Here is a 288,358-nt window from a genome sequence, read left to right as displayed (position 1 = left end):
AAGGCTGTGTGTGTGCCAGGGGTCACTTCTGCCAGGAGCTTCCACTGAACTAGCTTTTTTAAAAGAAAAGTGATCAAGCAACTCCCTCAGAATGGGAGTAGATAAGAACTGTAAGGCTTATCTCACCTTTGACTATTGAAGGCAACTCGCTGACCTCCAAGGGTAGGATTTTGCTAATCTGTAAGCCTAACTTGGCCTGAATCTCACCCAGATTCAGTGTAGGCTGTGCATGCCAGGTGGGGATGAAATGAAATCTCAGTGTTGTCATATCGTGTGCCTATTACTATATTTTATTTTCATTGAAGTTTAGTTGAGTTACAATGTTGTGTTAGTTCCTGGTGTACAGCGAAGTGAGTCAGTTATACATAGACATATTATACATATATATGTATATACATATATATTCTTTTTAAGATTCTTTTCCATTATAGGTTAATATAAGATACTGAGCGGAGTTCCCTGTGCTATAAAGTAGGTCCTTGTTGCTTACCTATTTTATATATAGTAGTGTGTATCTGTTAATCCCCAAATCCTAATTTCTCCCTCCCCTCAGATTATTAGTATTTGGAATCTTTGTCTTGTGTACTTTTTTTTTTTTTTTTTTTTGCGGTACGTGGGCCTCTCACTGCTGTGGCCTCTCCCGTTGCGGAGCACAGGCTCCGGACGCGCAGGCTCAGCGGCCATGGCTCATGGGCCTAGCTGCTCCATGGCATGTGGGATCTTCCCGGACCGGGGCACGAACCCGTGTCCCCGGCATCGGCAGGCGGGCTCTTAGCCTCTGCGCCACCAGGGAAGCCCTGTCTTGTGTACTTTTGAAAGTAGGATGCAATTAACCTGACGTTCCTGCTTCTCTTGGTGGTACATTTAATCAGTGACTGTGCTGAAACTATGGGCCCTTCCAAATCTGGGGTAGGCTAGGATTTATTTTCTCTTTCAGTTTCACTTTCTATTCTTTCCCAGCTGCATGACCTTCCTCCTTGAGGAATTCAGTCGTTTAATGATGAAACTATCTTTTGATTCAGGAGAGAAATGGAGAGCTTCTCAACCTCAGCACTATCGACATTCAGTCCTGGATCAGTGTTTGTTGGGGAGTCTGACCCTTGCGTTATAGGGTGTCCAGCTGCCTCGCTGCCCTCATCCCACTAGATACCAGCAACACCCAACCCCTCTCCCCAAGCTGTGACAATATCTCCAGACATTACCAGAGTCCCCTGGGAGCGCAATCTTCCACATTTGAGAACCACAGTGATTAGCTCATTCAGACTAAGATGTTAGTGACTTAAATACGTATTTCTTTGAGGAATATTTCCATGTTGTAAGTGGAACCAAGGAAGAGCGATGCAGACAGGCAGAAATGTCAGTTTCTCTTTTTTTTCTGTGACCCAACTCATCTCTCATTCATGCTTCCTGATGACAGAAATACAATCCACCTAATGGATAGACTTGGTCATCCTCGGGACTGGATGTACTTGGGTCAGTTCAGGATTCCTCGCTCAGTCCCGGGACGATGACACAGCGCTGCGATGCCCGACAGGAGGGAGCAGTAGTGGTCATTGGGACTTGGTCCTCCTTTTGTGCTGGCCCCTGCGGTGTCATGCGAGCATCCTCTCTGCTTCTCCTGTGGACTCCTCCCTGATGCACCCACTGGGTTCTACCGTCACTCCAAAAGGGCCTTCGCCACTCTGCATCCTCCTTGTCCTGACCACAGACTCCTCTGGGACATAGGAAACTTGAGAACTTGCTCCCTGTCTTCTCGGAGATGGAGACGGACTCTCCTGGCCTGGACGCCCCCTGCTCTGTTCCTGTCCACTGCTGGCGACACACGCTGGTGAGATTTCCCTCTGTCACTGGGGCCTTGTGCCCAGCTGGGCTCTCCCCCTTTCCACCACCCCCAGTGCAGGTAGAGGGGGAGGCAGCCAGTGTCCACCTATCTTGCTTTTCCTCTCCACCAGGTTAGAGGAGGGAGAGGGAAAGAGAAGCCTCTTGAACGTAAAAGTCAAGAATTTAATGCCTTTGTTTGGCTCTGCAAAGGCAACTCCCCCCTTAGACAGTGATGAATCACTGCTAGTTGCCTGGGCTGGAGGAAAGCCCTCGGGGCCTCGTGGAGAAATTGACTGGAAAGAGAACACATGGCTTAATGCCGTCCACCCCCCCACTTGGCACTCCTCCCCTCCTCTGTCTGCGGGTACCGCACCGCGGCTCTGGATGTACAGACCAGGCAGCATTTTCCGGGCACGTCCTCCATAATCCGAGAGACATTTCAATGGGTTACTTACTTTACCCAATTCCATCAGGCTCTTCGATGGGTGAGTATGGGCCGCGGGAGGTACGGAACCTAAGAGAATCCATTTCTCATCACCAGTCATCAAGACTACAGTAAAGTGTCTACATAAAGTGTCCCTGCAGACCTGAGGATTCTCATGGGAAATTTGGGAGGGTGATGACATGAACGCAAATATTACTAAATGTGTGCATTCGACCTATAGAGAGTAATAATCCCCTCTATACTGGGGACACATAAGACCCAGGGAAAAATAGCTGTGTCCTCCCACATCTATAGTTAACAAGAAACAGCGTCAAGCGTCTATCCCGCAGTGGAGACTAGCTCATGTGGTCTTACGGCTACCAAGATGACTATCTCACACCCTCTCTTTCTCTAAGCCTCCATCCCCTCCTACACTAACACTACCCCATGATGCACGTGCTTCCACCCTCACTGAGAAAGCAGAAACAGAGAGAGTGGACACACACCGCATCCTCTGCACCTGCTCCGCATTCCCTGGCTCTCTCCCATCACTGCGGTCAGAACCAGCTCCCCTCTTTTCACTGGATCCCACCCCACTCCCCTTCCTAGAATTCCTTCATTCCTTCATCCTCCCCGCTCTTTCCTCTTTTGTCAAAGCCTGCCTTTCTCCTCTTGTGTCCTCATCAAAAGAGGGAATATACTATCTTTCCGCTTCAATATCAAAGGAAAAGAAATAAATAAAAACTCCCTCTGGACCTTGCTGCCCCTCCTCTACCACCTGATTTCTCTCCATCCCGTTATGGCAGACTCCTCGGCGGAGCTGTCCATCCTCCCCTTTCACCCCGTCACTCCGGTCCACATTCGCCCACGCCATCACAGAAATGGCCCGGATCCAAGGCACTGTGAACTCCAGGTGTGAACTCCGTAGTCAGTACTGCTCACTGCTCGAGGTTTGTCGACCACTTTTCCTTCTTTATACACTTTCTTCACTTGGAACCCAGAACCCCACAGCTTCTCTTGTTCTCCCTTTCCTGCTCAGTCTCCTTTGCTATTTCCTCTTCTCAACTCCCGGGATGTCGCAGCATCTTTGGATGCTTTCTTTCTTCTATCTGCACTTACACCCTGGGAGAGTTCAGCCAGTGCATGACTTTAAGTCCACGTATGTTCTCATGACACCCCAAATCTATATCTCCAGCCTGGATGCCTCTCTTGGATGTCAGACTTGTATGTACATTTACCTGCTTGAAATTTCTGCCTGGATACCTGCAGACATCTAACAGCTGTCATGTCCATGGCCGAGCTCCGGACCTCCCATCCCTCCCCTCCCCTGCCTCGATCCTGCCCCCCACCCCAATGCCCTCCTCACTTCATCAACAGCACTGCTATCCTTCTGGCTGATCAGGTCCCAACCAAGGAGGAATTCTTGACTCTTTCTCTCAAATCTACGTATGGTCCAATCAGCAATTTCTGTCAGTTTTACCTTCAAAATATATCCAGAGTCTAAACACTCCTCAACGTCCCCAGCGCCACCATCCTAGTCACCCTCCGTCCTGTTATTGAAATCACTTCCTCCGTCTCGACACCACACACGAGGTCCATGCAAACCTTTGTTAGACCAGTGGGGCTCACATGTTTGGTCTCAGAACACTTTATATCCTTAGAAATAATTGATGACCTCCAAACGCTTTGCTACATCAGGTACATCCATTGATATTTACCGTATCATGATTTAAAACTGAAAATTTAAAAATAATTCAGTAAAAAAATAAACCCATTGCACATTAACATAAATAACTTTATGAAAAATAATATTCTCTAAAACAAAAACAATGCAGTGAGAAACGTAACAGTATACAGTTTGAAAAGTATGTTTTGCAGATCTCCTTAACGTCTGGCTTAATAAAATTTAGTTGGATTCTCTGATCTGCCTCTGCTTTCAAGCAGTTAAAGGTTATATGTCGTGTAGCCTCTGCAAAACTCCTCTGTATCCTCGCGAGAAGATGAGAATGGAGAGGGAAAATTAAGCCTTACACAACTATGAAAATATTTTGACTTCATGAGGGTCCCTGAAAAGGTCTCAGGGACTCCCAGGAGATAGGAGACTATGCTTTGAAAAGTGCTAAGTTACATGATACCATGCCTCTGCCTGGACCCCTCAGTGGCCTCCAGACACAGGAAGAATAAAAGGCAGGACCCTTCTATCTTATCGGGGACCAGTATGATCTGTCCCGTTCCCTGCCTGGCCTGGCCCTCTCCTTCCTCTGTTCCTGCCATACTAGCTTCCTTCCTAGCCCTAAACCATGGTCCTGCCTCAGGACCTTTGCCCTTTCTGTTTCCTCTGCCCAGAAGCTCTTCCCCCTGGTGTCTTCACGGCTCACTCCTTCACATCCCTCAGGACTTTACTCAGTGTCACCTCTTCCATGGTCTTGTCTGGCTACCTCTCTAAAACTTCCATCCTGTCGCCTCTCTCACTGGTCCATTGATCATCCTTATGCCTGCCTCCACTTTATTTTCCCCTCAGCGTTTATCTCCATCCAACTTACGACTTATTTTACAATTTATTTTTGTTCACTTCTCCTCTACTCCCAACCACATCCTATAATCATTTATGAACTTAAAACAGGAAATATTCTAAATATCTAACAGGGACGGGTAAGTTAAATAAAGGATGTTGCCTCTGTTTTATGCATCCCCACAAGAAAGTGGGCAGGGAGTTCTGTTGTTCTATTCACTGATGTCTTCTCAGCGACCAGGCAGAGACATCATGCCTTGTAGGCACTCAACGGAGTTTGAAGAGTGAATGAGTGAAGGAGCTAGTGAGTGAATGACTAACCCTGTGAGGCAGCGTTATGATGTCTGCGTCCCAGCTGGGGAAGCAGAAACCTAGTGAGGGTGAGACTTTCCATGACTCATGGAGCTGGTGAAGAATGAGCCTTGGGTGCAGGTCTGTGACTGTAAACCCTGGGCCCTCCCAGCCCTGCAGCCCCACCACGCATGCCGGGTGCACCCTCCATTCTACAAGCAGCCTCCAGCCTACCCGGAGAGCAGGTGTTTCCAGGTTCTAAGTGTGCCCTCTGTGCTGGAATAGCCTTCAGGGATGGTGGGATCCAGCGCTCTGGTCCCCCAGGTGAGACCATGGCCCAGAGATGTGCCATGACTTAGCTGGTGTCGCAGGCCCCAGAGCAGGAGCTGGAACCCATGTGAGACCCACCAAGGAAATGCGGGTCACAGGGGACTTGGTTTAACCCACTACAGTCTGGTCAGACATTTGGCTTTTGGAGGATTGATGATGTCACAGTCACATGGACGGTCCGGCATGGTCTTGCTGCAGAGACATGCACTGGGGTGTCTGTTTTCGTGGAGACGAGTCAGGACACATACTGGTGCTGCAGAGCCACCTTCCTCAAGGTCAAGGCCAGGCTGCTGGTCTCAGGTGCCCAGAGGCTCTGCTTGACCTGCTTTCCTAAGGGCAAGGGCTTAGCGTGGACCATGTGTCTTCTCCTCCACGCCAGCACTGTGCTTGCCTCCTTAACCACCTTCATGATCCCATTCACCACCCAGGACAACCGTACAATCTGCTTATTATTATTATTTCAACCCTCGAGCTTAGAAAGGCTAAGTAACTCGATTAAATTCAGAAAGACAATGAGTGAGAAATGACATACCTTATAAAATAGGTGTGCAACACGCTTGCCATTCTAACCTCGTAGGAAAAGCAGGAGACAGGGCTTAACCTCCAGAAACCAGGGCCCTCAGAGCAGTGGGGGTGAGACAGGAAAGGAAGGAAGGAGGTCTTATCTGGTGATCCTTTTTTATACTTCTCTTCCTGTCTTTTAGAAAGAATTTAGAAAGTGTCATATTTGTTTTAAAGTACTCTAGGGAAACAAAAAGTGTGTGTGTGTGTGTGTGTGTGTGTGTGTGTGTGTGTGTGTTGGGGAGGGAAACAGATGAAACAAGATGGATACAATGTTGATAATATTGAACTTAGGTACTGGGTTTGGGGTTTATTATATTATTCACTTTAGTTTGTGTATGGACGAAATTTTCCATAATAAAAAGAAAAAAAAGGAAAAATGATTCAGCTAAAAGAATGCTCATCCAATAATTGTTTATGATCGCAAAATATAGGAAATATTCTAAATATCTAACAATAACGGGTACATTAAATAAATGATGTTACATCTGACCTGTGCATCTAGAATGATATAGATGTAATTTGTTGATGTGGAAAATACCCACCATGTACTAAATAAAAATAAAAAATAATTTTCAAGAAAAGATGTATATTAAAATTGCATTTTAATTGTACATGTATAGGTGTATACAAGTGGGTCACTAGGGCAGCGTGCCGAGTGCGGTGTGCTGGGGGCACAGAGGAAGGGGCTGTAGACCTGGCACCACTCTCCTCCCCCAAGATCGCTGGCAAGATCCAAGGTCAAATCCAGATGTGCAGTTAATGTGCCTCCGTGAACCGTTGCTTCTTTGTAAACCTCAGTGAAATCACACATTAGACTTCAACACCAGAACTCCTTGAGAGAAAAACAAACATAGCCGCTCAGCTGTCTTGCTACAGACCTGCTATCCACTCACTCACTTTGTCATCGTGATCAGTGCTGCGACCAGCAGTCCACCTCTTCCCGCAGTGGATGGATGGCGGCGGCTCTGCACCAATGCATCCATCCCCCAAAATGAGAAACAGAGACCACCGGTGACTCGTGATAAGGCAGAGCAGCCGTGGGAGAGCTCTGTTATCTCCTGGGAGATAAGGGAAATGTCATTCATTTTATTTCACCTCCCCCAGCACAGAGCCTGGCCCAAAATGGAATTGCTGCAAACATTGAATGAGGCAGAGAGTCTCCGGGATGCAAATGAGATTTAAGGACAGAAGTGAAAAATTAGGTTGGGGACATCAAGAGACGCTGATAGAGCTTGGAATGCTATACTGCTGAGTGAAGCCCTCCCTCGGCAGCGAGGACCTGAAATGATGAAAAGTTTTTGAAGGGAAGGGGGAAACCATGAAAATCTCTTGGGAGAAGGATAAGACTGTTAATAGTCTCACCTGCCTCTAATGGGTGTTTACCAGACCCCAGCACTGCCTGATTGCTTCATCCTGATCAGCTCAGTTGATCTTAGCTGCAGCCTTGCTAGGTGGGTACTTTCATTTCCACTGCTTTACAGATGGGGAAACTGAGGCACAGAGGATGAGTAAGGGGACACTAACGTAGGGCAGAGCACTCAACACCGCCTCCCAGGCCCTGCCCGTCACATCAACCTCCTATTTGCGTGGAAGGGTGTCAGGCTGGAGAAAGCAGAAGCAAATATGAGGAGACTATGGGCTTCTAAGACTCTGTGATGGTGGGGAATAGAGAACTCTGGAAAGGAGGGATGAGCATAGAACAAAAGAGACAAATAAGTTTCCTTTCTGCCCAAGATCAGCTTTGCCATCTGCTTAAGCAGCCTTTGTGCAGATTTTCCTGGAGTCTTTGCACATCGCCCGGAAGTCAGGGCTGCATAAACACACAGCAACAGCATAAACATTCAGCATTCAGGCCAAGTAAACCTGCAAATCCTCAATCGCGTTTCCCTAGAAGGTTTCAACCGCGGGACAGCAGGCTGCCTTTCTCCTGGAAGTTGTTTTGAATACAAAATGATCTGATTGTATCTAAATATATTTTATCCAATTTGACCTCAGTGATGTTCTGCAAACATTAGCTGGTGTTAAAAGCCATGGCAAACAGTCTATTTAGAGAGCAAGCAAATCATTCCTTCTCTCGAGATTTTCTTCTTCAGATTTTCTGGAGTGGATCAACATGGATTTTTAGAGCTGCTGATGGATTGACTGGGAAACCACTTTGTATGCCAGTTCAGAAAAGCGGTGACTTTTTTTTTTTTTTTTGAGAAAAATGAAAACCACCTAAATCTATTTGTTTTCCTTTCATGGGCTCTTAGGTCTGAAACCCAGCTTCTTTTTGTTACATGTCTTCACTTCGTGTTCCCAGGATCTGATACGCAGGTGATCACTGCAGACAGCTGAGCCCAGCCTCCCATCCTGGGGGGAAAGTGCTCAGTGTACACAGAAATGACCAAGGCTGGGGCCACCATCGGCACCTCTCAACCCATGGAGAGGCCCCCATGCGCTCTGCTTAGAGAGAGGCTTTGCAGGAACTTTGAAAGAGCAGCTCATGTCTGGCCTCCCTCCTATAAACCATGTCTTCTGAGATCCTGGGTCCTGCAGGTTCTGTTTCCCATAATCATTCCCCATCTTTCCCCCTCATCCCCCAATGTGCTTCTACACCTCTAATTCACCTGTTATTATGTCTTAGCATCTTTTCCTGGTCCAAACTGAGGGCATTTTGGTCCACACTCTTGTAGGCTTCATGTCACCATCCAGCATTCTTTGGTTTGACTGTTGGCTTTTTCTACAAGGATGTCGTGGGCCAGCTGTCTACCAAGAATAATCCTCACTATGTGACTTTGTTATTAAACTAGACGTTGCATTACCCTGCATCTTTAAGTTTACCTAATTTAGGAAATTATGTTATCATCCTTTAACTCAGTAGTTCTACTTTCTTTGGAGAAATCGGAAGGGTTTCTCCACTTTGTGCCATGTGTTAAACTCACTTCTTTCCTCACACCTGACAGGGAAACATCACCTCATCCAGGTCCCTGCCTTCTCCTCCCTTCCAGGCTGCTCTGGTTCTGTGCCATTTGGCAAGTGAGTGTTGAGGACCCTCTTTTTTTTTTTTTTTTTTTTTTTTTTTTTTTTTTTTTTTTTTTGCGGTACGCGGGCCTCTCACTGTTGTGGCCTCTCGCGTTGCGGAGCACAGGCTCTGGACGCGCAGGCCCAGCGGCCATGGCTCACGGGCCCAGCCGCTCCGCGGCAAGTGGGATCTTTCCAGACCGGGGCACGAACCCGTATCCCCTGCATCAGCAGGCGGACTCTCAACCACTGCGCCACCAGGGAAGCCCTAGGACCCTCTTTTTATGATACAAGTTGGATTCTATCATTCCCCGGCTTAAACCCCAGGGTAGCTCCCATACAAGTTTCTATGTGATTCCTTCTCTAAACTCACCTCCCCCACCTGCCCCCTTGCTCACTGGGCTTCTTTTGTCTCCTTGGACATGTGCAGTTCTCTCCTGAGAGTGAGATTCCAGGAGCTTCCAACATTCGCCCGCCAGGGGATTATACTAGACCATTCTATTGGCTCCATTCCCCTTGTCAAGAAGTGGCTCAGAACAGACAAGCCTACACTTACCTGGGCTAATGAGGAAGGAGGGGGATTCAGCAGGGGAGCATCAGGGAAGGATGTCCTCACTCCTAAGGGAGACGAGGGGGAGGTGGGTGTGGATATCCCAGCCATTTATCCAGTCTTGCAGAAAAGCAGGCTTGGGATGAAACAATATGGGTTTCCAGTTTGGTTCGGGAGCACAAGTGCGTTAGCCTCGCAGAGAATGTGGTCATGAAGCAGCAGAATGAACAGGACCATTTCCGGATGGCTTACGTTCCTGGATGGCTTACGACTTGAAGGCCTCATGCTTGCCTCTTCGGCTGCTTGATCTGATTTCATCCTCATAGAATCAAACAAGGTGGGTACCATATTCTAGATGCGGATGCCAGGCTTAGCCAGATGCTACCTAACTCGGCCAAGGCCAGGCCTGCACCGGTCCTGAACCCACCCTCTGAGCCATTTCTCTGTCACTCAAGTGTCCCTTTGGGGCCTAGGGGGCCTCGGTGTCCACGGGGCAGAGCAGAAGCTCTCTCTGGAGGGAAGGAGTGACCGGGCGTCCGCTCTCCATCCCACACCCCGGGCTCAGCATCTCGGGAGGTGAATGCTGCCACCAGCGTCCCAGCCTCCCGGTGGCAGGTCCCCAGGGAGCCAAGCAGCGAGCTCCGTTTGAGAATGACAGCAGGGTAGTTGAGATAAGAAATAATGCAATTCTCTAGGCAGAACTGCAGTCTTCCAGCCCATCTAAATGATTCCTTTAGTAATTTTGCCAAGGATTATGTGTTATGTGTGCTTGGGGAACCAACCCAGCCTGAGACTCTGTCAATATATCTAAAGAAGAGTGCGTGTAATCAGTCAAGCATTCCAAAAAAAAATGTAGGCAATGACTTTAACAGCAAGTGGTTTTGACTGTGAAAGCATTTAACTATAGTTTTTCGGTTTTTTTTTTCTTTTTCCCCAAGAATCACCCAGAGCAATTTCTTAAAAATTAAAATGAAATGTTTCTGGGATACCAAATCATCCAGTATTCTGGTTCGGAGCTTTATCACTCTCCAGTTAATGGGTCTGAAGAGAGATTGCAGAAGTTTCTCCAGACTGCCGTAGAGAGCCTGCAGCCAGAAGGAAACACAGGGAGGTGCTGTCAGGACAAAATCGTGTGCGTTACAAGCCAGCTTCTTCATTATGCCCTGAAACACCAGCACCAGGACGAACAATGGGAGAGCTTGTAGGGAAGGGGGCCTCCAGGCCAAGGGTGGCACAGGGTGAGGGGGTGAGGGGGTCTTGGGGGAGGTGCAGTGAGTGGAGCTGTGTCAAGGCTGGGCATTGCATTCATGCAGCCCCTAAGCTCTGCCCCGGCTGCGCACCCAGATCTGGCTTGGTTAATATAATGTCTGTCTTTGTACAGAGCCATTCATCATTTTGTGGAGAACCAAAAGCAGAGGTCTGTCCTGGAAGTGACTTTTCTTTGGAAAAGAAGATATAATGATTTATTACCGGGTTACTGTATTTTGGACACTGGCTCAAATTTGCAGTCCTCCAGGAAACATTACTGACAGAGCCTTACTGGTTTCTAAAAAATATTCACGAGCACCTTTGCTATAGGAATGATCTTTGAAGAAGGAGAGATGAGAAGGGTGGCCATACGCTAAGGACAGAGCCACAAGCTGCTCTTGGGGGTGAGATGAAGCTGTCCCCAAACCACCACGTTATGAAAGGAGGGGCAGGATGGATTTGACCTTGACTGAACCGTCTCAGGCGTCCCTGAGAAAGTCACCCACTGTGAGTCCTGCGAGGAGAGGTTCTGGCACCCCTGGCTTCCCTGTGACCTCCGTCTCTTCTCCATCCTTCCTGGCCTTGTCACACCTGTCACAGGTGACTTGAAACAAACGCCAGGTCCAAGTTCCTATCCTGCCAAACTGAAATTCTCCTCTGGCCTCTTATCAGTTTCTATTGATTAAAGAGTCCAAGGGCCCTGGTCGGTTACAGGAGAGGTTGTCTTCAAGTAATGGCCCCCCTGCCCTGATAGGAAGTAGGAATAGAGAGTGAAGGGATGAGAGTGGCTGTGTTGGCTGCCAGGGCCAGGAGGAGACTGGGCTGGCGAGTGCACTGTAACCTGCTGGGGAAGGAACCTTCAGAGGGGTGATGATGGTGCCCTAAGGATGCTTAGCATGTGCCTGCCATGTTCCATGGGTCCCTCATTTAATTCTCATAAGAACCCTATGACTTAGGTACCATATCACCATTTAAGACATGAGAAAATTGAGGCTGAGAAAGGTTAAGTTACCCTGTTCATCACTCGGCCAATAGGGGTGGAGCTGGGAGATACAGGCGAGGGCTACTCCGGGAGGGAAGCCTACAGCAGACGGGTCCCTCTCCTGACCCCAGGGGCACGGGTGCAGATGAAGGTCTCACTTAAAACAAAGACGGCACCAGGCATATTTCTGGGTCTTTGCTAGGTTAGATTTCGTATTTGTCTTGCATTTTCCAAGTGCAAGGTTGGTAAGGGAAGAGAGTAAAGAGGGATGGAGGGGGCGTGGCCCTGAATCCACATTTTGTTTCCCAGTGATTAAAGACCAAAAATAATATCCTGTGAGAAGTCTCTTTTGAAAACTCAGAGTGTTGCCCACCCAGGAAGACTGAGCTTTGAAATCCAAAGCAAGTTGAATGAAATGTTTTAGAGCCAAAAGGGAGAAAATTAATCTGCTTATATAATACAAAATATACCAAGGCACCTGCAGTGTAAAAAGGAAGGGGAAAAAAAAAAAAAAAACACAGAAAGAATTGACCCTAAATTTCCTAGGATACCAATAGATGTGAATTTTTTGAAAAAAAAATTATTTGAAGGGGGATTATATTTCTCCATAAAAGAGAAATAGAGAGAGAGGGAGGGGGAAGGGGAAACTGTAATCATAAATGTGTTAAAAGCTGTTTGGGAGATGAGGAGAGTCAGGGGTCCATTTTTCTTGTGCCCTTGTGTGGATCCCCCCAAAGCTTATGTGGCAGGGCCAGGGGGTAGGGGTGTCGTGGTGCTTAAGTGATTTCTTTATAATCTTTCCCAAAGCACCTATCAGTGTTCACGATATCACACTAAAAGCATGTCATCCATTCTATAATGATATTTGTATCAAAGGCACCACAATTTGGGAAACTATGAACATGGACGGGATATGTAATTCGATGATTAAATGATACGGATTTTACAGTGGAGAATGTCTTTTCAGATTTTAATTAGAACCAAAATGAGCTGTGTGGATTCTTGTTAACTAACATGTATTATCTGGTACATTACAATATTAAGAAAACTCTTTTTTCGTGTCATGTCCGAAGGAGTCAGGGGGCCAAAGTGGGCAATCCGAGAGAATGGGGTTTCTCTCCAGTGAGTCCCCCATCCGCGGGCCCTGAGGACAGGCCCGGGCATGATGCACTCACAGCTCCAGAGCCCTCACCAATGGGCAGGTCACTCGAGATGCCCACAGGGTGCTGGGGATCGGGCATCTGACGGGAGCTGGACAGATGACCTTAAATTCCCGCATGGCTCCGTGATGGTCGGAAACTATTGTTCCTGAAGAGGTTATTCTGCGACTTTCCTCCACAGGCAACTCCCTGCTCCACAAGGTGGGGAGAGACAGGACTTGCTGCTCTGCCTGAGAAGAGGATACCTTCTAGGTGCTGAAAATGTGCCATCAGCAGAATTGCTATTTACTTAGGTAGTCTCCAGCCCAGCCACAGGCATTTCTTGGCTTACTATTCATACAGTTTTTAAGCTCTTAGAACAAGTCACCCTGTGCCAAGACAAATCAGCACCTCTGCTAATTGAGCAAGAAGACTTAACCAGTAAGTTTACCCCGCTCGTTAGCACTAACCAGTCTCAGATCCTCTTCAGCTCCTGCCTATAAGGGAGGGAGAGGCTTCCTTGGCTGTGCCGTGAATCAGAAAGGTGGGTTGGCCTCATCCACCTTACCTTTGGACCTTGAGCGAGACACAAGTCTTCTCTTCAGGGAAAAAAAAAGAAGAGAAAAGGGAAATAGTACCTTTTCATTGTTGACTAGCTAGCCCGACGCCACTTGTACATATGTCCTCTTATTTAACTCTCACGAAATCCCGACAGGTGACGGTTGCCATCTCTACTTTACAGATGAAGAAACTGAGCCCAGAGAGGTCAAGCAAAAGGCCCATGATCACATAGCTCTAATTCATAGGTGATGTAGAGAATGGACCTCCCTTCCATGTAGACCTTCAGCAGGGTGATGTGGCTCTGCCATCGTCACCTTTCCCCCTTTCTCCCAAGGAATGTAGTTCCCCAAGCCCCAAAGAGGGGATCACACACTGATCACAGATCTCCAGGAGCCGGAAAGCCGGCAGGCCTATACCATGGATCCTTCCAGCCCCCCTCCTCCTTCTCTGTCTTTGCCCACTGCATCCGCAGGTAAATAAATGATTGAGAAAACAAACATGTCTCCTGAAGTTTGTGTACTTTCCGTCTCTGCAGACTGAGAGCGTGTGCATTGTTCCTCACTGCTGAAGACAGTTTTCACATAAATAAGGGTTCCAGTGTGACTCCTTTCACCAATGTTAAAATTCCATTTAAAAGTAAATTGACTTCCTGAAATATATGTACTGGCAGCAGTGGCTACCACAGCTGGTATTACATTTTACATCGAACAGAGTGCTGTTTGCCTTGACAGATTCCATATTTTTTCATACATAAATCAATAGAGTGATGTTTGAAGAGCTTGAATCCATCTCTCATCCTCCCCCTCCCCCAACCCTGTGTTCTGAAACCCATAAAGAAGGAACTTTCTAACAGGTGTCATCTAGTGGGAGACTGTTATTTACAGCGTTTGACTGTAACACCATCAACTGTAAACTCAAATAGGAAATGCTGGGAGGGAGAGCGAGGAATCTGGGTGGGCCTGAAAAAAAGCATTCTAATGAGTTTTTAAAAAAGAATTCGGGTGTGTGTACACTAGTATGTGCACATGTGTATGGTGTGTGTGTGTGTGTGTGTGTGTGCATGCGTGTATGCTTATGTACGGGGGGTGTGCTTTCGTGTGCCTGTGTTTAAGACTAATTCTATGTAAATTTTATGTAGTTTTCCCATGACCCTCTGACCGGGCCGTGGTGGCCATGGGCGTGGCAAGGAGCCCCCAGCCGAGGCAGGAACCATCCGGCTGAGGGGGCTGAGAGAAGCAGGGAATGAAAAGAGGTGAGCAATGGGGGAGTGGGAGTGGAAGTGAGAGTGTGTGTGATGGGAAATGGGGCCTCAGGGGGAGGTTCAGATAGGATGTCAGTTTGGCCTTGGCTTGCCGAGCATCTCCCTTTGAGATCAGCGTTTGGCTTTGAGAAGGAAGAAAGCCACCTGGTCCCAAGCCCCCACCCATCACTCAACCCTCTGCTGATCAGCCAATCACATTCTGGGCTGGAGATTTGGTTCATTTTCTAGTGGGTGGAGCTTGGAACCGTACAGGACCTCATGCAGAATAACGGGAGTCTCCCTGGCTCCATTTTTTTTAACGTGGCGAGAAGTCAAAGCTTTGGCTAGAACCTTTTTTTTTTTTGGTCTTTGAGACTAATGACCCATCGTTTGTTGTTACCATAGAACGACGCGATTTGTAGCGTTATTTTCTAGAACTGGTTGATGGGTCTAAGACAAAGAGTAAATCAAGAACTTTCTGGGGCCTCTTACTATTTAACATTGCAGGAAAAGTCGGAGATGCTGAGTCATGATAGAGGCCGATGAGGAGGGGACGGAGGGGAGAGAGCGGGCATTTCAAGCTGGGAGCTGACCCCGTTGTCTGTGTTCGGATGGCCCAAAGGACAAAGCCAAGTCCAGAGCTGTTGCAGTAATTCTGATATTGAAGGATGTCTCCATTATTCCCCTCCCCAACTTGCTTTTGAAAAACTATATATTTTTTCTTTTATTTTAATATGAAACATTCTGTTTGCTTACATATATAAAAATTCTCTGAATATTTTACCTCTTTCCCTGGGCTTTGTAGTGCCTAGATTTTCACATCATTTATTCTTTTCAATAAATGATATTCATTGGAAAGGGAATCCTATGTGATTTTGTTTTTATTCCTTTGCCATCCGATGTATTCTACTTTGCAGATCAGAAACGAGGGTAACTCCTGAGACCTTCCAGGGGAGAGATGTCTCCCTGCCTGACTCCACGGTCAAGGAAGAAATGAGCAGGGCCAGCGGATCAGGCCCCATTTTCGGATGGTTCGAACTTGGAGATGAGCACAAACTCTTTCAAGGAAATGAGGACTCTCTGTTCTAGTTCTTACCTGTCAGGGATGTAAATATATGGCTTTTCTTTGTGCAACAGTATAATCTGAAATTTAGGTTTGGACAGAGAGAAATGTGACTACTCGGGCATCAGTCCTGGACAACTGAGTCTTTGCCAAGATCCAGCCCAGCCTATTGGAGTTCTACACTGGGATTTGAAAGGCAGTCAAAGGCAGTCAAAACCAACTTCCTTAGCCCTTAATATACTAATCATCGTCCTTGAACCTCAGAGACTTAGGAGAGAGTTGTGATGATGGGTTGCGTTTTAGTAGTCCTGGCTCCCTGAGCAAGTGCTCTCAGAATACCATCCCCCTTGTAACAACTCTACAGATCGGTCCCAGGATACTGATAGTTGGGGCATAAAGAGAATTCAGTCCACCAAGATGCATGGCTAAGAACTGAATGAGAAGAACCTGGTTTAGATTCACTGTCTGGAAGATCACAGAGAGAAGCAATGCGGTGAAGGCAGAGGAAACTAAATCAGTGTACTGTTCCCTAACGGAGGCTGGAGGGAGAGCTTTAGCACTTGGCTGGCTCCAGGGAGGTCTCCGATGAATTTTTTTTTTCAGCTTTTTTTTTTTTTTTTTTTTACATCTTTATTGGAGTATAATTGCTTTACAATGGTGTGTTAGTTTCTGCTTTACAACAAAGTGAATCAGTTATACATATACATATGTTCCCATATCTCCTCCCTCTTGCGTCTCCCTCTCTCCCACCCTCCCTATCCCACCCCTCTAGGTGGTCACAAAGCACAGAGCTGATCTCCCTGTGCTATGCTGCTGCTTCCCACTAGCTATCGATTTTACATTTGGTAGTGTATATATGTCCATGCCACTCTCTCACTTCGCCCCAGCTTACCTTTCCCCGTCCCTGTATGCTCAAGTCCATTCTCTAGTAGGTCTGTGTCTTTTTTTTTTTTTTTTTTTTTTTTTTTTCGGTATGCGGGCCTCTCACTGTTGTGGCCTCTCCCGTTGCGGAGCACAGGCTCCGGACGCGCAGGCTCAGTGGCCATGGCTCACAGGCCCAGCCGCTCCGCGGCATGTGGGATCCTCCCGGACCGGGGCACGAACCCGTGTCCCCCGCATCGGCAGGCGGACTCTCAACCACTGCACCACCAGGGAAGCCCAGGTCTGCGTCTTTATTCCCGTCCTACCCCTGGGCTCTTCAGGACCTTTTTACATCAGAGCAGTCTGCTCTTCCCCGGTAGCGGAGCTCAGAACACCGCCACCGCTGTCTAGACTGTACCCATTCCTCAAGATCCAGTTCAAATCCAAAGTCTTCCCTATGGCGCCGGACCCCAGTGATCCTTCCAGAATTATTTGGAACGCAATATGATGGCTTCTTCTGTTTAAGGTTTTCTTTTCTATTCTCTGTGATTCCTCTTCTCGACTAAGTCATAAAGACGACGTCTTGAGGGTTATTACCGTGGTTTATATCCTCTGCGCCCCACGGAGCCAAGCAGAGTGCCCTGTGCACGGCCTCTGCTCATATACTATTAATGGGTTTTTGAATGGATGGTCTAAAAGATCCAGGAATGGGAAACCCTGCCTGTATTTTTGGTAAAAAGGAAAACGAATTGCTCAAATCTTCATCTTCAGATCTCTGATGCTCCTACCTCCTTATTCCAAACTGCACTTAAATGAGTTAGAAAATAACCTAGTTTGGGAAAGAAGGTGCATACTGTATTCCATCAATTCGAAATGCACTTTTTTTTTTTCATTTTTAACACTGATGACTCTTATAATTGGCAGTATTTTTTCCCTGTCTTAGTGTTAGGTAATAATAGTGCTTCCTGTAATGGATGATGATGGAATATGGTGTGTTGGTCTCTATCATTCGTCGCCTGCCTATCTAGTAACTCATCTGTAACTCCACGCAGTGGCCTTCACTTGACAAATGAATGTGGAAGGCGTCCGTAACATATCAAAATGCGACAGTCCTCACCATGTTCCTTTCCCTTGCTGCTACTGCCATGTATGTTCATAGGTGAAATAGAAGGAATAGTAAGAAAAGGGCGTCCAAAGGAAGACACCTAGACACAGCTGGACCCAGGCACAGCTGGCTTGCTTATCTACTTCCATTTCCTCCTCTTTTTATTATCTCTCTCTGTTTATGCAGCCTGAAATTTCACAAATCTGTGATTTACTGGGAGGTTGGGGCTAGAAATAATCACCTACTTTAAAGACACAAATACCTGGGTTAGTGACTCATCGACCTCAGTGTGTCTTAGTGTATCTAGCAGCTTCTTACTAGTCAACTGAGATCAGCAACCCCAATGTAGGTGTAGGGAGAGGAGAATGGTTGGCATGAAGAACTGGGGGCACTCAACGGGTTATTCTGCACTAGACTTCCAAACATGAGCTCTGCTCTGGACCACTTTGGTCTCTGTGGAAACCTGCAGCTGGGAATTAGGGAGGAAAGGTGAAGTTGGAGGTTTCCAAGCTGGCATCGTACAAAGAACAGAGAGAAAACACTTCTTGCTCTTGCTTCTTTCTGTAGCACATGTGTGGTGAATGGGGGTGATGTACCTGGCTGTCCAGCATCCAGACTCCCTTCCTCTTTTTTCCTTTATTCAGGTATTGATTGGTCCTTCCCCCGTCAGTCCAGGAGTTTCAAGGAGGTCTTACATCACCCCCACCTCCTGACTGGCTGAAGCCAATGAACACACCCTGTCCCAGAGAAAGTGTTTAGAAATGGAAACATGACCCAATTCGGGGTCCTGAGATGTGTGTTTCTGAGAAAGAATCTTCTCTCTGCTTCTGAGGAAGCTGGGAGACGAAACGCTTTCCTGTGGCTTGGACAGGGTGATGTAAGGCTATGGTGTCCATTCTCTTTTATGGTTGTATAGATTCTTGTAGGTTGACCTATAAACCTAACTGATGTATATCATTTTTATAATAGAAAATATTCATCTTTGGGAAAACAGCTGACTTCAAACAAACTTTTGGAAACCAAGCTGTTCATCAATCCAAGAGTAATAGTGTCAATTTCTGAATAATGAGAGTCATTGATATGTATCAAAGAAGTGAAGATCTTTTCTACAATCTTTCAAAAATCTGCAAGTGACATTGTGTGCTGAAGTGATATATGAGATTAGAAGGGAATATGACATCCTGATATAAAAAAGGCAAGAAACGGAAGTAATTTATGAAGTGCCAGCAGCTAACTTCATGTTAACTCCTACTGGGTGGGCACTAAATTATTTTGGACACCATGGTGAGATGCATCAGTAACTTTTTAGGAAAGTACCAAGTTCAAGGTCCAATGGTCGAAGGTGGGAAGCTCTGGGGAAGGGGAGTCTGCCCATATGGGAGAATAGGTCTATTTCAGCTCAATCTGGTCTGAGGATGGGGCCCCAGGGCATCTGAAGGTTGAGATCCATTTGGACCCAGTATGGTCCTGACGGGTCTGCTTGATGGGTCATATTCCCGCCCACATAATAAATAAACAAAATAATGATTAACAGCCCATGACTTCGGAGGACTTTCCAACTTGTAAGACGCTTTTGCATTCATATTCCAGGTGCACTCAGGGAGGTAGACTTCCTGTTCTAGAAAAGCGGCAAACAGGGAAGGAGGAGCTCAGGGTCTCACAGCAGAGCTGGGACCCCAACACTTTTTTTTGATTCCCAAACAAAAAACTTCAGTTCATTTACTTATCTAGATGTTTCCACTATATCTTGCCTTGAGTTTGACCAAGAAAATTGAGACCACCTGGTGGGAATTCCCTTGTTTTCCATCTTCTGCATTTTGATGTGTCTTCACAATCTTCTGTACTCTCTAAGAGTATCTGAGATTAAGATACACACACACACACACACACACACACACACAGCAAAGACCGTGCGAATTCAGAGGGAGAAGACAACCACCTACAAGCCAAGGAGAGAAACCAACCATGCCGACAACTTGATCTCAGATGTCTGGCCTCCAGGACTGTGAAAATCCACGTCTGTTGTTTAAGCTCCCCAGCCTGGGATACTTGGTTATGGCAGCCCTAGCAAACGAACACAACACCCAAGCTCTAATTAGCTTACTGGCCACTTTCCATGCCCCCAGTTTATCCTCTTCCAATGCCAATGTCCTTTTGCATAACCAAGAATAATTTTCCTACATCACCCCATTGACTACAGCACACCCCTTCTCAAAAAATTCTGACAGCCTCTTCGTCCCTGTACAGAAGGTCTGGAGAGCTTCCTCCTAGCGTTGAAGGCTTGCACTGGTTTGTTACCACCTCCATTTCCAGCTGCATCTTCCTGCCCTCCCTATCTGCATTTCTGCTCCTTGCATACGCCACTCTTTGCCAGACCCCACCATGTTTTTCCGGAGCACACCCCTTCCCTCCCTCCACTTAACATCTCCTTTTATGACACCTTGGTGCACATGCCGAGGCCAAGGCCAAATGGCACCTCCAAAAAGCCTTGCCTTAATTTCTCTTTTCTTCTAAATTCCGGAGGAAAATAGCATATATTCTACTTATAGGACACAGAACCCTCATCATCTAATTTCATAGTTTTGTGTGCACTGGATATAACTGAATTCCTCAGCTAGACTCTGATCTCCTGGAGGACAGGATCAATATTTTATGCCCCTTTTTTTGTATTCTCCATACTTCTTGCCAGAATGCTTTATACACAGCAAGTGATCAATAACTATTAATAATAAAGTAATAAATCAAAGTTCAGATTAAAGTGAGTCCCTATTGTTTCTTCTTTCCTAGGTAATAAAAATAATACGATGAGGGGTATTAGAAATGTGAGATCCAGATCAATGTTCTGCTGTGGATCTTATTTATTTTTACGTGTCTATTGCCTTGGTTTTTATTTCTCTATCTCCTGTGTCTAACCTGTGGATTGTTTTGTTTTTTTTAATCTGGTTACAGAGAACTGTTTGTAGAGAACATGGCTCTATTTCACGTGGGTTCTCACTTAATTACTTTTGTAATGTATTCATTGCCTTATTTGAAGTAAGCAGCTCCTGCACAACTTTCATGATTGAGTGTATTCATTTCATGAAGATTAAAAATGGATAGCAAATCATTTTTATTATCATATATGTGTGGCTAAGGAAAGGATGCTATTGCTTTGGAACTTTTGATTCAGAGAGAATTTCCCTTTGTTTACTGTGTGGCTGAATAATTCCCCTGCTCGCTACCCCAACTACTCTCCAGAATAGCTCTGGCTTTGGCTGTGCTTACTGGCTAGACGAATAGATCACTGCGATTGGAAAAACATCACAAGAGGGACAGTTCCAGGTTTGAAAATAGGGCAATTAGCTCTCAGCATGAAAAGGTGTGTCAGATGTTCCTGAAACTGAATGACAGATGAATGTTGGCTTGAGCCAGACATAATGCCAACGGCTGAAATGGCCACGGGGGATACCTCCCTGTCGGCTTCTGCCAAAGAGGATGACTTCTGACCTGAATTCCACTGCTCAGCCCGGGAGAACTGGCCCGTGTGTGGTTGTGCAGAGATGTATGGCTATGGGATCAAATACTCACTCTCGTTGTTCCCTTTATCCATAAGAGGAGGAATTTTCTGCACAAATGATGTGTTGATTCTTCAGGGGAATCACCATCATAGACACTCAGGGTGGGTACCTTCCTCTGGAGAGCTGCCTGTGCACAGCTCTTGTTTCCAGTGGGGCTACCAATTGTGGTTCCCGAGAGCCTGCCTGGGGACGCACAGCACCAGCCCCGTCCCAGGGGCTGGTCACTGCAGTGAGCGTGTCACCCGCATGAGGCCCATGAGAGAGCTTCAGGAGGAGGAAGATGCTCTTCTCCTCTGAGGTTGCTGCATTGACACGACGTAAGCCTGATGTCAGCAGTGCCCCATGCCAAGTGAATATAAATTGTTTGGATTAGAAGGGAAAGAACAAGCCAACCTACCAAAATAAGCAAAAATGAGCTGGAGAGAGAAAGAGAGCGGGGGAGAGAGAGAGAGAGAGAGAGAGAGAGAGAGAGAGAGAGAGAGAGAGAGAGAGAGAACGATGACCTTGTTTGCATCACTGCATCTAGCCTTCCCTGAGGCCATTTCTTCCGTGGTCTTCGCAGTCCCACAAGTGCACAGTCCCACAATTGATCCATGCATTGCTCTGTGTTAGGATGAAGAGAAGCTCCTGGGGAAGAGGGCGCGGGTGTGGGTGTGGAAAGCGGGGACACTCTCTCACCGGAGGGTTGCCTCTTTCCCCCCCTACACAGGAGTCGTGCTTGGATCTGCCAGGGAACGCTGGCTGGAGGGTCAGAAGGGACCACGTGGTGTTTTGGTCAGCCTCACGGGAGCTGGGCTGCCAGGCAGGATAGCCACGGTGGTTGTGTGTGGCTCTCTGATTCCTAGTTCCTGTCCAAGACTCTTCCAATCTGTCAAGGAGGTGGGACAAGACACTCAGAGAAACGGAGAACCTTCCAGGGCACCTGCATCAGCAGACCAGCATGCGGGGCAGGCTAACTGTGCTGACGGTGCTTGGTGGTTGTGGTTCTTGATCAGCGGCTTGGAAGTCTGGCTAGAGTTTTAGTCAAATAGAATCCCAACTCTTTTTCTAAAATTTGTTTCCATTATGGTTTTTATTACAGGATACTGAATATAGTTCCCTGTGCTATGCAGTAGGACCTTGTTGGTTATCCACGCTATATATAATAGTTTGCATCTGCTAATCCCAAACTCCCAATCCATCCCTCCTGCACCCCTCCTCCCCCTTGGCAACCACAAGTCTGTTCTCTATGTCTGTGAGTCTGTTTCTGTTTCATAGATAAGTTCATTTGTGTCTTATTTTAGATCCTACATATAAATCCTACCTATAAATTTGGTATTTGTCTTTCTCTTTCTGACTCACTTCACTTAGTATGATAATATCTGGGTCCCTCCATGTAGCTGTAAATGGCATTATCTCATTCTTTTTTGTGGCTGAGTAATATTCATATATATATATATATATATATATATATATATATATATATATATGTACACCACATTTTCTTTATCCTTTTATCTGTCACTGGACATTTAGGCTGTTTCCATGTCTTGGGTATTATAAATAGTGCTGCTACGAACATAGGGGTGCATGTATCCTTTCGAATTATAGTTTTGTCCAGATATATGCTCAGAAGTGGGATTTCTGGATCATATGGCAACTCTATAGAATCCCAACTCTTTAAGTGACAGGATAAATTTATTCTCTTCAGCTTTTAGACTTTTAGAATAGCTGGACAAGTTTTATTTCTACTTTTCTTAAAGGTTTCTTTTTTTTTCTTTAAAAGGAAAATTTTATTTTTAGTATACCAGAATCACATGCAAATATTGCCATATATTAAGAACAACAGCAACAAAATATGGGTGAGGTGGCAAGATTAGCAAATATGTCCACTTGGTAGAAATCATAGAATTCTAATGTAATTTGTAATAATAACTTCTACACCAAAACCATGTCTATTTTATTTATTTATTTGTGTGTGTGTGAGTGTGTGTGTGTGTGTGTGTGTGTGTGTGTGTGTGTGTGTGTATGTGTGGTACGCGGGCCTCTCACTGTTGTGGCCTCTCCCGTTGCGGAGCACAGGCTCCGGACGCGCAGGCTCAGTGGCCATGGCTCACGGGCCCAGCCGCTCTGCGGCATGTGGGATCTTCCCAGACCGGGGCACGAACCCATGTCCCCTTCATCGGCAGGTGGACTCTCAACCACTGTGCCACCAGGGAAGCCCAGGTCTTTATTTTTCTGACTCATTGTAATAGATTCTTACTTTGTCTTCAAATTTGCAGATCCAAAATTTAAATACAATTATATTTATAGTATCATTGGATAACAAAATACGCAGAAAAAAATTAATGGAAGATATTTAAGACCTCTACACTGAAAACTACAAAATACGACTGATAGAAATAAAGACCTAAATGAAGATCTATACATACCATGTGCAATGAATGGAAGTATTAAAGGTCTTATTCTCCCTGAACTGATTTATTGATTTAATGCCATCCCATTCAAAATCACAATGGAAATTTTTATAACACTGACATACAGATTCTTAAATTTATATGAAAATGCAATGAACCTAGAAGAGCAAAAAAGATCCTGAAAAAGTTGAGCAATTTTGGAGAACTAACAGCCCCTGATTGCAAGACTTAAACAAAGCTACAGTAATTGAGAAGAGTTTGATGTTGATGTCAGGATAAACAAATAGATCAATGAAACTGAAGTTCAGATAATGATCTACCCATTCAGTGTGGAAAATAAAGTCATGTTAAATGTGTTGAGACAACTGGTAAACAAATGAATCTTCATTCCTACTCATACCACACACAAAAGGTAATGTGAAGTAGCTCATAGACAGGAACATAAAATCTAAAACTTTAAAGCCTCTAGAACAGTGGTTGGTCAACTTTCTTGTTTTTTTTCATATTGATAAATAATTTATTCAACTCATTGTAAATTAGTTTTTTTTTTTATTGGGGTATAGTTATTTTACAATGTTGTGTTAGTTTCTACTGTACAGCAAAGTGAAGTAGAGTTCCCTGTGCTATACAGCAGGTTCTCATTTGTTATCTATTTTATACATATTAGTGTATATACATCAATCCCAATCTCCCAGTTCATCCCACCCCCACCTCCCAGCCCCTGCTTTACCCCCTTGGTGTTCATACATTTGTTCTCTATGTCTGTGTCTCTATTTCTGCCTTGCAAACAGGTTCCTCTGCACCATTTTTCTACATTCCACACATATGCGTTAATATACAATATTTGTTTTTCTCTTTCTGACTTACTTCACTCTGTATGACAGTCTCTAGGTCCATCCACATCTCTACAAATGACCCAATTTCGTTCCTTTTTAATGGCTGGGTAATATTCCATTGTATATATGTACCACATCTTCTTTATCCATTCATCTGTCGATGGGCATTTAGGTTGCTTCCATGTCCTGGCTATTGCAAATAGTGCTGCAATGAACATTGGGGTGCATGTGTCTTTCTGAATTATGGTTTTCTCTGGGTATATGCCCAGTAGTGGGATTGCTGGGTCATATGGTAATTCTATTTTTAGTTTTTAAGGAACCTCCATACTGTTCTCCATAGTGGCTGCACCAATTGACATTCCCACCAACAGTGCAAGAGGGTTCCCTTTTCTCCACACCCTCTCCAGCATTTATTATTTGTAGATTTTTTTGATGATGGCCATTCTGACCTGTGTGAGGTGATACCTCATTGTTGTTTTGATTTGCATTTCTCTAATGATTAACGATGTTGAGCATCTTTTCGTGTGCCTCTTGGCCATCTGTATGTCTTCTTTGGAGAAACGTCTTTTTGTCTTTTTTGGTTTTTCTTTCTGTCTTACCCTTTTGTTTTCCCAAGGATTATCAGGGCCAGGCCAAGAGAGCAGGGCAGACTCTGCACTAATTCTGGTCTGGGCCAAACTGGGGTGCCTGGCTGTCACAGCTGCAGGGAAAAGTGTGTGTCTTTCCAAAGTGGTCAAATGGAGGCATTCTCCTACTTGTTCTCCTTACTTCCCAGTATCTTTGTGACCAACCAATAAGATCATCTGTGTGATAGCACTTCAGAAAAGCAAATACTAGGGCTTCCCTGGTGGCGCAGTGGTTGGGAGTCTGCCTGCCGATGCAGGGGACGCCGGTTCGTGCCCCGGTCCAGGAAGATCCCACATGCCGCGGAGCGGCTGGGCCCGTGAGCCATGGCCGCTGAGCCTGCGCGTCCGGAGCCTGTGCTCCGCAACGGGAGAGGCCACAACAGTGAGAGGCCCGCATACAGAAAAAAAAAAAAAAAAGAAAGAAAAGCAAATACTAAGCATTATCAATCAATGTCTCTCACTCAAATACCAAACACATCACCCAAATGAAAGGACAATAGCCTTGTAGATTTGGTCTGCATGGGTCAGCATGGTCCTTGCTCAGAAATGCCGTGACCAGATGGACTAGGTGGTCTCCATTTAGACTGTAATTCTGACCAACAATGCTGCCAGATCCTTCCACTTTTCAGTATTTACAAGGAAAGAACTTATTCAAGAAATTGTGAATGGGAAATAATAACAAAGCATTTATTGAACCCTCTGCAAGTTATAAAATTTTACATTTATAAACTCATAATATAATGCAGATTTAAGACAAATTAAAACTAGAAAAAAGAATAAATAGTGGGAGATAGAGCAAAGAGAAAGAACCTATTTGTGACAAGGACTGTTCAAAATAATTTAGTTTCAGGGACTAAATTCTTTTCCTGCAGCTCAAGAACCCCTGGGAAGACAGAATTGATGGAGCCATCTCAATCCATCCCACATGAGTACTAACATCCTGAGATAGTGAACAGCTTTGAAAGAGATGAATCTTCATTCCAGGGATGAAGATTAAATTTCACCTTACATAAAAGACTTGAGGGCTTCCCTGGTGGCGCAGTGGTTGAGAATCCGCCTGCCGATGCAGGGGACACGGGTTCGTGCCCCGGCCCGGGAAGATCCCACATGCCGCGGAGCGGCTGGGCCCGTGAGCCATGGCCGCTGAGCCTGTGCGTCCGGAGCCTGTGCCCCGCAATGGGAGAGGCCACAACAGTGAGAGGCCCGCGTACCACAAAAAAAAAAAAAGACTTGAGTCAGATTTACTGTGTGAAAAGTGATTCTCATTTACCTTCGTCCACAGGAAAGAGGGCACTGTCTGCTTGCTTCTAATTTGGATTGTCTGGTTCATACCAGTAAAAAAGGCAGTCATTTCCTCTTAATAGTTACCTCAGCTGTCCCTTGTACATTAAAGGTACTGGAAGGATATTTAATTCTGGATTAGGAACAGGAGGTTTCTGAAGCTATCAAGATTTGTCCAAGCCTAAGTTTGGTCATCAAGAAATATATCGAATATAATCTCTGAGCTTTTTGAAACTTGTCCAGCCGGTAAACACAGTGGCATAAGACTTATTCATCAGAGAAAATGACTTTATAAAGGAATGTGCCTTTTGGACTATGCTCCCCTCACACCTCTGAATAAGTATGAGTTTGCTCAGGAAAGTAGAGACCACTTTAGTAGATCAAGCAGGAAAGGATTGAATAGAGGAAATTAGGTGCTTATAAAACCACTGGAAGCCTGAAGGAGGGGGAATCAGGCACCACCATAACTTTCAGATTTTCTGTTAGAGACCAAAGAGGTGCTGTCGCCCCAAGTCAGGAACCTACAGAGAATTGCTGTGGGTCCCCTAGATGAACCTCTGCAAGTTGATGCAAATGCCAGGGATGAAGCTGCTGATAATTCATCTGCTGGAAGCACAACCACGGCTTCCACAGGAAGAAACATCCTCCTCCCACTTTCCAAATATCAGCTGATCTCATCTCATTGATGGAATGTTAAATGTATGCCAAGCGCTCCTGGCCAGGGAGGAGGGGAAATGCAGTTTCCAAATTTCTGGCCTGTGAACCATGAGAAACAACAGCAGGAGATGTATTGCCAACAGAGAATTCCCAGCCCAACCTCTATCTTCAGTATTTCTAGTTTGGTACCCTTCCTTCACCAACCACCTGCCTTCCTAGCTTTCAGCCTCTGTACAGTTTTGACTGGTGCTTGTCCATTGATCTTTATTGTCCTTGATAAATACATTTTCTGGATGAAAAGCAATGACCGGGTGGTCTTCAAAATAATTCTCCATTCAATTCTATTTTCTCTCCTTTGGACCCAAACCTCCACAATACCTTCCACTTCTACTTTGCTTGATTGTTTTAAAAAAATGCATATGTCAACATTCTAACAAAGAATGGGAATGCCAATATATGTCCAATGGATTAGATCTGATAACAAGACATTACCGTCATAATGAGAGCTGTTGAAAGTGTGGTGGCTCTGTCTAGTTTCAAAGTGCGTTAATTCAATCCAACACATCCATTTACATTCAACAAAAGACCTACGATGACATTGTGACATACTTTTCTTGCTCTTATATCTGATTTTTGTGAAGAGTAAGGTCAGGCTAAGGAAATAGGAGTATGTAATGATGGGAGGGAGGTGAAAAGATGGGAGTGAGGAAATTTCATTTGAATCTTCAAGCAAAAGAGAGGAAATAAGTTATGTTACGTTTAGTGAAATTTTATGTCCCATTGGAGCAATAAGAGGAAACGGGTCCTGCTCGTCGTCTAAGTTGAGCCCATGGGGGTGGGAATGAAGTTCCATGCATGACTCAGCAGTGTCTCTACACCTTGCCCCAGAGGCAGTGGCCCTGACTGCGCAGAACTGTTGTGCCCTGGCCCCGACCTGCCAGCGGGGTGCGCTAGAGGGAGACGGCAAGGAGGGAGGACGAAGCTGGGACTTGATCCTCCCACGGCTACGCATTCCTCTGAGCTGCCCTGCGGGCTGCTTTTCTTCACTCCGATGGCCGCCGTTCCTGTCCACAGCAGCGGCCGACTCCAGTTTGCAGTTTTTCTAACACTCACAGAACCGCTCTCATCACACAGGCTCAGAGACCCCCACCGGCTGAGCGGAGCCTTCTCAGAGCTAAGACCCAGCAGGACTGGCCGGAGCTTCCAGAAAAGATCCCCACCCCCATCCCCACCCCCAGGGCACAGCCACTCCTCGCATCACCACCGCCGGAGGATACCTTGCTCTTCTTTTGTCTATTTGGTTGCCTAGTTAACAATTTATGCAGAGTTTACAGTTCTTTAGATTAAATTCTCTCTCTTAAAATAGCTGATGTGGTTTTTGTCTCCTGATTGGACCCTGACTAATACATGGGCAAACAGCACTTTGGGAATACAGAAGGCCTTGTGTTTGCTGAATGAATGCTTGCAGGAATGAGTGAATGAACCAGTGCCCGGTAGCTGACCAAAAGCATGCTCATGCATCACTGGGAATGAACACAGGTGCCTCCTGGGAGGCCAGCTGGGTGCCCTTGGGAATTGCCCCCAGCACATTCCTTGCTTGGCACACACGCCCTCCCAGCTTTCTGGGGAAGCCCCTTCCCGGCTCCAGGCTCCCTTGCCTCAGGCAGGGGAGCAGACAGGCTCACACACCCAGGGCAAACATGTCCCCGTCAAGACAGTGTCTGCACGAGGCCACTTGGAACTGTCAGGAGGGACACCCAGTCCTGCAGGAAAATACAGCACTTAATGTCTCTGCCAGACCTGCACTGACCACTAACCCCCAACTCCGGCAAATTCAAACCTCATACCCTGCTCTAGGAAAGAAGATAGCCAGGGGAGAAGCCGGGTTGACTATTACCCAATTGAAGTAACACAGTAGGAAGCAAATGAACCCGATTAAAGAAAATGGAGTACATTTCTGGCTTGGCAGAGAAAAAAATGCATAAATTTTTATATGCACCTGAAATTTTCCGCGGTTACTGCCGCACTTAGGAGCTGGACTCCTAAAACGAGAGCGCCATCTTCTGTCCATGGTCAGAACCTACAAGGAGTGCGCATTTCAAAGCACAGGGCCAGATGTGGACACATTCTATGTTAACGTTGCTCAAAGCCATACATGCATGATGCCTGCATCACGCAGTTCCCACAAGAGGCTCGGCCCAGCTCAAAGCAGGTAAACGTACCACACGTCCACAGTGATTCCAAGGGATGCATGTTCTCCAGCATCTGGGTCTTTAAAGAGGTGCATCGCCCGAAGATTGGAAGTATGCCACACTTTATGACAACACTCTTGGCAGATGCAACTGAAAATGAACAGTTATTGTATCGAAATAAACAGTTATGTCTGTGGATTAGACAGAAAAAGAAGATTGCGGAACCTGTTCCACGGAACAGGTCAACTGCAGGATGTTAGAACTAGGAAGGATCTTCGAATATTGTTTTTCAAGAACCATAGCAAGCCTCAAGGGTAGGTGACATGATTGACAACTTATAGATGCCATTGTAGAGTCCTGAAAAGAATGGTGCCTATGGAAGAGCTTTGAAAGTCTATAGTGGTGATTATGATGATGATAATGAAAAATATTTTTTGTTAACCCACTCCCTGGATGAGGGAAAAAAAGACCACCTTTCTTTTTTTTTTTTTTTTTTTTTGCTTCTTAACACATTTTATTTGTTTGTTTGTTTGTTTATTTATTTTCCCTTTTTCTTTTATTTTTTTATATCTTTATTGGAGTACAATTCCTTTACAATGCTGTGTTAGTTTCTGCTGTATAACAAAGTGAACTAGGGACGTCCCTGGTGGCACAGTAGTTAAGAATCCACCTGCCAATGCAGGGAACATGGGCTGGATCCCTGGTCTGGGGAGATTCCACATGACGCGGAGTAACTAAGCCTGTGTGCCACAACTACTGAGCCCATGTGCCACAACTACTGAAGCCCTCATGCCTAGAGCCCATGCTCTGCAACAAGAGAAGCCACCGCAAGGAGAAGCAATGAAGAGTAGCCCCCACTCACTGCAACTAGAGAAAGCCCCCACGTGGCAACAAAGACCCAATGCAGCCAAAAATAAATAAATAAAATAAATTTTTTTAAAAAAGCAAAACAAAACAAAGTGAATCAGCTGTATGTATACATATATGCCCATATCCCCTCCCTCTTGAGCCTCCCTCCCATCCTCCCTATCCCACACCTCTAGGTGGTCACAGAGCATCGAACTGTGTTCTGCGGCTGCTTCACACTAACCATCCATTTTACTTTTGGTAGTGTATATACAAGACTACCGTTCTTAATCAGTTTCTGAAAACCCTAAAAAAGAGACATAGCTCTTTTAGAAAAAATTCGAGGTGAGTATTAAAATGCAAATACCACAGAAAACAAGAAAACACAGATTCACATGTGTTTCTCCAAACAGCAAAGGGTTTTAAGTTAAGTTCCTTCCTGAAATAAGTTTTGGAGAGATGTGAGGGCAGGGGTTATCTAGCATGTGTGAGCTAGAAATTTTTTTTTTTTTTTTAAAGGGTTGACAACGGCGGTCACATCAGGGGAGCAGAAGGAAACACAAAAGACTAGGGTGGTATCAGACCAAGGACACGTGATCAGGACAGGTGATCTCAGACCTGCTAAGTTGGGAGGGGGACAAGCCTCATCCTTTTCCTGCCAGCTCACCCTCTCTGCCTGGCAGCCCGGGAAAGTGAAGAGGGGCCATGAGAACCACAGCCCTGCTTACAAAGCCAAAGATATGTATAACCTCTGATAACTTAACACTATGGTCTCCAATGTAAGAGGGTCTTTTTCTGTCAAGTGTCATCTTTCACCTTTTTACTGCTTTGTTTTTACTTCGTGTGGGGACTTATTTCACAACTGGTGGGGAAATGTGATTTATCCCCTGTCCTACCGCCCATAAGAGTCCACATTCTTGTCCCTGTGTATTCGTGCCATCTCTCTCGGCAGTGGACCAAATAATCCATCGTGATTCACTGGCACACGGGCAGAATCAAGGGGTCGTCACAGCAGGCACCACAAGACCCCAAGGTGCTCTGAACCTTATCAGTGGTTGGGTTACATTCAGTGAGATTCTAGTATCAAGTCTATTTTCCCGTGACCCAATTTCCTAACATCGCATATCAGCCTTGCTAAGTGTGACATTTGGTGATGCCCTGTTAACCAGAACATCAGCTGACCAGAATTTCTCTCCTAAGTGTGTTCACACATCGTTTGCAATAGGAGCCTAGAAAGTCAAATTAATTTCTGATATGACATTTTCATTTCATGCTGAGATGACATTTTCATTTCAGTGATAATTTGAAGGCTTTCTGGGCCAGAGAAATGTTCCTTAAGGTAAATCTCAACAAATTATTAAAGCGTGTCAGTCGTAATAGATATTTTTATGATATTGATAACATTGACTAAGAAAACTATTAGCAGACTGTGCTCAGCCGTCTGGGGGAAGAAGAGTGAATAAGATGGGGTCTTACCTTCTCTGCATTCTTGGTCCAAACCTGCCTCCTTCTGCAACTGTTTCCCCCCCTATTACCATCTACACCGTTAGCCTGGATTAATTTTCCTCTATAGCAATGAACACTCTCTGAAGTCATATATAGCGGTTATAAAGCAAACTAACGTATTGGACACCCGTGAACACACCCCCGGTCATGCATTTCCTTCCTTGTTGGTTTCCTGTCTCCTCCCAGAAGAAGGTAAGGGCCATGAGGGGAGAGACTTTCTTATTCTCTTCTGAAACCTCAGTCAGTGACTAGAAGCACAAAGGAGGTCTTCAATAATTATATGTTGATCCAGGAATGATGGCTGAAAAAAATCTATGTTAATATTTGGGAGTATTTTTTATACTGGCTTATTTTTTTTCCATTTTAGGTTAAACCTGGTTGTTTCTCATTGATGCAAAATGATTGTTGAAAGGTATGAGGTGCCTTAATTGCTCTGCATGATACATTTCTAAAAATGAAACATTTTCTAAGCCCTATATCTCTTCCCAACTCATTCACCTCCTACCAAATGATGTGTCTCGTATGATGAAACACATCCCTGACAAAGAGATAAGGTGCTGGGAGCAGAGGTGGGCTGGGCAGGTCTGCTAACCCAGCCCCTTGGGAAGACGTCACGCCCATCAGCCCCTAAGGTTGACCAGCGGTTTGGTCTGGGGATGTCCTGCACATCTATCTACACATCTGGTCCCACCTTCTTATTTTGTGGATGTTGCTGTTACATTGTTTTCTCTAGATATGAAAGCAACATATGTTCATATAGAAACCAACACATTCTGGCCCATTTCTCTTCGGTCTTTTTTCTAACATCTACCCACATGCGTGCATGTGCACGTATTAAAATTTGAATCGCACTGTATATATAAAGTTCTGCATATTTTCCCTCGTCCTTAAAAACTGTTTTTTGTGGCTCTTTGCTGAGGTTTGTGTTTTCAGTCTTCTGTTAGGGCACGAGCTTCTTCCTGCTCATATCTTTCCCAAAGATTTGGAAGTCATCCTATTTGAAATCGGACAAGAGCTTTCTTTGAAGCTTTAAAAATATGACTTCACATATGTTTCCCAGAGTGATTGACAGGTGGCCAGAGCAAAGACCCATCCGTGTCACATGCAGCCAGTCTGGTCCTCGGTGAGTTTGCAGTCGTGCTGTAGAAGGCTTAGCCAGTGAAGGGGGCCCTCTGGGACACAGGAACAATACAACTGCTTTTGTCTCCCTTAGAGGTAGTACCGTTTGATCATCGAATGAAAATAATCCAGAAATGGATACTGAGTACTTAACATATTAATTAATAGGGTGCTATGAGTCGATTTATCTAAGCAGTTTGGTCTTGAATTAACAACTCTATTTATTGTGAGCCTGGGAATTCCAAATAAAAGCTCTTCTTTCTCTCTCTCTCTTTTTTTTTTATGCTGCTCATCAGTCAGCCAAAAGTTGACAAAGCCTCAGCTGACCCCAGTTTTGTAAACAAGCAAACCAACCACCATGCTGGGGAAGGTCTATTGTCTGTCCCTCTGTTCACAGCAGATACCAAATTACAAGGTGGGAGATAAGAGGAGGTACTTTTACCAGCTTGCAGGCCTGTGAAAATTCTGTCCACAAGGGAGGGAGGGAGGGAGAGAGGGAGAGAGAGAGAGAGAGAGAGAGAGAGAGAGAGAGAGAGAGAGAGAGAGAGAGAGGGAGGGAGGGAGGGAGGGAGGGAGGGAGGGGGAGAGAGAGAGAGGGAGGGAGGGAGGGAGGGAGGGGGGAGAGAGAGAGAGGGAGGGAGGGAGGGAGAGAGAGAGAGAGAGAGAGAGAGAGAGAGAGAGAGAAAGTAATTTTCTACGTGTCCTTAAATCCATGGGGTTTTTTTGTTGTTGTTGTTGTTGTTTTTTTGTGGTATGCGGGCCTCTCACTGTTGTGGCCTTTCCCATTGCGGAGCATAGGCTCCGGACGCGCAGGCTCAGCGGCCATGGCTCACGGGCCCAGCCGCTCCGCGGCATGTGGGATCTTCCCAGACCGGGGCACGAACCCGTGTCCCCTGCATCGGCAGGCGGATTCTCAACCACTGCGCCACCAGGGAAGCCCCCATGGTTTGTTAATTGGAGTAAAGCACACCGGGTTCCCTGAGAGGACCAGGAAAGAAGGACCTCCCTCCCATGACTCGAGGGGGGTCCCATGATTTAGTGAGCAGCTTTCCAGAATGTTCAGCCACTCAGCCATCTCATCAGGGGGTGCTTGGATTAACAAATGCGAGCATTCTAACATTACTGATGGGATTATCACATAGCGTTAAATACTTCATGTATCTGACACCACCCTACTGACTCACAGCTATCATTTATTAAATCAGCCTCCAGGTAAAACGATTTGATGGGACTCAACTTTCAACGCCCTCTTCTGCCACACCTGCCAACTTGTGTCTTCCTCGCTGCTTCGGTTTCCAGTTCCCGGCAGGTGCACGTGCTTGTGCGGAATCCCGGCTAGGTAAGCAGAGCAGATGGGCAGGCTGAAGTGCCGAGGGGAGGTGGGGTGCATCAAAAGCCGGTACGGGCGGACATCTGGTCAGTCTCGTGGACAGAATCAGGACTCAGGCAAAAGGCCTGGAAATAAGGGGCCACCCCCAGGTCCAGATGCCTGAGCAGACACCAAGCGTACAACTCGGATGCTTGGAGCTGTGGGAACGTCCCAGTCAGCGCGTTCCAGGGGAAAGCAGCCCGGGTCCCTCCAGGCCCTTGGAACAGTCAGCGAGGGACTTCTACACCTCTAGGGTAGGCGAGGGTCTGCGGCCCCTGTCCAGCAGGAAGAAGTTTCAGAAGCAGAGACCTTTGGCCCCTTACCCCTTAAGAATAAGGATATAGGCTCTCAGAGGGGACTGAGACCTGCTGGGACCTGGGACCTTTTGCTGCAGTGCTTGCACCTGGACACACCTCTCCTCAAACAACAAAATGCAAGGAAACTAGATGGGACTAAAAATAACTGGAATGCATGCACAGTTGGGGCAAATTCTGGACAAAAGATGCAGAGACCAAAAAACCCAACTGCCACTTTGGAAGAGTTCACAGCAAAAGCAGGGGTAGAAAGAGCAGGGTACTGTGCATGCCCCTTGCGCACAGCACCACCTAAAGGGTGGGCAGACCACCTGAGCCCCCCTCCGGCCCTACCCCTGGGCACACTCCCTACCCTCACCCCCTATAAGGAACAAGAGCGCCCCGCCCTCAGGGAGCAACCAAGCAAGGGAACCTGTTGTTTGTTCTTGCTCCCTCCTGCTGCAGCAGGGGCCCCAATAAAGCCTGGCCTGAAAAAAAAAAAAAAAAGTCAGCCAAAGGTTGGTCCCACTGAGAGCTTCCTGGTAGGACGTCAAGGTACCTTTTACCTCTGTTTTCTAAGATCGATTCCTTCTATACAAAGGTACATTGTCCATTCATTCAATGACAATTTGCAGGACAATTGCTACGTGCTACTATTTACAATAGCCAAGACATGGAAGCAACCTAAGTATCCACCGACAGATGAATAGATAAAGAAGATGTGGTGTATATACACAAAGGAATACTACTCAGCCATCAAAAAGCATGAAGTAATGCCATTTGCAGCAACATGGGTGGACCTAGAGATGATCATACGAAGTGAAATAAGTCAGAAAAAGACAAATATCATATGATATCACTTATATGTGGAATCTAAAAAAATGATACAAATGAACTTATTTACAAAAGAGAAACAGACTCGCAGACTTTGAAAACAAACTTATATTACCAAGGGGGAAATGAGGTGGGGAGGGATAAATTAGGAGTTTGGGATTAACAGATACACACTACTATATATAAAATAGATAATCAATAAGGACCCACTGTATAGCACAGTGAACTCCACTCAATATTCTGTAGTTACCTGAATGGGAAAATAATCTGAAAAAGAATGGATATATGTATATGTATAAAAATCACTTTGCTGTACACCTGAAACCAACACAACATTATAAATCAACTATACTCCAATATAAAATAAAAAAATTTTTAAACTGACAAGTAAACCAAATCCAGCTGCCACCTGCTTTTTTTTTTTAAATAAAGTTTTATTGGAACATAAAACAATTACTATGTGCTAACTATTTTAGGAGCCATGATGATTAAAGTATGACTCCAGAAGACATGGACCTAAGCAGTCAGATGAAATCACTGCTGGTTACCTGTGCCAGGTAGAGAGATCACCTTCAATCCTGCCAGCACCCCAGCAATGATAGGGATTATCATCACCGTGTTACAGAGGAGACGGTAAGTACCTCTTGTGAGTTCACGCAGCCAAGGAGCTGCTGACTTAGCACCTAGACTCTGATCTTCGTGACACCAGACCCTGTGCTTTTTGTCATAGAAAGGGGTCCGACTCACCCTAAATAAAGCTCAATGTGTTATCCTTTGTCTGGCTCTGAGGCAAAAGGTAGCGTACACCCAGCTAGGACTTCTAAACGAGTCAAAAAATGACCCTCCACCTTCTTTGCTCCTGGGATCTAACGAGAGATACTTGTGTTTCCTTGGCCCTGCTGACACCTGTGGCCTTGGGTTCTTTCGTTGGAATCTTCTCCCATGTTCTGCACCCCTTACACCTCCCCGCACTGGGAAATTGGGTCCATGTTCACTCAGGCTCCCTTCCAGGCTTTAGTGGACAGGAAAGCATGGTTACAGACCAAAGTATTTTAGCTCAACTGGAGATCTTTGTCATTGTTCAGAGACTTTAGTATCTTGGATAAAAAGCCCCTATCTACCCAGGGAGTCCAGATGGTCACATTCAAGATGCCTGGGGTGTGAGGTGGGTGCAACTCTTTCCCTGTCTCAGAGACAGGTCCTGGAGGTCTGAGCTAATGTGAAATTTCTGTAATTATAATTAGATTATTATGTCGAAGCATTTTTATTTGTAAAATACAAATGACACTTTCAATCCTGGCCCTCATTCCACCATATCCCCCTTTCTGTTCCTTGGAGCTCAAACACAGCCTACAGCAGTATTTAAATGATGGTAAGGTCATTTCTGCCTCAGTCCTTTACAGCTGGACACGTTACACCCCTCACTGAGTGGCACTGTTTCTTCAGTTACTGCTCCCCCGTGGTTTTCTAAGTGGATTCTTTTGATTAGATGCACCAGGCTAGATTACACTGAGGAATGTAGTGTATCTTACAAGCCAGTTAAAAGATCTGCTGTGACCTCAGGATAGAAAGGGAGAGAAATAAAGCTATCCTGTGACTTACATCTCAAAAAAGAATGATCATTTTCCAGTTAAATGAATCTATTTGAAACAATGCATTTTCAGCTATTTAAAAATGGAATAGCCTATCGAAGCTGAATAAAAGTAGATATAACAAAATACGAATAGCAGCTACTTCTGGATGGTGGGATTAGTGGTGATATCAACCTCCTTATCAATACTTTCCATTTCATTTAGGGTCTGCTCTGAGCATATAATGTTGTTATAATCAGAACAAAGGCAATAAACATTTTGTTCAATCTTAATTTCTGAAATGTTACCCAAAACACTCACATTAAAACTGTATGTTACACACACATAACGTTACTTGAATGCTAGAGATGTAAACTGACATTTTCATAAAGTCTGAATTCCAGGCTTTTGTCTCTAGCACATGGTCAAACCCAATTGATTCCATATAAAACAGGTACAAATTCTGGGTATTGTATTATTTATTTATTTATATTATTTATTTATCTATTTATTTTGGCCTGTGTTGGGTCTTTGTTGCCGCACATGGGCTTTCTCTAGTTGCCGCGAGTGGGGGCTACTCTTCGTTGGTGCGCGGGCTTCTCATTGCAGTGGTTTCTCTTGTTGTGCAGCAGGGGCTCTAGGTGTGTGGGCTCAGTAGTTGTGGCTCGCGGCCTCTAGAGCGCAGGCTCAGTAGTTGTGGCGCACGGGCTTATTTGCTCCCAGGCATATGGGATTTTCCCGGACCAGGGCTCGAACCCGTGTCCCCCGCATCAGCAGGCGGACTCCCAACCACTGTGCCACCAGGGAAGCCCTGGTGTTGTATTTTAAAAAATGTTTTTGATGCTGCAGAGACCTGGAAAGTGGGGATTTAGAAAAAGACAGGAATTACCTAAACAAGTATTTTCCAAACTAAAGTATTTGCCAAACCTAGATGAACCTGAGCTTACATGTCCATAGGTTTTTAGGACATAAGGAGAAGGAGACAAAGCCAAGGGTCTGTCCAAGGTGAGAAGTCTCCCCCCGCTCCACAAAAGAACGCAACTTCAACCAGATTGCCAGCCCCCAACATAAGGGTGAACTGGAAATAAACTCACATTCCTCTCCCCAGGGGATAGCTAGAAAAATGTCCAATTTTAAAGATTTGAGCTGGGTAGAGAAAGAAAATTTCCACCTAGTATTTGTAAGGACAAGCCAGGCCTCAAGCAGGTGAGTCTCATATGGGTAGTCCAAAACTTTAACCCTATGCATTAGCTGAAAGCCATCCCTGGTAGCTAAGGCACCCAAGAACCAACAGAAGCAAATGCAGATCCTCTCTGAAAGAATCTCCTTCCCACCTTTAACCTAGTTTTCAAAGGATGCTTTCAGTTCCTTCAGATAAAGCTTCATGGTTAAAAATCATGAAATTTACAGGGAGGCAAGGCCCATGAGCATGAGGCAAAAACAGAATTCAGCAGAACTGGAATAAAATATTAGATGTTGGATTAACAGACAACAGACATTAAAACAAGTACATTTGATAGGTTCAATGACATGGAAAGAAAAGGGATCAAAAATAGTAATGAGGAAGAGATTGGAAAGAAAGACCTGGGAGATTGGATTAAGAACCATGTAGAATGTCTAGAAGTGAAAAATATAACCATTGAAATTTAAAACTCAGTGAATGCTATTTAACTGACCGAGACTCAGAGGAAGAGAAATTAACGAACTAAAAGATAGACCTGAAGAGATTTTTTAGAATTCAATCCAGACAGAAAAAGTGATGAAAGGAGGTTAAGACCCATGATAGAGAGAGAAAAATATAACAAACACTGTGACATGGTCTTTGTGGCAACTGATGGCATGTCAGGAATGGTTTCAGGCAGAAGTGGGCTATGCCAGGTAATTCACACATCACTGGACGGCGTCCACGAGACCACAAATCTCCTGTCACCCACAGAAGGCACCAAAGGTTCTGGTCACTCAATCAGATGGCATCTTTGGACAAGTGTCCCTCACGGGCACAAACCTACGCCCGTGCTTGGTCGCTGCTGGGACACCAGAGCCAGAGGCTGTGGACGCAGGTGTTTCCTTGTACAGTACAGGGATTAGCCTTGTTGAAATACATGATAAATATAGTGCAGGACAGGCGGCTCTACTTCGTGGCTTTTGAAATTAGAGGAACAGCAAGAGCCTAAGAGGTTAGTGACACTAATCCCCTTCAGCCACTTAACAAGGACGGCCTGGACCACGTCTCATTTGCAGCTCGTGGGGGATAGATGATCCCATGACCGCATCTTGGGAAGTGGGGAGGGGGCTCCCACAGAGTCCTGGGATCAGAGAAGCCAGTGGCTGACCCTGTTCCTCCACAAATAATGTTTCGTCCAGCAGAGGGAGATAGCATCAGAGGACTCTGCATGGAAACCAGAGCCAGAAATGGCACTAGGAAACACTGCAGTGGGTAGGAAATGAAGCTCTACCATATGGAGATTTTAAGGACACATGAGGGACGCCTGGGCCTTGGGCTTGAGAGGACTCTGCTGGTGAGACAGTCAGGGCAGAATCAGTATCTGAGAGGTGGACATGGCCCGGGAGGATCCTGCAAGGGACCAACCCGGGGTGCCTGGAAGAGCTGTTGATCTCTTTGTTGTTTGTCTCTCCCAGTGAGGGGCTAAACACTGAATAGAGTGCCTGGACTGCTAACTCTTGCAAGGATATCCCGGGGCATGGAAGTTCCCGTGGGATGAGACTAAACTTTGCCAGACATTAAATTTTTTTTGCTTCTGACTTAGAATACATTGTGCAAAAAGCATGCTCTGTGTCAGCAGCCAAAGCAACTCATCTGGGACATGCAAGCCTCATCCATCACGTTCGGCATTTTGATCCACTGTTCCATCTGAGGCTTGAAATGACAGAACTGCCACCATATGTGAAATCTGCCTTCGCTCTGTTTACTGTTTCATTTCATCCTTGATTTCCTGTCGCTTTTTGAGGTATTGAACGCATTATTGAAGGACTGAGTTGACGTCTACAATACCCTTTCAACTGTCTTCGATTTTCTCAGCCAAATATTTTAACACAGTCACTGCAACTGAAACCAGGGTGTAAAAATGTTTGCATTCGTTTATTGGAAAAAAATAATCAGTAAAATCTTACTACAATGTCTTGTGGAAGTTACTACAATGTTTGAGTCAGAAATGATAGACTTTTGGGCTTCCCTGGTGGCGCAGTGGTTGAGAATCCGCCTGCCAATGCAGGGGACGTGGGTTCGTGCCCCGGTCTGGGAAGATCCCACATGCCGCGGAGCGGCTGGGCCCGTGAGCCATGGCCGCTGAGCCTGCGCGTCCGGAGCCTGTGCTCCGCAACGGGAGAGGCCACAGCAGTGAGAGGTCCGCTTCCGCAAAAAAAAAAAAAAAGAAAAAAAAAAGAAATGATAGACCTTCTAGGCGGACACATTGGCATTTGAAGCCCTGAACGATGAAGTTGCTCTGGAGCCCGGGATGCAGGGGGCTTAGCGCTGGCCAGTTTTGACTGTGGTTTGGAAGCGTGTCACAGATGGCGTTCCACGTGGGAGACCACAGCTGCCATCCTCAGCCCAGAGTCAGAGAGAGGATGCTTGTGGGGAGAGAGAGGATGGGCCACCGGGGCAAGGACAGAGCGCCTTCTGCCAGCACGCAACCCACATGAGAATTTCTTCCCCGGAAAACACCAGAGAAGTCTGGGAACAAGATGCCCACAGGAGCCAAGGATGCTCTGGAGCCTGGGGTGGGAGGCCCACATCAGAGGCACCTTGACTCCCCAGGGCTGCGAGTTGGGGCACCAACCACTAGGAACTCAAAGATCATCTTTGGGGGAAATGTGACGGTGTGGGAGGGTGGTGCTGTGCGCTCCATGCAGCTGAAGTGCAAAGTCTGTCCTTGGAGGATGTGACCACAGGCCATCACAGCTCAAAATGAACAGCTTTCTTAGAGGAGCTGGTTTTGGCTCAGGAGGGTCCACTCTAACCGTGACAGCAGGGACAGTGCTGGAGAGCAGGGAGGTGATGGGGGGGCCTTCCCAGAAGCAGACGAGACTGCCCCCAAGGCTCCTGCCTGGTGGCCGGAGGCACAAGGACGGGCAGGGGTCTGCATGCCTGGCCCGCGCCCTCGGACCCATTTACCTGCTCAGCACCTGTGCCGGAAGCTTGGACATCCAGCCCCCTCTGGTTTCACTCGCACGGCCCACCCCTCCTTTCTCTTATTGGTTCCAGCTTGGACTCACACTGACTTCTGATCAACCCCACAACAGTCCCTCGGTGACGCCCCCTGTTCATGAGGGTCCTGACTCTTGACGTATCCCTAAGGATCCCCGGGAGGTGGGAGGAGGCATCCACTTGCTGCAGGCTGGCTGCTCCATGACTTGGAAACGGTGTTTGCCCCACTTTCCTTATTTATGGAAAATACCTAATTCACAGAGTTGTTGTAGAAATTAATTAGGAGATATAAATCACTATAGTGTTACCGAGTGGGGATCAGTTCCTAGATGAGGACTCACTAAGACCAATATTAGGGAATTTGATAGTAATGCCAGGAACCACCGTGGACAAGCTTGAATATTAATCTCTTTCTTAAATACACGTTCAAGTGCCCAAACAATTTAATCATCAGTAAACTACATAGCTCTCTTTACTTCAGTCATTTCTCATCAAGCTGAGTTAAGAAATCTTTTGTGTGCTATTAAGGGGAGATATCTAAACAGAAAGGAAGGTGGTCCCCTGTTCCCTCCCTGGGCAGGTCAGGGAAACGTACCCAAGAGAAGACACAGAACACTGGAATCAGACAGACCTGGGGTCGACGCCCTGCTCCTTCCATTGCTAGACTGACAAGTAATTTAAGCTCTCCAAGTCTCAGTTTTCCAACCTGCTAAGTGGGAAGATGGTATCTATGTAATGGAGCTCTTATAAGAATCAAATAAATCTGTCTCAGAGTAAGTACTCAAGGAATGTTATCTATATTTTTTACAATATCACATTAAATCATTATTATTTATTCGACATACTACCAACTAAGAAACATATGTAACTAAACTGCAGCAACTAGGTAATCGTCCACCAGACAAACAGTGAATGAGATGATACTGTGCACGGTGGCCATTCGGTCCCCAAGGTGATCATTTATTCATTTAACTGATGACTGCGTGATTAATTATGCACCGTTAATGTTAGCGTTAACCTAAATAAGTGATGACCACTCTCATCTGTTTAGTCTTTGCTTCTCAAGTACAATATTTTTAAATGAATGTAACCTTGTTTTGTACCAAAAAGCACTTTTTCATGATGGATACACATACATCATTTTATTTCATCTGGTTGATAAAACAAATTTCAACTAAGGCACGATTTTCAAATTAATGATTTTGAATGATTCGATATGAATGTATTCTGTACAATGCATTAAGTACTTAATGTGGCCCAGAAAGAAAGTCACATGTGGGGCAATGCAGCCATGAAATAAGGAAAATATGCTGCATGCTGTCATAGGGGTGGGAGAGAGATACCTACTAGTTGTACATGTGTATATGTGTGACAACACACATTTAATTGTATGTGCACACAGTTACACACACATGCATGTAATTTCAACTGTGGCAGGCGCTAGGAAGGAAAACTGAAAGGTCAGGGAAAGCTTCTCTGAGAAAGTGCTTTTGATCTGAAACCTGGAGGGCAAGCAGGTGTTAGCCATCAAGGTCATTCCAAGGAGAGGGGAGAGCGTGCTTGAAAGTCCTAAGACAAGACAGTGTTCAGAATCTTCAGGAACTAAAGAGGGCCAGGATGGGTGCACATTTGTAAGAGAATGAACAGTGGAGCTGGAGTTTGCGAAGCCTTGTAGATTGTGTTAAGGCTTTTGGATTTTATTGCAGGTACATTTTGATAGGACATTAAGCAGGGGTCTGCCATGGTCTAGTTTGCATTTTTAAAAGTCTGCCATGGTCCAGTTTGCATTTTTAAAAGTCCCTCTTGGGCTTCCCTGGTGGCGCAGTGGTTGAGAATCTGCCTGCCGATGCAGAGGACACGGGTTCATGCCCCGGGCCGGGAAGATCCCACATGCCGCAGAGAGGCTGGGCCCGTGAGCCATGGCCACTGAGCCTGTGCGTCCGGAGCCTGTGTTCTGCAATAGGAGAGGCCACAACAGTAAGAGGCCCGCGTACCGCAAAAAAAAAAAAAGGGGGGGGGGGGCCAAAGGAATGAATATGGAGGCCAGAATGAGGCCCAGTGGTGGCTTGAATAGGACAATAGGAGGAGGTGGAAAGAGGATTTTGGAGGCGGAATCTCAGGATTGGGTGAGATTAGATGAAGGATTAAGAGGGAGAGAAGGCTAGAATGCATCTCAGGTTTCTGGGTGGGTGGAGGTTCCATTTATTGAGATGGAGAACAAGGAGAAGACATGTCAAGAAATCGATGGACTGGACCATTTGCACATGGGTGAGCCCCCTGTTGCTGACGAGTGTTTGAGCATAAATGGTTTTTTGAAAGATACATATGGGGGAGAAATTTAGATGAGATGAATTTTAAGGTTCGTTTGTTCTAATTCTAGAGTTTGCAAGTATTGGTTAGATGGCAGCCTGGTAGTATTAAGAGAAAAAACATAAATGCTTGGCCATCTCTTGATCTATGGAATTGGGTACAAGGTACAGTTTTCTATTACCTTCAATACCAAAATAATTGACACATCTCTGAATTATACAATATTGTTATATTATATGAAAATTTGAGTTTTATAGATTTGAAATAATGTGGTGACATTAATAACAATGCCTCATTTCTTGCACAAAATTCAAAATAATGTCAATCCTCTGAGTTAAAAAACATTAAGAATTTTCCATCAACAGATGAATGGATAAAGAAGATGTGATATGTATACACACACACACACACAAAATGGAATATTAGCCATAAAAAAGAATGAAATAATGCATTTTGCAGCAACGTGGATGGACCTAGAGATTATACTAAGTGAAGTAAGTCAGACAAAGACAGATATTATACTATATCACTTATCTGTGTAATCTAAAAGATAACACAAGTGAACTTATTTACAAAACAGAAACAGACTCACAGACATAGAAAACAAACTTATGGTTACCAAAAGGCAAAGGGGGGTGGGGAGGGATTAACAGATAACACCAGGAACTGTATTCAATATCCAGTAATAACCTATGATGAAAAAGAATCGGAAAAGAATTCACTTTGCTGTACCCCTGAAACTAACACAATATTGTAAATCAACTATAGTTCGATAAAAGAAAAACCAGGAATTTTAATTTCAAAGGTGATTAATCCTGTGAATTTTGAATTGTGTGTCTGTTACTTTCCTATGGCTGTGTCATTTTAGCAGATAAACTGAAATACTGATCATTCTTTCCTCGAATGAATGATGAACTATGACAGTTTTGAATGAGGTGAGGTATAGAGGAAAACATCCTCACTTAGAATGAGATTCTATCATTCTTCCTATGTATCAGAATTATGGAATTTAGCTTAGAAATGAGCTTGCCCAGCCTCCACGGATGTACTTTTATAGAATGTGATACAGCCAGTAGAATTAGTGAATCATCTTTTCTTCTAAATATTACACATATTTTCTCAGACATGTTATTTTAAGTTCCTTCTTCTCTTCCCCTTTGTCTCTCATCTTCCCAAAGTATAGATTTAAAGTAAGTTATTAGCAAGTATGTAGACAGTCTTCAAACTGCGGTGGCACATGGGTAGAAAGCAAGTATCAAATAGGAAATTCTTCCTTACATTTCTGTTCCCCCAAGGAGGAGGAACAGCAAGATGGAAAAAGGACTGTCATCATCAAAACATATGTGGAGAAAATAATTTCCCAGAGAGAAGATAAAATTCTGTGGGCTATCTGGTTTGAGCTGGGAGCATACAATATGTTCAGAAAGACTTGTGTTTGCAAGATGCAAAGGACAATGAGGTTATTGGACCAATATGTGGGTAAAATAAGAGCACATACATGCCAGTAGGACTTTTTCTTTGTTCTTCAAAGCTGTTCAGCATTTTGTTTTATTTTCTTTCAAATACCCTGTGCAAAAAAAAAGGGGGCCAGGGGGACAAAGGCTCACATCCTGCATTGATCCCAGAAAGGGCATCCTTTCTCTCTGTGACTTATGTAAAACCGGATCAGAATGTATGGGGCAGTTTCTCTGTTTTACATGTAAGAATCATCATCTAAAGTACCATAGTTTCTCCTTGTACCTGACTTCATGGTGTTTCCATGCCTGTGGAGAGAATATGAAACGAGGCCAAAATAAAAGATCATATTTAGTTAGAGTTCCAAAAGAAAGCTCTTTGGTTCTGCTTAAATAGGAGGGGCATTAGTAATTCAGATCAAGAAAAGCAGTAGAATACACATGACACCAGAGAGTAACAGAGAAGCCTTCTGGGCTCCTTGTCTGTGGACCCACCCAGATGCCATGGGGTGAAGCAGGTATGTGCAGTATACAGGTAAAAGAAAATGCAGGGCCAGCTCATCAATTATATTTGTCACATTGTGCACTCTAAAGTGTTTTTATTAGAATGATAGATTGGAGTAAAAATTTCATTTCCAAAGTTTGGAGAGGAAATCTAATGCAAGTGTTGATTTTCCTCCCCCTCACCCTTGTTTTAAACAATCTTATTCATGTTCCTTAAGATCTAAACAAATTAAACCACACAGAGAAGGAAAAAGGGTGAAGGAAGACAAATTGAGGTTTTTTCCAACTGTATTTCGGTGAATCTTGAGCAATACCAGCATATTTGTCTACTTGATGACTGACTAAAATCACCTGCCAGGTAGGACAGTGTGGATGGTAATTTAGCAGAAGGAAGGCAAATGGGGCATCAGTGTCCACCCGGAACTTGCCTTTCTGTGCTCTAATTTCTATGTGACTAGAGAAAGCCTCTCTTCCTGTTAACCAATAATTTCAAGGGTTTTCACAAATACAGCTCTGAGATCTAGATATAGTAACATCCTATTTATCCAGCACCTGGTAAAAACAAGCATCACCAAACATGGAATTTTCCAGCTTACTGAGCATAGCACTTTGATTCCCAAAACTTAAGGAGAAAGAATCACCAATTTTGACTGAAGCCCTTCACAAGAGATACATTTTTTCCTGACTTCTTCCTGTGTGTTTTGCTGGTGATTCCTAAATTTATATCTCCAATGGACACTTCTCCCTGAACCCTATTTTCTTTATCTAAGTACCTACTTAGCAGACCCATTTGAAAAATCTATTAATCATCTCAAAATTAGCATGTTGATCTCTCTTAAACCCTTCTTCTCTCAGTAAATGACAATTCTACTCTTCCAGTTGCTAAAGTCAAACCCGTTGAGGTTATTCTGTATCTCTCTCTCTCTCTCTCTCTCTCTCTCTCTCTCTCTCTCTCTTTCTCTCTCTCTCTCTCTCCTCATATCCAATTCATCAGCAATTTCTGTTACTGCTATTATCAAAGTATCTCCACAATAAGATCACCTCCACCACTTCTGCCCTGGTTCAAGCCACCATCACCTGTCACTTGAAATACTGCAACAGATTCCTAACTAGTCTCCATGCTTTATTCTTGCCCCTACAGTCTATTCTCAACAGTAGTCAAAGTAACGCCTCTAAAATGTTCTAAAATGTAAGTTAGTATGTGTTTCTTCTCTACCTAAAACCTCCAATGGCATCCCGCCTCACTCAGAGCGAAATCCAAAGTCCTTCCAAAGGCCCAAAGCTGTCCGTGAGCCATCCTGACACCAAAGTGACCTCAGTGCCCTCCCCTGCATCCACCTCAGTCCATGGACATGCCAAACACACTCTATCTTTCCATATGCTTTCTCTTCTGTTTGGAATATTTTCTCCTACAATACCTACGTGACTATGTCCCTCACTTTCTACAGGTCTCTCTGTTCCAACAGGATGCTGTTGGCAACTTTCCCAACCACCTTATAACAAATACCTTTCCCGCCATATTCCCTCTCACTGCTTTATTTTTCTTCCATACATTTATTATTATATAACATAATATGGGTGGGCGGATGGATGGATTCATTCATTCATTCATTATTCTTATGGCTTAAAGCTCTCACCTATGAATAAATGAGTAGAATGATGTTAACTCTGGGATCTTAGCTATATCCTGAATAACTGAGATGGACCTATAAATAACTTCCGAATAGAGTAGAATTATTCCACCTGGGGGGAAATTGTGATATGCCTAATAGATTCTCAAAAGTTTGTGTGAGGGACAAGAATGTCCAAAATGATGTGGCGGCTCCCACTGGGCTGCTTGGAGTGAGTGGGAGTGGAGGAGAGAATGATACCCCAGGTTGTGTTCTCTGGGACGCATGACATCCATCCCTTGTGGCAAATCCATCACACCCCCAAATTTGGGGTGCTCTGCAGCTGGCTTTCTTAGACAATTCCCAGAATCAAAACAAGACAGCAGACACCAAAGGTGTCTGGATATTGTGCTCAGGATTTCCCTATGAAAAGAAGGAACTATATGGCAGGTGAGTTACCTCCCAGGAGGGCAGACCCCACATGTGGCTGGCATGGAGGAGGAATGTGAGGACCTCTCACTTCCCTTTTCTTGCTTTTTTTTTCCAGCAAGTATTCTTTTTTTTTTTTTTTTTTTAGAGTATAATTGCTTTACAATGTTGTGTTAGTTTCTGCTGTACAATGAAGTGAATTAGCTATATGTATATATATATCCTCTCCCTCTTGGACCTCCCTCGCCCCCCCATCCCATCCATCTAGATCATTACAGAGCACCAAGCTGAGCTCCCTGTGCTATAACAGCAGGTTCCCACTAGCTTTCTATTTTACACATGGTAGTGTATTTGTCAAACCTAATCTCCCAGTTCATCTCACCCTCCCCTTCCCCTGCTGTGTCCACCCATCCATTCTCTATGTCTGCATCTCTATTCTTGCCCTGCAAATAGGTTCATCTGGACCATTTTTCTAGATTCCACATATATGTGTGAATATATGATATTTGTTTTTCTCTTTCTGACTTACTTCACTCTGTATGACAGACTCTAGGTTCATCCACATCTCTACAAATGACCCAATTCCATTCCTTTATATGGCTGAGTAATATTCCACTGTATATATGTACCACATCTTCTTTATCCATTCTCTTGCTTTCTTAATAAAGTCTACTTTTTAGCTCATGCTTTTTGGAGTCCACAAGAGCACCTTCAGGTTCAACAATTTGCTAGAAGGACTCATAAAATTCAGAAAATCTCTCCTATTCATGATTATGGTTTATTACAGTGAAAGGACACAAGTTAAAATCAGCAAAGATAAAAGGAGTGCATCCAGTCAGAGTCCAGGAGAGATCAGGCACAGCTTCCCATTGTCCTCTCCTAATGGAGTAATTTGATGATCATTGATTGCTTAATTCTCCCAGCAATGATATGTGATGTGTATGGAGTATTGCCAACCAGGGAGGCTCACCTGAGCCTTGGTGTCCAAGGTTTTTGTTGGGAGTGTGTCTTGGAGGCATGGAGCTCCCCATGGCTGAACTTAGTACCTCAGTTCCCAGCCTCTCCAGAGGTTACACAGCTGTTGTGTTGCCCAAGACCTCACCATAAATCATACTGTGAGCCCAGACTGTCTGGTGTGACCCATGGCCCCTGATAAACAAAGATGCCCTTATCAGACAGGGTATCCCAAAAGCTTAGAGGTTATTTCCCAGGAGTTGGTCAAAGGCCAGACCTTTCTTTGAAATGTACAGAGTTTCAACACCCAAGAACTGCTGAGTCAGACCTTTACTGCACATATGCCGTGTAGTTTTGTCAAATTCATCCTTGGCCTTTGCACAATAGATGATGGCCATGAAGGACAAAACCTCAGTGGCAGAGAAAAAGGAAACTGTTCATTCTGATCAGAAAGGATTCCCTCTTCAGCCACAGAAGCAAACCTGCTAAAATGACAGTAGTGGATGAATCCATGAGACCCTGGCAAGTTCATGTACAAGCTAAGTGGGTCAACTCAGTTATTCTATAACCAACATATTACATGGTTAGTTGAACAATTAAAATTTTCTATAACAAACATACACATTTCTGAGAGAATAAACAGATTTCTTGATTATTTACCATAGACATTTAATCATAAGAAGAAAATATAAAACAATAAAACATAAAGTAGACATTTATCCTTCTTGCTAGATTCTTAGTTTACACTGCTCCTGTGATTTCCAGAGTGAAACCTTCACTCATAATCCTTGGCTGAGGAGGATAATACCAGAACCATCCTTTGAATTTTCAAAGTACTTATGGCAACAAAATTATTCAGGACTTCTTATCCAACACAATTGTAATTTGCCCTTCTAGAGGAAAGGCAGTCAAAAACCAAATTATAGTCATTAATTTCTAATTTCCACATTGTAAATATCACCCATTTGTGGCTTTGATTAAAACAGTAGAGGCAGAGAGAGGAGCAATTTTATTAAGAATCAAAGAAACCAAAGGAAGAGCTGTTGTGCAGCTTTCTGCGTGTCCACCTGCAGGAGTTGCTTGGGAAAACTTATGGCAAAATTCAAGTTTGCCTCACGTATGTATGTGGACTGGGATGTAGAGAAAGCATGACTCATTACAAGAGTTCAACTCAAGCTTTGGAACACATTATGCTTTCTCTTTTATAAGAGAAAAGATTTCAGGTCTGTGTACCCAAACGATATTATTTCATCAAATCCAATTCGTTCTTTTTTTTAATGGGAAACAGATAGTTAGGAATTCCTTCTCTTCCAGAAACGTAAGAGGAGCTTCAAATCTTTCCATCAACGAAGCCAAAGAGAATTATTCCCTCTGAGCCTCCAATCCAATAAAAAGTTAGACATGGAATCCAGACAATCTAGAGGTCTGCAAACTCCTAGACTCACCCTGAATGAAGGCTTAGCTCTTTTCATATTTTTGAAAGTCAACGAGAATTAAATTATATTTTTTTATGGCACTGCAAGGAGGTAGTGATCTTGACCCATTTCATCCATGTTTTTGGCTTTTCTTGAGTCATCACAACAATTCTTATCTCAGGTAGCTGTTTACTGAGGCATTAGACAAGGGGAAGACAAAGAAAAAAAATACAGCCTGAATTTCAAAGCTAATAAAAGCTTAAAGTGAGTTTACTTTGAAGTGAATTCAGTCGTCTCACTTTATAGAAAACTGAGGCCTGGACAGGTGAAGTCACCTGTACATACTCGTTCACATTCTCATCTGTTCATTGAATGCATTATGATTGAATCTCTTCCCTATGCTGGATGTGAAGATCCAAGTCAGCCAAGGAGGCAAATTCCAGGGGCTTTGCAATCAGAGAATCAGCAGCACCAAAAGAGCCACCGAGGCTGGAATGCGGATTCGCCCCCAGTGGCATGTCTTGGCTCTTCTGGGGAACTCGAGTCGCTGAAGACCAAAGAATATGGGGGACTCTATGGTGTTCCATAGGCTGCTCTAGCTCATTCTGCAGAAGCCAGTAGTCCTGTAAATTTCATAATGTACGCTTCTCTCCAGAGTGTCCAGAAATACTTTGACACTTTCCTGATGGACTCAAGTTCACTTTCATTTTCTGTCCTGTGCTGAAATAAGAAGTAAGTTTAAACTCCCCTCCCATCCAGGCTGCCACATGACATTGAGCAGAGTTCACTGTCCTATACAGTAGGAGTTTGGGGGAGAATGGATGTATGTATATGTATGGCTGAGTCTCTTTGCCGTGTATCTGAAACTATCACAACATTGTTAATCGGCTATATTCCAATATAAAATAAAAAGTTTAAAAAAAGGGAGAAGTAAGTTTAAGCAATGGGAGATAAGCTCTCTCCTTGCAAATAGATTCCTAGGACACTACTAAAAAAATCTGGTAAAGCAATTATACTCTAATAAAGATGTTTAAAAAAATCTGCATAGCAAGCTTGATGCTAATAGCTTTCAGTTATGCTCGCCTAATGATGCCCAAGCTCTTACAAATTCAGTATGAGCCCTCTCTGCTTCCCTTTTATTACTATGCTTTAATTTTTTTTTTTAATTAGTAATGCTTTGGATTCAACATATAACTTGATGGGTACCATCAAAGGAACCCTTGTAAAAAGTTCTTTTCTCAACAAGGTCAAGATTTTTTCCATTATTGTTTATAATAGCTTTCATGTTCCTCTGAATTTTGTTTCATTTTCTTAAAATCTACGAAAAGTTGTATTTTTATGCTCTTGGATTAATTATAATTACATCACGGGTACCAGTATTTAGTTGCACATTTAATCTAGGCTGGGGATTTTGTGTTTCTCTATATCTTACATAGTGCTGAAAATAATTCTTTGGTGGGATAAGAAGATAGAGCACATGTGGATACTTAAGGAGGTATTGATGGAGTCATGGAGTAGTATCTTCCTATCAGCTAAATCTAACAGATTTAATGTTTGCTTTTTTTTTTTTTTTTTTTTGCGGTACGCGGGCCTCTCACTGTTGTGGCCTCTCCCGTTGCGGAGCACAGGCTCCGGACGCGCAGGCTCAGCAGCCATGGCTCACGGGCCCAGCCGCTCCGTGGCATGTGAGATCTTCCCAGACCGGGGCACAAACCTGAGTCCCCTGCATCGGCAGGCGGACTCTCAACCACTGCGCCACCAGGGAAGCCTTGTTTGCTTTTTTAAAAAAGACAATTTCCTGAACTCATCTTCTGTTTTTCACTGTTTGTAACAGAATCTCAGTGACTTTGTCCAGACTCTCCCTCACAGATGTATGTTGCTGATGAGAGGGACCCCAGCCCAGCTTCGAGCCTCACTCACCCTGGTCATCTCAGGATGTTGATACCTGCATCGTCTTCCAGTGACCAAGCCCACAGTGCTTTCATCTTCCTCTGTGTGTAATGCATAGCCATCCACATGCATACTCAGTCTGTGCTTTGAGGCATAGGAAATGGAATTTTAAAATGCAATAATCCATTCCCACAAGAAAAGGGTTTAAAGTATCTCTGCAAAGAATGACAGCTTTCCCTGTCCATCTCTTTGCAGGCATGCCTGCTTGTGAAGTACGTGCACCCTGATTGTCTCTCTGGTTAATATAGAGACGCAGTGCGTTAACTAAAGCCTGAGAATGGAGCCCATTTCTACTATTAACCATTTATTAAGTCAACAAGTAACTAATGACGACACTCTTCTTTCTAATGTGCAGCAGTTTTATGCATTTAGCGGTATTATTCCTTGAACAGATGTGTCTTTTCAAAGCTGTCTTCCTTTCCTGGGAACAGAGGATTTCTTAATTGTATGCTTGTAAGCTGCTTCAAAAGGTGTCTCTGAACACACCACTGAGATCCTTCCTTACAGAGGGCCCGGTGAGATGCAAACCAACCCATCATCAGGATGTGAACAGCCAGCTCCCCACCTCAAGCACCCAATTAGCTCACATTCTTTTGCTAAACGTACTCCTCAGCCAATGCAGTGAGCCTCAAGGCTTTGATGTGGAAGCCTTAGAAATACCTGGGAGTTATTTGAATGTGGCAGTATCAGAACTACAAAAGATAAGCAGGAAGCATTTCACAGTCTGTCAGCAAATTGTAGGATTTGAGAGCAGACACCCAGGGTTGTATCAAATTCCCTCCACGTTAATGTTTTGAATAACCAAGCACGTTAGCCAGGTTTTTGCTCAGCGCTTCCCTTTATTGATAAAAAGGAGCATTCACAAAGAATCAATACCTAAAGCTCATCAGGCAACTGCATTTACTTTTATGATGTTCTCAATGCCGAGCTTTAACAAAGAAAACCTCGCTTCTGTACTCTGAAAGGCACCGATAGGTGCTGGCCACCACATTGATAGCACATTTTTCTCAAGAGGTATAAGAGACCAGCCCACACCACGGCTGTGAGTCCATTCTTCCCGGAGGATTCACAGCGCACGGAGCATGATTCCTAGATGTCCGGCCATTAGGACAGAAAACAGCGTTTGCCCAGGCTACACTGGGTCTTCTTTGTTGCGCACGGGCTTTCTCTAGTTGCGGCGCGCCGGGACTACTCTTCGTTGCGCAGAAGATGGCTGTGCCCCCCACGTATGCTGATCTTGGCAAATCTGCCAGGGATGTCTTTACCAAGGGCTATGGGTTTGGCTTAATAAAACTTGATTTGAAAACAAAATCTGAGAATGGACTGGAGTTTACAAGCTCAGGTTCAGCCAACACCGAGACCACCAAAGGGACGGGCAATCTGGAAACCAAGTACAGATGGACCGAATATGGTCTGACGTTTACGGAGAAATGGAACAGTGACAACACACTAGGCACGGAGATTACTGTGGAAGATCAGCTTGCACGTGGCCTGAAATTGACCTTCGATTCATCCTTCTCACCAAACACTGGGGAAAAAAATGCTGAAATCAAGACAGGGTACAAGCGGGAACATATCAACCTGGGCTGTGACGTGGATTTCGACATTGCCGGGCCTTCCATCCGGGGTGCTCTGGTGCTGGGTTACCAGGGCTGGCTGGCTGGCTACCAGGTGAACTTTGAGACCGCGAAGTCTCGGGTGACCCACAGCAACTTTGCAGTTGGCTACAAGACCGATGAGTTCCAGCTTCACACTAATGTAAATGACGGCACAGAGTTTGGTGGCTCCATTTATCAGAAGGTGAATAAGAAGTTGGAGACTGCTGTTAATCTGGCCTGGACAGCAGGAAACAGTAACACTCGCTTCGAAAGAGCAGCCAAGTACCAGATCGACCCTGACGCCTGCTTCTCGGCTAAAGTGAACAACTCCAGCCTGATGGGGCTAGGATATACTCAGACCCTAAAGCCAGGGATCAAACTGACACTGTCAGCTCTGCTGGATGGCAAGAATGTCAGCGCTGGTGGCCACAAGCTTGGTCTAGGACTGGAGTTTCGGGCATAAATGAATACTGTACAATCGTTTAATTTCAAACTATTTTGCAGCATAGCTAACTTCAGAATTTAGTGTACCTTTTAATGTTGTATGTCTGGGATGCAAGTATCGCTAAATATCATGTTAGACTTCCAGGTTAAAGATGATTCAGCTTTAGGGTGTTACCCTTTCAGAGGTACAGGAGAAACCCAATTTCAAAAAAGGTCCTTTCAGCTGTAGACTTGAGGGGGAGCTTGCTGGCCTCTCTAGAGATGTCAGGTTTCTTTTTTTACCTCGAAATGGCTGCAAGTGGAAGTTGATAATTTGCAGGCACTTTGTAATTTGTAAATTCGTATTGAGTAAATGAATGAAATTGTGACTTCCTGAGAATTGAACTTTGGTTTCCTACCCTGATTGAGGAGAGGCTGTTTGATGGTGTATACAAACTCATCTGAAAGGGATTTTTCCACCCCAATCCATCACCTCTATTACACCAAAAGTAGTCTGCAGGGCGTGGTAGCTGCTTCTTTTGTGTCATTTTGGGGTGGAGAAGGTGGATGTGATGAAGCCAGTAATTCGGGACTGAACTGTGTTTTTTCTCATGTTGTGTTTTTTTGCCCTTGCACCAGAGTATGAAATAGCTTCTAAGAGCTCCAGCTGCAAGCTGGGAAGAGTCTCGGTGACTGTAATCACATGGTGACCACACTCAGAATCTAAATTGAACTTCTGTTGTATTCTCGCCGCTCAGTTTATTTTTTAGCAGTTTAATGGGTACATTTTAGAGTCTTCCATTTTGTGTGGAATTAGTTCCTCCCCTTCAAATGCTGTAATTAACATCACTTAAAATAAAACTTGAATAAAATATTTTTTTAAAAAAAAGGAGTATAATAAGCTCTTGGGTCACCTTCAAAATATGGTTACGTTCTTTCCCTGGAGCAGAGTTACCGTGAGGTATCAAGTGACTGAAAAAGCGAGGAGAGGAAATAAAATGATTGCTCAGCAGGAAAAGCGTGATGGTGGTGTTCCAGCCTGCTTCTCCGCCACAGCAAGGTCATGGATATTCAACGTGAGCCCAAGCGGGTCTTCAGCAGCAGACACCATGAGCGCGATCCTGGCACAAGTGGTGTTTGTGTGACAGCTGCATATATGGGCTCCAGCTCCAGCCTCAGTCCTGCTCTGCAGAGGAAGGTGCGTCCCACAATTTCCCACCGAGTCATGAGGTCAAGTAAGAATTCCTCTGATGTCTTTAAATAGTCTTGTCTCCAGCAAGCAAACGTGGGTGTGGTTACTGAGCGTGCCTGTGTGTGCCTGGCGGGGATAAGCAGGTCTCCGGTTGCTGCTGGAGGGGGTTGTGGAGGGGGATGTGGAGGGGACTGCAGTTGCCTCCCAGTGACACTGGTAAGATCTGGTTGCAGTGGTTCAACGGCAAGAGCTCATGCACTAAGGTGCTCATGGAATGATGGTGTCTGATGGTAAAGGCAGGAATTGGCTGCCTTCTTTGCTGGATGGGAAATTGATGTTGGGGTCTGTTGGAAAAATCACTTGTCCTGTGAATAAGTTACATGGACCACCCCCCACCCCCACCCCGCCTTGAGCAGCTCTTCGAAGACGTGAAACCGCAGTCCCCCATACTAAAGCTGCCTAAGTCTGACCTTGAGAATGTGCCACCCACTGCTCCTGGCTTTGTTGCCCTTCCCCACATGGGGTGAAGGTAGAAGGGGGAATTAGGGTGAGATGACTGCTGGAATGGGGGTTGGACTGATTCACCCCGATCGTGTCCTTTGGTTTCTGAAACCCTGGGCTCAGTCTGCTCTGTGCCATCTAGTGTGTTATCTTTGCTTCAGTCCTTTGCTTTAATTTCTCTTTAGTGTGGATCACAACTTACCACATCGTGGAAACCCATGTGGGTCTGTCTCTTTCACCAGACTTTGAGCTCCTTGGTAGAAGGAGCTGAGCATTACTCCTCTCAAGGTCCTTGCCCAGGGAAGGTGCTAATACATATACATTCAACTGAATTAAACTAAGGATAGTAAGAAGTTAGATACATCCTAGCAGCAACCCCCTTTCCTGTCTTGCTATTATCTGTCGTGTCCTATAGGCAAACGTGCCAAGAAACCCGAATGCTTGGACTGCCACTGATCTGAAGGTACTGTAGGTTCACTGCCACCTTTTCATTCTAATTCTTGAACTGTCACCACATAGTGATGTCTCAGGGGCTCTTGGCTGCTGTGACAACAGTGGGGTTCAGTGACTCTCGTGGCAGGAGCCCTGTAATTCCTCGTCCTGATGCTGCGTTTAACTGACAGCTGTGTACTCTTGGAATTAAAAACAAAACAAACCATATTTTTACAGATCCTTTTGTCTAAAGAGTTTTGCATGTTGCTCAACTCATTTTTAAATGTCCATATGGGAAAGCCAAGTGGCAAATATCACCTTTCTCTGAATATGAAAAAGGTAATGACTTTTTTGGGTGGCCTGTCTTTGCCTTACCTCCTCTTTCCTGCCTTTTGGCCATTTTTCCCCCCTATTATTAGCTCATCTCTGAGAAGGCAAATGTGGTAAGGGAGGAATAATGAAATTATTAAAGGATGATGTAACCACTGGCAAGCGTCTCTAGAAAAGCTCAAGGATGTGACCGTGAGTGCAAGAGGAGGATTGGGAAAGAAGGTGGACACTGAATGTTAGCTTTGGCTTGTATTTATTCTCTGAAAGCCATCACGCTGTACCCCCGTCACTCACCACCAGACGTCAGCATGAGCGGCTAGATTGTTACCCAACAGTCATTCTGGAGGCAAAGTTCCTGTGGTCGTTTCCCCCCGGACTCGTGGGGAAGCTCTGGCTGATTTGGTCATTGCCGGGAGGGCAGGACCCCAGCTTGCTCTTTGGTCCCAAGTGATGCTTGATGGCGGCTGAGGTGGGAGCATGTCTTGCCATTGCTACCCAGCTGCACGTTGCCAATTCAGGGGCTGAAACCAGATGGTGTCGATACCTCCTATATCGTACCTGGCCCACTGCACGTACTTAGCAAATATTTCACTTTTGATTGACTTTGAATCAGACCTGCTGTCCTCCCTTCCAAAGGCCGAATCCCACCGCTCCCCAGAGAATCAGAATTATTTCTCTTTGGGGAAAACCCAAGTCCTCTTTCAATTACTGTTTAGAAGGAGATGAACATAGTATTCTGTGGGTTATTAAGAACATACAGAGCTAAAAGCAAACACCTCCTTAGAAGGGGTGTTCAGTGTGATTTAGCAAATAATAGCACAAGCATCGACCCACAGAAACAGGAAGAGGAGAAGGTTTAGACCAGGAAAGTACCAGGCTGAGTCTGTCTGTGTCTCCGGCACCCACGTCAGGTGTGTTTTTTGTCCTTCAGGTAACTAAAGAGCATCTCCAGACCCCCCTCCAGCAGCTCGGGCAGGGGTTTGGATAAAGGGTTGTGGGAAATGTGAAGCCCTTTGTCCATGGGGTTCCAAGCGATCCTGGCCAGTCTGCGCAGCAGGTAGAGCTCCTCGGGGAGGGTCTGGATGTCATTGTTGTTCAAGTTCAGCAGCTCCAGGCTCGTGAGCAGGCAGAGAGAGTAGGGGAAGGTGTGGATATTGTTACTCTCGGCAATGAAGATCTGCAGGCTGGCCAGGCACTGGATGCTCTCGGCAATGCTCTCCAGGCGGTTGGAGCCCACGTGCAGGAAGTCCAGCTCCCTGAGCGAGAACACGCAGACAGGGATGTGGGCAAAGCGGTTGTGGCTGAGGTTCAGCTTGCGCAGCCGGGAGAGGTCGGCGAGGCTGGCGGGGAGCTGGGACAGGAAGTTGTGCGACAGGCTCAGGACCTCCAGGTTCCGGCAGGCGCTCAGCTCTGCCGGCAGCTCCGTCAGGCAGTTCATGTGCACAAACAGGACCTTGAGGCTCTGGAGGAGGCTGACCTCCCGGGGCAGGGTCTTCAGGCGGTTCCCGCACAAGTTCAAGACCACCAGCCGCGTCAGCTTCCCCACCTCGGGCGGGAGGGCCCGGAGCTGGTTGTGGGACAGGTTGAGCTTCTGCACCTCTGACAGGCTCCACAGGAAGTCGGGAGCGTCCGTCATGCCCTTGGTGACCAGGCTGAAACTGACGTGCCGCAGGCCCCGCTTCAGCAGACAGCGCGGGTCCCTCCCCGAGAGCAGAGCATCGTCCCACGGGGAGAACTTCTGCCTCCCCCGCAGGAACCCTCGCCCCGGGGGGCCCTTGTCCTTGCAGCGGGCACCAGACTGCCTGGCCCCCATTTACCTGCCTTCCTCGTGCTCCTCTGTCGCCGCAGGTGGGGATGGGCTCCCGGGCCGCTGCTGAAGCCCGGCAGGGAGCCGATCGGGTGATGGGAGCCGAGGCCGGTGGTGCCGCAGGTGGAGTAGGACTTGGGGGGAGGTCCCAGATCCCCGGCTCTCAGGGTCCCAGATGTCTAGCCGCGCCGCGGAGAGCCGCCTGTCTTCCAGGCTGGGTTGAAGTGGCTTCTCTCGGAGCAGCCGGGCTGTAATGATACCCTTGTCCCTGAGGCTGCAGAACTGAACCTCTCGGGTCCCTCTGAACACCACGGGGCAGCTGTCACTGTCAATTCTGCCCGCACTTTATTGGCCTGGTGTGTGCAGACGGGTCAAGGGGAGGCCGTGTCTGACTTTCCTGTCTCTGCTTTTCTGGGTGTCACAGCTGAGCAGGGCGATTAACCAGCCCATCTCCGAAAAGAAGCCAAGGGGAAAAATAAAGCCAGGGTGTCTGCAGGTCTCAGGCTTATCCGGACCGTGGAGCGGAGCCAGGCTGAATGTGAGTCGCAGAGTTATGTTCCCAAAGTTAAGGATCGGCAGACGTAACATACATACCGATTCAAACCGCGGTGAATCATGTCGTGAAAAAGTAACAGAAGGAGCCCCGACCCCTGGAATCCTTGAGAACAGTGTTTTACACGGTACTGGTCAGAGGTGATTCCTTGAGGAGAGGGTGAAGGGGTCTTGACCACACTCCCATTTTCTCCCAGAGAAACTCTGGGGTCCTCTGTTCTACAGAGAGCTCCTGGGTTTGGTACGGTGCTCTGTAAACGTTTGGACAGCCCTTGACTGGCCACTTAGTAAGGAAAGCACGGTGCCTATTGTCCTGGAAAGTAGTCTGAAGAGGCCTCCCTGGGTACACACCTCTCTCCATCTCTCTCACTGAACAAGTTAACTTATACCCTAAGTCAGTTGTTGGTGTCATGGGCTGAACTGTGCCCCCGCTCCCGAATTTCCAACGATGAAATCCTAACTTCCAGTAACTCAGAATGTGACCGTGTTTGGAGACAAGGCCACATGAGGACACAGGAAGAAGACGGCCGTCTGCGAGCCAAGGAGAGAGGCCTCAGAAGCAACCTACCTGCCAACACCTTCTCTTAGATTTGCAGCCTCCAGAATTGTGGAAAATAAATTTCTGCTGTGTAAGCTCCCCCGCCGGCCAAGTCTATGGAGCTTTGTGTGACGGCCCTGGCAAACTCACCCAGCTGGGCCACAGGCGGACACATCTGCACAGGTGAAAAAAATCCTAAAAATAAGTTGTGGTTAAGGGGAGAAGAGATATCGAGGTTGATGGCCCAGGTTCTGAGAAAAGGGCGTATGGGCTTTGCGAGGGCTGGCTTGGCCTGCAGGCCTGCGGCTTTTGCTGGCACAGCCGTGGCATAACAGTTGGGCCTCCTGGACAGCAGTGCTGGTCCTGTGACTGTGGTCTCAGAACAGTCATCACCAAGCCAGGACCTTGAGCTGGGCTCTGGCTGGGTGCCGGCCCGGGGAAGCTGCAGGCCCATCCACTGAGGTGGGGCAGCAGGCGGCGTAAGACAATGCCAGGCCATTTCTGCCCCACTTGGCGTTTGGGAGAGCTCTGACCCCTTTCAACTGAGTAAGCCCCAGGCATTCCTGGACAAAGGTGGACACTCTAGACTTTTTCTATGGTATACTTGAGTATACCATAGATATTAATTGGGGACGGGGAGGGGGGGAGTAACATGACTAAATTTGTTCCCTAGGTTTTTGGAGCAGATCACACCTTATATATGTAAATTTCATGTGACAATAGAATTCTGCTGCTTCCATGAGCCTGAGAAATTATGCTAGAATATCTGAAATGCGGGGACCAGCAGGAACTGGGATGGTTTGAGAACGAGTCATGGCTGTCTTCTTTGTGACAATTCTCTCTCTTTCCCCTTAATACATTCTTTCCAATAAATACTTTTTGAGCACTTATCAATAGCCAATATTGATCGAATATTTACTATGTGAAATGCACTGCACTAGGTACTTTACATAGAAGATGAATATTAAAATTATCTCCATTTCAATATGAGGAAAAGGAAGCCAGAGAGAGGTCAAGTTACTAATGCAAGATCAAGTCACTTGCCCAACCAAGTTCAAGTATCTACTCAATGGCAGGACCAGAATTCAAACCCAATTAGTCTGACTCAACAGCCCCGGCTGGAACCATAAGAAAACTCTGGGCTTAAATGTATACAGAGGTGGAATTACTGGCTAGGATATGGTTTTCTGTTTTCAAGTTTCTATGGAGTAGGTCTGGAGAGGATATAGGTAAAGAAATGACTCTGTAACCACATAATAGAAATAACTACATAATTAGGCATTAACCCTACTTTCTCTCCCCCAACACAACTAGGAGAAGCCAAAGTTAAAATACCATTCCCAAAGACTTTGGCATAATGGATTTAATCCCCTCCCCAAAATAGTTCAGTTCTTTAGCGAGATTCTCATATATCGAATGGACGAGTTGTATGGATAGCTGACTGTTTCTTCTAAGTTTTTGAAACATGGATGATGCCTCTTATTAACCATGGTGATCCGGTCCAAGCTCCAGTCAAAGCAGGTTCACGGAGGGGACGGTCATAGTCTCTGGGTCATGTCCTCATCTATGATGTGGGCCGTGGAGCCCCTTCCTACCCTGCGAGTCAAGATTCTCACTACAAGTGAGACCATTGTAGGGAAATGCAAGTCAGACTTAATGCTTTCTGGTGAAAGCAGGCAAAATCCAAGGCAGCTTTTATTTTCCTCGCATTAAGTTTCGTCCCTGGGGAATAAAGAGTAACAGGATATGCGGTGGGGCTTTGGGACTTACAAGCCTCCACATCCAAGTTTTGCCGAAAGAGACTCTTTGAGGCTGAGTGGATTTCAGTTTGGCATAAGCCTCAGAGGGCAGCATTGTTGACAAGTTTTTGAAATTCCAGGGCATGTAAGTAATTTGACTGTCTTTAAAACCTAAAGAAGTTATAGAATTATAGAAACATATTTAATAAGCCTACCATGTTAACTACAGTGTTATATATTCCAAGTGATTCTTGTTCAACATATGAAAACCAACATTTCTTATTTCTTTAACCCTAAATAAAATACAACTGAAACGAGGAGAGTATAAAATAGTAGGTTATGAAAACATCCAGAGCTTCTCCTGAATTTACACTAATGGAACATCATTGAAAATCTCTTTATTGTCACCATGGCTTTTCAGCTTATGTCTACAGATCATGTCTGTTAATTTTGGGTGAAAGAAATGTGCCTGTTTCAACTGTTTGCTAAAATAACCATTTTATTGATTTAAAGTTTTTAAAATAGAAAGTACAGAAAAGTATGGAGACAATCCAGTTAATGTTTTGCATTTGTAAATTTCGAGCTTTTCCCTATACATATCTACTTCAATGTATTTTCTTGTACCAAAAAGAATTTCTTTTCATCTGTTTTAGCCCAGGTTTCCTCAATAGCATACCTGGAGGCAGGAGCTCTGGGGCTAACTTGGCCACATCTTTGCAGCAAGGCCTGCCTGTTGCTAGGTTTCACAGACATCTGCACAGTGGCTGGACCACCATGTCTCAGAACAGGCCACCATGTCTCCCTGCTTAAGCATCTGTAAAAGGCATGTAACGGTGAAACCCAAAGTACATAACAAAATGCCTTAATTCATGGTTATTAATGGTACATTGAAGGTTCATGGTGACCTCAGTAAATGACAGTTGCCCCATGAATGGCAGCTATTAAACACATAGACCACCCACCCAGCCCCCCACAGACACCCCTAGATTCATTGACCGAACATCCCCATGCGTTTGATGCTTATTTTGTCCTTGTTCATGAACTTCACACTCTCGTCAAGGGCAATCAGACCTGTGTCTGTGAAGCATCTCTCACTGATCTTTCACTCACCTTCTGTTTACCGAGTATTTACTTAGTGCCAGGAGCTGTTTTAGACACAGTTATACAGTCTATCTGATATTCAGAAGACTCATGAGGTAGATATTATTAACCTTAGGTTAAATATGAGGAAGCTGAGAGTCAGTGGGGTTAACTGACGCATAACTAGTTAATATCAGAGTTCAACACCTGGTCTTCTGATCTAAATCCTGTTCTCTTTCTACCATGTGACTAGCCAGCATCCCTCTGCACAGCTTTTCTTCTTAGTAAAGTGGCTTATTACTACTCTGATTAGAGCATGTCCCTGCCTTCCAGCTCAGAGCCACCGCAGTGAGAGGCAGCCCAGCCTGGTGGTCAATGTCAAGGGCTGAGCATCTTGGGTTGTCATCCTAGATTTATTACTGAAAGTCCATGTGAACCGGGGCAAGGTACTTAGCTTGTATGTATTTCCATTTCTTCATATGTCAAGTGGAGATAATCACAGTAATTTATAAGGGTGCTGTGAGAATTAAATGGCTTAGTACACATAAAACGCATAGGACCCATCTCCATAGGTAGCCCATGAATGGATACTAGACAGAGCACAGGAAAGACGGCCAAGCTATCCCTGTAGCTTATTTTATTTTATTTTTACTTTTTAAAAAAATTTATTTATTTAATTTTTTAAATTTATTTTTGGCTGTGTTGGATCTTCGTTGCTTTGCGCGGGCTTTCTCTAGCTGTGGCGAGCAGGGGATACTCTTCGTTGAATTGTGCAGGCTTCTCATTGCGGTGGCTCCTATTGTTGCGGAGCACGGGCTCTATGCGCACGGGCTCAGTAGTTGTGGCTTGAGGGCTCAGTAGTTGTGGCTCGCTGGCTCCAGAGCACAGGCTCGGTAGTTGTGGCTCACAGGCTTAGTTGCTCCGCGGTATGTGGGATCTTCCCAGACCAGGGAATGAACCCGTGTCCCCTGCATTGGCAGGCAGATTCTTAACCACTGTGCCACCAGGGAAGCCCTGTAGCTTATTTTATATGTAATAGTTTGTACCTCTTACTCCCCTCTCCCTACACTGCCCCTCCCCTTTCCCTCTCCCCACCGGTAACCACAGTTTGTTCTCTGCACCTGTGAGTCTGTTTCTTTTTCGTTATACTCCCTAGTTTGTTGTAATCTTTAAAATTCCGCATAGAAGTGATATCACCCAGTATTTGTCTTTCTGTCTGACTTATTTCACTTAGCATAATGCCCTCCAAGGCCATCCATGTTGCTGCAAATGGCAAACTTTCGTTCTTTTTTATGGCTGAGTAGTATTATCCCGTTTGCCTTTAATCGCTTCTCTGTTACTATATTTTGACATTTGTCTGTTTAATGCACCCCTCCATTTACCTGCGTCCTGTGTGCATGGGCTCATCACATAATCCAGAATTGTTTTTATTGACCTGTAATTGACATATAACATTATATTACTTTCAGGTGTACCACATGATTCAACATCTGTACATATTGTGATGTGATCACCATACTGAGTCTCGTTAACACCCATCACCACACATAGTTACAGAATTTTGTTTTCTTGTGGCGAGAACTTATAAGCTCTACTCTTTTAGCAGCTTTCATGTACACCCTAGTCACCAGGGTGTACATTTTATCCCCAGGACATTCATTTCATCACTGGAGGTTTGTACCTTTTGACCCCCTCCACCCGTGTCACCCACCCTCACCTCTGGCAACCACCACTCTGTTCTCTGTATCTATGAGCTCAGTTTTTTGTGTTTTGCTTTTTCAGAATCCCCGATCTAACCGCCATGGCAGCAGTTCCTTGAACAAAGCTTTGTCCTGCAAGCCGAGTCTAGTCCATCTCTCAGAGGAGGGCTCGGCGCCGTCTCAAGAACGTCCTGGTCCCACCCTCCTGCAAGGCACAGGGCACTGGGCAGCTGAGGTGCGGCCCCTCCACGTCCCCGTGTGTAGACGGTGATTATGCTTCCTCCTCACTGGCCTGTAGTGAGGATGGATAGGATGACACTAGCAAAGTGAGCAGCAGGGCACCTCGTGCTATACCCTCCCGGAGGCCTCTGTGGTCCATCCGCTCCCTCCGGGCCACGGCACAACCGCAGTCTTACGTCACACCCTTCCCCCCAGACACACCCACACCTGAGTAAGGAATTGTTCCAGATAAAAGAAGCCAAAAGAGAAGCGGCAACTAAATGCAATGAGTGATGTTTGATTGGATCTTGAACCAGAAAGAAATTAATTTTCTCATTTTATTTTAGGGACATTAGTGAGATAATTCTGAAATTTGAATAAGGCCTGTAGGTTAGATCATAGTGTTGCATCAAAGTCGATTTTATGCTTTGAAAATCATTGCATGGTTATATAGGAGAATGTCATTTTTAAAAAAAGAAATACACACTGAAGTATTTAGGAGCAAAGAAGCATAATGTCTACAACTTACTCTCAAACGGTTAGGAAAGTGTGCATATACGTGTATTTTAAAAATATAATATATATATAAAACCGACAATAAAGCCGAAGAAGTAAAATATTATCATTGGGGGATTATGGGCTAAGAATATGTAGGAATTGTTTGTACCATTTTGAAACTTGTCTCTGTCCAAAATTATTTCAAATTCAAGTGTTTAAATTTTTTTTAAGTAATGGAACATGCAACAAAAATGGTAAAGATGAACAATTAAGTAAGTTGCAATTATTCTCTCAGTGTGAAGTAAATTGTAAGAATCATTCAATGGTGGGTTGGCAGGAAGACAAGAAATTGAAGTTTTAAATGGTAGTGGACATTTTTTAATACATCAAATGAACAAAAGAACTGAGGAATTTACCCAAGATGTGTATAAGCGATACGAAAGGGAAAGCAGTGTTAAAGGCAGCAGTTGGAGAAAATGAAAACGTTTCACTTTTGTGCCCGAGCTCAGACAGTTCCGTGCATGAGTCTGGCTCTTATGACCTTCTATGGAATCTCGGGAGAATCCTGAAAGCAGAGGGGGTGCAGAAAAAGAGGAGACTGAAACTATTTCTTCATTAGGAGAGGGCGGTGTGGTGGCGGGGAGATGCTGCTGTCAGGAGTCCGGATGCTGGGATTCAAGTTCAGCCCCCGCTTTGCTATCAGCAGTGTAGCTCTGAGAGCATCAATCAAGGGCACCAAATCTCAGTTCAACTATCTGTAAATCCAGAGGCGGTAAACCAGAGACCCGGGAGTCCTCCCCACTTTAGGAGCTAGGGTTTTGTTAAGCATTTTGTATGTTCATTGTTGATGTTTAGACCTTTCAACTGTTTTGAATTATGAGGTGAGAATCAGCAGGGGAAGAACACAGGCTCCTGTTTGATGACCTACTTGAGAGAGTCTTTGGTGTCTACTGGTTAAAAATAATTTACTTGGCTCCAAAAAGATAGTTGTGAAACTCTTTGGCAGGATGTTACATGGAAGGACTTGACTGTGGTTAGGCCATTTCAAATGAAGCTTGTTGAAGGTGCTGAAGACAAAATCTTTCTTGAATACTCTTGTAGGAAAAGAGGTTGCTGTGTCAACTGGATTCTGAGTGCAGACATGCTCGTACGATGACTTTCAAAGACGATAACCTGGGCTTCCCTGGTGGCGCAGTGGCTGAGAATCCGCCTTCCGATGCAGGGGACACGGGTTCGTGTCCCGATCCGGGAGGATCCCACGTGCTGCTGAGCGGCTGGGCCCGTGAGCCATGGCCGCTGAGCCTGCGGGTCCGGAGCCTGTGCTCCGCAACGGGAGAGGCCGCAACAGTGAGAGGCCCACGTACCGCAAAAAAAAAAAAAAAAAAAAAAGAAGATAACCTTCCCAAACCCCTCCAGCTCTTATTCTCAGTAGTCATCAAACCCTACGTCCTTTTCATATTTACTCCATGCACTTTCTCTATTTTGTTCTTTCCCTCCTGCTCCCTCCCCACCCCCCTGCTTTTCTCCATTTATTTTCGATTCCATTTACTTTCACTGTCTATTCTACTCTTGGGAAAAACTCCTAGGGCTCAATGTCTTATAGACTTTCAGTAAACATAAGAGTTTTATCGTGATATTGGGGCTAATCTAGCTAGTTGATAGAACTGCTGAATCTGTTAAACCTGTAAAATGTCATTCTTGGGATTATGTTAAGCCTTGTAATTAGTTAATAAAAACCATTACACTGTCAAAAGTCTATTCGGCCCTGCAATGACATCTTCAATGTCCCACCTTCCCTCCCCCATCACCGCCTTCTCCTTCTGGCTGCTGCTCTGGGCAGGGTCCTCATCCTGGTGCTGCTACCCTAGCAGATGCCAGTGTCTGATATTCAGCAGTGATGCTGGATTGAATAAGAGACAGAGGACTAGAAACACTAGGTATGTAGTATAGTAAATACACCCCGGCAGATTGGAAAGGGAAGAATTAGAAAAGGTGAAGCAGACTCAATTCCTTTGATGTTGACTACCTAATTTTCCTAATGTACTTCCTGATTTCCTTTCCCCCTCCCCTTCCCCCTTGCTCTCTCGCCCTCCTCCTCATTCTTCTCCTTCTTCTTTTCTGGCCTTTGTTAAATCGCTTTTCAAACCTTTTCTCTAGGCTTTCTCATATTTCCTTTCTCCTCCAGGTCTTCAGGTGAGTTTGCCCCTCCCAGTCCCACCCACCCGCAAGGACCCCCTCTGTTTGGATAACTGTCACTAACCCTGCAGCTCTCCCTGTGCACAAGGATGTTTGCGTTTTCAGTTGCGTTTCCCTGACTTTGTGATCTTTTTAGAGACCCAGCTGCCAAGGAAAGGTGATCTGGATTTGAGAAATCACCCACCATGATCCATTCTGGTTTGGATGAAAAGTTGTAATGTTTTATTAGTTTACCCGACAGCTCTTGGTATTCGGTTTTTATTTTATGTCATTATTTGGTAATGTTATTTTTTTAATATTCCTTACTAGCTTGAAAAAAACAGGAGCTTTGAAACTGTGGTCAGAAGTCAGTATTTTTAAAAATTATGAAATGGAAATGAGAAAGAGCATAAACAGACAGTGGCAGATGGTGAAAGGCTGGAAATGAGAATGATGGAGAAAAGGACAAAGCAATCCTAACCAAGGAAAAGAAGGATCTGTGCATATTCAGGAACTTAATTTAGGTGCATTCACTGGAGTGTTGGCTGTGAATGAAACAATGGAAGCTAGATGTCCTTAGACAAACATCACTAACCATCAGGGAAATGCAAATCAAAACTCACATCTGTTACAGTGGCTGTTATCAATAAGACAAGAAGGGCTTCCCTGGTGGCGCAGTGGTTGAGAATCCCCCTGCCAATGCAGGGGACACGGGTTCGAGCCCTGGTCTAGGAGGATCCCACATGCCGCGGAGCGGCTGGGCCCGTGCGCCACAACTACTGAGCCTGCGCGTCTGGAGCCTGTGCTCCGCAACAACAGAGGCCGCGACAGTGAGAGACCCGTGCGCCGCGATGAAGAGTGGACCCTGCTCTCTGCAACTAGAGAAAGCCCTCGCACAGAAACAAAGACCCAACACAGCAGAAAATAAATAAATACATTTATTATTTTTTTAAAAAAGGCAAGAAATGACATGTAGGCCAGGGTGTGGAGGAAAGAGAACCCATGAGTACTGCTGGTGGGAATGTAAACTGGTGCAGCCACTATGGAAAACAGTTTGAAGGTTCCTCAAAAAAATTAAAAATAGAACTACCCAGCAGTTCTACTTCCGGGTATTTATCCAAAGAAAAATGGAACTAGGATCTTAAACAGTTATCTGCACTCCCATGTTCATTGCAGCATTTTTTACAATAGACAAAATATGGAAATAATCTAAATGTCTGTCAATGAATAAATGGATAAAGAAGATGTAGTATGTATTCATACAATGGAATATTATTCAGCCATTAGAAAGAAAGACATCCTGCTGTTTGTGACAACATGGATATGCTTGAGGACATGCTAAGTGAAATAAGTCAGAGAAAGACAAATACTGTATGATATCACCTATATGAGGGACCTAAAAAAGCCAAACGAAAGATTTAGAACCCTTCCTAGTCAACTCCTATGGAGAATGTGAAGAGAATATCAGCTCTTTTTGTCATGTTTCTATTTGGGAAGAGTTAACATATGAATAGCTTGGAAGTTCAGAAAATAGCTTGAAGGGGGTCCTCTGTTTTCATCCCCTCCTATTAAGTCTACTTTTGTGTCAAGGTCCAACTCCATTCCCACCTTCTCTTTAACACCTTCTCTGGTCCTTCCATCTCCTAGGTACCTGTCCTCATACTTTGAACTCTGATGGAGCAGATTTACTCCACCAGAATCCCCTTTGGGAAAATCACTCGAAAATCTTCTTGGATTAAAAGTGAGATTGAGGGCTTCCCTGGTGGCGCAGTGGTTGAGAATCCGCCTGCCGATGCAGGGGACGTGGGTTCGTGCCCCGGTCCGGGAAGATCCCACATGCCGCGGAGCAACTGGGCCCGTGAGCCATGGCCGCTGAGCCTGCGCGTCCGGAGCCTGTGCTCCGCAACGGGAGGGGCCACAACAGTGAGAGGCCCGCGTACCGCAAAAAAAAAAAAAAAACACGTGAGATTGAAAAGAATAAATCAGTAACAAGAGATGGCCACCAGCTGCCACCTAAAGAGGATGGAGCTGCTACCTGGACAGCTATAGCTCTGCTGAAGAACGGTGACTAATTCGGGGATGCAAGTTTGGAGGGCGGTTGCCGGTACAGAGCACAAGTTCTTTCCATGACAGAAAGGAAAGGCATTTGAGGGGAAAGACGCCAGAGAGGCTGATATAGGGTAACGGGAAGAAGAGAGGCCACGTTGCAGCCAGCTATCTGGCTGAGAAATCACTTTAGAGAACATCAATGTCAATGTCAAGGTAGGACTTCCGAGTTCTTTGCTGAGGAGCACGTGATCTAACTCCCCCTCCCACAGCCCCACCCCACAATGCTCACTAAAGCTGACAGTGCTCACGAGGGCTTTCACCTGAACTCACAGAGCTGAGGTGAGCGTCCGGGCTGGTTCCGGGGATGGAGATGCTGCGTACAGACAGACCTGGCAGGTGAGGGGTGCCAAATGGGGGAACCGCTGCTCTGCACCTCACCTGTCACCTAAAGCCACATAGTCAGGTCTCAGCCTCACGGAGGAGCCAGAGAAGGTACATAAACACAAGGAACACAATCAAAGATTGCATCCTAACTGTAGCCCTGTGGGAACAGATGGGGGAGGGAGGAGTTTGCTTCTTGGTACCTTGGTCCGTGCACTTAGTAGGTTCTCACTTGTCTCTACTCCTCTGAACATCTTCCTAGGCTTCTCTTTCATGTGGGAGGGCACAGCTGAGCGTCATGACTACCCCCACCAGGAAGATATAGCCCTTTCTTTGGCTGAGCTTCTATTAGGGAGAAGTTACTATATGATTCGATGGGCAGCTCAAAAAATAAGCAAAAGTTTAAAAATCAGCTCACGTCAGATTTGGAGCCTGCAGAGACCCAGTGTCGCAGTAAAAGTTGGTAACACTTCTCATGAAACTTTTATTAGGATTGTGGTTTTGCAAATGACAAATCAATTAGTAATGTTTCTTCTGGTAGATGGAGAAGCACAGCTGAGCCTCACGCCCATCACAGGCTGACATTTCCTTGAACCTCCCAGATTCAGCCTTCCAGTGTGTTGCAAACGTATGACACAAATGCAGCAGAACGGAATGCTCCCGCAAGGGCACCAGCCACTCTAACAAGGCCAGCACAGCTGCCCGAATGCCCAACATAAATAAAACATCAGCAACTACAGGACAAACAGAACGCATAAATGAACTGAGATGCAGACAAGAGTCAGGTTTTGTAAGTTCATCCCTGAGTGGATGCAGCTAATGGCTTCCTCGTTTCTTCTCGGATCAGGGCTGAACGGTTGAGTAGGAAGCCTTAGGAAGCCCCTAGCAACCAGGGAAGGACGCTTGCAGAGCTTCCAGGTGGCAAACACAGGCCGTCTTGCTGGGGAAATAGTTTTCGAGGAGGCTTAGGAAATGAATGGAGGGAAAAGCAGAGGAAAAAGGGAAATGGGTAGGGGTATTCTCTGTTTCAAAGAGTAATCCTGAAGTCTCAGAAAACCTGTTTCTTAACTGCATTCAACTCTAAATCCATAAGGGACTATGGCTTATGCAAACGTCTAATACCTGCTTGACACCAAGTATGATGCTTCACAGGTAGGAGGAACCCAGTGAAGGTATTGAACTAGTTTTATCTTTAACTTGATTAGTTCTCTGTGCCTTCTATCCTCCAAACCCTGGATTCTCATTTGACATGACTTTGGTTTCATGAAATCCTAACATCTGATTAGAAGTGGAAAGGCAAGCAGAAAAGACAGAAGCATGGAAATCGAAATTAGTGTAGATAGTAAATTTGAGACTTTCACTTCTAGTCAAGATGGGATGTCTAAAAAAAAGAGGACAAAATCCATGAATAAGTGATTTTTAGACACTGGACAAAAGCAAGGGACAGAGATTCCTGAGCTAGGAGAAACAAACAAGGTGAGTCCCACCATCTCCTGGAGGGGAGGGCAACCAGGAAGGGCTGGGCAGCCTCCGTGAGTTCAGGAGAAGATGTTGGGAGGAAGAGGAGGTCAAAGGGCTGGAGTTTTCAGGGCAGAGAACCAGAGAGGCAAGAGCTCCACAGAGAGAGCTCTAGAAATCTGCAAACGGCCCCCTCCCCTCTGTCTGCAGAGTGTCAATCAGCATAGGCACGTCATGAAACGACCCGAGGCCAGGAAAAGAACCACCGGAAAGGATTACAGAGAACAGCTGCTTCAATCACACAGGACCAGCCATCATTTTTGCTCCAGAGTGGAACCCTTGCCATTTATACACATCAGTTGGGGGAGGGGGGTGGGGGAGGGATGGTTTGGGAGTTTGAGATTAGCAGATGCAAACTATTATATATAGAATGGGTAAACAACAAGGTCTTACTGTACAGCACAGAGAACTATATTCAATATCCTGTGATAAACCATAATGGAAAAGAATATGAAAAAGAATATATATATATAATTATATATATATATAATTGAATCACTTTGCTGTACAGCAGAAATTAACCCGACATTGTAAATCAACTATACTTCAACAACATAAATTTGAAAAATATATACTACATCAGTTAAAGAACTCATGTAGTATTGCCTCAGTAGTGGAAAAACTTCAAAAGCAGATGTGTTTGTACCCAGTCAACAAACCTACAAGCAAGTCACAAAAGGATAGAATCCTTTTCAAGGAAATGAATGGCATTCTAGAACAAAGCTCAAAAATATTTATAGTATAACACAAAATATCCAGACTCTAACAAGGTAAAAATCACAACTTTATTGTTATCCAATCAGAAAATGCTAGGTTGGCAAAGAAATAAGAAAATATGACTCAGCTGCAGACTGGAGGGGACCCCTTTGCAGATCTAACACTTAAGGAAGAAATAATACTAATTCTATACAAACTCCTCAATGAAATTGCAGAGGAGGGAATACTTAACAACTCATTCTATGAGGCCAGCATTACTCAGATACCAAAACCAGACAAAAGTATTACAGGAAAGAAAAACTACAGACCGATAACCCTCAAGAACATAGATGTAAAAATCCTTAACAAAACTGTAGCAAATTTAATCAAGCAATATATTAAAAGGATAATATATCATCCAAGTGGGGTTTATTCTAGAAATGCAAGGTCGATTTAACATTTGAAAATCAATCAATATAGTTCACATATTAACAAGCTAAAAAAGAAAACTACATGATCATCTCAATAAATGCAGAAAAATCATTTGGCAAAGTTCAACATCCATTCCTGATTTAAAAAAAAAAACACAAAAAAAAAACTGTCTACAAACTAATAGAAGGAAACTTCCTTGACCTGATAAAGACCATCTAGAAAACACCTACAGATAACATCACACTCAATGGCTAAAGATTAAAGTCCTTCCCCCTAAGATCAGAAACAAGGAAAAGATGCCCACTTCACCACTTCTAGTCAACATTTACTAAAGGTCCTTGCCAATGCAGTAAGAGAGGAAAAAGGAAGAAAAGTCTTCTAGATCAGAAGGAAGAAGGAAAGCAGAGAGGAGCAAAAATTACCAAGGGGTATGAAGAAATTTTCAAGTTGTATCAAAGGGCAGATTCCTTGCTAAATAGGGATGTCTGAGAATGGAACGGTGTTGGCCTTCCAATCAGAGTCTTTCTAGGAAATGAAGAAAAGTGGGTAAAGCGTCACTAACAATCAGTGCTTTTATTTTCAATTACCTACCCCAAACTGGTCTATTCAATTTGAGAACTAGACAGAATATTCATCCCTTTTATGTGTTTTCAGCTGTATTCCCATCTGCAATGAGGGCTCTCTTCTCTGTCTGCTCCATGTGACTCCAGGGCCTCTCCTCACCAGGTCCTACCTAGAATCAGCCACCCCATTGCAGGCACTCTTCCTCTAAGCCTCATTTCCAGGGCCACCCCTTTTACAAATCTTCTCTGGCCACTTAATGAGCCCCATTTTGCTCTCTGGCCTCTCCTATCACTTTATATTTGATGTGCAAATTCCTAGTGGCTTTTCAGTTCCTACATGTGTATTTCCTTCACTGCAGAGAAAGCACCTTGAAGGCAATATTGCATTTCACTCAACTTTCTAATCTCATGAACCTCTCTCCTGGCTAATTCATAGCACTGAGCAGATACCAAGATGTGTAAGAGAAAAGAATAGGGATACAACGCACAACTGTGTGCCCACAGCTTAGATTAAGAAATGACTAATTACCACGACCTTGGGAATCCCACCCATGTCTCTCACCAACTCCATGGTTGACATATTATTTAACTTAACCACGTTTAAAACCAAGCAATAGCTCCATAGTTTTGCTAAATGATAAGAGAAACTTGGAACACCATAACTTTGATTATTCCTTTTTTTGTAGTGCCTTTTTCTGTCTTGTTTTTATTTCATCCGACAGGGTTGATTGATATCATTTTATACAGCCAGTGTTTGCATAAATGTATCCTTTCTCAGTGTTCCCTCTTACATCTCAGATCTATACTTGGGGTCCTTTTCCTTTTCATGAAACACTTCCTTCAGAATTGCCTTAACAAAAGCTATTGGCTTTTTAATATTTTTACGTATTTTTTTGTTTTATGTATTTCATTTTTTAATTTTTGGCTGTGTTGGGTCTTCGTTGCGGTGCGCAGGCTTCTCATTGCAGTGGCTTCTCTTGTTGTAGAGCATGGACTCTAGGCGTGCAGGCTTCAGTAGTTGTGGCCCGTGGGCTCAGTAGTTGTGGTGCACAGGCTTAGTTGCTCTGTGGCATGTGGGATCCTCTCAGGCCAGGGCTCAAACCCATGTTCCCTGCATTGGCAGGCAGATTCTTTACTACTGTGTACCAGGGAAGCCCTACTGGCTTTTTTATTGATCTGAAAATTATTTAAGTTGACATCTATTTTCTCTAAGTGCACTAAAAATAGAGTTTCACTCTCCTGGACCTCAATTTTTCAAAGTTGCCTGTGAAAAATCAGATCTCAGAATAAATCTCATGCCATTGTTGATAATATGTGTTTTCTCTCTAGCTTTTGAGAAGATCACTTTGTCTCATTGGGATGCAACTAAATGTGGGTTTTTTTTTAATTAGTTCTGAAAAATCCACCATAATTATCTCTTCAAATGTTCCCTTTGACCCATTCCTATGGTAGTAGAGCCACTATATATATATATATATATATATATACATCCGAATCACTTTGCTATTCACCTGACACTAGCATGACATTATAAATCAACTACACATCAATTAAAAAAACCAAGGGAGTCTCCTATTAGAGTCTCCTTCTTGGACCAGCCATGAAAGCCAAAGACCAAGGTACCAGGTTTGGCAAATGAACCCAGGGCTAAAATCTTCTTGCAATGTACTTTCTAGTTCATGTTCCATTTTCACTTAGTTTTTGGCCTTAATTTCTTTTTTTTTAAGACTTGTTTTTCTCTTTTTCTAATATTTATATATATTTTTAATATAAATATTCATTTCCCCTATAGGTTATTACAAGATATTGAGTTCCATGCGTTATACAGCACGTCTTTGTTGTTTATGTGTTTTATATATAGTAGGGTGTGTATGTTAATCCCAAAGTTCTAATTTATCCCTCCCTCCACCTTCCCCTTTGGTAACCATAAGTTTGTTTTCCATGAGTCAATTTCTGTTTTGTAAATAAGTTCATTTCCATCATTTTTTTTAAGATTCTTATTAGTTTGTCAATACATTTAATTATTTTGTAGCCCAGCAGACTTAGTTTATGTAAGTGGAAGAACTGGTCAGGGTCTCTCGCACCCGAGTGTTGGAATCACAAGACTTCTACTGTCTTTTCACTGTTATCTCAACAATGATTATATTGTGTCAACATAGTCTCATTCACAATGATTGAAAAGATGCTACTTTGGGAAAATATGCTTCCTTTTCTTGTCCCCATAGTTAAGTTTTTGAGAGCAAATATTGTAGAGGGAGGGGAGCAAAAACAACAACAGACTCAAAGAACCAAGGTCACCAGGGAGACACAAAGGATTAAAAGCAGGCAAGTGGGAGACAGGATATTAACTCCTGAGCTGGAAACAGCAAGCTCTCCTCATTTCCAGGCATTTCCGTGGTCAGGACAGGTGCATTTGAAGAGGCTTGGGAGGATAGAGAGGCCCAAATAACCCCTGCTGCACATTAGCGGGGATCCAAATTTAGATCCCATTCCAGACATTATACCCATTTAGATAGGGTTTTTATGACCCATCACATTCTGTTAATGAAAACCAATTGCTTTGTAACTCATTTTTCTAGGTCTCTATATCAGAAACTCTATGCCTAACCATGGATTATTCGATTTTTTAAAAATTGGAGTATAGTTGCTTTACAATGTTGTGTTAGTTTCTGCTGTACAACGAAGCGAATCAGCCATATGTATACATATATCCCCTCCCTCTTGGACCTCCTTCCCACCCCACTCCCCCATCCTACCTATCTAGGTCACCACATATATTTCTGCCTGAAAAATCCAAACCACTTTGAACTTTTCACTTCCTGGTTCAAAGCTTGAACTTCTCTTTGTTCTTTTCACTGAATGCCTCAAAATGGTGGGTTAAAATTAAATGTTAACCAACCCTATACAGCTTACATTTAAAAATTTAATTTGTTAAGAGCTTTCCTCTAACCCATCAAGTGAATGCACTTAGATTGTGAATGAATCCCATGAATATGTATTCTATTCAACGATTAGTAGAATCTGAAAGAAGTAATTTCTTCTCTATCAAGCCTTTTCCATTAGATTATAAACTCTTATTGATTTGACTTCTGTATGCAATTTGTGGCTCCATGTAGTTTTGGCCTTTGGGTCTCTTTCCATTTAATTTTCAAAGTCTTCTGGGAATCTCTCCTCTCCCATGGTGCATTAACTGAGAATTATGCAGAATAACTTTCCATTTGGATGAATGAAGCAAGTAGGGAAGACAGTCATGAATATTCCAGTCTCTACTAAGCATTGTTCACACCTGGAGAAAAGAAAAATTGAATATGGGTTTCTTTCTTGGAAAGAAAGAAATTTAAAATTATAAAATTTTATAATTTTCCCTAAATATATTAGTGGCAGTTTCTTAACCATATTTATTAATTTCTCATGAAAATCCAGTCAAAATATTTTGGTCTTACCAGTAGTCTGTCAATATTTGCTATTCTTTTAATAAGCCCTTATAATTATGTTTTGATAAGTTAAGATGAATGATTGTTCTGAGACAATTAAATTCACTTTTATCTGTTTTTTTCAGATTTAAGACTCTTTAAATAAGGGCATGATATTATAAAGTCTTTCAGTCACAAATAGAATAATTGATACATTGTTTAACTTATTCCTAACTAATAATCAGAACTTTTACTGATACGTTTTGATTCTACTTGTGAAGATCTGCAATAGAAAGAGGTTTGATCCCGACTTTGTGTGGATTGAATGGGGTTTTTAAGTTAGCTCATAGAAACGTTTAGTATCCCTGTTATTTCACTAGGGAGAGCTGTTGGTCCTTCATTGCCCAGTAAAGCAGCAGTGGCTCTGCCCTGTCTGTGCAGCTACTTTGATTGTTTCATTATCACGTCAAGCTCTGCACAATTACAAAAAAACTCTCTAATCATTCAGAGAGGCAGTAAAGAAGCTTCAAAAGAGAAGCTGATAAACTCAATCAGATACCTTGAAAACTTCTAAAGAATGTTCAGCTGGCTTCAGGCCCGTCATCAAATACTAACTACTCTAACATAGAAAGTAAAATTATAAAAATTCCATACAAGAAACTCATTTCATTACAGTCGAAAGGAATGGTAGGTCAAAAGGGACATGGTAAATGGTCTCAATACTGCCTATTAAAGAACAAACTACCATGAAAATGTTGTCAATTAGCTTCCTTTTTTTTTTTTACTTTTTTTCTTTCCAATCCAGTTCAGAGAATCTGGATATTCCTAATCCTCACAGCTTGAGGGTGCAAAAGAGTTCATATGATCACTGAGGTCTGGATTTTCAGTGGCTTGCTGGACCCATTTTGTCACTGTGGAATCTTGGCCCCATTGTGAAGTGCTCCCGCCGTTCTAGAATCTGAGAGCCCCAGCAGTCTCTCCAGGAGGGGAAAAGGCTCCCTCTTTTATGGTTCTATCTTCTCCTGGGGTCCAAATGGTTACGGAAGCAGGGAGCAAACTCTCCCCACTGGCACAGAGCCTTTCCTCCCAGGATGTAAACGTGCCACAGGGGCCCGGGCAGGAAAGGCTAAGGGAGCAGCACCGGGCATCCTGGAGCCCAGGTGAGCTCACCCTCCTTCGCTGGAGGCCCTGCCTTTCCTCCTGCTGGTCGGTTCTGTCTACCTCCTTTCCTCACCATCTCGCCAGGCTTAACCACGGGTCTCCTCGACCTCCACGTAAAGCTAAGGAAGAGAAGACTTTGACAATGTGAAGTTAAAGGACTTCTCATCTATCCCCTCAAAGTCATGTCCCACGGTCACCTTTTCCCCATTATGGAAGGGGAGACGGCAGATGAGAAAGAGGACGTGGGTTTCCCTGGTGGCGCAGTGGTTGAGAATCTGCCGGCCAATGCAGCAGACACGGGTTCGAGCCCTGGTCTGGGAGGATCCCACATGCCGCGGAGCAACTGGGCCCGTGCGCCACAACTACTGAGCCTGCGCGTCTGGAGCCTGTGCTCCGCAACAAAAGAGGCCGCGATAGTGAGGGGCCCGCGCACCGCGGTGAAGAGTGACCCCCCACTCGCCACAACTAGAGAAAGCCCTCGCACAGAAACGAAGACCCAACACAGCAAAAATAAATAATTAATTAATTTTTTTAAAAAAAGAAATCTGTTTCCGGGTGGATTTCCAGCATCCTTTAGGGCAGCGGTTATGAGCCCTCATCCCCACTGGGGCAGGCTCCTGCCCGAGGAGCTGGGAGTCCTGACGGGGGTCTGGTGGGGGGCTCTGTGGTGGAGGAGGGCTCCAGGGGGAAAGGGTAGCACTCTTCCCAAATGCAACCTGGGTTTATCTTTCCCCACTGCTTTCTGAACCTGGGAAATATTTTGCTGATGCTTTACTCTCCCCCTGAGGCTTATAGGCATCTTCTCACTCACAGGATGAATCTTGTCCTCTTCAGCAAAAGTAGAGCCTTGAAAGCCAGACTGTTGTCTTGAGAGAGGGCTTTCCAAAAAAGGAGTTAATACACGTCCGGAGCTTCGAACAGTGCCTTCCCAACCCAGCAGGTAGTGAGCCCTTAATAAACACCAGCCCTCCTTTCATGAGGTCCGGGAACGATCTGCTTTATCCACGGGGGAGAGAGCATAGGCGAGACATCCAGAAGGAGGCAAACTAAGGCTCCCCATTTCCTCTCTTAGGGAAACTCAGGAAGCAAAGAAAGGAACTGTTGCTCTCCACCCACTACTACCGCCCGCCCGCCCTCCGGGGCAGAGTTCTAGAAGAGCAATGACAGTGGTTTCAGTGGTATAATCTCCAGGTTGGCATGGCCTTGGTGGCAGCTCCAGACAAGAATTCGGGGTGCTCTTCCCAGGAAGCCCTGTCGTGGGAGTGCTGAGTGGCCTGTGTGGGCCCAGGGGCAGAGCAAGGAGGCGCCCAGGAGGGTCTGGAGGAGAAGGTACCCAGGAGCCAAGCAGGTGAAGAGGGGCCCAGGGCCCCCAGTGGGGGGAGGCCGAAGACCCCAGGGCCCTCGGAGGGGTCAGAGAGGCAACCTATGTGGGCCTCAGACGGCCCCGGCAGCCCAGGGACCCTCCCCAGGGCCACAGCCACCACGAACCAGCCGGGGGCCAGAGGTTCCCCCAATAACACCTCAGAGCCCTGTCCCCTGAACCCACATTAGCCCGACTTTGCCTTAGTTGGGTCCCCAAAATGCCCACGGCCTCCCCGATGCCACCTGACCTTAAAGAAACTTCTGGAAAGGACAAGTTGGAGTGAAAAGATAGGATGCTCTTGACCCACTACAGTTAAATCATCTTAATTTTGTCAGTCGGATATGCCATTAAGACCGTGTGACAGTAGCGTGGGTCCCTCTCAGGCCTCTCAGGAGGAAGGAGATGCAGGTTCATTACGTCTGCAGGTAAGTCCTCCTGTTGCTGAAAGGAACCAGAGCATAAAGGGAAACAGGGAAAAAGATGAGTTTTCCTCCCAGTTAAACCTCTGCTCATTAAACTCCAGGTCTGGTCTCTGTTTAGATGAAGGATTAACTACTTTCTTTGACAGATTAAGTAGAGAGTAAACAGCCACGTATTAATGAATTCAAGCTTGCTTATAAAAACCCTCACCATCAAAAATTAGATTTGGGGCAGGTTAAAAAAGAATCTATCTTCAAACATTCCCTTGGAAATGATGTGTGCAGAATATGAATCTCTATAACCCTTGACCTTTAAATTCTGGTCGTTGTCTATTTTCTTTAGTCTTTCTGACCTTTAGTCACTGAGCAGGTTATTGCTATTTTTGCTTTATGGTGTTAAAAAAAGTTTTTTTTAAATTTTAACTACTCTGGGGTAGCGTATACAGAATATCTCATAAATGGTTTCAGAGTACAATCTGGCAACATAAAGTCAGGGCAGGTTAATTAAGAAATTTAGAAAATTCTCCAATAGACATCTCTGTGCCCTGAGAGGAAGGGTTATAATTAAGATAGATTCGGTGTCATCAGGATCACTTAAGATGTCAACTCTTCAAAAACTAATAAAGTCAGTAGGGAGAAAACGTTCGGTGTGTTTAACTCATTCATTGAATGAACTGACCTTGTTCAGAACAAGGAAAGGGGAACTTTTTCCCTTCTCACCCCACTGTCTTCACACCTGTAGGATCGGATCCCTATTTCCAAGGCCTGAGGATGTCCCTAAGCTTTTCCTGTCGCTTTCAAGGATTAGAATCCGTCTCATTTTCAGACCTTGAGAAGTCAAGACCCTTGTGACTCAAAATGTAAGTCTGTCCTTCAAATCAAAGCTTTCCACAGCTCAGGCCTGGCCAGGTTTGGGAACTTACAGGGCAGGGGCAGGATGGAGTCAGGAAGGAGGAAGGGGCTGCCCATCAACCCCTTTAGGTTCGGGGCCCCTGACATGATAGGACTGTTATCAGGATCAGTGTCTGGGATCTCCACCAGCCTCCCCAAAGCCTTTAAATCCTTAGTCTAGTTGAAGTAAAATGCTGCATTGGACAACTGGTCAAACAATGTTTATCCTAAGGAAGACTTGAGATGCCAGGACACCTCCCTCCTTAGGGGTAGAGGGAAAGAGCTGAACCCCGGCTCCAAGTCTCAGATGGTGGCTTCCAGAGTCAGGCCAGGTGTTTGCAGGTGGTCCTGGCAGATGGCTGACAAAGGGCATGTTTCCCTACGATGAGAGCTCGAGGGCTCTGGCTCTTTTAGGACAGCAATAGGGTTTTGAGGAAGAGAGAGGTAGATGGGAAAGAAGGAAAAGAAGAAAATTCTAGGCGTCTACTTAACCGAAGGGAAGGTAGCCTTCTGCTGTTGTTTGGGAAACCTCAGGAAAAGGACCCCGGGTTGGAGGATAGGGTTTGATAGTTGATTGTGTTCGGCGTGCTACCCATTATCAGGAGGTAGTGTTTTTTGTTTAGTGAGTCAGACTGTTACTAAAGACAAATGAAATGGTAGATTCACTCTGTGATCTCATCCAGGAATTTACACTTGTTACATTTGAATTAGATGTTTGGAAACTGGCTCAGAGAGTGCGGGTTTCTCCTGTTGAGTGGATGCGCAGCGCCATCTAGTGGCTCCCCACACAAACTGCCCGTGGTCCGGCACAGGTAAGAACCCACGTCCTCTTTCCCATCCAACTCTTCTACTCCGTATGCATGTGTTCAACTTAATTTACTCCAGATTAGGGTATAACTTTAAAAAGAGAAGACTTTTGGGAGGAGTGAAGGGAGGAAACAGGGATCTTTGGCTGGAACAACATTTTATCATTTGACAGATATTGAGTGCCCACCGTGTACCGGACCCTCCCTGGGCTGCCGTGGGGTGACAGCAAAACCCTGCCCTCGTGAGAAATGCATAGTCTTGTGTAGGCACCCCCTCATATTTCAGAGAATCTGCTTCACACATTTGCATCCTAGGAAATTATAGAGAGACAATCTTGAGTGTATACAATTTTCTAGAACACTCAAAGGTCTGCGTTTTTTGATATGCAAGGAACGTCCTAATTTTAATTTTTTTAGTTTTGAATATTAGTATTATCTGTGCCATCCCAAAGGTAGGCTCATTTCTGCTACTTCCTACTCTCCTTGACTACAGGTGCCCCCCTGGGAGCTGTCCTCAGCCCATGTCCCTCTAGACCCTCAACTTTAGCTGCCACGTCTATGCTGGTGACTCATACACTACAGCCCTTCCCAGTTTCCCTCCACATTTCCTAACACCCATCAGTCATCTCCCCAAAGATGACCTGCAGGCACCCAAAACTCCAGTGTCATTATTGGGCCATGAGGTAACCTTCAAGAAAGAAGCCTCAGAGAGAGAATGATGGAGCAGAAACATTCTGAAGCCTTTCTGGAATCTCCAAACCAGTCCTGAACTGGCTCCTCCAAAATTCTTTGTGAGAAAATACAATTATTTTGCTTTTTCTGTTACATGCAGTTGAATTTGATGTAAGCAGATGTAAGATCCAACACAGTAAATGATGTACAGAAGAGAAAGCCTGGAAGATAGTTTTGTGCACGGCACAAAGGGCAAAGCAGTGAAGACCTGATCAGGTTAATGGACAAACCATAAGGAGGGGGGTGTTTTTTACATCTATTTCACCAAGTGTCTGTCCCACCGATGTCGTCAAATCCCCCTTTCCTTTGAGGACTGTTGCTTCCTTTAAGAGCGCAGTCCCCACGCCATCCAGGGGAGCAAGTCTGGGCCCTGCCGCCTCTTCTGGAGCTTCTCTGAAGGATTCCCTCACGGCCCCTGGGTCACTTCCTGTTCAGACTCTGCTCCTGAGGAATTCTCCGTCATCCCCTGTGTCACACACACTGTCCCCCCCCATCACCTCCTCCCTCCGTCTCCATCCTCCTCCTCACCCCGGACGCCATCCTCTCTCTTCGCTCCACAAAACTCCTCTAAGACTGGCATGGAACAGTCTTTTTCTGAAGAAAAGGCCGTTTTAGCAGGGTTTTTAACCAAGTTACCAGAACACATCACCGTTGTTCAATTTCTCCACAGTTACGGAGAGACCCTCACCCCATGGCCATTCCCTCGTGGACCCACCTGCCACCATTTTGCTTGGATCCTGCTCTTCCTGCCAAGAGCATCATTGGGACGTACACGCCTCTTGAATGTTTGTCCTCTCCCCCGAAAATATGTAATAGGGAGCTTGTCCTGCCCCCTGCATTTTAACTGTCTGTGTGCCAGAGGTGATCCTTCACAGCCATCTACTTCCTTGTGTCCTGTTGGCACTCCTGCCAAAATCTCCCCTGTCTGCCATCACCAGGCCTTTTGGGATCTCTTTCCAAGGTGCTCCTGGATTTCCTGGCTGTGAGTTACTCTTTCCCTTTTCCCTTGGGTATTGAGAAATAGTCCCCTTTAACGTATGACTCTGGCGATTTTTCTGTCACATTTTCCACATCATCTCAAGCAGGTCCGTAGACGTGTTTCAACCAGTTCCACACATAAGGGGAAAAGAAGTCGCTTTGTTAGATTAGGTTCTTAGGAGAAGCGAAGTCCAGCTCCTTCATAGTTTGCCAAGCATGTTTTTTTCCACAAAAGGACTCAATTATATTCTTGACCATCCCTAATTTAGAAAACAAGAGGATAACAGTAATAACTTCCCAAATAAAATGTTTGACGCTTGCTTTCAAAATGTGAGGGAGTCTCTTTAGGATTTTTCCATCAATTGAAATAAATAGGCAATTCCAGCAGAAGGATATATATATATATTTTATATATATATATAATATATATTATATAATATATATTATATAATATATATTATATATATTATATAATATATATTATATATATTTAAAATCTATTGTTAGGCCTATGTTAGAAGTGAAAATATAATTATGACAATTATGACTAAACTTATTATTTGGGAGGGTTTTGCTCTTTTGTTTCATTTTGCTCCCTCATTTAATTTAAATTTGCACAATATTTAACAGAATGTGCCAGATAACAGAGTAGGGGGCTTGTCAGGAGTCAGCTCACTTATGTCACCTGGTGTTTAGTCTCCTGCAGACATTCCTAGAGAGATGGAGGGTGTTTCACGGACTGGAATACTTACCTTTATTAATGTTAATTCTCCTATAGTTTCTTCAGGAAAAGACTGCTCCATGCCCACCAGTGTTCAAGGAGCTTTGTGGAGTGAGGAAATGAGAAGGGCTCACTTTTCCTGTAAATCTAAAAGTGTTCTAAAAATGAAAATCTTTTCATTTAAAGAGTAACTATTCAGAAAATGAAAAGACAGGCATATGCTGGTAGAAAATGTTTTTGAAGCATATCTGCGAAAGGATTGATATCCAGAATACATAAAGGACTTTGACAATTCAATATTAAGAAGATAAACTGAGGTGTTTTTTTTTTAAAAAAAAAAAGACAAATGGGGGCTTCCCTGGTGGCGCAGTGGTTGAGAGTCCGCCTGCCGATGCAGGGGACGCGGGTTCGTGCCCCGGTCCGGGAAGATCCCATGTGCCGTGGAGCGGCTGGGCCCGTGAGCCATGGCTACTGGGCCTGCACATCGGGAGCCTGTGCTCCGCAACGGGAGAGGCCACAGCAGTGAGAGGCCCGCGTACCGCAAAAAAAAAAAAAAAGACAAATGATTTGAACAGACATGTCACCAAAGAAGATGTACAAATGACAAATAAGCACATGAAAAAATGATTATCATATCATCTGTTGTCACTGGTAAATGCAAATTAAACTACGCTGAATTCACACTGCTGGAATCATTGTTATTAAAAAGAGGAACAGGGCTTCCCTGGTGGCGCAGTGGTTGAGAATCCGCCTGCCGATGCAGGAGACACGGGTTCGTGCCCTGGTCCGGGAAGATCCCACATGCCGCGGAGCGGGTGGGCCCGTGAGCCATGGCCACTGAGCCTGCGCGTCCGGAGCCTGTGCTTCGCAACGGGAGAGGCCACAACAGTGAGAGGCCCGCATATCACAAAAAAAAAAAAAAAAAAAAAAAAAAAAGAGGAACAATACCAAATGTAAGTGAGGATATGGAGCAACTGGAAATCTTGGAAATCAAGAATTGTTGATGGGAACGACGCTTTGGAAAGCGCTTTTGCAGCCTCTTAAAGAGTTCTCATATACCTGCCTATGACTCAGCAATCTCACTCCTAGGTATTTACTGAGAAATGGTGACACATGTCCACGCAAAGATTTGTCCTTGGATGTTCACAACAGCTTTGCGAGTATGAGCCCAAAGTCTGTCAGCCATCCAAACTGACGAGTAAATTATGGTACTAGAGGGGTACAGGGGAGAGCCGCTCGGCCACGCATCAAAGAGGCCACTGAATCACCGAGCGTCATGGAACAGCCTCAGGGCGTTAGGTTAAGTGAAAGAAGGTACACAGACCTCATACTGTACGATTCCACTCACGTGATGACTTAGCGAAGGCCAATCCATAGTGACATAAAGCAGAGCAATTGTTTCTAGAAGGTGGGGGAAGGAGCTGACTGCACAAAGACAATAGGAAACCTTTGGGGGTGAGGAAAATGTATGTCGTGAACTGGCAGTGGTTACAGGGCTGTTTGTGTTTGTCGATCCTTTCAAATTGTGCACTTAAAATTGCTGGATTTTATTATGTGTAGAAGTATATACCTCAATAATGCTGATTAAGAACTGAGTCACGAGGCTTATCTAAGCCAACCCCCGGTGAACAAGATAGAATTCCCTGATCCGTCTGGGTTTATCAAGATTCACGCCCTGGGGTGGGGAAAGAGCTCACCTTCCCTCAATCACAGACCATGTGAAACCTGGATTAACTGGGGGTCTGTTAGCAAGAAGGAAGGTGGGGTTACAACCAGTTGTGTCTTCTACCCAAGGTCAGATCTACAGGCTTCAGAGAACACTAACATCCTTATTCGAATTAATCATACATGATCATCTCATAATTACAGTACAGCCTTTCATGAATAGGTAATTACCTGTTGAACCCTTCCTGAGGACCCAAAGTGTGTAGATGTTACTGAATAGCAGCTATTCTATGAAAAGACACATTTCAAGCAAATCCTGCAGCTCCATGAGCTGGCACTTTAGGGAAGAGAAGATTAAGCTCCCCTTGAACGAGCTGTGATATTGTGACCGGCACATGTGGTGAGTGACCTTCTTTAAACTTCTCTTTTCCTTCCCTTCATTTGGGTTGTTTTGTTTTCAATCCTTGGCTACTTTGCTTGTCCTGCTGGCTTTGAAGGGAGGACATTTTTGGCCAAACTCTCAGAGAGGAAAGAATATGCCGCTTTGCTCTTAAAATCTGTTTATCTTTCCCCAGTACATAGGTTTTGCTTCCATTTCTGATGTCTGTGCTGAAATTTAAGAAGCCTGCCTTGCACCAACGGTTCTCATTAAAATAGGCCTAGGCTGGTCCCTGCTACGATCTAGATTTCAGGAACAAAGCTCTTTATGGGTGAGTTACAGGACTGTGCATAACTTAAGTTCTCTACTCATGATGCGTTCCTGGTAGTTGTCAAAGAATTCACGCATAAATTGACTGAGATCTAGTACAAGCTTAGCTGAAACATCTGATATGTAAGGAAGACAATCTAGTAGAAAAATAATCAATGCATTCTTCTACTTTCTTTAGGTCCTAAATACCTTAGGAATGTAAGTAATCAAAAAACAAACAAACATTATCTCAAAAGTCCCTTTCCTTCCTAAAAGCCCTCCCAGAGTGACAGATGTGAAGCTGTGCCCTGGACACTCAAGTAGGTGAATATAACCATCTCTGAATAGCGCTGTCACCTGGAAACCTGTAACGAAAAATGTCTGTTTTGCCAGTAATTCACAAACAGTAAATTCATCCTGGAATGTATTTACACTAAAATGTTTGTCTTTGCAGATAAATATCCATGTTTTTATTTTATTAGAAAATGAAAACTAAGTAGTTCAGGGCATTTTCATTTTTGTGTTGGTTGTTAGGAAACATAAAGTTAAAACCTTCTGAAGAATTGTAACGATGAGTCCAGCTTAGACACCTATTAACAGCTGATATGTTTGTTTTTCTAACAGTCTGGCACATGGCCAGCTGTGGAGTCTCGGGCCCTGGGGATAACATGATTCTGGCCACTTCTGCTACTTAAGGCCTTTCTTGTCCCCAGTGAAGGTCTCACTCCATCCTTGAATTGCTAATACATGTCCCAGGGCAGACTTGGAGAATGGCTGGACCAAAAGGAAAAGAACCTTCTCATCCTAATACAGAATAGAGTTTCCTGAATAGGAGAGAGCTCGGGAGAACTCCAGCTGCTCCAACAGTAAGCTTCCCTGTTTGCAGCATCTTCCAGATGCACAGCTGCCATTTGGAAAGTGACCCTGACTGTGCTTTGATCCTGCTGCCTCCTCACCTGGCCTCACCACCCGGCTCTGTCTCCCTTGCACCCCATTTCATTCTGCATACTCAGCTGGTGTCCCTGTGCTATCCCTAGACTATACCACACCTGTGTTCTAGTTATGTGTCTCATGTCGTAGCAGAATCCTTAAGAATGTGTCTGCGGCTGTCATTAGCAGCCTTTCTCCAAGTATTTCTGGGTCTTCTCCACTTACAGGCACACAGTAAGATTCCCCTGAGGCTAGTATGGCCCAGTGACTTGCCTTGGCCCAAAACATGTAAATGGAAACTTTAAGAGCTGGCCTGCGATGTACCTCTTTTGCGGACACAGTGATTATGGAAGCAGATATTTTTTGGGTTTTTTTTTTTTAACATCTTTATTGGAGTATAATTGCTTTACAATGGTGTGTCAGTTTCTGCTTTATAACAAAGTGAATCAGTCATACATATACATATGTTCCCATATCTCTTCCCTTTTGCATCTCCCTCCCACCCTCCCTATCCCATCCCTCTAGGTGGACACAAAGCACCAAGCTGATCTCCCTGTGGAAGATTGAATGAAGGCATTGAATGAAGCCTCTGTCAGCTTGGATACCTGAGTTACAAGGGTGAACAGAGCCCACAGCTAACCCACCATGGTTGGTCAGGAAAGATACCTTGGTTATTTTCTCTTCTGAGGTTCGGGAGTTGTTTGTTACTACAGTACAGCTGGCATGTCCAGACAATACGTCCTCTCCTGTGTTTGTCTATTATTTTTGTTTCACAGTATTGTATAAACTTTTCACATCCTGTATTTTACTGGAGACTTCAGGACTTGGTTTGCGTTCTTTTTAAATTTTTTTGCCTTATTATCTATCCTTCGTTATTCTTTTTGACTTCCACAGCCAAGTTCATGACCTTCAGTATCTTCGGCTCATAGCTGTGCCCTCATTACCTTTAAAACTTTTCTTTGTATTAGTGAGCATCCAACAGGCTCATGTCCTGGAATTCATTATTCTAAGACATCTACACCAAGACTGTAATCACTCAGTCCAACCTTTCTTCCAAATTCCAAACTCCTGACCCCTCTGCCTGGATTCATCCTGGTTAAGCTACCAGGCACTTTGAGCCTGTTTCCTCACTGAAAGATAAAGCTAACGACCATGCCGGATCGGATTTCGGTGGGGATTAAATGAGATCATGCATAAAAGCCCTCAGAGCAGTGCCTGGCCCACTGCAAATGCTCATCGGCGATTAGCTCTAATCATCCTTGTTATTACCATGTGCTGTAGGCAGCTGCTCTCTACCACACATTAGATTTTCTCTCCGTTACTGTTATTTTGGATATTTTGTTCTCATTCTAATTTCATCTATTCTAAATTTATTAATTTCTAAGTCACGGAATTATTAGCATCCTCGGACCGTGCTGCTCTCCTGTGATTTAGCTCCAGGCACCCCGACCGTGTCACCCCCCAAATCACTAGTTCCTTGTGACCGTGCCCAGGGAAGACCAGAAAGAAAAGTTCCCCGCCGAACTGGACCACCTGCCAAGCCACAGAATCGCCTGGAGGAAAATAGATCATGATTGTTCTAAGCCATTACGTTTGGGGGTTATTTGTGACCATAGCAGAAAGGAACTGATATACGTTTTAGCTGCGTGACTTTGAGTAAGTTGGTTAACCTCTCGGAGCCTCTTATTGTTTTACCCTTGAAATGGACATAATGTTGATTCTGCACGTGAGGGTTAAGCAGGTGGCATCATGACTGCTCAGTAAAGTGGGTGTCACTCCTCTTTCCTACAGCTTCCTGGAGTGCTTACTGTAGCCAGTAGTTCATCCTCTGTCCTATTCCTTCCTCGAATCTCCTTCCTCTACCTCTCGCCTTCCATGGATGATTCTGCACCTCCTTTCCACAGAAGGCTTCGGCCATCTGCCAGGAGCCCCTCCTTGCCTTGTTCCCACTTGGGTCCTCACTACCTCTCTCCCTGAGCATCCCACTTTGTGAGCTCACTTCCGTCTGTGGCTTCACCATCGTGCAGAGAGAATGGAACGCTCCATCTGTCTCGAATTTCCAGCTGTTTTTCTAACATCTCCCTTGGACTATCTTGTCACATCAGAATTACAACAAACAATTGGACTCGTGATTTCCTCTGCCGCTGGCTTACCTGCCCATGTAACCGGTTTTTTGCACTTTTGGAAAGAAGAATGTAAATCCCCGATTTCCTTGATCATCTGTATCCAATTAGTTACTAAGTCGCGTTTCTTCTTTTGAAGTCTCGTTTTACCCTACTTTCCCCCATTCCCTCTCTTCTCCATTCTCCCCACCTCCCCTGCATCACCTCCCTAGTCATACACCTTCCATTTCTCTTGATTCCACTCTTTCTGTTCACTGCCAGCAGATAGACTTTTCTAAGAAAGACTTCACTCTTGTTTCTCTGCTTATGAATCTATATTCCCTTCCCATCACTTCTGTTTCAAGCGCAAATTCCTCGCCCCAGTTTCTCCCTACACACCGTGGTCTCACTGCAGTAGCCAAACCAACTCCCCACTTGTCCCTAGTCGCTCTGTTCTGAGCCCAGCATCTCAGACACAGATGCAGAGGCAAAGATTAAAATGCTGATACTCTAGCTGGGAGGTGAAATCCATGGCAACGGAGAAGAGGAACATGAAGAAAGATGGGAGAGGGGGAGGCGGTAGAGTGAGGCCAGGGCTGATTCTGCTTTTGCATGGGCCAGAGCAGCTCACGGCAGCTCAGCAGGCCTATCTGCCTGCCGGCTTCTCTGGGCGGAGGAGGAGACTCCGGGCTTTCCGCAGTGCCTGGTAGAGAGAAGCAAGAGGGCGTCTCAGTCTGGCTCATTTGTCTTCTATTTCCCATTGGTCAAAACTACTGGGGAAGAGAGGGGTCCATGCCTCGTCCACCCCCACCGTGGGCACAGGATTTAAGCTCTGCCAGTGACTGGTTCCCCAGGTTTTGGAAGTTGAGCTAGAAAAACAAAGATGAAGCGGGCATCTGAAGGTCAGATGGCTCTTGGGCTGTAGTCCGCGTCAGCTGTTCTGTTTGGATGGGAGACCTTGCCCTTGGGCCTGTTGCCGAGCGTCTGGAACTCTCTCGGTTCCTACCCGTCCTCCAGGTTCCTGTGGATTCTGTGACCACCATTCTCCCCACTCCATAAATATCTCCCCAATTAACTTGCCCTTTTTAAGGTGACCAGAGTCAGCTTGTATTGCTTGTAACTGAGAACTCTGTTTATACTTCGTAGCTTACATTGCCTTCTGCCACCTTGGGATGTTTACAGTACTGGGAGATAGTTTATGTGACGTGTTAGCATAACGCAGGAACTGCACCAACATTATTACATAGTGTTGAATGCAGCAACATTATTATCATTTTCAACAAGAATTTGTCTAGTTTCAGACACTGTGGGAAGTGTAAGACAAAATGAAATAGAAAGGGGCAGGCATTCGTTGCTTAATGTGAAAAATAGGTTAATACAATCCACAGGTTGGTTATGATGGAGATTGCATTACAAGGTACGCTGGTGATGAAAAGGAACAAACAGTCCTTGAGAACTGGGCCAATCACAGAAGGCTGCCTAGGGCTCGGGATGTTTGAGGTGGGTCTTGAAGGATGGCCAGGAATTCAACAGGAGGAAAAAGGAAGAGATGGTCATCCTAGCCTGAGGGAAGTGCGGCTGAGCTCTGAAAGGATGGGGTCAGTCAGTGGCATGTGAACAGTTTAGAGCAGGTCCTGAGATCTCCAGGCAATTCTAAAGGTCGACTTTAACGACTGTGGGCATGTGTTGAAGAGACACGGGTCAGTGTAGTTCTCCAGCCTCATTCCGTGGACACGATGCAGTCCAGCGGACATGATACAGTCCTGGGACAGAGGTTGAAGCAGAATACGGGAGATCACGGGTGTAAAGTACCCTTTCAACATTCAGTACCTGGTAGCTGTTCTTATTATTGCTGTCATTAGAGGCAGTAATTACGACATCTGTTGTTTTCCAGATTTTACAGAGGAGAAACACTGAGGCTCAGAGAAGGTAATTGATCTGTCCAAGAGTCAAATAGCTCATATTTTCCAGAAACACAATTTTAATCTTAGATCTTCTGAATTTCCAATATACAATGTTGCCTTCCAGAATTAACTACTTCCTGAATCCTGTAAAGGACCTTTTGATGGAAGAATGCTGTCTATTCCTACCGCAAATCCTATTTCTTAGTAACGTCTTCTTCCTAAAATTTGAATATTGTCTCTGCCACTAGATGACTACCAGGTTTATAGGTTATTTGACTATAAATTGACTTCCTGATGAAACGTAGGTAGAAGGTGTTATAAAAAAGAGGAAAGATGGGAATCTGGAGGTAAACATGGAGAAAGGAAATGCTCTGAGAACTGAAAAGTGCAGAATATTGTAGAATATCTGCCTCCACAAGGAGTGACTAGAAGGAGAACTTAATAAAAAACAGAAGAAAGCACCAATAACAGTGATGGTTTGTAGACGTCTTCTCCCAAACCAGGGCGGATGAAAGTGACACAAGTATCTTTATAAACACCTATTTCCTGATGCAAACTATTATATATAGAATGGATAAACAGCAAGGTCCTACTGTATAGCACAGGGAACTATATTCAGTCTCCTGTGATAAACCATAATGGAAATAATATGAAAAAGAATGTATATATATGTATAACCGAATCACTTTGCTGTACAGCAGAAATTAACACATTGTAAATACTTCAATAAAATAAATTTTAAAATAAACATCTATTTCCTAATTTTCAGATAATTTGTGTCCAGCTTTAAATTTCTTGTGCGCTGCAAACCTTGATTTCAAAATCTAACTTTCCTGTTGAAGGTTTTTATTGTTACAAATACCCAGCAGGCAGGGACGTCCTGCAGGGTCTGGGGGACAAATGCTGTTTACATGTCCTTATGAACATCTGTCTTCCAGACCACCCCACCCCTCCTCCCAATTTGGCTTCCTCTTCCTTGATGAAAGAAAAAACACACTTACCGTGTTCCCTAATGACCAATTCCCTGTCAAAATTTTTTTAAAATCTTTTTGGGTTTTTCTGTAGCTGGTCGCTATTTTACATTAATTGCTGTCTACTACTTGGCTTTCAGGAAGATGTTCGTTTCTAGTTTGCCTTTCCCCTCAGGGTCTCTTGTGCTTCTTCCATATAAATAAGAAGATGAATAATGGTTTATTTCTTCACGTGTGTCCAACTGCCTTTTATAAGCCTGTGCTGACAAATCTGCCCATCTTCATGACAGTGGCTGTAACAACATTGCTTCCTTATCCTCTGATGATGATATGATGACAATAATCGAAGCAAATAATTATTGGACACTTACTTGGTACTGGGCACTATGCTAAGAACCTTGATTCTCATCTTTTGATGTAGGTCTTCTATGTGTCCCCATTTTACAGATGAGGAAACTAAGGACAAGAAAGCTGAATAACTTCCCAACGATCACCCAGTTAAGTAAATGTGGGAACCGGTATTTGGTCTTAGGCTGTCTGATTCCTGTATTTTTTGCCATGGCTTGTTTTGTGTATGAAATTCTTGTGAAAGTCTAATTAAATGTATTTTTAAAGTATGCTCTGACAACTTAGATTTGCAAATGTAAAATGATACAAGCACTTTAAGAAACCATTAAGGGTCAGAAAGCAGATGCTACCTGACATCCTCTATGCTCAGTAATGGAAGGTATGTAAATATTTTTAAAGTGCATTAAGACTCAGTTTCAAGTGACAAAAACCCAACTCAAAATAGTTAAAGAAAGAGGGGAGTTTATTGGCAGGTGGATGTAAGGAAGGTTGAAAAACCAAGATGGTGGCAAGATTCAGGTACACCACCTAGGTGGGGTGTCAGACAGTGACTGTGATTGGCCAGGCCATGGGGGGTGAGGCAGGGAGTGGTGGCCTGGATGTGGGTGGGTAGAATAAGGTCATGTGGGGCAAATTGGGTCTTCTTGTGGTAACAACAGAACCATGGGAAGGTAGTTCTCAGACAGTGTGTGGGAGTGCGGTTAAACTATCCCATCCATGTCTACAAAGACAGTGGAGAAGCTAGGAGATTTCCTTAAGAAACGTTTTCTAAGAAATGTCGTCAAAAGTACAGGCCTAAATTGAACGGTGAGAAATGTTCTCATTTGATAAGGCAGTTCTAGACCAGGCAAGGCATGTTAGGCTCCTGACATTATAATTCTACTCATGTGGTTCTGTACTTTTGCAAACAAATATTAATAACAGAGTTTTGAAAAGTAAAACTTTCCCTGACATTGAAGCAGATATAAGACAGAGTGTTTGAGGCAAAAGAAAAAGCTATGAATAGCCAATAAAAGAGAGAAAAATCTTGCAGAAGTAATGAAATGAGGACACACTATTTGAATCAAAATTAATTCAAAGTTAAGAAATTCAGGGTGAGGGAGAAAGTAGCTTTATACTCAGGCCTGGAGCACACTGAGGGTAAGTTTCAGTTTTGAGATGGTATTTATCTTAACTTCTTTTGAAGCTGACTCTTGTGGAGTGGCTAGTTCATTAAGTAAGCTTAGCTATCTTAAAATTTTTCTATTTTAATTTTAAAATAATCTGGTGGAAAGTCATGTTAAGTTACTTTTGTTAACTACATAGAGAGCCTGGTTTTGGGGTTATAGGATGTATTAGGGTAAGACTATGTTGGTTTTATAAAGGACTTCAAAATACAATGGCTTAGCTTAAAAACATTTTATTTCTTTCTTCCAAAATGCAGTCCTGGCAGCAAGGCAGCTCTCTTTCATGAAGTTTTATGTTCCTTTGCCATCCTCCCGGACTGGCCCACAGTTGCGGGGTAGAAGCTTCATGGCAAAACAACATGTGAGTTTAAGCCAGTGGAACAGGGGCTGACCCAGCATGCAGGGCAAGCAGGTCTTCAGTTGGAGGTGGACTGAAGTCACACACTTCACCTCTGCTCATTTCCCGTTGGCTTGAACCTAGTCAGAGTCTGTTATGGACTGAATGTTTGTGTCCTCTCCAAATTCATATATTGAAGTCCTAACCCCTAAGTGTGGCTGTATTTGCAGATGGGGCCTCTCAGGAAGTAATTAAGGTTAAATGAAGTTATTAGGGTGGGACCCTGATCCAATAGGACTATGTCCTTGTAGGAAGAGATAGCAGAGAGCTTTCTATCTGCACACACAGGAAAGGCCATATGGAAACACAGCAAGAAGACCGGCCATTTACTAGGCTGGAAGAGGTCTCACCAGGAACAGAATAAGCTGGAATGCTGATCTTGGACTTCAGATCGGTGAGAGAATAAATTCATGTTGCTTAAGCCATCCAGTCCGTGGTATTCTGTTACAGCAGCCTGGGCAGACTAATACTATTTCTGCCTAGCTGCAAGGGAGGCTGGAAATGCAGTCCCACCTGGGTGACCATGTGTTCAGAAGAGAAGCCTGGATCTCAGGAGGCAAGTAGCTATCTGTCCCCTTGGGCTACAAGCAGAGTCCTTCCTGTCACTTCATAGCAGCTTTGCCCACTTGTTTACAGAGTTTATACAACATCAGTTCTTACTCGAAGACCAAAGCTTATAAACCTCATGGTCCCCCAGAAAAGCAGTCCTGTCCCTCCCCAGGCCTCAGGCCCTCTTCTACTGCTGAGCTCTGAGACCTTCTATTCTTTTTTTCCCCCTCTTAATAATTCATGTAATCTCTTCAAATTATTCCTTTTTCTGATCTTTCTTTGTCATAGACACGAATGGAATCTTCAGTATCTGCTTAGATCTCAATTTTTATCTGCTTAGATTTTAGCTACATATTATTATTCCCCCCTAATATCATCTATATCTGATTTCTGGGCCACAGTCTTTACCTAGTGTCTTGGTTCTCCATTGCAGCTATCAGAAATCACCATAAATTTAGTGCCTTAAAACAACAGGAATTTATTGTCTTACAGTTCTGGAAGTCTGAAGTCCAAAATGGACTTTCACTTGGCTGAAGTCAACGTGTCCTCAGAGCTGGTTCTTTCCGGAGCCTCTGGGGGAGAATGCAGTTCCCTGCCTTTCCAGCCCCTAGAAGCTGCCAAATTTCTGGACACACGGTCCCCTTCCCCTGTCTTCAAAGCCATCAATGGCAGGTTCAGTTTTGTCACACTAAATCTCCCTGATTCCCCTCCCCTCCCCTCCCATCCCCCCGTTTCACTTACCAGGACCTCTGGGATTACATTGGGCCCACCCAGAAAACCCAGGAAAATCACTTCACCTCAAGATCCTTATTTACACAGAGAAATGCATGGACCCTAAATCTATATAATTGAATGAATTTTGGTGAATGTTTGTATGCATAAAACCAATACCCTAACCAGGATACAGAACATTTCCATGACCCCAGGTTCCCTTTTGTTTTTTTCCAGTCAATCTTCACTCTCTCCATAGGCAAGTACTCTTTTCTTTTGATTAGTTTTTCCTGTTGCTAAACTTCCCTTAAATGGGCTCTTTTGGGTCCGGCTTCCTTCTCTTACCATAATGTTTTTAAAATTTTTTATTTAGTTTTAAATTTTTGGCTGCATTGGGTCTTCGTTGCTGCATGTGGGCTTTCTCTAGTTCAGGCGAGCAGGGGCTACTCTTCCTTGCCGTGTGTGGGCTTCTCATTGTTGTGGCCTCTCTTGTGGCGGAGCACGGGCTCTAGGTGCATGGGCTCAGTAGTTGTGGCTCACAGGCTTCAGTAGTTGTGGCTCATGGGCTCTAGAGTGCAGGCTCAGCAGTTGTGGTGCACGGGCTTAGTTGCTCTGCGGCATGTGGGATCTTCCCAGACCAGGGCTCGAACCTGAGTCCCCTGCATTGGTAGGCAGATTGTTAACCACTGAGCTACCAGGGAAGCCCAGCAAATTTTCTTTTTAAATGCATTCATGTGGTGTGTGAGCCAGTGGTTCATTCTGCTTCACTATCAAGTAATATTCCATTGCAAAACATCCAACATTTTAAAATCCATTCTCCTGGAGTTGGACACGTGGCTTGGTTCCAGTTTGGGGTGGTTATGAATGAATAAATATCAATAGATAAAGTTATTGTAAAAATTCTTATTTAATCATACTGCAACTTTTCATGCATTTTGTCATGTAGCATAACATCCTCCCAGGTTCCAGCCATTAGGACGTGCACATCTTTGGGGTGCACTATTCAGCCTCCATCCCTAATTTGCTTACTCTGTCTACTGGGCCAGCACCCCTCACCCCTGCCTAAGGCTTAGTCTCCTAATCACCTTACTTACTGCCTTGGGATGTTAAGAAGCTTAGCTTACACTCAGCCTCTTTAGCTTTGCCTTGGATCAGATTCTGACACCATAACCCAATTTTAGTGACTGACCTCTTACCTCTTTCTAGGTAATTAACCTCCCATCTGTATACCCCAGGCTTGGTGCCTGGATCCTGGTATGGTGTCCCTGCCTGGAATCTAAATTCCTTTAGAACTGAAGGGCAGCCTTGCTGATTCCAAGCCTCCAGAGAAACGGTCCTGCCTCATGCTCTGGGCATCACTGGGTGGGTTCCCGCTCCGTGGCTGTCTGTCCTCGAGGGAAAACATCTGTCAGGACGTGCTTCCTCTTCTTGCCTGTGACCATACTTCTCTGAGACTGGCTCCTCCAGCCTGCCCAGCCACCAATGACTAGACCTGGATTAACTTCCCTGCAGGAGCTGACCAGTCTAGCCCAGGGTTTCCCAAATTTTGTTGCACGTTAGGAGCACCTGGAGAGCCTTAAAATATTTTAATGTCCAGACTGCACCCCTTACCAAGTGAACCCGAATCTCTGGGAGTAGAAATGAACATCAGCATCTTTTCAAACTCCTCCACCGATTCCAATTTGCAGGCAAGATCAAGGACAAGCAAGCCAGGGACTTCTGTTCAGGGTGTGCTCTGCCTACCAACAGCATCAGCACCACCCAGAAGCTTGTTAGAGATGCAGAAACTCAGGCCTCCAATCCCAGCCCTACTGCACTGGAGTCTGCATTTTAACAAGATCCCTCAAGTGGTTCTGAAAGCTCTGATCTAGCCTGTCTCTCTCTGTCTGAACTCTTGCCTGAAACATGTTCATAACCGAGCAGGGGTTTTTTTTTTTCTTTTAATTGAAAAATATAGTAGTATTAGAAAAAAATTGAAATAATAATTCATCTTTTTTTTTTCTTTTTTTTTTTGCGGTACGCGGGCCTCTCACTGCCGTGGCCTCTCCCGTTGCGGAGCACAGGCTCCGGACGCGCAGGCTCAGCGGCCATGGCTCGCGGGCCCAGCCGCTCCGCGGCATGTGGGATCTTCCCGGACCGGGGCACGAACCCGTGTCCCCTGCATCGGCAGGCGGACTCCCAACCACTGCGCCACCAGGGAAGCCCAATAATTCATCTTTCTTGAGCATTTAGTGTATGCTAGGCAGAGTGTGGGTGATTTATAGACATTGGGTCATGGAATCCTTACGACGAAGTTTCTCAGCAAAACCTTCCCAAACTGCCCGATCGATCAATGCTTGGTCTCAAATTCTCTATCTCAGTGAACTGTTGTTTCCTTTACAGAACTTATTATGTTTATAATTTTAGTATACTTTTCTTTCTGTCTTAACTGTCAGAATGAATGTTCCACAGAGGTGAGAACCTGTCTAATTTGATGGTGAATCCATCGCACCTGGTACTTAACAGGCACTCAAAAAGTATTTGTTGAATGAAGGAAGTTAGCAGTATTTTTCTTCCTATGTCACAGGTGAGGAAACTTGCCCACAATGTCATTTCTAGTAAGTGAGGGGGAATGAGAGCCATGTCTGAGCCTGGCTCAAGTTTTTTTTAATCATTGCTAGCAGCACCTACCCCACCACTTGCCCTCTTATCAGCTGAACACAACTGTTTTCTTCTGTAACCTGCCTTCTAGTGTATTGTTTACACATGTGCTTATTTTATATAATTACAACCAGGATGCCCACGTTAACTGGAATTTTGCTTTTCTTACTTAACTTAGTGTTTGTTGTAAATTTTAAAAGTCTCATACTTTAAAAATGGGTACATAATAGCTTATCACTTAATTACTATAAATTATTAACCATTTAACCCTTGCTTAGCATTTAGGCATTGTCCTTGTTCTTTATTTACAGGTGACGTTGAAGCCAGCATCTTTGGGTGCCTGGTTGAGCTGAATTTCTACTTTCTCACAAAACATGAACATTCTTATATCATTTTCACCTTGAACAGGCCACCTCTGACCTTCCATGGTGCCCTAGCTAATTTAGATATTTCCAAGCCTGCTAAAGAATGGGAACATTTGCACTGCAGGGTTTCATAAGACACGTAGAATTGTGACATTTTTACTGTTCCATCTTCCCCAAGCTTGTTCATTAAAGTGGCTTCTGAAATTCTCCTTTCGCTGAAATCTTTCTGCTTAATTTTGAGCAGTGACAAAACGGGCCAACTTGGCAACTTTTGATGCTTCCTATTCACTCCTCAGATGTGCTGACCCTTCGTTTCCCTAAATCAGGAGCCTGAGTTCCCAGTCTGCAGTTCAAAGACAAGGTCTGATTGAAGTCCAGAGGGACTTTCTAGGGACCCAGGATATGGGGGGGACAGGTGACCCCTCGTGATTCCCCTGTTGCCTTTCAGCTCATCCTCCACGGCCTCAGTGCAGCTAGGGAGAGAACGCGGGACCAGAAATCAGATCTGGGGACTAGCTCTGGACGGGACATTCGCTGACATTGGGACCTAAACCCCCTGAATTCACTTCCTCATCTCTCATACAAGGGTAATTGCATCTTTTAGAACTGGGAAGATCCCATGAGCTAATCTACATGAATGCTCTTAAAACACTCAAAAAGATATATCTGTATGTGTATAATGTACATACAAAGTTATTTCAGTGCAGAAACGCTTGTAATTCTGTCTTTTAATATTAAATGCTCAATCCTTGATTACTTATTAAATACTGAATGTCATCATTGATTTGTTAATTACTTAATACTTTAATACTTAAATATTTTAATAGTTAAGAACGTCTGCATTTTAAATTCAGTACTGTGATGAGTACCTTCTTACCCAACCATATTGCATCCTTTTTAAAGGGCCAAATTCTACCTTTTTGTTCTGTACTTCTATGATTAAAAGTAATAATAATTGCTAATATTATAATGATATTTTATTCATTAAGTGCGGAAGGATATGTCTTGAGAAAAACTGTAATTGGTGAGGTTGTCAAATTGATTGACACAACTGAAATAAAATTATCTATCAGGCAAAAAAAAAAAAAAAGACAAAAATGAGAGCGTGGGCCGTAATAAGCGACTCACGTTATCTTGCATGTTTATATTGTGAGAAAGTGAGATCTGCAAGGTGTTATGAATACTTTCATAGAAAAAAAATCAGAGGAAGTTAAAAATTCTCTAACGGGGACCAGATGTAGTTTAAAAAAAAGGACAAAGCTGTTGAAATCTCCTGTTAAGACTGAACTCCGCTCCCCTCCATAAGACCTCTTTCTTGAACAGTAAGAGTATGCTAATGATAATTAAATCCAAGCGATCCTTCTTGCCTTTCTTAGGCAAAGTGGGAAACAAATTACAACTCATTTTCAGAAAAATCTTCACAAAATCCTTTCCCAACAGCAGAGCGGGCAGGCTGACAGCTAAAAAGCCCCGGAGAGTCCCTTCCTGGGAGAAGAGGCTCTCGGCCAGGTCCGGGCCACCATCCCCTGGGGGACAGGGGCGCCGGTCAGTAGGCCCGGGGTCCCATCCTCGGGGCGAGGCCGGGGCCCCTGGGGCGCGGGCTGGAGGAGCGGCCGGCCCGGCGGCGGCGGCGGCGGCGCGGGGTCCCGGCCTCGGGCTCGGCTGCAAGGCCGCGCTGGGGCGGGAAGGGTCAACAGGGCAAATACTTTCTCGTATCCATCCGCCCCGGCGAACTTCGGCAGATCTCCCCCCCCAGCCCCTCCATCCCACTTTCTCCGCCCGCCCCCCAGCTCCGAGCCCGCAGCTGCAGCGGGTCGACGCCCACGCCACCCCCGAGCGGTCCCAGCTGACCGAGCGCGGGGGTCTCGGGGGGGAGGGGCCTTGGGGGGAGGGAGTCTCTGTGGGGAGGGGTCTCCGGAGAGAGGGAGGAAAGTTCTCGAGGCGGGGGGGAGGTCTCCGGGGGGAGGAGCGTCCATGGGGAGGGCTCTCGGAGTGGGCGGGAGGTCTTCTTGGGGAGGGGTCTCCGGGCGGGGGGAGGAGGTCTCCAAGGGGAGGGGTCTCTGGCGAAGGCCTGTGGGGCGGGGCCGGGCACGGCGGGGGTCGGCGGGGGTGTGTCCGAGAGGCCGGCGGGTAGCGCAGACTCGCGCTCCGCCGAGTCCCAGCGTGTGGTCGACGCTTTCTACGCGGAGCCACCCGAGCGGCAGACACGAGATGCGTGGCGGCGGCGCGGGGCTGGCCCTCCTGGCCTCGCTGCTCTGGGTCGCCGCGCAGGGCCAGCAGAGAGGTGAGCCCGGGTCGCGTCCCGGTCCGCTGGCGGGCGGGAGGCTACGAGACAAAGCCCCACACCTGGCCGCGCCTGAGGTCGGTGCGCGCATCCGCGTTCACCCTCGACCCGTGATTAGACACGTGGGCCTCCTGCGCGGCCCCTTGGAAAGGTCTCCGGCTGGTGGGGGGAGAGGGCTGGGGGAGCACCCCTGACGGACGCAGCCCCCTCTTCCGCGCCTCGGGCTTCCCCTCCTCGGGCTCTGGGTCCCCGGGTCTCGCTTGGCGACCCGGGAGCCCCTATGGAGAGCCGCGCTGGCCCGGCTCTCGGTCGGGGCTGCGGCGGGTGGGCGGAGAATGAATGGGAAAGGCGCCCACAGAGTCCCCGCCACCGACCGGCGGCGGAAAGCTGGTGGTCCGCGGCCCGGAAAGGGGGCGGTCCCCTGGCCACTCGGGGCGGGCCGGCGCGCGGGGAGTGAGCGGGGAGGAGCGGACGTGGGAACGGCCACGGGCGGCGTGCAGGGCTCTGACGCGCCTCCCGGCCGCGCTGGGTGCAGGCCCCGCAGTGGCCGAACCGGCCGTTTCCTCACAGCATAGACGGTGGTCACTTCGGGGTGAGGGAGCGGGAGCGAAGGGGGACTTGGACGCTGGCTGGCTGCGCGGACACGCTGACTCGCGGGGCAACGTTGGCGAAGAACAGAAACCCGACGCGAACTTTCAAAGCTTCTGTCAATGCCCCAGAGAAAGGGAACCACCCCCCACCCTCTGGTTTCTGTGGACAACCCCGTGCCCGCTCTCCCCAGAGGCTAAGTCTTCCTGGCGCCGGCTGTTGACTAGGCGGTCACAAATATTTGTTGAAAACGTCTTAATTTATGCAATACGTGACCGCGGGCATGCTCCCACAAATACACGTGCCATTAAAAACGGAGGAAAGTACAGGTCAAAAGTAGGTAGGCGGTGTATATATGCCAATACACTACTATGTATAAAACAGATAACTAATGAGAACCGACTGTGTAAGCACAGGGAACTCTACTCAAGGCTCCAGGGAACTCTACTCAAGGCTCTGGTGACTTAAAAGGGAAGGAAATCCAAAAAGGGGATATATGTATACGTATAGCTGATTTACTTTGCTGTGCAGTAGAAACTAACACAACATTGTAAAGCAACTAAACTCAAAAAAAAAAAAAAAAAAAGTAGGCAGGCAGAACGCGCAATACCCCGTGGGAAAGATGGGTGTTTGGCATCGTGCTGAGCTGTGAACTCTGCAGCCCGTCCCATTCATTGGCGCATTCGTGGTGGAAGCGCTGGACCGGAGCGAGCGACACGCTTTGAATGGCTGCGCGTCCGCTCTGCGCGAGGCGGGGGCTGGGATGCAGGGAATTTACATAGTTATCCCGGGAAGAAAGGGGCCGGCCTTGCGGGAGAGCGGGCTTGGACTCTTCGAGCTGAACGCTTTTCTCTCGGGCTGCTGACAGTGAAAAGCCTGGTTTCCCACAGGGTGGAGGGAGAGCAGCTGGACTCAGCTTCCTTGTTCTAAGAAATTGAAAGTCCTGGACTGGGGAGATGCCCTGAGTGTTTTCCGCGCCCCTCTGGGCTCAGCACTTGGCCTGGGAGGCTGTGAATGGTGTTTGGAGAAAGTGGGACCGCGTGGGGCTTTCCTGCTTTAAGATGCTGCGGAAAACCACCCACTGCGTGGGAGCCTTTGAATCTTTCACACTACCTTCCAGATTTTCAGTCCTCACCCCACAACCACCACCCTTCCTAACAGGCACCTTTAAGGGAGTTTTGACTTTTAAAAATATAAGTTGGGACCCCATGTATATAGCATGAATGACTAGTGAAATGGTGTAATCTGGTCATAATATAATAATAAAATCTGACTAGCATCATCAGTGAGTTAGTTATCTGGTGCTTATATTTTTTAAAACAATCATCCTATAGCATTCAGATTATTAGGAATTCTCTCATTTCACAGCCTCTCTGGATTACTTTACATCTCATGGTATGTGACCCAATAGCTCAGTTCCTTTAAGATGTAACCTGTGTAAAGTGAGCTATTCCTAAGTATAAAATACTAGGTGGTATATTTCTAACAATAATGTTGTGTTACGTCCACAGCTGGCAATTACATGGATTATAGTTGCTTCACAGGTCAGCTCAGCAACTCTTGTTTTGAACTGGTTTTGTTTTTGTTTTTTCTTAGTGAAAATAGACAATTCCAAGGATAGAGGAAAAAAATCTATTCTATGACTAGAGGAAATTTACTTCATTCTCATAAATGATGTAGCATGCAAATTTAGCGTGTATGTGCTCTCCAGTGAAGTGTGTGCCTGAATGGCTTTCAAAGGTGCATTTTTCTTTCCTGTAGCTGTATTCCCCAAGTAAGGGCCCAGAAAAAATACTGATTTTAGCAGTTGGAAGCAAGGATTGTATAATAAAAACATCGCTGCCCACTTCCTACGTGTCCCAGACTTTGGCCCATTCCTTTTTTCTCTTCCACTTTTCCAGACATTAGTATAATTAGTATAAAGCCTACATCTGTAGTTAATATAGCACGATTGAGAATTCAAATGCAACTAGGATATGAAATAAACACATGCTGTTCCATAGTGTCTCGTGCCACTCTTAGAATCGCGAGTATTGTAAAATGTTTATATGACCACTTATTTCAAGGTAATCTTCCTTGAGACACCCTACAATTTTAGAATAATTCATTCATAAGTTTCTACAGATATTCATTATCTTCTACAGTAGGTTTTTATGGAGAAAGGACAAGATATGCCTTTAAGCTTCAGGTGTTTTACATTTTGGCTTTACAAGCTGTGGGAAATTGGGCAAGTTACTTAACCTTTCTGTGCTTTGGTTTCACCATCTGTAAATGGGAGTAGTAATGGTGCCTCCCTGGAGAGGCTGTTCATGATGAAATGAAAGAATGCAAGATAAGTTCTTAGAACTTATCTTGTGCCTAACCCAGGATCAGCCCTCAATAAACATTATCTAAGCATCATTATTACTATTTTGCACAGAACTATTGGGAGGCCCTCTTGCCAGCTATATTCTCTGGAATTTGGAGTCTGGGTTTGGAATCAAGTAGTCTTGGGCTCAAATGCCAGACCTGTCACTTAGATGAGCCGTGATGTTGGTTAAGTTTCTCAGCATCTCTGGATCTGTGAAATGCAGAGAACTGATGTGATTCAGTAACACAGGGAGAAAATTGGCCAGCGTTGGGCATGTCAGCATCATAGGCACGCAGTCCATGGTGATGGTCTAACTGTCCCACCTGCGGTGCGTCCTCACCATCCTGGACCCACATTCATTTGGGCGTTAAGACGTGTTGGTTTTACCTCTTGAAAATCTGTACAATCCATCTCCCATTTTTGTCCCCACTGCTGACTAGGCTCAGGAAGTGTTTGTCTTTCCCACGAAATAGTGTGACGATTCTCTCATTGGGCCTCCCTCTCCCTCTCCTCTCCATCTTCAGCACCACCATCACCGTGATTTTTCTAGAAGCACCACCCTATAGGCTTGGACTAATGCTTCTCAAACTCCTGACTTCGTAACACGGACACACAAAATGACATTGGAGAATCGCATGGGGCTAAACGAGGAGGCTGGGACCCAGCTGGCCTGCTGGCCCAGAGCTCAGGGTGTTACCTGGGGACAAACGTGCCCCCGTTCATAGCTGACCAGTGATTCCGGGCACATGGGCTATTCAGTGCTGGACAAGCCTCTCATTTGCGGTCTAAAACCCCCAGAAACCTTCCCGGTACCGTCATTGCTGAAGTATTTATGATGTGCCCTTCCCTGGACTCCTGGTGCTCTGGTCCCTTAGCACTATTGTTGTCCTTATCCTGGTGGCCTAAGCAAGTGGCTCACTGATCTGTCTCACCCACTGGCCTGGGCTTCCTGAGGGCAGGGGCTGCTTTATTCCCAACTGGATGTCCATCACTGTGCAATGTTCCTGGTGGTTAATAACCACCTGTCTTGGTTGAGCGACATTGAGATTAATATCTTTATTCACGAATCAAGTAACTTTAAAAACTATTTTTGAATAGGTAATCCATGCCCATGGTACAAAGTTCAAAAGATACCAAAGGGTATATAGAAAAGGTTAAGTCACCTACTTCTGAGGCAACTACGATTTTTAGTTTCTTGAGTATCTTTCCTTAGATGTTTCTTCATGTAACTCTTAAAAACAAGCTACTTCCTAAAACCTGCTTCTTCCCTAGCACTTCCTAATAGTATAAGAAAGATACTAGTTATTTCCTGATAAAACAGGAAACACTCTTCCTATCTCCAGTGCCCTTCCTTCATACTATTTCGTTAATATCCCTGCTGCCGGATGTTAAATGCATCACTTAATCAATGTCTACATTTACCGACTTAACACTTTCCAACTTGTCCCTTTCAACGTGGCCTTTGACAGATGGTATTAGAGCCTTGTTTCCTAGATCTTTTGGAATTTAAAAACTAGCTCATTGATTGCTTTCATGACCCTGTACTCCTTCTGAAAGTATTGCTTACTGTAGCATTAATAAGCTATTCCTGAAGCTGTAAATAATTTTTAAAAAATATTTAGACGATTTATGATGTAGAGAGGTTAAGTTTAAGAATAACTCTATCATGGGGCTTCCCTGGTGGCACAGTGGTTGAGGGTCTGCCTGCCGATGCAGGGGGAGCGGGTTCGTGCCCCAGTCCGGGAAGATCCCGCGTGCCGTGGAGCGGCTGGGCCCATGGGCTGTGGCAGCTGGGCCTGCACGTCTGGAGCCTGTGCTCTGCAATGGGAGAGGCCACAACAGTGAGAGGCCCGCGTACCGCAAAAAAACCCCACAAAAAACACAAGAATAACTCTATCAGAAGTTAAGGATAGTGTGTTATTTTTCCAAAAAGTATGATTTATTACTGGAACGACAATGGCAGACACAGAAAAACTTAAATTTTAAAAATAATTCCTGATGAATAAAGTTAAGCCTGTACCTTGAATACAAAGTTAAGTGGAGATAACCAGAGAGAGCTCTTGCTCTGAGACCTTAGCTGAACCTGTTACTGATATTCCTCAGAAATGTTTGGATGAACAAGATAAACTATAGTCTCCTAAGAAGGATGTATGTAGCTTATTTACATGCTTGCAAATAATTATTTTACTTGTTTTATTTCTGAAATCCTAGCGTGTATCCATGGACAATTGAGTAAATAAATGCATTTCAAAATTAATGAGGAGAAAAAACTCCTTTATAGAGGTAATTTAGTTAAGTTCGTGAACTTGGATTCTGTTGGGACATGCCTGCCAGGGAGCTATTTCAATGTAAAATGCCGCACTCCAGCTGGGTTCATTGCATCTTCATGTCCTTTGTACTGAGGTGACAGCGCTCAGAGTAACCATTTCACGGCACAGATGCTGCCACCAGCGTCTTTGTTTTCTCAAGGCTGGATCGGGAGAGCTTTCTTTGGGGTGACTTGTTCCCAGTGATTTTGTGTCTTGCTTAGGGGCAGGAGACAGACAATGGAAACACTGAGATTCCACACCAGCGTGGTGGATAACATTCTTGCCTAGGTAAGCGTTTACCTCAGAGGTTAATCCAGAAACGATGCTGTGGAAGCACATCAGATCCTGATTTCAGCATGTGTGTGCATTTTTTCCCTTTTTTGATTCAACCATTTGAAGTCTGAATCTCTTCATTCCTGAACTTATCTTTGAAGTCGGATCTGCTGGCCCAGCAGGCAGTATGACTCCAGTTCTTGTGCCAGAGAACCTCCTGCCTTGCTGATGGGAATGTCAGATTTAGCTCCATGAGTATTTATGGAAAGTGCCATCTTTTCCCATTCCCTGAAGGATTTCCTGCATTTTGTTTCATTGCTCCATAATTTCCTGCCAGAACCTCAGGAAACTCTTTACAACAATATAAAAGATGCTTAAGTTTAGCAGATCATTTTTAGTTAAGAGGGGACATTCAGAAAGGAGAAAAACCGTACCTCACGATGCTGATTATTGTACACCCCACTTTTAAATGTCTTCCAACCTCTTTGTAATGGCAGGATTTTACTCACTAAAAGTGATTACCTTGTTATCTCAGGCCCAGCACAGGAATTCTTTCCTGCTCCAATGACTTCTTTCCCTGTTTCTCCCAGTTTATGGCATTCTTTTGGTCGCCTTGGTTTCATCTTCCTTTTCTTTCTTTTCTTTTTTTGTATTCCCCCTATCTAAATCATCCCTCTGCATTTTTATTTCTTCCTTTAAAAAGGTCCCTGATTTTTTTTTTTTTTTTTTTGCCTTTGTTCCTCTTCATTACACTGCAGATGATCACTGTCTGTCCAGATGGCTATAACCAGCCACTTGGAATAAGTCTCTGATGGCAGCATCCGCTCACCTGATCTAGTCCCACATGGTGGTGAAGCTGGTGCTCCTTAACCACTGTCTTCATAATGCACCCCCTGGCTTCACCCGCTGGCCACAGCCGTCCGTCATCCCCCCAGAGTCACAAAGTCTTGTATTGACTTTGGGCTGTGAGATTTGTTCCCTTGACTCCCTCACCTGAGTGGTATCCCCACTCTCTACCTGAAGCCTCACCCGATCCCCCATGGCCAGTTGGCCCCCGCCCCAGGGCAGACTTGTTTTTATGGACTCTATGGCTGTTTTTGAACTTGCATTGTGTTTTGTGATCAGTCAGGGTTCCCATCCAGCCAGAGTTGCCATCTGGTCCTCTTGTGGAGGGCTTGCCCAGAATGCCATCAATCAAGGTCAAAAAGAGGGGACATTTTTCTTTCAAAGAGCAAAACCTCAGCTCCCCGCATTTCTTTCCACACACAGATAACTTGGGGGCACAGGTTCTAGTGCTGAGACCTGAGCCCTAGGCAGTGAGAGGGCAGTAACGCCAACAAACTGCCCCCCAGCCCCCCGCAGAGGCAACGGGGTTGCCTTAACAATGATGAAACCCTTAACCGGCCCCTGGATTGCAAACCCAGCCCTGAGCCCGGCTCCTGTCGGGGCAGGAGGTCCTCCAGCTTCCTAGATTTCGTACCACTGGAGGGAATTAGGATTCCACAGGTCTGAGTAGGATCTAGAATCTGTTTCAGGAAACCTTATTCCTATCTGGATACCAGAGGCGGAAGGAATTTTCCACCCGGCCTTCAAGCTGAGCCTGTTGGGTTTCTAGTTTAAATAGTTGTTTCCAGAGCTATCTTTGCCACGTGGTGTACTTTCTGTCCCTGTTGCTCTGTCCTGTGGTGGGCTAACACTCTTTCCCCATCCTCAAAATTCTCACTGTCCATCCTTCAGCCCCTTCCTTCTGACTCTCCAGTTCAGGCATTTCTGTCTGGTTTTGTACGTGATCTAGTTTTCCCACCTCTTTACAACTCTGCCCTGGCTTCATGGCTGCACTTTTGTTCATTCTAGAAGTTTGGGGTGGGGAGAGTTTGAGATATTCATGAACGTTGTGAAATGTCTTTGGGAGAGCCCACTGCTCTTGTAAGGGAGTTGGCATTTTAAATCCTCGATACCTTCTTGGGGTAGGGAATAATGTTTTCTTGTGGGATCGTTTTCATTTCTAGTCAGCGTTTCTAGATTTTTCCCCGTGTTTGCTCATTCACTTACTTGCTCAGTTTCACGCACCGAGCATGTAGTGGACCCTTGACCTTCCAGGCCCCAAGTTGGGGTGTGTCCTGAGGTCCTGGTTCTCAGCCGCTTTCCTTATTATGATTCCACTATGGACATTCTTGCTGGAATTGTTTTTGAGGAGGTCCAAGTGCATAGCTAGAAAGACATGTTCTCCATGAGAAATCATGGTTGAGGGGATTCAAGTAGCACAGGTGGAAGTTAGCATCTATATTTTGCTTTTGCTCCCAGTCACATAGGGTTGCAGCAAGCAGGCCCTGTGGGGGGAGGGCAGGGCAGAGGGGAGGGGCAGCGAGTGCCCTGCCTTAGCCTCCTCACCAAACCCCCTGCTGGGTGACATCTACTCCTCCAGACTTCCTTTGTCTCAGGGGGCCTCACAGCTCACCTGCTTGGCCAGCTCTTTGAGTGTGGAGAGCAGGTACAGTTAATTCAGAAATTCTCTGTCTGGGCTGCACGTTAGATTTCAATCACATGAATGCCCGGGGACTACAATTTATATGGTCTGGCGTGGGGCCTGGTCATTTGCATGTTAGAAGGTTTTTTCAGTTTTTGGCTTATGACTTCCCTTTAAGCTCCAACAGCAAAATAAGAGCTTTTTTACCTTCTACATCCCTAACACATACCACACCCCACACCACACACACCACACACAACAGACACACCAGACACACCACACATACACCACACACACAACAGGCACACACCGCACACACCACACACACCGCAGACACACCACAAACACAGACACACCACACACACCACAGACACACACCACACACACACCAGACACACCACACACACCACAGACACACCACAAACACCACAGACACACCACACGCACACCACACACACCCACAACCCACCTACACTGACCTGCAGGCCAACGCCCACCTAAAGGCTTAACGGTACTGGAGGGTGCTGTATTTGACTAACTCCAGACTGATGGAGCCGGAATCTGGACCCGGCCCATGTGCTGGGTTGAGGCAGGTTCTGCAGGAATGGATAGCCGGGCTGCAGATGCTGGGATGAGTCTAATGTGGCCAATAAAAGTTTCCCCAGGGCCCAGAAAGCCGTTGGCCTCCGAAGCGTCCCAGGAGTTAACGGGCCGTGAAGCTGATGGGGTCATCCCGCCCCTGTGGAATTGTTTCAGTGGCTTCGCACTCTACTGAGCAGGACTTACAAGGACCTCTGGCATCTGGCCCGCTCCAACCTCTCCACAGCTGCTTCTCCCACTGCTTTACCCTCTTTGGGCCGTTCTGACGCATCCGTGGTTCTCATAATGTGACATGTGGTTCACCTGTGACACTGCCTTATTCTGGTCCACCCAGTCATCCAGGTGTGCCTCCTGCTGGTTGCCATAGTGAGCTGTGCACACCTCTGACCAGCACTTCATTTTGTAATGGTTTGTTACCTTGCCTGTCTCTCCTGGAGGGCAGAGATTTTTGTTCTTATTTCTAATACCTACGCAGCATCTGGCATTTAGTGTTGATTCTGTAAATATTGGTTGGATGAATGAATGAAAGTCCCAATTCAGACAAGCACCAGGAGCTGTGAGGGAACCCAGTGGATGGATAGTATTGAGAGGTTCAGACAGACAGGCGGTTGGGATTTGGAAAAGTCTCTAATGAGGAGGCAGAGTGATGATTCCTGGGCAGCGATGGGCTGGGAAAAGACAGATGCCAGCTCGAGAAGGCTGGGAGGCCTTAGCAGGTACCCAGACAGGATGCAGGGATGGGGAACAAGAATGCAGGTAACCAAGCTACGGTAGGAGATAGTCAAACATTCTGGGGACCAAAGCTCACATTCTGAACCAAAACACATGACCAGGGACAACCTAGTAGCAGAAACACTAAATCCAGATACTTTCCCTGCTCGCAGATGGGGTCCAATACAGAGAGAGAAGAGCCACAGAATTTGGAAATCAGGAGGGGCTTGACAGCTTGAAGAGATTATTAACCGTTTTTCCCCCCCATATACCAATTCAGTACAAAGGAGAAAAAAGGATTATGTTTTTGTAATTGAAATAATATTGAATGACGAATAAGTCTTAAAGCCCAGATTATATTTAACAAAATCTTATTTTTAGATTTGGAGCCACTGACTTCTAGGCATCTCAAGCCCACAACTCATTAACTCACATATTCAGTAAGTATTTGTTGAGTTTCTAGAGTTCTGCACACTGGTCCTTGAACCCCTAGAGCTGTAGTCAAGCAGGCACAAGAAGTGCCCAAGGAATCCTAGGCTACGTGTGTCCATCTGTTCAAATTTGGAGGGATTTTTGTTTCTGAATGCCTGGACCACCAATATCACTCCACTTATTGCTGTAAAATAGTGTCACTGTAAACAGAGAGAGAAATCTGATTAAACACTGCATTTCTACTGCAGTGTGTTTCCTTTTAGTTTGAAGACTGTGACTATAGAACACTCTATTTTGCCTTGACTTCAGTCTTGTTGGCATTTGTTGACTAGCTCTTGGAGTTACTTTTTTTTTTTTTTTTTTTTTTTTTTTTGGGGTACGCGGGCTTCTCACTGTTGTGGCCTCTCCCGTTGCGGAGCACAGACTCTGGACGCGCAGGCTCAGTGGCCATGGCTCACGGGCCCAGCTGCTCCGTGGCATGTGGGACCTTCCCGGACCGGGGCACGAACCCGTGTCCCCTGCATCGGCAGGCGGACTCTCAACCACTGCGCCACCAGGGAAGCCCTGGAGTTACATTTTTATACAGAGTTTTTGTTTACCTGCCTGCCTTTGGAGGACGTTGTTTTAAGTGGGGAACAGCTGTTCTCCTCCAGGCATTTTGGGCTAAGCCAGCTTGGTCTTCTCAGGAACAGAACAAAGGCATACAGAATTTATGTCACAGATGGATTTCTGTGTGATAAAAATCACTTATTACTGAATGAAAGAATGGCCTATTCTCTTTAGAAATACGAGCATAACATCTAGTGTGCCTTTAATAGCTTCCAACCTTGTTGGTTTAGTTTTAATTATTAAAATTGACTAAGTTAAGATGTGCCTCGTTTTCTGTGGTCAAACATTCCCTGAAAATTTGTGCATAAGACAGTTTTCGGTAAACGAAGTAATTTCAAATTCAATATTCAAATAATTCTGAAATAATATTTGAAGGAATCAGCTAGATTTTCAGTGTATATTTCTGGACCCTCTTTTGTCCTATTGATCCACATGTCTGTCCCTGTGCTAACATCACACTGTCTGGATTCCTTTGGCTTTGTAATAAGTTTTGAACTGGGTGATTTAAGCCATTCCACACTTCACTTTTGCTAAATTGCTTTGATAGTTCTAGGTCCTTTGCATTTCCATTAGTATCAGCTTGTCAATTTCTACAAAAGAGCCAGCTGGGATTTTGATAGGAATTAGATTGAATCTGTAGATCAGTTTGGGGAGAAGTGCTGTCTAATAACATTGAGTCTTCCTGTCTATGAATAAGAAATCTGTCTTCATTCATTTAGATATTATTTAATTTCTCTCAGAAATGTTTCACAGTTTTCAGTGTATTGGTCTTGAATTTCCTTTGTTAAATCTTTTCTTAACTATTTTATTCTTTTTCAATAAAAAAAAGCCTGGGAAGTATGGAGAGCTGATCTGGTCCTTCTTTGATGCCCATGTGCCCAGGATCCCCTGTTAAATGTTTGGCTGGTCTAGCCATCTGTATCTTCCCCTACTAGGATGGCAACCTCAGCTAGCCGAACTACAGGGTTTCCCCATTTGTTTTCTACTGAGTTTACAACTTTGTCAGCATCACGGAGCGTTTGTTTCCACTCTCTGCTCCAAATCAAGTCAGCTGTCCATCTCCAGCACTAAAGCTGCTGGTTTTCAGGGCTCACCCTGCCCTGGGAGCGGGGGTGAGTATGGAGTAGACCCAGGCAGAAAGCTGCTCTCTCTCTCACAGTCTGACCTGAAACCCTAGCAGCCTTTCATAAAGAAAAGCTTCCCAACTTGTTGTTTGTTGGTTACTTTCAGAATCCTGAAATGGTTGTTTTCGAAAATTTTGTTTAGTATTATAACTGTTTTTGTCAATCTCTTCACTTACCATAGCCAGAAGTCCCACTAAAATATTTTAATTTATATAAATATCTTAACTACCATAAAATTCTCTTTATGAGATTCTATTTCTGTTGTTTGTGATTCCATTAACAATCCACTAATTTTACTAATAGCGCATTTTAAATATTTTCCTCGCTAATTAGCAAAGTATTGGTGTTGATGGAGACAGAGAACATTATGGTGAGTGCCTCGACCCTGGACAGTCTTCCTTATTGGAATATGCCCTGACCACCCCAAGAGACGCATCATTGATTTTAATACCAGCTGCAAATGGGTAGTTTAACCTAAGTAACACACACACACACACACACACACAATATCACATGCACCAAGTCACTGTCTTTATATTGAAGTTTCTTAAAGTTAATTTCAGATACTAGTTACCGTTTATGTTTAGAGGATGTTCATCTTGAGTCAATCAGTTTAGATCCTTGGTTTCAAGACACTTAAGTCGGGGAGGCCTCTGGAAATTGCAACCCCCAGGAGGGAACAATTGCTGCACTCACAGAAGTTCTGGACTGGCCAGTGGGGAACCAATCTCAGAGGTTGAAAGAAGGGCTGACATCCTCCTGTAAACAAATTAGCCTCCTAACCATGCCAGCTTGTCCAGTGTAAAGGGCAGAGGATCGGAGAGTCAGCATGGGGAGGTCTGTGCTGAGGTGCTGACCCGAGGGGGAGGGGCAAGTATGGAAAGTGCCACTTAGGACTACAACAGAGAACTCACCGTCCATAGTCCATTGGTTGAAGATGTGCACTTTGCTCAAAGTGGGGGACCTATATGTGAATCCTACTGCAGTGTGCAGGAAAGACAGGCTATTTGGTTTTTACTGGTTTGTTTGAAAAGAAAATGTATTAAAGAAGATGTATATGAAACGAGGACCTACTATATAGCACAGGGAACTATATTTAATATCTTAAAATAACCTATAATGGAAAATAATCTAAAAAAGAATACACACACACATATATAAAACTGAATCACTTTGCTGTATGCCTGAAACATTGTAAATCAACTATACTTCAATTTAAAAAATAAAAAGAGAAGTTGTAAAAAAAAAAAAAAAAAAGAGAGAAGTTGTATATAAATGTGGCCTGTTTGAGAGTCACCTATTCATGCGGTCTAGGCTGGGTTCTGATTCACTACTAATGTGTGGAAATAGACTAAATTTTCCCTATTATCATAATGAAAATATAGGGAAAAATTCAGAAAATGAAAGCAAAGTAATATTAGAAATCTTAATTTAATATGATGGGGGAGGAGGGCTCAAGGGCACTGCTGTGTCCTTAACCTTCCCCAAGTCTCTCCAGCTGTTTTCCTCGCTAGGATGGGGAGACAGCCCCACCTTCTGAGGATGGCCCTGTTTTTGCTCAGAGGCTCTTTTGAAAATGCTTCCTCTCCTCTGTCACCTAGACCTGGACCATGTCCCGGAAGCTCAAAGGCAAGGTCCCAGGGCAGCCAGGCGATGGATGCCATGCTGTCCCATCTGGCCCACCCCACCCCTGTGTGTAAAGCCCCCTCCAGACCTCTGTGAAAAGACATCAGGTCAGAATACCAGCACCATCAGGACAGGACAGGCTGAAAGGGCTGGGTCTCTGTCAGCAATAGGCAACACAGGTACCTAGCCTTCTTTAAAATTTAATATCATTGAAGCATTTCACCATGTCTTCAATGGCAGCATTTTCAACATGGATGAACCAGCCAGTGGCAGCATCACTCGGGTAGAGCAGGACTGAGGAATCAAAACACTGGTTTGGTTTAATAGATTGTCCCAGTTGATGCTCAGGTGACCTTGTTTGTACGTTACGTCTTTAATTTTGGAGGCCTTGACCTTTTTTCCCTCTTTACAATAAGCCGAAACACTTTGTTTTAACCAAAGTCCCGAATTCCCTCTAACAATAGTTGCCAAAGGTCTCCAAAACATAAATGCAGGACGGGGAATCTGGAGTTCTGGTTAAATAGTGACAGAAAACTCTGGAGGAAGTGTGATCTTACTCATCAGTCTGATGAACTTTGTGCCAGGGCTCTGCTGAACTGGCCAACCCCAGGGAGTTAGAGCTGGAAAAAACCCAAGAGGCCCCATATTCCATCAGCTGAAGTCAAAGCAGCAGCCCCAGGGAGATACTTAGCCAGGAAGCAGCTCAGCCGCAGCCCTGCCCTGCAGAATCAGAATCTGCATTTGTAACAAGATCTCCAGCTGATTGGATAAAAGTTTGAGAAGCTCTGCTCCAACCCTCTCTTTGCCCAGTTGAGCACAGAGTGACTTTCGTAAATCTCGTACATAGTTCAATTGTAAGGATCAAGTCTGTGGATGCCAAGGGTCATTTTCTATTAATTCAACCTTAGGTCATGTTCACTTTTCTCATAGCACCGCTTTCGTGTTGTGTGTCCCTGTCACCAGGAACTAGAGCATCTTTTCCGTCTTCACCCAGATTGCGCTGTGCTTGCAGGTGGGTTTGGGGAAACGTGGAAGGTCCTGCATCTATCCTTGTGAAACTTATGCTGGATTTATTTTAGCCACTGTTGAGATTCCACTCATTCCAGGACCCAGTCAGTGTGTTCACTTCCCATGGGTGTGATGCCTTGTTCTGTTGTGATCCATGTGGGGATTAATCATATCGAACAAGGGAGAGCTGGGCATGTGGGGTGGAAAACCGAAATAGTGTTTGGAAATAGTGTTTGGGGAAAGTATACGCCTCCCGCTTTCCCCCTGAGAATGTGCCTGTATGGGGGATGGGCCTCTTCTGCTTTCCTTGGGATATTGGGTCATGGGGAGAGTCTGGATCACTGGCAGAGACTGCCAGCAAGCTGCTGTGACAGAGGGAAGAACTAGGTGTCTGCAGTATGACAGGGCCAAAAGAAGAGGGGTTTAAACCAGAGAGAAAGAAAGGTCCTTGTTTACAAAAGCTACCATGAGGTCCAGTAAACTGCAGGTGAACTGCACGCTGGGGGTGGAGACCTTGACGAGGACATTTTGAGTGATTTAAAGGAGGAGAATCCCAACTGAAGTTGAGTGAAGAGCCAGCGTGAGGCCAGGAACTGAAGACAGTGATCACGATTCTCATATACATCCTTGACTTAGTAATAGCTCTAAGAAAATAGACAGATTATCACATTAAGTGTATGTATCTAGATAAAGAAGCAGCCTAGTCTCAGAAAAAACAATGGTACTAGAACTCAGAAAGTACAGTGTTATCAGCCCCAGTGAGAATGATACCAAGATAATGTGACTCTGGACTTTTGATTGGGGTGTTTACTCTAGTTGTCAAATGTGTTTGTCTGTTGTTGGTCTCTGAGGTGGAAGATACTGCAAATGCTTTCGTGGTTTGTAAGCTGTCCCTCTCAGTATGTTCTGGAATAAATGGAGCTGTAATCCGGTGGATCCAGCCTCCTTGGGGTCATTGTCCTGGTGTTAGAGGCGGTAATGCATTGGGCGTCTCGAATGCCAAGTGATCCAATCAGAGGTCCATGGATGCTGTGAGGACAGTCCCTGACTGATGCTTTCACAAGGCATATCCAGAACCAACTACATAAATTTAAGAGCTGGTGCAAAATGAAAATGTGGGCCCCCTTGTTTACATTATGAGAAATTTCAAGACAGTGTCAACAGGGCTCTAAACCAAGGGCGACTGCGCACCCATGAAGTGGCCTTGGGTACATCCCTAAAGAGCATGCCAAAACTTTAAAGCATAAGCAAGTAAAATTTATATAATGGAGCACAGAAGTGGCAGAAGAAGGGGGAAGAAATAACTAAGACCTTGAAGCGTTCGTAGAAGAGTTGGTGGTTTTTGGAAGCGTTTAGCTGATTAGAAAATGTTGAATTAATTGATATTTTTAGGTATTTAAGCAAATGATATAAACATTGTAGACATGATAAAAGATATTGATACAAGCAGAATATAACTGCATTTTCATTCAACAGAGCTGTCAATATTCCACCTAAAGGCTGCACTTGCTTTTTGATTTCCCTTTAAGCTGAGTTCTGTCCTGTAAGAATTTAGAGGAGGGAGGAGGGGTCATGGCTTCTCAGGGTAATGGGAATAATATGAAATATCAAAATACTTATGGATGTTGTGCTTTTGCGCTTTGCCATGGTGATTTTGATCCTGTAGAGCTTTTTTTTTTTTGGTACACAGGCCTCTCACTGTTGTGGCCTCTCCCGTTGCGGAGCACAGGCTCCGGACGCGCAGGCTCAGCGGCCATGGCTCATGGGCCCAGCCGCTCCGCGGCATGTGGGATCCTCCCTGACCGGGGCACGAACCCGCGTCCCCTGCATCGGCAGGCGGACTCTCAACCACTGCGCCACCAGGGAAGCCCTCCTGTAGAGCTTTTTAACTGTTGCCCTTAAATTTCAGTTTTGTGGCAACAAAAGAGAAAACCTCTTGATGGATAAATTGTAGTTATGGTCTCTGCGACTAAACTTGGGTATTGAGTCAAAACCCACAGTGTCATCAAATATAAGCATTAAGGAACCTTTGTGGCAGGAGGAGGTGGTCTTGATAAGGTGTTATTTTCTACAGACAGTGTTCAGGCCTAGGTCCTCATAGCTTGTTTATCTTACAGTGAAAACCTCTGTCTTTGTCAAGGACACCTCGAGCCCATCACTATGGAAATGGACTCTGGCAAAACCCTTCCAAGGCCTTTTGCCCACCACACCATCTGGGTTTTCTGAGATTAAATTTCTTTTCATCTTCCCGTGTGAGAAAAAAAGTCAAGGGTGTTAAATGCCAAACTCCCAGGAGCTGGGATTTGACTTCTCCCTCAAGTTCCTGTGGGGTCTTTCTCTCTCTCTCTCTCCCATCTTTTTTAAAAAACTGTGCTGGAAAGGGCCTTGGAATCCCTAGAATATTTTAAAGCTTTTTCTTTTACTAACAGCCATCAGTGATTAAATTGGTTTCATCCAAAAACCAAGTATTTGCTTTTTGGGGGCGTGGGGAGGGGCCATTCATTCTCTGTCTCGGCTGAAAGGGGTCTGCTACAGCCCACAGGGGACTCAAGTCACTTTCCTTCACAAGTGCTCCCAAGTGGTAGATTTTTGAGAAATAAAATAACTGGTAAGTTTTGCAGAATTCTCATTGGAAACAGAAGCCCTGATTGACATGAAGCAAGCAAAACTTTCATCTATCAGTGGCCATGGCTCACGGGCCCAGCCGCTCCGCGGCATGTGGGATCTTCCCAGACCGGGGCACGAACCCGTGTCCCCTGCATCGGCAGGCGGATGGATTCTCAACCACTGCACCACCAGGGAAGCCCTGAAATAGAAAGTTTTTACATGGTGTAGTTCTGTTTGGCAAAATGTTGGTTGTAGGTTTCTTGTGGGAAAGAAACAGGAATAAGGAATCCCTTATGGCCAGAAGCCGCAGTCAATGGCTGATCAATCAGAAGTAAAAGTGGGAAAACAGTTTCATTTATAATATTTTTCAAATATACCTACTTCATAATATACAGGTATATTTGTATTGTTTTCTGGGAAAAAAGTTTTAGCTAAGATGAATTGTGCCACAGCTTGTAAAGAGCCTCCTGAACATATCTTAGGGTTTGGGATGCATAACTGTAAGGAATTTCAGTTTAAATGTTCCTCTGTCTCTACCTCTCTCTCCTTTCATGTGTGGTCCTCAACATCCACAGAGAGTGTGCCCTGAAAATATGCTCGTGTGCCAAATATGGGAAATCAGACGATAACCTACATCTCATGAGGGTGATTGTAGTCCCTGGGAGAGAGGGAAAGTTTTCATTAGTTTCCTCAAGGCATCTCATCTTCTGGTCCCGTAACCAAGTCGGCATTAAGGACTCATTTTCCACTTAGGGCCGCTGAGCTGGAGGAGCTGCTTCTCCAGGCCACCTGGCCAGGTGGCTGAGGACTTCACCTGAGCAGGACGTTAACTCCTGCCTTGGTCCAAGCCCCCCTCACCTTCACAATCCACCTGGATCAAAACGTCGGGGGCCTCCTGGCTGCTGTTGTCCAAGGATGAGCTAGGTTCCTGGCAGAGGAGGTGGGAAAGCAAACTTACAGAGTCACCTACGCCATGAACTCCTGGCTCCCAGCACTTTAGCCGAAGTGCTTTCCCTGCCTGGGTTCTTGACCTTTTGGTGCCCGTGGACCCCTTTAACAAAGCTCACAGACCTATTCTCAGCATGTTTTTAATGCAAGGAGAATACAAAGAAAGCCAAATGTGATAAACGATAGTGCTACCCCTGCATGGCTAGTCCCTTCTTATTTTTGAGGCAGCTGCTCAAATGTCAGCCCAGAGATGCCTTCCTTGTCAGCTTACAGAAAAATGAGAGAAGGAGATCGCTGTTTACAAATGTACGTTTAACTCGGATCCAACTACACAGTGTTGCAAAGGCAACAACAGAAAGAATAATAAGATGGAAAAGAGGAGAGGGAGGGGCCCGAGGGTGGGATGGGATGAGTGGGTCTGGGGAGCGTTCCTGTCCAGCCTTCTGTGCAGGGACCTCCTGCCTTGGAGGAGAGTGGGGTGACCCGAGGGTCTGAGTTCCCTCCACGCCTCTTTCGTGATGCACAGCTTTCTGGGCTGCATGGTCCTTCTCTTTAAAGGTAGATCCTTTTCGTACGTGGTGACCCTTAAATGCAAGCCAACTACTTCATCTAAAATTTAATCAGAGATACAGAGACTCTAATAGATGAAATATAACCATGAAAGTCTAATTATATTTGTATTAGTGATATCCACTGATAATATGAAAATAATCATAGCAATTATTTATTGAGCCCTTCATACATTGTATTAGGCCCTTTATGACACAATCTCATTTAATGCTCATAAATATTCCTGGACATAGTGCTTCTCCTTACACAGACAAGGAGACTGAGAGGGGAAGCCCTCAGCAGGCAAGTGGTAGACCCGGAATTCAAGCCAAGGGCTTTCTGACTCAAAATCCCACATGTTCACTTCTTACCCAAAGCTTCTGTTACAGGCACTAGTGATTCTAATAGAGGTGATAGTAAACCCATGATTAGAATGGACAGTCCATTTTAAGCCTGGATGCCTCCAGGTTAGATATTAAATATGCCATTAAAAACGATCTGAACATATTTTCCCAGATTACCTTAGAATTGCAAATCATTTTCTCTTCAGAATATCACAATGACTCTGAGTATGGATTAGACAATTATAACATTTGGTAGAACCCCCAAATTTTTTTTTCCAAAAAAAGAAAAAAACAACTCATTAGAAAAAACTCATGCTTCTCTTACACCCAAAATGGATTAAGGCCACGAACGGTTGGCCCGAATCATTTGAGAAATATTGATAAAGAAATTGCTGCAGTGAGCCTTGCACCTTGGCGCTAGTCAGTATTTTAGATACCCTATTTTTAAGATAGCAAAAATACTTTTTGCTGGGAAAAAGCCCAGAAACTTTTAAAAACGAATTATTCAATATGGAAAGTATCTCAGCTAAAAACTGCGCTAATCATGTGTAGTAGCATTTTTTGCCCTCAGTTTCATGGTAGTTTTCACCTGCTGTTAATGAGGGAGTTTCCAGTAGATGAAAGTGGTCCTAAAATGCATTTAAGAAGGCCAAGTGGACCCAGACTGTGAATAAAGGGGTTTAAAAAAGAAAAGAAACTACCGGTGAGTGAGAAGGAATTTATTTCATGCTCTGTGGAGTTTGGTGTCATGAAGTCTTTAGCTACTGGATAAGTATAGGGGTGGAAAAAATGATTCCATTGTGTGTCCCAAATGGGGGCAAAAGTACAAATCACAGTTAACACTAACTAAAGTAAATAATGTCTCTCAACAAAAATGTATAGTCGTCTAATATATTAAGTGCACGGCCAAGTGATGGGAAACTGTGTCATGTGTGGCTGCTGCAGACCTCGTTCTGCCTTTGATTTTTACGTGTAAAGCCAAACTTTTGTTCTTGGCAGGTTCTTGATCCCAATGACCTTTCCGACTCTTTGATTTCCTATTTCTCCTCCTACCTGAAGCTCACGTTAGTTGCCCTTTATTGAAATATTTCAGTAGTCTTTGAAAAGATTCAGCAACCTGAGGAATTTTTTAAAATTCTTCTTCAAACAGGCTTCCTCCAGTACAAATTTCCAACTTTCTTTCATATTTTAGCAGCTGTGGTCATATGCAACAAGGAATAATAATTATTATAGAACTGTGAAGTGAGAGCAAATGTAATAATAAGTAAGGAATAATTTTTAGTGAATATTGTTTTTCCAAATATGAGCTTATCTGAGAAGAAAGATTTAGTTTTAGTGAAAGGCAACCGTATAGATTTTAGAAATTAGTCAGTTCAAGGTGTTTCTATACAACCATGCTAACTAAGGGACTTATGTTTCTTTTTATTAAAAGTGTTTTTGGAATACCAGCCAGGTAAGGAAGTGTGGAAGTGCTTTAAAACCTGTCTAGTTTAAGACCTACCTGATTCCTACAATCGAGATATTATTCACCAAAGTTATGTTATGTTGATGTTCACAAGGTTTAACCTTCTTTTTCTCAGTGACTCAAAGCACGGGCTCCTGAGTAGAGAGGCAGGTGCCCTCCTGACCCCCGCCCCCTTCACCCTCCACCTCCCCAATAACTCAAGGCCCTTGCAGGTCAGGGTGGGGGGAGCCCCAGGCAGGAAGTGGGCTGTTCTCTTGATGTCCAGCAACTGGAGGGGGAGAAAAAAAGAGAAAGTGGGAACATTTTTTTAGTTAACTGGTAAAGGATTTGTTGATAGAGAAATGCATTGTTAAATTAGTTCCTGTGACCTTTTTTCTTCTCCTTGCTTGGCTAGTCTGTGAGAAGGGAAGGGGTAGAGTTGATTGCACTACAAATCAAAATGCACAGACGTGATCCAGAGCCCGGAAAACACTACTGCAGCTATTTGGATGTAACACCACAGTTATTAAAATTAATATTTACCTTGGTACCAAACAATAAGCATCAGCTACTCCCCCCATGTAAGTACCACTCCCAAGAATTACGTGTTGCTTTAGGAACGAGATCATTGCCTAAAATGTAAGTGTCTAAGCTACTGGTTGAGAAAAATAATAATTTGGGGACCTGCATAATTAAATGTAAAGGTGCATCTGTTTTTTCATAAAGCCTTTTTAACAAAGAAATCCCTTTAAAAGAATATGATAAAAATGACCAACTTGAAGTTAAAAACAACAAAAAAAATACAACATATTAAAACTTTATATGTTGTAAGTCTGTGTTATGTTTCAAAATTAAGAGTAGTGCTCTTAATTTTGGATAGAACTGCTAATAGGTAGCTGTGTTTTATGTGGAAAGTCTTTGGAAGACTACCTAATAAGTTTTTTTTTTCTATTCCTTTTTATTTTGACTGAACCATAAGTTATTTTTTTAATAGGTGCCTGGTGAGTTTTTTTTTTATAGCAACTCATAAAAATAACCATTTTTATTTTATAATTTAAATTATTAAAATATTTGTAATAGAAAAGGTTGGGAACTCCCTGGCGGTCCAGTGGTTAGGACTCCGCGTTCTCACTGCTGAGGGCCTGGGTTCAACTGCTGGTTGGGGAACTAAGATCCCACATCCCACAAGCCATGAGGCATGGCCAAAGGAAAAAAAAAGAAAGAAAAGGTCATTGAAAATATTAAGCAGTACCTAAAAAATAAAAATTAAATACATGAATTCCTTCTAGATTACTAAAATTATATTGTGCTTTTTCAAATTTCACTGGAAAAGAAATATTTTAGAAATAATATTGCCTCTATGCCCTTTATGAAGAAAAGTTTATCTTCTGTGACCATGAGTCAAGTTCTGGTAAATTAGAGGAAGCCCACTTAACTGAAACCCCTCCTCCTCACACTACCTGAGTTCACAACATCCGTTCCTGAAGAACACCTCTTCTGTATCACTTGCCCCTTTCTTTCTAGAACTTTATAGAATCTTCACTGCTATGATCCTCTTTATCAAGATAAAGTCAAATCTCTAAAGAACCTAATGGAGTTATTTTTCTCACAGTCATCCAAAGGTTGTTTTCTGAAGAGTTTGGATCAGCTGCTTAAAGATAAAAATCTCTGGAGACAAAGAGATTATACAAAGACAGAGATTCATACTGACTTGAAGAGAATTTTGAAAACTGGATCTTTGTGTTCTAATGTTTTCTTCACCAAAGCAAAGAGGCAGTAAAGAAAGCAAAGAGAGAGAAATCCTACATAATCATAGGAAAGACCTCATAAGTACTAGCAGAGGCACCTGGAACAAAGTGAACACAGGATGGATGTCCTAAGTGAAAGTTGCTTGAATTTCAGTGGCAAATACGGGTTTTGGGTCATTTGAACCTTGTCTTAAAACCTACTTTCCCAACATTTTATTATGAACATTTTCAATCAGAAAAGTGGAAAGAACTGTATAGTGAACGTCTATGCTCCTACCTAGATTCTGCAACGAACGGTTTACCTACTCTCTTCCTCACCTGTCCGTCCATGTATCCATCTCTACCCTTCAATCCAGCTTAATTTTTTGATGCATTTCCAAGTGAGTTAAAGACCTAAGTATACTTTGCTCCTAAACTGTTCAGCATTTGCATCAATATTTTTATGACTCTAAAAATTTTTTTAATGACTTTTTTATTTTTTGAAGTCACATCAGCCTATAGCGGAACACACAAATCTACCCAAACCTTGTGCATTCTGTGATTTTTCACACCTGCATGTGCCTGTGCAGTGCAGACCTTTATCAGGTAGAGAATGGAGCCCAACCCCACAAAATTCCCTCCAGTCGCTTCACGGTTAGTCCCCGTCCTTTGCAACTGCTGTTCGGTTTTTCCTATAGATGAGTTTTGCTTGTCCTAGAATTTCATGTAAATGAAATGGACATATATGCTGCTTTCCTGTAGGGCTCCCTCCACCCAGCATGTGAACTTACCATCTTTTTCTTTCTATTTATTATTTTGTTTTTTTAAATTAATTTTTTTTTTTTTTTTTTGGCTGCATCGCACAGCTTGTGGGATCTCAGTTCCCCAACCAGGGATTGTACCTGGGCCATGGCAGTAAAAGCACCAAATCCTCACTACTAGGCCACCAGGGAGCTGCACTTTCTTTTTTTTTTTTTTTTTTTCCTTAATTGAAGTATAGTTGATTTACAATGTTTCAGGTGTAAAGTGATTCAGTTATATATATAGATATATTCTTTCTCAGATTCTTTTCCATTATAGGTTTTTATATGATATTGAGTAGAGTTCCCTGTGCAGTAGGTCCTGATTGTTTCTCTGTTTTATATACAGTAGTGTGTATCTGTTAATCCCAAATTCCTAATTCATCCCTCTCCCTTCCTTTCCCCTTTGGTAACTGTGAGTTTACCATCTCTTTCTGATTTGCTTGCAAAGTGAGATGAAGTGATCTGACCTTTTGGTTTCAAGTGGCGGAGCTGATCTGGTGCCTTTTGACTTTCAGGGCTGTTCCCTGCCATTCTCAACCTTGCCAGCAATGCCCACATCAGCACCAACGCGACCTGTGGGGAGAAGGGGCCGGAGACCTACTGCAAGCTGGTAGAGCACGTGCCCAGGAGGGCCATGCGCAACGCCCAGTGCCGGCTCTGCGACGGCAGCAGTGCCAACCCCAAAGGCAAGTGGTGCCCCCTTCGGGAGGACCCATGGAAATGTACACCTTCCGAACCGGCTGCTGGAGACTTGTGTTAGGGAGCCGCACGACCTGCGTTCTCCTCACCGCCGTTCATTTCCACTAATTTTACAGTTTAGAAGTTAAAAAACTTAAACCAGAAGCTGAGAGCATTGCGTGTTTTTGTTTTCTTTCAACAGAACGCCATCCCATATCAAATGCCATCGATGGCACGAATAACTGGTGGCAGAGTCCCAGCATCCAAAACGGGAGAGAGTACCACTGGGTCACAATCACTCTGGACTTGAGACAGGTGGGTAAGGCCAGAGCCACTGCAGGATGCCTGTGGGTTGCTGGGTTGTAATCGCATGAGCTTCCGGAAAGTCCACTTGTTTCGTAATATGTTTACATTCTGGTCTCACTGCTTTTCCACCCGGTGAATTTAAGTGAGACACAGAAGTTGTCCTTGGTACCGTTTCTTGTCACGTTTATCGTGCCCAGGTATTGTTGGGGAGATGAGTGGAGTGTTTCCACGTGGTCTGATGTTCTTAGAAGCTATGTCGGGACGCTGATCATCCATCCGCTCAGGATGCCATGCCAGGCGGTACCCAGGTGTCCACACACACTGCAGGTGGTGTCACAAAACACATGCATTTCCAGCCTTTTGAGCTTGTTATCTTGCTGTTATTGCTATGCAGCTGTTGTAAAAAAGGGTTCTATGTAGAAAACAAAGCTTGGAAACAAAAGAGGATAGTCTTAAACCTCTGGACACTGCCTCACCCCTGTCACACTGTCTGCGAGGGCTGTGAGGACCTGGGGTTGTCCATTACTGCTGTGAGCAAGCCTTCAGCACAAGCTGGGAAAGGCAGGGTTTAAATGGCTCACACCCCACTTGCATCCCCTTGCTTTGCTTTAAGACCACATAGGAGAATGGAGAGAAATATGACACGGGCTCTGGCTGCTCCAAATATTTCTGGGGAAGGGAAGGAGAAGGAAAGAAATCTGAGTGGAAAGGATGAAAAAGAAAGGTGGCAGCTGTTGTCAAATTTCTGATTTCAGTTCTCCAGAAGAGTGATGGCATAGCTTTCTTATTTATGTCCATTCCGTTTCTCTTGGGTTAGAACTCATCACTGTCATGTGCAATATCCTTGAAAGAGACAACTAGTTGAAACGTGCACTGTAGCATGAAAATAGGAATTTTGGAGATCTCATGATGAAGAGTCATAATTCTTTGAATAAGTGATCATTAAATAATATGTAGGATTTTAAGTAGAAAACAAGACAATACTGTGCCTGTTCATGCACAAGGAACTTTTGAGCTCTAATCGTAACAGTAAATGAGGTAGTAAAATGCGAAGTTCAGAAGACATTTTTAAAGTTCAGGTTCATAGTATCAACGTAAGTGAAATAATACTTCTGGGTGTTTCCAGCCACGAATCCTGAATTAATATGTCATGCCTTTGTATTTTCAAATCTGCCTGAAGGAAAAGAGAAAAAAAGCCCCTTTTTGCCCTGGTTTTTGTTTTTGTTTCAGTGGTCAGGATGCTTCTGCAGGAAATGTTGGTTTTCTCATCATCTTTTCAATGTATTTTCCTTCTTTAAGGGAAAAACGACAACATTTTCATCATTACAAATGTGATACTCCATGAGTTTGGCCAAATTAACAGCTAGACATTTTACCAATAGACTTCAAATCCATGTTCAACTGTTGTTTATCTTGCAATTTGTCAATTTCGACTTCTCCTAACAGGAGATCTTTTTGCTATAAGTTGGACTGAATCAGCTTGAGGAATTCGGGGGCCTCACTTTTAGGTCTTTAAGGCATATTCAAACACAAGCATACACAGAATTATAGGCTTCTAAGTACTTTCCAGTGTTTTTACATAAGCTTCTAAATTGAGATTATTTAAAATAACAAAATACTCAGAATTTTCTTTACCTTTTACTGTGCTTTCAGTTTAAAAAAACTGCAATATGATTATCGCTGAGCAAACCTTTCTCAGATATTTATTTATTGAGCATTTTTATTGTGAAAATTTTTGAATATGTAGAAAACAGTATAATTGTGACACACACATACCCATCCCCGAGATTCAGGAATTTTTAAGCAGTTTGCCACATTTGTTTCATCTTGGAGACACTTTCCAAGTGAATTGCAGTCATGGTGACATTGGACCAATACAAGATTTTTTGTATCTTCAGAAAATAGGACATTTGTTCTGAATAGGCACTAGGCCATTAGCTAACAAAACTAACAGTAATTTCCTAGTAACTATTTCTCCACCCATATCCAGTTGTCCCAGTTTAGCCACCAATGTCTTTTATAGCTTTTATTTTTCTTTTTCAAACCAGGATCAGTAAGGAACACTCATTGCATTTGATGCCTGTTATGTGCTTGTTAAATCTCTTCTAATCTGAATTGTCCTCTCTAACTATTTTTAAAATGATATTCAATTTTTGAATAGATGAGGCCAGTTGTCTTATAGAATATCCCACATTCTGGATTTGTCTGGTGGTTTCACTGTGATTTTGTTAACATGTTCCTTTATGCCCTCTATTTCTTATGAGCTAAACTCAGCTCTAAAGTCTTGATTACTTTCCAGTTAAATATTTTTGGCCAGAACCCACCGATGGCGATCCTGGCTGCTCTGTTGCATCCAGAGCTGGTTGTCCCATGAGGAGTGAGGCTATATTTGGGTCCTGCTTAGGTATTGACAGCCGGATGGCTCCCTTCTTCCTCATCTCATGCTTGTTTCCTGGGCCTCATTGACACTCAGCTCTAGAATGTGGTTATACCTTCTGATGACTTTTCTGTCGTCAAAGTCTGTGTTATTTCCCTGTCCGGCCAACAAGTCACCAGCTGCTAGTTAATTTCTAGATTATACACCTCATGAGGGCAGGGACCACAGCTCTCTGCTTCCTCCTTTCTTCTTCCTCTTCCCTTTTCCGTCCCTGTTAATGTTTATGGAGGCTTTTGACTTCACACCCAGACGCTGACAGAGGTGAGGCAGCGAGTGTGTAATCACACTGTGAATCAGTGCTTTATTTTCACACTCCCCTCCTTTTTTTGGTTCACAGCCTGATTAAAAGATGACCATCAACTAATAACCCCATTGACTGCTTTGTTTCACTCCTATAAAAATGTAAACTCTGAAGTACAGGTTTCTAAAGTAAAATTAGGCAGACCTCAGTGTTATCAGGAATCAACAATTTCATGTTGTAAATGTGTTCACGTAGCTTAACAAATATGTCAGCCCCTGAGGTTTTATGACCAAATCAGTCAGCTTCGTTCTGTTTTGGCAAATGCCAAAGACATTGATACCATTCTTTGTTCTCTAGTTGATGACAGCTGTAGAAATTATGGCGTTTTAGCCTCTGTATATAATGTTTGGTTACCCGAAAGATAAACTAAAGACAAGACAAAAAGTGGTGTTATCAGAAAGTCCATAAATGTTGTGTGGTTTGCAATAAGATTTAACTACGGAGTGTTTGCTTTAGTAACACATTACAAGAGGAACAATTAGATTTATTTCTTTACTTCTTTAAAATAATTCCTGCTATTCATTTCTTGCATCGATTCACCATGTTTTAGAATTTACACTGATATCTAGCAATGTCTTACTTAAAAAGAAAACAATCTGTGGGAATTAAGTGAGTGCGGTAGTTTTGTTTTAAGAAAAAAAATAAAACTGACGAGTCACTTTAACAAATGTAACATTAACGTATACATGGGTGGTGTCCAGTCATAAACTATTGCTCATTGTCCAATGACTTAGCATGATATCATGGACACGAGCCCAGGATCTCTTGTGATAACTTAAAATTTTAAAGAAATCATTCTGAGAGAGTGAGCATACACATTTGATAGATCTTGAATTTTGTGATTGTCAACATTCTTTTTAGTTGTTAATTATATTAAACTGTGTATATTCTATTAAATATATTAAAATGTATTCCTGTGGTAGAGTGTCTTAACTTAAGAACTCAAGGATTTCCAGTTTGAGATACTCTAAGTTAAGATACTGGGCAGATAAAAAGATGTTCAACATCTTTCATCATCAGAGAAAAGAAAATCCACGATGAGATATACCACTTTACACCCATTAACATGGCTATTATCAAAAACAGAAAACAAAGGTTGTTGAGGGTGTGGAGAGATTAGAACCCTTGTGCATTGCTGGTTGGGAATGTAAAATGGTGCAGCACTATGGAAAACAGTATGGTGGCTTCTCAAAAAGTTAAACAGAATTTCCAGATGATCCAGCAGTTCCACTTCTAGCTACATCCCCAAAGGAATTGAAAGCAGGAATTCAAAATGATACTTGCACACCCATGTGTTATAGCAGCCTATTCACAGTAGCTGAAAGGTGGAAGGAACCAAGTGTCCATCAACAGTGAATCGATAAATGAAATGTGGTCTGTACATAGAATGGATTATTTTGCCTTAAAAAGGAAGCAAATTGTGATATGTGAACAACGTGGATGAACCTTGAAAATGTGTTAAGTGAAATGAGCCAGACACAAAAGGACAAATACTGTATGATTCCACTTACATGCAGTCCATAGAATAGTCCTACCTATGGAGGCAGAAAGTGCCAGGTGCTGAGCAGAGGGGAATGGAGAGTGAGTGTTAATGGGTGCAGAGTTTCAGTTTGGGAAGATGAGGAGGTTCTGGAAACGGTTGGTGGTGATGGTTGCACAACAATGTGAATGTCCTTAATGCCACTGAATTGTGCACTTAAAATGGCTGGAACGGTCATTTTAATGTTATATATATTTTACCACAATTTAAAAATGTTAAAATACTGTGAAATACATGCTGTTTTCTATCAGCCAGGGTCCAATCAGGAAAACAGAAACCACAGCAGTTATTTAAAGGGACAGGTCTAGTAGGAGGAACTGGTTAATCGGTGTGAGAGAACCGGGTAAGAGAGTGCCTAGCTAACTCAGAGTTAACCACTGAGGAGGAACTAAGGGAGGCGATTGGGGCTACTCACAGCTAGAGGCTTGCAGGAGAGTGCCCCACCTGTAAGCTGGGGTGAGGAGGCTTATGTGGCGAGTTCCGGAAAGCCAAAGACTGGGGCCAACTGCTGCTGGGCGAAGGACACTGACCGGAACAGCAAGTAGACAGAGGGGAAAAATCCTCCCTCCCTTCTCCAGCCTCTCTCCTCCCGCCTCCCTGCCTCCCTCCTCTGGCCTCCCTGCCTCCCACTAGTGCCTTCAAACCCCGAGAACCAGAGTACAGCAGGTGGATTTGCAGTCACTTTGCAACCGGCAGGAATACTGTCATCTCAGTAGGTGATCACTGTGCTAGGGCAGTGACATGAACACAGATCGGCAGCCTTGAAATCCTGGGTCGGAATTTTGTTATACAGTGGTCAGCCAGATTCAGAATGTGCTTTTATAAGTTTTTAGATTAACTTCGGAATGAAAATGCAAAATTCATAATCCTCACGGTGAAATCATGGACTGCCTTCTAATACGTGGACAGACTAGGTGTCCTGGGATCTCAGCTGAGAGGCTGCCGTAGGTGACACTGTGACTTTAAGGACAGTGGTGGGGGAAGTGGAAGCAGTTCTGTTTATTTCTGTATGTATTTATTTATTATTCCCTTTTGGTCGTGTGGCATCGTGGCAGAGATGTGTCAAGGGTGGTTGGGTGCTATGCTTTCGGACAACTTACAGAGTAAAATGCAACACTATATATAAAATGGATAAGCAACAAGGACCTACTGTATAGCACAGGAAACTATTCAATGTCTTATAATAACTTAATGGAAAAGAATCTGAAAAAGAATAAACCTATGAAACTGAACCACGTTGCTCTATACCTGAAACTGATACAACATTGTAAATCAACTGTACTTTAATTAAAAAAAAAAAAAATGAAGGAGGGTTCCTGGTTGAGCACCTGACAAATTCCTTATAAAAAATACGAGTTTCCTTTCCCCCGTTACACTGGTAGTCCACAAATGACTTAGGAGTCCTAAAAATCTTCGGGTATCACATAGGAAACATTAAGCAAGATACAGTCTAATTAGAGTTGGCTAATAGGGTTAGCTAAGAAGTGCAATTATGCAGATTTCCAGAAAATAAACTCATAAGTCAATAATTCTTGTTTTTTCTTAATTAGGGAAGTAATACAGGCTCACTGTAGAAAAACTGGAAGGTACAGATAAATGTAAAGAGACAGAAAAAGCTGTCATCCCTTCACTCTGACACGACCACCACCACCATCAGTGTACTTGCTTTTAGACTTTTGCATGCATGTCTATGTATTTAAATTAATAATGCAGTCATAGGGGTGCCGTTTATTCCATACTCCTGCAGGCCAGGCTTTCTGCGGAACCCTTGCTCTGGACTAGCTCCTGGAACCCTCGTAATCACACTGTGAGTTTGGTTCTGCATTATCTCCTTTTGACAAATGGCAGAACTGAGCCTTAGTTGAAATAATTCAAGGGTAGAACTCATCCCTGTCTGCATTCTCGGACGATATCATCCTTCCGGCTGAGGTTTGTGACAAATATGTTTGTGTCCTGATGTTTTATTTAACTTTATAGCATGATCATTTCCCAATATAACTAAAATCATTATGAATAATTTTAAAGCTGCATTAACATCCTGCTCTGTGGCCTACCCGTGATTTGCATAATAGCTCCCACGCCTGACACGTTGGTTGCTTTTCTGTTAGGGGTAATAACTTGAGGTTTCAGTGAAAAAGGATTGCATGCCAGTGAAGGAGTGCAGTGCATACAAATCATTTTCAAGGCTCGTATGGCAAGTTTCTGTTTAGTTTTGAGTATCCCTTTCAAAAGAAATGTTCATTGCCTGTTGTGTATAGGAATCTATACATATATTCATATATATCGTGTATATGGATAGGAATCTATATAATATATAGAATTTAGTATTATGGAATTTAGAATAATATAGAATTTAGTAATATAGTATATAGAATATATACAGTATATTATCTACGTAGCATATAGAATCTACATATGTATATGAACACTCAACCTACATATTGTATATTCGTATACTATGCATATGTGTGTCTGTATACATATATAGAGGTATCTATATAGGTATAGGCTATAGACTCTACAGCATTTTTTTCTCCTCCATGTTACTGCATCTCCAACAATCCTGGAGAGGAGATGGCCCCCTCTGTGCAGGTGAGGGAGTAGCAGCGCAGAGCGGTCCACTGGCTTGCCCGGTGTCACATGGCTGTACCTGCTGCAGCTGGGGCTGGACACCACGACTTCTGGTTCCTGCCACACCACCCACACAATCTCACCTCATCTGTTCCTGGTCTCCTATCATTGTTTCTCTTTCTGTGACGATTTCCTGGGGAGACTGGCAGGAGTTCTGACAATTTCCTCCTGATTTTGGAGTGTCTGGGTTCTTCCTACACCCCTGTCTTCGTTGTCACTCAGTGGGGTCCTCTCCCCTGGGAATGGGGCAGAGTATCAACGCTTCTCTCATGGTAAATCTGGGTGCTCTCTAGCGTGTGATTTTTGGCCAAGAAGCAGGAAAGTGAATCAATGTTCAGTAATCTCCTTTTTAAAATGTTTAAACCTCGGCAGAATGTTCACTGGGAGTGGTCAGATTTGTGAGTAAAAACGTGTAATGTCCCTTTCGAAGACAAAGTGTGTTTCGTAAGAAAGGAAACGTTTCCAATGGCATTGAAAATAAAGGCTGAATTTTTGAAGCAGTGCTTTATACTCTGTGTAGGTTTAATTAGGAAGTAACACTTTGTTGTGGGCACATAATCACAGAAGGGCCTTTGTTTTATTCAAACCTTTAGACAAGAGCTGCTTGTTTGCTGGGTTTTATAAAACCTCATTAATCTGGACGTCTGCTGTTGTTTGTTTTTTTCCCCCAAAAATTTCTGAAAAATTGGCCAGAGCTGGATTGAGGTTTATTATTGTATTGTCCATATGTAAAGTGTTTGCTAAGCACATTGGCATGATAAATAAAAAAAGAACAGGCAGATTTCACATTCTTGAGGCAGAAAATCTTGAAAGACTTTTAGAACAAGAGTTGCATGTAAATTGGAGCTTCTCATTACAAATGAGTCTTGGGTGTTTGTTAAGAGAGTTCAGGCAGAAATTGTTCCTGGAAACCCTGGTAGAAATGACCATGACAGTGTACTTGTATTTATTCAAAATGATTTTTATTTCAATTTTATATTACTTCATACTGGGCTCAACCAATTTCAAATTTTTCTTGAATTTGTTTGGCAAAATGAATAGACTGGAAGAAATCAAGCCCTTCATTACTATTTGGAAGTAAGCCACACGAAAGTCTTCTCCTTCATTTTTATCTTTTCCGTCCTATTCTCCATGAAGCTGCTTGTCTCAGAGATATGTCTGTCTTTTGTTTTCACATTTTTATTATCTCGTTTTGTTTTCTCCTACACAGTGGCTTTTCCAGTTATCTCCTGCTTTGTAAGAGACCACTGCCAAACTTTATGGCTTAAAGCAACATTCATCTTATATCTTTCTGGGTTTGTTTCTGGGGGTCAAGGTTTCAGGAAGGGATTGACTGTGAGCGGTTGTATCTCAGGCTGCAGTCCTTGGGGTGGAGCTGCTGGGGAGGGGGCGCTGGGGCAGCTGAGGGCTGGCCAAGGCTCTCCCTTCATGTGGTCTCAGGGCTTGTCTGTGTGGACTCTCCTTGCGGGCTAGGGGCTTCCTCACAGCATGGCTAGGGGCTTCCTCACAGCATGGCAGCCCTAAGGCAGCATTGCGAATAGGGCAGTTCAGGGCTCCAGCACAGGTGTTCCAGAGAAAGAGGCAGAAGTTGCATCCCTTTAAGACCTGGCCTCAGTGTCACACAGCATCTTCCTCTGTGCTCTTTGGACCTTCCAGTCTCTGAAGTGGGCAAAGATTCAAGTGGAGAAAACATGAGGCAACCCCAGCCTGCCACAGGAAGAGGGGTAAAGACTTTGAGACGTGTCTGAACCCCCCACTGCCTCTGCTGGTCTCCCATAGCTTACCTTTTAGGGGCTATACCTTTATCTTTAGGTGATGTAAAGAGCTATAGGACCAAGTGGCAATACAGATATTGTACCTTAAATTGTTCAATGTTAATGACTAGTGAGCTGAATACATGAAAATAATTGAGGCCATATGTGGAGCTTCCTTTCCTGGCAAGATTTATTTTTAAGCTTTATCCTTTGTCTGTCATGAATGGTGGTCTGCCAAACAGTCAAGCGTAACCATTTTTCCAGTTAGCACAGCTTAGTTTACCAAACCTTCCCCCTTTTTTCTTTTTCTGTTTTGAATGGCAGAGTGTTGACCATACTGTTACAGTGTTGCTTGCTCTACAGGGCTTCTTAGATCTGCCTAGGGAGGGTTCTGGGAAATAAGTGAAGAGAGTTTTGCAGGACTCTGTCAAAATATACTTTTCATATCTCCAACTGTTTTGGCTTCAAAATAAAGCTTTTTGTATATTTATGGAAAGAAAGCGGGGTCTGTTCTGGAATTATTTCTTCCTGTTATAGTAAAGCTAAAAAAAAGATGTTTTAGTTTCTGAAAAAATTTTTCTTTGAAAAATATGTTTTGGAATCCATTCTAGTGTTTGCTTTTTTTTTTTTTTTCTGCTTTTTACTTAGCAGTGTGTTCAAATTGGAACATCTAACATCTTCGTCTTTAAAAAGAAAGCTGTAACAAAGTAAAAAAACAAAGTAGCTCCTGAATACCTCTGCTATACCTCAAAATAACTCATGTGCTTTTTATGTCTTCAGTGGAACTTTTCTCTATGTAGAACTTCCTTTATTCTGATACAGAAGCAGAGATTTTTTAACATAAGAAAAGAATTGTTAAAAAAAACTCCCTTGTGATCCAAACAACGAGGAATTATCTTCTGATCCATTCCAGCATATCTGAGAGTATTGTCTGTATTTAATAATTCATAACGTCTGCTTATTGATGGCAGGGGTCTCAGGATTCCTTGATGAACAAGACAGTAGCGACATCCAGGGAAAGTATTCAACAAACCGTAGGTTCCATATAAATGTTGTTATCATCACTGCACTTAAATTGTTGCTTAAGGCTGACCGTGATCCGCAGGGGCTTCTGGGCTAGCTGGGGAAAGAGGCAGGTAAGCCGATCACTTCTGCTGGCTGATATATGGGGGTCAGGGGAGCTGAGCAAGCATGGGACACACATAGGAAGGGCAGCTCAGAGCATCAGAGAAATGACCCGAATGTAGGACCAGGTGGAGGAAAGGAGCTGGGAGTGAGGAAAGAAAGGTGCCTGGGAGAGAGCAGCACAGGAAAAGCCTGTTTGTGGAGCTAAAATAGTGCATCCAGTGTGATCATAACAGTTGTCTTTCATTTTTTCCTTCTATTGAGATACAATTTACATGCAGTGATGTGCACACATCTTAAGGGTATAGCTGGATGAACTTTGACAAGTACAGACACATGTATAAGCCTCACTGCTATCAAGATGCAGAGCATTTCCATCACCCAGAATGTTCCCGTGTTCATCCCGTTCCGTTCTCCACCAGCTCCCCTCCCTGACACCCGTTGGCCAGAGGAACCACTGTTCTGAATATTTTTTCACTTAGATTGGCTTTGCCTGGTATATAACGTCATATAAATGCAATCACACAACCTGTCTTTCTTGTGTCTGGCTTCTTTCTCTTGGCATTATGTCTGCGAGATTCCCCCATTGTTGCTTTTAGTGGCTTGTTTCTTTTATTTCTGAGCAATATTTCACTCCTTGAATATACCAAACTTTGTTTATCCATCCTCTTGTTAGGGTGTTTGGGTTATTATAATTTCTTCTATCAGTGCCTATTTTATTTTATTGTTTTATTCATCTATTTAGATATAATTGAAAATAACGTTGTGTTGGTTTGATAGGTTTATATATTGCAGTTATGATTACTACAGCAGTGTTAGCTAACACCTTTATCACATCACATAATTATCTTTTCTTTTTCTGTACTGAAAACAATTCCAACTCTGACGTTTATAATCCAGTATCGTTGACTGTAATCACAGTATTGTGCATTAGCTCTCCAGAACTTTTTAGTCTACCAGTTGCTACAGTTTTGTCTATTGTAAGTAAAGCTGCAGTGAACATTCTATAAAAGTCTTTCTGGACATATGTTTTTATTTCTCAAGAAGTGAAATTGCTTGGCCAGTGGACATGTACACATTTAACTCTGTAAGACATTGACACACCAGCCTAGAAAGTGGCTTCAGTAGAAAACCCTTCTGTCCAGTTTCTAGTTGTTTATTGCTAGAGGGCCAGGCAGTACCAATTTCTTCTTCATGGCTGGCATCTAAATTTCTGTAATAATTTTTTTTTTTTTTTTTGCGGTACGCGGGCCTCTCCCGTTGCGGAGCACAGGCTCCGGACGCGCAACTCAGCGGCCATGGCTCACGGGCCCAGCCGCTCCGCGGCATGTGGGATCTTCCCGGACCAGGGCAAGAACCCGTGTTCCCTGCATCGGCAGGCAGACTCTAAACCACTGCGCCACCAGGGAAGCCCCTGTAATAATTTTTAATGGCAGAATAATGTCATCATCTGGGTATACAGAGATTTGTTTAACCTGCTCATTTAACCTGCTCAAATGTTATTGAACATTTAAGGTGATTGTAATTTTATAAATTACACTGCAACAGACATCTGAATAGTTTTGCGGCTGCAGTGCTGATTATGTTTTAGCATAGATTCCAGGAAATGGGATTCCTGGGTCAGAGAGCTTAAACAGCATCGTGAGGGGCTGCCTCGGGGGCGTAAGGCCCTGGCCGCAATGTGGGCTGGGTGCCCGGCGGGAGGGTCGCCCCGCAGCAAGCAGGGCATCAGGTTATTCTACATGAGTGGAGAAGGTAGTTGTTGCAAGTAGAAGAGACACAATGTTTTTTTAGGATGTCTGAAGATGAAGAAAAAGTGAAATTACGCCGTCTTGAACCAGCTCTTCAGAAATTTACTAAGATAGTAACCCCAACAGACCTGGAGAGGTTAAGAAAGCACCAGCTAAATATTGAGAAGTATCAGAGGCACAGAATCTGGGACAAGTTGCGTGAAGAGCATATCAACGCAGGATGTACAGTTCAGCAACTCCACTCCAGTATCTGAGAAATGGAGAAACTTTGTTTGAAAGTCCAAAGGGATGACCTAGGACTTCTGAAGAGAATGATAGATCCTGTTAAAGAAGAAGCATCAGCAGCCACAGCAGAATTTCTTCAACTCCATCTAGAATCTGTAGAAGAACTTAAGAAACAATTTAATGATGAAGAAACCTTATTACAGCCTTCTTTGACCAGATCCATGACTGTTGGTGGAACATTTCATGCTAATGAAGATGAAGCTAATCCTTAGAGTATGACTCAGATATATGTGTTGCCTGAAATTCCTCGAGATCAAAATGCTGCAGAATCATGGGAAACCTTAGAAGCAAACTTAATTGAACTTAGACAACTGGTCACTGATTTCTCTCTCCTAGTGAATTCTCAGCAGGAGAAGATTGACAGTGTTGAAGACCGTATCAACCGTGCTGCTGTGAGTGTTGAAGAGGGAACCAAAGACTTGGGAAGGCTGCAAAATACAAGGTGGCAGCTCTGCCTGTGGCAGGTGCATTCCTCGGAGAAATGGTGGGGGCCCGACTGGCCTCCTTGCAGGCTTCAAAGTGGCAGGAATTGCAGCTTCACTTGGTGGTGGGGTGGTGGGCTTCACAGGTGGACAATTGTTACAAAGAAAGAAACAGAAAATGATGGAGAAGCTCACTTCCAGCTGTCCAAATCTCCCCAGCCAAACTGACAAAAAATGCAGTTAAAAACCAAACTTCAGTGTTATTGGTGCCAATATGTCTATCCTTTGCTGCTGTTGGATACTCACCAGCTTTTGGAACATGATTATATCAAAATAGTGGCTATCGATGCTCAAGTGGGATTGAACTGTGATAAGTGGATATATTTTGTTGTTTGCTGGGGTGTTAATGGGGATGTTAGATACTGAGAAGCCTGGACTGAGGGTGTACAGTGTTTGTCAGGTAAAGTTTAAGGACTGCCAGGGAGCAGACCTTTTCCCTGGAAATGTGAAAACCTAACCCATAACTCTGATAAGGACTTGTGATGTGTGAACATGTTGGGTTACGGAAGGACAGTTTTCAGAATAGTTTCTTCCATAACTCTGACATGGAGACTCCAAGGCTAAGCATATTGTAAATATGCTTCTTTATCTCCTAAATATAGATTATTTAGGCATTTTAGCAGAGAAAAGAATGGAAGTTCAGGGCTTCCCTGGTGGCGCAGTGGTTGAGAGTCTGCCTGCCGATGCAGGGGACACGGGTTCGTGCCCCGGTCCGGGAGGATCCCACATGCCGTGGAGCGGCTGGGCCCGTGAGCCATGGCCGCTGAGCCTGCGCGTCCGGAGCCTGTGCTCCGCAACGGGAGAGGCCACAACAGTGAGAGGCCCGCGTACCGCAAAAAAAAAAAAGAATGGAAGTTAAGTAGCTTTTTGTATCAAATAGGGAAATCAGGATCTAGCAAGGGGCACAATTGAATTGCATAATGGAGTCCATTTGGTGAACCCTATTGCAATTTGGTCTAACAATAGTTTCAAGTGAAGGAGACAAGTAGTGTAAGAAAATGGCACTTCTCTTTCAGATATCTTAATTTGTGACACTGGCTTCTTCTTTGGACTCTTTTTTTCTGCCTCTCTGTAAATAAAGAACACAGAGTCTCAAGTGGTAGACTTATAAAGCCAGTCACTAAACTTGCTCTGTCAGCCTGTCTCTTTTTTTTAAATTTTGAATTTTATTTTATTTATTTTTTTATATAGCTCCAACCAAAAGACACAGGCTCGCTGAATGGATACATAAACAAGACCCATATATATGCTGTCTACAAGAGACCCACTTCAGACCTAAGGACACATACAGACTGAAAGTGAGGGGATGGAAAAAGATATTCCATGCAAATGGAAATCAAAAGAAAACTGGAGTAGCAATACTCATATCAGATAAAATAGACTTTAAAATAAAGAATGTTACAAGAGACAAGGAAGGACACTACATCACGATCAAGGGATCAATCCAAGAAGAAGATATAACAATTATAAATATATATGCACCCAACATAGGAGCACCTCAATACATAAGGCAACTGCTAACAGCTATAAAAGAGGAAATCGACAGTAACGCAATAATAGTGGGGGACTTTAACAGCCTGTCTCTTAACACCTCAAATATCTAGTCCCCTCTGCCTTCTCTCCCTTGTAATTTTGAAAAGTTCTTTGACTCAATGGGGTGAATTCTACCCATGTGTAATGCAGACTTTTCTCATAATCTGTTTTGGTTTTTTTGTTTGTTTTTTGTTGTTGTTTTTTGGGGTTTTTTTGGGTATTGGCTTCCATTTCTGTTCATCCTCTACTGTAACATCTAGGTGAAAAAGAAGGTGAGAGAAAGAGAGGTGTCGATCTCCAAATACTTTCAACGTTGTTAGAGTTTGAGCTAAAAAATAAGCAAGGGGGGAACACCAGATCATTTCTTGGGGCATCTGACAATTTCAGGGGACTCAGGTACTTGCCGTGCAGGGAGTGTTTGACCCTCAGTCTCTTCAGCTGGCAGTTGGAGGAGCTAAGAGCTAGCTTTCTACCTCACCTCTGTTACTACCATCCTTTTCCCCAGGCTTTGCTGTCTCCTGTGATTTCTTTCACCTTGCAGAGCTGCTGTTTCTTCCCAAGAATGGCATTCATGCTTGCCTTTTCCCACATTCAAGGTTGGTGATGGACAAAGCCTGATGCCAAGACTCAGTCCTGGTGGAGGATTTGTGGTGTTAATCTCAGCACTTGACATTGACAGCAAGTATGGCTCAGCCCAACCCAATGTCCATCTCAAATAGCAGAAGAGTTTTAAATTTAGGAAAAAAGAACTTAAGATTATAGGCAGACTTATCCTGTACTCTCAACTCATTTGAAATAGGAAGGAACCACCTTTTGCCTTATTCTTTATTCTTTCCTGAGGACAGGGGAAAGGGCACCTACACCACAAAAGGTATGAGATCTCTGCTCAGGAGCCAAATGGATTCATCAAGCAGTTGAATGGTTTATCACTTCTCGCTTGCTGAGTTTACTCTTAATAACTTTTATTGATTGCTACCTTTTACTTCTGTGTCTAATCTAAAGAGACCTTTCTCTTTCATACTTTTTGCTTCTCACGGCCCGTGAGCCGTGGCCGCTGAGCCTGTGTGTCTGGAGCCTGTGCTCCGCAACGGGAGAGGCCACGACAGTGAGAGGCCCGCATACTGCAAACAAACAAACAAACAAACAAAAAAACCCCAAGATTCCTAAACTTCAGTCCCATAGGTTCTAATAATAGCCAATCTGGCCTGGTCAGCTCAAATTATAAATTTAAGATACAGTTATATCAAGATTCAGCTGTATCATTGAATTCTGTAATTTCTAGTATTCTACCCTTCAGCCAAACTAAAATTCCTATTCTGCCAACCTAAAATTGGCTAGCTCACCATCTTAACAGCACTAGGGACTCATTCTACTGTCAGGCTGGTTCTACATCAAGACCTGAAGGAGAAAAGAGGCCTGTTATTGACCCTCACATTTTGTTTTGGGAGCTCTCCTTTTTACTGAGCCATTGTGGGACATCACTGTATGTGCTCATATAGGCCTTTGATTTTTACTACTCATCAGGATGGGAATATTACTTTAGCAGTCTTCATGCTTAGGCAAGTTGCAATCCTTTTTAAAAGTTTTATAATTTAAAATTATTTAGAAATTGTATCTAATTTCCCTATAATAGAACCTAATAGCCAACTTTTTGTAGAAATTTATAGATGTGTTTAATCAACTATAAATGATATACCTATAAACTATAAAGTGTTTAGAAGTATAAATTAGTCAATATAACACAGAAACCAATCTTAAAATTGAATTTAATGCCCTACAGTACCAGATTAAATTTATCTTCTCTATGATTCATGTCTTATTTTTTTACTGCAACAAGTTAGAAGGTAAGGAACACTTTGATGAAGTTCTTCAATTTTACAGAGTCTCATTTGGATAAAGGCAGCACTCCTAAAGCCTTTTTAATGTAATAATCTGAGAATTTCTCTGTAGAACAGAGACTTTGAAACTATTCGGTTGTAATCCACAGTAAAAAATGCATTTATATCAAAACTCAGCATATGCATTATGGAACAATACTTACCATTATGTGCAGTGCACTCTGATGTTTTTTATTGTTTCAGTTTTTAAAATATGCTAGTTGTAACCTACTAAATTGATTTCATAATCTACCAAAGGGTTTTGACACTTAGTTTGAAAAAACACCCCACCCTTACAGAGGAACTGGTATTTATGGAATATTTTCTGTTTGCCAGGTACTTCACTAGACATTTTACAGGTAAGGAAACTGGGTCTCAGAGAAGCTAAATAATTTGCAGAGGGTTATTCAACTACAAAAGGGTGAAGCCAGGATGTAAACTAGGTCTGTTGAGCTACAAAAACTTCTGTTACTCTCATACTGTGTCACTTCTGTATATTAAAATTGAGATGGGCTATCCACTCTGCTTCACCCAAACACCCATATATTCTTTGAAATTACACATGCTGTTCATTTGCACTTTTCTTAAAATCCTGTGTTTCCTCATCAAATGTCCAGCAGCCTCAGTTTTTAATGGTGGCCAGTGCAGAAGTAGATAGCACTGAATTTAGTCCTTAGACTATAAAATTAATAGCGTTTCCATCCCACCCACACATCTTACAAATTTCCTTAAATGTGTGGGTCACAGCCATCACTTAAGCAGTGCTTTTTATATTGAATTTTAAAATAAACTCTAATATTTTTTTAAGATACTCATATAACTCATGGAATCAAATGATTATCCTTTAAAATGGTACCCTTGGGAGGCCATGCACTTACTGTAGTGATGCTAGTATTAGAATATTTTTGAAACTTTTCTTTTGGAATCGCCTCTAAAGACATTTTACAAATCACATAAAAAAGCCAGCTCAGTGTTTATTAGTCGCAGACTCTGCTCCCTTGTCCTTATGACCTCTCCTTTCTTCCTTCCTCAGTTTTGCTTTTCTTCTGCTGATTTAGCTCTCCTACCCACCTATGCTGGAGCCAATAACCTAAGAAGCCCCAGGAAAGGGGGTGCTGGCCAGAGTTCCTGGGGCAAGAACTTTCAGGTTATACTGATGCCAAGTGCTGTATAGGGAGAGTTCTGTGAATCCAAAAGCCTTCCTCTGTGGGCTGCCTGCCTGCCTGTAAGTGCTCTAAAGTAGTTTGCACAGGAGTAAGGACTGAATACTGGTGTTATCTATCAATCACAAGAAGCTGAGGAAACTTACATGTATAGTGTACAACATTTTTCTCCAGTGAAAGTCACAGAAGCCAAACCAAGCCATTCTTTTTTTTTTTTTTTCGGTACGCGGGCCTCTCACTGCTGTGGCCTCTCCCGTTGCGGAGCACAGGCTCCGGACGCGCAGGCTCAGCGGCCACGGCTCACGGGCCCAGCCGCTCCGCGGCATGTGGGATCTTCCCGGACCAGGGCACGAACCCGTGTCCCCTGCATCGGCAGGCGGACTCTCAACCACTACGCCACCAGGGAAGCCCTAAGTCATTATTTGTGTTAACTTAAAAATGGAAAGGTCGTTTTCAGGGTCCTCCTTGCCCTTCGTTGCTGCCACATGAAATCTTTGGGAGGAAGGGTGAAGAAAAGCGTGGGGAAATGGTTTTCCTGTGAAGTGGGACATTTTCTTCTCCTAATAAAGTATAACATAGAGGTGGCTATCAGGTCCTTAATGAATGCCAGAAACTCTTTTTAAGTAGTCAGAGGCCTAATAAAAGGTAGGGAAGCTTCCCCACTAGCCTAAATTAATGTGAACAGTTCAGGTTCTGTTTGTGTTTTTATTAACATTTCGTGTTTTTTCTAACAAGATGTTCTCAACTATTTATATTCATTAATTTGACACCATTTCACAGAGACACTTCTTAGGTATTATAAACAATCAATGGTAAAAGATCCACATATAGTCCATATTACTGCCCTCAAAGAAATTATTTATTGTGGGAGACAAGAAAAACGTCTGTGCAATATTAACAAAAGAAATAAATTCATATAAAAACATAAGAGGTGTCAAAGGCAAATGATTTGCCCAAGATTAAAGCTAGTTAGCACAAAAGCTAGACTTATAACCATGGTCTAAGAAAAAGAAATCCTCTAAGTAATGTAACTGAGTTTTTGTTGTGCCATATCAGGTTGCCTACTGAAGCCTGTGGTCTTTCAGACCAGCTTTAACATTCCAAATCAGTCAACAGCTACAGTGGAAAGAGAATTGGATGGGGAAGCAGGAGATCAGAGTTCTACTTTTGGCTTTGTCTCTTATAGTAAGCTTTTACTCAGGGTTTGCTGCTTTCTCCCATTCTAGTCAGGGATTCTCCATTCTTTATATCTAGCCTCTTACTGGGTCTTGTTAATTGTTTGAATATTAGTTGCATTCATTTCTTAAATATATTCGTAGCCATCACTCTAGTAAAAGACTTCATTACCTCACATCCGCTACCTCAACTTCCCCAACTTTAGGCCATTCCTTAACTTCCTAAACTTCCCCAACTTTAGGCCATTCACTGCCACAAGAACCGTCTTTCATTTTTCTGCTGAAATATTTTCAGCAGATCCTGTTGAATACCTGATAAAGTTCAGCCTTCCACATACTGGCCCCAGCTTTGTCTCTTCAGACTCACTACTCAACCATCTGACAATGCCACTGAAAATCAGACATTCCACAAGAATGATTTTAAAGTTTTTCTATGGTGAAGGTACAAACTGGTAATAAACTGTTTACATTTTTTTCCAGACTAAAGCAATTTCTGTAATACTACATTTTACAAAACTAGTCAGCTGAGTTTTGTTTAAGCTCTTGAATAAGTCTAAAAGTTGTTTCATAAGGAGAAGAAATCTTTTGTCCCCTCAGAGGAAATTACATTCAATTTCTTAACCTCCAAAACAACGTCAGTCTTGTCACCTGTGCGTTGGATAGCCAAAGCATGAAGATTTTAGTGTAGCGGCACAGATACTCCAGGCTTGAACGGACCATCGTCCAGCTGCTGTGAGAAACTTGACTAATAAATATTTGAGGAAATTACTCAAGAGTACGTACACGTTATCCATACATTTCTCAAGTACTTGAGATTGTCTTTTATTAAGGTTAATCACTAAAAGAGATGTTTACCAAGGTTTCATTAATTAACCCCCTGAAGATGTTTTCCATTTTATTGTTAAAACCCTTGGTGTTAGCAAGGGTCAACACACAAAAAAAAGGCCCAATGGTGAGAATTTCTACAAATTCTGTAAAGCTTACTGAATTCGCTTATTATGTTGCTAAGTGGTGATTATATAAGGAAACATGCAGTAAATTCACTCATTCAACAGCAACAACAAAAAAAACCCCCCAAAAACGCAAAGAGCTTAAACATTTTTGAAACGTAGTTTTTGTTTTATTTTTTTTTCAAAAATATTGTTCAATTTATATACTCACTAACAGTGAATGAAAGAGTGTGTCTCACAACCTCTCAGCAGCATGGAGACTAAAAGGTTCTTTCTTTCTTTGTTCTCTGTTAATTGAATAGCAAGGAATTTATTCATTCATTCATTCATTCAGATATAGCTTATATTCATTTATTTACATTTTGTCACTGTATTGAACATATATTTGGGAACACTGAGCTGAGTTCAGATGCGTCGACAATATTTTTTGGTCTTGTTTATCACCTTCACATATGTAAATTATGCCATGATTATCAATCTCTGATGAGGCAAATGCTTTGTCAAATGGTGGTGACAGTTTTAGATATTTGAATATCAGTGTAAGAGGCAGAACAGAATTTTCAAGTCATGACAAATGAGATAAAAATTGAATGAACCGTAAATATCATCATCTTGAGAGGTGCTCGTTGTCAGCAGAATGACTGTGGCACTTAGGGAAAGTGATTACAAATCTGATAGCGATACCTTCCGTCTGTATTGTGCATTTTATAAAGTGTTTTCCTGTTTCTTATTTCACACTTACAATGTGAGAAATCGGAATAACATGTAGATCCATATTCACAGTATTCTTTGTGAATAATGCAGTGGGGTGTAGAGAACACAGCTGGATTTATCATTTTAAGCCTGAATCATGGGAAACGTTAAATTTCCTTCTGTAATTCTCTGGATTGTAAGAAATTTAAGATCTGTTAATCACCAATCACTACCTTTTTGGGAGGAGGGTGGGGAGTAATTCTGGAAGTCTGACTCTGCAAGCATTGGCCTTGGTGAGGTGATGAGGCTGCCAAAGTAGTGACAAAGGCGGAAACTCTTTAGGGGCTGGGTCTGCTTGTGCCAGTGCATTCAGACCTGTGCTCCTTTGAAATTTCTGCACAGATACTTGGAGAGCACTGGCTCGCCCTGGCTGGGTGGCCTCCATGCCCCATAAGGTCCGGAAATGAAGGCTGGGAAAACTGTGAGATCAATTTAAAACCTGCAGGTAATTAGCTGGGATGCCACAGCTGTCTAAGCCCACATACCAGAGAAGTTTGGTGAAGCCTGAAAACCACTCATTAGCTTCTGTGCAGCCAACTGGAGGGGTTTAAGCTTTCTTAGAGTAACTGATAACTATTATAACGTGTAAATAGTTCTGTTCCTTTGTTTTGTGTGTCTTTTTAAATTAATAGACTTTATTTTATAGCGACATTTTAGATTTACGGAAAAATTGAGTTTCCATGTACCCCCTCTATAATAGTTTTTTCAATCAAATTTGAGTTATTCTCAATCATCTTTCTAAAAGTAAAGTCATAAAGTGACCTATCTCGTGTTGTTTTAATAGTGTCCGATACCTTTCCCCCCTAATTAGGTAACCGTGAGAATTGTCAGTCTTACAATTTAAAATTTTGTTTTCTCTATTTTATGGCATACAATCAGAAGATATTTATCTCTGTTCTTCAGGTGCTAGAAGCACAAGAAAGCCCATGAAATAACTTTTTCTTAGGCCTCCATTGAGATGCTCACCATTTAGGATCTTTTACAATGCCGTACCAGACTCCAGGTCCAGGCCAGGAATAGGGCTGCCCAGAGGTCAGCCGGGCACTTAATCAACGTCACCAGGAGGAGAGGCCACCCTCTGAGCTGAGGGTCTCCAGTCAACGTCACTCGGGTCTCCTTTCACTCTCAAACCCTAACAGTTTGGGCTCCAATTTTGTATTTTGTGACGTGTCATCAGGCCTCACTAGAGCTTAGTAAGAAACCGACAGAAATAGGGTCATGGGAAAGACAGGGTTTCACGCATCCCCTCTGAGCTGCTAGCCTGCCCTCCAGATGGCTCGGTTGGCTTCTCCAGGGTTGGTCCCTCGTCATGTTCAATTTAGAAATCTCCATCTTCCACAAAAAGTTGAGGCTTTGTATCATTCACTTTTCTCTCCTTATTTTCACATCTTTTTTTTTTTCTTGTGGTAAAATATACATAACATAAAATTTACCATTTAAACCATTTCTAGGTATACAATTCACTGGCACTAAGTGCATTTACATTGTTATGCAATCATCGCCACCATCCCTCTCTAGAACTTTTTCATCATCTCATACTGAAACTATGTCCCCATTAAACAGTAACTCACCATCCTCCCTTCCCTCCCCAGTTTTCCACAATTCTAATTTGGATCTCGATGAATTTGACTATTCTGGGTAACTCATGTAAGTAGAATCATGCAGTCTCTGTCCTTTTGTGTCTGGCTTACTTCATTCAGCATAATGTCCTCCAGCTTTATCTATGTTGTAGCAGGTATCAAACTTTCATACCTAAATAATATTCCCTCGTATCCCAGAGTTTGTTTAGCCGTTTATCCGTGGTAGACATCTGGTTTGTTTCCATCTTTTGACTATTGTGAATAATGCTTCAATAGACGTTGTTGTCCAGGTATCTGTTGTTGAGTCCCTGCCTTCAGTTCCTGCAGGTGTATACCCAGAGTGGAATTGCTGGACCACATGGTAATAATTCTAAGTTTCTTTCTTGAGGAACCGCCATCATGTTTTCCGTGCAGCTGCACCACTTAGCTTCCCACCACATTTTTTTAAATAACAAAAGCCTTCCTGTATAAGACCTTTGTCTAGATATTCCTTTTTTTAAAAAGCTTTAAATGTGATGATGTGTCCGCTTGATGCCTGACGAATGATAGATGCTCAGTGAAGTTAGAGGTACCTAAAGAAAGATGAGAATCTTCAAATAGCATGTAGACCATGTACTGAGTGAAATCTTGCAAAAACAAAAAATGCTTTCTAATCTCTCTAGGGCTAAAGCTATAAGCGATTCAGCTAGATTTAGTGAAAGAAACACATAATTATTGTGTCTAGAGGCTGTAAATGTGTAACTCACAGGTTAATGTTTAGTGGAGTTAGTCAAGTGCAGATTTGCACAGCTTTTCTAGACGGTGTCGCCAGTTGGATTTGTGAGGCTTAACGATTAGGGGCCCCTTTTACTTTCTGAGGTGCAATTGAATTGTTTTCTCACGATGAGGAATGAAAAGAGGGCTGTCAGGCTGTATGCTGCTAACCGTTGCTGGACCTACTGGGCACCATAGGTCAACGTGAGGACCAAGAGAGGAAGTGAAAAGAAGCTTTCAAATGTTTTCAGCCAGACGTTCTCCGGGACTGAGGGAAGAAGGGCAAAGTGTGGGCTTTGGGGCCATGTCAGGGAGACCTGTCCCATCTTCGTGAGGCGGAGAGGGGGTCTGGCCAAAGCTGGAAAGCCCTGCTGGGCCTCCGTGTTTTCTTTCTCACTCTGGACCTTTTGACAAACTCTTTAAGACCCACTGGCTCTTTCCTCTACTTTAGCCTTGGTCTTCACTGTGTCAACACCACCAGCTCTCACGATTTCCTGGCACCAGCATCCAGTTCCGGCATCCAATCATTTCATCCCTGGTGACCTGGTAACTCCCTGGTTTAGGGTCTTCGAATGGTCTAGAAGTTCTAACGTTTCGCAAAGAGCCCTGCCCTGTCCAGTCCCCTCCTGTCTCGACACTCAAGCCAACCGGGCCTCCTGCCCTGTCCCACGCTTCGTGCTCTGGTCCCGCAGGGTCCCACTCCCTGTCTCTCTGACCTCCCTACCTAGACATCTCCTACTCAGTCTCCCCCACTTTCCAGACAAGCCTTCCCTGACCACCCCTTCTCCAGACTAGGCTGGCCCCCGCCAGACACCCTGGCCGCCTTCCGTCCTTCTCCCGAGGGACTTGGCCCTCCTCTGTCTCCCCATCGGGGCATCCAGGCCACCCTGACCGTGTCCCTCACTTCACCGCTGTCTTTGTGGCACCCGCCATGGTCCTGTTCCAAAGCAGATGCTCAACCAGTGTTCACGGAATGAATCTCCAGTGAAAAGGTGTTAGGGGCGTCCTTGGTCCCAGCGTCCTGTGTCCTGGTGGGGGGAGGAAGGGGAGCTTCTCTGACAGTAACATCTCTGCCGCCTGCCCTCCCCCAAGGAGAGGGGCAGTCATTTTTCTAACTGGGAGACGAGCTGACCGTGTCACTCCGGGGCTCCATTAGTCTCTCTTCTGGGCAGGCTGTTCTCAGGAGGCCCAGGTCCCTGACCCACAGGACAAGGCCACCGAGCGTGTGTCCACTCAGCCTGTGCCACCAGAGGCAGAGTGTCAGGCTGACCTCTGCAGCCACCGTCGAGGCCGCCACCTCCAGCTTTGCTTTTTCCTGGAATGTTGCTGACTTCCTTCCATCTCCACGATGGACTCCCGAGCCTCCTTCCACATTCAGGAGGGGAAGGAAGGAATGGTGTTTACTGCCCCCTCTGTTCCAATGTGAACAAACTGCACTGCATTTGGGGGGAAAAGCCCAGCGTAATTTCAAAGGCTGAAATGTTCCTGGGTGAAAACCGATGGCTCTGGCTGACCAGTGGTCAGGTGTTGGGGGGTGGGAAAGTCTCTCTTTGCATTTCCCAGATCCTAGAATGGCCGGTAACTGCATTTCGCGGCGGGTTTATCTCATTCTTGGGGCTCAGCTGTCACCCGGCACCTACAGGTGGGGAAAGCAGTGAAGATCCCCACAAAGGACATTTGGTGACCTGCCTGGCTGTGAGGTCGTTTTTGAGGTCGTTCCAACTCACCTCCCACAAAACCTAGCAAAATCTTCCCAGAACCCTTGGTGAAACTGAACTTTGGGAGCAGTTCTGCAGGGAGATCCACGGAGACTAAGAACAGAAACCAGCCTCTTACTTTCCAGTTTTGATTCTCAGTGTAGCGCAGCAGGTATCCTTTGAGATAATCCCCCTAACAGTGATCCTGAGACGGAACTGGTGGCTCAGGGACCATGGGACAGCTTATCGTGGGCTCTTTTTGAAATAACTTTCCTAGTTGATGAGAAACGGAACTCCTTCTGAAGGGGTTTTCAATACCCCTTTCCCACCTTCAGGTAACTGGGCCTGGTTCCCCTTTACTTCTGTGATGGGCCCCTTTCTCTGCCTTTCCTTCCTTGTTCGTCAGCTTTTTTCTCTCCCTGGCTTCTCCTCAGTGTCCACTTGAAGAATCTGAGCTTGCTTCCAAAGCGAGCCTTCCTTGATTTCCTGAGACACTAAGCTTAAGAATTTTAAGGAAAAAAACCTACTTGATCTAAATTTGCCATTCCAAGTAGCCAGTCCCTCCTGCCCTCAGTAAAAGGAAAAAGCAAGAAGAAAAGAAAGGGGGGGGAAAGAGACGGGATTCTGATGTGTTTATCCTCCACTTCTATTGACAGCAGCAAATTTAAAGAGAAACAAACCTATTTTATTCCACACTTCTCTTCCCATTCATGAAGCTATTTCCTTTTGTCTGTTAATTTTGTATACTGGTCCTAAAACGAGGCAATAATAGTAAAACAGCCACTAAAATCGAATAGAAATGACATTTCAAGATCATTGCCCATAAGAGATTTACCTAAAATGTGTATCCCACGGATCCTACGTGCCAAGTAAACGTCCAAGCCCCAAACTTCTCTTGTTCTGCTGAGTGTTTGTTGCTATTTCATATGATTTATCAATTCAATAGTTAGTTTGGTGATCTAAAACCAGAAGGGAGTCATAGCTGCATTAGTAATTAGACTTCTAGTAAATAGTTACTTCTTTATTCTTGAGTAATAAACATTAGCTCAAATGATCATTTGGAATCTTATTGTCTAATAATGTCCTAAGAAATAACGCTGACAAAGCACAGATTCACCACTTTTATAGGGATAATTGAGCAATATTACTTACCAAAGAGACTGAACTCTTTTTTAAAAGTTTAATTTGTCACTTTGTCACAGCTTATCCTTCCCCCTCCGCATATCCTCAAGGCCATGCTCTAGTAGGTGGCATGGACATATATACACTACCAAACGTAAAATAGATAGCTAGTGGGAAGCAGCCGCATAGCACAGGGAGATCAGCTCGGGGCTTTGTGACCACCTAGAGGGGTGGGATAGGGAGGGTGGGAGGGAGGGAGACGCAAGAGGGAAGAGATATGGGGACATATGTATATGTATAACTGATTCACTTTGTTGTAAAGCAGAAACTCACACACCATTTTAAAGCAATTATACTCCAATAAGGATGTTAAAAAAATTTTTTTAATAAATAGAAAAAAAAATAAATAAGAGTTTAATTTGACTGTTAAAAACTAAATCTCTTTTGCCTGTGAAAAGGTCGTTCCCATCAGGTAAGAGAAAACAATTCTCCATTCACTGTTTCATTATGGCCTTGGAGGCAGGTAAGTGCTTGTGTGGAGAATTTCCAGCCAGGGGTCCCATGTGGTATCTGGGCCCCTGCAGCTTATGCAGCTGAGCTTTCTGTGGAGAAGAAACACTTTGCTTCCCTGAGCACATCTGAAGCTGGCCCCTGATATTGGAGAATTACGCTCTGTGTATTTTTCTTATCTCTGTGCCTGAGGGGGTTTTAATATATTTAAGGTTGAGGCCCACATGAAAATTCCTGTCTGGATTCCTGTGTAGAAAGCGGTGTTTGGTGTATGTGTGCTTTATTTATGTGGCACTGTTTATGTGCATTCCAGTGATCATTAACAAAGGCCTCTTGGTAGAAAAGCCTGATGAAAGTGGATTTGAAAGTGGCTGTATCATCAGCTGTAGGTTTGGCAAGACCTCAGTGACTCTGAATTTAGTGAAAGCCCTGCATCATCACTTTGTGTTCAGCCAACCTTATATGGAGAGAAAAGGCACTTTAGTCAACCATGCTAAAAAGCAGCAACAGAAATATCACAGATTTCATTTGGGCAAAGGTTTAAAATTCTATATATTAACAGAGAATTCCTTACTTTTTCTATAGGGGGTGTTAAGACTGGTTTGTCCACACGCAATTGGTGAATTAGACTAGCTTGTGTTCATTTGCTTAGGGCTGCCGTAGCACATCCCGAAACCTGGGGGCTTAAACAACAGAAATTCATTAGCAAACAGTTCTGGAAGCTGCAAGTCCAAGAGCAAGGTGTTGGCAGGGTTGATTCCTTCTGAGACCTGGCCCATTGGCTTGCAGATGGCCATTTTCTCACTGTATCCTCACAGGGCTGCCCCTACGTCTGGGTCCTAATCTTCTCTTCTTAAAAGTACACCAGTCAGATCAGATTAGGGCTCACCCATGTGACCTCATTTGACCTTGATTATCTCTTTAAAGACCTTCTCTCCAGATACAGTCACATTCTGAGGTACTAAAAGTTAGGACTTCAGCCTGTGAATTCTGGGGAGACATAAGTCAGCCAATAACGTGACTTAAGTGAAAACAAATTGCATTTAGATATTTCATAGCTTCCTCTTCTTCTTTTGCAGATTTATATTTCATAGTCCCTTTCTTGGCTTGTTTCCTGGTCTCCAATTTGGGGACCTAGAGGACTAGTGAGAGACTGTGAGAACAACGCCCAGCTTCATAGCTGAAGGCCTTGATCCTTGGAGGGATGGTCCTGAAGTTTTCCCATTATGGTTGTGCTTCTACTGGGTTACATTTTGTTACATGTGACTAAGCTGTCCGTCTAAAAGCTGACAAGGGTTTGATGAAAGTACAAGAACATGGTATTGAAATAATTGCTACTGGTGGAGGTCAGTGGTTTGGAAAACCAGATTGGTACCTACCAGCTGCTCAGCTGGGAGTTTCATTCTTTTTCCTTGCAATCTGTAGAAGTGTGGTTTACATATTAGTACATGTGAGATCCTGGGAAGATTATGTAACCTTTCTGTGCCTCGGTTTCCTCATCTGTAAAGTAGGGGAAGTAACAGTACATATTTCATAAGAAGGACGTAGTTGGAAGGGTCTGAAGACTACTAATTCTAATAAAGGACTTAGCATTGTCCTTGGCCACAGCAAGCGCTACGTAGCATTAGTTTTTGTTCCTTGCACACTCTCCATCCCCTCCCCCCCAACCTCCTGGGCTGTCACAACAGAAACTGCAGAGTTAACAGAAACAATTGCCACGGTGCCTGTTTAGACATGAACCCAGCACCCAAGTGAATGTAGGAGTCTTTTTCTGGGGTTACAAAAAGAAAATTCAATGACCTTAGTGTGTGTGGACATTTGGCGGGTGTATAGTGGATGCTAAGGACTCTGGAGTGAGACCCCTGGTTTCTCATGGGGACCTGCAACTCTCAGTAGTTTGTCTTTTAACCTCTCTAAGCATCCGTTTCTAAATATGTAAAATGGGAACCACAATGACTTGAAACTCATGGGGTTGTTTGGAGTTAAATGGGATGATAAACATGAAGTTCTTAGCACACAGGAGGTAAACCTGTTGGTTCTTTTCAGTTTCAGATGTGAAACTGGAAAACAGAAGGTAAATGCAGTCATTCCATTTGTAAATGACCTTGATTTCCATCCCTCTCAAATGGGCTGCCTGATCATGCCATGTCACTTGGCACCTGCAATTTGTGAAGTCTATTTTAACATATTCCAGAGTGGTCCACATGCTCATAGACTTCTCCTTTTATGGTGAAAATAGTTGCAAGGCAATTGGACAGCGATGAGTAAAGAAGAGGGTGTCCTCCCTCCAGTTAGCTTGGGCATCAGTATGAAAACCAAATGGAGAGCTACTTAGGCCAGATTCCATCATGGTGTTCTGGGACAGTGCTGGAACTTTGCAAAGGTGGAACTAAGCTCCCCCAAGCTGCATTTTAAAAAAACCCTGATGTTCTTCAGGACTAGTTCTAGAGGAGACAGTAAGATTAATTGCCAGGTATTTCTGAGAAGTGTTTGTTTTTTCAGTAATATTAAAAAATAGTAGACTTTAAAAATATATATTATGGAATATATGAATTACAAAATTGGGGAAAAGGTTTGGTTTTTTTAAAAAATAACTCCCAATAAGAAAAAAATGTAATTATGTTCATAGGAGAACGTTCTGGAGATGTTTATGCTAGGACAAAATGGCCTTTGCATTATTTTAATTTTTTTAAAAGTGGTTTAAATCGATGAAGACGGTTCTAGATTTTTAAACATTGGACATTCAGCTCCAGATATAAGCTTTCATAACAGATACACAGTTCCTGATTTTCCTCATTATTGAAATCTGAGAACATTATTTTGCTTTTAATGTGCTTTAGAAACAGTGATTGTGTTCTAGAGGAAAATTGCACATGAACATGGGTACTCAACATTTCACACTTATATCATTTATAGACTAAATTTTATTGCGAGACATTTCTTGTAGGTGAACAGAGTTATTATAATGAAATAAAACCGTCCTTTGCAGGGAATAATTCAGTAGATAAATGTGAAATATTGTGGCTTCAGCTGGGTTAATTTTAAGGGGCTCTTGTGTTGCTAGAATTGGTGAGGGCTAAGATGGGGAGAAGCTTAAAACCAAAAATAAAAAAAACAACAAGCCTAGAGGCAATATAGTTGGAATCATCCTGTATATAGCCTTTTCAGATTGGCTTCTTTCACTTAGCAATATGCATTTAAGTTTACTCTATGTCTTTTTGTGGATTAAGAGTTCATTTTTTAAATCACTGAATAATATTCTGTTGTATGGATGTGTCACACTTCCTTTATCCATTCACCTATGGAAGTTTTCAACTCCTTTGGGTAAATACCAAGGAGTATGATTGCTGGATTGTATGGTAAGACAGTGTTTAATTTTTTTAAGAGATCACCAAACTGTCTTCCCAAGTGGCTGTACCATTTTGCATTCCCACCGGCAACGAATGAGAGTTCCTGTTGCTCCACATCTTCACCAACATCTGGCGTTGTCAGTGTTCTGGATTTTAACCATCGTGATAAGTGTGTAACGGGCTGACTTTTTTTCTCATATTCAGATGTGTTATCTCCAAATCACTATATGAGAAATACATTTAACACGACTACTAATGAAATCTAATACAACTATTATCATTCAGAATCCTGATGGAGAAAGACATTGGAAACAAAACAAGCATTTATGTCAATATTAACACTGTTAATAATAACAATAATAACAATAATACAAATTTATTTGTGAGTATTTTTTGAGTTTATTTTGAAGACAAATGCCACCAGGAAAACATTTACAAGATACATTTCTGATTAACACTTATGAGCAGTTAGCCTCAAGAGCAGTGAGAGACACTGGCCATCATCGGGGTGCAATGCTCTCAAGAGGCACTTTGGTTTTTGAGCACTTGTTACTGATTTTCGACTGACACTTTTCAATGTCTTTGTTCCAGGTCTTTCAAGTCGCTTATGTCATCATCAAAGCTGCTAATGCCCCTCGCCCTGGAAACTGGATTTTGGAGCATTCTCTGGATGGCATGGAGTTCAGCCCCTGGCAGTACTATGCAGTTAGTGACACGGAATGTTTGACTCATTACAATATCACTCCAAGACGGGGGCCGCCCACTTACAGGGCAGATGACGAAGTGATCTGCACCTCCTATTACTCCAGGCTGGTGCCGCTTGAGCACGGAGAGGTATGGCGCCCCCTGCTGGCCAGGAGGTCTGTTTTTTCATCAGTGTCACCTCCAGTGACAACCTAGCCATCACAGAGCCAACAGGAAACACTCAAAATAGAGCTCCCCTGGTACAGATCACAGAGATCTTTAACTATCTAGCTGCTGTAGTTAAGGAGCCATTGACTGGTGTCTACTGATGATTAATGTCACCACTGACACATTTTACTTTATTGATTTCTTTCCTTCAGGGAGATCCCTCAACCTTCACTTGGCTGTGATTTAATAACTCCATCAGATCATTCTCAGAGCATCTTTCTCATGACACCAAGGCAACAAGATTTGTTAAAATATTAAAGAGAGAGCGAAAATGCTTCTAAAATATAGAGCTCCCAGTTTTCTCTGGGAAGTTCTCCCTGTCCCTGGAGGTGTTGAGGGTTGGAGATGGTTCATGAAATATTCCAGCTCCGTGCTCTCCATGCCCCGACTGCACACACATCCTTAAGTCAGAGTGTTATCAAAAACAAGCCGTGCCTTGGTAGCATGCCTTGATGAGCTAAAACTACAAAAACCCTGCAAGTGCTTTTCACAGCAGGAACTCTGCAGCAAGCCCTGCATTGTTTCCAGAGCAGAGATGAGAAAATGGGAGTTACAAAGCTTTCTGGCACTTCCCCCCACTCTCCCTAGTCTATTCATGACATTTAGAATCTGTTTCAGAGAAGCCTGTGGATACACGTTAAAATGCCCTCACCTCACTGGGAGAAGTGGTCCTGTTTAAAAGTTTCCCGCAATCTCTGAGACGCTGGAACAAATAACTTCAATAAACTGAACTTGGGTTGTGATCATGCTGTTCACAAGTGTCAATGAATATTAGACAGATTTCTATAAGAACCCCGTTGTTTGGTTTGATTTTAGATAGTATCTGTAAAGATTATGTCCTGAATGTAAACAATCAGGGCTATTTTTTTGCATGCTTAAAATTGATATTTGTTTATTTTGATGTCTTTATCTCTAGATACATACATCGCTAATCAATGGCAGACCAAGCTCTGATGATCTTTCACCCAAGTTGTTGGAATTTACTTCTGCACGATACATCCGCCTGCGCTTACAGCGCATTCGAACCCTCAACGCCGATCTTATGACCCTCAGCCACCGGGACCCTAAAGACCTCGACCCTATTGTCACAAGACGAGTGAGTGTGGCAGGGCTCCTGACCTCTGAAAAGTTTATGTTGTTTCAGGGAAATAGACTTTTCCTCCCAGGTTGGCCTTTTTTCTTATTTTTGTTGAAGATCGTTAGTTATGCTTTGTTAAAAATGTCACCTTTAAACGGGGTTATGGTTCTGACGTGGTGCCCTCAGGTCCCCCTGTCCCCACCCATCCCATAACACCATCATGCAGCAGATGTAGCGGTCATTTCTTCATGTTCTAATCTGGCTCTACATCTGATCAAGCAAGTGAGAATGGCTGGGTTTCTTTCCCACTTAAAAGAAAATTTTAAAGTTTGAGATATAAGCTACATCCAGGAAAACGTACATATTTTCAGTGTACAGTAAACGTATAAGACTTGTGGCGACAAACATTTCCAAATCCCTTGGATAAAGTAGGAGTGGGATTACTGAGTTACAGGATAGCTATGTGTTTCATTTTTAGGAATTTTCTAAGCCTTATCAGAAGCAGCTGTGTCGTTTTACAGACCAGCAGTGTGTGAGGGCTCTGGGTACACTGCACACTTTCACACATTGGGGCGTCGGTCACTGTCACCTCAGCTGTGCTGATGTGCACGCGGTGGCATCTCCTCGGGGTATTTATTAGTTTGTATTTCCCTGATCACTGATGTTGAGCGTGTACTTATTTGTATCTGATGACATTTCTATCCATTTTAAAATTGGGTTATCCGTCTCCTTATTCCTGAGTTATAAAAGATCTCTATATATGCTGTGTAAAAGTCCTTTGTCAGATGTGTCTATACTGCAAATCCCTTCTCTCTGCCCTGGCTTGTCTCTTGCTTATCCGCTTTCCTAACTATGACTTCTGAGGAGTAGATGGTTTAATTTTGATAAAGTCCAGTTTCTCATTTTTCTTTTATAGTTAGTGCTTTCTATTCCTCTCTGAAAAATATTTGCTTATCGCAAGTTTACAAAAATATTTTCCGATGCTTTCTTGTAATGGCTTTATAGTTTCAGCTTTCACATCTATTATCCTTTTCTTGTTAATTTTTGTATTTGGTGTGAGGTAGAGGCGAAGGTTGTTTTTTTCCCCATGTGTATATACAATTGTTCCAGCACCATGTGTTGAAAATACTTTCCTTTCTCCCTTTAAATTGTTTTGGTGCCGTGTTGAAAATTACTTGACCTTATTATTGTGGGTGCGTTTCTGGACTCTATACTGTCCCAGTGATCTATTTGTCTATCCTTATGCCAATAACAGTCTTTCTTGATTACTGCAGTAAATCTTGAAGTCAGGTACCATAATAGTCCAACTCAGTCCTTTTTCAAGATTGGTTAGGCTATTCCAAGTTCATTGTGTTTCCTTATAAGTTTTAGAATCAATTTGTCAATTAATACCAAAAAGAAAGAAAGAAAGAAGGAAAGAAAGGAAGGAAGGAAGGAAGGGAGGAAGAAATCCTGCGAAGACTTTCATTGGGATTCCATTAATTCTGTAGATCAATTTAGGAGTAATTTTGGAAGACGTTTTGACAATATTGGATCATCTAGTCCATGAATGTGCTATATACCTCCCCACTTATCTCTGTCTTCTTAAGTTCCTCTTGGCAGTGATCTATTATTTGTTTATTTGTCAATCTTTTGTTCAGTTTATTTTTAAGTATTTCATGTTTTTGAATATTAGTGTTAATAGTTTGCTTTCTAACATTTATTTTCCATTTGTTCATTGCTAGTGTATAGAAGTACAATTCATTTTTGTTGATTGAGACATTGCCAAATTCACATATTCTACTAGTTCTTGATAGATTTTCTATGTACACAATCATGTCATCTACAAATAATGACAGTTTAGTCTTACTGTACACTCTGTTTGCTTTTGACTTCATTTTTCTTACTTTATTGAACTAGCTGGCATCTCCCGTAGAATGTTGAATAGAAATGGTAAGAGCAGATTTTAAGAGGAAAACACTTAATCTTTCACTGTTAGCTCTAGGTTTTCCATAGACACGCCTTCATTAGACTGAAGAAGTTCTCCTTCTACTCCTGGTTTGCTGAGTTTTTTTTTAATGATGGTGTTGCCTTCTGTAAAATGCTTTTTGTGCATCTAATGAAATGACCATATGATTTTTCTCCTTTATTTTGTTAATGTGGTGATTTACATTTATTGATTTTTTTTGTGTTAAATTAACTCTGCACCCATGGGATAAATCCTACTTGGTCATGAGTTATTCCTTTTTATATACGGCTGTATTCAATTTAGGAATATTTTTAGGGTTTTCAGTAACATGGCCTTTGAATATGACTGCTTTGCTTTAAGATGCAGCCAAGTTGAGAAATTCTTTTTAAACTCCTTTGGTTTCTGTTGATGAGCTAATTTGAACATTGCCTTTTTTAAATTTTTTAAATTAATTAATTAAATTATTTATGGCTGTGTTGGGTCTTTGTTTCTGTGCGAGGGCTTTCTCTAGTTGTGGCAAGCGGGGGCCACTCTTCATCGTGGTGCGCGGGCCTCTCACTATCGCGGCCTCTCCTGTTGCGGAGCACAGGCTCCAGACGCACAGGCTCAGTAATTGTGGCTCACTGGCCCAGTTGCTCTGCGGCATGTGGAATCTTCCCAGACCAGGGCTCGAACCCATGTTCGCTGCATTGGCAGGCAGATTCTCAACCACTGCGCCACCAGGGAAGCCCTGAACATTGTTTACATTAATTGAACATAAATATTTTATTTACATTTACTTGTGCATGAAATATAGTTTAAAATGTATATCTGTGTTTTTGATTACCAATAAGAACTGAGATATTTGTTGAAGTGCCAACATTTTCTTCTCACTGAAATAGAAGAGGTTTTAATTTTTGCTTGTTACTTTCTTTTTCCTTAGTATTACTATTCAATAAAAGACATTTCTGTTGGAGGAATGTGTATTTGTTATGGCCATGCTAGTAGCTGCCCATGGGATGAAACTATAAAGGTGAGTTATAGTATTTCACATTTTACTAAAACTTCAAAATAGCAGTTGTAGCTATAATATTTGCATTGCACTTTTTTATTCAAGGCATGTGTTGAAAGTTATAAAATCAAGCCACAAAAAAAGATTTTCAGATAATTTAATTGGTTTAATTTTTTTAAGCAATTTAATTTTGTGTTGGTTAGAGAATATGTTTCTAATTAAATTCTTTCCATAAAGTTTTTTTTTGGAGTTTTAAAAAAAAAGTAACGTAAAATTTACCATTTTAATCGTTTTAAAGTGTGCAATTCAGTGGCCTTTTGAAGCTCTTCTCTATAATAGTCAAGTGAAAATCACGTGCAGTTAGAAATCATGTTTATACTTTTTAAAAGAAGGATTCCCCTCCTTCTGACTTCTCCCTCATTTTTTGTGGTGCGAAATCAAAGTAAAATAAAGTTTCCCTGTTTTAGCATAGTATTAAGTGAAGAAGATAGCACATCCTCTTTTCTTCTTTTAAAAGCTTACATGAAGCTACTTCTTATTTTTACCCAATCTTTGTAATAATTTAACTCCTGAATAGGATTTTTATTTTTTTAAATTTTTGTTTATTTATTTTTGGCTGTGTTGGGTCTTCATTACTGCACGCGGGCTTTCTCTAGTTGCAGCAAGCGGGGGCTACTTTTCGTTGCAGTGCGTGGGCTTCTCATTGTGGTGGCTTCTCTTGTTGCGGAGCACAGGCTCTCGGCGCACGGGCTTCAGTAGTTGGGGCACGTGGGCTCAGTACTTGTGGCTTGCGGTCTCAGTAGTTGTGGCTCGCAGGCTCTAGAACACAGGCTCAGTAGTTGTGGTGCACAGGCTTAGTTGCTCTGTGGCATGTGGAATCTTCCCGGACCGGGGATCGAACATGTGTCCCCTGCATTGGCAGGCGGATTCTTAACCACTGCACCACCAGGGAAGCCTAGAACTTTAATTATTGCTGAAAAACAGAGATGAATATCAAGAGGAGCTTCCAAACCTTTCAGGTCAATGTGTCTCTTTTGAAAAGTTTTTTTTTTGTTAAGCCATATGTTAGTTTTGGTTTATTCCTTCTCACTTCTGTTTGTAACCAGGTCATATGTTTATTTTTCTTCTCTAAAGATTAAATGCCAGTTTGCTTCATTGTAAACTCTTGCTGTGTATTTGACTATGATGGGTTCTTCCTAAATAAAATTAGGAAAAACATACAGGTAAATTTTCAGATGCAATTTTATATTCCTTACTGCCTAGAAATTCCAGTGTCAGTGTGAACATAACACGTGTGGTGACAGCTGCAATCGGTGTTGTCCTGGGTACCATCAGCAGCCCTGGAGGCCCGGCACTGTTTCCTCTGGTAACACGTGTGAAGGTAAGGTCCCTGAGAATTGCAGGGATGTAAAGTTTTCCCCCTTGATATGTTTCAGTTTATGGTGACATAACATTTGTAATTGGTAAATAACTGGTTTTCTTAGATATTCAAGTGGTTCACAAAGAGGCAGACTACCTTAATAAAATTTAAAGGATTGAGACCCGAATGCATTGATTATCAATTTGCTATTTCTCTAAGATTCCACTTCCCATATATTAATTTATTCTTTATAAATTTGGATTTAAATTTTAAATAGGCAGTATATTCACAAGGTTCAATATATAAAAGTATATTTATATATTTCTGTCTCCATCCTTCCTACTTTTTATTTTTTCCTGGTAGGTTCTTCCTGAAATGTTTATGCAAGTAAAGCATAAGTTAATATATTCCAACACGTCACACTGTTCGTTTACAGAACCTGATGTGCTATGCGTGTCATTCTATGCATTACTTTTATATTTAACAATATATCTTAAATAAAATATCTCCATATTAACACTATGAAACGCTGTTTTAAAAACAGTTGCACTGAACTCCATTATATGGATGTAACATAATCAAAACAGCTACCTACCCGTGGTATTTTGCTTGTTACAAGTCCTTTGTTAACACAAGCAGTGGTGCAGTGATTCACCTTTGTCATTGACAAGTGAGCAAGTGCTTCTGCAAGATATGATCCCAGAAGACAGGTTGATGAGTCAAGTGGATATGCATACGTATAATTCGAATAGCTACTCCCCAATGCCTCTGAAAGATTGTTACTAAAATGACTTCTTCTATAATTTTAACTTAATTTATAGTCATCAACATTTACTAAAGGAGGGAAGGCTTTTCTTTATCTAGGACACGGTATCTGTATTAATTGAGATGTTAAAATATTCTCCTAGAATGCAATTGCCACAATAAAGCCAAAGACTGTTACTATGATGAAAATGTGGCGAATCAGAAGAGAAGTCTGAATACTGCCGGACAGTTCAGAGGAGGAGGGGTTTGCATCGATTGCCTGCAGAAAACCATGGGCATCAACTGTGAAACCTGCGTGGATGGATATTACAGACCACACAGGGTAAGAGCGCCTCAGCTGTCGCCCAGCTTCGCGGTAGAAAAGACATTCAGGCCGCCACGCGTCAGTCTCAGTATTGAAGACATTGCCTTTGGCAGCATTTCATCTGTAATCTTATAATATGCTGGTAGTGTTCTTCAGATATCAATTTCCTTCTCTATCCATCCTGTTTTCTTGCTCAGAGTAGGATGTTCACCACTGTTACTTAACTTGAATTGTGGGTCTACTGGCTACATCATCTCAGAGTTTTGTGATACTAAGTGTCCATGTGGAGAGTCAGCCAATAACTAAAGCAGCTGTATCTTGCCGGTAGGAAGTGCTCACTCCTCAGTTGACACCGTACGTAGCTGTCACGGGAATCCCATGGTGGCTAAGTCGTAGGAGAGGCTTCTACATGTCTCCAAGAGATGGCAGAGTGAGGGGATGGGTAGCAGTGATAATGAAGAAGGATGACACTTTGCTAATGACACCAGCTGCTGTCACTGTCAAAAAGATGTTTGCACTTTTTTTCTGGCTTGACCTACACCCTGTGGGTACACAGAATCATTGTGATAGTCACATCTTGGATAAAAAGTCAATACCTTGTCATTGGTATTATTCTCGATGTTAATACTAATATTGCTGTTATTTCTAGCAAGATAATCTAGGGCAACCTCTGCCTTTCAGGTGTCACCTTATGAGGACAACCCTTGTCGTCCCTGTGACTGTGACCCTCTGGGGTCCCTCAGTTCTGTCTGTATTAAGAATGACCTTCATTCTGACTTACACAGAGGTGAGTATTTGATTCATTTTTGTGCTTGTAATTGATTTGTGTGTGTGTGTGTGTGTGTGCGTGTGTAAGATTTGTACCTAGTGAGACTGTTACCACTGTGTAATAATTTGGTGGTGTGATTGTCTATTGATTCTTTCTCTCACCAAATATTTACTAAGCACCTACTACGTGTCAGGCAGTTTTCTAGGACCTAGGAACATATATATCCTCGAACAAGATGACCAAGGTCCCAGCTTACAAGCAGACAATAAACGAACAAGTACATAAATAATATAAAGCCAGGTAGGAATCAGTGCCCTGGGCATAAAGCAAAATTAGGAATCGTGATGGGAGGGAGGTACAGGGTGGAGATGGCAATGTTGGGGCGATGAACTGACATTTGAGAGGTTAATTAGCATTTGACGAAAGAAGAAATAAGGCTCAGTGGAACAGTCAATAGCAATCACTCTACTTAGCGCTCAGAAGACATGCAGAGTCTTTAGCATACATCCTCCCACAAAGCAAGCAAATCCCCCAGTTAACTTTGTAAATGTCAGTGTTCTTTCCATTTCGAAAACTGGCAGGGCTTCCCTGGTGGCGCAGTGGTTGGGAATCCGCCTGCCGAGGCAGGGGACACGGGTTCGTGCCCCGGTCCGGGAAGACCCCACATGCTGCGGAGCGGCTGGGCCCATGAGCCATGGCCACTGAGCCTGTGCGTCCGGAGCCTGTGCTCCGCAACGGGAGAGGCCACAACAGTGAGAGGCCCGCGTACCACAAAAAAACAAAAAAAACTGGCAAATGGACTTGCAAATACCAGAGTCTCCTGAGGCGGTTGCATCTGTCCAGAGACCCCTGTGACCCCCTCCAGGGCTCCATCACTAGCAGTGATAATGGATATTGATCAGCAGGGAGGGATGTGCTCACTGTGGGCCCTGCTGACAAGGGGGAGGGTAAATTACAGGAGGGAGTTGATTCTTCCCGGCAACTTGTGATGAGATGCTGATGATGATGACAGCCACCCTTGACTGGGTTCACTTGAAAATAGATATCATTTCAACTTTAAATCATAGCAAATAAAAATTATTTTACCCAATTTATAGGCAAGGAAACTGTAGCTCTGAGTCCTTAAGAAACTTGGCCAAGAGTACACCACTTTCAAAGCTGGCATTAGAGGCAAAGACTGCTTATTGCCCCCTCCGCCACTGGCTTATGTGCTTTAAAAAAAAAAAAAAAAAAAAAAAACTTGATTTTGTGATATGATTGACCACCATACAGTACACCCATTTAAAGTGTACAGTTCATTGTGTTTCGGCATATTCATGGGTGCAGCCATCACCATAATCCAATATTGGTACATTTTCATCTCCCCATAAAGAAACTCCTTACCCATTGGTAGTTGTTGCCTGTTTTCCTCCATCCCTTTGGCCCAACTCCAAGCTCTAGGCAGCCACTGATCTAATTTTTCTCTAGTGATGTGCTTATTCTGGCCATTTCATATAAACAGAACCATACAATATGTGGTCTTTAGTGACTGGCTTCTTTCACTGAGCATAATGTTTTCAAGGTTCATCCGTGTAGCACGTGTCAGTACTTCAGTCCTTTTGCTTGCTGAATAATACTCCATTGTATGCATGTTTAACTTATCCACTCATCGGTTGATGAGTATTTGGGTTGTTTTGACTTTTTGTCTATTGTGAATAATGCTGCTACAAACAATTATGTACAAGTTTTTGGGAGGTTGTATGTTTCCATTTTCTTGGCTCAATACTTAGATATGGTATTTCTGGATCTTATGGTAACCCTATGCTTAGCATTTTGAAGAAGTACTAAATGGTTTTCCAAAGCATCTGCACCATTTTACATTCCTACCAGCCTCTGTGCTTTCCATCTCTCTTTTCTTTCTTTAAAGCAGTTGTCAAACTATGGTGTATGGGCCATATCTGGCACCACTGTTTTTTATAAATAAAGCTATACCCATCTGTTTATGTATTATCTGTGGCTGCTTTCAAGCAATATGGGCAAAGTTGAATAGTTGCAACAGAGACTCTGGCCAGAAAGCCTAAAATGTTTACTCGCTGGCCCTTTACAGAAATAGTTGGCCAACCCCTGCTTTAAACCTCTTTTACCTTCCTGTTGGGTCATTTTGCCATTTTTTTTTCGCAGGGAAGTGGCCGGGTCAGTGTCCATGCAAGGAAGGTTACGCGGGAGAAAAATGTGATCGCTGCCAGTTTGGTTATAAGGGTTACCCTGCGTGTGTGCCCTGTGACTGTAACCCAGCCGGCAGCGTGAATGAGGAACCCTGCTCCGAGGCTTGTCTCTGTAAGGTATGTGTGGAGGTAAAAGCTGCCACTGAGTTTCCTTTGAGGTTTCCTGAAAATGGGATGCATTTCATTGGCTCAGATGATCAGGTCCTAAGCAAATCATCGAGGTGTACGTGGAACTATCCCTTCCCCCGAGCCTTCCTGAGAAGCATGACATTATGTCACAGTGAACTGGCCACAGAATATGTCCTTGGACTTAGATGGGCACCTGATTTTCTTTTTTGGTGCCTTCTGGGTGATGGCCAGATACTCTAGAAGTATTTCTGTGACTTCCTGGTTGAAACCAAATACTGCTTTTCTTAGGCCTTGGCCTAATGCCTCTTCTATGACATCCTTTTTAAGCTTTATGTTTAGAGGAGAACCAAGTAAACACTACATTTCTGAGAACATTAATTAAAGGCAGATAGATTATTTTGGACTTCTCTTAAAAAGGAATTGAACAATGATGAGAAATGCATGAATCTGGTGCCAAGGAGGCGTTTTTTGTTTTGTTTTGTTTTGTTTGTGGTATGCGGGCCTCTCACCGTTGTGGCCTCTCCCATTGTGGAGCACAGGCTCCGGAGGTGCAGGCTCAGTGGCCATGGCTCACGGGCCCAGCTGCTCCGCGGCATGCAGGATCTTCCCGGACCAGGGCACGAACCCATGTCCCCTGCATCGGCAGGTGGACTCTCAACCATTGCGCCACCAGGGAAGCCCCAGGAAGGTGATTTTGGCTCTCTGACACTAATAACCATCTCCCGCATAATTCAGCGAACCTCTGGTGTGTCTTGAGCTCGTTCCCATGTAAGCAGAGTCTTAGGCACGTGACATATGATGGAAAATTATCTTGAGCATTTATTAAAAAGACAATTACATAGTCCTCTTCAGATTTTAAAATGCTTGAAAGATCAGCAAACATAGAAGATTTAAAACAAAACAACACGAAAAAGCCATTTAAATATAAGGACCAAGCTCTAAGATCCCTAGCCTCAGTCTTGACTACAAAATCAAATGATAAGTATTTCAGACTATCTGGAAATCGTGACATCATGAGGCTTCGCATTGACTTTGAGTGTCTTTTTGTTTACCTGTGTCTCTGGATTGCCAGACATCTTTCTTGCTAATGTCATGTTAATGTCATTTTAGTCTGTCTACCTGTTGGTTTCAAAAGCTAATTTTTTACTCCAATTTGCAGGAGAATGTTGAGGGGAAACACTGTGATCGATGCAAACCGGGATTCTATAACTTGGAGGAAAGGAACCCCCAGGGCTGCTCGGAATGCTTCTGCTTTGGTGTCTCTGACGTTTGCGACAGCCTCTCCTGGCCCATCAGTCAGGTGGGGGCATCTTTTGAGAGCCAGGAACTGTGTCAGAAAGCGATGAGGCTGTCTTTTCTGTAACACCACTCTCATCCTTTGGACCGATGTTGGTGTGGATCAAAGGCTGCCCACTTACCAAAGTGGCTAAAATTCCTAGATCAAATGTTTCATACATTTTCCTAGGGAAGCAATAGGATGCTGCGGCATTGCAGAATGCATCGTGTGTAAATTTCTTCTGTGGGGAAATGCATGGAGTTGTGGGGTCAGATCGTACCCCACCAGCCCCACCCCGGTCTCAGGCCGGGAAGCACAGCAAGACCTGGGGACATGCAGAATTTTCTAGCTCGAAGAAGCAGGCGAGGTGGGAACGCAGCAGGTGGCACAGTTTATGAGGAGAGGCAGGGCACTCCATTTTTTGGGGAATCGATAATTCTGGGGGAACGAGTTCTGGGTGAGGGCTGAGTGGGTTCTAGGGAGGACAGAGTGATGGTTGGAGGTTAGGGCTATTCCCTGACCCTCCCTCCCCCCTCTCCTACCAGCATCTGGGGAGGGGGGATTCGGATCAGTACTTGAGAATGGGGTGCGTTCCTGTGGGTGATCTCCTGTCATCTCTATGTAGGTGACAAATTGGGAGGTTAGGACCTGGAGGTTGTTTTATACAGTTTTTGGCATTTGGCTAAGAAGCAGGGGGCAACAACGAAGTCAGAGTTAGCCAGAGACACTGTGTTCAATGCGTTTATTGAGTTCTTTGCTGTTTCTTAGTCTAAGATATATACCCGTGGCCTTTACGGTTTTGCTCATTATTTGCTTCTAATTGACCTGGGTTTGGGGGATGTGTGACTCGTTCTCAGGTTTTCCGGGTCCTTTGACGAATGCAAGGGCCACTGTGTGTTAGCTCCATCCTCACCAAGCTTTCTGGGTCTGTCCCTTCACGGTGAAGATACTAACAGTGGGCTGGGTGAAACCCAAGGTGACTTCGATTTCACGTTCTAAAATTCTTGGATCTTTTTTAAGGTGAAAGATATGTCTGGCTGGCTGGTCACCGACTTGGTCAGTTCCAACCAGCTCCGGTCCCAGCAGGACGTGCTGGGCGGGCGTCACCAGATCAGCATCAACAGCTCGGCGGTGGTGCAGAGGCTGACCTCCCAGTATTACTGGTCGGCCCCAGAGGCCTACCTGGGAAACAAGGTACTTCCAGGGCCGGTGTCTGGGGCAGAGATCTCAGAGCACATTAAGGAAGAACTTGTGTTGCCTTTTCAAGTACTGTCATTGGTCTCTTTTGAGTTTAGCGGAATGTCACACGGCGTTTACTGACACCTGACTCACACGGTCTTTTCATCCTTTTAGACTTTACTGCATCTTTAAACTATGAACCTGTGTCCTTCTAGGCCCTGTAGAAGGTGGTCTGTTGTATGAAATCTTGTCCCCTCTCCCCGACAGACCTTCTGTTTTGCTCTGGGTTCCTGGGTCACCTGGGCCTTTGTGAAGGTCCCTCGCATCCCTGCCCTGTGGAGCCAGCCGTGTACCTGTCTTACCTGGCATATGGAACACCCCTGGGAAAGGTGTGCAGGAGCCCTTGCACTGCCCCCTGCTTCTTTATCGTGATTGTTGCTCACATGAAGTTCATGTTTAAGAACAGATAGCATCCTTTCCATTGTAAGAAAACGCTCAAAGGTGATTCCACAAAGTGGGAAGTTGGTGGCTACGATTTTACCTCTCCCTTCAATGACATGGTCCTGTCCCTCCTCACCAATTAGGCAGCTTCCCTCCAGACTCTGATCGATCTGAAAATATATTCAGTGGAATCTCTCTCAATACCTACAGCTCCCTGCTCACCTTAACCAGGCCTTTGGTTTGTTTGAAGTCCTGGTATATGTAGTGTAGGTCTTGTACCATGGTACATTTCCAGTTAATTTGATGGTTATATTTTAATTTTATAGCTGTTTTGTGTATGTTTAAGTAGTGTTTATTTTTGAAAATGGTTACTTTTCCCATCAAATTATAATCTTAGAAGACATTTTCTATTTAGAATGGGATTTTATCACCAAAATTCAATAGTTTTGTTTTGTTTTCATGTCTGGAGAGCACCTCTCCAATTTTATGGTGCAAAGATTGGATTCTGAACATTGTACCATAGCTGGCAGAAAGAAAATCTCTCTTTTACATTAAAGGATGCCTGATGAGGAAGGAAATCCTTAGTCCTTCCTTCAGCTGATCACACGTGTTGCTGTTGCCCTCCTGTAAGCAGGGCAGTGAGCCCCAGTGTTGAGACTGCAGTCCTGGATCACACCCCCCACCCCCTAAAGTCCTTAAGTGAAATAAAGGTCTATCGTGGGACTAGCACAAGTTCAGAGTAATTTACCTCGGGGTCTCTAAGAAGGAGTACATTTTTTTCGGTGCATTGAGACAATATCCTACATTTCATGGTATCAATTAAACAGAATATTCGTATAACGTGCTTCCTTTCCACTGCCTTTAATGTGAAAGCCTTACCTATTGTGGCCTCTGGGACACCTCGCAGCCTAGCTGTTGCCAGGTGGATCCTAGTGACCGTGTCCTCTTACCAAGGGCTATGATCCTTCCCCTCGGTGCTCATTGTCACTTAAACATTCCAGCTGACGGCGTTTGGCGGATTCCTGAAGTACGGGGTGTCTTACGAGGTCCCAGGGGAGACGGCGGACGGTGACCCCATGTCTCACGCCGACGTCATCATTAAGGTAATTGCTTTCGCATCGCTTTGTTAGAGCCTAGGGCTTCGTGGGGCAGCAGTTTTATGACTGAAGGTGGCTAAGCGAGGCCAAGGCCGTAGTGGCAGGAGCTCAGGGCCAGGTGGCCATTCAGCGGTGCTTTGCCTGTCTGGACTCCTCGGAGACTGGGAATTTCCAGAATTGCCTCAGGGCAGCACCTGTAGCTCTTTGCTTGCTCCTATAGCTGACCTGTCTATTCACAATTTAGAGGGAGAGGAGTTTTTCCTGGATGTTGGGACTTCCTTTTAGGCCCTTTGGGTCCCTCCGTCCTCCCCTCCTGTAGCATCCTCCCCTCCTGTAGCATCCTCCCCAGATGAATGATTAGGCAGCAGTGCCTGGCTGTGTGGGGACCAGAGATGCATTGTCATTTTTGTCCTCTGTCCCTGTTCCTGTATCCTCACTCCCATCACAAAAAGATCTAGCAAGGCCTTGGCCTTTGCTGTACCCCTGAAACACTGTAAATCAACTATGCTTCAATTAAAAAAAAGATTAGAGGTGTCAGATTGGTTGCTTTGAGGGAAACTGTGGGCTAGTGCATGACTTTGTCTCTTTTCTGAGATCCCAGCACAGGCACAGTCTTTAGACTTATCCTAATCCCTCTGAGAGGAAGATAGTGATATGTTTTCTCTGGTTGTTCTGGACCAAGGGCTATGGACATCATTACATGTTTGCCAAAAACCTGCACACAAGTGAAAAGCCACGTGGCTGAATACAAAATCTGCTTTTAGTGTTTGATCATGAAATTGACTTATGAATATATTTCCTCTTGTTTTTAAATGTTAGGGGAACGGGCTCACTTTAAGCACCCAGGCAGAGGGCCTGTTCTTGCAGCCCTATGAAGAGCACTTGAACGTGATTAGACTTGTGCCTGAGCACTTCCGAGACTTTCATAGCGGGAGGGAGGTAGATCGCGACCAGCTGATGACCGTGCTTGCCAACGTGACGCATCTCTTGATCAGAGCCAACTACAGTCCTGCAAAGATGGCTCTTTACGGGTGTGTACTGAAAAGGAGGGAGAACGGAGGTGATCTTGTCTTTATTATCATATATGTTAAGCTGGATATACTTTACTTGATTATTTTAAGGACACGGCTAATGGAACTGTCTTGGAATTATTTTTTATCACTATAATTTTATCGAAGGCATAAGAATTGTTGTCCGTGACAAATGTATCTAGTAGGAGGTAGACTTGGCATTGGGATCAGAAACTTTCAGGGTGGATTTTTGAGGAATGCCCAGTGAGGTGACGGTTGTTAACTGTGTTGCATCTGGTGTTCACCCTCCTGACGTTAATGGTCTTAGGTTTTCACAAACTATTTAAGCTCATGAGTCCATCCTGAGCCGTTTTGTTACTTTGAGAAGGTCAGTTTCTGGCAATGCCAGGCCAAGCATACATGTTGGACGCAGCTAAAGCAAACAGAGAACTGCACATTCAGGGCAATCTCTCTGTGCTAGAGAGAGTTCAACTGCATGGGTTCGTTTTCCTGGAGTTCATTCTTCGGAATGGGCTTCTCAGAGCCTTCCCACGGCTGTGTATGGACATCAGCTCGTCTTGTACCAAATGTCCAAGGCATTTCCAGGGACTAATGACAGCTGCCAGAAAGCGTACTGTTGTGAAAATCTTTACTTACTTACAAAAATCACATCACCATTTTGTTTGAATTAAATCTTTCTTAGGAATTCGTCTTCTTTGAGGTGTTAGATGCCGTGTGCGAGTGTGTAAGTCCTGTAACGGCCCTGCCTGTTTGTCTGTTTGCAGGTTGGATTCCGTCTCTCTGGACACAGCCAGCCCTAACGTTATAGACCTGTCCCTGGCCACGGCGGTGGAGCACTGCGAGTGTCCCCAAGGCTACGTGGGCATCTCGTGTGAGGTAACACTCCTCCCCTCTTCCTGTCTTCTTCCTTTCCTCCGTCCTACAGGGTTGGGGGAAAAGCACATTGAAGGTGATGTTGTGATGCGTGTTTGAATTTTAACTTTGGAAACCCAGTGTGTCTAAACATCAGACTTTTGGAGGCTATTGGAACATTGGAAACACATTGTTTAAGGAAATCTGATTCCTCTGGGGCATCTGGGAATATCCTAAGTAAGTGTCACTGTCCTGCTTAGTCAACAGGAAAGTTGAAACACCCATGCCGTATTTTGCATTTCTAAGGAGGATTGAATTTGATTGTATTTGAACATTTACCAATTACCAACATGTGACTCTGGAAAGCTTTAGACAACCAGGCCTTTTTGGAGAACTTTGATGGCCCCAGGCTATGTTACTTAGGTGGGCTCTACCTCACATATGCAGGATATGAAACTATACTTGCAGTCCTGGATGAAAGTAAACTGTCGCTTAAAAATTTTCAAATATTTTTTGAAATTATTTGGACATACATATTGATAGTAACTCTCTCTTACTGAGAACTTTCTACGCATTTGGCACTATTCTGAGCCCTTTCCATATGTTGCCTCATTTAATCCTTACAACAAACCTATCAGGTAGGCCCTTCATATACTTTCTGTTCCATAGATTAGGAAATGGAGACACAGAGAGGTTAAGTAACTTGACCAAGGTCACACAGCTAGGAAGTGGTCTTTGAACTTCATCCCTGCTAATTTCCATGAGGTTCTGCATCTCACGAGCCCACGACTGACTGTGATTGTGAACATTTGTCATTGGCTGTGATTTCTTGGCAAGCATTTTTACAAAGTGAGAACATTTGACCTATAATATGTTTTTCTCTTTATTAGCTTTGCAGTTAATAAAGTTGGCCTAAGGCTTCGTGGTGTACATATTTAATTAAATATTTTTATTTCTATTTTAAATATTATGCAATCTTTTTTGGCCACAGGGTCAGGATCAATGAACTTATTTTTACATCTCATTTATTTTTAGGACCAGCAAATGTCCATAAGTCCTAATCCCTGCGGGCCTAGTGCTTAATGGAGAAATGACCCTCAGACCACCTCATAGGATGTGGATGTGGGCTTAGGGGAGCCACAGGTAGAGCAGGGACAACCGTAGAAGTGGGAGCCCAGCCAACTGGACTGGGAGGGGACAGCAGGGAGCAGCTGCTGCTAGAGAACAGGTGGGCGGGGCTTTGTTCCCAGAAGTGTTGGTGTGCTTGGGTTGTTGGCTCAAGCATCACATAGGAAGCTCAAGACTCCTTTGCAAGAGTTTGTGTTAAGCAGAAGTACTCATTCTTTTATCCAGCTCTTACTCAGAAGCTGACTTAAAGAATCAGGCAGCTATTGGTTGGGAATGGAATTTGGGGGAGCCCTGTAGCTGCGACACAGACCCCTAGGCAGCTGCCTGCTCAGTGCCTGTCTGTAGACAAGTCCACTGTCCCCGGGGGAGCCTGGCTGCGGAGTGGGGTCGGGGTGGGGGAGGTGTCAGGGGACTTTCCCAAGGTCAGTGTGAATGAAGGCATGTCCTAAGAATTCTTAGGACAATAAAAAGCAAATCCACACCCCCTCCTCCCGTGCCCCGAAGGGACTGTGCCAACCTCCTAATTAATTACTCCCCAGTCTGCACTCTGGATGCGTTTCTTGTCTGCTGTGGCCCCGGGCAGCCCGTGGATGTGGGTCTTGGAGGTGTGCACACCTGGTGTGGAATCACTGCACGGGTGCCATGGACCGTAGCTAACCCGCCGTGTTCCGGATTCCAAGTCTATCAGGTAGAGAGCCGATTTCTCAGGGTCGTCACAAGGGCAACGTGAAGTACAGTGTCCGGGGTGGCTCCCTGCCCCTGAACGCCCATGTTGCCTGTCCAGAGCGTAGCCGGAAGAAGCTCACCTGCAACGTTTGCTCTCTTAAACTGATGCCGTTTGACTCAGACCTGCATTTAACACTTTGACGGCAACATTTACTAAATTTTAAGCAAAAGAAAAAGTGCTGAGAGAAATAAATCCCTGTGATTGAAGCAGCCTTGATTAAAAGGCTGTTACATGATTTCTAAGAATATTGCAGTGGAAAACCGCTATTATGTACGCTGACTCATTACATAGCCATTACATTTTTGTGTGCATGTTTCTACCTTTAAAATATATAAGGAACTGGGTTATGGTGATGGTTGCACAACTCAGTAAACTTAACTAAAAAAAAAAATCATTGAATCGTATGCTTAATATGGGTGCATATTATGGCACGTTTGGTTAAAAAAAATAAGTTTCCATTCATGGAAAATTGAACGGTTTATGTTTCGAACGTATTGGGAAGAAGATGATTTGCGTTCTGTATAAATTTGCCTTCACCTGGACAGTCACCTGTCCTTCTTTTGCAGTCCTGTCTCCCTGGCTATTACCGTGTGGATGGAATACTCTTTGGAGGAATCTGTCAGCCCTGTGAATGCCACGGCCATGCAGCTGAGTGTGACGTTCATGGCGTTTGCTTTGTGAGTCTGGCTGAGACCTTGAGTGCATGACCTCCTCCCAGCCTGAAGCCCTCACTGTACAGAAGTGATTAAAAAATAAGCTTCCTCCACAGGGAATATCCCTGCCCTTGTGGATGCCACAGGAAATCTGCAGGTTTAAGTTTAAGTCATAAAATGTTTCCTGCTTTTTTCCTTCTTTTTTTTGTGAAGAAAAGTTGCTTTGGTGATAGCAAAAAAGAGATGTATAATTTCACTGCAGGTTTTTTATTAGAACAGTAAGTCATGATTTACTTCGCAAGATTAAAAAGCAATATAAAGGGAGAAAACATCCACTGATTAAATAAAAAGGATCAGATCTTTTAAACGCCAGTGCTAGTAGATTTTAACATTATATTACATAGTATGTCGTAAGAGGAATAATAAAAACTTCTAATCATCTCACTCATTTGTATAATATATAATGCTTCATAGATGTTAGTTCAGATAAACTCTGCAAACAAGTACCTCTTTCATGCAGTTGGAGTTGAAATAGGGCTTAGCAAATATGTAGTTAATCTTGAGAATGAACTTTGGGGCAGATACAGGGCAAGACTTGTTTTTTAACTTCAGTCAGGAATTCTTTTAGGCTCTTATGCCTGGGAGCCAGGCCACACTCCTGGGTTCTAATGGATTCACTGCTCAGAGATGGAGTGAATGCATATGGTAATCAGCTGAACCCTATTCACTGCACAGGGAAAGGATCATGCTTTTTCCAAAAGAGCTTGATTGAGTCACAGGGTTAGGAAAAATTAACGATCAGACCCATGGGGAAGATATCAGCATGATGCCGCTGATTGCTTTTTCTCTCTAGAGCCGAATTTTTCTTTTTCTCTGCAAGTACAGCTTTTGTTTTGTTCTTTGTCCATGTCTTTGTTCTGTAAGTGAAACGTCTGTAGGATGGCGTGGAATGATGTTTGCACGCATACTCAGTCCCTCCAGAATAAGTTCCTCAGGTGCCACTTCCCACAAGGAAGGGAGGTCGCTGCTTATTTTTTTTTCTTTTTTAAAATTTATTTATTTGGCTGTGTTGGGTCTTTGTTGCTGCGCGCGGGCTTTCTCTAGTTGCGGTGAGCGGTAGCTACTCTTAGTTGCCGTGCACAGGCCTCTCACTGTGGTGGCTTCTCTTACTGCAGAGCACGGACTCTAGGTGCTTGGGCTTCAGCAGTTGTGATGTGTGGGCTCAGTAGTTGTGGCACACGGACTTAGTTGCTCCGTGGCACGTGGGATCTTCCCGGACCAGGGCTCAAACCCGTGTCCCCTGCATTGGCTGGCAGACTCTTAACCACTGAACCACCAGGGAAGTCCTGGTCACCGCTTTTTTAAAACCTCTCTCCCCCTGCCATTTGGGTTTGGAGGCCTCTGCCAACACTTGGGGGTGGTCAGCAGGTCGTGATTGTACCACCTATGGCTTTAGTGACAGGCAGGCTGGAAGAAGATTTGCACATGCTTCTGTTAATATATATTTCCAAAAATATATTCTCCTATGAAAGTGAAGATGCTAAATAGCCTTAAAGCTCTAAGTATAGAAAATAATAATAATTTTTATAGTTTAAAGGTTTTTAAGGACTAATTTTCAGATTTACAGAAAGGTTAGAAAAATAGGATAGAGAGTTCCCGTGTAAGCATCTCCCTGTTTCCCCAGATGCTCATCTTATACAATCTGTATGGTTATCAAAACTCAGAAATTAACATGGCACAGTCCCATCAACTAAATGTCAGACTCCATTCAGGTCTCATCCTTTTCCTTTCCAGCATCAGACCTCCCGCCCCATACTGCATTTAGTGGCTTTGCCTCCTTCAGGCTGGGACAGTTCCTGGTTTTCAGGACTAGGGCACGTTTGAGATCTTTGGACCTTCTGTGGACTGTCCCTCCGCTGGAGCTGGTTGCCTTTCTTGTGACGGGGTTGAGGTTATCCATCTCTGGTGGGAGGACCTTGAGGTGACGTGCCCTCCCAGTGTGTGCTGTCAGGGTCTGTGATGCCACTGGCTGCTTCTGGGGGATGTTAATTATCCTGGGTCACTTGGATAAGGGGGTCTCTGCCAGGTTTTTCCGTGGTAAAATTATTATTTTTCCTTTTTTAATTAATTAATTAAAGGAGAAAAGTAGGGCTTCCCTGGTGGCGCAGTGGTTGAGAATCCGCCTGCCGATGCAGGGGACACGGGTTCGTGCCCTGGTCCGGGAAGATCCCACATGCCGCGGAGCGGCTGGGCCCGTGAGCCATGGCCGCTGAGCCTGCGCGTCCGGAGCCTGTGCTCCGCAACGGGAGAGGCCACAACAGTGAGAGGCCCACATATTAAAAAAAAAAAAAAAAAAAAAGGAGAAAAGTAATAAAAATTTAGATTGGAATACAGGGAAATATAAAAACTTGGTAATATCACTTATCTGTTTAATCTACTTTGCTTTTTAAATTCTATTTTAAAAAGAAACCTTTAATTCTTCCTTTTGCATAGCTGTAAATAGCCCCTGGCCTTGTATATAGTTATCTAGATTCTAGGGGTTGACTCCTCACATACATTTTATTAGAGAGGAGTTTCCAGTTGTTCTTAGTGCTCCTATTCTTGTTTTCTTTTTAAGACTATTTTTAAGAGTAGTTTTAGGTTTACAGCGAAGTTGAGAAGAAGGTATAGAGATTTCTGATCTACCCCTCTGTCGGCACCCATGCTCATACGCCCCCATTAGCGACAGCCCCCCCGCAGAGTCGTGCATTTGTTACAATTAGTGACCCCACGCTGACACATCACAGCCACCCAGAGTCCATAGTTTACCTGTGTCCTTATTCTTTTCTCTGAGCTCTCTCTGCTTTTACTCCAAGGAGAAATCAATTTCTTTTCTTTGGCAAAACAGGGGCATAAAATGCAGTTGTGCATGTCTTGGGCCCTCCTGGTTTTCCTTTTCCAATCAAGAGAAGATGAGTTCCCTCCCCAAGGAGGTGAGCATTCCTATCCCTTCACGTTCCAGATCCACCAACAGGGATCATCACTTAAAGGGATGTTGGCGCCCGCCTGAGAAAGCATTGAAACAGACCTTCAGCAGGTTTTTCAACAGAACTACATTGTAGTTTTCCCAAAGAGAAAGAAGACCCAAACTGGCCCTTTGAGGAAAGAAAGCAAATCAGAGACATTTGCAATTGAGCATAATCAAATAGATTTTAATGAAACTAATATTTTGCATAATTCTTTTAGCACAACCATGTAGCTCTTTTTTTTAACCAAGGCCAGTTGCATTTTGCGTAGATTTGGGTTAACGATCTAAACCAAGGTCATATGAGGGATGAAAAGAAAAAAGAAAAGCGCGTGGATGTCATCTGGAAGCTTTTTTAGAAACTCAAAATCGCAGACCTCTAGCATCAGAGTCAACGTTTAACCCACATGATCTGTATACACATTCAAGTTTGGAAGCTCTGGTCTGGGATAACCCAAAATAAAACTGGTGAAACCCTGATATAGAGGATGCAACACAATTAAATTGAACAGATGTGAAAACTTTTATCAATCTCAGGAATGATAGAAAAGTGTGTAGTTAGCAACTGGAAATACTATTTGAATAGTCAGATGAAAAATGTCCAGTAAATGTATGTAAAATGAGTGGCTTTAAGAGAAGGGGTATAAAAGGACATGGAAGACCCCAAGGGAGAGGAAGTGAGAGGAGACGGCCCACAGGCGGGGCTGGGGCTGGGAGTACGGGCAGGGGAGGACAGAGGTTGTAGGAGAGAGCTCTGGCTGGCATCAGCACCAGGTGGGGGCAATAGGGAGACCAAGTCACGGGAGAAGAGGAGCCTGGAAGGAACGGGCAGGAGAGGAGCCGCCCAGGGGCCCGTCTCCCGCACACCTCCTACACCTGATGCAGGGTAATTTCACTGTCTAAAGAGGTGTTTCAAATGAGGAAAAGAAATCTTTCGTACTTATTCATGTATTTACCATTTCCGATGTTCTCCATGCCTTAGTGTAAACTCAGGATTTCCTGGACTGTCTCCAGGGGAAAAGACATGCAATTGCAGGACCCATCCTGCTGTCTCCCTTGCCTCCACATCCTGCACCTCCGCTGTCCAGGGTCTGAGAGCAGCTCTTTGATGTATTCTGTTCCTACAGAGGGCAAGTCTGCTGCCAGTTACTCTTGACATGGTTGGAAATGAAAGGTCTTATGCTTCCCATTTACATAAGTTAAAAATTTTTATCAGCGAATCTGGAAACAGGCAACCCCTCCTCATATAAGAGAGTTTGGTGACTTGCTTTAGCGTTTTGCCTTTTTTCTTCACTTGGACATCAAGTTGTTTAAAGGTGAATCTGAGACCCCTTTAAGGAGGCCTGAGCCGAGTGTTCTTTCCATGCGTGTGTCGTAGGCATGCCAGCACAACACCACCGGGAATCACTGCGAGCGCTGCCTGCCCGGCTTCTATGGGCTGCCTTCCCGAGGGACCCCTGGGGACTGCCAGCCGTGTGCCTGCCCTCTCTCCGCGGCCTCCAACAAGTAAGCCCGGCTCCTCCACCGGCCGATCCTGCCCCGCGTGGCCTGGGTCTCCATCCAGACGTGCACTGATATCTTCGGAGCAAGACCTGTGTGTAATGAGAGTGTTAATTTTGCCCTGGGGCAATTAATTGGGATTAGAGATGGAGGAACAAATTCTTTCTTCTTTAAAAAAAAAAAAAAAACCAAAAAACTTTGATGTATTAAATTATGGAAGGCAAGTTGTGTGAAGGCAAGGACATTTGCATGGCCTTTTTTCCCCCTTGGTCTAATGTTGGCCATCAGTTCCTTCACACGTATATGTTGTGTGCCTAGCACTGGGCTAAGAGGCAGAGGAGATGCAGAGATGAATAAAACATGTTCCTGGGCTTCAGGAGTATTTGAGCTAATGACCAAAATATGTAAATACAAGGCTCATTGAGAATGGTCTGAATTCATTTAGTCAATTCAGCAAATCTTCACTGAGCGCCTGGTATATGCTGGGCATCATGGTAGGTGTCCTGAGTATCAAACTGTTCCTCCGTGGCTGCCGACGCCGTGGAATCCACAGTGCGGTCACGAGGGCAGAGGAAGTGGGTCCACTGTGCAGAGGGAATCTGCGGGGTGACTCCCTGTGGAAGCTCTCCATCTGAGACTTGAAGGATGAGAGGGAGTTTGAAGGCAGCAGAGGAGAAGGGCCTGCCAGGCGGGAAGAAGTGGTGCCGAGGTCCAGCAGCGTGAGGTGCAGGTCGGAATGGGGAGCTGCAGGTGTTCCCGGGGCGCAGAGCACGAGGGGAGGCGGAGGACAGTTACCGTCAAGGCCTCGGCCAACATGCTGGGGCTCGTGTGCCCCCAGGCCAGTGGTTTGAAAGCCTCTCTCACTGTGTAGCTTTTAGAACTCTCCTCCGATCGGCGCCTAGAGGGTTCTCGCAGGGGGATTTTTGTTTGGAACTCCAGTGTACAAAACAGCAACCGGGGCGGATCTGCTGAAATCGTGGGGGCCTCGCTATGGCCCCCAGGCCTCCCTTCGCGGTCCTCCCAAGACCCAGGAATGGAGTGTGAAGGGACCTCGGTCTGCATGGGGCTCTCGGGGGATCCTGGTTACACTCACTGAAGTGCGGAGCCCGTTGGCTCTGTCCTGTAAGCGGGCTCACTCTTGGCCAGTGTGGGCAGCTCTAAGGCAGGCAGCCCGGTCCCGGGAACTCGAGGAGAGGAGCTCTGCCCGAGCATCGGAGCCGGCCTGCTGGAGGAGGGGACCACTGAGCTGGGCCTTGGCGGTGAGCCGGTGAACTCGGGTAGATGGGGAGAAGCGCAGTCTGGGCCGAGGGTCGAACAGGAGCAGGGAGTGCCCAGTGCCCACGGGAGGGCTGCGTGGCCTGGGGCCTTGGGTTCTGGGCCAAGGAGTGAGGACGTGGTGAAAGTTTGTAAGGACAGGAGTGGCAGAAACAGCTTTTTTTTTTTTTTTTTTTTTCTTTTGTGGTACGCGGGCCACTCACTGTTGTGGCCTCTCCCTTTGCGGAGCACAGGCTCCGGACGCGCAGGCTCAGCGGCCATGGCTCACGGGCCCAGCCGCTCCGCGGCATGTGGGATCTTCCCGGACCAGGGCACGAACCTGGGTCCCCTGCATCGGCAGGCGGACTCTCAACCACTGCGCCACCAGGGAAGCCCTAAGCATTTTAATAGTTAGGAATTCTGCACCATCCACTGGAGAACTGCATTCATTTCTGCTGCTTTGTCAGTTTCAGCCCCACCTGCCACCTCGACGATGGAGATGAAGTGTTCTGTGACCAGTGCGCCCCGGGATACGCAGGGGATTTGTGCGAGAGGTACTCTGCTTCGCTCAACCAGTTTCCAAACATTTTTTTACTATAAATTCTGTGTGTTTATTTTTAACTGTGTGGTTAAGTGTGGCTTTAGAACTTTTGGTATGTCATTATTCCATCGGATCACCGAGAAAAACCAGTCAATCGATTAAAAAATTAATTTTGGAAGTCCCTGGGGATTTTTTGATCTCCATGAGCTAACCTCAGTTTTCATCAATATCAATCGGAAACTGCCAGGAGTCAGTACTTCTGTTCATACGTTTGAATGTCCCATTACTCTGGATGATTCCATAGGCAAGGGGTGGTTTGATTTAATAGTTGTCTTCTGGCGCCTGGAAGCCAGGGTTGTCTGTCCCGCGTGTACGTCTCGGTGCCAAGTCTGGCTGGACTCCGTGGGAGGTGACATCGCTGAGTGGTGGGATGCTGGTCGAGTTGTCTGGGGCCGGAGCGTGTCCCCGGGATGTTTGGCTCCTTTTGGACACCCTCCCCGTGCCTCACAATGAGTGACGGGAATCTGTGAATGCCTGCACTCGAGCAGCATTCCTCTCACGGTAAATCTTCGGTAAAGAGTCGGTGTGATTGATTAACTACTCAGAGAGTCCCTGAATGGTGGGGTAATGTCTACAGTAATCACATTTGGTTGCATCCCTCTCTCAATCTTTTATATAGATGTGCAGACGGTTACTTTGGAAACCCAACAGTGCCCGGAGACTCCTGTGTCCCGTGTAACTGCAGTGGCAATGTGGACCCCTTGGAGGCCGGGAGCTGTGATTCCGTCACCGGAGAATGCCTGAGATGCGTTGGGAACACCGGTGGCCTCCACTGTGAGAGGTGTGCCTACGGGTTCTATGGGGACGCCGTGACTGCGAAAAACTGCCGCGGTGAGTGTGTGAGCCAGCGGTCGGGTCCATTACTTATCACCCTGTGAAGTCTCCATCCATCTACTTACTTGCGTCAAAAAGTGCTCGGCCCAGGAGGTCGCTTGACCCAATCTGCACTGGGTTAGCTTGATCAGTTACTCCAAATGAAGGCCAGAGGGCCTAGAAAACACGCGCCCTCTTCCATTTCAGGAGAAAGTGGTCCTTCACAGGGTGCTGGCACTGTTCCCGGTGACCAAAGAGGCGAAGGAAGCCTGTCCCGTTTGTCAGGGAGATGCTATGGGCTTTGTGAGGCAGATGGGATTTCAGGACGTGGAATGGGAAATGGGGAGACCCTAGCCCCCCAAAACTGGAGCGTCTCAGTGGTCTGCGCCTGAGTCACCAATCCCCACGTCGCTGGGCAGGGCTCTCTGCTTAGACCCTTGAAATGACACACCATGTAAAACCAGTTACTTAGAAAAGTAGGTTTTCAAACTCCTAGAATGACAAACTTATAACCTTAGGGCTGATAACAGCTCTCAGATTTTTTCACACAGTTCTTGAAAAAGGAATGAAAGAGTAAAAGTGACAATTATAAATTATTTTGATAATTTCCTATAAATGCTGGTCCTACTGTGCTGTTACAACGTGGAGACACAAGAGGGAGCTAGAGATCCAGAAAAGATGTTTTCCTAGGACCACATCAAGAGATTGGCAAGCTGCTGTGGCTCTGGGCCTATGAACCCGACCTTCAGCACCTTGACTGGTTATCATAGGTAGATAATTATGATAACCAGTAATTGTATAAAGCTTCAAAGTTTATGGAATGCTTTCACAATTCTCATGGCATTTCTTTTCATTCTTACTGCAAACCTTGATGATTAATTTCTTAGTCCATTTGTCATTTACTAAGGGTCTGTTACTTCCCAGGCACTATGCCAAATGCTGTGATTGGAGTTGGAAATTTATTTAATCAGACTTGAAAATCCCAAGTCTATTTGAGAGCTACACAGGATGGTGTAGGAGAGAGGCACGTGTGTGGATTCAGGGCGTTGGAGACTGACTAGTTTAGAGTCCAGGATTGGTCACCAACCAGCCCTGTGACATTGGGCAAATTTTTTTAACCTCTCCTAGCAACTATTTCTTCATACATAAAATGAACATAATTATACATATACACTAAGGCCTTTCTGAAAAGTCAATGGGATGACAAATTTAAAGTTCTAGACAGTAAATAAATTGTAGCTATTGCAATTGCTGGTAAGAAGAGCAGTCATTTTTATCATTTTTCTGTATCAATACTGTCCAACAGAAATGTAAGTCACACATGTAATTTAAAATTTTCTAGTAACCACCTTTTTTTTTTTTTTTTTTTTTTTTTTGTGGTACGCGGGCCTCTCACTGCTGTGGCCTCTCCCGTTGCGGAGCACAGGCTCCGGACGCACAGGCTCAGCGGCCATGGCTCACGGGCCCAGCCGCTCCGCGGCATGTGGGATCTTCCCGGACCGGGGCACGAACCCGCGTCCCCTGCATTGGCAGGCGGACTCTCAACCACTGCGCCACCAGGGAAGCCCAGTAACCACCTTTTAAAAAGTATAAAGAAACAGGTGAAATACATTTTAATAAGACATTTTATTTAACTCAATATATAGAAAGTATTATCATTTTATCATGTAATCAAGTGTTCAAAGTATTAATAACCGTTTTCTTTCTTTTTAATACTGTCTTCAAAATTCAATGTGTGTTTTATAGCCCATCTCGATTAGGATGCTAAGTTTTCATCAGAAATACTTGATCTGCATGTAGATTACATAAAATTCAATGTTGAAGAAATGGATTCATACACCCAAGTTGTTCAAACATATTTAAAAGTTTTCCATCATGTTTTCCTTTATGTGCATTCACTCTGACAAAGCTGCGTCAGCATTTTGCCGTGGGATAAAAGGGAAAATATAACATAGAAGGTCTCAGGGATGAGTGGAGAGTGGAGGGGGGAGTGGGGGGTTCAGAACAGGTGGGATTTGGGTCTAGGTCCACGTTGTTAGCCCAGGGAGCTGGACTGGTTCTGGGCTGACCCTGCCTGGCTTTCTCTAGTTTCTGAGCATTTACACTTTTTATTCTTTTCCTGTCTCCTTTTCCCCCCATTCCTAGCTTTGACGAGATGAATTCCTACAACTGTTTCTGAATATTTCACTAGAAATCCTTCCAGGTCTATAATAAGGGTGCTTCTTATGAACTTCCCAGAAGTCTCCACACGATAACATAATACCATATTTTATTAGGTGAACCCGGTAAAAATGCCAGTATTCCTGACATCAGCTTTGGTGTGGTATTTGCAGTAGTGGCTGTGGACACAGTTGTCCAGGGCAGAGAGTGGTGTGGAGGGAGAAAAGCGTGGTGGGAAGCCTCCTGGGCGCTAATATTAAAGAAACCTTGTGCGAAATAACTTAAGTAGGTATAATTTTTATATTGTGGGGTTCTTCTGAGGATCAAAAGAACCTGTAAAGAACCTGGCAGAACGTAATTGCCAGATCTTTTAAATTAGTATTATTTATAACATGAACAATTTTTATTAATAATTGCTATTATAATTGTTGTTATAGAGGGATAACTGCAAATAACAGTGTGATCTCTGGCTAGTTACATCACCTTTCTAAGTGTTAGACTTCTCACCCAAAAATAGAGAAAATTATAGTACTTCCTTTGTATGTTTGTTACGAAGGTTCATTCATTTATTTCACGTACTGACTGTAACGTGGAGACACAAGCTGACGGGTGTGTGATAAATGTGATTTGTTATTATCATCAATATTTGGTGATGATCATACTCGAAGTGAACTTGGAATATTCCCCAGAGGAAGGGTGGGGTTTGAGTGAGGCACAGAGAGGGAGGATCAGAGGGAAATACAAGAGAAAGAGGAAGGAAACCAAAGAGTTTCGAAAGGGTCCCGAAACCTTGGTAAGAGAGAGGCTCAAAAGGGAGAGAGGGGTCCATGGCCTGTCCCACTGAAAGACGCATCAGGACGGAGGCAGGATCTGCTCACTGGATCTGCACCCGGGAGTCCTGGACATTTTAGGAGGAGCGGTTGTAGCAGCGGAGGGGCCAAGAGTTGGGCTGGAAGATTGGGTGGTGTGAGGGGGAAGGGAGGGAGGGAGACAGTAGGGAGAGTCGGGGATGGAGACTCAGAGAGAGTTACGGGTTTACGGGGATATGTCGGGATGTGAGTGAATGTGTGTGAGTGTGTGATGTTTTCCCTGGGAGACAGTTAAGAGTGGTGGCAGGCTGAGGAAGGTTTTAAATACAGGCTTTATTATTATTTAGGTACAGCAAGGCCAGCAGATCAGGAGAGGACCCCCATCACAAAGGCAGTTTGTTCCTCTGGAGGCCAGGGCGGGGGAGAGTCAGGGGGCGAAGGGGACACCCCACAGCATGGGGGCGGGGCTACACGGGGAAGCACCTGGGTTGGTCAGGAGGGGAAGTGTGGACAGGAGCCTTTATCTGCAGGAAGAAAAGGGCGGGCAGGGTAAGTAAGCAGGTCTGGGACTGGCTGGTCTGAATCATTTCAGCCCGTCCCAGGGCCTAGGGACTGTGCCTCGGGCCCTGGGGTGACTGGGACTGGTGGACAGTGGAATGTCAGGGCCCAAAGGAACCTGAGAGCCAGTGAGGAAGGCGTAGGGTGTGGGCTCTGGATTGGATGGTTTGCATATGGAAGGCATTCCAGCAGGTGAGCTGTTTACAGCCTGGAAATTGACTAGCCCTGGGCGTGGCTGTCTCTCCAAGGTCAGCAAGGCCCCAGAAGTCAAGGCATCAGAAAAACAGAAAATAAAAGTTAAACTACAAGAATGGGCAGCACTGTGTGGTGCCCATGACACTTGACCAGCCTCCTGCAGGAGCTGTGAACATCGATCCACGCACACAAGGGAAAAACTAGGGCAGAGAGGCCCAGTGATGTGGCCATGGTCAACCACGGAAGCAGAATCCCACCTCCTTTCCTCTGACCATCAGCCTCTTCTAGTTTCCAGTGCCCAGCCCTGCTCTGCCCCACCACGCCTGCCCCACAGTGTGCTTGGGCTTGAGATAATTCGTGACGTCTTTCTTACGTGGTCATACCATAGGACGGGCAGTGTGCATTTTCCGAGCCCAAGCATTCATAAATGGGACACGTCCTGGGATACCTTTGTCAGTGAACGTATTACAAATTTTAAATGAAGCACATATTGACAGCTGAGGTACGAAGTAAACGGTTCTTGGACCCATTAAATTGAATCACTTGGAGAAGCGGGGGGACTTTGTGGCTCTAAACATCAATATTCTGGCTGTAGATAAAACGAAAGCATCTGGCCAGAAGGTAAGAACTTCAGAGGACTCATGACTCAGAACAGGGAAATAGTTCATTAAATTATGATGTACAGCATTAGTTATCTAGGTCGTTATAACTGAGCTTTAAAATATTAAATTTGTACGATTGGAATGAGCAAGTGGCCAAATTGATTTTGAAATCTGCATGTTTTTAAGTGAAGATTGGTTGATATACATTGGTGGCTCATTTTAAAAATTTTCAAAGAATTCATGAAATTGGTTAAGTCCATTTGCCAATTATTGTCTTAACAGCTTCAAGTAATTTTTTTTCTCTGTGATGGTTCCTTTCACCAACCTTATTTTGGCTTACTCTTCAGAAAAATACTAAATTTTTCAAGTTACTGCAAAGCAATCATTTTGTTTTATGGTTTGAAACATGAATGTTAAAATTTCTCCTTTGGGGATTAAGGGATTTTATAACAGCCGTCCCCAGAAATGGGCACAAATATGCCTTCTGTGTGTGTTAGCCTGTGAATGCCATGGCCAAGGCTCCTTTTCTGCCGCCTGCCATCCTGAGACTGGACTCTGTGACTGCAGGCCGCACGTGACCGGACAGCAGTGTAACCAGTGCCTGGTAAGACGCCCCCCGGTCATTACATACAATTAACGTGTGTGTCAGTGTTAATGTCTGTAAATGATGCCTTAACTGGTTCCAATGAAATGGAATCCCGACCACCAGAAAGAGCAGGTTCCTGCAACGTGGCTGGTGAGTGCCACGCGGCCCTATCTGGAGAGTATGTATTCGGTTTACAGAGCGGTGGAATGATGTCACGAACACTTTATGAATCTATGACACATGCAGTTGTTGATTTGGGAAATGTTCTAGTAGATACTAGCCACTTACTAAAATGTATTTTTGTCTTCCGTGGCTCTGCCCCCGTGAAACAGCACGGCTACTACGGGTTGGACACGGGGCTCGGGTGCCTGCCCTGTAACTGCAGCGCGTCGGGCTCCCTGTCGGACGACTGCACGGAGGAAGGCCTGTGTCGCTGTGTCCCAGGTGTAGCTGGGGAGAGGTGTGACAGGTGTGCCCGCGGCTTCCATGCCTACCAGGACGGTGGCTGTACACGTAAGCTCCTGAATTCAGCGTTTGAGACTTTATTGTAATTCCCAGACTTTCCTTTGAGCTCTCCTTTGACTTCTGTCTAATTCTGTTAAGTTCCGTTACATTTATTTTTCTGAACATGTAGGACTTCATACCTTTTTTTTCTATTTCCTGATCCCTATTCTGGGTAAGTCCACAAGCCTTGGTCAGGCTGTACTAACTGTGTGAGCTTAGACTAATTAACTTTACTTAGCTTCGGTCTCCTCATCTGTAAAATGGAGAAGTCGATTATTCTCTCCATCCAGGAGTTACCGTCAAGGTTGTGCTTAAAGTCCTTAGCGTGGCGATTGGCAAACAAGTGCTCGGTAAGTGTTAGCTCTCTGTTCTCCGCACCTGTGGAGGCCTCTCCCGGTCTTTTCTCTATTTCTCCCACCGCGCCCGATTATCTCTCATCCAGGAGCAACTCTCCGCAAGGAGGAGCATTCACCTTCCGTGAGGCACGGCGGGGTGTTGGGGATCACGCGTTTTCTTTCAGGAACTAGAAGAGTGATTGAGGTTATTTAACACAAGGGAAGTAACTTGTAGCATCAGCTCTGACCCCTTCGGTTGAGCCGACGGCCCTGATCTGTCACAACACCCTGTGTCTCTGTTGTAGCCTGTGACTGCGCTCACACTCAGAACACCTGTGACCCGGAGTCGGGGGAGTGTGTCTGCCCGCCTCATACTCGGGGTGCGGCGTGCGAGGAGTGTGCGGACGGACACTGGGGCCACGACCTGGAGCTCGGGTGCCAGGTGTGCATTGCCACGCGCACATCTTCTCAACTGAGCATTATTTTGCTGTGTCAGGTTTCACTCTTCTTCTTTTATCTGTTCACTTGATTTTTACCTGTTGAGTAGCTTGATGGTTTCTGTTCAAAACTCAGTACCGATTGCAAGAATCAAAGTGGAAGAAGCAGCATCCTTAAAATACAATATTCTAAATTTTCTTCAAGCATCTAGCTGTGGAATTGATGGTTAGAAGATCAAAAATTTATTTTGGTGCCCTTTAAATATATTCTGCAATATATGCTGTCTTCCAGGAGAAAGACATAAGTCACTTTACTGGGGGTGGGGGAGGTATGTCCGATCTTCAACGGTTCTGTTTTTCTATGTTACTTTTGTCGGTTAAACTTAGACTTTGCATTTTGAAAACAGAGGGAGCGTTACTGGACTTCTGAAATAATTTTGCTGGACTGCTTTGGCCTATTAAGTAGATTGAATTTCAGGCCACGGTTGTGGCCCAGCCTGCATGTGTCACAAAGGTTCACTAACGTCCAGCAGCATAAGTCCTGGCCTCTTGATGGCTTGTGGCAAAGTGAGTCCATATGGCAATAGTGAGAGCGATCCACTCGTTTGTATCATCTCCCCACGTTTAGTGTTTTCCTGTAATCCCATATGTGTACACGATGAACATATAAAAGCTGCCTTTTTATTTATTCAGTGTTTTTCTTGCAGGCCTGCAATTGCAGTAGCGCAGGGTCAGCCGGGCATCAGTGCGATGTGCTCACCGGCCGTTGCCAATGTAAGCCTGCGTTTGGTGGACAGACCTGCCACCAGTGCTCACTGGGCTACAGAGACTTTCCGGACTGTGTGGCCTGTGACTGCGACCTGAGAGGGACACTGGCCGACACCTGTGGCCGGGATCAGGGTCTCTGCAGCTGTGCCCCGGAGACCGGAACCTGCTCTTGCAAGGTACTAGCACCTGGCTCCACTTCCTCCCTCCCTCCCACTCGCCATTCTGACTTCGGGACTCTAACTATTTAAATAAGCACTTGGGTTTTAGACACTTCTCATAGTGAGTTTGCACCACCTTCTGGGTCTGGGTTTAAATTCTGTGTATGCTCTTCTAGAATGATGGATGATTCTTTAGAAGGAGTTTGTACTGTTAATTACAAGTGTCAGATGATGGGACTGATTTGAAAAACACGCTGAGTTTTCTATCATGTGTTTCAGTTGGCTGAGTAGCCTATCTGTCTTGAATATACAGGTAAAATAGATAACACAGGGCTTCAGGAAGATTTGTGATTCTATACCTGGTAAGTAATTATTCTCTTGTGCCTGCTGGGCAGACTGGAGGACATTTGTGTGTATTATTTTCCCAGGAGGTTAGATTTCAACATCATACTTAACTCCGTGTATTTCCTTTCGTTTTCCCATTGTGCTTTGTTATTAGAAGGTCCTTGGCCATCTTCTCTGTTCCTTTCCCAGGGTCTGAGAGATGGAATCCTGGTTGATTAGCGGTGGGGGAGGAGGAAGGGGAAACTCACGGGGCTGCGGGGTAACGGGAACACCAGTGGACGTGTGCTTGGTTCACCACATCTGTGGTAGCAGTTCTCACCACGGGTGGTCGGCACAGGAGGACCTGCCCTAATAATTATCTGGCCTGTGGCTCTCCACCTGACTGATGACTGGTCACCAGGGGGATCCGGGCTCCTGGAGACTCACCAGGGCATCTGCATTCTCCAAAAGCTTCCGGGACGATTCTGATGGTCAGCTGAGTCGGGGAATCACTGAGTCTGAGAGAACTGATGATCAGAGAGGTTAAGGAACCAGCCTAAGGAGCAGCTAGTTAGCAATGTTTGTTCATCCAAAGTTACTTTTGTGTTTTTTCCCATTTCTGTTTGTTCATAAACCGTGTCACTTTTTTTCAGGTAAAAATGAGTCTGTCGCTTTGTTCCCTTTAGGAAAATGTCATTGGCCCTCAGTGCCGTGAGTGTCGAGCTGGCACCTTTGCTCTGGACGAGGCGAACCCTCGGGGGTGCACCCCGTGCTTCTGCTTTGGGCTGTCACAGCTCTGCTCAGAGGCCGAGGGCTACGTGAGGATGCCGGTGGGTTACACACGCAGATAAATGTTCTGTTTGCAACCCTCTACCCTTGGGAGTTGGGTGAGGGTGGGAAAGACAGCCAAGTACTTACAGTAAATTTTGCTCTTACTGCATCAGCAATTCTAGGAAGCTGATTTGGGTTAGTCCAGAATCAGAGGTCTGCTTCTGCTGTCCAGGAAGTAAATGGAGCAGGAACCAGGGCATCAGTGTCGCTCTGTGCTAATGTGTCTGCAGCTTTAGTCGGAGTGAAGAGAAAACTCTCAGCAGTCTCCTTCATGTAATTGAACCTGGCCCAGTATAGGAAGAGTTTGACCCTAAATGCAGTGGTTTAAAGGCATTTTCAGTTCATTTTAATCCAGGTGTTTAAATTGAAAAGAAAAGCCTTTCTTATTCCTGTTTTAATAATGAAGCTGTCTCGTCTGAAACAGTGGAAGAATCTGACGGTCAAAGGTGTGGCGTTAATTCACATTCTAAAGTGGCTTTGTCCTCCCCTCCGCGACTAGGTAACGCTGGGCTCAGATCAGCCTCTTCTGCGTGTGGTTTCTCAGAGTAACCTCAAGGGTACGACCGAGGGGGTGTATTACTAGGCCCCTGATGTCCTCCTGGATGCCGTGACCGTCAGGCGGCATGTCCACACAGAGCCGTTTTACTGGCGGCTGCCCAGGCAATTTCAGGGAGACCAGGTGAGACGTGCACCCAGCCTCCAGCCATCCACATTTCCTGGGTGCACTTTGAAATCACAGTGGCCTGGGTTGGCCTATTGCTAACTGGAGTAGTTATTAATTTCCTCTTCTAAATGGGGATGGAAAAGGTTAACACTTGTAAAAATCCCCCAGATGAATGGCTCTTTAAATTTCTCCATTAACTTTGAAAGTCTTTTAAAGTTCAAAACATATTCTTTTTCTTCTTAAAGCAGTCATTCGACAAACATTTATTGTTTTTACTAATAGAGGCTCAATGCAAGCTTGTGTGCTATGGCCCGAGAGGGTCTTCTCAAGAAATTGGCGCTCATTTTGGGGTGGGGTGGGACAGAGACTTGAAGGCATCACATGCATCTTTATTTATGTAAATATAGCAGTCTGTGTATGAATTCAGCCTGATTTTTAAAACTTGAAAATATGTGCTCTGATGGCTATACGTAATTTTTAATTCACAGGAGCTTGAAAGTAGTTAGAATGACTGTTTTGTTACTTTGGAGCTTACCTTTGTTAGTATCATCAAGAGGAAACATTGGGAGGTGATGGCTGTGGCTGTGGCTTTGGTGACGGTGGTCCCATTGGGTGTATACTTATCCCCAAACCCATCAACCTGTATACAATACATAAGTATAGCTTTTTACAGCCGATCACACCTCCGTGATGCGGTTTTTAAAACTTCTGAAGGATCTCTTACTTAGAAACGATAGCCTGGGTCAATTTAACGATCCATAATTAAATAGAATTAGAAGGAAACTCATATCAGACAATGTATTCCACCCACGTGATGTATTTTTAAGACACAAGATTTCTTTCAAATGGCAGCAGGCTTATGATAAAATAACTTTAAACCAGTGCTGTGCCAGAGAAGTAAACAACACTGTGCTCTTCGACAGCTCATGGCCTACGGCAGCAAACTACGGTACAGCGTGGCCTTCTATTCTTCCAGTGGGTTCGGCACCTCCAACCTGGAGCCTCAGGTGCTCATCAAAGGAGGCCGGACCAGAAAGCAAGTCATCTATGTGGACGCTCCTGCCCCCAAGAACGGACTGAGACAAGAGCAGGAAGTGGGGATGAAAGAGGTGACGGAGCACTCTTTTCACACAGGCCCCTCGGGCTGGGAACTCTGCTCTGCGTGCAATGAAATCATGAAGCTGCTGTAATAAGAGAGTGAAGAAGAAGGCTTTGGGTCAAAATTTCAGTGGGTTTCGCAGAACTTCTATAAAGATTCAGATTTCACATTCTCAAGAAATGTATATTATAGGCTTATGTTAATTTAGTGCACATTGTGTCTTAAGTCCTTTATCGTGGTACAGGAGTCTCAACCTGTATGGATATGATGGTCTGGAGGCTTTGGCTGCCCTTGAATTTGGAAAGTGTGGATTCCTTCCTCCAACAGATGTTTACTGACTGTCCTCTGCGTGGCTAGCGCTGCCAGAGGTGATGTGAGGCCGTTGATAAATGAGATGGTGCGGCTGCCACCCCTGGGAGGTGACACGAGAGCTTCCTCACTTAAACTCAGTGTCACTTAGAACTGGGCTCACTGCTGCAGAAATTTCTCAAGGAATTAAGTTCATATGCCTCTGAGGATCTGTACCCTGAATTTAACTGAATGTGCTTCTCATCCACAGAATTTTTGGAAATACTTTAACTCTGTTTCTGAAGAACCTGTCACACGCTCAGATTTTATGTCTGTTCTTAGCAACATTGAGTACATCCTCATCAAAGCATCTTATGGCCAAGGATTACAGCAAAGCAGGTACTTGGAAACTTCTAGAAGTTTCAAAATATTTTCCTTATTTGAAAGCAAACTGAAGGGATTTGATTCACTTTACCCCCATTACCTCCTATCTTTAATATCATGTATATTTCTGTCCCTCACCAAAACCTTATTAAATGTTAATATTATCATGAAATATGTGAAAAGTGACATAGATTAAACATCTCCTATTATTAATGTGGATATAGCATGTAAGTACATAATGGTGATATCTTCTATGTAAACAACAAAACAGTTCTGCTATTTTCTGCCCTTAAACTGCAGTGCCCATTTCTCTGTCACAGTGCATCAAGAATGCTGTCCCCTGCTCATGTAGCACTAATCCCATAAAGAAAGCCACCTAGGTTATGGCCAAACTAGTACTTCAGATTCTTTTAGGTGTGCTTCCTCTAACATTATATTGAAGTTCTAAAATTTTGGCTGTGGACCTTCCCTGTATAATGACTAATGTGCTTTCAGTGTGTTTTTACCCATTTCCTTTACAGCTGTGAGCAGGAACTACTCTCAAACTGGCAGGAAAGCTCTGGTTTCATATATGTGCCAACATTGTTCTGTAATGTGCTGTTTCAAGAAAGTGTCTTTTTAAATATTAGTGTCTCCTCTCACATTTCTTAACCCAACGGTTTCACAGAATCTCAAATATTTCTATGGAGGTTGGCAGAAAGGCTGAAGAGTCGCACCCCAAGAGGGAGGTGGCATCCCTTTTAGAGAAGTGTCTCTGTCCTCCTGGCACAGCTGGATTCTCATGTCAGGTAGGAAGACTGTGGTTAAAATCCGTTTCCTGGTTTGGGGTTGAAATATGCTTGTTACAGCAGCTCCGAGTGAGGAAGAGAACGGTGTGCCTCTAGTACGTCATTTTTGCCTTTTAAAAATTACTTGTGGTAAAATAGGCATAAACATAAACTTCACCATCTTGACCATTTCTAAGGTGTACAGCTCAATAGCATTAAGTACACTCACGCTGCTGTACAACCAATCTCCAGAATTCTTCATCTGGTAAAACTGAAGCTCTGTACCCAGTAAACACTAAACCCCCAGGCCCTCCCCCAGTCTCACCCTTCTACTTTCTGTCTCTTTGAATCTATTACTGTAGGTCCCTCATGTAAGTGGAATCATGCAGTATTTGTCTTTTTGTGACCGGCTTATTTCACTTAGCATGACACCCTAAAGATGGACCCATGTTCCAGCATGTGTCAGAATTTGCTTCCTTCTTTTTTCTCTTGTTTAAAAAAAATTATTTATTTATTTTTGGCTGCGTTGGGTCTTTGCTGCTGCTATGGACTCTCTCTAGTTGTGGCGAGTGGGGGCTGCTCTTCGTTGTGGTGCGCGGGCTTCTCATTGCGGTGGTCTCTCGTTGCGGAGCACGGGCTCTAGGCGTGCTGGCTTCAGTAGTTGTGGCTCATGGGCTCTAGAGCGCAGGCTCAGTAGTTATGGCACGTGGGCTCAGTAGTTGTGGCTCACGGGCTCTAGAGCACAGGCTCAGTAGTTGTGGCACGTGGGCCCAGTAGTTGTGGCTCATGGGCTCTAGAGCGCAGGCTCAGTAGTTGTGGCACGTGGGCTCAGTAGTTGTGGCTCGCGGGCTCTAGAACGCAAGCTCAGTAGTTGTGGCGCACGGGCTTAGTTTCTCCGCGGCATGCGGTATCTTCCCGCACCAGGGCTCGAACCCGTGTCCCCTGCATCAGCAGGTGGATTCTCAACCACTGCGCCACCAGGGAAGCTCCATGCTTCCTTCTTAAAGCCGAATAATAGTCCATTGGATGGATGGACCACGTTGTGTTTATCAATCCATTCATCAGAGGACACTTGGGTTGCTATCACCGTTGGCTATTGTGAATAATGCTGCTACAAACATGGGTGTACCAGTATCTCTCCAAGACCCTGCTTTCAGTTCTTGGGGTTTATACCCAGAAGTAGAATTGCTGGATCACACGGTAACTCTGTTTTTAACTTTTTGATGAACCACCATACTGCTCCACAGTGCCACACCTTTCCAATTCCCACCAGCAAAGCACAAGGCTTCCAGTCTATCCATACCTTTGCCGACATGTTATCTTCTGGGTTTTTTTTTTTTTATTGGGTTTGTTTGTTTTTTTTTTTTTGATACTAGCCATCCTAATGGGTGTGAGCTGGTATTTGATTTGCATTTCCATGATGATTAGCGTTACTGAGCATCTTTTCATGTGCTTGTTTAGTCATTTGTGTTTCTTTTTTGGAGAAGTGTGTATTCAAGTCCTTTGCCCATTTGTTAACCAGGTTTCTTGTTCATTTCCTTTGCTTTTGCATTCCCTCAGGACTGCGCACCTGGTTACCACAGAGGGAAGCTTCCAGAAGGTGATGGCAGGAGACCGCGCCCTCTGCTGGCTCCCTGTGTACCTTGCAATTGCAACAAACACAGTGACACCTGTGACCCTGAAACGGGGAAGTGTCTGGTACGCTGGTTTGTTTGGGTGCTTTCTGACGCTTAGAATTAGAGCAGGCCCTGAGTGTCTACATTTCCAGTTCGAGGTGATACAAGCTTCTTGATTTAGAGAGAGTTTACATTTAGCTAAATGTAAGATATGCACATATTTCCTTCAGAAAGGTCTAGCTAAGTGGTCTGATATTGTTGGTGGAAACTCTCTTATAAATTTTACTTCCTTGGATCTGTTTGTGGACCTCAATTAGTCAAGTGTCTTGTTTTTACTTGCAGTACTGGTGGTTGTAGTCAAAGTACATGAGAACTTTCTGTCATAGAATTTGAAGGGTCACCTGGAGGTTTCAAAATGAGTTAATGTCAAAGTTGAAAATGTGTTTCTCTATATAAAGTGATGCCCTCTCCTTGCATTTGTTAAAAACTGCATGTTGCCCTGGAGGTCTTAGTGTGCATTTGTTTCCTGGCCACCTACCCCTAGACCGTCAGGGACACAAGGAGAGTTCTGACCACTGCAAAGGACCAAGTGACCAAGACAGAAGTCTTGTGTTCCTGAGGACAAACTCTTGCATCCAGGATTTTCCTTAAGCCAACGAGACCTTATTGATAACATAGAATAACCTGATATTCTTTCCCTACTCGTGAAACCTCATTCTTTCTGATAACTCATGTGGGAACATTGGTTCCTTGTCTAAGTTGTGCCAAGACTAACCTGCTTCAGGCAAAATAACTCACTGAAGGAAAATGAGCTCCCCACCAAGAAAGACACACCAGAGCCTTAGAGATCTTGGCTGTGGCCTAAACACAGGAACCAGGGTTCCCACACCAGATCCATCTTCTTCTTCTGCTTGGAAGCATCTTTCATATGTGGAATTTAAAGGCAGTCTCCACTGGGAAAACTGTTAAACCATAGCAGTGCCCAGGTGAATTCAGAAGCTGAAGCACCACGTGGTTCTCCTCAGTTAAAAAGATATGTGCTCACCTTTGCTGACTTCATTATATATCTGGAATTAAAGAATTATTCCAGTCATTCAAGGTAAAATGGACTTAATGAAGATGCAGATAGCTGCAACACTGTTAAAAATTTATTCATTCTAATCAGCTCACGCTTCAGGCAGAAGTAAAGTCCTGATACAGAAAATGAGAAAATCTCATTTAAGGATTTAAGGAGAATTGATTTCAGGTGACTTCAGGTGAGATGTAATTAGCTAAGAAGGTCCCTTGGCCAATCACGGGGACAAAGGTCACATGGAGAGTTTGAGAAGTTAATTGGTTCTTTCATGCTGCATCTTTTCTTGGTGCAGCTAACCACTTTGACAAGATTAGGTACTCCTAGGACATTAAATGATTCCCCTACCTTTCCTGACGTACCAGAACAAAGTTCTCAGATCAGCAGCTGACCTGTCAATTTATACCCAGGAAAGAACACAACCCACTTAACCCACCGTCGACTTCTTGAATCATCTATCCGTTCACTTCTGCCCTCTCAACTCCCCAGCGTGATCACTGAACACTGACTATGCACTAATCAGTGTGCTTCACATCGCTGTTTGGGTCCCTATACATTTTAGATCCATATTTTAAGGCTCTGAAAGCTGGCCGCACTGGGTATACTTTCTATAAGAAGAGTGTATCAGTAATTTCTAGTTTGTGTCAGATGAATACAATCTTATATTGAATGAAGGCCACAGAGCTGCCAATGTGTCCAGGATTTTTGTTTGTTTGTTTGTTTGTTTTGTTTTGTTTTTCGGTACGCGGGCCTCTCACCACTGTGGCCTCTCCCGTTGAGGAGCACAGGCTCCGGACACGCAGGCTCAGCGGCCACGGCTCACGGACCCAGCCGCTCCGCGGCATGTGGGATCCTCCCGGACCGGGGCACGAACCCGTGTCCCCTGCATCGGCAGGCGGATTCTCAACCACTGCGCCACCAGGGAAGCCCTGTGTCCAGGATTTTTAAAATATGAAGAAAAATGCTCACCCTTCCTTGAGAGTAAAAAAAAGTCAGCTGATATGTAACGTGGTAGTGCTGGGCTATTGCCAGACGAGAATGAGTTCTAACAGTTTCGCATTGTTTTCCTCTCCTTTTGAAACATGGGGCCCCAGAACTGCAGCCACAACACCACTGGAGACCACTGCCATGCATGTACCCCCGGGTACTACGGGAAGGTGACTGGCTCGGCCAGTGACTGCTCTCTCTGCACCTGTCCTCACGGCCTCCCTGCCAGGTGAGCCTCGCAGGTGCTCTGGCACGCCTGCACCACCCACTGCTGAAGGCGGGCTGCTTCCATTCTCAGCTTCACGTTCCAGGGTCTCCGCGTGACCTGCCTTAATGAATATTCTGCATGTGTCGAGAAAGGCTGATTTTAAGAAAAAGTGTTCATTCTTCAAGTATTTGAAGAGAATCTTTTCAAAAGCAAAGTTATCTGTGTGTTAGTTTTGAGTGTTGGAATGGAACCCATTAAAGAAAGGACTTTCAGGTTTTGTTTTTTTGAAGACTAATTTCAGCCTCCAACCTATGGAACCAGTGTTCCTAGAGATGAATTGTTATTAATTTTATGAATAATGGTATGAAGAATTCAGTTCCTGTTTAATGCAAGGGAATGGGGTTAGAATTTATACATGCTGATGTCTGATGAAGTGCAGAGATGCTGCATGGTAAGGAAATTGGGGCCAGGTTCTACCTCGTACTCATGATGCTTGTATAGAGTTATCTTATCTGAACACATAAAAGAACCAGAGGCTTTAGGCGGGAATTGGAATATCTGTGGGTCCTCTTTCGTTTCAACGAAAATTGTAATTCATAAATAACATTTCATTATTGCTTAGAATATTTGACAAGGCATTGAACATGTATAGATCAAATACCAACTTTTGGTATACTCAAATGAAGTTTTCCTTTTAATACTTGTTTTAATCTTCTATCTTTTATTGTCTCCAGGTAAGTGTCGCTTGACAGCAAATATCTAATGAGAGGCACTGTGTAAACTTCTCCTGTAAACTATCAAGCATCCTAAAATTTATTACTACTGCCATTTTTTGTGTAAAACCTGTATATAAAGTTTGAATCATCAATTTCACTCATGTAATCTAAGCTATACGAATACTTGCACATGTGTATAAAGATGGGCATTGCTGTACTCACAAGAAATTGGAGGGGGGCACTAGAATATCTACCTACGCGGGACTGATTAAATACCTAGAGTGTATTGTGGTACATACCTAGAGTGAAATATTGTACCAACACTGAGAAAAGAATAAGGCATTATCTGTATGTACAGAATTGGAGAAATGGCCAATGGAATTATGAAACTGAATATATGATGTGATGCCATTTTGGAAAACATTCATATCCTTGCGTGTGTCCGTGTCCACAGCTCCATAGCTATACGTGCCCAGAGAAATGTGTGGATGGGTGTTTTACACTTCTCCTTTGCACAGTTCTATACTGTTTGTGTATCTTACTTCTTCAGTTACAGAAAGTCCACACCATCCCCACAGCACACCCCCTACACACACACACACACACACACACACACACACAAATTAGTACACTATTAGGAAGAGACGGTGAGAGTGTGAACATTCCGTATGTACTGTGCGTCTGAGAGGCCCCAAAAGACCTGCTTTGTTTTCTACATATTTTGTGTCTTCACTGAAGTCTGTCCCTTTAGTGTTGAAGGAGGGGAACAAAGTCACAAGTGAAGCGGGGCTCATAGCAACCCTGTAACTCATGCTGGGACCTCCTCTTACCGGCCAGATACCTCAGCTGTTTTTTTAGTGGTTTGCAGGTACCCAGCTGAGCCTCTAGTTGGTGATTTAAAATGTGGAGGCAGAGGTTATGAGAAAAAGGAATACGCCAGAAGCTGAAGTCCCCGAGTGAGGGGGTCAGCATCTGCGTGGATTCTCCAGTTTTCGCTGCTGTAGCCCATCGCCTGACTGCCTACCTTTAGGTCCAGTTATCCCGAGGTCCTGCCTCCGTCTGCTCTTCTTTCCCCAGCTTTGCCCTCGTGTCCCCAGCACGGGTCCAGCTCCCTTCTCCCTGCTGTTCCGCGTGTTTGCTCAGAGTCTCGTGCGGCTCTCTCCAGCCACCTCTTCATCTGATAAGTCAGATAATTCACGTACGTCTCAGAACGAGCCCCCTTTCACCTGGGAAGCTTTCTTGTTTGGTGACTAATTCGTTGTCTTCTGTGAGTCGGGCTGCATCTCCTCAGCACTCACATGGTTGTCACTGGACAGTCATCTGTGAGCATCTTCTAGATACAAGAGGTGCAACCGCTTGTGTCGATTACGTGTTTATTTTCCTTTTTTTTGCCCCAAAGAGTATAAGCTCTAAAAAATGTGTCCCGTTGTCCAGTGTAATCACTTATTTTTTAGAACAGTATCATGTACGCTAAGAGTAATGAATATGTACCCTAAGAAAGATTTGAAGTTGTGTATCTGAAAATTCCAAAAAAAAATCTTTTCTTCCAGTTTTAGTCCCACTTGTGTCTTGGAAGGTGATCACGATTTCCGCTGTGATGCCTGCTTTCTGGGCTACGAAGGACAATACTGCGAAAGGTATGTCACCTGCCCCTTTTGTACACATAGGACATATTTATGAAAGTGATCGGGAGCCCTTATCAGTTTGGATGTGCGCGATTGATAATGCAGAACGAAAGCCCCCGGGCATCAAGATAGGTAAACGCACTTCCTTGTGACCATCTCATCCTCCTTTTAGGAAGGAAAATGCAGAAGGAGGTGAGTGGGCCTGTGCTCTCTGCACTTCATGTGGCAGAAGGGATTACTGTCCTCGGGAAGCTGCTCTGTGTATTTGCTCACTGGCGTTGACCCTCCTGTCTGTCCTGCGTGTCTCCTTCTGTAGGTGCTCCTCGGGCTACCATGGGGACCCTCAGATGCCGGGCGGCACCTGCCAGAGGTGTGACTGCAGCCCGCACGGCTCTGTGCACAGTGACTGTGACCGCGGGTCCGGGCAGTGCGTCTGCAGGCCGGGGGCCGCGGGCCTCCGCTGTGAGGGCTGTGAACCGAGGCACATTCTGGTGGAGAGCGACTGTGTGTGTGGGTATCACTCCTCTCGAGGATGAAAGGTGGTTTCTCGTCTCAGATGGTTTCCCGTTACGGGGCCCAGTGGCGTCGGCTGCATAGAGAAAGTCCTGTTTTATTTTAACTAATCATAGATTCCTTTGCATCTGCCGAACTGAACTTTGTGAAGTGCATTTGGAGCTGAGGAGAAGGTTCTAGGATAACAGCATTTATCTTTCCGGCACTGTGAGTGGCACAGCAATGCCAGCTTCATAGTTCAGCTGGTTAATGTTCCCTCTAGTGGAGCCAAGGGTCAGTCAGAGCAGAGAGGACACCCCTGTGGCTGCTCATTTGTGTCACCAAATTTCACGTATGGCCTCAGCTCTTGGCTGTTGTGGAATTTTTTTTTTTTTTTTTTGCCAGTTCTGATTTATTTGAATAGCAAGTACATGAGGTAGTGACCTTGGGATGTCTCCTCAGTGGTTCGCGGGGAAGGTGGGGAGGAAGCGAGGCCAGGATCACGGCAGCCCAGAGCTCTTTCGCTTTTCTTTGTGTGTTTGTCATTAACAAGACACGTCCGTTACTTTCTCCGCTCCCCTTCGTTTGTACTTGCTGAAGGTGTCTGCAGACCATCTGAGGATATCACAGACCAGGCCCTGACAGGACATGCCCTTGGAATTCATGGCCGTTGGTCCAAGTCAGAGAGGGGCAAACGTGCTGTAAGGGTTGGAGCAGCGTTTCCTTGTGGCCCTGGGGAGTCACCAATGTGACCTGCGTCTGGGCGTCATCATCTGAGAACAGGGGCCTGGGACCTGCTTTCTTCCCGAGGCACAGTTAGCATGAGGCTGAGATGGGATGAGTCCTCGGAGGCACCGTAGATGTTGTTATGACAGGATGCTGCGCGCGCACGCGGGAAAACGTGCCGGCCGCGTTGCTTTAACCTGAACTTCCTCTACCCTGTAGCCTGTGACGATGAATGTGTAGGCGTGCTGCTGAATGACATGGACCATGTGGGTGATGCCACCCTCTCTGTGAACCTCTCCGGCGTCATCCCTGTCCCGTATGGGATTTTGTCAGACCTGGAAAATACAACGAAATATCTCCGGGTAGGTACTAGGGATACAGAGATAGGTAGAAACGTGTGTCATGGGGAGGTGAAGAGTCGGCCTGGACAGTGGGGGCCATTTTCTCTGTCCGTGTTCCCCATCGGTGCAGGAGCCTCAGTCCCAGTGTGCAGTGCTGGTAGGTGCCAGGCCTTCTTCCCCTGACCCTGACCGGGGACTTCATCATCCACATGATAACTCGTTTCACTGTGGGACAGCTCTAATTGGTCAAGAATTGATCCACAGATGCCTCCTTGTAGATTCTTCCTCTGTGTTCCTCTTTCTCCTGCCTTGTGGAATAAGACAAAGTCCGCTCACCCCTGTTTATAACAGGTCTTTGGATAGTTGAAAACAGCTGACCTAGTACCAACGCAGAAAAGGAATCAGGACGGCATCTTCTTTAATGTGCTGAATGAAGAGGAACGATTTTCTGTCAGTGTATTTTTACTCTTAACTGGAGTTGCAGGGCACAAAAGTTCCTCCTCCCTGGAAGACTATTTGAAAATCTCTGGGGTAAATCATAGTTTTATGTTTAGTTAAAATCTGTGTTTTGATCTGGGTCCAAAAGAAGGTGGGACGGTAAGAAATTGACTTACTAGACAGCATTTTTTCATTCTAATTGGGAAAAAATGTGATTCTTAATTTGGCTTAAAGCCTATGCATTAGAATTTGAGATATTTAATTCACTGTGTCATGCAGTAATGCCTGTGTGTGTGTGTGCGCGTGTGTGTGCGCTCACACGCGTGTGCACAGTGGAATCCAGCTGCTTCAGTGATCCACTCTTGTTAATCCCGGTCTTTTCTCTTTAGATGTAACGGAGTTAAGAAAGGTTAGGAAACTCTAAGAGATGTTTCTATATTATTTTTCCTCAAATGGAATGAAATGTTTTGAAAGATAAGAAAAAAAAGGAAGGAAAGAAATGTTTAAGTTTCTTTTCCACTCACTATAGGCACAGTCAGTAAGTACTACCTCTGTCAGTTTGGGCTCCAGCATTATTACAACTATATTTTTTACCACGTGAGATAAACACTTGATTTCAACTTTAACTCTTTTTGAGTGATTTTTCCCTCATTTAAACCACCTTGTTAATTCCCTTAAATGACTTTTTATGTTTATGGAAAGTTCTCAGGAGTTTAAGGTTGTGAACCCTTCACTTTTTCTTTTTTTCACTGTTGACCTACGCTGCGACTTGGGCAAGTTGATAACTGTCTTGACCGTAAACAATAATCTAGCCCCTTCAAGTGTTGTTATAAGGTTTGAATTAAGTCATACAAGTAAAGAAATTAGGGCTTCCCTGGTGGCACAGTGGTTGGGAGTCCGCCTGCTGATGCAGGGGATGCGGGTTCGTGCCCCGGTCCGGGAAGATCCCACATGCTGCGGAGCGGCTGGGCCTGCGCTCTGCAGTGGGAGAGGCCACAGCAATGAGAGGCCCGCGTACTGTAAAAAAAAAAAAAAAAAAGAAAGAAAGAAAAGAAATTAGAAGAGTGTTGGCATAAATTAAGCACCTAGTTGACAGTAATTATAAAGGCTTTTCTTTACTTAATACTTTTGTATTTTAGCTTAATGTTTTTTGAGGTGTTAGCAATTATAGTTAAAATTTATGTGACTCTACTGTTGAAGTTCGGCCAGACTCACCCAGGAATTGCAGCAGTGTCAGTTCTGCATAACCCACCAGACTTTAAATTCATATCTACATAGGAAATACAGTGCGAAAGATGGCAGTATGGAACCATGTTGCTGAAGTAAAAACTTAAGTGAATGTGATTCATTTTATTTTTTCATGCAATTTCAAGGAAAGGAGAATTTCTTCCTATGAACAAAAAAGGTAATAACAGGTGATTGTTAGTTAAGAACCAGAAGATTTATTTTGAAGTATTATAATTTGTTTTCTTCATTCTTTTAGGACTCTTTATTAAAAGAAAATATACAGAAAGAACTGGCAAAGATTCAGCTTGAAGGTGTCTCAGAACAAACAGAGGACCTGCAAAGGAAGGTAAGTTCTTCACGTAAAGGGCCCACTCCTCCCACCCACCCCAGCCCTTGTAAGCCCTTGCCAGGGGCTGCCTGGAAGGTTCTGATCAGATCAGGGCGGCCTCCTCCTCCCAGGAGCTGTGCTCCAGCTACTTTGTGTTCCGATTGGTTCTGATGCTGCCAGCTTCTGTGCTTTAGTGGGAAGAGGCTCCTGATTTAATTTCTGCTGTCCTGTCCACTGAGAGAGGAGTCGGGCTGCCACTTTACCATCACGTCTCATTTCCTCCTGTGCACCAGGGGTGGGCGGCATGAAGAGATGGGGTTTCTTCCCCGTCCTGGATTCACTGCACATGGTGAGAATGGAGGTCCCCACCCCTGCCCCCAACACCAGCGCAGCTCCTTGTGTGGTGTCGGCAGCACTCACGCTTTAGCCCTGTGCTTCTGATTTGTGGACTTTGATGTCAGCAGGGGGTTATTTATTCTGTTTAGCCCATGCCAGGTGAATGGTTTCTAGTGACCAAAAAAGAATCTGCTCATTTGCAGATGGTGAGGGAGGCCTATTGCTAAATTTATAATTTTCACTCATGGATTGTGTGTATGTGTGTGTGTGTGCGTGTGCGTGCGCGCACACACACACACACATAGATACGCATGTATGCACATTGATATGTGTATGATAGTGTATCTGTGTATATATGTATCTTGTCTCTGTCACTCAACATCCACACACGTATACAATCGTGCGCCCTAAAATGTATTAGTCTGGCTCCTGTTAATTTAGAATTAATGATGATTTGGGAAGAGTTTAAGGGTTTATGTGTGGGCTTTAAAGTACCTCAGCAAGCAAACATTTGGTAGGAAGTGATAAGCTGATGAAAATAAATTCTTTCTATCCATTAAAGAAGATTCTCTTTGGGTTTTGACTAGAAAACACCTTTAGAACCATTCTGAGTTACTTTACATTCCTGGAAATTACGTTTGTAATTTATGAAACCTTTCTTTTCACAAATTAGAACATTCCTAATAAAAATAACAGCTGAGAGTAGCTCTCAGCCCCTGGACTGCTGGCCTAACAGACATCATCTCATATAATCATCATGAAGTCCTGTGAGGCAGTGTTATTATTACTCCAGGTTACTGATGAGGCTGGGAGGTGTTGAGTACCAGGTCTCCAGCCTGGCAGAAGCAGGCCCGTTTGCCTAACTCTATGTCTTAACTCCTTGACTAAGTTCTTACGGTCAATAGAAATTAATAAGATTTTACTTTCTAGGTTCTGCATGTTTGGGTCCTAAAGTGAACATGAGGTCTTCACAATGGAGACGTTGGGGGAGTCTGTGGCTTCACGGCCAATTAGGTTGCCTTTAAAAAAATAGACCATCTTTTCTCACACAGAGTGAGCAGTAAACCATTTCATGAACGACCTAGTCCCCTTCCAACCCAACTGTTGACCTTAGCGTAGGTGATGGTGTACATCTTCACTCTGTGTTCTAGAATATGTTTGTTGCTTAAAAGAGACAACATCCAGAGTGCTGAAGTTCGCATTGTATTCAAAGTCAAACTAAACTGAGGCCTTTATTTTCCATCAGCTGGACAGAGTGTTAACACGGAGCCAGCACGTGACCAGGGCCACCGAAAGAATCCTCGACAAGAGTCATGACCTCCTGACGTTTACTGAGAAGTTGCAGGCAGACATCCAAGGTAGTGTCCCTGGAGCCTCGTCTGGCGGGTCTGGCTTCCTCGGTAGGAAAAGCTTATCCGCTTCACTCAGCACATGAGTAACCATGTCCTAGACTCCTAGACTGGACACCTGGAGCCTTCCCTGTGTCCACGTCGTTGTCTTTCATTGAGAGTTTTATCTTTTAAAAAATGGATGTTTCCTTTTTTCTTTTCTACATTATGCCGTACACTTCGGTCCTTAGTATCAAGTAGATATGGTGCCTCCCCATCCATTATGAATTTGTCAAATGAACACTTATTAAACGGAGCGCAATTGCCGAGTGGTGAGCCGAGGTCCAACAGCAGACCGCGAGAGAAGATGAGATAGAGCAGTTGATGACTCGGGGTGGGTCCAGCCTGAGGAAGTAGCCAGCCCATCTCAAGGGGCCACACGAGGTGGTCAAGGCAGGGTGCAGGCAGAGAGAGGGAGACAGGACCTGGAGTGCAGGCCTTTATTAGGGTTTGTGCGTGGAGTGCTTTGGGGTTCCTGGGCTAAGGCCAGGTGGGCCAATCCAAAGCAAAAGAGCAGGGTTTTGGTAAGTCCCCGGGGACCTTATCTGCGAGGCATGTAAGGGGAAGGTGCTGGGAGACAGGAGGACTGTCGATCACTAGGGCCATCGGGGAAGTCATATCCAGAACTTACATTTGCTTTGCCTCTGCGGCTGCGTCTAGAGCATTATGCCTGCATGAGGGGCCGGTGTTAGTTTAAGGTCCTGCAGGCCGCTTAGCTGAATGAAACGGACACAGAGGCAGCAATATCACCTAGTAGCTTAGCTAAACTCTCAACACCATCTCTCTGCCCAGAATAGAAGTTGATGGGATTTGGAGTTTCATTGTGGTCCCAAAGTATGTCCTAATATCAGAGTAATTTACTCCCTACTCAACTGGGATGTCCCATCTGATCTGGCTTTTAGAATGCTACTGTCAGCTTTTTGGCTACCAGAAATTCTGGCTTTTCTTTTTGGATTATGGTGTAAGGGCATAAAAAGTATAGACTCCAATACGAATCAGACTTTATAGGGCAAAAAAGGTATTATTAGAACAATTGACATGTTTTTTATTTTATTTTATTTTTTATTTATTTATTTTTTTTTGCGGTATGCGGGCCTCTCACTGTTGTGGCCTCTCCCGTTGCGGAGCACAGGCTCCGGACGCGCAGGCCTAGCGGCCATGGCTCACGGGCTTAGTTGCTCCGCGGCATGTGGGATCTTCCCGGACCAGGGCACGAACCCGTGTCTCCTGCATCGGCAGGCGGATTCTCAACCACTGCGCCACCAGGGAAGCCCTTGACATGTTTTTTAAAAAAGAGTAGTATCAAGTACTGGTGGTTTGTTCCTGCAGTAAATATTACTGAGTGCTTCTACATGCAGATGTTCGTGCCGGGGGCAGGAGCACGGTAGGCACAGCCCCTGCGCTTACAGAGTTTATGGGTACCGGGGAAGCAGACATGAAATAAACCAGTAATCCCAAGTCCCTGAGTGTTTTGACAGAGAATGTCCAGAGTGCATTGGGATATATGGGCTGACCTGGCCCAGTTAGAGGTTCAACCCAGTTTAGGTGAGCAGAGCAGGCCTTACTGGAGAAGGTTCTAAGTTTTTCCATTTTAGTACTTTCCATTTTTGAGAGACTTACTCAATGATTGATATATTTTCTCCATAGAAATCATCAAAAGGGCAGCAACTCTAAATCAGACCTTGGATGAAGATGTCCAGTTACCCAGTTCTACTCTTCAGAATATGCAAAAGAACATTACCTCATTGCTGGAAATCATTCAGAAAAGGAATTTCCTGCAGTTGCACCAAAATGCCACCCTTGAACTCAAGTAAGTGCCTGGATACCATTCATGACACAACCAATTAGAGGTAGGAACTCGAAAGCTGAGGGAGAAGGAGGCAAGTGGAGGAGGAGAAGGAAAGAAAGCTCTCAGTGGGGCAGAAGGTCATAGGAGAAGAGCTGGGTGCTGGCCTCTCCACAAGAGAAAAGTGTGATCAGTAGAATTTCTATCTTTGCTATTAGGTCATAGGTTCGGGTTTTCTCTGTGACCCTGAAACAGCATTTCTACTTAGTGTGAACAACAAAAAATAACTCATGATACTGTCTTTATTGAAGATTAAGTATAGTGCTGTAAACTCTCATAGAAGCAGACACGGGCAGTGGCTACCACTGAGGCTGTGAGCTCTAGGACAGGTTGACATCAGGCCAGATTAATTCAGCTCAGTCACGCACACTGTCATCAAAACCATGATGTGAGATGACAGATCAGAAAGAATTGTTAGACATGGTCACTAGGAGCTTGTAATTTGCTTTCAGGCTTTTTTCTTAGTATTTTCACACAGTAATTACTTGATGTAATAGCAAAGCTGTCTCTCTGCCAGGTTGTGATAAATGTCTTAAGTACTGGTCTAGTCACATCAAAACTCCAGTCTCTATAGTGAGATGTTTAAACTATTTTTAATATATTTTGCTATTTTAAATAATCTTATAATGAACAACTTAAATAAGAATCTTTTTCTGTATTTCACATTATTATCTTATCAGGGTACATGTTAAGGAGTGAAATCATTTAGCCAAAGAGTTTGCATTTTGAGGACTCCCGACTTGCATTGCCACATAATTTTCTAAAAGGTTTTTAAAAACAACATCCACTTCTACCAGCAGCACACGGGAGAGCTGAGCTTACATCTTCTTTCATTACTGAATGGGATTTTTGACATTGTTGTTAATTTGTTCTGTGAGAAACAAAAGGAGGAACTTACTGTTGCATGGGATTTGGAGAGGGGACTAGTAATCTAATTACTAGAACGTTTGTTAGGGCCCAAGAAGGGCCCTGAGAGGACTACGGACTGGTCGAGGGGAGCTCAGAAGTAGGTGAGGACCCAGGGGATGGGGAAGGGGCTGCCGTCTACGGAGCACCTCTTCTGTGCTGGGTGGTGTGGACTTCACCCCTCATGGACTGCAGGTGCTCACCCCTGCCACCTTGTTAGGTGGGAAATATCCAGCTGGAGAAACTGAGACCCAGAGAATATTAGTAACTTGCCCCACGTGCAGGACAATATGAACTCTGGCTACACACCTAAATCTGTCTGACATTAAACCCCGTTGTTTTCCAGCCCAAAACAACAACAGGAAGTACCATTTTAGACCCAGTCCATAGAAGATGGGTGGGTGGAATTTTGATGGTCAGCTCCGAGACCATGGCTGTGCACCTACACTAGATTATAATCACCTCTCCCCGACCCGGCCCCTCCCCTGCATCCTCCCTTCACTGGATGCATGGTGCGGGGACCCCCACAGGGAAAGGCTCATACCTCCACGCCCGCCTGCAGTTGAGGCAGCCACCCCAGGGCACCCTGCTCTCTCCCCACCTTCCTCAGCTCCCCGCTGCCTCCTGGACAACAGGTCAACATCACGTATTCATTCCAGCCTCCCTCTTTACTCACCATCTCCCCACATCCACCCGGCTCCAGCCCCTCCTAGGCTCAAGGTCCTCCCGGTACCACACGTGGTCGGTCATCTCATTCGTTCTCTCCCTCGGATGGGGAATCCCTGCAGACCCCGGGAGTCATTTTGCAGGGGTCCTCCCCCCACCAGTACCTTCCATGGTCATGTCATTCAGTCAATAAAGTGGATTGAGCCCACAGGTGGCTCGCATTGTGCTAGGACTTGGGGACACCAAAGAGAACAATAAAGCCTTTTCACCCACTAGGAGCTCATAGTACAACTGGGAGAAGTTGACTTTCTGAGCAGCAGTTGGGAGGAAGGGGCGAAGGCAGGGGGCCCCTCTCCCCACCTGTGCCCCTGACCCTCGTCCCCACTAGGCCCTCCTCCTGTCACCCTTTCTCTGTCATTGTAGCTCTTCTGTTTCTATTTGGAATAAAGTTATTAATAAGATTCTTGATCTATCTCTTTAATTTGTAAGTTAAATTATTACTACTGAGACCTTTTATTTTAAAAAGAGTCTTAAATGCATTCTCAGGCGTCCACTTTCTTCTGTAGATAATCCCTGTACTTAAGTCATTTCAAATTTCATGGATTATTTTAGGAATTCTTTCTCAGCCTTTTTATTATAATTCTTAGAAGACTGATAATTTATGCTGAAGTACGGCAATCCTGTGAGTACTTAGCACACAACCTAGTTGCTTATTGTGCGTGTGTCAGGGTCCCCAAGGCCACCTGCACGTTCAGAGTTTCAGCAGGACTCAGGGCTGAGACTTCCTCGAGCGGCGTGTTAAGGATGCACCGCTGGATCATGAGGAAGATGCAGGGGAGCTGGGAGGAACCCATGCGGGCTCTCTACACTTTCCCCATCCCAGGAGGGGCCACGGAGCACACTCCCCCCAGCAATGAAAATGCAGCAGCTTGTGTGTGATGCCCAGGGAAGCCCGTAGAGTTCAGCTTCCGAGGTTTTCAGTGGGGGCTGGTCCCATAGGCTCTCTCTACCCGGCACATCCCCACATTCCAGACTCCCAGGAGGGAAGCAGGTGTTCAGCCTAAACCACCCTGTTTGCACAGTCGAGGCAGTGAGCCACCCTTATCAGTCAGCGGACGGCGGGAGCACTTGCAGACGCCAGCCGAGGGCCAGCCTGGCAAGCAGGCCTTTCTAAGGGTAGCCAACTCCAGCCTGCTCTCTTTCCCTTTACTGCACCCTATAAATTATCCTTCGTAGCTGTGTTTCCCGACTGTTTTCCATGCAGGTGTCCCCAGACCTATCAAAAGATATTTCGCTAAAGAAATGTGTCCTGTGCCCAGATAATTGGGGAAATGCCGTGTCTTAAGGAGAGACAAGGTCTTTACTACAAGTCTTCAGGCTGATGTTTCATGGATCTCCAAAAGGAGCCTGGAGAACACAGCTAAATGTACTGCACCACGCAGCCCTTTCTCATGAAACTTGCTCACCTGTTCACCGCACTAGTGTTGTGGAGAAACACAGTTTGAAAAACACTGCTTTACTGTGTTAACTAAATTTTACAGGAAGAAGCTAAGGAAGAGTGCTGAGGGTTTTCGTGTTTTTTCTTTTTAGTCTTTCAAGTCACTGCTGACTATATCATTTCATCTGATCACAGTTTAGGTGGTAAATTTGTTTCATAGATGAAAATTTGACCTCTATATTTAAATTTCGTAGAGAGATACCTTCTTTAACAATATGAATTGACAGATTCATGGCCAGACGTTAGGAATATATTGGATTTATTTGTGTGTTTCCCATGTGCTTTTTTTAGTTCTTGTTGCCTGTATCATAATGCAACATCTTGCTATCATTTTTATAATCATTAAAAATCATAAGAATGTTCAAATAATTCCTGATGATGCTCTAATGATGTCAGAGTTCAAATATGAATCTTTGGAAAATGTTTTTTGTGGTGTTTAGCCCAGCGATCTGATAATATGTGAAAGCTAAGGGTGATTTACAAGGCATTTTCCATGAAATTTTTCAAAGTTCTTCTGACAAATTGAAGCAAGAAGTTAATGGGATATATTCAACCACTGCAAAGTTCTGTGGTATGAAAATTGTATCATTCTCTAGAGCTTTAAGTTTAAATTTGATTGAAATAGCAATTTATAAAAGAATAGGGGAAAATGTCTTTCGATTTTCTAAAGCTTGCTTTTATCAATGGTACAAATTATATCTTTATGGCAATTTGGATTTGAAAGTTTTTATAAAATCTGTTTTTTAACTAGCTGCAGAAAAACCTTTATATTGTATAAACACACTGGTAACTTGAGAGCAAATCACTGAAGAGTCTCCTTATTTCAATTTCTGGCCATATTATAATGAAAGATTTCAGTTGCCGTCATTCACAGACTATGGTCCCAGTTTTCTGAATCAAGATTCACTGAGATGGTTTCTTTTAATTCCATTACTAAAATATGTTCATAAGTTTGTGAATAAGGAGAGTTTATTAAGGATAAAGTGTAAATCTGCCATAGTCTTAGAAAAATTGTTTTTCTTTTTAAGAGATTACGAGGTACCACTTAGGATGTCACAAAGAAACTCAGAACGATTATGTAAAAGTCTCTTCCACTATCGGGGTCGGGGAGATTGGTGGTGGGATGAATTGGGAGATTGGGATTGACATATATACACTAATATGTATAAAATGGATAACTAATAAGAACCTCCTATTTAAAAAAAAAAGTTTCTTCCACTATCATTTCAATGATATGAGCTTTGTTGTTCATTTCTTACCATGTGAACCGTCTATTATTTTCCCAGGGCTGCTGAAGATTTATTGTCACAAATTCAGAAAAATTACCAGAAATCACAGGAAGAGTTGGGGGTATTAAAAGAAGCAGCAAGCAGCCTCCTTTCAAGACACAACAGTAAAGTGCAGGCTGCAGAAGAGCTCCTGAGGGAAGCGGAGAGGAAGACCCAGGAAAGCGGTCGCCTGCTACCCGTTGTCAGGGCCAACCTGCGAGAGTTCAACGTGAGTCTTGCCAGCTCTCTCCCCGTTAGAGCTGGTACCACATTCTCCCACGTAAATAATACCAGTCTTAGCTTCTTTAAAAATTAGCCCCGAAGGCTAACTTCAGCACATAGTGTCAGGCACCGAGGTTCAGAAGCCGATTTGCTTTTATGAAGCATCCTTAGAGGTGATTTTTGCTGCAGGATAAAAAGCTGCGTGTTCAAGAAGAACACAACTTGACGTCAGTGCTAATCGCCGAAGGAAGAGGACTGCTTGATGCTGCCACTGCACCTGCAAATGCTTCAGGAAAGGCTCTAGCAGTAAGTCCCAACTCAGCACAGCTGCAATACCCAAAGTTTCCAAAGAACCTTCCCACGTCTCAGCTACGTTGCTAAATACTTGCACATGTAGTCACAATGTTAATTTCTCTATGTAGCAGTTAGAGCGTCACCGGCATGAGCTGCTGCTATGGACTGCCAAAGTCAGGCACCACGTAGATGACCTGGTTATGCAGATGTCCCAAAGGAGAGCACTGGACCTCGTCTACGGAGCGGAGGATCATGCCACTGAGCTCCAGAGACTGGCAGGTGCGCTGGACAGGTGAGACCACACCTTGCAGGAACTCTCAGGTTGTGATCTGTGGATCAAAGAGAAAAAGCATGGCTATTTTGATCACAGTGTTGAGTCAGATTCTTTTTTTGTCTAAACATGAAGACTTCTCTTTTATTTCCGTGGCAAAGGAGGATTTTCTCCCGTGTCTGGTAACGTGGTTGACCATCAGCAGGACTGTATGATGGAAAAATGCAAACCGAACCAGATAGGAATGAAAGCAAATATTATGCTCTGATATCAAGCCTTCGAGGCCTTAAGTATCTACCCGGTGCCCAGGACTTTATTGTTAGGTTGCGTATGGACAGAACCAGATATTGATTTACTTATACATCTTGTCTTCTTGGACCCTGTGATCCGGCGGGCTTTATGCATGGATGCAGGTTGTGGTTGCCTGTCCTGGACTGTTAGAAGTGTCAGGAATCTATTTTCCAACTCCTGAAAGATACCATCTCCATTACTTTCTACTACCTGAAGGTCTACCACTGTACTATCATGATATTAACATATATTTTTGGATATTTGTCAAATATATCCTCAGCTTGTTAAAAATACCTTTAAGTGAGAAGCACAGCTTTAGGCCAGTGGTTCCCAAATTGTCGCAGCAATTCCCTGGGGAGCTTTCACATACTGATGCCTCGCTCCCGTCCCCCGAAGCCTGTGGGGTGTGAGCTGTACTTTTCCTTTTTGTTTAAGATACTCAGGTGACCTAATGTGCAGCAAACGAGGGAATCGGGGTTTTAGGCCTTATCAATGATTTATACAATATTGTTAGTTGGTACATTTATTTCTTTAGAATCTGTTATAAATTATGAGTGGAAAAAGTCTGGACACACTGGAATATGTGTGTTTCTCTGTGTTGGGTGTGTTTTGTGGAAGGAGAAAAATAAATATTTTTCCAGTTTGAGGAATGCTGCCATAAAAGATTAGCTCACACAATGAAAGCAATTGAAAACGATGTATTGAATAACATAGACTATTGCTTAAATTATGTGCTGCATTGAGCACTACCACCTGTGTCTGCCATCGGAATCAGAAAATGGAATTACATACTCCGTTCTTCTCCTTTCCTCATGTTTCACCGTTTCCCAAAAGAGAAAAGAACGTTCTGACTACAGGCATATCTACAACGAAATCTTTATTACTTAGTATGAGTAGTAAAAGCAATTTTGTGTGATAAGTAAAGTTAAATAACATTATTATCTTTTACATATAAGTCACTGAATTTTGCCAGTGAAGTAGTAACAAGTAATCACTTCCGGTGTCTGGTTTGGGAATCACCCAACTTAATAACCTCGGGAAGAAAATGAAGTAGGTTACTCAGTAGGCAAAGATGTGTCAATTGTCAGATTTCATTTTGAAGCTAGAGTGAGCTGGATGAAATTGCACCATTACCAGTTGGCAACTTCTTGAGTGATTTGCCCACTTACAGGAGTAAAGTTCAGATGATTGAAATATTATCTGATGCTCCTCCAAAACCCCTAGTGAATTTCCTCAAATTGGTCTATACTATTTGAGGAATAAGGTTCAGCATCCTCATATATGCTTAGGAAAGTTTTTTTTTTGTTTTTCTTATTTAAGTTAACACGTGCCGTAGCAGGAGAGATTACAACCAATGCAAACATGCAGTGGCACCCCAGACACACGCAGGGGGTTTGAACAGAGATCAAAGAATGGGTGGTTTAAAAGATGAGACACAGCAGTCATCTCTTCTTGGGGTGTTAATTAAATAGCAGTTCTTACTGTTATCACTTCTTAAGATTACCGTTGGAGTTAGAGGGGCATCCACATGTTGACATGAAATGCTGTCTTCCTTGTTGATGATAATTCTGTAAGGGGGAAGAAGCTGGAAGGCTTTTAAGAATAGTGGGGTAGTTCACTTGAGTTGATCATAACATCTCTAAATATGTTGATTTCACAGTGGCCTTGGAAATGTTAGTCATGTGTCCCTAAATGCGACCAGTGCAACCCATGTCCATTCCAACATCGGGAGCCTGATTGAAGAATCAGAGAAGTTGGTGAAAGATGCTCTCAGGACTGGGAGCAAGGTGAGCATGGTAAGAAATGCCCTGGGGGCTTCCGCGTCTGCCTTCCTTTTCCGGGCACCGTGGGGCAGCGATCCTTCCATGAGGTGCTTGAGCAGAGATAAAGTGGCTTAAATTTATGCTTGTTAACATTCTTTTCTGGTGGGATCTGTTTAAGGCTTCTGTCATCATGTGATGTAAGTTTTCATTTCCTAAGTCATAAATAATTCTTAGAACAAAAATGATAATGCTACTTGATATCCACTAGAGACAGCTTTTCTTACCCGTGGTGAAGATCTTCATTTAACGGCTGGTTTTTGTGTTTATAGATTTAAAAATGGCTGTGGGGCTTCCCTGGTGGCGCAGTGGTTGAGAGTCCGCCTGGTGTTGCAGGGGACACGGTTTCGTGCCCCGGTCCGGGAAGATCCCACATGCCGCAGAGCGGCTGGGCCCGTGAGCCATGGCCGCTGAGCCTGCATGTCCGGAGCCTGTGCTCCGCAACGGGAGAGGCCACAACAGTGAGAGGCCCGCATATCGCAAAAAAAAAAAAAAAAAAAAAAGGCTGTGTTCGTTCTCTTCAGCCACAAATTAGAACATATATTAAACATAAGATAGGACAGTTTAAATTGTCCCTGCCTGTTATCTGGCTGACTTCCTTGTTTGGAACTACACTGGAGGCTATTCTGATAGAATGGATTTGCTTTCTCCGCCTCCGCCCTGCCCTCCAGTTGCTATGTTTAAATTGTTCGGTTTTACAGGCCTCAGAATCTCTTGTTTCTAATGGGAAAGCGGCTCTCCAGCGCAGTGCTGAATTTCTAAAAGAAGGCAATAGCCTGAGCAGAAAACATGGAGGTCAGTTTCCAGCTTGGACTGTGTGGCTATCGGAGTGACTGTGGACACATCTCTGAACATACTTCCAGAACATTCGTCTTTCCTGGATCAGTTTGAAGCTTAACATTTCTTTGTCACAATAATATTCCAGTTTCCTATCATAGACACATCATATAATTTTTTTATTTTAGTGATATCCCATTTAATGTGCAGTCCCCTCCGATCTTCCATAGACTCGATAAGCCTTCCCTGAGAACCAAAACCTCTCCTCTCTGCTTTAGTGCCTGAGCTCTGGCTGTTCTTCATAGCGTTTGTCAGGTTATCTGTGATTTCATGTGCTTCTCTGTTCATCTCTCAGGGTTTCACAGTTTCTTGAAGAGATGTATTATGTTTGATTCCTCTTGTGTCTTCTTCATAGGGCTAATGTAATGTTAGACTCGTGGTAGGTTCTTATTAAATAATTACTGAATTAAATCATTATTGATTTATCTATTTAAAAAAATACCTATGCAGTTTCATTTTTCCCAAGAGTTTCAGTAAGCAGTTTTGGCATATGTAAGAGTTATCCAATAAGCATAACACAAAATGGCAGAGGAATCTGTTGTGTAAGAGAAACATACAAGTTTTATAACGTATAGTGTACCTATCACCTTAATATACTCTAATACAGCAAAAATATTGTCTTTTCCTATGGGAGTAAATAGTGGGCCATAAACAAGGCTCAGACCCCTTAGACTACTTCCAGGTCCAGTCCTGGACCCTTCCACAGCTGTCTGAGCCAAGGGCTTGGATAGGTGCATATTTTTTGTTTCTCTGTGAGTGGCACAATTTAGAATTTATGTTCATCTCACAATATAAAAAGTCCCTAATTCTTGATCATAAAGCTTTAAACACAAACTCTAGCATCACTGTTGATGGGCGGTAGCTTTAGTTTACATAACTAAAGGTATTCTGTAGGCCACAAAATAGTGAACTTTCTGGCAATTAAAACTACGCAGAACCATCATGTTCATCATGGATTTTATCAATAATTTATTTTTTAACCAGGCGTTCAGAATCCAAATGTGATTGTGTATTATGAACAGCAATTTTAAAAGTAAAAGCTTTGATCCAACAGCTTTGATCCAACATGAAGGAGGACGAGTTGAGTGCCTATTGGGTGGTCAGAAGGGAGCAGGAAAGTAGGGGAGGGACCCTGGCTGAGAAGCAGGTGGGGGACTGAGAAGAAGATTCCAGAGCAGGAGCCCATGTTTGGGGTCTTACAACCTGGGGGACAAAGGTGGCCAAGATTTGGGTGTGGATAGGAAGTTAGTAAGTCTGATTAAGACTGAGTGACTTAAACACAGTTTTTCACCCTAGAGCTCTAATTAAACTGGACATGAATTTAGGAAGAAGTATTAGTGCGAAGGGAAACAAAGTAGAAAAAATGATCAAGTAAGCCCCCACGCAATTTTTATAATGAGTGGTGCTAAGTCTCGCTGGAAAAACTTTCAATATTTGGAGTCTCTGTAGAAAGCTGCTGATTTTATAGATGGGTCAGGAATGATAAAACTCTCATCTAGGCAACTTTTTAGGACTAGCCTAAAAGGGAACTCTTTTTCCCCTTTGAATAGGTATTGCGTTGGAACTGAGTGAATTGAAAAATACTGCAAAGAGATTTCAAGAGAATGCTGATAAAATTACTAAGCAGACCAATGAATCACTCTTGATACTTAGAGCAATTCCTGAAGGTAAGTGGAAAGGGGGTTCTTGATTTCATTAATATCTTCTCGTTGCAAAACCCTTACACATGAGCATGAGGGAGACCTGCCTCAAGTCTGATGGAGACCCCTCCCCCCAAACGCGGCCAAGACTGATAGAGGAATATGGTCTGGAAGTGAAGATCATCATGTTTTTTTATAACATCAGAACACCTGCATTGAAGTAGTAGAATTATAACCTGAAAAACAAAAGCCTTAGATTCTTTATGCTACTGTATTAACTGCTTACTTTTAAAATGGGCCTGAGATGAAAGAAGGGCCATTCAAAGAAGCCAGGAAGTAAAGAAGCTGGAATGTGCCTGCTTTAGGGGGAAATGCTAGATTCATTACCAATGTGGGAAGTTAGAGAATTCTTGCTTGGAAATTAAAGAAATCTTCCTTTGTGAGGCGATAAGCATTCTAAAATAGATCACTTTAAAATTAATGGTTTGGAAATGCAGTGTTCATTAAAATTTTAAATAGGATAACTTTTTAAAAGTATAACACAGGTGAGTTGTGCTGCGGTGATTTATTTATTTTACACTCCTTCAACCTTTTCTTTTTTCTTTATAAGATTATTTTAAAAGTCTTATAAGACAGCCAAACATCTCCAAAGTTCTTCTGTCTGCTGGTTCATCTTACAAGCATGAAAGTTACTGTGGCGAGGTGGACTTGCGGTGCTTTGGACTGACTTAAATCAATGGAACATTTTCTGATATGGAAATTTCTTTTTCTCTTATTTATCTGTTTTTTTTGGGGTTTTTTTTGTTTTTTTGCGGTACGCGGGCCTCTCACTGTTGTGGCCTCTCCTGTTGCGGAGCACAGGCTCCGGATGCGCAGGCTCAGTGGCCATGGCTCACGGGCCCAGCCGCTCTGCGGCATGTGGGATCTTCCCGGACCGGGACACGAACCCATGTCCCCTGCATCGGCAGGTGGACTCGCAACCACTGCGCCAGCAGGGAAGCCCTATTTATCTGTTTTTAAGGATATATGGTGTATGTTGATCAAGCACTCAAAATTAACTTTTTATTTGGAAGCAATTTCCAGCTTGCCAAGAAGTTGCAAGAAGAGTAGAAAGAACACCTGCATACCCTTCCTTCAGCTTCTTCTAGTGTTAATCTTTGCCCCGTTTGTGATTAAACACTTTAAAAATGAATACGAGTGCCTTGAAAAAAAAAAAACATCAACCAGATTTTCTAGAATAACTGAATTCCACTTTATCTTTAGTGACCGTTTAGTTTTTACTGCACTGTTATTTCCAGCAGCCAGTTGATGTTGTGGGCAGGTACACTTCCTCTAGCCTAGGATACTTCCATGTCACCTACAGATTTAAATTCCCAAACCTTCTCATTTAGACGCAGAATGACTTGGAGACGGCATTAATGACCATGAGAAAGGAGTGATAGGAAAGGGACCAAAGAAAGACGTTTAGATTATTAACATGTAAGACGCTGAGCATGTGGCATCTCGTTGTGTATTGAAATCATATTTCAACACAGAGGGTTGTCATGGAAAATATTTCATTCACCCGTAAAAGGAAGCAGTAGAGTGTATGATATGCAGCCTTAATATTGCCATTAAAAACAGAAGCCCCGGGCTTCCCTGGTGGCGCAGTGGTTGAGAATCCGCCTGCCGATGCAGGAGACACGGGTTCGTGCCCTGGTCCGGGAAGATCCCACATGCCGCGGAGCAACTAAGCCCGTGAGCCATGGCCGCTAGGCCTGCGCGTCCGGAGCCTGTGCTCTGCAACGGGAGAGGCCACAACAGTGAGAGGCCCGCATACCGCAAAAAAAAAAAAAAAAAAAAACAGAAGCCCCCTTTTGTGTTCAACAACCAGCAAAAAAAATTCTGTAACGTGTCTGTAAGATTACATTTGTTGTGGTTTTATGGTTTTCTCTGTGTATAACCACCAGAGTGCATGCTCGCTTGCGTATAAATTTATTTCAGGTGTCAGAGACAAAGGCACCGAAATCAAAGAGCTGGCCGCATCTGCGAGTCGGAGCGCCATGAGCACTCTAAAGAACATCGTGGGGTTGGGCCAGAAGCTGTTGAATACGTCCACTGACCTGTCCAGGGTTAACGCCACGTTACGAGAAACAGACAGACTCCTCCGTGACTCCTCAGTGACCAGTAGGTCGTGGTCTCCCCTCCCATTAGGAAAGTCTGCGTCGAGTTTGCCGAGGGCACAGTGGTGCCTCTTTCACAAACAGCAGTCCTAAGAAATAAAAATGCACCAACATCTGGATTTGCACTTATAAAAAGAGAAGGGCCTTGGGTGATGCCTTGTGCTGGTGCATTTTGCATATGTTTACCAAAATGCCAAGCTTTGTTTATTAGGATATTCTAGTTTATCCAGTGCATTAGTAATGACCAATTCATTTCTCTTGTTTCCTCCGTCCTGCCAACTTTCTCGCCACCTCATATTTTAGCTTTGTTAGCTGGAAGAAAAGTCAAAGATGTGGAAACACAAGCGAACCTTTTGTTTGATCGGCTGAAGCCTTTGAAGACGTTAGAAGAGAACCTGAGCAGAAACCTATCAGAAATCAAACTGCTGATCAGCCAGGCCCGGAAGCAAGCAGCGTCTGTGAGTGCCCAGCACCCCTGCAGCTGAGGCTCCTGGAACTGCAAGTCCCAGAGGCCTCCTGTGCAAAGGGCCTTCGGTCACACTTTGTACTAACCAGCTCTCAGTAACCCCAGATTCCTCACAGCCTTGTCTCCAAGTATATTTAAAGCCTTGTCTTATATATATTTACCTAAGTATATTTAAGTCTATTTAATTAGTCTCATTTTCTTTGAGTCCTGCTTTTTTTGGTGTGTTTCAGAATGTTGTTAGCAAACAGATCTCTGTGTCCTTATGGACATTTATCATCGTGGCCTAGATTTATAGATCTGCACCCGTTAGCTAGATGGTGCAGAACACATTAGGTCTGAGTGTCAGCGTCCCTGTAAGTCTCATTGGTTGCATGTGGTGCTATTTCCATCATTTTACCAACTTTGTTTTCATAATCTAAGTACTCTTCAGAATGTTCACACAGTGTGGGCCTCATCCCTATGATTCTGACAAAACAGCTTGAATTGCATGAATGCTGCACAAATCCAGGTCACTAACTGCATAAAACACACAATTTGAGAGACTGCTTCCTGGCCGTCCTCGGCACATGGCGTTGGCCGTGCGCTAAAGGAGAGGCATTTCAGGGAAATAAGACTTGAGAGAATATCATTTGTCTTGCTCCTGGGGACCTATAGACAATAGATGTGACCTCTGGTCTAAAGAGTATCTTCCTGAAGTTTCTAGCCAAGAAAAAGGAGCTCTGGATTCTTTGATCCCCGAGTGACTTCACTTTGGGAAAAGGGCCGTAGGTTTACAAGAGCTCTGGTTTCCATCTGTTTTAGTTCTAGTCACCAAATAAATGTAAACCCGATGGATGGTTCCAAGTGCTCTGGTTAATATAAACTTATAATCTTGGAGGTTAATATAAGGATTATATGCAAGTAATTACTTATCAGAGAAATATGTAAGTGAAATAATTGCTCTATAAATATTTGCTGAATAAGTAGATTCAACCCTCCATTTATTCCATAAATGATCATCCAATGTCCTGTGTCAGGTATAAGATTCCAAGGTGATTTGGATAAGCTCCTTGTCTTTAAGGAATTAAGTCTCACATGATAGAGTTCCCAACATAAAATTCCCTTTTAAAAACGGACTGACTTTTCCATATTAAAATATTTTACCAAGTAAAATAAGTTTCAGCATCATCTGATTTTCACCTCATGAGACACGAAGCATTGCGCATTATCCAGAGAGGAAACCTACCAGCAGTGACGATCTAGAACAGGATAGCACTGTTGAGCTCCAGGTGTGCTGCCACTGTGTGGCCCTAAATGATTTTTAAGCACTCAGGGACACTTGGCTTTTCCTTCTACAGATCAAAGTTGCTGTGTCTGCAGACCGAGACTGTATCCGGGCCTACCAGCCTCAGATTTCTTCTACCAACTATAACAGCTTAACACTAAATGTGAAGACGAGCGAACCTGACAACCTCCTCTTCTACCTGGGGAGCAGCAGTGTGAGTATGACCCGCAGAAGCAACGCTGAGTCTCTTAGGGACCGAGTGTATTTTCTGAATTGGTTAAAAAAAAAATAGGGCCTCGCTGAAATCACGAATTCTTATACGAGAACTAATCTTTTGCTAAACTGGTAACATTAGATTAAAAATAATCAAACTACAGAACTTAATGCCCATGAGGAGAAGAGTGGCATCTGAAAAGCACCTCCCTCTACTACCTTAACTGTGAGCTGTGGGACAGAGCTTTTCTTAATGTCTCCTGTGACCTCCGACGCCACGGAGTTGTGCTTTGGGGCTGTCGACCTTGGCGGCTGTTACCAGGAGTGGAGGCGTGTACCACGAGGGGCCTGTCAGAATCGTCAAGCTTCCCCCCGGGCTCTTCCACCCCGCGAGATTCCCAGCATTCCCAGAGGGCACGTCCCTTATGGAAGACTATTGATTCATTTGACTGTGTCACTGGGAACAGGTCAGAGCCCTTGGGTGTGTTAGGGCAGAAAATATTAGCACACACAAATGCCATCTGAAATGTCTTCTTAAGATACAAGGTGCAAAGCACAGGTCAGTCCCTGGTGTACGACTTCATGGCTCCTGTCTTGCCGTACATCTCACGTTCATGCATTGCCTCCCCAGACTGGGCAGACAAACAAGTGCAATGCCTCCCCTCACGACCCCGGTAGAGGCTGGTAGCCCCCAGCAGGTTTTCTTGGAGAACTTCATGGAGGCTTCATGGAGGGCTACACTGGGCAATGGTGGTGGGTGGGCACTGATGGCCAACGGTGGCCACCATCTCCAGTGCCAATACGCCAGGTCATGCTCCAGCTCCAGGGAGGGGAGCATTTAAAGACAGAAGACGATCTTTTTTGTTTTCTACTTTAAAAAAAATTTAAAAATAGAGAACGTGCTGTAAGAACTCATCTTTTAAAGTGTTTTGGTAGCCATGCACACAGTCTGGCACGTGAACTCATCCCATCTCATGCCCTGCACCCCAGGCTGATTTCCTGGCAGTGGAGATGCGGCGAGGGAAAGTGGCCTTCCTCTGGGATTTGGGCTCCGGATCCACACGTTTGGAATTTCCAGACTTCCCGATTGATGACAGCAAATGGCACAGTATCTATGTAACCAGGTAGCAGAGAAAGTTCTCTCTGAGCATCTCGCTTTTTTTAACTGCATCTTATAAGTAATTCCATGTTTGTAACATCATATAACAGTCTTCGAAATTTCTGGGAAGTCAGATTATAGTGAAATAATACTTGGTTTAGATTAACTGTAGAAATAATTTTTTTCATTATAACAGAAGAAATAAAGTTTGTTAGCAAAACCAACAATACAAAGAAGAAAAAAGTTAAAAGTTTATGTTGCCTTTAGAATGTTAGGTCCAAGTCTGAGGCAGCCAACCCAGTAAAATGTTTGCACCCCAGCAGAGGGGAGTAAAGTGCAGCGTGGTGGAGATGCCACGTGGCTGGCAGTGGCACAAGTAGGACAGAAGATGACGGTACAAGTGGGGGATGTGTTTTCTCAAAATTCAGGCACGAAGCGAAATTCTTCCTTTTAAAGCCCCTCCCCAGAGGCAAGTGCTGTTAAGCGGCTGTAGGTATAGCTTTCTTTTCACTTTTCTGTAATATCACAGTTGGTTGGTGATGGTGTGTTGTTGGAAATTTCTGATTTTTACTTTGTTATTTGAAAAAATGGGGTAATAATAAAGGCAGTAGACTGTTCCAAATATGTTTAGTTCATTATCTGAAACTGTTTTAAGCAAGGAGGTAACATGATGGAATTTATGTTTTAAGAAGAAATACTCCACAAGATTTTGGAGTGCAAACTGGGGGCGGGCTGGGCAAGACTGGAAGCAGGGAGACCAGTTGGAGACACGGGCAGATTCACATGAAGGCTGTGTGTGAAACAGATGTGTGTGTACGTGGGCCAGCTTGCAATTCTGCAGGTGCTCTTTTTGCAACTCTGTGACCCTTAGGTTTGGAAACATTGGTTCGTTGAGTGTAAAGGAAATGAGCGCATCTCAAAAGCCACCACCAAAAACAAGTAAATCCCCTGGAACAGCTAATGTTCTGGATGTGAACAATTCAACACTAATGTTTGTTGGAGGGCTTGGAGGACAGATCAAGGTAATCTTCTGAACGTTCATCTGAACAGTGCTGATGGGCTGATTTTACCAGTGTATAAAATGAATATGTTTAACTGTTTGAAAATATTCTAGGCAGATGAAGATTTTCCTGCTTCTGTTATTTTGTTTAAGGACAGTTCATCTGCAGAGTTGGGTTGGTTTTGTAAAGGATCATGCTTCATGGATAGCATAATGGAAAAGAAGCCAACGGTTCATTTTATTATTTGGGTTTTTTCCCCAATAATAAAAGAGGAAGCTCAGTAGTCCACATGAACTTCTGAAAACTCCCTTTATCTCTATTCTGACTCTAGTGGTAGACTAATACTAATTAGCAGTTAGCAAAAGAGCCCATCGTATATTTTATTACATCAGTTACCCTCTCACCCAATAAAGTTCAGTCACCTGGACTTGGTTCAGTGCTCTGAAATGAGAGTAAGGGTCCCATTTCCCAGCAGGCCCTCACCACTGACCACATTCTCTGGGTCTCTTTCCTCACTAGTTAAAGGGCCTTCTCTCCAGTGACCCTAGTAACTGACATGACCTTTGAGATCTTGTCCTGCTGTCATTCATTCTAGGATTCCAATTCATAATTGGAAGGAAGTTCAGTGATTGCAAACTGGTCATTTTCCTGGATGTTGTTTTCTCAAAATTTGGATCTGTTAGATCTGAGCTCCCAAGGAGGAGTTTTGTGCACTTAGAGAATATATTTCTTTTCACCAAATATATTTGGATTATGTTTGTTTGTTTGTTTACATTAGAAGTCTCCTGCTGTGAAGGTTACTCATTTTAAAGGCTGCATGGGAGAGGCCTTCTTGAATGGACAGTCGATTGGCCTATGGAACTATATTGAAAGGGAGGGGAAGTGCCATGGCTGCTTTGGAAGGTAACGTGCCCCATGAGTAACACATAAGATGCTAATATGCATGCTAACACTGTCCCTGGAGAAGGTTAGAGTTACAGCATTTCCCAAACTCATTTGACCCTGAACTCTTTTTAAAAAGGAGCATTCCAGAGCTGCTTATGTTCCATAGAACATACTTAAGTGCTGAAGTAGACACAAACAGGTGCTTTATGTCTACATTTGTAAATGGATTAAACTGTCTTCATTTTAGATAAGTGCCCCTACCTACTAGCCAAAAACTTTAGCTCATTGAGTTAATAAACTACTTCTAGCAACGGAATCCATTTGAGCGGGCCAGTAATTAGAATTCATCGTGCTTTTTACCTTTGTGTGTAATTTTCCATTATTAAATCATTGGCATGGTCCATTGATGTCCTTTAGATTTTAAAACTTTTTTCTTAATATAATCATTTACCTTTAACTTTGACTTATATTACCAAGTAAGCTGATTTTTTAAATTCCTCTTTGAATATACTTATACTTCTCTAACATGGTGTCAGCATATGTTTATAATTATGAACAATCTCTCAGATCCTTCAAGGATAGTATAAAATAAACCATTGATTCTAACAGTTCACATCTAAATATGGGAAAAAAAACCGTTTAGTCAACAGGCCTTTATTCGTGTGTTAGTTTTGAGAGGCTGTTGCAGTAGAGCACTGGCTGCATGGCTGACCTTGACGGGACAGTCGTCTGTTTCTGGGCCCTGTGCTCGGTACTGGTGATGGCAACATCAGTCACCCAAGCTTATCTCCTCCAGTGTCTTATGGTCTACGGAAAATTACCTAAAATACTTTTTTGTGGTAACATAAAAAGGAGCTCCGCGCTGTAGGGGCGATGGTAGGTAGAGCATCCTGGGCGTGGGGCCCAAGTGATGCCTCCTCACTCACGGGACAGCTGCACAGAGTCTGACGGGTCCCCATCTCATGGGTGACAGCTTGGATCAGAGCAGTCTAGTCATTCTTCCAGGGTCACGGGGCTGAGAGCTGGGAGGTAGGGCGTCTGCCCAGTCCTACTGACCACAGGGCTCCCCCCGGCCCCCCATAAATGCTGGGCGCTGGAGGAAAGCCAGCCATGAAGTGCTGTGGCAGACCCTTTGTCATTTGTCCCGGCCTCTTACCCAGGCAGGGGCCTGGAGCTGCCTTCCTGAGGCACAGCTGGGAAAAGGCACATGGGCCTCGTGGTTATAGAACTGAAGTCTGACCCACAGGGGACGAGCCCCAGAAATGCGCCGCTGGCCCGAGGGACGTGAGCCTTCTCAGGAGAATCGCATTCAGTCGTCGTTTCCTTTGCATTCATCCCTGTTGGTGGCCACCTGACTTGGGCAGGCCCTGCTGAAGGAGAGAAGCCAGAGCAAAGACTCAACCTTCCTGAGAACAGAGAACTCCTGAGTTCTGGGGAGGGAGAGGGCAGACCGATTTCTGGAATTTCGTTTGAAACCTGGCTTTGCATTTTCTTGTGTGTTCTTGGGCAAGAACTTAATCTTTGAGGCTCAGCTTTTAATAGGCAAAATGGGACTCCACTAGGACCTCTGAACACAGTACAATACTCAGAGCTAAACCAGAGTGAACATTTGCTATGTACTGGGCACCGTTTAAAGAACTTTACATGTATTAAATCATGTATAGCCCTTCCAGAGAGGTTCTAGTGTTACCTCTATTTTACAAATGAAGGAAATGAGACACAGAGGGGTTAGGTAACTTTTCTGAGGTCACACAGCTAGTAAGTTGGGGAGCTGGGATTTGAACCCTAGCAATCTGGTTCTAGAGTGTGTGTCCTTAGCTACATGAAACCGGTTGCCAAAAGATAAAGCAATGGGACATGCTTCTAGGAGGCCAAAGTTTTAAGGATTAAATAATTGAGAATTAGGCCACAGTTTGTTTATGCAGAGTGCATTTCCTTAAAGTTATACTTCCTTATAAGAGATCTCAAGACAGAAGTTTTTAGCAAAAGCAGGACTATAGAAAGCTATAAATTTGAAACCTCAGGTTTTACAAAGCACTGCTACATTTTGTTTTGTTAATGGAAACAGTTTCACTGCTGGATTATTCTGTTCCTGCCTGGAGATGCGACACAGAGTGGTTATTACACCTTCAACTGGGAAAAGTACAAATTCATACCCCCAAACACCCTAATCTCATTCACTCTCGAGCCCTATGACATTCCAAAAAAGTACTTTTTGAACATAATAAAGATATGTTCTAAGTACTTTGTACCTGAAGAGTGAATCAAGTCAGCTTTTTGAGACGTTGGGAAAACTGGAAAACACTTATTTAAGAACTGCTGGGGTCCATGGTACATAACTGCTGTAAGCTCATCCTGCAGATTTTTGAGATTCTTTTTTGTCAATGATATTTTTGTAAACTGATCCTTCTGGCACATTGGTACATATTTGTTTTCCATCATTAGTCCAGTTTAGTTGAATTAGTTAAAAACGAGCATGAGGTGATACATGCCAATAAAAAATCTATTCTGAAAGTGCTGGAATTAAGAAAGGACATTAAAGGAAACTAGACATTAAGGGACATCAAAGTCACATTAAAGGGAATTAGAACAAATGAAAATCTAGTCACTAAGTAGAACTATTTATAGCAGCAATCCATCCTTTGAGGGAATTTCTTTTTACTGCAGTGAAGTTAACTTTCGTTTCCTTACAAGGCAACTGGGTGCTTGTCTCGCATAATCTAATGGGGAGCATATGTTAAGATATTATGACTTATACTTGTTATCAAATTATGGAAATAAATGCTCTATCACAACTTTTGTGAGGAAGAACTCAGTAATAGTATCATGTGTTCTCTTTAACTACCTTCCTAAGAATAGATTGTATTTCACCTGCTCTCCTTGCAGCCCCCAAAATGAAGATGCTTCCTTCCATTTTGATGGGAGTGGGTATTCTGTCGTGGAGAAGATGCTCCGGGCTACTGTGACACAGATAATTATGCTTTTTAGTACCTTTTCACCCAATGGGCTGCTTCTCTACCTGGCTTCAAATGGCACCGTAAGAGTCTGTGGGGCCCTGCACCCTACTGTGTATAAACAGTTGGATTGCTATGAGGATATTTATGTTTAATGATTGTTTTATGAGCACATGCTAGTATAATATGTATGTATGTATGCCATACTAGTCCCCCATTTTAAATGATTTATCAGTACAAAATCATTGAAGAACGTTTGGAAAATATAGAAGCATATCAAGTAGAAAACAGCTTCCTGTCATTATAAATATCAGTTAAACATTTATTATTAAATTTTGAGCTCGAATAAGACGTCTTATTTTACTCACTCTGACCACCTTATTTGAATTCCATCGCAGGAAGTTCATGTTCTTATTCTTTGTGCTGCTGATTTTTCTCAATCTTCTAGTTTTATTTTTACGATTGGCCCAGTTGTCAATCTAAATGAAAAAAATAAATTCCACTTCTCTTCCTGCGTTGTAGATTTTGATGACCATGAGTTTATCTGACATATGTCTGTATATTATTCTAGAAAGGCTTTGTGGACACTTTTAATTTTGGACTGTTGGGCCAGATCCTGTTTTCTTAGTTTGACTATAGGAGGTTTCCGCCATCCCTGACTTGGAGAGAAAGGAAATCTTGTGAGCATAATGTAGCCTTGGGCAACTCTTTTCTTTTGTACAGAAAGACTTTTTATCCATCGACCTGGTCGGCGGCAGAGTTAGAGTTACAGTTGACCTGGGTTCTGGGCCTCTTGCTCTTATTACCGACAGACGCTATAATAATGGAACCTGGTACAAAATTGCCTTCCAGCGAAACAGAAAGCAAGGTAAATGCACAGGTAGACGGACGGAATGTCAGTCGCCCTCATAGGAATAGAAATCTTTCCCAAGTCAGCAGTCTTTTTTTACTTTAGCTTTCTAGGTATTCTTAAATGATATTCTAATCAAAAGCCATTGTTTTCTCTGGAATACTAAGCACCAGGATTCACATTTTGCTGGAGAAACGTTCTAATTCTCTTTGTCTGTGGTTTCCAAATGCATTATTTAACGTTAAATGCTGAATTGGAATCAAGGATCAAATTGATTCTATTTTCTTTGACACACATACTGCTACCATTTAGCATGTATATTCTGGATTTATTGACTTTTGTAAAGAGGGTTTTCATTTGTCTTTTAACAGTCAAGAACACCCCCTGGTCAAATTGACAGAATGTAAAAGAATTATGTCTTTGTAAATGAACTTTGTTAGACATCTGTGTTTACTTTATTGTAGAAAATGACTCATTTTCTTGTCTATTCCTCTTGATCTTCTCTAGGACTCCTAGCAGTTATCGATGCATATAACACCAGCTACAAAGAAACCAAGCAAGGGGAAACTCCAGGAGCATCTTCTGACCTCAATCGTCTAGATAAGGATCCAATTTATGTGGGTGGATTACCTAGGTCAAGAATTATAAGGTATGATACCACATTGCAGAATTTTCATGTCCGTAATTACCAACTGCCTTAGTTTCCGTAACAAAGTTCCACAGACTGGGCAGCTTAAACAGAAATATGTTCTCTCACAGTTCTGGAGGCTACAGTTCCAAAATCAGGTGTCAGCAGGGCCGCTTCCTTCTGAGGACTGTGAGAAAGAATCTGTCCCATGCTTCTCTCTGAGCTTCTGGTAGCTTCAGCCATTCCTCAGCTTGTCGGTGGCATTCTTTATCTATGTGGACACGCTGTCTTCCCTCTGTGTGTGTCTCTCAGTGTCCAAATTTCCCCTTTTTATAAAGATACCAGTCATACTGGATTAGGACCTACCCTACTGACCTCACCTTAACTTGATTACGACTGTAAAGACCCTATTCTCAAATAAGGTCACATTCACAGGTACTGGGGGTTAGGACTTCAAAATCTTTTGGTCGGGGTGGGGAAACCAATTTAACCCATAACGTTCTGTTTTGATTAGTATGCCATAAAATTGGGAAGTAAAGAAAGCCTTCTGCAATAGAATTTATGATTGTCTATTTATTGCCTATAAAACATCTAAAAATTGTTACTGTGCAATATTTGGAGACCCACTTTCCATCACACGTCACTCTCCCGTCCAGACATTCTAGAGTGGTAGAATCATTTTGGTGATAAAAAGAAAAGAATCATGCTTTCTGCAGACTTATCTGGATTCCCCTTTTGGTGATTAGAATGAATAATGTATGTGAAAGTTTAAAGACCAGCATCAGCAAGTTGGATTAAAGATAGCAGAGGAGAGATGCACTGATTTTTGTTCTTGTTTAGCTTTGTGACTTTTTTTTTTTTTAAACATCTTTATTTGAGTATAACTGTTTTACAATAGTGTGTTAGTTTCTCCTTTACAACAAAGTGAATCAGTTATACATATACATATGTTCCCATAACTCTTCCCTCTTTTGTCACCCTCCCTCTCACCCTCCCTATCCCCACCCCTCTAGGTGGTCACAAAGCACAGAGGTGAACTCCCTGTGCTATGCTGCAGCTTCCCACTAGCTATCTAATTTACATTTGGTAGTGTGTATATGTCCCTGCCACTCTCTCACTTCGTCACAGCTTACCCTTCCCCCTCCCCATATCCTCAAGTCCATGCTCTAGTAGGTCTGTATTTTATTCCCATCCTATCACTAATCTCTTCATGACATTTTTTTTTATTAGATTCCATATATATGTGTTAGCATACGGTATTTGTTTTTATCCTTCTGACTTACTTCACTCTGTATGACAGATTTAGCTTTGTGACTTTAATAATTTCATAAACTTTCTGTAGTTCACTGTCCTCAATTTTGTAATTTTGGACTGGGGACAAAGTAAGCTCTAAGTTTCTTTCACACCCTTCTAAAAAAGGCATATACGGCCAGCAATCAAGGCAGCCTAGCTTCCAGGGAGTGGAATCACCAAATGTCCAAACCGAGTCACTCAGCCCAGTGGTTTTCAAATGTATATTTGTAGCAGTACCTCATCTTCAAGCCGGTTTCTTATACAGAAGTGCAGCCACTCCAGTTGGTATGGGTTGAGCAGCCCAGAATCCACTTCCTGACACACCCGCTTCTCTGCCAGAAATGTGTGAAAGTTCCAAGGAACATAGTTTGTTCTTTACCTAAATGGTACACAGCATAGACCCTGGAGAAAAGGACAGAGTCCCTTTTCTAGGAAGACATCTCAAATCACAGACTTTCATGATAGAAGGGTCTTGAGTATCATCGGGGCCAGTCTCATTTACAGTGGAAGAAACCGAGATTTGGAAAGGTTGAAATTTGCCCTAAGTCATGTGGTTTCTTAATGGCCGACAGCTCATTGCACAGCGCAGAGAAAAAGTGAGATACGACATGTAGCAAGAAGCCATGTTCCTGCACAGTTCTCCCGTCACTAGCTGATGCTTCAGGGTGTAACTGGGAGATGTTCAGTAGTCTCCATCATTTGGAAATGTTAGCCTGAGAACATTAAAGCTCACCTCACCCAGCGGAGTGGCAATTTCTGTTAATAAAAATATGGTATTGGCTTAGTATCAAAGAAATAAGGGTTTTGGATAATCCCAGACTTCACCAAATGCAGTTATTTCCTTCAGGAGGAAGTTCATGAATATGTGGTATGGACAAGAGCCGATGCCTCTCTAACCAAGAGGTCCCGGGAAATCACATTGCCCACACTTGCCCCCGTGGGAGGTGAATGTTTGCTCTACACGGAGACTGGATTGAAATCTAAGTGCTATAATTTCCTTATGGCAGTGTACTGTCTCTCTTATAATTAGCCTCTGTTTTAGTGAGTGTATCTAAATGGTAATGACTACACTAGTTTCCCTTAAAACATTAAGCATGCTTTTACCTAGGTAGCCATCTAGGTAATCAGCCTCACTAAATTCAATCCCTTTCTTTAGTCCTAAGGAGAATACATGTTTGACCTGAATTCTCACCATCAATAGTCTTGTTAGAGGGAGACCTAGACATTTATTAGAATGACACATGGAAAGAGATCTTTCTTATTTGTAGGTCCATTTTTATTTCTTCTTTCAAAACTGAAGTTATGGGGCCTCCCTGGTGGCACAGTGGTTGAGAGTCCGCCTGCCGATGCAGGGGACACGGGGTCGTGCCCCGGTCCGGGAGGATCCCACATGCCGCGGAGCGGCTGGGCCCGTGAGCCATGGCCGCTGAGCCTGCGCGTCCGGAGCCTGTGCTCCGCAACGGGAGAGGCCACAACAGTGAGAGGCCCGCGTACCGCAAAACAAACCCAAAACTGAAGTTATAAAATCCAATCTTGTTGCTGTTGTTCTCTTGCCCTTCCCTACAGGAAAGGTGTCACCAGCAAAAGCTACGTGGGCTGTATCAAAAACCTGGAAATATCTAGATCAACCTTTGATTTACTCAGAAACTCCTATGGAGTGAGAAAAGGCTGTATACTGGAGGTGGGAAGCGTTTTATTAATATTGGGATGAGTTTCTATAAATGCCCACTGACTTACTAACATAAGGCAACAGGATCTAAACCAGGGTTTTGAACGGAAAAGAGGTGGTGGGGAAAATGGCAGCAGCCTCCAGGGTGGGAGGTTCAGCATATGGATGGGCCTCACAGTGCTTTCTCCTCTCCTTTGTGACCAGCCCGTCCGAAGCGTTAGCTTCTTGAGAGGCGGCTACGTTGAATTGCCACCCAAGTCCTTGTCACCAGATTCGGAATTGTTGGCAACATTTGCCACCAGGAACAGCAGCGGCATCATCCTGGCTGCCCTGGGCCAGCATGGGGAGAAGCGAGGTCACCGGCAGGCCCACGGGGTAAGTGGCTCAAAGGCTGTCAAGCCAGGAGCTCAGGAAGGAAATGACTTCAGGAAGCACTGGATAGAAGATGATTTAGTCATAACATGTATTCTACAACATGTGTGCCTGGTTGTTAGTGGGTGTGCATTTTTAATAAGTAAAAGTGATTATTGCCGAATGTCTTTCCCTTACGAATCAGCAGTCTCTTTGTGTTGCATAGTCCATCTTCCTTGTCTAGCTGTTGAGAAGAAAGATCCTTGCTGTCTACCTAGGATTTTTATAGGATAGGTGATATTTACCTTTCCTCTGCTCAAACTTTATATATTATGTAATTTGAAGAGATTCACAGAATGCTAATGTATTGTGTTAATGAAGTAGAAGCCATGCAGCCACAATTTAGAGTACTGTTCTCTACTGTGCAAGGTATTTTACAGACATTGCTGTATAATCATTACAGCCACACTTCAGGGTGAATGCTGCTTCCTATATTTTGCTGAGGGAGAAATGGATTCAGAGAGCCTCGCTAGCCTGCACAAGATCACACAGCTGTTATTTCAGAGCCTGACCTGGAACACCAGTCTGTAGACCCCAGATACCTTACGAGACACTGCATGAAGGTCTGACAGGGACAGATTGGTTTATGGGCTCCACCAATCTTTTTTTTTTTAAGTTGAGATGAAATTTACATAACATAAAAGTAACCATTTTTAGGTGAAACGGTCAGTGGCACTTAGTGCTTTCATAATGTTGCGAGGCCACTTTCTCTATCTAGTTCCAAAATATCTTCATCACCCAAAAGAGAAGCCTATGCCTGTTAAGCAGTCACTCCCCATTCCCCACCTCCCCCAACCCTGGCAACCACCAGTCTTGTTTCTGTATCTATGAATGAATTTGCCTATTCTGTATATTTCATATAAGTGGACTCATGAGTGATATTTTGTCTTTCACTTAGCATGCTTTCGAGGTCCATCCACATTGTAGCATGTATCAGCATGTCGTTTTTCATGGCTGAATGTTATCCCACTGTATACATAGCATAATTTATTAGTTCACTGATGGACGTTTGGGGTTGTTTCTACCTTTTGACTATTGTGAATTATGCTGCTATGAACATCTGCATACAAGTATTTGTTAGAGTACCTGTTTTCAATTCTTTTGGGTATATACCTATGGGTAGAATCGCTGGGTCATTTGGGAATTCTATGTTTAACTTCTTGAGGAACTATCAAACTTTTTCTCCACCAATCTTAATAGGACTTCTTGTAAGTCAAAATTTGCTGCTACTAAGTCAGCAAAAAGCAACGGTGTCATCCAGTGCTGGCAAGACCTTGTGAAACACTCCCATTCCAGTTCTGCTGGTGGACCTCTCTCAATGTGGCAAAAGAGTGTTAAGAGCTTTAAATATTTTCAAACCTTCAACTCTTTAATCCCACCTTTAGAAATCTTAGAAAAATTACACAGCCAAAAAAAAAACAGTTAAATGTTCATTACATATGGTAATAAAAAATTAGAAACTACCTAAATTTTTAAAAAAGGAATAGATCCCACAGTGAGATTTCACCTCACACCTCTGAGAATGGCAACCATCAAAAAAGATAAGAGATAACAAGTGCTGGTGAGGATGTGGAAAAAAGGGAACCCTTGTGCACTAGTGGGAATGTATAATATATTGGTACAGCCACTATTGAAAACAGTATGGGGCTTTCTCAAAAAATTAAAAATCGAATTCCCATATGATCCAGCAATTCCACTTCTGGGTATGTATTTGAAGGAAATGAGATCCAGCAATTCCACTTTTGGGTACATATTTGAAGGAAATGAAATCACTATCTTGAAGAGATATCTATACCCTCTTTGTTCATTTGCAATATTATTTACTGTAGTCAAGACATGGAAACAAACTGAGTGTCTATCAATAGACGAATGGATAAAGATGTGGTGTGTGTATATGTATACATATACATCAATATCTTTCTATTTATTTATTTATACAGTAGAATATTATTCAGCCACAAAATAGGAGGAAATCCTACCATTGAAAACAACATGCACGAACCTTGAGGGCATTACGTTAAATGAAATAGGTCAAACAGAGAAAGACAAATACTGTATGATCTCATTTATATGTGGAATCTTAAAAAAACAAACTCATAGAGACAGAACAGATTGGTGGTTACCAGAGGTAGGGGCAGGAGAGAAGTGGGTGAAGCTGGTCCAAGGTATGAATTTCCAGTTGTAAGATAAGTTCTGGGGATATGATGTACAGCTTGGTGACTATAGTCACAATATCATATTGCATATTTGAAAGGTGCTAAGAGAGTAGATCTTAAAAGTTCTCACTACAAGAAAAAATTCTGTAACTATATGAGGTGATCATTTTACAGTATATTCAAATATCCAGTGGTTATGTTGTATACCTAAGACTAACACAATGGTATGTGTCAATTATATCTCAGTAAAACGGGAAAGGGAGAAACAGATCAATGACTTACAATGTAACTTTTTGTTAGTACATAATGTAGCAATAAATAATAAGTATGAAGACTGTAGAAATGGAAATCTTTTTTTTTTTTTTTTTTTGCGGTACGCGGGCCTCTCACTGTTGTGGCCTCTCCCGCTGCGGAGCACAGGCTCCGGACGCGCAGGCTCAGCGGCCATGGCTCACGGGCCCAGCCGCTCTGTGGCATGTGGGATCCTCCCAGACCGGGGCACGAACCCGTGTCCCCTGCATCGGCAGGTGGACTCTCAACCACTGTGCCACCAGGGAAGACCAGAAATGGAAATCTTTGATATGGTTAGTGATAATAGCATAATGCAGAATGTAAATTATGTCAGCAGAGGTTAGAAATCAATATACAAAGTATAAAATAGTTGTGTTAGATGGTGATATTCTTAAGGAACTGCTTCCTTGGTGCCGATATTCCCACATTACCTTCATAAGAGGATAATTCTTTAAATCCTATAGTAATGTCTTTTCTATGGGAATTCTCTTGTGTGAACTTCCCAGCCCTTCTTTTCCATCATGCTAATTGAAGGCCACATTGAAGTGCATGTTAATCCTGGGGACGGAACCAGCCTGAGAAGAGCTCTCCTGCATGCTCCCACGGGCACATATGGCGACGGTCAAGAGCATTCCATCTCCTTGATAAGGAGCGGGAGGTATTTGCGTCACCTTATGAAGGTTCCCCAGTAGGAAGCCTGTATGCAGTGAAATGATTGGGATAATTAGTATGATGTCATTCAGAGTCTTTATTATAATTCCAAAATAATTCCAGAAGCTTGATAGAATACCTCTTTGGAAAACAATTTCATCTGCTTTGTAATAAGATATTTGCAGAATTTTCATAATTGAGCAACCTTAAACCTGCCCTTTTCTGGGGCCCAGCATAAATTGTCTTTACACTGGAATAATTCTGTGTCAAATAGTGTTACAGTATTAGTAAATTCTAATAGTGAATGATGGTAAAATAGCAAATAGTGACATAGTAAATAGTAAAATGTAAACAGTGAAATAGTAAACAGTGTCACATCAACATCTCTATGTAATTTCTCTCCAAAACTGTAGACCAAAAGTTTTAAAAAAACACTGCACATTTTGTCACAGGTAAAGAAGTAAAAGATACTCTCCAAAAAGCAATTGAACTGAATAATATTTAATCACATTCCATTCATTTTTGGAGAATGTTTAGCTATAAGTTTTAATATTCAAGATTCACTTTTTTATTCACACACATGTTAAATGTCATGTTAAAATGTATCTTCAAGGAACTTTCACAATTCAGTAAGAACCTGCTGGAATTAGATATTAAAATGGACAGTTATGTTTCATTATATTTTAAAACCTTTATTTTCTCCTTTAACCTTTTAGAATTATCACTGTCCAACTGGATGAGACAGCTCCTGTGGAAATGAAGCTGGGCCCATCAGCAGAAAGCAGGACAATAAGTGTGTCCAACCTGTACATAGGTGGTATTCCAGAGGGCGAGGGGACACCCATGCTCAAGATGAGAAGCTCATTCCATGGCTGTATCCAAAACCTGATCTTTAACATGGAGTAAGTGTGACTGTGTTCTCAGCATGATTTTGCACTTGCTGATCTTTTAATGCCCAGTACTGACACTAATCTACAACCTAATTTTGCTGTTTGAGATGGCCCCAAATTCTACAAGTTCCCGAATAACAAGTGAATCCCGTGTTCTATAAAGTCCCCCAAATGGATTTATTAGACTAGAATGATGGAAAAATCTGGTCATCATGCATGAGAAAAAAAGAACCACTAAACATTAGTTCCATAGTACTGTCAACACACAGCAGAGGTCAAATACATTTTGGCATGCATTTTTTAAAAAAATATCTTTATTGGAGTATAATTGCTTTACAATGGTGTATGTTAGTTTCTGCTTTATAACAAAATGAATCAGCTATACATATATCCCCGTATCTCCACCCTCTTGCGTCTCCCTCCCTCCCACCCTCCCTATCCCACCCCTCTAGGTGGTCACAAAGCCATGAGCTAACCTCCCTGTGCTATGTGGCTGCTTCCCACTAACTAGCTATTTTACATCTGGTAGTGTATATTTGTCCATGCCACTCTCTCACTTCATCCCAGCTTACCCTTCCCCCTCCCCATGTCCTCAAGTCCTATCTCTATGTCTGTGTCTTTATTGCTATCCTGCCCCTAGGTTCTTCAGAACCATTTTTTTTTTAGATTCCATATATATGTGTTAGTATATGATATTTGTTTTTCTCTTTCTGAACTTACTTCACACTGTATGACAGAGTCTAGGTCCATCCACCTCACTACAAATAGCTCAATTTTGTATCTTTTTATGTCTGAGTAATATTCCATTGTATATATGTGCCATATATTCTTTATCCATTCATCTGTCGATGGACACCTAGGTTGCTTCCATGTCCTGGCTATTGTAAATAGAGCTGCAATGAACATTGAGGTACATGACTCTTTTTGAATTATGGTTTTCTCAGGGTATATGACCAGTAGTGGGATTGCTCGGTTGTACGGTAGTTCTATTTGTAGTTTTTTAAGGAACCTCCATACTATTCTCCATAGTGGCTGTATCAGTTTACATTCCCATCAACAGTGCAAGAGGGTTCCCTTTTTCTCCACACCCTCTCCAACATTTATTGTTTGTAGATTTTTTTTTTTTTTTTTTTTTTTTTTTTGCTTTAGGCGGGCCTCTCACTGCTGTGGCTTCTCCCGTTGCGGAGCACAGGCTCCAGACGCACAGGCTCAGTGGCCATGGCTCACGGGCCCAGCCGCTCTGCGGCATGTGGGATCTTCCCGGACTGGGGCACGAACCCGCGTCCCCTGCATCAGCAGGCAGACTCTCCACCACTGCGCCACCAGGGAAGCCCGTTTGTAGATGTTTTGATGATGGCCATTCTAACTGGTATGAGGTGATACCTCATTGTAGTTTTGATTTGCATTTCTCTAATGATTAGTGATGTTGAGCATCCTTTCATGTGTTTGTTGGCAATCTGTATGTCTTCTTTGGAGAAATGTCTATTTAGGTCTTCTGCCCATTTTTGGATTCGGTTGTTTTTTTGATATTGAACTGCATGAGCTGCTTGTAAATTTTGGAGATTAATCCTTTGTCAGTTGCTTCATTTAAATATTTTCTCCCATTCTGAAAGTTGTCTTTTCATCTCGTTTATGTTTTCCTTTGCTGTGCAAAAGCTTTTAAGTTTCATTAGGTCCCATTTGTTTTTGTTTTTATTTCCATTTCTCTAGGAGATGGGTCAAAAAGGATCTTGCTGTGATTTATGTCATAGAGTGTTCTACCTATGTTTTCCTCTAAGAGTCTGGTCTTACTTACATTTAGGTCTTTAATCGATTTTGAGTTTATTTTTGTGTATGGTGTTAGGGAGTGTTCTAATTTCATTCTTTTACATGTAACTGTTCAGTTTTCCCAGCACCACTTATTGAAGAGGCTGTCTTTTCTCCATTGTATATTCTTGCCTCCTTTATCAAAATTAAGGTGACCATAGGTACGTGGGTTTATCTCTGGGCTTTCTATCCTTTCTATACATTGATCTATATATCTGTTTTTCTGCCAGTACCATACTGTATTGATTACTGTACTTACGTAGTATAGTCTGAAGTCTGGGAGCCTGATTCCTCCAGCTCCGTTTTTCTTTCTCAAGGTTGCTTTGGCTAGTCAGGGTCTTTTGTGTTTCCCTACAAATTGTGAAATTTTTTCTTCTAGTTCTGTGAAAAATTCCATTGGTAGTTTGACAGGGATTGCATTGAATCTGTAGATTGCTTTGGGTAGTAGAGTCACTTTCACAATGTTGATTCTACCAATCCAAGAACATGGTATATCTCTCCATCTGTTTGTATCATCTTTAATTTCTTTCATCAGTGTCATAGTTTTCTGCATACGGGTCTTTTGTCTCCTTAGGTAGGTTTATTCCTTGGTATTTTATTATTTTTGCTGTAGTGGTAAATGGGAGTGTTTCCTTAATTTCTCTTTCAGATTTTTCATCATTAGTGTATAGGAATGCAAGAGATGTCTGTGCATTAATTTTCTTTTTTTTTTCTGGTATGCGGGCCTCTCACTGCTGTGGCCTCTCCCATTGTGGAGCACAGGCTCCAGATGCGCAGGCTCAGCAGCATTGGCTCATGGGCCCAGCCGCTCCACGGCCTGTGGGATCTTCCCAGACCAGGGCACGAACCCGTGTCCCCTGCATTGGCAGGCGGATTCTCAACCACTGCACCACCAGGGAAGCCCTGGGCATTAATTTTGTATCCTGGTACCTTAGCAAATTCATTGATTAGCTCTAGTAGTTTTCTGGTAGCATCTTTAGGATTTTCTATGTATAGTATTATGTCATCTGCAGAGAGTGACAGCTTTACTTCTTTTCCCATTTGGATTCCTTTTATTTGTTTTTCTTCTCTGATTGCTGTGGCTAAAACTTCCAAAACTATGTTGAATAATAGTGGTGAGAGTGGACATCCATGTCTTGTTCCTGATCTTAAAGGAAATGGTTTCAGTTTTTCACCATTGAGAACAATGTTGGCTGCGGGTTTCTCATATATGACCTTTATTATGTTGAGGAAAGTTCCCTCTATGCCTACTTTCTGGATGGTTTTTATCATAAATCGGTGTTGAATTTTGTCAAAAGCTTTTTCTGCATCTATTGAGATGATCATATGGTTTTTCCTCCTTCAATTTGTTAATATGGTGTATCACATTGATTGACTTGCGTATATTGAAGAATCCTTGCATTCCTGGGATAAACCCCGCTTGATCATGGTGTATGATCCTTTTAATGTGCTGTTGGATTCTGTTTGCTAGTACTTTGTTGAGGATTTTTGCATCTTTGTTCATCAGTGATATTGGCCTGTAGTTTTCTTTTGTGACATCTTTGTCTGGTTTTGGTATCAGCGTGATGGTGGCCTCGTAGAATGAGTTTGGGAGTGTTCCTCCCTCTGCTATATTTGGGAAGAGTTTGAGAAGGACAGGTGTTAGCTTTTCTCTAAATGTTTGATAGAATGCACCTGTGAAGCCATCTGGTCCTGGGCTTTTGTTTGTTGGAAAATTTTTAATCACAGTTTCAATTTCAGTGCTTGTGATTGGTCTGTTTATATTTTCTGTTTCTTCCTGGTTCAGTCTCAGAAGGTTGTGCTTTTCTAAGAATTTGTCCATTTCTTCCAGTTTGTCCATTTTATTGGCATATAGTTGCTTGTAGTAATCTCTCATGATATTTTGTATTTCTGCAGTGTCAGCTGTTACTTCTTTTTCATTTCTAATTCTATTGATTTGAGTCTTCTCCCTTTTTTTCTTGATGAATCTCGCTAATGGTTTATCAATTTTATCTTCTCAAAGAACCAGCTTTTAGTTTTATTGATCTTTGCTATTGTTTTCTTCATTCCTTTCTCATTTATTTCTGATCTGATCTTTATGATTTCTTTCCTTCTGCTAACTTTGGGGGTTTTTTGTTCTTCTTTCTCTAATTGCTTTAGGTGTAAGGTTAGGTTGTTTATTTGAGATGTTTCTTGTTTCTTGAGGTAGGATTGTATTACTGTAAACATCCCCCTTAGAACCGCTTTTGCTGCATGCCATAGGTTTTGGGTCGTCGTGTTTTCACTGTCATTTGTTTCTAGGTATTTTTTAATTTAATTTCCTCTTTGATCTCTTCACTGATCTCTTAGTTATTTAGTAGTGTATTTTTTAGCCTCCATGTGTCTGTATTTTTTACAGTTTTTTTTTCCTGTAATTGATATCTAGTCTTATAGTGTTGTGGTCAGAATAGACACTTGATACGATTTCAATTTTCTTAAATTTACCAGGGCTTGATTTGTGACCCAAGATATGATCTATCCTGGAGAATGTTCCATGAGCACTTGAGAAGAAAGTGTATTCTGTTGCTTTTGGATGGAATGTCCTATAAATATCAATTAGGTCCATCTTGTTTAATGTATCATTTAAAGCTTGTGTTTCCTTATTTATTTTCATTCTGGATGATCTGTCCATTGGTGACAGTGGGGTGTTAAAGTCCCCTACTATGATTGTGTTACTGTCGATTTCCCCTTTTATGGCTGTTAGTATTTGCCTTATGTATTGAGGTGCTCCTATATTGGGTGCATAAATATTTACAATTGTTATATCTTCTTCTTGGATTGATCCCTTGATCATTACGTAGTGTCGTTCTTTGTCTCTTGTGATAGTCTTTATTTTAAAGTCTATTTTGTCTGATATGAGACTTGCTACTCCAGCTTTCTTTTGATTTCCATTTGCATGGAATATCTTTTTTCCATCCCCTTACTTTCAGTCTGTATGTGTCCCTAGGTCTGAAGTTGGTCTCTTGTAGACAGCATATATACGGGTCTTGTTTTTGTATCTGTTCAGCCAGTCTATGTCTTTTGGCTGAAGCATTTAATCCATTTTTTAAGGTAATTTTCAATATTTATGTTCCTATTACCATTTTCTTGTTTTGGGTTTGTTATTGTAGGTCTTTTCCTCCTCTTGTGTTTCCTGCCTAGAGAAGTTCCTTTAGCATTTGCTGTAAAGCTGGTTTGGTGGTGCTGAATTCTCTTAGCTTTTGCTTGTCTGTAAAGGTTTTAATTCTCCATCGAATCTGAATGAGATCCTTGCTGGGTAGAGTAATCTTGGTTGTAGGTTTTTCCCATTCATCACTTTAAATATGTCCTGCCAGTCCCTTTTGGCTTGCAGAGATTCTGCTGAAGGATCAGCTGTTAACCTTATGGGGATTCCCTTGTATGTTATTTGTTGTTTTTCCCTTGCTGCTTTTAATATTTTTTCTTTGTATTTAAGTTTTGATAGTTTGATTATTATGTGTCTTGACATGTTTCTCCTTGGATTTATCCTGTATGGGACTCTCTGTGCTTCCTGAACTTGATTAACTATTTCCTTTCCCATATTAGGGAAGTTTTCCACTATAATCTCTTCAAATATTTTCTCAGTCCCTTTCCTTTTCTCTTCTTCTTCTGGGACCCCTATAATTCGAATGTTGGTGCATTTAATGTTGTCCCAGGGGTCTCTGAGACTGTCCTCAATTCTTTTCATTCTTTTTTCCTTATTTTGCTCTGTGGTAGTTATTTCCACTATTTATCTTCCAGGTCACTTATCCATTCTTCTGCCTCAGTTATTCTGCAATTGATTCCTTCTGGAGAATTTTTAATTTCATTTATTGCATTGTTCATCATTGTTTGTTTGCTCTTTAGTTCTTCTGGGTCCTTGTTAAACGTTTCTTGTGTTTTCTCCATTCTGTTTCCAAGATTTTGGATCATCTTCACTATCATTACTCTGAATTCTATTTCAGGTCAACTGCCTATTTCCTCTTCATTTGTTTGGTCTGGTGGGTTTTTACCTTGATCCTTCATCTGCTGTGTGTTTCTCTGTCTTCTCATTTTGCTTAACTTACTGTGTTTGGGGTCTCCTTTTCGCAGGCTGCAGGTTTGTGGTTCCCATTGTTTTTGGTGTCTACCCGCAGTGGCTAAGGTTTGTTCAGTGGGTTGTGTAGGGTTCCTGGTGGAGGCAACTGGTGCCTGCGTTCTGGTGGATGAGGCTGGATCTTGTCTTTCTGGTGGGCTGGACTGCGTCCAATGGTGTGTTTTGGGGTGTTTGTGACCTTATTATGATTTTAGGCAGCCTCTCTGCTAATATGTGTGGTTGTGTTCCTGTCTTGCTAGTTGTTTGGCATAGTGTGTCCAGCACTGTAGCTTGCTGGTCGTTGAGTGGAGCTGGGTTTTAGTGTTGAGATGGAGATATCTGGGAGAGCTTTCACCCTTTGATGTTACGTGAAGCTGGGAGGTCTCTGGTAGACCAATGTCCTGAACTCGGCTCTCCCTCCTCAGAGGCACAGGCCCGACATGTGGCCAGAGCACCAAGACCCTGTTAGCCCCATGGCTCAGAAGAAAAGGGAGAAAAAAAGAAAGAAAGGAAGAAAGAAAGAATAAAATAAAGTTGTTTAAATAAAAATTCTTTAAATTATTAAAAATTTAAAAAATTAAAAGTAATAAAAGAAAGGAAAGAAAGAAGAGAGCAACCAAACCGAAAAACAAATCCACCAATGATAGCAATTGCTAAAAACTAAAAAAAAACAAAACAAAAATGGACAAAACAGAACCTTAGGACAAATGGTAAAAGCAAAGCTATACAGACAGAATCACACAAAGAAGCATACACATACACACACACAAAAAGAGAAAAAGGAAAAAAATATATATATATCTATATATATATATATATAGATATATATTTTTTGTGGTACGCGGGCCTCTCACTGTTGTGGCCTCTCCCATTGCGGAGTGCAGGCTCCGGACGCACAGGCTCAGCGGCCATGGCTCACAGGCCCAGCCACTCAGCGGCATGTGGGATCTTCCCGGACCGGGGCACGAACCCTTGTACCCTGCATCGGCAGGCAGACTCTCAACCACTGCGCCACCAGGGAAGCCCTATATATTTTTTAAAAAGGAAGAGAGCAACCAAATCAATAAACAAATCTACCAAACTAAGATAAACATAAAACCAGAAACAAATTAGATGCAGGAAGCAAACCCCAAGTCTACAGTTGCTCCCAAAGTCCACTGCCTCAATTTTGGGATGATTCGTTGTCTATTCAGGTATTCCACAGATGCAGGGTACATCAAGTTGATTGTGGAGATTTAATCTGCTGCTTCTGAGGCAGCTGAGAGAAATTTCCCTTTCTCTGCTTTGTTCGCACAGCTCCTGGGGTTCAGCTTTGGATTTGGCTCTGCCTCTACATGTAGGTCGCCTGGGGGTGTCAGTTCCCCGCCCAAACAGGACGGGGTTAAAGGAGTAGCTGATTCGGGGGCTCTGACTCACTCAGGCCGGGGGGAGAGAGGGGTACGGAATGCAGGGTGAGCCTGCGGTGGCAGAGGCCGGCATGACGTTGCAACAGCCTGAGGCACGCTGTGTGTTCTCCTGGGGAAGTTTTTCCTGGATCACGGGACCCTGGCTGCGGCAGGCCGCACAGGCTCCCAGGAGGGGAGGTGTGGATAGTGACCTGTGCTTGCACACAGGCTTCTTGGTGGCTGCAGCAGCAGCCTTAGCATTTCATGCCCATCTCTGGTGTCCGCACTGATAGCCGCGGCTCACGCCCATCTCTGAAGCTCGTTTAGGCGGTGCTCTGAACCCGTCTTCTTGCACACCCTGAAACGATGGTCTCTTGCCTCTTAGGCAGCTCCAGAGTTTTTCCTGGACTCCCTCCCTGCTAGCCGTGGCGCACTAGCCCCCTTCAGGCTGTGTTCACGCAGCCAACCCCAGTCCTCTCCCTGGGATCCGACCTCCAATGCCCGAGCCTCAGCTCCCAGCCCCCACCTGCCCCAGTGGGTGAGCAGACAAGCCTCTCGGGCTGGTGAGTGCTGGTCGGCACCGATCCTCTGTGAAGGAATCTCTGCTTTGCCCTCCACATCCCTGTTGCTACACTCTTCTCCGTGGTTCCAAAGCTTCCCCCCCGCCACCCCCAGTCTCCACCCACAAAGGGGCTTCCCAGTGTGTGGAAACTTTTCCTCCTTCACAGCTCCCTCCTGGAGGTGCAGGTCCTGTCCCTATTCTTTTGTCTCTGTTTTTTTTTTTTTTCTTTTGCCCTACCCAGGTACGTGGGGAGTTTCTTGCTGTTTGGGAAGTCTGAGGTCTTCTGCCAGCATTCAGTAGGTGTTCTGTAGGAGTTGTTCCACATGTAGATGGATTTCTGATGTATTTGTGGGGAGGAAGGTGATCTCCACGTCTTACTCTTCCGCCATCTTGAAGGTCTCCTGGCATACACTTTTGAGAATGTAGAGACTTTGTGATACAAGCTTCCTGCTGTCTTGAGCTCATTGCTTTAAAGGACCCTTTACTGCTGGGCTACTTGCAACTTCAGATTATTAGTGGCTCCTCCTAGAACAATTACTGTCTGATTAAGAACTGGAAGTCTCTGCTCCCATGTGGAGGTGACCATGAGGAAGGGAATTATATGTGCCCACAGGCATTTATTTCCTGTTCACTGCCCTTATGCTTGTGGTCAGCATGCCGGGGGACAGAAGCTATATGCCCCATCCTGGGCGATGGTTGGTGGGGGGGCAGAGAGGGTGGACAGAACCCGCACAGGAGAAACTAAATGTGCCTGAGTGTCAGGAGACTGAAGTTCCCCTCCTTGCTGGGCTGCTGACCTGCTCTGTGAGCTTGAGCAAGGACTTAGATCTTTCATGGTGGCAGTTTCCTCTGTGAAGGAACCTCTTAGGAGCCTTGAAATTTAAAAGAATAAAACATCGTCTTGGGTTTCAACACTATGATGATGTCAGAACCTTGAGCAGTTATTTGTAACTTGATATATTTATTCACCCAATTGTTTATTAATTAACTAATCAATTAGGCATCTTCTTGTTCCTGAAAGCCGTGAGACTGGGAACCTGATAGGGCAGAAACATCTATGTACTGTTCACAGCCATGTCCTCGGAAAGTGTCTACAAAGGACGTGCAGACTGGGGACATGTTGTAGAGTAAAGGGACACATGAGAAGGGTAGTTCACGACTTCCTGGCAAAGGGAAACTGTGAGAAAGAAGCCAGTGTTTCATGGAGGCCTCTGTGCAGCGCTGGGGGAGCCACAGCCAGCTTCTTGCCCTGAGGCAGCCCAGCCAAGGCTGCAGGAGCAGGTGACAGCATTTGAGCCGACTCCTGAGGGACACTCAGGAATGGCCAGGTGGACACAGGGGGATGGGCTGTGGGGCGGGCGGACAGGCGGCTGCCACTTCAGGCAGAAGAATCAAACAAGACAACGGATAAGGGAGGTTATGTGGACTTCTAGTGACTGTGGGAGACGGTCGATTTGGTTATTCTAAGAGTATTATATTCATGTTTTTTAATGGATTTTAAGTGTTCAATAATCACATGACCTTGGTTCAGGTGTTGATTTGTATTATCTCCATTAATTTTGAAAACACTTTGTTTGTATCTAGACTTTTGGATCTCACTAGTGCCACTGGCTATGAACACGTGGACTTGGACTCCTGCTTGCTCTCAGAACGGCCAAAGCTGGCTCTCCATGGAGAGGATGGCGAACTCCCGCCAGAGCCCCAGCCTTTACCAAGTCCAGTAAGAAGGGCTTTCTTTAATTCTATGGCTCAGGTCCAGTCAGAAAAAAAGATCACCACCCAGAGGACATTAAAATGGGGACCTTGTGATAAAGCTGCAGGAGCACACAGGAGCAATGAGCACACAGAGGGAAGAGTCAGGGCCGCCCAGGGAGCGAGTCTGAGCAGAGAGTCTCCCAGTGGGCGCTGGAGCACAGAGAAGACAGGCCCTGCCAGGGAGGCAGGAAGGAGCGAGACACGCGGCTTCTCCCATTCACCCTCCAGCCTCCCAGAACTGCCTTCCATTGGCTGGAAAAACCAGCTGGAAGCCACTTTCCAAAGGAATCTGGGGGAGTTCCAGGGTCACCCCTGTGATGAGAAGCAGTGGCAAGTGGGATGGCTCTCTGAGAAAACAGCGTATCAGACATGGCAGAGTGTCCCGAGCTGCAAGCTCTAATGCTCGGGCGCCTCTTTGGGTTGCCGCACGGCCAGCTTTGAGGCAGAGGCTTTATGAGGACTCAGTATCACTTTGGATTTAGTCAGAAACATGAAAATAAGTATTTATATAGGCCATCGTATGTATAATTGTTGCTTTAAAAAATAAGATTTGATTCATCTAGGAAAAGCCTGTTTGACCAAGTATTTTTAACAGCAGCCATTGTCAGTTTTCACTTTTCTTTCCCTTTTCTGATTTCTCTACTTCCTTGGTTGAAAGTTTACACTCTGATTTAGATGGCGCAATCACACAAAAGCAGGGCCCATCCTTGAGTTCAGGACAGTTGTCTTGGTAGCATCCATCCACCGACCTGGAAAACTGAGTCTAAGGCCTCACTTGGTCCAGAGTCAGGGCACCTGCCCCTCCAGCCCGGCTCCTCCTGGCTGCACCTGCTCCTGTCTGGGTGGAACTAGCTCGGCCTGTCACCTGTGGGCACTTACAGCTGCCTGGTGCTTGTGAGGCAGGTGCTCCTGTAACCGCTGACATCCTCAGGCCCTCCCCAGAGCAGGGGTTTCAGGGGCACAGGGGCGCAGAGCAAGGCCTTTGCCCCTTAGGCCTGATGAAAATTCATGGGAATTTAGGTGAACTTCAGTGGGGCTGAGGTGAAAAACAAAAGCTCTAATTGCCTTCTCAGAGAGATAAAGAAAGGGATGTGTAGTAAACTGTTCAAAGCAAAGAAGGTAAAATCGGTGCTTGTGCGTTCGTGTTGCTGGTGCTCTGACACAATTGCTTCTGAGATGTTTCCCTCATGGAAAAACGCGTCAGTGTTAGTGGGGGTCCTGGTCGTGCGTGGCTGAGAACCGTGTGCATCTCTTACAGGAATTATGTGCTGTGGACAGAGCCCCAGAGTACATCCCCAACGCCCACCAGTTCGGCCTCGCAGAAGGCAGCCACTTGGTGCTGCCCTTTAATCAGCTGGCTGTCCGAAAGAGGTAGGCATTGCTCTAATGTCCTCATGAGGTATCTCATTGCTAGATGAATCCAGGACGTATTCTTCAGCAATGGGTCTTTTCTAGAAGCTTCTTGTGTTTCACCATGGAGTGTTCAACTTGCCACCATATGGCAGCAGTGAGAAGGCAAAGAGAGGAAGGCAGCCTCTGTGGACCTCAGATGCTTAAACATGGTTAAGTGGGGTTCTGTGGTTTGTCTTTACCTCATCTTGATGATGGCTGGTTGCTGCCTGTCTGTGTGTATGTAGGAAAGCACGTAGGTATCTAAATCCTTCCTTCTGGAATCCCAGGTTCTCTGGATCTATCATCTGGCCTTTGAACCCCATTCTACAGTAAGCATTCACTAATCTGATGAAACTGTCTACCCAAACTTTCACTGTGCCCCCAGATCCCTGGTGCCACACCATCACCAGTCTGCACGTTTCCCCGGCCCTCATACATGCCTGTCCCAGGTACCCTTCTCTGTTCAGTGAAGCCGGCTCACATCCCAGGGATCTCATGGCCGAGGACCCACAGTCCTCCCCGCTCTTCCTGTGACTCAGCCCTGAGGTCCACACCTTCAGGCCTGCCATGCTCTGTGCCTCTGCTGTGTCATCTGAGCTCACTGCCCCAGTACACATCTCGGCTCAGTGTCTTCTCTCTGCAGCCCCTGCCATCATTCCCCATGAGTTCAGCAGCCGCCCAGCACCTCATCTTTGAGGTCCTCTGGCTTAGATCCGTCTTTTCGTCCTTCCCTCCGAGCCACCCTCTCCCCATGCTCACACCCTTGAGTACTTCGTAAGTACCCACCCCACCTCCACAATCTCTACCTTAAGCACCCGACTAAACCCTCTTCCTCCTCCTTACTTCCGGCTCCAGCAGTCCCTCAACCGCATCAAGACCCCTGAGCCCTCGTGCTTTCTCACCATCATCACCCTTTTTCCATCTCCCACAGCACAGTTTATGCCCTTACCCAGATAGACTTGATGCCTTTATTACAGGTGTTCCTCTGCAAACTCCCTTAACCCTCTCATCTCTTCACTGTGACCCCAGGTAAAGCCCATACGGGGCCTGATCCATGCCAGAACCCGAGCTGGTGGTCAGGGCTGCAGAGATGCATCTCTTTTTCCTACCTGGTTTGACTTTAAAGCTGTGGCCACAGATCTCAGATGGAACCTCCAAACTCCAAATGTATGGGGAGCCAGTATACTTCTCTAGTACACATTTTTTATTTTTCATAGCTTCTTCTCTTCTCTCAAAACTCTGTGCAACCCCACAGCTCCCTTCATGCCCCAGCTGCTGTCTTGCCTCACTAAGAGCCCGTTCTTCAGAAGAAGCACCCTGCCTTTGTCCCCCCGCCCCTCCCCCACCACATGGAGGAAGGGGCCCCATCTTGCCCACTGGAGCCGTCACCCCTCCTCCCAGGACACGGGCAGCATCCATTTCTCCCTCTTTCATACCTGATCCTGTCAGCACACAGAATCACCTCCATCACCTGTCATCAGGGAGACCAAGGAGCAAACACTTGTACCAGAGACGGTCTCGGTACTTTACACACAAACCCCAACTTAGTCCTTATAATTATCCTGTGAGGAGGGTATTATCTTCATTTTATAGACCAGGAAATTGAGGCACCTCCTCAGACTCCCACCCAGGTGCTTGTGACCACTGCGCCGACTTCCTCTCTAGGACTTCCTAACTTTTAAAACAGAAACGCTCCGGTAGACTGCACACCCCAGCCCACCCCACTCAATATCCTGGCTCTGCTTCACAGTGGAACGTCTTGGAAGAGTTGCCTTACGTGGCTGTCTGTCTTTCCCCACCTCCCATTCCCTCTGCTCCCCACCCGGTCAGCCTCGCCTCGCTCCTGGCCAGGTCGTCAGAGCCCTGCAGCGGCCACGTCCGTGTGTAGTGGTGCCGCCCCCTCCAGGCGCTCATCCACGGCACTTTCTGTGTTCCAGTGGCTGTGAAATGCCATCTATTCGCACCAGCACCCACATCGCTAGCTCTGAGCTCCACCTAGAACTCAGGGGTTGTACACCCAACTGCCTGGACATCTCCATGTGGATGGGGACAGGCCTCTCAACCTCAATGCACCCAGAGAGAATTCACCATCTCCCTGAAACCTGCATTTCTGTAGGCGTCACCACCATTCACCTGGCTGCCCAAGGCCCACACCTAGAGCTTGTTCTTTCCCTTGCTCTCCAAATTCAGTCCCTCAGCAAGTCCTGAGGCTTCTTCGTCCAGAACATTTCATGTATTAGTTCACCTCCTCCACATCCCCCCCAACCACCCTCGTCTGAGCCCCAATCTGGCCTCTGTGGACTCTTGTAACAGCTGCCCACCTGACACCTGCTATCACCCTGGCCCCATCTGATTTGCTCTTGGCGTCACAGGTTCTTTTTAAGATCTATATCTAGCTGTGCCCATCCCCCTTCTTAAAACCCTCCCGTGGCTTCCCACTGCACTTACACTGAAATCCGCCATGCTCTCCTTCCCCTGTCCCCGTGTGCCTCAGTGACCCTGTGCTCCCTTCTGTGGGAAGACACGCAGACGAAACCTTCCTCTACTGCTATATGGTGCCATCCCCCACATGGCCCCCTTGGGGAATTCCTGGCCGACCACCAGAATCAAACAGTTGTTTTCACATACTCTGCACTGTCTGAAAACGAAATGCAGGCCTTTCCTGCGGAGGTTTGTGGGGGGCTTCCTCCTGTCTTTCATTCAGATCTCAGAAATAACCATCTTCAGAGTTGCCTGCCCTGACTACTTAATGTAGCCACCACTTGGGCCTTCACATGACCCAGTGTTAACCCTCTGATGTATTTCTGGTATTAGTTTCAGGAGGGAAGGGAACTTCCTCAGTTGACTACTTGATCCTCTGCTCCTAGAACCGTTCCTGGCAGGTGGACGTGTGCAGTAACCATGAGTTGAATGAATAGATAAATAAATGAAGGGATGAATGACCTGAGATGTTAAATATAAATGTTGAAACACTTATTGGGGTCTCTCTTTGAGGTTAAAGAGTAAAAATGAAAGCATATTCCTGAGAGCTGAGCTCTTGCTTCCCTCCAGGCTCTCAGTCCAGCTAAGTATCCGAACGTTCGCCTCCAGTGGCCTGGTTTACTACATGGCTCATCAGAACCAGGTTGACTACGCCACGCTGCAGCTGCACGGGGGCCGCCTCCACTTCATGTTCGATCTTGGGAAGGGCAGGACAAAAGTCTCGCATTCTGCGCTGCTCAGCGATGGCCAGTGGCACACGGTACGCTCTCAGGAAGCTGTGATCACTCGTTCTGAGTTTTGCTCCACCTGTCCCTAGTGTCCACTCCATTTCATGGTAGTGGGATCATCCCCTTTGATTTCCAGCTTGCTTTGTGTCTGATATCTGCCCCATAGAATTGTAAGCTTCTTGTGGGCAGGGACCTTTTCTGCTTCTAGAAATATCCCCAGGGCCTCACTCGGTGCCTGACACTTAGTAGGCACTCAGCAAGCATTGGAGGAATGAACGAAAGGCACCAGAAATGTCCTTGGCTTGACGAGAAGTAAATCAAGCCCAGGGTGGCATGAATGGGCCAAACCTGACATCATGGCATTTGTGTCCTTGTGACTAGGGCTCTGGGGCATGCTGTATTTTTTTTTTGAATTTTTTTTTTTTTTATACAGCAGGTTATTAGTTATCCATTTTATACACATCAGTGTATACATGTCAATCCCAATCTCCCAATTCATCACACCACCACCACCCGACCCCCGCCACTTTCCCTCCTTGGTGTCCATGTGTTTGTTTTCTACATCTGTGTCTCAATTTCTGCCCTGCAAACCTGTTCATCTGTACCATTTTTCTAGGTTCCACATATATGTGTTAATATATAGTATTTGTTTTTCTCTTTCTGACTTACTTCACTCTGTATGACAGTCTCTAGATTCATCCATGTTTCTACAAATGACCCAGTTTTGTTCCTTTTTATGGCTAATATTCCATTGTATATATGTACCACATCTTCTTTATCCATTCGTCTGTCGATGGGCATCTAGGTTGCTTCCATGTCCTGGCTATTGTAAATAGTGCTGCAGTGAACACTGGGGTGCATGTGTCTTTTTGAATTATGGTTTTCTCTGGGTATATGCCCAGTAGTGGGATTGCTGGGTCATATGGTAATTCTATTTTTAGTTTTTTAAGGAACCTCCATACTGTTCTCCATAGGAGCTGTATCAATTTACATTCCCACCAACAGTGCAAGAGGATTCCCTTTTCTCCACACCCTCTCCAACATTTGTTGTTTGTAGATTTTCTGATGATGCCCATTCTAACTGGTGTGAGGTGATACCTCACTGTAGTTTTGATTTGCATTTATCTAATAATTAGTGATGTTGAGCAGCTTTTCATGTGCTTCTTGACCATCTGTATGTCTTCTTTGGAAAAATGTCTCTTTAGGTCTTCTGCCCATTTTTGGATTGGGTTGTTTGTTTTTTTAATACTGAGCTGCATGAGCTGTTTATATATTTTGGAGATTAATCCTTTGTCCGTTGATTTGTTTGCAAATATTTTCTCCCATTCTGAGGGTTGTCTTTTCGTCTTGTTTGTAGTTTCCTTTGCTTTGTAAAAGCTTTTAAGTTTCATTAGGTCCCATTTGTTTATTTTTATTTCCATTTCTCTAGGAGGTGGATCAAAAAAGATCTTGCTGTGATTTGTCAAAGAGTGTTCTTCCTATGTTTTCCTCTAAGAGTTTTATAGTGTCCGGTCTTACATTTAGGTCTCTAATACATTTTGAGTTTATTTTTGTGTATGGTGTGAGGGAGTGTTCTAATTTCATTCTTTTACGTGTAGCTGTCCAGTTTTCCCAGCACCACTTATTGAAGAGGCTCTCTTCTCCATTGTATATCTTTGCCTCCTTTGTCATAGATTAGTCGCCCATAGGTGTGTGGGTTTATCTCTGGGCTTTCTATCCTGTTCCATTTATCTGTATTTCTGTTTTTGGAGCATGCTGTGTTCTAACCGGCTCCAGGCTCAGCCTCCTCTCAACACCAACTGTGTGAAAACCTGAGCCATCCTTTAGGATTTCATTCAGGTTATTACTGCTATTTCTCAGATTCCTTTGAAATTATGCATGTTTTCACATTGCTCTAGGTCAAGACAGAGTACTTTAAAAGGAAGGGCTTCATGACGGTTGACGGCCAGGAATCGCCCATGGTGACCACGGGGGGAGATGCTACCACGTTGGATGTGGAAGGAAAGTTGTACCTAGGAGGCCTTCCCTCTGAGTACAGGGCCAGGAACATTGGAAATGTAAGCAGCATTTTCTCTCTGGGACCATTTTGCCTTTATTGTGCTTGTGTTTGTTTTGTGGAGGAATATGTTTATGTTTAAATCATCTTGTTTGGGCCCAGGGCTTGCAGCAAGCCTTTCAAAGCACATTCCTAGATTGTGTTTTGGAGCTCCTCCTTGAAGCCCAACCAGGCTTCCTGCTGGTTAGTTAACAACAGTTCCCTTTCTACAGCCACTTAGCCCCAGTACAGTGCAGGAAAGTCTGGCAAACTTGTATTTGCAGATGAGAAAATCCCACATTCTTGATTTCCACAATATTTACTCAAAATAATATAAAACCCTTTTACTACATTATAGTTAGACATTCATGTGAAGTATTGTGGCAATTAGATTTTTAAATCCGAAAGGTAGTATTTTAATGTGTTTTGTTGAAGTGTAGGGAAAATTTGTGCTTGCCCTTCTCGTTGTCCTCACCATCATCTAATCCTGCATCATTTGGCTTAGATCACCCACAGCATCCCCGCTTGCATTGGGGAGGTGACAGTGAACAGCAAACAGCTGGACAAGGACAGCCCAGCGTCTGCATTTGCAGTAAACAGGTGCTATGCAGCGGCCCAGGAAGGAACTTTCTTTGAAGGAAGTGGATATGCAGCCCTTGGTATGTATAATCAACAATCTTGAAAGAAATCTCTGGGATGCACCTGCACTCTTAAGATGATATGGATCCAAGAATTATATGATAGGACAGGACCCACTGCACAAGCTGCAGCAAGACCGTGTTTCGTGAAGTGTTCTAGTGTATTCTGGTTTCTCAGCTTCTAGCGTGAAAGCCTTCTCACCTCTTGTGCTATCCAGATGGCCTCCTCCCACCAGGAGTGGTGGCACTGCAGACAGAGTGCAACATGTGCTGCTGGTTTCATCTGTACTTTCCCCAAATTTCCATAAGGCATACTTTCCCTGTGCACGTTAATTAGGACCTTTGAATTCAAAATCAGTAGCATAAAATGTCTGGACCAGCCAGCCAAATGTGAGTCAGATTTGATGAAGAAATTAACTCCATTTAGACTGTTGAAATATTAATCAGTTATAAGTAGAGGAATGTAAATCTCTAAAATGCCTTAGAATGTAAAGTCCTCAAGGCTTAGAACTAGCCCTTGTAATATATCTTACATTCTCTCCCCATTTTAGATGCTTGATTTGCTGGTTAACTTCCTGTTTGCACTCAGAACTGTGCTTCTCTGGCCCCTGTTCTTTCTATTACAGGGAACTAATTTCTGAGCTCCTTTGCCCTGGGCTTGCAGGAAGGCTCTAGTGGAAGACTGAGGTTGGGAGGGAGGAGGGGAAAGCCAGCAGGCTTCCTTCCTTCACTCTGTGCTTCCAAGATCTAGTAACACTGCCTTCTCCCATTTTTCCTTCAGCCCTGGGCACGGTAACAACTGCCTGCTACTGCTAATATCCCTAACCTATCTCAGCTTTTTTATCACCTGAATGAAAAATTCATTCAATTAAAAAAAAGCCTAGTGTGGACTCCGACTAATATTCTCAGCAAATAATGACATACCCAGTAAGTACATATTGGAAAAATAAAGTGCAGTCTTCCTGGACAGATAATGATGGAGTTACATGGATCAAATCCCTTGTGATTTTTTTACCCACATGGCTGTAGCTGAGAGGATGTGCCTGCCTCAGCTCTATTCAGCTTCATCCCACAGAGGTGCAAGCTGAGGCTTGGGGGTTGGAAATGACTTGCTGGTGGGGGTGGAGCCAGATTCAGAGAAAGAGCTGGAGCCAGCTCTCCTGACCCTCATCAGGAGCCCAAATGCACAGCCAGCCCGCCCAGCCTGAGGCCATTCTAAGCCTGGGCCTTCCTGGGCAGGGCAGGCCTCACCACTAACTGGGGGTCTTCCTTGGTTTTTCAGTCAAAGAAGGCTACAGAGTACGATCAGATGTGAACATTACGCTGGAGTTTCGTACCTCCTCAGAGAATGGTGTCCTCCTGGGCATCAGCAGCGCCAAAGTGGATGCCATTGGATTAGAGATTGTAAATGGCAAGGTGAGTGCTGAATCTGGATTGGATGCCCCCGTCTCACCCCAGTGTCAGAGACAGAGCAGTTAAGAAACAGTAGACATATCTAGAACCAAATTTCCAATTATTCACTTTAATGGAATGGAGAAAAGGTTGATTAATATTTAAAAATAGATAATCCTAAAAAAAGTTTTTAAAAAATAATTTCTTTCACATTTTTCAAATTAAATGTAAAGCAAAACTGCAACAATACAAAAAACTTTTTCCCTGAAAACCATCTGAAAGTAAGTTACCAACCTAATGCCCTACTCTCCCTAATATTTGTTAACTTTTTATGTGGAAATCATTATAGATGATAAGAGGTTGCAATGTAATGCACAGGGAGGTCCTCGTGCACCCTGCACCTAGGTTTCTCCAGGGTTAGCATCCTGCATAACTAGTACATCGAATCTATGAAACTGACATTGGCTCAATCCACAGAGGTTATTCAGTTATGCTAGTTATACGTGTTTACGAGTGTGTGCAGCTCTTCACAATTTTATCACATGTGTAGCTTCATGTAACCACCACAATCAGGACAATGGTACCATTACCACAAGGCTCCCTCAAGCCACCCCCTTCATATCCACACCGACTCCCTCCCCCTGCATCCCTCACCCCTGGCAACCATTGATCTCTTTCTGTCGCTCTGTTATTTCACAACTGTTCCATAAATTAAATCATGTAGTATGTATTCTCTTGAGATTGGCTTTTTACACTCTGTCTCATTTCCTGGCAGTTCATCCAGGTTTGGTGTGAATATCAATGACAATTCATTTCTTTTTATTGCAGAATACAAAAACATAATTGTTTTCTGTAACTTCCTTATCCCCAGAGGGCCAGATGAGAACTTGGGAAGGTCTGCTATACCACTCATCAGACATGGGGAGTCAAGGTGGTGGTCTCTCAGGTCCTCTCTCCCTCTAATGCACTTTTACTGCACTGTGGTCAACTCATGTTGTGGGACTATGATGCTTGACTCTTCCTGAGCTACTTACTGCCTCCTGGAAGGCAAGGAACAAGTCTATTGATTCTCCCAAACTTATTAGCTTGTTTCTAGCATTTCCCTACTTACTCCCCACTGGGACTTTGGCCCCTAGGATATCCTAGAATGGGGGTGGGGACGATATAATAAAGTCACAAGCCTTCACCTCTTCTCCCCCTTTATGTCATCTTCATGTTGAAACAAAAGTGCCTTTACATCCTATTGCTGCCACTCTGCACTGTGGCTTATAGCCAACATCTTTTCTTAGCTGTACTTCAAAGGAATTTTGAAAATTTTTTCATCCATTTGTACATTTTTAAAAATTTTTATTTATTTATTTTTGGCTGCGTTGGGTCTTTGTTGCTGTGTGCAGGCTTTTTCTAGTTGTGGTGAACGGGGGCTACTCTTTGTTGTGGTGTGCGGGCTTCTCATTGTGGTGGCTTCTCTTGTTATGGAGCATGGGCTCCAGGTGTGCAGGTTCAGTAGTTGCAGCTCACGGGCTTAGTTGCTCCGCAGCATGTGGAATCTTCCCGGACCAGAGCTTGAATCCGCATCCCCCGCCTTGGCAGGCGGATTCTTAGCCACTGCACCACCAGGGAAGCCCCATTTGCACATTTTTATGTGACATCTGAAAAATGTTATCAGAAGTGTAACAGTTGCAAAAATGTAATTTCTGATGTATTGTATATTTTACCTCTATTACTGGCTTATTATTTATTGTTCTTTCAAAAATATTTCTATTGGTTGCCCAAGTCTTTACAGTATATCTCTTTGTCACATTCTACCTTGAAATGAATAGCTTCACATATAGCATAAGAACCTTACAACAGGACAGTCACAATTCTTCCCTCTCACCTTCTGCAGGTCTCCAACTTTTTGTGCTACCACTTGCTGTAGTAGAGCATTTATGGTTTGTCAGAAGGGAGTTAGTAAATGTTCCTTCACAGGTGCTATAGCAACTTCTAGGAATTGACACCCTCAGTAAACCCAGGGGCTCCTGTTGTGCTGAAAATGAGGCACTGATCTGAGGACACAATGCTAAGATCGTGGCTCAGGCTTGTTTCTATGAAGGTGGCCATTTTCCGTTCTGAAACCTTGGGAATAGGGATAGCATCATAATCCTTAAGAGGCTATTTTTCAGAACCATTGTTTGTTTTTCATAGTTAGCCCTCCTTTTTAGAAGAATGCTCTGATTTTTTCCACTCCAAGAACATTATGTGAATGGACTGTGTTCCTTAAATAGGGAAAAATTCACCAAGATATTTGCTTGTGTCTATTGTTTGTTTAGCTCTTATTTCATGTTAACAATGGTGCTGGTAGGATAACAGCCACATACGAACCCAAAGCTCCCAAAACTCTCTGTGATGGAAAATGGCACACACTTCAGGCAAACAAAAGCAAACATCGCGTGGTTCTGATTGTCGATGGGAATGCAGTTCAAGCTGAAAGTCTACACACCCAGTCTACCTCTGCTGACACCAACAATCCCATTTATGTTGGTGGCTATCCTGGTGCGTATGTCGTCTGCTCTGCTCATTCACTTTTGACGGGCACTGCCACTGGGGAAAGTCTTAGTTCATGTGGGTATAGAATAGAGATGAAAAATACATGGCTTGGGTGATAAATTCTTTACCATTTGAGAAAGTCTATTTCAAATTCCTAGGAATTCTTGAAAAAATTAATCTACACATATAAGGTGATCACTAGGTAAGACTCCGAGAACATCAGATGTGATGTACAGGAAGCTGGATGACTTCACTGAGAAAGATCTTCTCAGATGACCCCCAAGTTGGGAATCATTTTAGGGGTCAGTGATCATTTTTGAGGACCAACATGTGTCTTATCCTCTCACATCGATTTCTGGATTAAATTATGCATTTTAGATGTTCCAAGTAATTGATACAAATGTTAATCAAATAATCCCTTTTATGACTTTTAAAGTCACTATACCTTAAAATTGTTTATTAATAGTTTTCTATGAATTCTGCTATCACTGAAGCCACTTATGTAGAAAAATATTCTTCTAATTTTGATCTGGAAACCACAAGAAGTTATTTTTGTTCCTATTGTGCTACCTATGTCATTTAACAAAATTTAACACTATCTTCTTTCCTAAACAGCTGACGTAAAGCAAAACTGCCTGAGCAGCCAGACCTCCTTCCGGGGCTGTTTGAGAAAACTCACTCTAATTAAGGGCCCACAAGTTCAATCCTATGACTTCAGCACAGCTTTTGACCTACAAGGAGTTTTCCCTCATTCCTGTCCTGGGACTGAGGTCTGAACTTTGGGGAACTCCTCAGTTGGGAATCATCATTTATATTTTGAGGAGAATTATTTGGTGAATTAAAACCTTTACAGTTCAGATTTCATTTCCAACTCAGGTTAAATGTTTCTAGAGAGAAATTTTTTGTTTATGTCAAACTAAAACCACATGTACAACAAATACCTCTATTAAATAGTTTAAAATGTAAATTGAATTCACTGGCTCTTTTTTTAAAGTTTTTTAAATGAAACTTTAAAATGTTGACTATTCTACTGATTATTTGACAGTATTTCATGTTTTGCATTTTGAACTTTTAAAAAATAAAATATCACTATAGACGATAATAGATTAGAGCAGAGTATGAATACTTTATCAAGATTTTAAGCTCCAATTCCTACAAAGAACAAGTTCAATAATACTACTGGGCACGTTCCAGCAGAGGGCACCAGCTGTTTGACCCAAAAGCATTTTAAACAAACTCCAGCAAGTCACAGGGCAAAGGGAACACAGGAAGAAGGCAAAGCCTCCTCTAGATATAACCTTGTTTGGTAAGGACCTAACCTAACAGTATGCAAATACCTATAGTATTTGCAAGACAAAAGAAAAATAAAAGTGGCATCATAACTAGTTAGCTCCTCTTTTACTGTTAATTTTATTTTCACTCCTTGGGATGAGACAGTTTTCCTTGATCAGCTACTTTTTCTGGGAGAATGTGTGTAAATTCCAGAAGAAGGAAAAATTTAAAGCCATAAATATATTTTAACGAACTAAGCAGTTTTAAACTAAGATCTCTGAAGGATCATTTAATTCCCTGCAGATGTATTTTAGTTCTGCTCTGCAGCCGTGGCTGGAGTCAAAATGGCTACTATTCGATTTGCTTCAGAAAAATGATTGCACTTTGCAAATGCTTACTTGAAGAGAGGTCTTAGAAGTGACCTGCTTTTATAATATGGAAGGTGACAGGTTCGATTTCTATTTCTGTGAGAAATTTTAATTTCATAAACAAGGAAGACAACTGTGGTCCTGGGCCCTGTCCTTCTGTGCCTTCCTCCTGTTTCTGAACCCTTGTGGCAATCTGCACCTCCTGGCTGATTCAGTTCCTTCAAAATAAACAACTGCATGAAGATATTAGGAAAGGTAGCAGCCAACTGTGGGAGTGCTGTCTGTTCTATAGCATCTGGCAATTTAAGGAATTCAGACAACTGCAGACTTAAGGCAGCTCACTTGACAGCTGGATTAGGAAAAGGGCATTTGACATCTCAGCAGTGAAAATGCACACAGGGGCCCCCTCACTGTGCCGTGGGTGGCCTTTCTGTTCATGTTTCTATGGAAACCATCTACAGCTGGAGATGACGGCTCAGACATTCTAGACCTTGGTTCATCACACTGGGTGAGGAAAAGATCCAAACCAGGATAGACAGCACATTGCAGAGTTGCCATGGGCTTTTGCCCCTCTCTCCCCCTCCCCACTTATTAATAAAGCTAAAACAGTTTGGGCCTTTCGTGGTTATAATTATTCCCAAGGCCTCTCTTAGAAGACCCCCTCAAGGGAGCAACCAGCTCTCTCCCCTTTGGCCTTTACAGAGCACGAGTAGGGCCACCATGCTTTGGCTGTCTCCCCATGATGGTAAAGAACCTGGGCTCCAGCTCAGACACCTGGCTCTGACTCTCAGTGCAGGGCCTTACGCTGGTTCCTTAACCTCTCTCAGCAAGGCAAGATTCAGGTCTTTACTGTAAGGTTGCCAGATAAACTACAGGACACCCAGATAAATTTGAATTTCAGATAAACAATGAACACTTTTTAAACTATTCCATGATATCATGTATTTTTTATTTGCTAAATCTGGCAATCCCACTTTACAGGCTCCAAGGGCCTAAAAAGATTGATACCTCTTCCCTCCCTACCAAATAATTCAAAAAATGTTTAAGGGGGAGCGAGAAGATGGCGGAAGAGTAAGACGCGGCGATCACCTTCCTCCTCACAGATACATCAGAAATACATCTACACGTGGAACTTCTCCTATAGAACACCCACCGAACGCTGGCAGAAGACCTCAGACCTCCCAAAAGGGTTAGACCGACCCGTTTTTTGTTTGTTTGTTTTGTTTTGTTTCTTTAATAGAAATTTTTCTTCTTAATAATTATTTTTTATTTTAAAAACTATATTTTATCCTACTTTATTTTGTCTTCTCCATTTCTTTCTTCCTTTCTTCCCTCCTTTCTTTCCTACTTCCCTCCTTCCTTCCTTCCTTCCTCCCTTCCTTCCTCCCATCCTTGCTTTCTTCCTTCCTTCGTTCCTCCCTTCCTTTCTTCCCTCCTTCCTTTCCCTCCCTTCCTCCTTCCTTCCTTTCTTTCCTTTCTATTTTTTTCTCCCTTTTATTTTAAGCCATGTGGATTCAGTGCTCTTGGCACTCCAGCCAGGTGTCAAGTCTGTGTCTCTGAGGTGGGAGAACCAACCTCAGGACACTGGTCCACAAGAGATCTCCCAGTTCCATGCAATATCAAATGGCGAAAATCTCCCAGAGATCTCCATCTCAACACCAAGACCCAGCTTCACTCAAGGACCAGCAACGAACAGTGCTGAAGACCCTATGCCCAACAAAGAGCAAGACAGGTCTACAGCCCCATCCATTAGCAGATAGGCTGCCTAAAATCATAATAAGACTACCAACATCCCCATACAAACCACCAGACGTGGACCTGCCCACCAGAAAGACAAGATCCAGCCTCATCCACCAGAACAGAGGCACTAGTCCCCCCAACCAGGAAACCTGCTCAACCCACTGAACCAACCTCAGCCACTGGGGACAGCAACCAAAAACAGAGGGAACTATGAACCTGCAGCGTGCAAAAAGGAGACCCCAAACACAGTAAGATAAGCGAAATAAGAAGACAGAAAAACACATAGCAGATGAAGAAGCAAGACAAAAACACACCAGACCTAACAAATGAAGAGGAAATAGGCAGTCTACCTGAAAAAGAATTCAGAATAATGATAGTAAAGATGATTCAAAATCTTGGAAATAGAATAGACAAATTGCAAGAAACATTAACATTAGAAGAAATAAAGAGGAAGCAATAAACAATGAGCAACACAATAAATGAAATGAAAAATACTCGAGATGGGATCAATAGCGGAATAACTGAGGCAGAAGGACGGATAAGTGACCTGGAAGATAAAATAGTGGAAATAACTACAGCAGAGCAGAAGAAAGAAAAAGAATGAAGAGAACTGAGGACAGTCTCAGAGACCTCTGGGACAACATTAAACGCACCAACATTCGAATTATAGGGGTCCCAGAAGAAGAAGAGAAAAAGAAAGGGACTGAGAAAATATTTGAAGAGATTATAGTTCAAAACTTCCTTAATATAGGAAGGGAAATAGTCAGTCAAGTCCAGGAAGCAGAGAGAGTCCCATACAGGAGAAACCCAAAGTTAAACATGCCAACACACATAATAATCAAACTGTCAAAAATTAAATACAAAGAAAACATATTAAAAGCAAGGGAAAAACAACAAAAAACACACAAGGGAATCCCCATAAGGTTAACATCTGATCTCTCAGCAGAAACTGTACAAGCCAGAAGGGAGTGGCAGGACATATTTAAAGTGATGAAGAAAAAAAACCTACAACGAAGATTACTCTACCCAGCAAGGATCTCATTCAGATTTGATGGAGAAATTAAAAGCTTTACAGACAAGCAAAAGCTGAGAAAGTTCAGCACCACCAAACCAGCTCTACAACAAATGCTAAAAGAACTTCTCGAAGCAAGAAACACAACAGAAGGAAAAGACCTACAAGAATAACCCGAAACAATTAAGTAAATGGTAATATGAACATACATATCGATAATTACCTTAAATGTAAACGGATTAAATTCTCCCACCAAAAGACAAAGACTGGCTGAATGGATACAAAAACAATATCCATATATATGCTATCTACAAGAGACCCACTTCAGACCTAGGGACACTTACAGACTGAAAGTGAGGGGATGGAAAAAGATATTCCATGCAAATGGAAATCAGAAGAAAGCTGGAGTAGCAATTCTCATGTCAGACAAAAAAGACTTTAAAATAAAAACTATTACAAGACACAAAGAAGGACACTACACAATGATCCAGGGATCGATCCACAAAGAAGATATAACAATTGTAAATATTTATGCACCCAACACAGGAGCACCTCAATACATAAGGCAAATACTAACAGCCATACAAGGGGAAATCGACAGCAACACAATCATAGTAGGGGACTTTAACACCCCACTGTCACCAATGGACAGATCATCCAAAATGAAAATAAATAAGGAAACACAAGCTTTAAATGATACATTACACAAGACGGGTTTACTTGATATTTATAGGACATTCCATCCAAAAACAACAGAATACACATTTTTCTCCAGTGCTCATGGAACATTCTCCAGGATAGATCATATCTTGGGGTCACAAATCTAGCCTTGGCAAATTTAAGAAAACTGAAATCGTTATCAAGTATCTTTTCCGACCACAACGCTATGAGACTAGATATCAATTACAGGAAAAGATCTGTAAAAAGTACAAACACATGGAGGCTAAACAATACACTACTTAATAACGAAGTGATCACTGAAGAAATCAAAGAGGAAATCAAAAAGTACTTAGAAACAAATGACAACGGAGACACGACGACCCAAAACCTATGGGATACAGCAAAAGCAGTTCTAGGAGGGAAGTTTATAGCAATACAATCATACCTTAAGAAACAGGAAACATCTCGAATAGACAACCTAACTTTGCACCTAAAGCAATTAGACAAGGAAGAACAAAAAAAACCCCAAATTTAGCAGAAGGAGAGAAATCATAAAGATCAGATCAGAAATAAATGAAAAAGAAATGAAGGAAACAATAGCAAAGATCAATAAAAGTAAAAGCTGGTTCTTTGAGAAGATAAATAAAATTGATAATCCATTAGACAGACTCATCAAGAAAAAAAAGGGAGAAGACTCAAATCAACAGGATTAGAAATGAAAAAGGAGATGTAACAACTGACACTGCAGAAATACAAAATATCATGAGAGATTACTACAAGCAACTGTATGCCAATAAAATGGACAACCTGGAAGAAATGGACAAATTCTTAGAAATGCACAACCTGCCGAGACTGAACCAGGAAGAAATAGAAAATATGAACAGACCAATCACAAGCACTGAAATTGAAACTGTGATTAAAAAATCTTCCAACAAACAAAAGCCCAGGACCAGATGGCTTCACAGGCGAATCCTATCAAACATTTAGAGAAGCGCTAACACCTATCCTCCTCAAACTCTTCCAAAAGATAGCAGAGGGAGGAACACTCCCAAACTCATTCTATGAGGCCACCACCACGCTGATACCAAAACCAGACAAAGACGTCACAAAGAAAGAAAACTACAGGCCAATATCACTGATGAACATAGACGCAAAAATCCTCAACAAAATACTAGCAAACAGAATCCAACAGCACATTAAAAGGATCATACACCATGATCAAGTGGGGTTTATTCCAGGAATGCAAGGATTCTTCCATATACGCAAATCAATCAACGTGATACACCATATCAACAAACTGAAGGAGAAAAACCATATGATCATCTCAATAGATGCGGAGAAAGCTTTTGACAAAATTCAACACTCATTTAGGACAAAAACCCTGCAGAAAGTAGGCATACAGGGAACTTTCCTCAACATAATAAAGGCCATATATGACAAACCCACAGCCAGCATCGTTCTCAATGGTGAAAAACTGAAACCATTTCCACTAAGATCAGGAACAAGACAAGGTTGCCCACTCTCACCACTCTTATTCAACCTAGTTTTGGAAGTTCTAGCCACGGCAAGCAGAGAAGAAAAAGAAATAAAAGGAATCCAAATAGGAAAAGAAGAAGTAAAGCTGTCACTGTTTGCAGATGACATGATACTATACATAGAGAATCCTAAGGATGCTACCAGAAAACTACTAGAACTAATCAATGAATCTGGTAAAGTTGCAGGATACAAACTTAATGCACAGAAATCTCTGGCATTCTTACACACTAATGATGAAAACCCTGAGAGTGAAATTAAGAAAACACTCCCATTTACCACTGCAACTAAAAGAATAAAATATCTAGGAATAAACCTACCTAAGGAGACAAAAGACTTGTATGCAGCAAACTATAAGACACTGATGAAAGAAATTAAAGATGATACAAATAGGTGGAGAAATATACCATGTTCTCGGATTGGAAGAATCAACATTGTGAAAATGACTCTACTACCCAAAGCAATCTACAGATTCAATGCTATCCCTATCAAATTACCACTGGCATTTTTTACAGAACTAGAACAAAAAAATTCACAATTTGTATGGAAAGACAAAAGACCCCGAATAGCCAAAGCAATCTTGAGAACGAAAAATGGAGCTGGAGGAATCAGGCTCCCTGACTTCAGACTCTACTACAAGGCTACAGTAATCAAGACAGTATGGTACTGGCACGAAAACAGAAATATAGATCAATGGAACAGGATAGAAAGCCCAGAGATAAACCCACACACATATGGTCACCTCATCTTTGATAAAGGAGGGAAGGATGTACAGTGGAGAAAAGACAGCCTCTTCAATAAGTGGTGCTGGGAAAACTGGACAGCTACCTGTAAAAGTATGAAATTAGAACACTCCCTAACACCACACACAAAAATAAACTCAAAATGGGTTAAAGACCTAAATGTAAGGCCAGACACTATCAAACTCTTAGAGGAAAACATAGGCAGGACACTCTATGACATAAACCACAGCAAGATCCTTTTTCACCCATCTCCTAGAGAAATGGAAATCAAAACAAAAATAAACAAATGGGACCTAATGAAACTTAAAAGCTTTTGCACAGCAAAGGCTACCATAAACAAGACCAAAAGACAACCCTCAGAATGGGAGAAAATATTTGCAAATGAAGCAACTGACAAAGGATTAATCTCCAAAATTTATAAGCAACTCATGCAGCTCAATAACCAAAAAGCAAACAACCCAATCCAAAAATGGGCAGAAGAACTAAATAGACATTTCTCCAAAGAAGATATACAGATTGCTAACAAACACATGAAAGAAGGCTCAACATCATTGATCATTAGAGAAATGCAAATCAAACCTACAGTGAGATGTCATCCCACACCGGTCAGACTGGCCATCATCAAAAACTCTAGAAGCAATAAATGCTGGAGAGGGTGTGGAGAAAAAGGGAACACTCTTGCACTGCTGGTGGGAATGTAAATTGATACAGCCACTATGGAGAACAGTATGGAGGTTCCTTAAAAAACTACAAATAGAACTACCATACGACCCAGCAATCCCACTACTGGGCATATACCCTGAGAAAACCATAATTCAAAAAGAGTCATGTACCAAAATGTTCATTGCAGCTCTATTTACGATAGCCAGGACATGGAAGCAACCTACGTGTCCATCAACAGATGAATGGGTAAAGAAGATGTGGCACATATATACAATGGAATATTACTCAGCCATAAAAAGAAATGAAACTGAGTTATTTGTAATGAGGTGGATAGACCTGGAGTCTGTCATACAGAGTGAAGTAAGTCACAAGGAGAAAAACAAATACCGTATGCTAACACATATATATGGACTCTAAGGAAAAAAAAAAAAAAAAAGTCACGAAGAGATTAGTGGTAGGACGGGAATAAAACACAGACTTACTAGAGCATGGACTTGAGGATATGGGGAGGGGGAAGGGTAAGCTGTGACAAAGTGAGAGAGTGGCAGGGACATATATACACTACCAAATGTAAATTAGATAGCTAGTGGGAAGCTGCCGCACAGCACAGGGAGATCACCTCTGTGCTTTGTGACCACCTAGAGGGGTGGGGTAGGGAGGGTGGGAGAGAGGGTGACGCAAGAGGGAAGAGATATGGGAACATATGTATATGTATAATGGATTCACTCTGTTGTAAAGGAAAAATTAACACACTACTGTAAAACAGTTATACCCCAATAAAGATGTTTAACAAAATTAAAAAAAAAAAAAAAAAATAGAATCTATAGCCTCCAAAAAAGTAGCAGGGAGAAACAGAAAGACTGAAAACTTTTATCAATCCAGCAGAAGACAGAAAAGGAGAAAACTGCAAAGGAACGTGATAGTAAATTAAAAGTACAAATGTTATGAATATATGCAATAAAACAGCAATCACAATAAATATGAGCGGATTAAAAAAAAAAAAAAAAAAAACAGGACCCATATATATGCTGTCTACAAGAGACCCACTTCAGACCTAGGGACACTTACAGACTGAAAGTGAGGGGATGGAAAAAGATATTCCATGCAAATGGAAATCAGAAGAAAGCTGGAGTAGCAATTCTCATGTCAGACAAAAAAGACTTTAAAATAAAAACTATTACAAGACACAAAGAAGGACACTACACAATGATCCAGGGATCGATCCACAAAGAAGATATAACAATTGTAAATATTTATGCACCCAACACAGGAGCACCTCAATACATAAGGCAAATACTAACAGCCATACAAGGGGAAATCGACAGCAACACAATCATAGTAGGGGACTTTAACACCCCACTGTCACCAATGGACAGATCATCCAAAATGAAAATAAATAAGGAAACACAAGCTTTAAATGATACATTACACAAGACGGATTTACTTGATATTTATAGGACATTCCATCCAAAAACAACAGAATACACATTTTTCTCCAGTGCTCATGGAACATTCTCCAGGATAGATCATATCTTGGGGTCACAAATCTAGCCTTGGCAAATTTAAGAAAACTGAAATCGTTATCAAGTATCTTTTCCGACCACAACGCTATGAGACTAGATATCAATTACAGGAAAAGATCTGTAAAAAGTACAAACACATGGAGGCTAAACAATACACTACTTAATAACGAAGTGATCACTGAAGAAATCAAAGAGGAAATCAAAAAGTACTTAGAAACAAATGACAACGGAGACACGACGACCCAAAACCTATGGGATACAGCAAAAGCAGTTCTAGGAGGGAAGTTTATAGCAATACAATCATACCTTAAGAAACAGGAAACATCTCGAATAGACAACCTAACTTTGCACCTAAAGCAATTAGACAAGGAAGAACAAAAAAACCCCCAAATTTAGCAGAAGGAGAGAAATCATAAAGATCAGATCAGAAATAAATGAAAAAGAAATGAAGGAAACAATAGCAAAGATCAATAAAAGTAAAAGCTGGTTCTTTGAGAAGATAAATAAAATTGATAATCCATTAGACAGACTCATCAAGAAAAAAAAGGGAGAAGACTCAAATCAACAGGATTAGAAATGAAAAAGGAGATGTAACAACTGACACTGCAGAAATACAAAATATCATGAGAGATTACTACAAGCAACTGTATGCCAATAAAATGGACAACCTGGAAGAAATGGACAAATTCTTAGAAATGCACAACCTGCCGAGACTGAACCAGGAAGAAATAGAAAATATGAACAGACCAATCACAAGCACTGAAATTGAAACTGTGATTAAAAAATCTTCCAACAAACAAAAGCCCAGGACCAGATGGCTTCACAGGCGAATCCTATCAAACATTTAGAGAAGCGCTAACACCTATCCTCCTCAAACTCTTCCAAAAGATAGCAGAGGGAGGAACACTCCCAAACTCATTCTATGAGGCCACCACCACGCTGATACCAAAACCAGACAAAGACGTCACAAAGAAAGAAAACTACAGGCCAATATCACTGATGAACATAGACGCAAAAATCCTCAACAAAATACTAGCAAACAGAATCCAACAGCACATTAAAAGGATCATACACCATGATCAAGTGGGGTTTATTCCAGGAATGCAAGGATTCTTCCATATACGCAAATCAATCAACGTGATACACCATATCAACAAACTGAAGGAGAAAAACCATATGATCATCTCAATAGATGCGGAGAAAGCTTTTGACAAAATTCAACACTCATTTAGGACAAAAACCCTGCAGAAAGTAGGCATACAGGGAACTTTCCTCAACATAATAAAGGCCATATATGACAAACCCACAGCCAGCATCGTTCTCAATGGTGAAAAACTGAAACCATTTCCACTAAGATCAGGAACAAGACAAGGTTGCCCACTCTCACCACTCTTATTCAACCTAGTTTTGGAAGTTCTAGCCACGGCAAGCAGAGAAGAAAAAGAAATAAAAGGAATCCAAATAGGAAAAGAAGAAGTAAAGCTGTCACTGTTTGCAGATGACATGATACTATACATAGAGAATCCTAAGGATGCTACCAGAAAACTACTAGAACTAATCAATGAATCTGGTAAAGTTGCAGGATACAAACTTAATGCACAGAAATCTCTGGCATTCTTACACACTAATGATGAAAACCCTGAGAGTGAAATTAAGAAAACACTCCCATTTACCACTGCAACTAAAAGAATAAAATATCTAGGAATAAACCTACCTAAGGAGACAAAAGACTTGTATGCAGCAAACTATAAGACACTGATGAAAGAAATTAAAGATGATACAAATAGGTGGAGAAATATACCATGTTCTCGGATTGGAAGAATCAACATTGTGAAAATGACTCTACTACCCAAAGCAATCTACAGATTCAATGCTATCCCTATCAAATTACCACTGGCATTTTTTACAGAACTAGAACAAAAAAATTCACAATTTGTATGGAAAGACAAAAGACCCCGAATAGCCAAAGCAATCTTGAGAACGAAAAATGGAGCTGGAGGAATCAGGCTCCCTGACTTCAGACTCTACTACAAGGCTACAGTAATCAAGACAGTATGGTACTGGCACGAAAACAGAAATATAGATCAATGGAACAGGATAGAAAGCCCAGAGATAAACCCACACACATATGGTCACCTCATCTTTGATAAAGGAGGGAAGGATGTACAGTGGAGAAAAGACAGCCTCTTCAATAAGTGGTGCTGGGAAAACTGGACAGCTACCTGTAAAAGTATGAAATTAGAACACTCCCTAACACCACACACAAAAATAAACTCAAAATGGGTTAAAGACCTAAATGTAAGGCCAGACACTATCAAACTCTTAGAGGAAAACATAGGCAGGACACTCTATGACATAAACCACAGCAAGATCCTTTTTCACCCATCTCCTAGAGAAATGGAAATCAAAACAAAAATAAACAAATGGGACCTAATGAAACTTAAAAGCTTTTGCACAGCAAAGGCTACCATAAACAAGACCAAAAGACAACCCTCAGAATGGGAGAAAATATTTGCAAATGAAGCAACTGACAAAGGATTAATCTCCAAAATTTATAAGCAACTCATGCAGCTCAATAACCAAAAAGCAAACAACCCAATCCAAAAATGGGCAGAAGAACTAAATAGACATTTCTCCAAAGAAGATATACAGATTGCTAACAAACACATGAAAGAAGGCTCAACATCATTGATCATTAGAGAAATGCAAATCAAACCTACAGTGAGATGTCATCCCACACCGGTCAGACTGGCCATCATCAAAAACTCTAGAAGCAATAAATGCTGGAGAGGGTGTGGAGAAAAAGGGAACACTCTTGCACTGCTGGTGGGAATGTAAATTGATACAGCCACTATGGAGAACAGTATGGAGGTTCCTTAAAAAACTACAAATAGAACTACCATACGACCCAGCAATCCCACTACTGGGCATATACCCTGAGAAAACCATAATTCAAAAAGAGTCATGTACCAAAATGTTCATTGCAGCTCTATTTACGATAGCCAGGACATGGAAGCAACCTACGTGTCCATCAACAGATGAATGGGTAAAGAAGATGTGGCACATATATACAATGGAATATTACTCAGCCATAAAAAGAAATGAAACTGAGTTATTTGTAATGAGGTGGATAGACCTGGAGTCTGTCATACAGAGTGAAGTAAGTCACAAGGAGAAAAACAAATACCGTATGCTAACACATATATATGGACTCTAAGGAAAAAAAAAAAAAAAAAGTCACGAAGAGATTAGTGGTAGGACGGGAATAAAACACAGACTTACTAGAGCATGGACTTGAGGATATGGGGAGGGGGAAGGGTAAGCTGTGACAAAGTGAGAGAGTGGCAGGGACATATATACACTACCAAATGTAAATTAGATAGCTAGTGGGAAGCTGCCGCACAGCACAGGGAGATCACCTCTGTGCTTTGTGACCACCTAGAGGGGTGGGGTAGGGAGGGTGGGAGAGAGGGTGACGCAAGAGGGAAGAGATATGGGAACATATGTATATGTATAATGGATTCACTCTGTTGTAAAGGAAAAATTAACACACTACTGTAAAACAGTTATACCCCAATAAAGATGTTTAACAAAATTAAAAAAAAAAAAAAAAAATAGAATCTATAGCCTCCAAAAAAGTAGCAGGGAGAAACAGAAAGACTGAAAACTTTTATCAATCCAGCAGAAGACAGAAAAGGAGAAAACTGCAAAGGAACGTGATAGTAAATTAAAAGTACAAATGTTATGAATATATGCAATAAAACAGCAATCACAATAAATATGAGCGGATTAAAAAAAAAAAAAAAAAAAACAGGACCCATATATATGCTGTCTACAAGAGACCCACTTCAGACCTAGGGACACTTACAGACTGAAAGTGAGGGGATGGAAAAAGATATTCCATGCAAATGGAAATCAGAAGAAAGCTGGAGTAGCAATTCTCATGTCAGACAAAAAAGACTTTAAAATAAAAACTATTACAAGACACAAAGAAGGACACTACACAATGATCCAGGGATCGATCCACAAAGAAGATATAACAATTGTAAATATTTATGCACCCAACACAGGAGCACCTCAATACATAAGGCAAATACTAACAGCCATACAAGGGGAAATCGACAGCAACACAATCATAGTAGGGGACTTTAACACCCCACTGTCACCAATGGACAGATCATCCAAAATGAAAATAAATAAGGAAACACAAGCTTTAAATGATACATTACACAAGACGGATTTACTTGATATTTATAGGACATTCCATCCAAAAACAACAGAATACACATTTTTCTCCAGTGCTCATGGAACATTCTCCAGGATAGATCATATCTTGGGGTCACAAATCTAGCCTTGGCAAATTTAAGAAAACTGAAATCGTTATCAAGTATCTTTTCCGACCACAACGCTATGAGACTAGATATCAATTACAGGAAAAGATCTGTAAAAAGTACAAACACATGGAGGCTAAACAATACACTACTTAATAACGAAGTGATCACTGAAGAAATCAAAGAGGAAATCAAAAAGTACTTAGAAACAAATGACAACGGAGACACGACGACCCAAAACCTATGGGATACAGCAAAAGCAGTTCTAGGAGGGAAGTTTATAGCAATACAATCATACCTTAAGAAACAGGAAACATCTCGAATAGACAACCTAACTTTGCACCTAAAGCAATTAGACAAGGAAGAACAAAAAAACCCCCAAATTTAGCAGAAGGAGAGAAATCATAAAGATCAGATCAGAAATAAATGAAAAAGAAATGAAGGAAACAATAGCAAAGATCAATAAAAGTAAAAGCTGGTTCTTTGAGAAGATAAATAAAATTGATAATCCATTAGACAGACTCATCAAGAAAAAAAAGGGAGAAGACTCAAATCAACAGGATTAGAAATGAAAAAGGAGATGTAACAACTGACACTGCAGAAATACAAAATATCATGAGAGATTACTACAAGCAACTGTATGCCAATAAAATGGACAACCTGGAAGAAATGGACAAATTCTTAGAAATGCACAACCTGCCGAGACTGAACCAGGAAGAAATAGAAAATATGAACAGACCAATCACAAGCACTGAAATTGAAACTGTGATTAAAAAATCTTCCAACAAACAAAAGCCCAGGACCAGATGGCTTCACAGGCGAATCCTATCAAACATTTAGAGAAGCGCTAACACCTATCCTCCTCAAACTCTTCCAAAAGATAGCAGAGGGAGGAACACTCCCAAACTCATTCTATGAGGCCACCACCACGCTGATACCAAAACCAGACAAAGACGTCACAAAGAAAGAAAACTACAGGCCAATATCACTGATGAACATAGACGCAAAAATCCTCAACAAAATACTAGCAAACAGAATCCAACAGCACATTAAAAGGATCATACACCATGATCAAGTGGGGTTTATTCCAGGAATGCAAGGATTCTTCCATATACGCAAATCAATCAACGTGATACACCATATCAACAAACTGAAGGAGAAAAACCATATGATCATCTCAATAGATGCGGAGAAAGCTTTTGACAAAATTCAACACTCATTTAGGACAAAAACCCTGCAGAAAGTAGGCATACAGGGAACTTTCCTCAACATAATAAAGGCCATATATGACAAACCCACAGCCAGCATCGTTCTCAATGGTGAAAAACTGAAACCATTTCCACTAAGATCAGGAACAAGACAAGGTTGCCCACTCTCACCACTCTTATTCAACCTAGTTTTGGAAGTTCTAGCCACGGCAAGCAGAGAAGAAAAAGAAATAAAAGGAATCCAAATAGGAAAAGAAGAAGTAAAGCTGTCACTGTTTGCAGATGACATGATACTATACATAGAGAATCCTAAGGATGCTACCAGAAAACTACTAGAACTAATCAATGAATCTGGTAAAGTTGCAGGATACAAACTTAATGCACAGAAATCTCTGGCATTCTTACACACTAATGATGAAAACCCTGAGAGTGAAATTAAGAAAACACTCCCATTTACCACTGCAACTAAAAGAATAAAATATCTAGGAATAAACCTACCTAAGGAGACAAAAGACTTGTATGCAGCAAACTATAAGACACTGATGAAAGAAATTAAAGATGATACAAATAGGTGGAGAAATATACCATGTTCTCGGATTGGAAGAATCAACATTGTGAAAATGACTCTACTACCCAAAGCAATCTACAGATTCAATGCTATCCCTATCAAATTACCACTGGCATTTTTTACAGAACTAGAACAAAAAAATTCACAATTTGTATGGAAAGACAAAAGACCCCGAATAGCCAAAGCAATCTTGAGAACGAAAAATGGAGCTGGAGGAATCAGGCTCCCTGACTTCAGACTCTACTACAAGGCTACAGTAATCAAGACAGTATGGTACTGGCACGAAAACAGAAATATAGATCAATGGAACAGGATAGAAAGCCCAGAGATAAACCCACACACATATGGTCACCTCATCTTTGATAAAGGAGGGAAGGATGTACAGTGGAGAAAAGACAGCCTCTTCAATAAGTGGTGCTGGGAAAACTGGACAGCTACCTGTAAAAGTATGAAATTAGAACACTCCCTAACACCACACACAAAAATAAACTCAAAATGGGTTAAAGACCTAAATGTAAGGCCAGACACTATCAAACTCTTAGAGGAAAACATAGGCAGGACACTCTATGACATAAACCACAGCAAGATCCTTTTTCACCCATCTCCTAGAGAAATGGAAATCAAAACAAAAATAAACAAATGGGACCTAATGAAACTTAAAAGCTTTTGCACAGCAAAGGCTACCATAAACAAGACCAAAAGACAACCCTCAGAATGGGAGAAAATATTTGCAAATGAAGCAACTGACAAAGGATTAATCTCCAAAATTTATAAGCAACTCATGCAGCTCAATAACCAAAAAGCAAACAACCCAATCCAAAAATGGGCAGAAGAACTAAATAGACATTTCTCCAAAGAAGATATACAGATTGCTAACAAACACATGAAAGAAGGCTCAACATCATTGATCATTAGAGAAATGCAAATCAAACCTACAGTGAGATGTCATCCCACACCGGTCAGACTGGCCATCATCAAAAACTCTAGAAGCAATAAATGCTGGAGAGGGTGTGGAGAAAAAGGGAACACTCTTGCACTGCTGGTGGGAATGTAAATTGATACAGCCACTATGGAGAACAGTATGGAGGTTCCTTAAAAAACTACAAATAGAACTACCATACGACCCAGCAATCCCACTACTGGGCATATACCCTGAGAAAACCATAATTCAAAAAGAGTCATGTACCAAAATGTTCATTGCAGCTCTATTTACGATAGCCAGGACATGGAAGCAACCTACGTGTCCATCAACAGATGAATGGGTAAAGAAGATGTGGCACATATATACAATGGAATATTACTCAGCCATAAAAAGAAATGAAACTGAGTTATTTGTAATGAGGTGGATAGACCTGGAGTCTGTCATACAGAGTGAAGTAAGTCACAAGGAGAAAAACAAATACCGTATGCTAACACATATATATGGACTCTAAGGAAAAAAAAAAAAAAAAAGTCACGAAGAGATTAGTGGTAGGACGGGAATAAAACACAGACTTAGTAGAGCATGGACTTGAGGATATGGGGAGGGGGAAGGGTAAGCTGTGACAAAGTGAGAGAGTGGCAGGGACATATATACACTACCAAATGTAAATTAGATAGCTAGTGGGAAGCTGCCGCACAGCACAGGGAGATCACCTCTGTGCTTTGTGACCACCTAGGGGGTGGGGTAGGGAGGGTGGGAGAGAGGGTGACGCAAGAGGGAAGAGATATGGGAACATATGTATATGTATAATGGATTCACTCTGTTGTAAAGGAAAAATTAACACACTACTGTAAAACAGTTATACCCCAATAAAGATGTTTAACAAAATTAAAAAAAAAAAAAAAAAATAGAATCTATAGCCTCCAAAAAAGTAGCAGGGAGAAACAGAAAGACTGAAAACTTTTATCAATCCAGCAGAAGACAGAAAAGGAGAAAACTGCAAAGGAACGTGATAGTAAATTAAAAGTACAAATGTTATGAATATATGCAATAAAACAGCAATCACAATAAATATGAGCGGATTAAAAAAAAAAAAAAAACAGGACCCATATATATGCTGTCTACAAGAGACCCACTTCAGACCTAGGGACACTTACAGACTGAAAGTGAGGGGATGGAAAAAGATATTCCATGCAAATGGAAATCAGAAGAAAGCTGGAGTAGCAATTCTCATGTCAGACAAAAAAGACTTTAAAATAAAAACTATTACAAGACACAAAGAAGGACACTACACAATGATCCAGGGATCGATCCACAAAGAAGATATAACAATTGTAAATATTTATGCACCCAACACAGGAGCACCTCAATACATAAGGCAAATACTAACAGCCATACAAGGGGAAATCGACAGCAACACAATCATAGTAGGGGACTTTAACACCCCACTGTCACCAATGGACAGATCATCCAAAATGAAAATAAATAAGGAAACACAAGCTTTAAATGATACATTACACAAGACGGGTTTACTTGATATTTATAGGACATTCCATCCAAAAACAACAGAATACACATTTTTCTCCAGTGCTCATGGAACATTCTCCAGGATAGATCATATCTTGGGGTCACAAATCTAGCCTTGGCAAATTTAAGAAAACTGAAATCGTTATCAAGTATCTTTTCCGACCACAACGCTATGAGACTAGATATCAATTACAGGAAAAGATCTGTAAAAAGTACAAACACATGGAGGCTAAACAATACACTACTTAATAACGAAGTGATCACTGAAGAAATCAAAGAGGAAATCAAAAAGTACTTAGAAACAAATGACAACGGAGACACGACGACCCAAAACCTATGGGATACAGCAAAAGCAGTTCTAGGAGGGAAGTTTATAGCAATACAATCATACCTTAAGAAACAGGAAACATCTCGAATAGACAACCTAACTTTGCACCTAAAGCAATTAGACAAGGAAGAACAAAAAAACCCCCAAATTTAGCAGAAGGAGAGAAATCATAAAGATCAGATCAGAAATAAATGAAAAAGAAATGAAGGAAACAATAGCAAAGATCAATAAAAGTAAAAGCTGGTTCTTTGAGAAGATAAATAAAATTGATAATCTATTAGACAGACTCATCAAGAAAAAAAAGGGAGAAGACTCAAATCAACAGGATTAGAAATGAAAAAGGAGATGTAACAACTGACACTGCAGAAATACAAAATATCATGAGAGATTACTACAAGCAACTGTATGCCAATAAAATGGACAACCTGGAAGAAATGGACAAATTCTTAGAAATGCACAACCTGCCGAGACTGAACCAGGAAGAAATAGAAAATATGAACAGACCAATCACAAGCACTGAAATTGAAACTGTGATTAAAAATCTTCCAGCAAACAAAAGTCCAGGACCAGATGGCTTCACAGGCGAATTCTATCAAACATTTAGAGAAGAGCTAACACCTATCCTTCTCAAACTCTTCCAACAGATAGCAGAGGGAGGAACACTCCCAAACTCATTCTATGAGGCCAACATCACCCTGATACCAAAACCAGACAAAGACGTCACAAAGAAAGAAAACTACAGGCCAATATCACTGATGAACATAGATGCAAAAATCCTCAACAAAATATTAGCAAACAGAATCCAACAGCACATTAAAAGGATCATACACCATGATCAAGTGGGGTTTATCCCAGGAATGCAAGGATTCTTCAATATACGCAAATCAATCAATGTGATACACCATATCAACAAACTGAAGGAGAAAAACCATATGATCATCTCAATAGATGCAGAGAAAGCTTTTGACAAAATTCAACACTCATTTATGATAAAAACCTTGCAGAAAGTGGGCATAGAGGGAACTTTCCTCAACATAATAAAGGCCATATATGACAAACCCACAGCTAGCATCGTTCTCAATGGTGAAAAACTGAAACCATTTCCACTAAGATCAGGAACAAGACAAGGTTGCCCACTCTCACCACTCTTATTCAACATAGTTTTGGAAGTTCTAGCCACAGCAATCAGAGAAGAAAAAGAAATAAAAGGAATCCAAATAGGAAAAGAAGAAGTAAAGCTGTCACTGTTTGCAGATGACATGATACTATACATAGAGAATCCTAAGGATGCTACCAGAAAACTACTAGAGCTAATCAATGAATTTGGTAAAGTTGCAGGATACAAAATTAATGCACAGAAATCTCTGGCATTCTTATACACTAATGATGAAAAATCTGAGAGTGAAATTAAGAAAACACTCCCATTTACCATTGCAACAAAAAGAATAAAATATCTAGGAATAAACCTACCTAAGGAGACAAAAGACTTGTATGCAGAAAACTATAAGACACTGATGAAAGAAATTAAAGATGATACAAATAGGTGGAGAAATATACCATGTTCTTGGATTGGAAGAATCAACATTGTGAAAATGACTATACTACCCAAAGCAATCTACCGATTCAATGCAATCCCTATCAAATTACCACTGGCATTTTTTACAGAACTAGAACAAAAAATTTCACAGTTTGTATGGAAACACAAAAGACCCCGAATAGCCAAAGCAATCTTGAGAACGAGAAATGGAGCTGGAGGAATTAAGCTCCCTGACTTCAGACTCTACTACAAGGCTACAGTAATCAAGACAATATGGTACTGGCACAAAAACAGAAATATAGATCAATGGAACAGGATAGAGAGCCCAGAGATAAACCCACACACATATGGTCACCTTATCTTTGATAAAGGAGGGAAGGATATACAGTGGAGAAAAGACAGCCTCTTCAATAAGTGGTGCTGGGAAAACTGGACAGCTACATGTAAAAGTATGAAATTAGAACAATCCCTAACACCACACACAAAAATAAACTCAAAATGGGTTAAAGACCTAAATGTAAGGCCAGACACTATCAAACTCTTAGAGGAAAACATAGGCAGAACACTATACGACATAAATCACAGCAAGATCCTTTTTGACCCATCTCCTAGAGAAATGGAAATAAAAACACAAATAAACAAATGGGACCTAATGAAACTTAAAAGCTTTTGCACAGCAAAGGATACCATAAACAAGACCAAAAGACAACCCTCAGAATGGGAGAAAATATTTGCAAATGAAGCAACTGACAAAGGATTAATTTCCAAAATTTATAAGCAACTCATGCAGCTCAATAACAAAAAAACAAACAACCCAATCCAAAAATGGGCAGAAGAACTAAATAGACATTTCTCCAAAGAAGATATACAGATTGCTAACAAACACATGAAAGAATGCTCAACCTCATTAATCATTAGAGAAATGCAAATCAAAACTACAATGAGATATCATCTCACACCGGTCAGATTGGCCATCATCAAAAACTCTAGAAACAATAAATGCTGGAGAGGGTGTGGAGAAAAGGGAACCCTCTTGCACTGCTGGTGGGAATGTAAATTGATACAGCCACTATGGAGAACAGTATGGAGGTTCCTTAAAAAACTACAAATAGAACTACCATACGACCCAGCAATCCCACTACTGGGAATATACCCTGAGAAAACTATAATTCAGAAAGACTCATGTACCAAAATGTTCATTGCAGCTCTATTTACAATAGCCAGGACATGGAAGCAACCTAAGTGTCCATCAACAGATGAATGGATAAAGAAGATGTGGCACATATATACAATGGAATATTACTCAGCCATAAAAAGAAATGAAACTGAGTTATTTATAATGAGGTGGATGGACCTGGAGTCTGTCATACAGAGTGAAGTAAGTCAGAAGGAGAAAAACAAATACCGTATGCTAACACATATATATGGACTCTAAGGGAAAAAAATGTCATGAAGAGGTTAGTGGTAGGACGGGAATAAAACACAGACTTACTCGAGCATGGACTTGAGGATATGGGGAGGGGGAGGGGTGGGGTGTGACGAAGTGGGGGAGTGGCAGGGACATATATACACTATCAAATGTAAATTAGATAGCTGGTGGGAAGCTGCTGCATGGCACAGGGAGATCACCTCTGTGCTTTGTGACCGCCTGGGGGGGTGGGATAGGGAGGGGGGGGGGTATGCAAGAGGGAGGAGATGTGGGAGCATGTGTGTATGTATAACTGATTTAGTTTGTTGTAGAGGGAAAACTAACACACTATTGTAAAACAATTATACTCCAATAAAGATGTTAAAAAAAAAAAAAAAAAAAAAAAAAAAAAAAAAGAGTCATGTACCAAAATGTTCATTGCAGCTCTATTTACGATAGCCAGGACATGGAAGCAACCTACGTGTCCATCAACAGATGAATAGATAAAGAAGATGTGGCACATATATACAATGGAATATTACTCAGCCATAAAAAGAAATGAAACTGAGTTATTTGTAATGAGGTGGATAGACCTGGAGTCTGTCATACAGAGTGAAGTAAGTCACAAGGAGAAAAACAAATACCGTATGCTAACACATATATATGGACTCTAAGGAAAAAAAAAAAAAAAAGTCACGAAGAGATTAGTGGTAGGACGGGAATAAAACACAGACTTACTAGAGCATGGACTTGAGGATATGGGGAGGGGGAAGGGTAAGCTGTGACAAAGTGAGAGAGTGGCAGGGACATATATACACTACCAAATGTAAATTAGATAGCTAGTGGGAAGCTGCCGCACAGCACAGGGAGATCACCTCTGTGCTTTGTGACCACCTAGAGGGGTGGGGTAGGGAGGGTGGGAGAGAGGGTGACGCAAGAGGGAAGAGATATGGGAACATATGTATATGTATAATGGATTCACTCTGTTGTAAAGGAAAAATTAACACACTATTGTAAAACAGTTATACTCCAATAAAGATGTTTAAAAAAATAAAATAAATAAAATAAACTACATATAGAACTACCATATGACCCCGCAATCCCACTACTGGGCATATACCCTGAGAAAACCATAATTCAAAAAGAGTCATGTACCAAAATGTTCATTGCAGCTCTATTTACGATAGCCAGGACATGGAAGCAACCTACGTGTCCATCAACAGATGAATGGATAAAGAAGATGTGGCACATATATACAATGGAATATTACTCAGCCATAAAAAGAAATGAAACTGAGTTATTTGTAATGAGGTGGATAGACCTGGAGTCTGTCATACAGAGTGAAGTAAGTCACAAGGAGAAAAACAAATACCATATGCTAACACATATACATGGACTCTAAGGAAAAAAAAATGTCATGAAGAGATTAGTGGTAGGACGGGAATAAAACACAGACCTACTACAGCACGGAGTTGAGGATATGGGGAGGGGGAAGGGTAAGCTGTGACGAAGTGAGAGAAGTGGCAGGGACATATACACACTACCAAATGTAAATTAGATAGCTAGTGGGAAGCTGCTGCATAGCACAGGGAGATCACCTCTGTGCTTTGTCACCACCTAGAGGGGTGGGATAGGGAGGGTGGGAGGGAGGGTGACGCAAGAGGGAAGAGATATGGGAACATATGTATATGTATAACGGATTCACTTTGTTGTAAAGGAGAAACTAACACAGTATTGTAAAACAGTTATACTCAAATAAAGATGTTAAAAAAATTTTTTTTTAATCTACACCTTAAAAGACATGCAACTTAATTTGTTGAAGATCATATTTTTGCCATGATGCTTTTATTGAAACATCAGATTATTTTGAAAACCTATTTTTGGTGGCCCAAGCATTTGTTTAGTTAATCCATCACTGTTTTTTAAAATTGTGGTAAAATATAGATAGCATAAAACCATATTTACTGGGACTTCCCTGGTTGTGCAGTAGTTAAGAATCCACCTGCCAATGCATGGGACACGGGATCAAGCCCTGGTATGGGAAGATCCCACGTGCCGCGGAGCAACTAAGCCCGTCCTCCACAACTACTGAGCCTGCACTCTAGAGCCCATGAGCCACAACTACTGAGCCCATGTGCCACAACTACTAAGCCCACACGCCTAGAGCCGCTGCTCCACAACAAGAGAAGGTACAGTAATGAGAAGCCCGTGCACCACAACCAAGAGTAGCCCCTGCTCGCTGCAACTAGAGAAAGCCCACAAGCAGCAATGAAGACCCAAAAATAAATTAAAAATTTATTTAAAAAACATTTTTACCACTATCTTAACCATTTTTAAGTTATTTAAGATTATTTTAACCATTTTTAAGTGTATAGTTCTCTGGTTTTAGGTAATTTAACACTGTTGTGCAACCATCACCACCATCCAGCTCCAAGACGCATTTCATCTTGCAAAACAAACTGTGTACCCATTAAACACTATTTCCCAGCTCCCCTCTCTCCCCAGCTCCTAGCAACCACCATTTTACTTTCTGTCTGTAGGAGTCTGACTACTCTAGTCACCTCATGTAAGTGGAATCATTCAGCATTTGTCTGTCTAGGACTGGCTTATTTCATTTGGCATAATGTCCTACAGGATCATCCATGATGTAGTATGTGTTAGTTTCCTTCCGTTTTAAGGCTGAGTAATATTCCATCATGTGTATATACCATATTTTGTTTATCCATTCATCCATCAGTGTACACTGGGGTTGCTTCCACCTTTTGGCTATTGTGAATAATGCTTTGAATATGGGTAAACAAATATTTCTTTGAGTTCCTACTTTTGATGTTTTCGGGTATATACCTGGAAGTGGAATTACTGGATCATACAGTAAGTCTAAGTCTATTTTTAAATTTTTGAGGAACCACCATACTTTTTTCCCATAGTATCCAGTGATGTTTTTAAGCCTCAATCTTCTACCTGTAAGGTGTGGTTATGATACCAACCATGGAAAGGCATATATTTGGAAATATTACTAAAACTGACTCAAAAAGAACATCTGGATAAGCCAATAACACTGACCTTAATCCTCAGTGAAATTTAATCCTCAGTCACACCTGCTGGCAAAAAAAAGTGCAAGGATCAGATGGTTTAAAGACAAGCTCTATTAAACACCAGCAACAAGAAAAAGAAAACTAACCAATGCATTTAACACAGCTGGTATAACCTTTATGAGGCCTGATTTATGTAATACCTTATTGATTTTCCTATATTATCTGTCTGTACAACCATCTCTAAAAGGATGCATCATAATTAGGGATGATGTACACGTGACTGGATATGGAACAACCATATTCAACACAGGCTTATGAATTAAGTGCCAATTTAGTATCCAAACCAGAAATTGAGATGAAAATAGATAAAATGCTGTTAGAATTGGTGGGCTGGAAGCATGTGTATTCTCACCTTAGAACACTATAAATCAAGGGCTAAGTTGTGGTACCATGAGAAAGACAGGTCTGGGAAGGTTTAAAGAGGTAGCTGTAACTAGGCTTTGCAGAATGCACAACAGCAGCTTTTGTGGGCCACAGAAAATTTAAAAAGTGCTTTCTTATGCATGGTGTTGTTTGGGTCCAGAGAAGAGGTGTGGAACCATGACACATGGGTCTAAGCCGCCCAGCTGAAAGAAAGGGGACTGTTAGGAATAATGGGAGGCAGGTGGGAGAATGGGTAGGTGGAGAGAGAACAGAGTGGATGGGGCCTAATCATGGAGAGCCCAAAAGTTAAGGAGGAAGGAAGGAGACTGGATGTAATGCCTTATGAAGTGTCAGGGTTTTCCATTAGGAGAGTGGTGTGATGAAACGGTGCATTTGAAATCATAAACTAGCTAGAGAGTGCAGCTTGAGCCAGCCAGTTGAACAACACTAATTGAGTGGTGGCTGATACCAGGACAGTAATAAAGGACAAGAGAGGTGTATATGAATGTTAGAGGCTCCAGCAGTACGTTAGCTGTAGGCAGTAAAAGACTGGGAGCTTGGACGATGAGAACCGTGGTTCCACAGACAGGAGGTAAATTGAGAAAAATTATGAACTTCAGCTTTGAATGTGTTGAATTTGAGAGAATGGTGAGAACATGTGAATGGAGGTGTCTCAGCCGGCTAGCTGGATTAAGGACTGGCCCGGAACTCTTCTCACTACTGCAAGCTTTGTCATTTATATATCAAACAGTATTTGTCTTTCTCTGTATGACTTATTTCATTATGCATAATACCCTCCAATTCCACCCATGTTGTTGCAAAAGAGCAAAAATTCATTCTTTTTTAATTTTTAATGGCTGAATAGTATTCCACTGTATGTATATGTACATCTTCTTTACCCATTTGTCTGTTGATGGACACTGTGTTGCTTCCATATCTTTGATACTGTAAATAATGCTACTACATTGCTATGTTGCAACACTACAATGGAGTGCACGTATCTTTTCAAATTAGTATTTTTGTTTTTTAATGGTTCTTATTTATGCTCATTTTCCCCCTCAGATTGTATGTGCTCCTCAACAATCTGTTAATTGGTTCATAGCTCCTGGAAGGTCTATATTGTGTTGGATATTTCTTGGGCATTTCTCCCAGAGCTAAAATAATTAGGACCTAAGGGAGATTATTAGTAGATAATTGTTGAGTTGAATATTAGTTTATCATTTTTTTCCAAAATACCTCAGCAGTGTAGTTCTTCCTATAAATTTCAAAAGTTCTTTGCAAATGTAATTCCTCTGAGCCATCTAATAAGCATAAAGCAAATGGCAGAATAAGCCTCTTTTGCAAGATATTCCCAAAAGAAGTTCTACAGGCTGAACAGTTTTCATAATATCAATATGTAGTGAAATTCTCAGATTAATATTCTGAAGTGTCAAAACTATCAGGATATTTTCAAACTGTGACAAAGACATAGCTCATGTTCCTTTCAAACTCTCTCAGGGTCCAGCAATGGGGCCCATCACAGTTGTCTGAAGCAAGGACTTGGGGGAAAACATAATGGAAATCATTTTTTTCTCTCTGAGTAACACAATTTAGAAATGATATTTTCTTCTCAGAGTATATGTAGTGGGTAATATTTAATTATAAAGTATTAAAACACAAACTCCCATCTTGAATATTGAAAAGCTGTGGTGGTCTCTGTTTATCTAATTAGAGGAATTTCATTGACATGAAAGAGTAAAGTTTATGGCAGTTTGTTTTAGTCAGAACCATTATAAGCATCAAGCATTTCATCAACAATTTAATTTTTAGCATGTATTCAAAGTCCAAATGTGACTGTCTGTTATGAATAAAAACACAGTAAAAGCTTTAATAAAAATTGAAAAGCACTGAGTTGTGTCCCTATTAGGTGCTCAGAAGAGAACAATTACGGAAAGAACATCATTCAAGGGAGCAGGTGGGAGCTTGTGAGGAACAGACACACCAGAGGTTATATGTGGTGTGTAACCAAAATGGTGTGTAACCATTTGCAACCAGACTAGAAAGGTAAGCAGGATTTAGGTGTGGTTAGGAAATTAATGAGTCTGATTAATACTGTGTGATTTAAATGTAATTCTGGGACTTCCCTGGTGGCACAGTGGTTAAGAAACCACCAGCCAATGCAGGGGACACGGGTTCGAGCCCTGGTCCAGGAAGATCCCACATGCCGCAGAGCAACTAAGCCTGTGCACCACAACTACTGAGCCTGCACTCTAGAGCCTGCAAGCCACAACTACTGAGCCCACGAGCCACAACTACTGAAGCCTACACACCTAGAGCCTGTGCTCCACAGCAAGAGAAGCCACCGCAATGAGAAGCCCGTGCACCACAACGAAGACTAGCCCCCGCTCGCCGCAACTAGAGAAAGCCCACGCGCAGCAATGAAGACCCAATGCAGCCCAAAATAAATAAATAAATTTATAAAAAATAAAAATTAAAAAAATAAATGTAACTCTGTACCTTTGAAGTTTGATTAAATTGATCATGGAGTTTAAGAAAAAAATACGAGTGAGAAAGGCAAAATGTGGAAAATCATCTGGCAGGCTAAACTCACTAAGTCTGGCTGGAAAAAAAATGTTCAAACTCAGAAGACTGTGAAAATCTTTCAATCTTCTAGGTGAGATCAGAAGTGAACTGAAGAAAGCACTTCTTAATAGGCTAATCTAAAAGAGAACACTTTTTCCTCCCCTTGTTATTATACTGGAATTGAGTAAAGTTGGGGAGAAAAAGGAGAGGAATCCTAAATTGATAAAGTGACTAGGAAAATCAGCGAATTATTGCTGACTCTTATAGCAATTCCCAAAGTCAACTGAAAGGTATGCATTTGTGTGTGTGTGTGTGTGTTTTAGTTGATATATAACCAACAGAAAGTGGGATAGAACTTATGGTCTGAACATAGTCGATTTCTTACTAAAACACAAAACATCAACAATTCTTCAGTGATGTATAATAGGACCCAGGGTCTACAATACATAACATTCACATTTGTTATGTCCAGGATACAACTCAAAATCTTTCAACATATTGATACATACAACCAGGAAAATAGGGCCAATTCTCAAGGGGAAAAAAATGCCAACCTCAAAATGGAACTATCAGACACAAACCTTAAAGCAGTGATTATATCTATGCTACATAAGGTCAGGGTAAACACATTTGAAATGAATGAAATGATACAAATTCTCAACAGAGAAATGGAAAATAGAAAAAGGAACCAATTGAAAATTACTGAACTGAAAAACACCATATCTGAAGTGAAAAAAGTCACTGGATGGACTCAATATAAGAATGTAGATGATAAAGCAAAGGGTCAGCAAACTTGAAAATAGAACAATGAAAATTATCCAACGTAACAAACAGAGAGATAAAAGATTGAAAAAATCCCCAGTGTCAGGTAGATAACTTCTACAGATCTAACATAGCATAATTGGAGTCCCATAGGCAGAAGAGAGTGGTTGGAACAAAAAAATTTTTTTCATCAAGAATGGCAAAAAGTCCCCCAAATTTAGTGAAATACATAAATTTACAGATTCAAGACACTCAGCAAACTCCATACAGAAAAATTTCAAAGAAAACAATGCCTGAACACAATAATCAAACTTCTAAAATCCAAAAATAATTAAAGAATTATTGAAATCAGCTAGAGGAAAAAAGGACACATTACATACCAAGGAACAATGATTCAAATATCTATGAATTTCTCAGGAGAAATCTCAAAGGCCAGAAGATAGCAGAACTACATTTTTAATGTACAAAAAGAAAAGTTTATCAACCCAGAATTCTACATCCAGTGAAAATATAAAAGTATCTTTCAGAGATAAAAGCGAAATAAGGACATTCTCAGATGAAAGAAAACAAAGATAATTCATCAGGAGCAGTCCTGCTCTTGTATCCAGAATATATAAAGAACTCTTATAACTCAACAATAATACAAACAATCCAATTAAAAATGAGCAAAAGATATGAATGGATACTTCACAAAAGAAGAAATATGAATGACCAAATGCAGAAGAAAAGATATTCATCATTAGTCATTAGGAAAATGTAAATTAAAACCACAAAAAGATTCAACTATATACCATCTAGAATGGTGAAGTGTTCACAAGGATGTTGAGCAACTGTAACTCTTGTACACTGCTGGTGGGAATGTATAATGGTTCAACCACCTTGGAAAACAGTTTGGTAATTTCTTTAAAAAGTTAAATATACACCCACCATATGTCCATTCTATTCTATTCTATTCTTAGTTTTTATCAAAGAGAAACAAAAACATATATCTACACAAAGACTTGTAGATACACATCCTTAAGAGATTTATTTGTAGTAGCCAAAAACTAGAAACATCCCAGATGTCCATCAATACAAGAATTGATAAAGTGTGGTATATTCATATACTGGAATATTACATAGAAATAACAAGGAATAAACAATTGATACATCAACAACATGGATGAATCTTAGAAGTATCAGTATTATTTGGAATGAAAAAAGCCTTACACAAAAATACATATTCTATGATATCATTTATATAAAAATCTAGAAAATGACTGAGGTGAAGGAGAGAGGAATAGATTTACAAATTGGCATGAGGAGACTTTTTGGGGTGATGGAACTGCTGACTATTTTGTTAGTGGCGATAGTTTCATGAGTCTATACATATATCAAAACCAGTCATTTTACATATCTGCTGTTTAACTGTACTTAATATACCTCAATAAAGTTGTAAAAAAAATAATTTAAAAATGTTGACAACTCAAATCCTCTCTCTTTAGTCCTATGGCTATTAATAGGCTCAATTTAAATTCCACATGGGTATTTGAATTTGATACATCAAAGCATGCTTGTAATACTGAACATTCTTGCAGGAAAGACACTGTCCCTGCAATCACATTACATGACTGACCTGGGGGGTTTGCAGTTCTCCATTAAGTAAAATATTCAAGTAATTGAAATCTCTGCTCTTGTCAGTATTAACCACAAATTTCCATGTGTTTCAGATTTCTCCAATTAACTTACTGTCTATGAAATGATGAGAAATGAATTTTTAATTGATTGAGGATCTGGCTAGGCCTCAGGGTAGTCATTTTAAACCTGTACAAATAGGAGGTAAGAAAAGATAGAAGGCTTATATGATCTGACCCAAAACACTCTGGAAGGAAATTTTTAAAAATAAATACAATTCTTCTCAGACCTGTCTAACACACCCATGCAGAAAACAGGAGAATATGCCAGGGAATGAATATTGAGGGCTTGGGAAGGGGTGGGCTCAGAAGCGGGGGAGGTGAATATAAGGCTAGCTAAGAGAATATTTATTGCTATGCAGGCACTCTCCCCACAAAAAATAAAACATGGTTCTTGATTTTTGTTATATATATTTTTTCTCTTACCAGTCTGATCTTAAATCATTGAGAACTCATTTCAGTCATTTCAGGTCATCGATCACTATCACTCTTAATATTATGTTTTTAATTACGTACAGAAGTCTTTAAATATGTACAAAAGTCTTTAAATACTAAAATTCCATTTTTGCTTGACTTCACACTCTGCAGACATTCAGTGTGTGTTTTTCTCACATCAACATTAATAAATTTCACTTCCAATCCTCTAAATGTGGATGCTCCCCAAATTTCCAATATTGACCTTGTCTTTCTGTTTATCCTGTCTTTAACTTCAACCTCATCTACATATAAGGTTTCAAACATATCCGAGGTGCAAAGTATTCCAAAAGATTCAAAAAATCAATATTCACAGTCCTGACTTGTCCTTCAAAATCCAGTTCCTGCTGCTACGAGGCATTTCCACTTGGATGTGTCACCCAGCACCTCAGACTCACCTTGTCCAAACATGCCTATTTCCTCCCCACCTCTAGCCCACCCAATTAATTTCATCTCTGGATTTCCCTATTTTTATTGGTGCTACTATCATTCTTTCAATAGGTTATAAATTATCCCATCGTTAGAAATGTCAGGATAATGCTAATACTCATATCCAACGAGTCAGCCAGTGTTACTGCTTTTCCCTTCAAAATGTGTTTTGCATTCCCAACTTTATTTCCATTTGCTAGTTTTTGTCTTTTTCCACTCATTCAATAAATACATATACAGCAATAACTATATGAGAGGCACTATTCTTGGTCCTGGGGTACAAACAAAACAGACCAAGTCACACCCTCCTGACTTCATCTATCCTACCACCTTGGTGTCAGTCTCTTCCAGCTTGAGGGAGCTGTCTACTCAGTGCAGCCTGCTTGCACTGCTAAAGTGCTTCTTTGCTATATCACTATGCCTCCTCTTGCCTCTCAAGGGCTCTGTAAGATAAATTCCACCCTCTTAAGAGTTCCATCCCCTACAGTCTATAGAGGACCATCCCAAACTCCTTATCTCCCTGGCCCTCTGTCCCAGGCAAAATGGGATCTTTGCTTTTGGCTCATTCCCACTTCATTACTCTTGCCTGTTATACTTTTCCATCTAAAATTTATTCTTCTCATCTCTCTACATGTGACATTCTTAAATTCCCCCTCTTATGTGAATTCTTCCCAGCCCACTTCTACCTTTCTTGCCCACTTCCAAATTATTTTATCACATATACCTGGCAATTAATCATGGTTTACCTTAGGGCATCTATTGCATTGCAAAGGACTCCTTATAAACTGCATTGTTATTTAGCTTTAAATGTTTGTCTTTTCACCAATCTTAAGTAGTTAAGTTAAACAATAGCTGATGCAATATATCTGACTGCAAGAAATTGCATACCAGCCTGTCCTCCCTAACTCATAAAAGTTTGACCAAACCCAAGATCAGGAAGACAGAGTTGAGCCCTGCCTCCTGTTCTCCTTGCTGGTGGACCCAGTAATAAAGCTCTTATTTTCTCAAGGCTGGTGCAATAGTATTGGCTTCCATGCACATCGGGCAGTAAGCCCTTGCTCAGTAACAAAGGATGTTTACATTTTGTTAGAAAGAAGTGAGGGAGGGGACTTCAATCACAGGGGAAAATATCATTTGAGAGTCTATACAATAATAGCTTAGTGGACCTTTGAAGAAAAATGTAAAATATTCAATTCTCCCACTCTTTAAGATATAAACGCTAATAATAAAAACATTCTTATTTCCTTATTAAGGCTTGTTTAGAAAGAGAGAAAAGATGGAGAAAGGAAGAAAATAAGATTTGTTGATTTTCAGGAATGGGGAAAAGATGACAGACACCAAGGGATAGGAAAGGCCATCTCTTCAAGCCCATCCCAATGATGATTCCTATTGTATGGCTACCATAAACACCATATTTTCTTCAACTATTCAAATTACAGATATTTAGTAACACTATCCACATAAGTTCCTTTGTACTTGTCCACAAGTTCTCATTTTGTTAGGAAAATATTGTCACCTGTTTTACCTAGGCCTCAGTCTAATCCCTATTGCTTCCAGTCTCTCCCCGCCGCTGAATGCTTAGCCAAAAAGTGATCCTTCTTTTCCCTTTTCCCTTACCCCATTCACCCTGTGCCACACTAGTGCAAGCAAACTGCCCTCCTAACTTGCTTAGGTGATGTCCATCCCATACCCCTATCCACATTTCCTCTAGGACAGCAGCACTTTCTACCTGGCCACCTTCATCCTCCCAGCCTTGGGTTAAGACATTTACAGAAGTTAAATAATTTGCACTTACTTATACAACTGGTAGGTAGCAGAGTGAAACCTGAATAGAGGTGCTTATACCTGTATACCTCTCCCTATTCCCTCGCTCTTAATTACCACACTAAGTATGATTATAGTGATTAAGGGAGATCATAAAGTAATGAAATGGATTTTTCTGTATGGCTTGTGACAAATCTGTAGGTACTGCATATATCATGTAAATGAGACCATCTATGCAATATTTATGCCTGATTAGAAAGACTTCTCATGGGTTGTCTTAGGTGAGCACTGGTCTGCATTCTGCTGAAATACTTCAAGTTTAATGTGCTTTTAGATACTATAGTCAAGAATGGTACATTTTATACCTAAAGATTCCAATCCACAAATGAATTGTTTTCTTGCCATTGAGCAGCAACTAGAAAATGTGCTTTGCATTCCATTTACTGTAAGATGCAAATAAAATACAATAAAACATCCTGCACAGATGATAAAAGGATTACTTGCAACTGTAAGTACCTTTAAGAAACCTTTCAGAAGACACCAAGTGTGTTTAAGAAGAAACCAGGGGCTTCCCTGGTGGCACAGTGGTTGAGAGTCCGCCTGCCGATGCAGGGGACACGGGTTCGTGCCCCGGGCCGGGAAGATCGCACATGCCGCAGAGCAGCTAGGCCCGTGAGCCATGGCCGCTGAGCCTGCGCGTCCGGAGCTTGGGCTCCGCAGCGGGAGAGGCCACAACAGTGAGAGGTCCGCGTACCGCGAAAAAAAAAAAAAAAGAAGAAACCAAAGTTTAAAAGGGAGGATTGCAAAACAGTGTGTTTTCATTCTTCCCTATGGGTAATGTGAGCTGTAAACAACGCATAACGTTGGAGAAGTGGGGCCTGGATCAACTACTGAAAAGGAAGAATAACAAAAATATTTCTCCAAGTTTCTAGAGTTTTAGGGTTCTAGAAAGAGTGCTCGAATTTTCAAAGTGGTCTTACGTATATGACCTCATGTTACCATAATGATCCCCGGCAGCAGGCAGAGTAAGTGTAAGGTTCTCCACCTTACAGGGGAGGAAGCTGAGGCTCAGTGTCAAAATCCTTTATGAAACTTTTTACACCTAATAAATAACAAGGAGGCACAAGTGATCCGAATGTTGTTTTAAAAACCTTTGGAAACAGCTACCTACTTCCTGAATGGCAGCACTGACCTGACAAACGAAGTTTTCCCTGGATGACTTAGACCAAAAGTAATCGATAGGGGAAGATTTGTAGGCCAAATTATTAATCAAGGTCATGCTGATGGAGTTTTGTTTAATACAGAAATGGATCTCAGGGATCAAATGTAGATAATGAACAACAACAAAAAAGAAAGGAGCCACAAGATCTTAGACTTCCAAGGTGTTAAAGACAACATTCCTTCCCTCGATAAATATATATTGACCAGCCACCATGTTAGATGTTACGAATCCCATGGTAAGCAAAACAGGTATTTGCTCCCATCCTCACAGAGTTTACAATCCAGTGTGTAGGGTGTAGGATGAATGAGATATATATCAAGTTTTTAAAAGAAATCTCAAAACGATATGATTACAAACCATGCTGGCACCCCAATCTCTGACTTCCACCTCCAGAACTAGGAGAAGTAAACTGATGTTGTTTATAAGCCAGCCAGGCCATGGCGTTTTTGTCCTAGCAGCCTGAAGGGACTTAGGAGGACTGATCTAACCTGGTCCTCTGGGGAGCCAGAGGAAGCTTCTCCGAGGACGTGATGGAGATGCTGAGGTCTGAAGGTTGAGCACGAAGCACGGGTCTGCTGCTGGGGGGCAGGAGGTTGGAGTGGCACTGGAAGGCTGTTAGGCAGGAGGAACAGATGGCACAGAGGTACTGAGATGCGGGAGGGGAGGAGCACCTCCTAAGAAACCTGAGCTTCCTAGAGGGCTGTCTCCACCCCCGCGTTCCTTTCTCCCTCTTTCCTCAACGGGGCGTCCACCCCAAGGTCCCCTGACACGGTCTGCACTGAGGTCACCAGCAAAGGCCAAGGTGACTCTAAAGGTCACCTCTCAGGGACCACTTCTCTGCTCAGCAGCCATCAGCGTCCCCCAGGGGCAGCGCCGGTGACGCCCCACCGTGTGCCCCGGGCACCGGCCAGACCACGCCGAACCTGAGCTGCCACCGCCAGCACCGGGCTCTTACCGGGCGCGGCCCCCGCTCACCCACAGAGCAGCCCCGCCTCGGCCCGGGTTTGGCTCCCTGACCCCGGGTCTCACCTGGAAGCCTCGCCGCCCCGAGCCCCGGCGGCCTCTCGGGTCCGCAGCCCCGGCCCAGCCCGGGTCCAGCGCGCGCACGCCTCCCGGTCACTGTCACGGGGCCGTGGGTGTCATTTACTCGCGGAAAGGACGATGCAAATAACCGGGAGGAGGAAACACGGGGTGACCGGCCGCAGGCCGGTGCGGGGACCGGGCCGAAGTGCCCGGGGCCTGGGTCTCCCTCCGCGGCCAGTCCGCCCCCTTGGACGGGCCGCTTCCGGCCTTGGGTCTCGGGAGTCCCAGGAGCCGCTGTTCTCCGTCGGAGGCCCGGCCCTCGCCCGCCTTGGACTCCTGAGGGAATATTCGGCCCCGCCGGGTTGGGCAGTTTCATGGTTCTCTGGGGCCCTTTCCACTCCTTAGACGGGGAAACTCGGGGCAAAATTCTTCAGAGCTTCACCTTCCAGGTCAGCGTCGTGAGGCGCGCGCGACGCCCTGAATTACGGGAAGCGTACCCGCGAACGCTAGACGTGGGGGAAAAGAACGCGCGCCCGCGCAGAGCGCCGCTCTTGAAGTGAGCGCCACGCGCAGCTGCTACGTCAGGGGGTGTGGCCTGAGCTCCAAGGAGGGCTTGACTGGGGCGAGGCCGACCTGGTAGTGGGCGTGGCGATGGGGTGGGATGGGCAGGGTTGGCCTTCTTCAGAGGGGCGGGGGCGGGGAAGCAGGGGGCGGGGCCAGCCTGGCGGCGGGTGTGGTGGCTGGCAGGGTGGGCGGAGTCGACCTGCAGCAGCGGGGGCGGAGTAGGGAAGTTGCGAGGGGGCCCAGAGGTGACTGCCCGGCCTTTTGTGACTTTGGTTAGGACGGTTGGTGGCCGTTGACGGTTTGGTGGTGTGGTCTCAGCCCCGGGGGCGGGGTCAGTCATACCCACGCTGTCCAGCTCTGTAGAAAGCAGGAACCCGCGGCCACCCCAAGCTGCAAAGAACATCTGCTCCAAGAAGCAAGGACCCTGCGAGACCTGAGAGGTGGGGAGAGAAGCTGGTGACAGCTGCGTTGTCACCTAGCGATGCTCAGTGATTAAGTGATTGCTCAAGAGCCAGCGGGTATTTGCAGCGAGGCTGGACATCGTGATTTCATAATCTCTCTTTTCGTAAATTAGAAAGCGGAGTAAAATTACTCTGTTTATCCAGAGTGGACTTGGGGCTCTAAGCCACTCAGGAGGAGAGGCGAGCGTGTGCCGTTGGGGAAGCAGCCCTGGAACGGGCCAAGCTCACCTGGGACAGTTGCTGGAGGCCTGTGATGGTCACCTTCTAACAGGAGATCCTCTGAGGCTCAGGAATGCGGGGACAGGTTGCGGGCAGCAAAAGGAGGCCGTTTGTGATCTTCAGTTGAGGGCAAGTTGAAAATAGTGGGGGCCCGGGGCTGCCGTGGGTCCTGGGGAGGCTCTCCCGATTAATGTGGATTTGGGGGCAGACAGAGTCTCTTCTGAACTCGAGGTGTCATCTACCTTTTTTATCCTCTTGCTTCAGACAGCAAGGCCAGGCCCCAAAGATGGAAGCTACAGGGAGGCCAGTTTAGACTTGATTGAAGGTAAGGATGCAGCCACCAGAACAATGGGCATCCCCATTCCTAGCACTGGGCAACCATTTGCCAGGCAGGCAGAGCTTGACAGTGAAAAGAGCATGGCTTTGGCAATGAGATGTCTCTCTGCTTAAGGTTCTAAATTGATCATTTAATTCTCCAAGCCTGTATTTCCTCCCCAGCTGGGGGTCTTCCTTGTGTTTTTCAGTCAAAGAAGGCTACAAAGTGCGAACAGATGTGAACATTACCCTGGAGTTTCGTACCTCCTCAGAGATTGGTGTCCTCCTGGGCATCAGCAGCGCCAAAGTGGATGCCATGGGATTAGAGATTGTAAATGGCAAGGTGGGTGCTGAATCTGGATGGGGTCCCCCCGCCTCAACCCAGTGTCAGAGCAGTTGAGAAACAGTAGAAACACCTATCAC

At 43.4% G+C, this 288,358-nt stretch overlaps 3 protein-coding genes and 2 pseudogenes across 6 annotated transcripts; 3 read left to right on the top strand and 2 right to left on the bottom strand.

Moving 5' to 3' along the window:
* The first annotated feature begins 52,776 nt into the window (after window positions 1–52,776).
* On the top strand, window positions 52,777–53,639 carry LOC131742896 (non-selective voltage-gated ion channel VDAC1 pseudogene; annotated as a pseudogene).
* A 2,644-nt stretch (window positions 53,640–56,283) lies between these two features.
* On the bottom strand, window positions 56,284–58,382 carry LRRC30 (leucine rich repeat containing 30). Its single transcript, XM_059041267.2, has one exon. The coding sequence runs from the start codon at window positions 57,858–57,860 to the stop codon at window positions 56,955–56,957; it is 906 nt and encodes a 301-aa protein (XP_058897250.1). The 5' UTR covers window positions 57,861–58,382; the 3' UTR covers window positions 56,284–56,954.
* A 40,737-nt stretch (window positions 58,383–99,119) lies between these two features.
* LAMA1 (laminin subunit alpha 1) lies at window positions 99,120–252,633 on the top strand. Its single transcript, XM_067014538.1, is given in 63 exon segments — window positions 99,120–99,198; window positions 122,233–122,403; window positions 122,598–122,710; window positions 152,062–152,304; window positions 153,299–153,478; window positions 156,331–156,420; window positions 157,663–157,780; window positions 158,668–158,846; window positions 159,510–159,615; window positions 161,758–161,918; window positions 163,090–163,230; window positions 164,227–164,400; window positions 165,828–165,929; window positions 166,743–166,954; window positions 167,719–167,830; window positions 170,228–170,338; window positions 174,697–174,824; window positions 176,540–176,626; window positions 177,293–177,504; window positions 182,308–182,414; window positions 182,729–182,909; window positions 183,541–183,677; window positions 184,380–184,616; window positions 185,609–185,752; window positions 186,253–186,432; window positions 187,341–187,526; window positions 188,076–188,203; window positions 188,856–188,976; window positions 190,516–190,653; window positions 192,738–192,859; window positions 195,105–195,191; window positions 195,496–195,689; window positions 196,617–196,759; window positions 198,660–198,749; window positions 200,314–200,425; window positions 202,103–202,265; window positions 206,658–206,868; window positions 207,051–207,167; window positions 207,284–207,447; window positions 209,378–209,513; window positions 210,239–210,332; window positions 211,925–212,041; window positions 213,998–214,180; window positions 214,480–214,634; window positions 215,980–216,120; window positions 217,110–217,243; window positions 218,090–218,240; window positions 218,998–219,122; window positions 221,991–222,141; window positions 222,782–222,926; window positions 223,416–223,557; window positions 226,396–226,510; window positions 226,703–226,873; window positions 229,863–230,014; window positions 230,724–230,909; window positions 240,304–240,439; window positions 241,733–241,845; window positions 244,918–245,107; window positions 246,974–247,132; window positions 247,616–247,769; window positions 249,031–249,164; window positions 251,450–251,672; window positions 252,282–252,633. Coding segments are annotated over 63 exon segments (9,243 nt in total). The 5' UTR covers window positions 99,120–99,125; the 3' UTR covers window positions 252,443–252,633.
* Window positions 134,285–135,191, top strand: LOC131742898 (syntaxin-17 pseudogene; annotated as a pseudogene).
* On the bottom strand, window positions 206,321–286,903 carry LOC131742894 (proline-rich proteoglycan 2-like). Of its 4 annotated transcripts, none has more exons than XM_059041281.2 (4): window positions 286,383–286,903; window positions 285,842–285,965; window positions 276,073–276,107; window positions 206,321–207,484 (listed from the first exon to the last, which is right to left on the bottom strand). In XM_059041281.2, exons 1-3 carry the CDS (start codon window positions 286,750–286,752, stop codon window positions 276,098–276,100), a joined length of 504 nt encoding a protein of 167 aa, XP_058897264.1. In that variant the 5' UTR covers window positions 286,753–286,903; the 3' UTR covers window positions 206,321–207,484; window positions 276,073–276,097. The 4 variants fall into 4 exon arrangements, with proteins under 4 accessions (XP_058897264.1, XP_066870637.1, XP_066870636.1 ...); XM_067014537.1 differs by lacking the exon at window positions 206,321–207,484 and adding an exon at window positions 249,219–249,243; XM_067014536.1 differs by lacking the exon at window positions 276,073–276,107 and having other exon boundaries at window positions 206,372–207,484.
* Between the last annotated feature and the right edge of the window lie 1,455 nt (window positions 286,904–288,358).

This window comes from Kogia breviceps, chromosome 15, assembly GCF_026419965.1.
Source record: "Kogia breviceps isolate mKogBre1 chromosome 15, mKogBre1 haplotype 1, whole genome shotgun sequence".
Lineage (NCBI taxonomy): Eukaryota > Metazoa > Chordata > Mammalia > Artiodactyla > Physeteridae > Kogia > Kogia breviceps.
This window is presented reverse-complemented; position numbering and strand designations above follow the sequence as displayed.

Coding starts and splice junctions, on each gene's coding strand:
- LOC131742894 (XM_067014535.1), bottom strand. CDS start 286,752: ATGAAACTGCCCAACCCGGCGGGGCCGAATATTCCCTCAGGAGTCCAA. Junction 285,966..286,382: donor CGGGGCGGCGAGGCTTCCAG/GTGAGACCCGGG, acceptor CCTGCCTAACAG/CCTTCCAGTGCCACTCCAAC. Junction 237,250..285,841: donor CTGGCTCCCCAGAGGACCAG/GTTAGATCAGTC, acceptor TTTTCTTCTGAG/CCATGGGGCTAACAGGGTCT.
- LRRC30 (XM_059041267.2), bottom strand. CDS start 57,860: ATGGGGGCCAGGCAGTCTGGTGCCCGCTGCAAGGACAAGGGCCCCCCG.